Here is a 288358-nt window from a genome sequence, read left to right as displayed (position 1 = left end):
ACATTATCATGATGAAGTTCTTACTGATGATTTGCAAAATTTTTGAGAGCCATTCTTCTGCTTATTAATCAATCAAGGTAGAAGCATAGCCCTCTGTCTCACTAACCCAAGGTCTCTGTTTTTCATGCTCCCTCAGCAGCTGCTGTGTCTCTAGCCTGTGCTATGGATAATTGATATGTGGAATAAATGCTAACTCCCTTGGGCTCAAAAAGTCACTTCCTCCTCAAGGCTAAATTGAAAAAGATCCTCATTTACAGAACCATAACATTTCCTGGGTCACACCACTAAACCATCCTAGCAGCCATGCCCAATAGGACATGATCCATGGATACATAACAAACACTATTCTGCCCTGCAGAACATTAAGCCGGGGATTCATTTTTGCTATTTTTTGTGTGTGAAGGCAGGCTTTCTTATGTAGATAATATACAAAACTCAGCTTCTGTCTTCTTCATCTCACACTGCCTCTACTCATTGACCAGATTTGGTTTTACTTGCTTGCTACAAATTAAAGATAGATAGATAAATGATAAATGATGGATAGACAGATAGACAAATAATGGATAGATAGATCATACATACATACATGTATACATACAAAGTAACCTGTCTTAAATACCCAGACATGGCAAAAAGACTATGATTGAAATGTTTTTAGTTCATGGTATAAACCAACTTAAATGTTCTCACTTTGTGAGAACACACATCCCTTTTATATAATCTCCATTTTATTAAAATTAAACTATTCCTAAATCCAATCATGATATATAACTTCTCATTTAAGTTGACCCATCAGCCTTGCTTTGTGTGGGTTCACTTCTTACCAAATCTTCAAAATTGTCTCAGAGCTATTCCCTGAAAGAAACTTTACCAACTTAACCTCATCAAGAAGCTGTCTCTACTCCCAGTAATCCAGATAAGTAGTACATTCCCTGACTTTCAGCCTTACAAGTTGGTCCCTGTATCTGCCCTTAAGACGGCTGGCCAAAGTGTGTGATTTGTTTGGTCCCCACACCCTACAGTGGCCCTTGTAAGAACTCGTGAATAGACTGCAAATGGGTAAATAAATGAATGCCTGAGTTTATTGTGGGGCTGACAGTCCGTGTCATAACTAACAGTTCCCCCCTATAGCTCCATCTCTGAGCCTTTACTGTCAGATGATCTGGTCTAGAGCAAGAACTCCAAGCAGGACTCAGAAAATTAGTTGGGAGTCTTTCACTTGCTTTTGAAGCATAGTCTTATTGCTAAGAGATTTAGTACACACACACACACACACACACACACACACACACACACACACACACACAGGCACACACCAAGGAAATTCTCTCATGCACAACTGCAGAGGAAGAGGAAGGAAAGACACTGTCTACCTGGAAAGAGAAACAAAGTTTTATCCAGTCTCAAGTCATCATCCTTGAAGAATGTGAGCACAAAATGTATATCCAAACTTTCTAGAGAGCATTGAGTTTATTAATGATTGCTCTAAGATAATCAGTATGGCCCAGGATTGGCCCAAGAAAAGAGGAACAGTGATGTCCCTAACCTTGGGTACATTCCATCCCCTGTAACACTGGACTAATAGTGCCAGCCTCCATGGTTTTCTGTAAGTGGGAAATGAGACTGAAAGTAAAGAAAATGGTACATTGTCTGGCAGTCAGTTAGAAGTAAGTAGATGGTGATTCCTCCATTAATAAAAGCACCTTGATAATACATTACTTGCTATATTAATATTAATGGGCTTGCATAATCCTTCCAGTGAAGCTTTGTAACTAAAGCAGAAATTTCTACCTCCCTCTCAGATACCATGTGAGAGTCCATCTGAAACCCAGAAGATCCATGCTTCAATTAGGCTCAAACCAAGGCACTGAGTCTCCAAATAGAAACACTATTGAATGCAACTACCCAGTTTACAAGCTTCCATGGAGCGGACTTTAAATTGGACTGGACATCTTGTGACATGTGGCTGAACTCATGGGACAGCATAGCAGAAAGGTCCAATGAGGGAAATGGGGGCTGGAAGTTGAGGGTATATCTTCTCAAGAGTCAGGGAGGGTGGAGATTACATCCTGGACACTCCAGCTTCATCATCCTCATCCTCTCAGGGAGATGGCATTTCCCGGCTCAGTCACAATCACTTTCAGGCTCCATCGCCAAAGCAGCTGCTCTCCAGCAGAGGGTGGGAAGGGGTCTGGAATTTACCACAGAGTTCTGCAACAGTGGGGAGCCCAAGATGGATCGAGGAATGGGAAGTATCTGGCAGGAGGCAGTTTTCCGGTAGGTTTAGCGAGCATGCACGAACATTGGTTATGTACACATCTGTCAGTGTGCTGGCTGAAGATCAACCACCAGCTGCTGCTCCCAAATGAGACGAAACAATTAGCACAGCCAGGCCTATCCCTCTGTGCACACTCCAGTTCCAAAAGACAGGGCTAATTTGTCTAACCCAAACACTATTCCCTTACCTTGATGCTCTTACATGGCAGCATTGACTGATCTCGGCTCCCCTCTGAGCAATGCAAAGCTTGCTAAAGTCCAACCCAATCTATTGCTGACTGCATCCTACCTCACAGAGAATATGAGAAGCTCTCAACATGTTTTCCTGCCCCCCTCTAAACTGAAATACATCAGCACTCACTCACATCTTAACTTCCCTCACTGAATGTCCATTCTCAGCACTGAGCTAGCTTGAGCTCCTATGGACAGATTCCAGCAGCTCCCTCCCGCCTCTGTACTCTATGGACCATGTCCTCTCAGGCTTTCCATCAGTTTCTTTCACACCAGGCTTCCTCTCCCTGGTCTGTAAACAAATTGTGTGTGCAAGAGTGAAGGATGTACATGTATGGGTGAACACCAGTGTTTGAGTCCAGTGTCTCCCTCAAATCTGCTACATGTATTTTTAAGACAGGGTCTCTCACTGAACCCAAAGCTTAGCAATTGAGCTAAACTGAGTGACCGGCATTACCCAGGAGTCCTCCTGTCTTTGCCTACCCTCCTGACTTCATGCCCCGCTTTTCTTTTTAACATGGGTACCAGGATCCACTTGAGGTTCACGTGCTCACACAGCAAGTGCTATATCCACTAAGCCACTTCCCTAGGCCCCCAAATAACTCTTATTTTTCCCTTTCAGTTCCCACTTTCATCTTGACCAAACCGCACAGGAGGTGTCATCTGTAAAACTGTTGTCAACCACCTCAATCCTTCTAGACATCGGCCCATTACAATCAAGCATCAGCATTGGGACCACCAATGGCTGACAAAAGAAGCCAGTGTCTCATCTCGCTAGTGGCCATGAAAAAGCACCTGGCTTGATTCTCCCATCCTGTCAGCATTAGAGGCAGAAGCACGGAAGTCGATCACCCTTGGGACACTCCCCTTTCACCTCTCTCTGCCACCAGTAACTAAATCTTGTATTCTGTGCCAAATACAGTGGCTCATATGGATGCTGAGATTCAGAGCCCTGGGTAAAAAACCTCGATCCCTGGCTTTGCCTTGATACCAACCTTTGTGATTTTGGATTGGTCTCAGTTGCGGCTAAGACCCAGTATCTTTGCATGTCTAGGAGTTTGGCTCTCCACTTGGATACAGTCTACCTAAGTCACTTGCCTTTCATGCCTTATTTATTTAACAAGTGTCTAAAGAGTACTTTGAAATTCAGAGTCTCATTTTCCTCCAAATATCACCCACACCATCTTGCCTCCCAGTTTATCTCCATCCTGTCCACCCATCCTATTCATACAGCCTCATTTCAAAATGGCTCTAACTGGCAGAGAACTGTTGTTTCTGCATCATCAGAGATTGTTTTCATTAACAATTTGGTTATTGCATTCTCAAGCCCTTGTTCTGCTATGGATGAATGAAATCATAACAAGAGTAGATTCCTAGACAAGGGCCAAAGAAATGCAAAGGGAATGGTATAGGCTGATGTCCAGGAAGAGAAGAAACTAAACAGTGTTCAAACCTGCCTTTGGTGGAGGACAGGCACCACACTGGCTGAGTCAGGGCTGAGGCTGGACTCTCATCTCCAGCTCACCAGAAGGAGCAATAGACAAAGATCAGCTCCATTTAGATCAGCTCATGTGTATCACACTCAGCATGGCACTTGGTGCCTGGGATCCAGGGACTAGAAAGATGAAGAGAAGCATTCTGCTGTCAAGGCACCCGGTAAGCCAACAACCCGTCTTTTCTTTTAGGCAGTCTTAGAAATTATGATGTTGCAGTCTGGTGACCAGTTTTGAAACCTGGTAATTCCATTCAGTAGTTATGGGACTTTATTCCCCTCTGAGGTTCAGTTTGCCACCTGTAAAACTCAGATACTACCTAAGCATGTCTGTCCCTTGCTAGATGTATAAGATTAAACAGGACGCTAGCCTCTCTGACCTTCAAAAGCTTTATCTTAAGAAAAAGCCAGTAGTCTACATGCTGTGGAGGAAAACTTATAAGCATAATATGCATAAGATTAGCCAATAAACTACAAAACACTCAGGCTCTACAAACTGCCCTAAGTGACAAAATGTGGCAGAATAAGGTAATTCTAATCTTAGAGAAACCATGAGTCAGTCATCTTCTCTCCTAATGAAAATTGACTTCCTTAAGTGCTGTTTCATATGTGACAGTCACTATCTAAAGTACTCTATAACCATAATCCCCTCCCCTGCCTTTATGACAGCCCTTTAAGGGTAAATACTTTCTAATTTTTTACATTTGTTTAGCTAATTAATTAACTAGTGCACAGAGTGGTACATGAGCCACCATGTGTTTGTGGAGATCAGCGACCAGTTTGCATAAGTTAGTTTTCTCTTTCTGTCATGTAGCTTCTGGGATTTGGAGACAAACACAGTTATTCTTTCATTATTCACTAAATTGTCTCTGAAAGCTGAATTACGCTACAGTGTCAGTTGTAAATTGGGGGCTCCTGTGCAGCCTTCCCTCAGAGGGCCAGATAAGTATTTGACTCTGCTGTAGGCTTTGGGGGTTTTTGGTGAAAAATTATAGAAAAATGTTGGATAATCTTGCTCCGTGAGCTAAGCTTTCCCTGGAGTCGGAGTCACATAATTCAATAACCTTTGTCATCGCAGCTTCATGCTTCTAATGAAGCCATTCTCTGCTATGCTGTCAAGTCTCACAAACTAGCAGGGATAGAGAACACCTAGGAAATGTCAATGACAACCAAGAGAAAAGTACACAGTCCCTGGCAGGTGCACAAACTCTTAATGTAGATAAAGTACAGTTGGTATTCAACCATAACACCCAGTCTGGTCTGATAAAGCACATAAAATTACATTGCTGTATGAAGGGAGCTGGGTGGTGCAGAGAGGGCGGGGTGCCTTCCTCATCTTCACTGGAGGGAAAGCACATCCTCAGCCTTCACACCCCAAAAGCCACTGCTGTTGACAATATACTTGATAAAGAGTACTATAAGAAGTCCCCACCACCCTTCCTGCAACAGAATCAAAACCCACCAAGCTCTCTCCACTATTCTCAAGACTCTGGGTCCACAGCTTCCGTCTTACTCACTATGTGTACGGAGTCAGCCCACCATTCTCTGCTTCCCCTAGCACTACTTTGACAGTATTCCATGGAAAGCACTCTACATTTACAAGCTATGACCTGATGAGCAATTCTCTTTGTTCAGATTGAAAACAAAAACACACACAGCTTGGTGAGTTCATTTCAAAATAGTAACTTACAACTTCTGTAGGCATAACAGGCCTCTTTCCCACCAAACATCTCCCCTAAACAGTGTTCTGGTTAAAGGGTGTAGTTTTGTCTTAAAAGACTGAGGCCTTGAGGAACCTTCCTTCTGTCTCTAGATCAACACATCAATAACAACTTGCCACCAATCCCCAAAAAATGATGATAAACATCCATAATCCACCAAATAACCAAAAGCTACCAACTTCACCTCTTGGTAATGTGGGCATCGTGTTCTTAAAATTAATTCCTGTTGCTAAGGGTAATGCATATTTAGGGGACCCTAAGAAAATTGAGATAATGGTCAAGTCCTGGGAGAGCTAGCTGTTGTGCAGTCTTAATGTGATAGGAAAGTGCAGGGATTAGCTAAAATCCTGACTGGAGTAGTGCATGAGGCTGGAACATCTTAGTTAACTACCTTGAAATTGTCCTGAGCAGTTTGTAGTTCAAAGCTGAACTTTGGGTAATGTTTAACAGTTTAATGGCATTACTACAATCCAGGTGGAATTGTCATTGGGTGGCCTCATCATCCTTCTGGAGACCTCAAAGGTCACTGTTAGGAATGGTCATAGTTCACTGCAGAAAACTTAAACATTTTTAATGTCATATGCAGCAGACCTCAGAGAGATTAAAGGACCACAATCTATTACATACATTCAGGGCACACAAGCTTAATTCCTAGTTACCTGATTAAGATGAAGCCTGTTTCTATAATTAGTTAGTACTCTGTATAACCATTAATATTGTGATAGAAAGTATATATATATATATATATATATATATATATATATCTTATAAATCTTTAGATAATATTTATACCTTAAGAAAATGTTTCAAGAGTTAAAATAAAACCAAAGGATTATGAGATTAGTGGCAATAAATAGTCCCTTAATTTCGGTTTTTCTTCTGCCCTGTACCAGGTGGCCCTTCTGACCTGAGACAGACATTTTGGATTTTCCTTTAACAAGCAAGCTTTCTCATCTGGACCACCAGCTCACAAATAACAACACAGAGACTTCTCTATAATGCAGTCCTGCTCTCCCTGCTTCTTGCTAGCAAACTGTACATACCTAGATTCCTCCTCCTCTTCTTCTCTGTCCCCAGAAATCTCATCTATCCTCTCTTGCCTAGATATTGGCCATTCATCTCTTTATTATACCAATCACAGCAATATATCTTCACAGTGTGCAAATATCCCACAACAAATGTCTAGTAACCTAAATGACCTTTACAGCCAAGGGCTCCCCAAAGCTCCCACAACCAGAACAAAAGGTGGCTAATAGCCCAAATGACCTCTACAGTATCTGTATGTCCCAGACCAGGATAGAGCCTTCTGTGGGCTCTTAAGCTAATACAGTTAGTCTATCTCTAGAGCCCATTTTCTTGAAAGAAATGACATGTACCTTGACTTTATTTTTGAGGTAATTATGCTTCCTTTGTGCACTAGCAATTGTATTACACCAGGAAACTATTTTTCAAAATTATATTCTGTTTTAAATTTGTTGGAAATAAACCACCTGATTTCAGACCCTTTAGAAGTCTTGATCCAGGTTGATGAAGTCAATCTGAACCAAGTTTTCACTCTCATCTCTTCATGGTTTGCTTCCCTGCATGGACACCTGCAGGGTCCACCTGACATTCCCACACTTCATGTATGTAGGGAAAGAAACCCATGGGTGTTCAAGCTATGTCAGTAGAGACTATGTTAATGCTAAAAGATTCTGTTCTTAAGACCCATTCTTGTTTTTCTGGTGTAACAACCGAACCCCCAGTGACTCACAGTTTTACCTTTTTACCATGTCTGTCAGGACAAACAGACAACCTTTCTCTGAATAATTAGTAGCTGGATTAGCAAGTCACAAAGCCGTTGCTTTCTGCAAGGCTATATTGTGACTTCTGTAATTTTTCATAGCATTTTCCCTAAGAAGATCTTCTCATTAGCCTCTCCCTTGTCCCTGTCTCATAGCTGCTCAGTGTCTTTAGAGCACCTTGCCACAACACTCTATCTTCCATACCACTTGGCAAGTCCCTGACCCAAGCCTCCTCTCCCCCCCCCCACCCCTCTACCTTCCTCAATCATTGCTTCTTCTTAGATCTCACAAATACCAGTTTACACTTGCTTCTGGTTCTAGGACCCAAAAATGTCACCATTGTTGAATGGAGATTCATCACAATGATGACTCAACACCAACTAGAAAGTGAACTCGCACCACAGGACCAAACTTGATGGGAATTCAGGGCGTTGGCCTGACATACCAACCTCAGGAACGTGACTTTTTACTCAGGCATGGTCTCTACACTCTAGCAGAAGACAGAAAGAAAATTCTGTTATTTTCCAAGATCTTTCTGGTGATAGGGTCATCTCAAAAGACCCATGTTCTGGATCCTGGAGCTTCATTTTGCATCTGAATTAAAGTAGAAATGAGTTTTCAGGTGTAGTACCTGAAGGTTTTATTTGTGGTTTGTAGCATAATTTTTACTTAACCCCAAATCTGTCGAAGGCCATCTTTGCTTCCTCTGACTAATTTACAGAATCTCTGGGGAACAGTTCTGCTAGCAATGACCACATTCTGTATGTATGTGCATGCCTTTCTATTGGTCTCCCTCAACCCTGTTCCTGCCTACCATTCCACCACCCAAGTCCCACAGTCCCAGACCATAAAAGCTCTCAGTAGATCAACTTGTCTTTTCCATCTCTGTAGTATACAGGTAGGAGGGATTAAGCTCACATTACTTAAAGTACTTTGTGAATAACTCATGCTGTTTACTTTGAAAACAAATATAAAGGATGGGTGAGATGATTCAGTAGGTAAAGGTGCTTGCTGCCAAGCCTGGTGACCTGAGTTCAATCCCCAAGGCCTACATGATGAAAGGAACAAATTGACTCCCACAAGTTGGCCACTCACTTCCACATATCCATCACGGGACAGCAGTGTGGGAAGGAGAAAGAGATAAAATTAAAATTATGTATATAGATTAAAAGATGAACCTAATTATAGGTATATGACATATCACATATGTGGAATATATGGTATGATGTATGTAAATTACGCAAAATTAATATATAAAGTTCAAGGAAATCTCTTAGATAAAAGCTTCCTGAATTTCAGCCTCATTTTAGGAAAGATTTCACATATGTACACACACAAATATACACATACATTTTGTTTAAAGTTTTGCTTCTTTTTCACAGTTTTTCTTTGGTCTCACAATTCCGTAATTCTCGAGGCTGAACAGATGGTGAGTGTCCATAAGCTATCATCAACTGGAATGACCGTGAGTCCTCCTTAGACTTCTCTTCTGGAAATGCTGTCTTCGGACAGCAAGTGCTTCAAAGCTGGTGGGTCACACTCAGTTCAGACTCCCTCCTTGCAAGTTGATGAAGGAGGCTTTTATTCCTGAAGGACTCACAACAAAGAGGAACTCAAGTGAAAGGACCCCATCCTGTAAAATGAACTGTGCTGAGTTTATTATGTCCTGGAGCACAAATGCCACAAAACAAGCAGCAAAAAAAATTCCACTGGCCATGTCACACACTAAGGCTCTGGTACTAGAGACAATTAGCCTTACTACAAAATTGACAAAGCCCTTGGATTGTCCCAGCTTTGATCCTCCACTCTGCTGAGGCCTGTCTCCTTTGTCTGTTGTCCCTCCTCCCTGCCCACGCTGGTGATTTACTTCCCCAGAGCTTACCTCTCAACAGAATCCACAGATATCCCACAAAAATTTCTGCTTCTGTGTACAATATGGATTCTTTTAGAAGAAGAACTCATTAATAAACCATGGCATCCTCCAGGCTCTACTACACATTACTGTCACCCTCCTAGAAGCTTCCCCAGGTACAAACTGGAACATTCATGGGGGTTGGTTCATTTGCTTCTCATGTTTTAAGCATTTTTCATTGTCTAATAGCCAATTCTATATCATTTGCTTTGTCTTGGGTGTTTGTTTTTTGTGTTATTTTAGTCAGAGAGATAAATCCAGTCTGTTTAATCTGTCCTAGTAAAAACTGAAAACAGTATGTAGTCACTTTAAAAATCAAATCTAAAATACATAAAATAAAACTAGATAGATAGATAGATAGATAGATAGATAGATAGATAGATAGATGAGTAGATGATACTTTTACAATATATTTGGTATTGTGGAAATATTAAGGATTTTTTAACTTGATGACAGCATACTCTTTAAATCCAACAAGCAATTAATGGCAGAATGAAGTAAATTTATCTTCAGTCTGTTCTCTTCCTGCTGAAGGCCTGTGTACAAACATTTCTCCAACCTAAGTCACACACATCAGGTGCAGTCTCCAGTGTACATGGAGGGCTGTCTGTTCCCTGTTCAAGTGTCACCATTTGACAAGGATTAACTACCTTTAAGGGCCCAGGGGCAGGGAGAGGAAGGAGAGTCTTCATCCATTTGCTGTTTGAAACAGAAACAGACACCCATAGCTAAGCATTGAACCATACTACTGAAATTCAGTTGTGGAGAGGAAGGAGGGTTGAGCAAAGGAGCCAAGACAGGGATGGAGAGACCTGCAGAAACAGTGGACCTAAACTGATAGAATGGAGACCCTAATCATAAAGCTGGGGAAACAGCATTGGACAAAACCAAACCCTCTGAATGTGGGTACCACCTAGGAGCCCAAGACAGTCTGAGGCTCCTCTGACAGTGAAGTCAGTCTTTATCCCTAGAGCACAAATAGACTTTGAAGGCCCATTCCCTATGGAGGGATACTATTGCAGCCTAGATATGGCAAGGAGGATCTAGACCCTCCCCTAAACAATATGACAGACTTTGTAGGTCCTTGATAGAGGGCCTCACTATCCCTGTAGAGGAGTTGGGGGGGTGGGGAACATGGGAGGAGGGGAGGGCGAGGAAAGGGAGGATGGATATGTAAATATGAACAATTAAAAACAATAAAAATGAAAAAAAGAAAAGAAAACTACCTTTAAAGCCATTTGTAGTGTCTTGGAAATTTTGGGGTTTTGTTTTGGTTTTGGTTTGGTATTTCTTAATTTTTATTTGGCATTATACTTTCCTCACTGTTGAAACAAAATACCTGAACAAAATAACTTAAGGAATGAAGCGTATGCTTGGCTTACACTTAAGAGGAATATAGTCCAGCATGGCAGGGAAGGCAAGGTGTGGGAGCCATAGTGTAAGGCTGTTAGTCTCACTGCATCTGTTTAAGTTGGTCACAATGCATCTCTCGTCAAGTTGTCACACTGCAACTCTAGTCAATTTGAACACACTGTATCTGTAGTCAAGTTGGTCACACTGCATCTCTATTCAAGTTGGTCACACTGTATCTCTAGTCAAGTTGGTCAAACTGTATCTCTAGTCAAGTTGGACACACTGTATCCATAGTCAGGTTGGTCACACTGTATCTCTAGTCAAATTGGTCACACTGTATCTCTAGTCAAGTTGGACACACTGTATCTCTAGTCAAGTTGGACACACTGTATCTATAGTCAGGTTGGTCACACTGTATCTCTAGTCAAGTTGGACACACTGTATCTCTAGTCAAGTTGGTCACACTGTATCTCTAGTCAAGAAGAGAACAGTGCACTCTTGCTCAGCTCACTTTCTCCTTTTTATCCCATCCAGGACCCTAGTACATGGAATGTGCATAACACATTTAAAATGTGTTTGACACACCTCACCTAACTTAATGTAGAAAGTCTCCCACAGACATGCCCAGATCCTGTTGACATAATACGAACCACCACATTTGGTAAATATTTCTCATCATCCTCCTTTCACAGCCATTGTGGCTCTTTCAGGGCACTATATTTATTCCATTCATTTGATCAATATCAAATCTCTACCTTGCATCAGCAAATGGCAGGTCCTATGAATCCTGTGCTCACATCTACCATTGCCCTGAGTTTCACTTCTTTTGAGGATAATAGACCCATTTCATATCCTCAAATACTTCTGGTTCATTTGTGAGTTATTGTTCCATAGAGTAACTTGGAAAATCCCCAAATCCTCAAGGGCTCAGAAAGACTTAAACAGCAAAGAATAGAGGAAACAGTAGCCTGGTCAGAGTTCTGGGGCTGAGCATTTCCTAGTCTTCCCCAGAAGCTCAATATTGAGACTAGTCTAGAATTCTATTACCCTGCTCTGTGCTGCTGCACTGATACTTGCAAATGTGAAAGACACAGCACATAGTCTTAACTCAGTCCCCTTCTGGACCCACAGACAGTTCTTCACAATGCCTCCCCTCCTTTGGTCATTCATGACCTCTTACTCCTCAGGTTTTAGAGTAAACAGATTCACTATTGGTGCCAACAGTGCTGCTCTACCTGACACTGAAAGGGTTCCCCAGACTTAGCGATGTCTACTTTTAAAATCATGCAGTCTTGTGCAAACTATGATAAATTGGTCATCCTATAATTTGGTAAAATGTCATATCACCTTGGCTTCACCTCAGCTACAGAAAATGATCAGCAGAGAGAGGTAACCATAATGTCTAAGAACAATGGTCCCATGGTTTTCAGTAACAAGTTCCTAAAAATAGATGACTTTTCTATACAATACATCAGTTTCCAAATCTTTATGCATCTCCAAAATATCTCACAATTAAAAAAATATTTTCAATCTCTACTGCTATTTCATTTTTTAGTATCAACCCTTTTCTTCAACAATTTTAGGAGATGGATTTTAATCAATGAGATGAGAAACTCTCCAAAAATTGTCTGAGGGCTTCAGAGATGACTCATAGGGTCAGGTTCCTGTCAGGTAAGCATGAGGTCTCAACTCCGACCTCAACTTCTATGGAAACTCAGGCACATAACCCTAGCATCTGTAACCCCCTTAGTGGGCAAGGATCTGGGAGAGACAGGCAGATCCCTGGAACTCATTGGCCAGTCAGCCTAGCCAAATGGTGAACTCCAAGTTCGGTGAGAGAACCTGTCTCAAAAAACACATAAAGAAATTAAGGGAAAAATTCTGATGTCATGTCAACCTCTGGCCTCCACATGCACACACACACACACACTGTGCATACATGCACACAAAGAAAATTATCTGAATTACAAATGTTTTTGTTTTGGACAAAAAATGGCACAAGTCCATTTTATAGGAAAATAATATTTGCTAGATAGAAATGTGTTTCTCCAAATTCAGAAAATTTGGAGGAAATAAACCCATTGCTGGCAGAGTTGGCTCTGAGCCTGCAGGAGTGAAGCAATGCACTTACTGTTTTAAATTTTCTGTCTTCATGTAGTAAATATGAGTGAAAACAATGAACTTATGAAAAAGAAAATTATCTGGGATCTGCTCATTTTACAAGTTTGAAAATCCAATTTTTCATCTTAAAATTTTTATATTTCTTTCTCATTCAATTATGTTTGCCTTTTTACTTGACCACGATGTCATTTTTATAGACCATCTAAAGGACATTTAATTCATTTCAACTAATCCCCAATTTTTGCCATTTAGATAATTCCCCCTAATCTTCTATTGTTGGTTATGTATGTTTCTCAATGAATCTGCAGGACTAGATATATAGGTCAGTTTGGCTTCTCCTCACCACAGAGAGAGGAATATGTGAGGTACAAAACAGCCCTTATAATTTATTTAATTATATGTTAAACAAACATTTATTTGAAAAACTGGCAGTTGCCAAATTAGCATTTTTCACTCAAACATCTTTTCAACACCCTCATTGTGTTGATCAAGGCCACATCACCAAATCACCTCAGCCAAAGTATTTTCAGCCATATCAACTGTGCTCTTGTGGAATATGAATTTCAAATTCATTTGCAGGAGGAAAATGAAAACCAGACTACAAGAGCGAAATGTAGGAGAATGTACAGAGATGTCACTTTAAAACTGGCACAGTTTTCTTGAGAGCATCCTGGAAGGGCACAAAGAGGTCTCCACCTCATCCTCCACCTCTCCCTTCCAGACAATGCCAGGATTGATAATGAGTGCCATTATGTCCCTCTCAACCTCTCCTGGATGGGACATTGTTCTCAGCTTCCTTAATACCTCTCTTCCCAGGTTGGACTCTCTGCTCTAAGTCTTTAATCTCCTCTGCTACTTGCTACATTTAATCTCATTTTTCTATTAAATTTTATGTGTTCCAAGCATCCTCCTTTGTGTTACAGTTCCTTTTCTATCCATTATGCAGCTTTTTGCTTCCTGCTACAGGATTGACATGGTTTATCCAAAAAGTACCTGGCTATTTCAGCTAAGAATGCAGATTCCTTCAGCACATCATTTAAACTTTCTGAGCTTATCCTCACCATGGTACAATGAGGAATTCCCAATTTCCACATCATGGGGCCAACACATGAGGGCTTCCATGAGGGAGTCTGTGAAGTAGATGACATATAGTGATAACTTAGTAAGTATTAGTCTTGCTTATTGATAGCAGAAAATTTAATGGACACTGAAAGAAAAGACTGGGTTTTTTTTCCTTTGGTTTTTCGAGACAGGTTTTATCTGTGTAGCTTTGGAGCCTATCCTGGCACTCGCTCTGGAGACCAGGCTGGCCTCGAACTCACAGAGATCTGCCCGCCTCTGCCTCCCGAGTGCTGGGATTAAAGGTGTGTGCCACTAATGCCCGGCTCGAGAGAAGACTGATTTATCTCCAATAGTTGTGAAACCATGGTCCCCAACTATCCAGCATCAGCATCATATTAGAACTTACTAGAAATATAAAATGTTCAGGCCCTACAGCTGAATCATAAACTCTGGGTGTGGAGCCCAGCAATCTGGGCTTTAGCAAGCCATCCCATTGACACACTCAAGCATGATAACCAAACTCTACATCAACCCTACCTACTGCCAAACCACATAGTCATCATTCCCAGAAAATGGCTTAGACTCATAAGCCAACTAAAACATTTGCTCTTATTCTCCTCCACCCCCCCACCTGGAGCAGGGGCTCTGCCACTAGATCAGCAGTTCTCAACCTGTGGGTCATGACCCCCCTTTTTTAGATATTTATATTACAATTCATAACAGTAGCAAAATTTCAGCTATGAAGTAGCAATGAAATAATTTTATGGTTGGTGATCACCACAACATGAGGAACTGCATTAAAAAGTCCCAGCATTAGGAATGTTGAGAACCACTGCACTGGACCCTTTTCTTCCAGGAACAACCCACAATGCTATTCCCTCTATCTGGGATGCTCAGCCCCTCATTCTTCTCTTCAGTGCTGAGTCTCCTCATGTCTAAAGTCTCAAATCAAATGATACCCTTTGGGGATATTTTAAATACCCCACATCTTTCTTCGTCATTATCATGTTGTTTCAGGCAACTTTTTCCCTAGCACGGCTCACTGTCTACACTTTTTGTTTATTTTGCTTGTCTGCCATTGTCCACTAAAATATATGAACCACAAAGACAAACCTTGTATATTCATAACTATATAGATCCTTAGCACCTAGGATAGTACCTGGTAAACAAGTGGCCACTCAATAAATATTTGATGCATGAATGGGTAGAAGAAAGGACAGAGAAGTTTATAATGCCAACAGAAAGGATGGTAGAGCTATGTTGTGTGTCCTCATGATGCAAGTCTATCTACACATTATAAGCCTAACAAGTAGACTTGGAGGTCTTTATTCTGATGTCACAAACTCCAGCTCCAACAGAGCACAAAGGGCAAGACATCCATCCTGATTCCTTAACAGATGAAGCAAAGTAGCCATAGGTATGTGCAATGTGCTGATAGTTTTTCCCCAGCAGCAACATAACCTTTTCTTTTGTCTTACCCATTTGCCTAGAGGCAGACTTAGGCAGAGCTTCTCCATTTGCCCTCACTCCTGTCTTCTCTGTCCCATGAGCTGTAGCTTAGCCTAGGAGAAGAGGGTGTCCTGGGCAGGGGTGGCAGGTAGAGAGAGGGATGAGAGCTGAAGGAAACTCAGGACTATGTAGAGAATGTGGGGCTGCAATGCCACCCAAATAAAACATCCATCTGGACCATGGGAGGCTGTCACCTCTTGCAGGCCCCTCTACCTTGCCACAATGCAGGAGTGAGGAAGAAAGAGCTTCCTCCAGCAGCTCCTGCCATGCCCTGTGCACCTTCAGCCACTCCTGGATGGGATGTTGTGCTCAGCTTCCTGAATGCTTCTCTCCAAGTTGGACTCTCTCTGCTCTAGGTGTTTAATTCTGTCTGCCTTTTTTTTGTTTCTCTATCTACCAGCAGTGAATAACTTCCTTAGACTGAAGAATATCCATTCTCTTTACACCTTCATACATGTTAATCTCACCTAACCAAGTCATAATCTCTAACATATGAAAGCTTTTCCATTCAATGTAGCTGTTCAGTCTGTAAATCTGAAAGCTTCACTTCCAGATGAGTGTCAATAACATTGGTTTGGAGCCCTGTAAAGACCTTCAACTCCAGAGCCACAAGGGGCCGCCATCTTGGCATGCTCTATCTGGTTGTACTCACTCTAACATGTTCACTAGTTTGGCCCGGCCCCTTGTCTAGGAAGATTTTCTATCTAATCACACTGACAGCTCAGAAAGTGCTTCTGCTTCTACATTAAGCCCCATCTTTTGACAGCTGTAAGAGGAATGTTGGAATTAATCTCAGCTTACTTTCTTCAAAGTGAGACACCAGCTCCCCAGATACTCCTCACAAAGCGCACACACACACACACACACACACACACACACACACACACACACACACACAAGTAGCTGATGGTTTGTGGCCCAGCCTCTACCAGGCTTCTTCCATTCTTTATGAAACTGGGCCATTCAAATGCCACCATGAAGTTTTTAAAGTTTCATAATATTATTTTCACAATAAGTTAAACGTGCTGAGGTGCCAAGGACTGGAAGTACAACCACATGGACTGAAGTCACCACAAAGACGTTTAAGGGTCAGCAGCCTTGGACAAGCTGGGTAGCCTTTCTGTCCCCACTTCATTCCCTCTAAAATAAAAAGCCTTTATTCCCCAAAGGTTCTGTGACAGTAGGAAATATCAAAATATCTGAGCATGGTGGTGCATGCCTTTGATCCCAACAATTGGGTGACAGAAGCAAGTGGATCTCTGTGAGTTGAAGGCCAGCCTAGTCTACAAAGCAAGTTCTAGGACAGTCGTGGTTAACATAAAGGAGACCCTGTCCCAAAAAGATCAAATACACACACACACACACACACACACACACACACACACACACACACACACACCAGAGGATGCTGCAAAGTGAGGAACAGGGGTAGCAAGAATATACAGACATAGGCAATAAACAGACCCATAAAAACATACTTTGTTCAAATATGTCATAATAGTATCTAGCACATTATATTATGATTTTTAAAGGAAAAAGAAAAGATCTATGAATATGAGTAAACACAAAGTACTTTCCAAGCTTAAATTTTTGTTTTAAAAGGAAGTATTTTGGAAGTAGAAGGGGCTCATGAGACTCCATCTCCTGTGGTTCCTGATAGGTCAGCAATGCACCAGTGGATGGGCCCACACCCATGAGTATATGGGCAGCACAAATGGGATTCGATGGATTATTGTTTTCACAAAAAAAAAAAATAAGACAGAAAGTTTGGATGGGGTATAGATGATAAGGGTAGATCCAGGAGGAATTACGGGGAGGAGTAGGGTGAATAGTATCAAAATACATTGTATGGAATTCTCAAAGACTTAATAAAATACTATAGTTTAAGATACTCTTCTCTTTTCTCTATAAAAGGCCAGAAGACACACCACCAGGTATGGTGATGAACACTTACAATCATAGCATTCAAGAGATTGAAGCTCTTGAGGCTAGCCAGAGCTACGTAATCAGACTCTGTCTCAAAGATGCTCCAAGCATACAACAAAAACAAAAAGACAGTAAGTTCTTAGGGTATATTGATTCCATTTTGAACAAAGAAAGAACAATGCTTGTCACTGAGACTTCTGTGGGTTCTTTCAAGACTCCATTTCTAATAACTTGAGTGTCCATACTTATATTCCTTTGACTCATTGTCAGGGAACTGCAGACACTGCCTAACACGCTGTCTACCAAATACCCGTATCTGGCTTCCTGGACAAAGTTCTCCCACATGTCTAAAGAAATCAGAATAAAAAGTATTAGGGACAAATCAATATAGTCTTCAGTAAAGATGTTCTGCATGGGAGCCATGGCCATGAGAAAAACATTGCCTAATGCTGTGGAACTGACCCAATAAAACCATCTGATACATTGAAGTCCATCAGTGCTTTGTGTAAAGGTTACACCTATCCTAGGCTCCCCCCAGACAATGGCTCAGCTTGATCAGGATAGCTCGGCACCATATTCCTGACAGATACAAGGAGACTCCTCTATTGTCTGGCTTCATCTCAAGAGTGTCTACCCTTGTGAAACACTCCTTGGATTACTCAGCATCTAGGTCTCTTCCATACATCTTCCCTACCTATCTCCATTCAGGTGATATCTCCGTATCATCCCATGGCTTTCCAGCCTTTGCTAGAATTCACTGCATTGTCTCTTACAAGTTTTCACCCTAATAAAATCCTAGGCACCTGGCTTATGCAGGATCCATACTAACATTACAAAACAATAAAAAAGACACTTTTAATGAACACTCACATCTTTAATCACACCTTACATAGTAAGTTACACAAAAAGACATTGATTCCCACTGATTCTAAATGAAAATGGGTTAAGTGGGTCTCGGCCAAGATTAATTATTTGACTATTCGGGAGCTTTTCCTTGTCTTCCATGTTACTCTACATTCAAAAATACAATGAATTTTACTTCCCTTATTATTATTTTAGCATTTCCTACAACTTCTAAAGCAAGCCCTGTTCAAATACATTGTAGAGATTTAATTATTCATCTAATATTCACCATGACACAGAAAGAGAGGCATTTCCCTTTTTTACATGGAGGAAGTAGTCTCAAGAGGCTACCTAATGTGCCATGGTTGTGCATTCGTTACGCTAAGGAACCACCCCACCACTCTCACCCTCACCATGGTGCCAATAGCATTAAGAGGATTGTTCAAATGTGTACAATCCTTTACCAAGATCCCCTCCATCAGGAAGTGTAACGGATGTTCTACTGCAAGTCTCCCATACAGGATAACAGAGATCTCAGTCCAGAACTCAGGGAAAGACCAGAGCTGACAGAGCCTCATAAGACACAGGCAAAAACAAAGATGGCCCTTTTCTCCCCAGCTGCTTTATCCCAGTTACAGAATACTTGTTTATGGTCACATTTCTATACCAAGGACCCTTACATTTTAAATAGCAAGTTTGAAAAGAAAGTTCCTGCTTTAAGATATTACCAACAAATACTTTCCCAAATAATTTTCCTTAAAGTATTAAGAGGTGAAACTCAGCTCCCTACTGTCCACCTGCCATGGGATAGCAAAGAAAGACATCAGCCCCGGGGGTTGTCAGTGACCTCGTTTTGAGAAATGTTTCCAGCTTTGTGTCCCCTCATTCTCTGACCCACGTGATGCTTCTGCAGGACCTCACAATATCACTTCAGTACCTACTGTTGTAGAAAATACATCCTCAATTCTCCAAGCTGGAACAAGCTTAATAAATTGTACAGTTGCAGGATGCTTTTCCCCCAGTGAGACCTCAAAGTTTTCAAATCCATGAATGAAACAAGGATCACAAAGGATGGTAAAAGAGAGGGGATCACAAAAGAACAGAAGTTTATAGAAATTAAATATTACTGTCAATTTCTTTAATGGCTGTATGTGTTTAAATACTAATTTGAGTGTTTCCACAAGAAGAATTTATTACCTCTAATGTGCAAGGAAAGTGAAGGAAGGCAAGTGAAGTGAGTTTTCCAAAAGCAATATAATGAGTTAAATGGGAAGCTTGGCCTTGACCCGGGACTGCTTTGTTTTATACTCTGTCTGGTTCCCACAGGATTTGGGGTGGCTTTGAAAGACACAGACAGTTACACAACTTAGAGTGTCCACAAAAACAAAACAAGACAGTTGCTCAGGAGAAGCATGGCTATTCCTGGTATAAGGTCTGAAAGGAACTTCTCCCCTGGGTCCTCACAAAGGGGAGCAAACCACATCCTCTGTCCCGTCCTCCAGGATGTGCAACAGTGGGGATCCTGGGGCTGTTTTCTGGCATTCTTCATTGTGGGCTGATGGCACAAGACCAAGCCTCAGATCCATGCAGTAATTCTCCAAGGGAACAAATCAAGACAGGCCAGGTGTACCGTTCTCTGATGGTCTTTCTCGACCCAGAAAGGACATCTGAAGACTCTGGGAACACTTATTTCACAAGGAGACCTTTATTCTTGGCCCCATGAAATCTCTCTCTTCCACCAACATCTCTAGTAAATATTCAATGATAGCAACCAAGAAAAGACAAGCATTTGGGACACAGCCAATGTTATGGGACTAAAGCTCCAATCTGATGACATCAGTCAGATGTTTCAGGGGACATCATTTCAGCAGTCCGGATGGATCTAAAATGTATTTCTCTCTCATGATCCAGGTCAAGTGTTCTTAGTGAGCTGAAGGCAGCAAGCAGCTCTGTTCATAGGACATCTCAGGATGAAGTAGGCAGTGTGTCCTCTGTATCAACACACAGTATCTTTTAAGTCTCAGGCAGCTGCTCTAGTTAACACCATGTTAGAGCCAACGGAAAGAGGCACAGAGGGAAAGGCCAATCACTTCCCTTAAAAATATGATCTGAAAGTTGCACACACTGATTCTGTTTGCACCCCAGTGACAAAAAGTGAGTGACAGTGCCACATCTAGCTGCAAGGAATTCTGGGGAATGAAATCTCTACTTGGGCAGCCGCATGTCCACTTAAAACTCAAGTAGGATTTTTGCTGCCAGGAAGAACAGGAAAGTGAGTGAGAAGGACTATAAGGGTCTACTACAGAGGGTTGGCATCTGCTCATGAGTACTATTCCACTGTAAGACAGAAGGAAGTGAAGGAAACGCCTGCTATTCCAGGCTCAGGTTTTCTACATTAATCTTTCTGTCCAGTGCACGGTGGAAAATCAAGATTCCAAAGTTGTGTTCATAAGCATATGTGCTCATGTTAGCAAGAAAAAAACTGAAATTGTTTCTTTCAGATGCCAACAATGACTGTTAAAAATTCATGAAAAATTTAGATATTAAGAAATGTCATTTCCCTGTGATTCTTCTAAGATAAGCTAGTTGCAAGATTAAGTGACACTCAATGAATAAGGAGATGACTACATTGGACTCTTAACTGTAAACTGGGTGAAAGCACATTTTCCTAGGACAGTTGATCTCTGGCTGTTCTTTCTGGCAGCCATTAGATGACAGCATTGGTTTGTTTGCTAAGGCATTCTCAGATGGATGCAAAATGATGATGTCAGCATATTGTTATTCTCTCTGCTGAGTGAGGTAGAAAGCACACACCTATTGTGTCCAACTGATATTACCACTCATATTTATGCAAACAGAGCATGGAGATCTTCTACACATGCTGTACATACACACACCAAAAAAAAAGAAAAAAGCAAAAAAAAATGTTAAAGAACAAGTTATAACTCTTAGTTCTCCCCATCTACCCCCACCCTGCTCCCATGCTCCCTCCTTCCACATCTCTCTCCTCTACAGGAGGTAAAGAATAAAACTATGGCCAACCATGTTCAAAACATATAGTAGATTTGGCTCAAGAAGCCCACATATGCACTATGTCAAAGAGGTATTTATTTAGACATCAAGTTGGCAAGCAGGCAGTCTATAGCTTAAGAGAAATAGATGCCTGCTCTGTTGAATATGGAGTAGATTGCACTCTATCAGTGGGCATGCTTCCAAGTTCTAGAGTGAATAGCCACTGGCAACCCTAAGCAATTTGCCTTAAACATGAATTGATGTTCTTCTGGATGTGATTTTCCCCAAACATATGTGTTCCTATGTACTTGTCTTTGTGCAAGGGTGTGTAATGGATGGATCACCCAACAGAGTTGGGCTTTATCCAGCTTGACACAATTGGGACAGGGGAGTAGGAAGTGGAAAGTCACATCCATTGAGTACCCTTGTGTGCCGGATAAGTAGTGTATCACTTATCTCTGATTTCACACCTGATTCCCACAAGACTCCTGTGAGTCAAGGATTATTAAACCCTTTTAGAGATGCAGAACCTGAATCATAGGATGTGAAATGACCTGCCCAAGGTCACCAAGAAACGGAGATGTAAACCAACTGACTGTACAGTGTAAGCTTTTTCAAACAGACCACACTTCTGATCTGGGATTCTACTTACTCTAGCCTCCACAAATTGACTTTAAATGGTGCTTGGATATACCCAGTTCAGAGAGCAGTACCAAAAAGACTCTTAATTCTGCTATGTGACTCTGAGCTCCAAAGACTGTGTCTGCCTATTCCCTGATACACATGAAGCAGAATGGGGTGTCTTCAGCCCTCCACAAGCTTTGAATGGATGAATGAGAATTGCTGCATTTTGTACAAGGATGACGTACTATTTTCTGAGAAATTTCATTATGTTTACCTTGGATCTCATCTCTTTTGTATACAAGACTTCTGGCAGCATGTCTTACATTGATCCACATCTGTCCATAGCACCGCTATCACTACTACCCAGCAGTCTTTTTAAGCATGGACTATGTTCTATACAGAATGTAGCTCAGAACATGTACAGAATTGTTCTGTATCTGTCCTGACCAGTGTTTGTCAGTTTGACACAAGTGAGAATCATCATGGAAGAGGAATTCTCAATTGAGAAAATACCTTCATAAGACTTACCTATAGGCAAATTCATTGTAATTTTTCTTCATTGATAATTGATACAGGAGGGCGGTGCCACTCCTGGGCAGAAGGTCCAGCATTGGAAAATTTATGTAAGCAAACCATGAGGACCAAGCTGGTAAGTAACATTCCTCATGGTCTCTGCTTTAGCTCATGCCTCCGAGTTCCTGCCCGAGTTCCTGCCTGGATTCTGTCAGTGATAGTGTGACCTAAGACTTACAAAATACAATACACCATTTTCTCCCCAAGTTGCTTTTTTTCCCATGATGTTTTGCCATAGCAATAGAAACCCTAAGACAAGGTCCTTGTGTGTGCTATCTCATTTAATCCTATAGTAAGTCTACAAAGGAGGTACATTCTTCATTTGAGAGAAAACAATGGTTTTGAATGATTTCATCACTTGACTCTATGACTCCCAGTATTTGACCCAAGATTGCCAAATTCTGAAGGCCAGTTGTGGGTGTAAGCCAATCTGACATTTGAAACAGATTTGTAAAATGTATGCCTCTAAACAACACAATTATTTTTCAACAATTATAATAAAATGGTGATCTTTTTAACTCTTCCTTTAATTTAAAGCAGATAATACCAAGGAAGAATAAAGTTTGAGGATGTTTCAGCATTGCCAAAGCATTCCACATAAGCACCAAAACTCACACATAACACCCCTAAGCTTTCTACCTCACAGTTCACACAGTGTCATCGTTTTAAATTTCAAACATGGGGGAAAAAACACCAAGTACTCATGAACACTGAAAGAACTGTTATATCTCAGATGTGTTTTTCCATCTTGTACTATCTCTGTCCTTTCACGGTGTACACACAGGAACAGGCAAAAGGCAGTGGGTGTTAGTGACACAATACACATCCGACACAAGCATAAGTGATACCCAGACATTAAAACTCTTAAAATACAGCTGAGTCCCTGTGTAGTGAGAAGCAGCTGCATGCCTGGGAATTCTCTGAATGAGGTTCTGTGTGGAAGACAAGTTCATTGCAGGATACAGTATACAAATGCTCTCGTCTGCAGTTAGTCTATTATCAGTAATTGTCCAAGTAACTTTTTAAATCTTAGAACAACAGGAGATTTTCTCCAGAACTATTTAGGCATTGCTGAAGATTGCCAAGACACTGTGACCGTTAAAAGAAGACTGACTTTCAGGGAGTTGGGATTGTTTGTTTCATTGATTCTCAACAGGTGATGCATCTTGGGGCTGACTGCTCCCCCCCCAACACCATCAGATCTTCCACCATGACACCACTCAGATGGGAAGCCATGGTCCAGATGATGTACCTTGTCCTCAGAAGCACCTGGGACTTACACACACACACACACACACACACACACACACACACACACCATCAGATCTTCCACCATCACACCATTAATGTAGGGAGGCCACTCCATAGGCAATGCATCGTGTCCTCAGAAGCAACTGGGGCTGACTTCCCCACCTCCTCCACACACACCATCAGGTCTTCTACCATCATCCTACTCAGATGGGAAGTTACTGCTGAGACTGCTGCTCCAGCCTTCTGCATCTGTTTATATTCACTCTCCATTCACAAACTCAACTGTGTTCTTCAGCGCTTTCTTATTTGTGAGCAAATCTCCAAATGGCAGGAAAGGCTGTTCTCCAACAAGAGCCCTGTAGGACTGCCTCTATTTAGACTTCATTTACCTTGTGTGGCCACCTCTAGGAAAAGCAGCTCCAGGGTAACAAGTTAAAACGTTCAATGCAATAAAAAATTCCTTCTCTGTTGCTTGCTCACAGCACCCCCCTTATCTGTGAGCTCAAAACATTTGAAAAAGCTGCAACACCATTGTACTCACTGTTTACTCACTGAGAGCAAAACCATCATTAATGCCCTTCCCTAATTACCCCATAGTACCTTGGAATCTATCTGGAAATACAGCCTAACATAAAACACAAAACATTCACCTCATTGCAAATGAGATTTTAAAAGGTCCAAGAGATTTAGGAATTATTAAAATTAATCAGGATGAATTTATGAGAAAAATAATTTCACTTACATTATTTTGTATATAATGGGGCTCCTTATAATATGCATCTGCAAGCCATAGATATGGGGGGGGGGAATTCCTATGTTAGTATGGTTTCAATAAGTATTTCACGAATCAATGGATTCATAAAGTAAATATTATTTCTAGTGAGTCATGTTTTTATCATCTGCTACTCTTCCGCCTAAAGTGATTCACCTAAATTACAGCCACATTAGAATATTTGTCCCTAGGGAACTTGATCTCTTGATAAACCTCTTTACTAATCTTCATTAATCCTCACAGTTCATTGAGATAGTTAGCAGGTTATTAACTTACCTGTTTGGGGGAATGGCAATACTGAAACATGGCAGCAAGGAGCATTCCCTTGAATGCCTCAGGGTGGTGACAAGAAGGGAGTTAAGAATGGATCCCTGAGACTTGTCGCCTAATAGGTAGAATTCAAGCATCAGAATCCCAAGGGTGGGCGGCATTAAGGAGCACTCAGTGCTGTATCCACAGCAGCCTTCAGCTCCTTTGGCAGTGTCTCCATGAGTGATGAGCTGACCTCACCCTAAGCTGTATCATTTCGTTTGGGGACATCTGTATTGTCTTACTCTTTTTTTTTCCTCTGTCACTATGATAAAAACACTCTGTCAAAAGCAATTTCAGAGAAAAGGGATTTATTTCAGCTCATAAATCAAGGTGAAGTCCTTCATGTTGGAGAAGTCAAGGAAGCTGGATCTTCCAGCACCTGGTCACATTACAAACGCAGTCACAAGCCAACAACGAATAAATGTCACTGCTCAGTCCTGCTCTCTACACTTACACTGCCCAGGATCCCCTGCCCAAGGAATGGCTAAGCCCCCCTGCCCAAGGAATGGTTAAGCCCCTAATTAACATGGATCTTCCCAAGCCAACTCATGCAATAAAGATACTCTCCCACAGCCATTGCCAGAGGCCCATCTCCCAGGTGAGTCTAGATTCAATTGGGTCGATGATCTATATTAACCATTTCATGTAAGTATTAATGATTTCGCTTGTGTTGACCCAAACTATGTTGCTTAATATCTTTTCCTCATTGTCCAGAGACGGAACAAAACAAATCCACTCTCCCATCCAGTTTACCCTCAAAAGCATAAAGATACAGTATCCCTCATATACTGTTTTTTGACCCTGTTCTTCTATGCATTCTCTCATGACCTCACTTCAAATCTCCTCCTCTCTCTGATCACCTTGCCCATATAATAGTAACTTGCCCATGCAGAGGGACATCTTGGCAGTTAAGGTCAGATCTGCCTTAAAATTGAAACGTGCTGCCTTATTCTTCCTTTTCTTTATTTCCTCAGTCATTAGGGAAGAAAACTTACCAGAGAATCTCTACTCTCGATCTTCCCAGCCACCCCCCTCAGCTGCTTCTTAACAGCCAAAGTGACCCTGTGATGATGGTGCCACTATCAGTGTCCTGTAAACTATAAAATGTAAAGTGACTTGTTGGGTGAAGCTCCAGCCAGAGACCACCAGCACACTGAAGACAAAAGAATGTCCCTACTTAAAAGAGACATTTACATGACTGTTTATTAGATAAACAATTTTAGAGAGGCAATAATAAAATCAAAATAGAAAAACTACCCTAAATTAAGTATGTGTATGTAGATATAATTCATTGTGTTAAACCTTACATGTCATCAATTGTATCTATCTTGTCACATAGTCCTCATTGTTACTTCTCTAAGGTATATGTAGTAGCCATTTAAATCAGCAGTTCTCAACCTGTGGGTGGAGACCCCTTATGAGGGACCTCCCAAAACAGCTTTCACAGGAGTAACTATCAGATATTTACATTCTGATTCATAAGTATAGCAAAATCACAGTTATGAAGTAGCAACAGAAGACTTTTATGGTTGTGGGTATGGTATTAAAGAGTTACAACATTAGGAAGCTTGAGAACCACTGTTTTAGAAACTCATTTAAATACCCTTAATAATAAATCTAGATAGATAGTGATTCCTTCATTGGCATAATTCTTTAATTTACTTCCAATGTGTTCCTAATATAGACAACTATGCCACAAATGTCTTAAAGCATATAGCATTTTTATTTTCTATAAAATTTTTCCTGAGACAGATACTATTGTACCTTCCTTTTTAAAGTATTAAGTCAAAACTTTTTGCTCAATTTTTGATGGAGTGGCCAGCTATATGAAATAAGAATACCTGTTCTTCACAGGGCTCTACTATCTGCAGACTAAGGGTTACAGCAATAGATCTGAATTTGACACTCAATAAAGCCAGAGAGACAGTCTCTACTTTATCTGTGTGGTAGAGAAAGCAGAGGCTCATAGAAGCCACATAATTGTCTGGCACAATTTAGGCAGAAATGTTGAAAAACAGTTTCGTCTGTTTAGAAGCTGATGATTTGAAGGCAAGTGATTTTGACTTGGAAAGTGGGTTTTCACTTGGCCCCTGACAGAGCCTCCTCTCACCAAGGGTACTATCAGTCAGCCCTGCCTCCTAAGGGATCAGCAAGACATCACTCAATAGCTTTGGTTAAACAGAAGAGGGAAGGAGTTCTGCATCTCTGGACACTTTGGTTCCTTTCATCTGGAAGCTTTGGAAATCCTTGATGCTTGTGTGTTTAATCTGTAATCTAATAGTCTCCTCCTGCCTGTGACTCTCCATAGAATAGAAAGGTCAAATGAAATGTTTTATAACTGAGATTCAGGAGAAAAATGAAAGATGGAAGAGAGAAATTGGAACCAGGGTGCCTGACAGCAAAGATTCCCATTGTATCTGCAAACTCAGGGAGCATTTAGGCTGAGAACAGAGATGAGAGCAGAAGAAATTAAAATGTCTGTATATTTGTTTAAACCTATAATAAACAAACCAGGCATGCAACATCTTTGCATAACTCTCTTACTAATAAATGTATGAGTAACATGATTGCATGTGGAATTTTGCAAAATAAAACAATAGTGACAGTCCCTGCCCTCAAGGGGCTCCTGGTGTGAATACCACAAAAACAATGCAAAAAAAAAATGGTCTAGGAAGGCAAGCCTGGACAGGTAAGAAAATAATAAATGGCCAACACTAAAAAAACAGTTAGTTCAGGGAGCTTGGACTCTGCTAGTGAAACTTCAAGAATCTCCAAATCTAAATCCGTCCTTAACTTTTGATTCCCATCTGTGACATGGGACTGTAACCACTAGAGAAGACTGTGGTGAGTGGGTATTAGCTGAAATAAAGTATGGAGAAAGCTCTGTAAACTATGAAGAAATATGCAAATATTAATTAAAATGAGTCCTGAGTATTTAAGGCAAGATCCCCATTAAAATGTTACATCAACTGATGATCCTCACTCTTTCCTTCATTTCCATCATTACCTCTCTATTAATATTCATTAGGTATCTGCCTACTGCCAGCCACCCACTTGTACATGCATTAACTTTAATCCTCTCCCAAACCCAACAGATGAGTGCCATTATACCCAACACAGAGATAAAAGAACACAGTGCTGACGGAGATGATAATAGATACAAAGTCTCCTTCCTTTGCTTCTAGTAGGTCTTCCAACATAGCTCTACCTGAATGCTGAGTTTGGGTATCAGGATCAAGTCTGATTCAATCATTCATTTTCTTTCAGTAGTCCATCCATTCCACCAACACTGATCTAATGCCTACCAGACACTAAGATAGTTCCAAGTGGTACAAGCACTGGGTTAAACAGAGAAGGTAGCTTTGCTATTTCAGAACCCAGTTCAACGTGGAGACAGATAGTAAACAGATAAACAGAAACATAAGTATGATACTACCAAGAAATGACAGGTGCTGTGGAAAAAAACTTACATGATAAGAAAGGAAGTAAATGATGACTGGGTGAACAAAAATTATCATTTACCTAATTAGAAAGTTTGTCATTTTCAACAGAATGTATGAGTTTTGTCAAAGCCATTCATGTTAATTCTTCTACCAAAGGCCAAGGTCCCAGGTAAATGCTTCCTGTATCAACACAGAGTGGCATGTTATTGGGAAAGGAACTATATAGACATGTGTGTCATCCTACCGTTTCCTCTAGACATCCTTAGCCATGTATACCTCCTCTCAGGATGATCTCCAGCCCAAGGCATCACAAAATGAAGATCATTCTGGAATGCTGTCTGCAAGTCCACAGTTCTAGTGTGGCTGCAGCTCCATGACTGTCAGGTATGAGAGCTCTGAGATTTTAAGGGTCCCTAGCAGGGACTACAGGCATGGAAATCCGAATGAAAGGGAGAGACTTACTATGAAAGAATGTATCTTCCTAGGCAAACTCCATATGGAGTCTTGGTCAAGATTTCTTAGTTTATTACCAATGAAAATTAATTTGTTTTAGCTAATTAGCTGTTGTGAAGTGTAATATATGCTATAATCATATGTGGCTTTCTAATGACCACAGTAAATCCGAAAACAGCGAGTACAGCACCTGGGCTATGGCATATACAAAACTCTCTGGTATGATGCCAACTGAGATCTGTAGATAATGTGCTAAGTGTCTTTGATGAGAATAGTTAGTCAGCCTCTTAGTTTAAAAAGAGGCAAATGGACAAAACTAGAGAAAGCCATCCTGAGTGATGTAACCCAGACCCAGAAAAACAGATATAATATGTACTGATTCATAAGTGGATATTAGACATAAAGCAAAGGATAACCAGCCTATAGGCCACAATGGAAGAGAACCTAGGTAACAAAGTGGACCCTAACGGAGACATGCATGGATCTGCCTAGGAAGGGGGAAAAATAAGGTCACCTGAGTAAATTGGGATTGTTGGGGGCAGGAGAGAGGATAGAAGGTGAGAGAGGAGTTAAGAGGAGTGGGGAAAAATGTATAGTTGAATTAAAAAGAACAGTAAAAGACAACCAACAACAAAGACAAAAAAAAAGAGGCACTCTCAATAAACAACCCTTACTGACAGTTTGCTTCTCCTTGGGTGGGGAAATCAAATAGCAACGATGTAGTCCTGGGTGCTGAAGTGTGAGACCTACTTTGAAATGAATCTCTGGCTATTTCCTGGGTGAGTCATCTTCTGTAAGCCACTTATCCTCTTTAAGACTCTATTTCCTCATCTGTAGAATGGAGACAATACTTATGAAGCAGCATTCTTTTGAGGATTAAATGAAGGGACAGACATCCACACTCATCATAAAGACAGAAACATCATCTGTCTGGTTGTGTTTACTGCCAAGACACATTTGCTTCAATCTGGGTAAGATGAGATGTGTCGTGTCAAGCTGGGAGCTTCAGCGACCATCTGAGATGTATTTCTGAAACTGAAAAAGACAGTCGTTTCAGCCTTCTGATATTAAACTTTCTAACAGAGAGGAGAGTGCATTTTCTGAGCTCTATTACATGGTCATGACTGAAGGAGCTTCTACTCCAAATTTGGTGTCATTGCTTTCAATGTCTATCAGAGTCCAGAGACCTGCTGGGCTTCCAGATTCTTGAGGCGTATGGATAGGAACAGCAGACATGATTATTTATAAAGGAGAAGGGCACTTTTGAGTCAGAGCCAGGGAGATTTAAAAAAAAAATCAACCACCACAAGAGTTGCATTCCTTATGGTTCCTGTACACAGCACCTGCCGTCTCCTGTGTTTGTATATTGGGGCTTTTTTTATGTCTTCTTTCTGTCATTGGTGTCTTTCATATGTTAATCTTGATCCCTCTCTGCTGCCACACCACAAGGATCTTCATAAACACAGAACAAATAATTCATTTATCTACTCATTTGTTCCTTTAATCATTCATTCTCCATCTGTCGTGAGATAGCCATATGCTCATTTACTAAATCCATTCTGAGCCCAATATTGTGTAGGAACAGTTCAAGGGTTGGGTTCACCATCCAGGAGGGGAGGCAGATAAGTTCCTCCATTACTGCTGTGCACTATAATGGGCAATAACAACAAAAACAACAATAATGAGAAAAGTTAATGTGGCTGGCCAGTATTCTTCTTATATTTTTGGTTGGAAGCCTAGCCTTTAACAGCTGAGCCATCTCTCCAGCCCAGCTGGCCAGTATTCTATCTGAAAGCAGTGGCCAGTGTCTCCAGCTGATTTAAACACAAAGGGAATTTACTGGTCACAAGATGGCTAAGAAATTTGAAGAACCAGTAAAAGGAAATGGGCAGGAGCTAAGAGAGGTCACCAAGCTAGACGAGAGCCAAAATCCTACTACAGCAAAGGTCTGATGAGGACATCCAGACTGGCCTGCTTTCACGATTCTTGTGACGACATGCTGTACTTGCTAATGCTAGATTCAACATAACAAGCCCCCAGGTAGTGTGGTGAGATGCAACCAACTGTGGTGACGGACATGTGATAAGTGATGTGCAGGGAGAATAAAACAGCTTTGATGGCTTCCTCCCAAGACACATCCTAAAGGAATCCTCTGAACCAAAAAACTGGCTTTCAGATGCCAGGTAGCCAAACATCTATAGAGTACCTACTATGTATCGAGCACCATGTTAAGGAACTCCCCCAGCAGCTTTTGATACCTACCTGTATAGGCAAACTGAGGCTTAACCAGCAGGCAGAATTTACTCAGTATTGTCCAGTTAGTAAGTTGCAAAGCCTAAACTTAGACTTGATTTTGACAACTACATGAACCTTTATGAAAACAATAAATGCTAGCTATTGCGGAGGTGCGTTTGGGAAGAGGGTAGAGATGTGGGGGTTAGGAGCCCCTAAGAATTGAAAGATCAGCTAACATCTGAATAAAGGGTATGACACACCCAGATTTCTTATCCCTGAAGTTCTTTTGTTCCTATAGTACAAAAGCATGGCCTCTGAATGATAACTCAGTGTCCCAACATGTTTATCCCTGGGAGGGAATTCCAGAAGATATCCCAAGTCGTTCCAAAGTATAAAGATTGCCCATATTGAATCTCAGGCAATAAGTGTGGCACTGGCATGATTAAATCCCTCTGCCTTTATTGTAAAAGAAGAGAGAATGAAATAAGCAGGTCATGACAATATGCAGTACCCTTGCTGGGCTGAGCCCACTCCTCACCACTGGAACCCACACTAAGGAATCTACCTGTGGCTCCTTACCTAGCCTCCTCCCTGAAAGGGATTGTGGATTCTTCCATCTGGAGCCCAGTGTCTGCTGACTTTAAGGAACAGGGAATTCTAGGAGCATAAATCCCAGGGGATGCATTCACTCCAATGGGCTTTTCCTCTAACTTCTAAAAAGCCAATGGTTTCTGCCCATATTCCATGGAAGAATAATAGTTCACCATTGGCCATTCATTCTCCAGAGTGGGTCTCTGCTGCTGTTAGTGATGAACACATTAAGTCAAATTTCCTCAAGTTCATACATGGGATATCAAGATGGAAGAAAGATTATGAGTAGACTGCCCTCAGTCCTTCACTGCTGGAACCACCAGCTTACCCTACACTGCACCACTTAAGCTAACACTAACTTGACTACACCACACATCGATTAAGCATGTATCACTGAGAATTTGCAAGGAAACAAGACCCCAAAAGCTAAGCCACAGGCTCTCTGGCACAGCTCTCTGGTCCTTCCAATTTGCCTTTAGCTCCCAGTTTCCTGTTCTCTTTTATGCATACAAAGATCTCTTCTGCCAATTTGTCCAAAGGGCATCCTCTAGAGCAATTGTTCTCAACCTTCCTAACACTGCAACCATTTAATACAGTTCCTCATATTGTGGTGACCCCAACCATAAAATGATTTCATTGCTACTTCATAACTGTAATCTTGCTACTGTTATGAACTGTAATATAAATATCTGGTATTGCCAGTGGTCTTTAGGTTATCCCTCTGAAAGCATCATTTGACACACACACCCCCAAGGCATCACAACCCACAGGTTGAGAACCACTGCCCTAGAGCTTCCTGAGCCAGGCAGAGGGCCCCCTTGCTGACAGTGAGAGACGTCCATTCCAGGCATTTGCCCAAGGCCATTTGGTGAATCATTGGTGGAGACAAAGTGCCCAGCCTGCAAGGTGTGGCTGTCCCAGATGACAGGCCATCTGTCAGGTTTCTCCTTGATTCATTCATTTTCAAGGGCCAGAACCATGACGACATTCATGGTTCTCATTGGCAAGACTCCTTAATGACAGCAAGCACCCTACAAGGCCTTCATGCAAAAGGTGAGAAACAACAGTTCTTGTGAACTCGGAACACTCTGCACAAAGCCGAGCCATTCCCAGAGCCAATGCATGTTGTAAGGTCAGAGGCCAGCAAGGTGTGCATTCTGTGAGGAATGTCTGAACTTGCCAGATCTCAGGGAAGTTGGAGTTCTCCCAAGAAGAGTCTTGCCCTGACTCTTGATAACTGTCAGCACATCTCACAACGGCAGGAACTCTTGGGCTAGAGATGCCAAGCAGCCGGGAACCATTAAGGCTAAAATTCAAGCTGCTGAAGGAAACTGGAGCCTGGGTCCTCCTTTCTTCTCTGAGCTGAACCTTAAGAATGCAGCAAAGGAATGTCATTGATGTGAATGTGCTCAGACCTGGCTAGTATCATTTCACGAAGGCAATGCACTGCAGCACAAGGCTTCTCATTGCCATTTTGGACTGCATCATTCTTTCTTATGATGACCTATCCTGAACACTATAAGATGCTGACCAAGACTCCTGGCCTCTACTCACTAGGTACCAGCAGCATCTCCTTCTGGTGACTATGGCAACACTGTCTTGACATTGCCAAATATGCTCCAGGAGACAGTCATCCCCACTGCAGAACCAGTGCTACAGTGGCTATAAGTGTGGGCTCTGAAATGAGAGTTTGTCAAGGGATCTTAGATCTTAGAAGATGTCTGATCCTCTGTAGCCTTTTTTTGGATGGGTGGGGTCGACATTCAAGACAGGGTTTCTCTGTAGCTTGTCCTGGAACTTACCAGGCTGGCCTCAAACTCGCAGAGATCCACTAGCCTCTGCTTCTCAAGTGCTGTGATTAAAGGTGTGTGCCACCACCACCCAGCATCCTCTGTAGACTTAAAGGAGCTAAATATCCTCACTATAGTGGCTAGGAGAATTAAGGAGACAAGCCTCATAAAGCCTGTAACACAAAGCCTGGATGGTAGAAAGCCAGCATTCAGATACATGCCACACTTTTTCATCAGAAAAGCAAAGTGAGACCCAGAGATGTTAAGAGAATCCCACAACAGTAAGCAGCCATGCTGGGGTATGATCATTGCTCTGCATGGTTCCTAGAAAGTTCTAGAACTGCTGTGTCTAGTCCCATACTGGATTCTGTAGCTCAAGAGGCAAAAATAGAACATCCGTGTGCTGTGTCTCCAGATCCAGCAAAGCAAGCAGGCACACAGCCTGACAGGTTCAGTAATGCGGGTGCCTGCTATGCCTGAAAGAAATGCAATGTGGTCTCAGAGCTGAGCACCTGGCCCAGCACTGTGCGTACTGTCAGAGCACTCAAACAGTGTCCTCAAAGACGTTAAAGCCCTTTCGGCCTCATTGTGCTGTTTAGTTCATCAAGCCAGCAGTTTTAGTGATGCCCCTGCTACTGAACTTTGCAGGCAGTGTGGGCTGGGATATCAGCCTCTGCATATTTGTAGAAAAAGGACAATGCCACAGAGCCTGAGTCAAATCTCTTCACTCAGAAGCACATGATGGGCCAGTCCAAAGCATGTCTGCAATCACAGTCTCTTCAGTAGTGTGGTGAGAGGTTAGCACACCCAGGTCTCCGGCATGGTGCTCCTTGCTCAATGGCAAAGATAAATAAGATTTACTCAGCATGAATGAGCAATATGGGTGAGTGAGTAAAAACCTGAAGTACCACAGCAGCTCGTCCTTTTCCTTGATGATGCCAGTTGCCTAAGAAGGGACAATGATCCTCATGACAGACAAAAGGGTTTCTTTCCCAAGTAGAGCTATTTTAACTGCCCTGAATTTCACGTAGTGGGTGAGCTCACTGCTTTAGGCTCACGTTCTGATCTCCTCTGGTTGTGCATCATGGCTGCGTCACTGTGAGCCTTCAAAAACCCCAGTTACTTGGGCCTGTCTCATGGGACAGGACCCAACCCTTGCTGAGACAATGGGGAAGACAAAACCCCATAGTGGTTCTTTAGGAGTGACTTGGAGGGATGTTTCAATCCATCTCTGATAGAGAAGACCCCACTTCTGTTCAGAGAGTGGATCTCAGCCCAGGAGTGTGAGGAATGCAGTCCCTTTACTCCACCCCAGAGCAGCAGCAGTCTTTGAACATGGAGACCTATGTTTTAACAAGCTCATCACATGATTCTGAGGTTCAAGTTTAAAAACCACCACCAAAGACCGTCTTCCCTTCACCATCCATTTCATGAACTCACTCAGCAAATATTTATTGAGTGTCTACTCCCTACCAGCTTTGCTGCCAGATGACAGGTATACAGGACTGAACAAAGGTGGCACTGTTTATGTTCGTGCAGACTTTATATTCTCCTCTATGAAGCCATGGATTTGGTGACCACTTTTGATAACAATCCCATGAAGGAATTGAAAACATAACCTCATTCCTGGAAAATATGTAAGTATAGAGTCCCACAAGCCAGCATAAGCATTTAGTATGCCTCAGGATTATTCTGGGTGACAAAATGACAGAAATGCAATGAGAATCGAGTGACCCCACTTTTCATTTTACAGTGCCCTGGTCCACCCTCGCACTCTCCACCCACTTTTTATTTACACTTCTATTTTCCCAAGCAGAATCCTGAGCTCCCTGAGACCAGGCCAGGTCTTATTGGTCCTGGCTTCCCAGGGCTTGGCCTTCCACCTAGAGCTCACTCAGTATTTGCTGAATGGATACAATAAAGGATAAACTCCAATTAGCCTGGGAGCTTGCCCAGTGCTCTTAGAGTCCTTAGCATGCCTGTGACAACATGCAGTCTGTCCCTGGATTGAGAGAGGGGCCCTTGTCTATCAATAGCCACGTAACAGCAGAACGTCTTCAAGCAGAAGCCTATGTGTCTTTAAAGTTTCCTTAAAGTAAATTGTCTCTTTCTAGAATTACCTCCCTATGGATTGGGGGAGGACCAACAGCAGAGGCAGCTCTGTGGGAAACCAGGAGCCACAGGAAGGTTCAGGTTACTCCTCCCAAGGTGACCTGGGGCTTTCGAAATGGGTCTGGACTTATGAAAGTACAGGGAACCTTCCAGAAACAAGAGGAAGTACCATGAAGTAAAACCAGCAAGAGGTCAGACACGATCAGTCAACTGCTTATTTGCCTAAAGCAGGCACCCTTTAGCCTTTGAGGTCAGGAATGTTTTGTGAATCTGACCTCAGGGCTCCCTCCTAAAAAACTCTGAAAAACTCTGTCCTTCTCTATGTATGCACTCTCTCTCTCTCTCTCTCTCTCTCTCTCTCTCTCTCTCTCTCTATCTCTCTCTCTCTCTCTCTCTCTCTCTCTCTCTCTCACACACACACACACACACACACACACACACACACACACACACACACTAAATGAGTGTTCTCAGATCTCTGGATAGGTGTCCGTCCCTACTGTAGGCAATAAGGAGATACAGATGATTTGCAGCAAACAGGTGACATGTCTTTTAAAAATTACTGGAGAATGGATGAACCTGGAAGATAGGATGAAAAGTAAAAGAGCTCGGATAAAGAAATAAAATGCCACATGATCTCACATACATGGAGAATCTACAGAAGTCAAATGCAAATATGCAGATGTAAAGAGGAGGCCAGTGGTCACCACAGGGGAAATGGAGCCACAGTAATCAGGTCAAAGTTGCATGATGTGTAAATGTCAGGCTCTAACATAGGGCATAATGACTATAGTTAGCAATACAGTTTTCTACATATTGGGAATTTGCTTTTTTAAAAAAATATATGATTTTGGTTCTTGCTCCTCGGAAAAAAAATGGTGACTATATGACTGATATGTTACATAGCTTGAGTGTACTAATTGACTCACTATGTATATGTATGTCAAAGAATCATGTTGTATACTTAAATTTTTTTTTAAGTGGAAGGGAAACAGAAAACATAAGTTCCCATTTGGAGCCAAACAGACTACAATGAGACCCTGCTCTGACCCTTACTAACTGTACCACCTCCTGCCAGTTGGATCATGACTGAGTACTATATACTGTGCAAGCCCTGTTTGAAATATGTGGGGCCAGAAGCATTCAAGATTTTGGACTTTTTCATATTTAAGAATATTTGCATATATAATGAGATGTCCTGGGGATGATCCAGTTATTTGACAAAATTCATTTTGCTGCACACATTGTATGCAGAATTCATGGTGCATCCATGCTGGGACTAAAATTCACCACATGAGAGCAGATATGGAATTTTCGACTTTGGTCCACATTCAAAGTCTTGGATTTTTGAACACTTCAGATTTTGGGTTTTCAGATCAGGAACTCAAAGCTCTTTGTTCCTACTTCCCAATACTGTAGAAAAAATTAAGGGACTTACAGGAATAAATGGCACAGATCCCAGAACTTTTGGCAAGTACCTGGTGAAGACTTCTGAAGAAACACAGCTCTGGTAGATATAGGTAAGAAGAGGAGGGCCTTTGCCATGACCATGCATAGCAAGAGGTCCTGGTGACACAGACAATGGCTGTGATTAATAAATTAGGCCCTTGGGAGGCATGAGCCCCTACATCTTTTCTACATCAGTGGTACCTGAATTTCTCGTGGAGCCAGAAATTCGTGACTGGAGAATGACCAAGAAAGTGGCTCATCTATAGTGTTTTCAAACATATCAGACAACCAGGTTATGCGTAAGTTTTAAACTTGGCAGCCACTGGCCTATTCTTCAGGTTGTGAAAGCAATATTCAAATAGCTGATGAGGTAGATTCCCAATCGAATGACAAAAGGCTCCATTGAAGATGCCGACTATAGATACATCATGGACACTTCATCCTGTCTCACTCAAAGGTAAGGACAAAGATCATTTGGGGTTGCTCTTTTTCTTAGAACACATTTCTAAGTACTGGAACACAGTAAGCACTCAATAACACCATATTTGATTGACAAACGAACAAAATAAAAGTCATCATTGGACTCTCTAAAGGGATAGAGAAAATATTAAAGATGCAGCCTCAGGGCTTCTGTAGCTATCCCAGTGTTCCCATTCTGCAGGTGTGAAGACACTAGGACTAGTCATACCCTCAAACACCCAGTACTTGCTGTGGGTTGAGTTGTGGCACCGCCCTTGAACCCATATGCTGAAGTCCTAATCCGAAGTCTTTCAACCTAATCTGATTTGAAGGTGAGGTCATTGTGGGTGATCAAGTTAACATGAGGTCCCTGGGAGGACTCTATCTTAAATGACCAATTATCTTTAGAATGGGGAAAATTTTGAGACAAACACACATCCAGAAATAATACCAAAGACAGAGATGAAGGCAAAGATGGATGAGGGTAATACTTCTGCAAGACAAGGAGCCTAAGATGTTGCATCAGACACCAGGAGCTGGACTGAGGACACACAATGGCTTCTCTTATGGCCCCTGGAAGAGAACAACTCTGTTGCTGCTGTATTATTCTCACAAGAAACTTCCCTTATCCAAGCCACCTACTTTGTGCTAATTGGTTATAGTAACTAAAGGTAACTAATAGAATACTCTCTTGCCTACACACCATTGGCTCTGGAGAACACAGGAAATTAATTTAAATGACTTTTACTGGGAAAACCTAGCATCCTGTATCTTTTTAAGATGGTCATAAAGGGGATTTAGAGGAAGGACGTGGGCAGTGCAGTGCTGGGGATCAAATGTGGGATCTCATGCATGCTAGGCAAATCCTCTACCACTGAGGCACATCTTCCATTCCAAGATACAGAACTTTTTACTAATATTTCATGGGTACCCGTGAAATGCCACCATCAGTTTCCCGTGCTATTAGTGGGCACACATGATCCTCAAAGTCAGACTCATGCCAGAGCATCCTGCATCCAACAACACCTTGATTCAGTGGCCTCTGGAGACAGCCATGTAGGAAACCTCACTCTGCCCAAGAGATATGTCACAGAAAATATGCCATTCTTAAAAGGGGATCATGAGCAGGGAGGTAGATAAAGGCACTTTAAGAAATCAAATTATATAGTAAAGCCTGGAGTCCCCAGAGCAAGGCCACACAGACAACAATGACCTGGGACAGAAGATGGAAGGTAGGCAGAAAGGATCCAGGTGGGCTGAGTTGGTATGAGTTGTCTGTGTGTAGGTGTCATAGGCAGCATTGTGATTTAATCATTTTTGTGACCTCCGTGGAGAGACAAGAAAACCAAGCTTCAAAAGGCCCTTGTCATTGTAATAGAGAGAGATGACAAGGACAAAGCAAATTGCAGGGAGCAGTGAGAGGATCTTCAACACACTCCTGTTGTCAGCCATCAGGTTTCATCACCCTGACCACCAAAGGAGGTAGGGCAGCCCAACAGGAAGTGCTTCTGGCCTCTAAGATATCCTCCAAGTTCTTTTTCCTCACCTTAAGAAAGGGCACTAGGCTAGATGAAGATGGCTGTCAGTGAAGCACAGGGACTCGAGTTCCATGCTAGAAACCACATTAAAATGTCAGGTATAGTGACATGCACTTGTGATCTCAGTGCTGAGAAGTCAGAGACAAGCAAATCCTAGGACTCACTGACCAGTCAGCCTACCCTCCTCAGTGAACTTCAGGACAGTAAGAGAGCTTGTCTTGGGGAAAAACTGTGGATACCTAAGGAATAGCACCCTTATTATTCTCTAGTCTCCATGAACACACACACTTGTGTGCAATATGTACCCTCATACAAACATACACATGTAGAAAGAGCAGAAGAAAGAAAGACACTTCATTAGTTCTCACACCTCCTTAAAAAATGTAGAGGGGACCACATGAAGGTGGTCAGACTCTAGGAGCCACTGGGGACAAAAAGTGATGTGGGCGACATTTCTCTTCAAAGCTGCTTATATGCCAAGCCCAGCTTGTCTCAACTAGGGTAGGTGGCATCGAGCCTAGTGGTTCCCTTCCTGAACAGAGCATCCCAGACTAGGCTTCCCTATTATGCCTCCCTGAGCAAAACAGGGGCATTGCTGAGCCAACAGGAAGAAACAGGGAAACTGAGGGATAAGGCCATGCAGAAATCATGGGCATGAGGGCTGGACTGGTCACCACCCTATCACATGCAGTCCTGTATCTCAGAATCTTGGGATATGTGGGACGTTAGCAACACCAACCCAGGCCACCAGCATGGGGACCAGGGGTCTTAGTAACCTTCCTGTAGGTACTGGCCCACTCATGTTATGATAAATCTTTCAGCCAAAAGCCGCCTAAGCCCCACCGCCACGTGTGCGTTTTACGCCAGCCAGCTGCCTTAGTTAGGGCCCAAATTAATGCACAGAGAGACTTGTATTAGGTTCAAATGCTGCTTGGCCAATGACTAGGATTCCTCGTCTGTTAGCTCAGTTTTAATTATCATAAACCTATATATTTCATAAGACTTATCTTATAGAGGATGCCTTTCGCTGGCACCCTCTCTTGCCGGTGGCTCACATGGCGCCGCTGGAGGAAGAGCAGAGGGGAAAAGGGGACACTTCCTGTTTCTCCTTGCTCAAATATGAGTCTCCTTGCTATGTCACTTCCTGCCTGGATCACCACTTCTCTACAACATTTCCCAGAATCCTTTTTGACTCCTAGTCCTGTCTAACTTGCTGTCTCATTGGCCAAACAGAACTTTATTAAACAATCAATAAGATAAACATACACAGAAGTACTTCCCCTATCACACTCACCCTTAAACACCCTCAGGAATGAGAAAGGCACCCCCTCTTTGGTAGTTCAGCTAACCTCCAAACAACCCTGGTCACTAAAAACTTCCTTTATTGCATCCTATTAGCCTTCCTGAGCCACCTTCATGAAGTGATGATAGGATAAAGTTTCAACTCAGCTGACATCCTTCAAGCATCTGAGGCCAGCACTTGTGTCCCACCCACTGTGGATGGTTTCAGACCTTCAGGGTGAAAGCTGTCTGGTTGTCCAGCCTCTCCCCATTTAGCTCCACTTCTGCCCATGCTCCTCTGTCTGTCTGCCAACACCAGAACAGCTTCCTGTTTGTCACTGATGCTGGGAGGACTCTCACTTTGTATTCTTTACTTTTCTCATCACTCTGACAGAATGTGTGACTGAAGCTGATTGAGAGTAAAGATTCATCTGAGCTCATAGTTTGAGGGACTATCAGTCTGTCGCGGTAGGTAAGCATGGCAGTGGGAGCTATCAGTTTGCTGTGGTGGGTAAGGCATGTCAGTGGGAGGTCCTGATGCTGCAGGTTCACATCTTAGGAATCGGGAGGCAGAAGCCAGAACTGGAAGCAGGCCAAGATACAACCCTCAAAGGCCTGCCTCAAGTGCCCTATGTCACCAGCTAGACGCCATGTCCCAAAGGTTCCATAACCTCCCCAAAATGGCACCACCAACTGGAAACAAGTGCTAAAGCATTAGCCTGTGGAAATACTATACATTCAAACCATATTACACTCCAGTCTCAGTCTCCTGCTTCTCAGGATCCAGACAAATAATTCCCACTTTAGCATGCCGTGACAGCTCTGTGCATCCCAAGGACACCTCTGGTCTTGAGATAAAGTGTACAAAGGGAGAGAGTGGAAGATAGAGTTAACTATGAGGGAAGGCACATGCTGAGAAAGCAGGATAAGGGTGTTGAGCAAGAGTGGAAAGAAGCCCTCTCCTCCCCCTTGCTCTTCTGTGTGTGACCCCCAAAGCTGCCATCGGATTTACCTGCAAAGGATGGAATTAGATCCTATGCTGCAGACAGCTGGAGGGTGTGCAGATCTGATTCATTTACCGCGGAATTCATATGGGAAGCCCCCCCCCACAAGACAGTTGGTAACACAAGTGAAGATAGGATTACCAGAAGTTTTATTTCTGACACATTTGATGTCTTTCAATTTCCATCTCTTGCATGTGCGACAAATATCCACTTTAAATTTATATGCAATGGACACACAATATTAATCAGAAATATTAATAGAAGAGTAAATATGGAGATGCATGCTCAGTCACAGAGTCTGAAAGAGGGCTCCTCTGGGTGGGTGGCAGTGTGGCAGCCCATGTTTACCTTCTACTGACACTGGGTGGTCAGGGGAGCGTGTGGCTGCACATGACAAGGCTTCAGCATGGCTGTAAAAAAAATCGGCAATCTTTATAGGACCTCTTGACTCCTGGCAACGCTAGAAACTACATTAGTGGAGCTGCAGTAACAATAGCAGTAGATTTAGCATGACAGAGGGGAAAGTTGTGCTTGCTCTTACCAACTCAGACTACACTAAAGGACTATGTTCTGTGTTGGAAGTTATATTCCAAGAAACAACCCTGAAATGGTATCTTTTCCAAAGTCGGTGACAAAAGATGTTTAGGATACTTGAAACCCCACCTGCAGAGGAACATTAGACAGAACTGGGTGGGCCCGCCTGCCTGGGGTGTGGGATATATAGGAGGTAGTGCCATTTTATAAAGAATCATCTAGAGAGGGAAAACGGATGTACTTCATATGACCCAAGGGTTAGAGCCAATAGGTGGAGTTACCGGCAACAAAATGCAGACACATTCTGCAGAACTTTGCCAAAGTGCTTCCTCCAGAGAACTGGCTTTCCTGGCACTAGAGCTGTACAAGCCTGTGAGTTGGCTTCTGGTTAAAGATGCGGTAGATCACAAATGCGCCGTTGACCTAGAACATGAGCCCCAGTCCAAAACAGAACATAGATGACTGCTGACCTAGGGGGTGGTTTTAGGAGGTGCACAAAGGTCCATTTTATTTCAGTAGTTAAATGACGATTCATCCTATGTCCTTGATTCAAATGAGGATGCATTTACTTAAGTCAATTGACATATTTTAAAAAATCATCCAGAGGCTGGAAAAAAGGCTTAGCAGGTAACAATCATATACTGCTCTTCCAGAGGACCCAAGATCAGTTCCCCGCCCCCAAGCCAGGTGGCTCACAACCACTCTAGCTTCAGGGATCCCATACCCTCCTCTGGATTCTGATGGTACTTGTACTTTTGTGCACATACTCAAGCAGAGACACACATATGCAATACACTAAAATCAACTAAATCCCTTCTTAAAATCACCAAAGAAGTAGGAGACGAGCAGACTCAGCAAAAGTCATGACTGACCACTGATGAGGAGGTATGGGCAGGAAGTTCTCCAACCAGCCCCAAGACCCTAATAGTGCTGGAGAGGCTATCCAACAAACTGTTACCCCGAAATCACTTTCAGATTCCGTTGACCCTCATGCAAAGCCTAGCCCCTACCCACCTGCTGGTCAGCAAGTCATCTTGCACACATGTGCAGATCTAGAGTAGCAACCAAGTTCAGTTCTTCTCTGGCAATAGATCTTCTGGAAAGTTCTTCTGCAGATTGTGCCTAAATCTTGCCTGTAACTACAGAGCCCCCACTGCACTTGTATCTACCTGACTCTTAGACAACCCATCTTGGCGCCTTTCCTTCCCTCCTCCTCAGCCAAGCATACCTACCTTGGAATCTTGACAATCTGCTTCCTGTGGGAAGACAAAGCTGACAATTAGACCTCTTTGTCCTTGGCTACTTATCCCCCTCCACCTCTAGGAATGTGTATTTACTGAGTGGTATCTTGTACAATGCATTTAAACCCCAGGAGGTGAATTACTGCCAGCAATGAGGATATTAGGTTTTAATGGTTAACAGGACATTTGGAGAAATATCTTCTGTTCAGGAAGGACTTTTGGGTTCCCCCAAATAATTCACAGTAATATTAGAATCATATGGTCATCTCTTCATTGAAAAGCATTTTTAATATCTTTTTAAAAACCTGATTCTCAAGGTGCCCAACAAGATGAGTCTTGTATTGATCATCCTCATTCTGGGGCAAGGAAATATAGACTCAGAAAGGTTGCTTAACTTGCTCAAGGCCACACAGCTTTCAAACCCACACCCAAAGAAATCCCTTCGTGCCAAATCCCTAGCTCAATCTACTATACCACACTGCCCTCCAGTGTCTCAAAGAAAGGACTCTTAACCAGCCACAAAAGCCTCAGGTTTCAGTGATGTCTGAATTGGGATGCTGGAAGTTAGCCTTAGAATGATTCTCACACAGCTCACTGCTGCCTCTGAAAGAGCAGAGCAGCTCCCTCAGCTAGTCCATGAGGGAGATGCCCGCCTGTCTCCTAGCATGATTCCAAATGGGATGACATAAGCAAGGGGCTCTGGCATATACAGGAGGTGTTCAACCTTCCATGAAAGAAAGATCTGTTGATGCACCTCACATTTCCATCCAAGATCCTGGGGAGATTTCAAATAACTAGCTGAACAGAAAGCCCATTTTCCCAGTCCACACATCTCCATCTGAAACCTAAGTGCACACCTCTGCTTGCTTGGCCTTTGGGAATTTGGTGTAATAAAGAATTTCAGCAAAACGTGTCTTTGCCTAAGGCAATAGTTCTCAACCTTCCTGATGCTACGACCCTTTAATACAGTTCCTCATGTTGTGGTGACCCCCACCATAAAATTATTTCATAACTGTAATTCTGCTATTGTTGTGAATCATAATGTAAATATTTGACATGTAGGATATCTGATATGTGACCCCCCCAAAATGGGTCATGACCCACAGGTTGAGAATCACTGGTCTAAGAAAAAGCAGGAACCCAGGAATTTGGGGGGAAAGGCAATAAAACCAATACTATTAAACCCCACTGGCTTCTAATGTGCAAAGCATCTCAGGCATGCTATCACCATATGTTTCCAAGTCTCCAAGGTAGTCCTCATTTGAAGTGTTCTGTGCCTCACTCAGACCACACAGATCACGTGGACAATGTGTTGGGCCACACGACTCAACTCTGGCTGGGGTCAAGAAGACATGTTCAGTGTAAGAGTGTGCCCTTCCCTGCTTGAGTATACAAAACTCCACTCTGCCAGGTCTCAGCTTAGTGCTGCATTCTAGAAGAGAAGCAGTGGAGGATGGACGAGGAGATGGACGAGGATGCAAGAGGGGACTTAGTGGAGAGATGGCCACTGAAAAATGCTCAGTTTGGAGGACAGGAAGCCAAGGTTTCCCAATGATGGCATTCAAGTCCAAGTTTTTCTGTTCCAATGTCTTTTTCTTTGTTTCTCTTTCTAACCATTTGCCCATTTTTTTTCCAGTCTCCACTTTGGTCTCTTTACATTAATTTGTATAATTTTCCATGTTGTTATGAATATCTTCATTGTGTTTGTGGAACATTTTATCCTAGTTTATTATCTTTTACCTGCGACTGTTTGATATGTAAATGTACTCCATTAATAAAGTGAAATCAAGTTTTGAAAATGTCCCCATCTGTCTTCTGTGGTCCTTCGCCCACCTGCCTCAAACCTTCTGCACCTTATCTAGACCTGGAGGTTGGCCTTTCCCACCCATCCCCATGAGACAGCCCAACCTCCTTCACTGCCTCTCTGATCCTTACCCAGCCCATCCCTCCTCCCTCCTCCACATCTTTATCTTGCCATGAATCATGGGGGCCCACTCAGAGCCTCCTTCCCCGGGGAAGACTCAAAATGGTTTATTTACCCAAGACTCTGCCTCCACCCCCAGTCTTCTCTGTCCTTATATGACAGCACAGTAAAGAAAGTGTGGGACCCAGCACAGAACAAGAGAGGGAGCCTGCATGCATGATTCACGGTTCACCAAGGATGAGTGAAAGAGACTGTGGTGGGTGTGGGAGCAACAAATGCACAAAGAAGAGAGGATTAATTGAACCAAGCCAAGCTCGACCTTGAAGATGCTGCTTTGGTGTGTTCCTGAAATAGGGCTGAGCCTATGGCTGGTTCCTACTTGTTAGCAACCAGTTCACCCATCCCTTCTCTTAAGTCCTCCTTAATTAATCTTCTCAAAGAGAGCAACCTGACTCTGCCAGTGTCAAAAACCTGTTCTGCCACTAAGATTTCAGTGGAGTGAATCTTAGAGATCTCTGCAGGGAGCTTGCTCCAAGAATAAGAAAACAGATGTCCTCTCCCATACTGGTGAAGGCTCAAATGCTCTAGAGCCAAGGGGCTGCACTTACCCCCTTGTGTAAGCTCAAATATCCGTTTAGCATCAAGTGTGTATCCACTGAGATACAGACCTGAGCTTCAACTGTAAATAGGAACATGTGGTCTCTTCTCTCCTAGAAAGCTGCGGAAGTCAGACACACTCTCAAATATCTGCAACACTTTGAAATCATTTGTATCATGATAGCCCTGGGAGCATGCTTGAGGAATTATGAGATATTGAAGACACCTTCACAGAGAAATGAACCCCAAGGACTCTCTCTGAGTTCAGGAACTGTGTCTTGCTCATCACAGGGTTTGGCTCATAAGAGGTAGTCATTGGCACATGCTAAGCAAGTACCCAGGATTCCAGAGAATGGGTAGGAATCACCAGACAGAATGGAGAAAGGGGGTTCCTGACAGGATGCAGGCACCAGAATGAAAAGCCCAATGTATAGCCATAGCAGGACAGAAGTGTGTCTGGGTGTGATTTTCCAAACACAGCCAATGAGGCTAGAGAAAAAAAATAAAGCTATTGGAATTTGACTCTGGACACGAAAGTAGACTTACTAGTGGGGACCACCCATAACAGGCATACTCTCTCAATTGGGAACACTGCCTCCTAGATTCCAGCAACCTGGGGCTCTTCTGGTTTTCCATGGAAAGTCATGGCAGCTTGTACTGTAGTCATAAAGCAAGTAGAACCATTTTGCTCCATTTTTTTCTTTTCTTTTCTTTCCTTTTTTTGAGACAGGGTTTCTCTGTGTAGCACTGACCTTCCTGTAACTCATTTTGTTTACCAGACTGGCCTCAAATTCAGAGTTCCTCCCACCAGTGCCTCCTGAGTGCTGGGATTAACGGTGTGCCACACCATTGCCCAGCACATTGCTCCATTTTATCTTTGTCTCTCTTGTTGACACTCAGTATGTGGAAAATGTCACAGACCTGGACTCATTTCTAGCTCTCCAACTTACTGCCAGACATCAATCAGGTCATTCAACGTTGAGACCCTCAGTTACATCATCTACAAATGATACCGTGTTCAGACGGATGTTACAAGAACTGTCAGAGATCTCCAAAGCCTCTGACAAAGAGTCTTGAACTTAGTAGGTCCTCAACACACTTGTCCTCCTTCGGTTGCTGGTAGAGAACCCAGGCAAGCCTGGCTTAAGGTTCTCGTGTTGCTGTTCCATAGACAGAGGCTGTGGTGCTCTGAAAGGAAGTTCTTAATTGTCTGCTTTAAGAAACAGTGACCTGTCGCTTCTTAGTGTCCAGAAATGGTAAAAATATCCAAGAAACAGACATAAAGAAATAGATAGTCTTTACTCCTTGGCCTTAACACAGCTCCCCTGCCCCATATGTCATCTCTCCCCTATCTGCAAGAACTGCTGCCACACCACCCCACACCCATACACTTGTGGGTTGCAGCAACTGCCTACTCTAAGTGTCCTCCTGTTTCACTGCACTGTGCTTCCCCAGAAGTGCTTTTCCCCACCCTATACCCTCCTGTATCCACTCACTCATGCTCCAGGACTCAGAAATGGAGCACCCATCTCAGCCAGCATGATCCCCACCATGCTCTTTGTGCACGTTTGGCTCTCAGTATGTATTCCATCATATACCATATACTGTGTTTCACTGGGCTCTCTGGTTTCCTATCTGTGCCCCAAATGGCCTCCAACATTCTCAAGAACAAGACTGAAGGCATAGGCCCCTCACAGCAGTAGGGCCAATAGACAGTGTTGAAAGGAAGCAGCTACAAGCATGAAGAGAGTCCTGGAAGGTGTCTGCCATCAGTTACTTGTGAAAGAGTCATTGTCTGAAAACAAGGCTCAACCTCTCATGAACCACCTCTCCCTGTAGATTTCCCACCTATAGTCCTCTCCCCTTTGACCCCAGAACTCATTTGGGACCAACAGTTTGCAGACACAACCCCATATACATGACTTCCAATGCCGGGCCACAAGAAGCCTTGAAACTTCTATTGGAGTTTCTAACAACACTCCCTTCAGATCAGAGTTTCACTCCCCATCTGACATCTGACAATGTTTGAAGATGTCTTTTTTTTTTTTTTTTTTTTTTGCTTCCAGAGGTCAGGTATGTGACTAACCTCCTAAAATACACAGAATAGCCCTCCAGTATAAGATAGCCCAAACAGTAGCAGTGTCGAGTTTGAGAAAATTTGTTCAAACAGAAGCTGGTTATCACTTGGGAAGACCTACTCAGACTGCTATGCTTAAAGAAAGTCCAAGTAAGTTGTGTGGAGAGGAGGCATGGCAGCCTCTAAATTGTCCAGGAATGAAGCCAAGGTCCCAGAAATGTTAGAGAGAAAGCCATCTCAGAAGCTAACACACCTGAACATTCAAATGACTCTCCCTACCTCCCACTCTCAGACAGCAGCTTCTTGACACCCCAGATGAGAACCAATTGTGAATGATAAGGCTGAATTTGGGGGAAGCGTAGTTGTTACACACCTATAGATAACCAAGGCACCTTGAATCTAATGTTCATAGAGCCCTCACCTTCCCTACACCTCTCCTTTTCATTCTGTAAGACATCTCCCTCCTAAAGTCTAGAATGTAGGCTGGTCAGCTGGTTTCCCGGGGATTTAAATATATGCAAATTCCATGATAGTTGGTTTAGTCCTACCAGCGGGGCAGCAGGAATCCTGGAGCACTTTGCAAATGAAAGGCCAAAGTAATTTCCTAGTTTTTCATGGGGGTTGGGGGGAAGCAAGACAGGAAAAGTCCAACTTGGCTACTGCTCACCAACCCATGTGATAGGCTGCAGGAATTGATTGGGCCCCAGTGAAAAGGTTCTGCCAGAGAACAAGGTTCTGCCAGAATAAATTCTGTTAAGAATTAATCAGTGCACGAAGAAACTATGGAGGACATCAGGCAACACCGCATTATCCATGGCTCTCAAATTCATACTGCTAGGGGCTAGGGATGTAGCTCAGTAAAACAGTGTTTGCTTAGCAAGTAAAAGGTCCCAAGTTTAATCCCAAGCACCACATAAACAAATAAATAAATAAATAAATAAGCCATTCTGATTTATTATCTAACTCAATTCAGTTTGGCAAATTTTTCTTGAACACTTGTTGGAACTCTAACTTATCTGCATTGGAAGACTCAAGAGGTGAAATGATCTAATTCTGCTTGAAGAGGTGATTAATAATTTAGTGAGAGAAACTAATATACCATCAACACACTATAAAACTAGACCAAGGAAAACTGATGCAAACACATAATGCAAGCAAGTGAAGGGTCTGAGAGTTAGCACCTGTATGTTAAGGAAGGGCCTTTCCCTCAGTTCATACCATCTGCTGGGCACTTGCAATATTCTAAGCACTGTACTGACACAGAAAGCCAGCAATCAGAGGTAGACAACTCAACTCATAAGCCATTCTGACACAGCATAGAATTCTATGTACTATGTACACTTAGTAGAGAAATGACTGTTAGAAAACGAGACAAGACACATGGGCTAAAGAGATGGCTTGTTTGTTAGGAGTAACTTGGTCTTACAGAGGCCATGGATTTGGTTCTCAGATCCCACATCAGGTGTCTCACAGGCTGCAGCTCCAGTTCCAGGTGATCAGACACACTCTTCTGATGGTTATACACCAATAGATAATCAGTTCACACACATGATACACATACATACATTCAGGTATACACACACACACACACACACACACACACACACACACACACACACACGCACGCACGCACGCACGCACGCACGCACGCACATGCACACACACACATAAAATTAAAGTAAGTATACAAAAATGAAAATGATACATCTCCAAACTAACAAAGGGCAAGTTTCCTTTAAGCTATGTATATGGATGGCCTTTTGTTTTTGAGAGGTAATGTTCATGTACCAATATGTAGCAGCATCAACTGCTGCTGACCCAGGCAGGAATGCAATTGTAGGACTCTTAAAAGACTGATAACAGAATCACACAGAGTGTTATTATATGCCAGCCCCCATCCTAAGCCATTTTCCTATACCATTGAATTAAATGCTCAAAGTTGCCCTATATGGCAGCCTTTATTATCCCTATTTTATTGATAAAGAAACAGAGGTACAGAGAAATCAGCATACCCAAAGCCACCTCACAAGTGAGAGAATCAAATGTAAACTCAGGTGGCCTGCCTTAAAATCCTGACTCTCATGTGAAGCTCTCTTCCTCCACTAAATCAAATATGGTTTGCTGATGGCCCTGTGTGATGGCTGAGCTCTGGCCAGTGCAGATACTTGCTCAGTTCTGCATTCAGTCCACCAGGTACATGTAAGGAAGCCAGACTATGCTACCCATTCCAGCCCAGCTAAAGAGACTCTCATTTCCACTCACCCAAAGAGGCCTTGCCTCCTCTAAGGACTCTCTGGACCAAGTCCTCTCATCAGTAACTGGGGCAGTCAAGTCCAAACTGGCATGGACACCCAGAGTCAGTGTGGTCTCTTAGAGGGAGATTTACATGTTCTCTATCTCAACTCCCAATGGGTAATGGAAGTTCTGCACACTTCATTCTCTGGGAGAGGTGGCTTCAGCGTGGGTAGATTTCAGGAAATGTAATAATAGCTGACTCCCCTTTCCATGAGGGAACTAGGAGAGTGACCCAAATAAGGCCCTAGGAATGCCCCCTCCATTAAAAAGAAAGGAAAAACCTTTTTTGTTGACACTTTTGGAAGATGCTAGCTTCAAAATCTTTTTCTTTGGGAAACTCTGATGAAGCATCTACTACATGCCATATAATAACCTCACTGCTATAACCACCTCCATCCTTCCTGCCCCACAACAGCCAGAAATCATACCATAATCTGTGCTTCTACAAGAAGGACAGGCTGTCCAATCCAGTACTGATGGATAGTCATAGCATTGGAGAAACTAGGAAGGACAATGGTAGCCCTCGGATCTACAGATCAGTAGTTAGGCTCTCTCTCTCTTTCTCTCTCTCTCTCTCTCTCTCTCTCTCTCTCTCTCTCTCTCTCTGTGTGTGTGTGTGTGTGTGTGTGTGTGTGTGTGTATGTTCATGAAAGTGTATTGTGTGAAGATGCCTATGTACATGCATGTGAGACCAGATGTCAACCTTGGGTATCATTCCTCAGCTTCTGTACACCTTGTGTTTAGAGGCTATATGGATTATAAGTGTGTGCCATGAAATTGGCTTTTCCATGGATTCCAGGGACCAAGCTCAGGTTCTCCTGCTCATGCAGCAAGTACTTTAGCAGCTCACCATCTTCCCAGCCCCATTAATAAAGCTAAAGCAGAGATAAGTAGCATCCACAAGTCTACTAGAATGAGCACTGATTGTGGAAATAGCAAATCTGCACAAAGATTATAGAGCCACTGCACAGGAGCCCAGATAATAATAAAAAACATAAGATTAGGACCAAGAGAGCTAGACTTTGAGAGTAGATGAGCCATGGCAACCCTGCCTGGAGACACTACCAATGCTGATAGTCCTGATTGTCTTTCTCAAAACAAAAAAATTGAAAACCCCAACCAACTGCATTGAGCAGTTGGGCAGAACTGAGCTATGAGGTATCATTGGACACACACTGCTGATGGTTGGGGACAGGCTGTAGAGCTCCTCTGATACTATGATTTCCTTGTCACTCAAAGAAAGGAAAAATTCTCTCTTGCTTAGGATTATCACCAAGCTAAAAAATGATATCCACTCAGTGTTGAGCCCTTGGGGGTGATGATCTTTCCACCACTGACTTTTGACATTCTGTATGGTCAAGTAGGGGATGGATGGATGGATGGATGGATTGATGGATGGATGCATGGATGCATGGATGCATGGATGGATGCACAGAATACATACATATAGTGTGCCTAACATTGTTCTAGGTAATCCACAGTTATCTCATTAGAAAACAAAAGGGTTCATATCCAACTCTACTGGACACAAACCAAGTCTTCCAAGCTCAGTCCTTGACCCTTCTTTCTCCACAACATAAAGTCAATTTAGGCAGAAGTTAGAAGAAGATGGGGTTATGCCTATCGGTTACTTCCACTAGAATCTCCCAAGGGCCTTGTCCATCCTTGCTCACCTTGCTGGCTAATATATTCACCCCTCATTCCATGAGCCCTCAATTTCCTGGGCCTTCTACAATGTGAGGAACAAAGAGTTAGTGGCCTCTTGCCTGTTCTAGACTCTCACCCTCCAGGTGCTGCTTTGTGGGGCTCTAGACAAGAACATCACAGCCCATGCCAAGACTCCCAGCTAAATCAGAGCTCCAAGAAGCAGCTGGGGGTTGATTTTTCATTTCCTCAGCATACCCGTCTCCCCACATTTAGTTGATAAGCTCTAAAGAACAAGCCCTGACACCTGGGGGTAAATTTTTGAAAAATGTGTGCACCATATGCATACCTAATGTGCAGCAGGGCCAGGGGAAAATTGGTACAACACAGCTTGGCACCAGCCACCTTTTTTTTTTTTTAATTCCTTAACATCTTGCCTACAAATTGTATCCTTGAACACTTCAGAGGGTTGACTAAGCCCCAAATGCTTGCAGCTTATTTTATTATGCTTTGTTAGAGCCTTTAAAGGAGGAGGAACCAGAGGGTGTCAGGAACAGTTTAGCAGCATCAGCGCTCATTAGGGTGAAGAGCAGTCAAAGAAGTTGATTCCTGTATTCCCTTTTTTTTTTTTACAAGAATCATATGCTTCTCTGCAAGCAGCCTTGGGGTTGCCTTACCAGTATGAACCATAACCTCTCCTGAGACTGTTAGCCATTGTTTGGCTGTTATTACTAATTTTTTCAAAGCAAAGAGGGTAGAAAACAGAGTTGAGGAGAACTCTAATAGCAACAAGCAAAGTAGACTAGGCTATATTCAGAGGATAGATTCAAGCTTCTGTACCTCTACTGCTCATCTTCTGCGTAGCTTTATGTAAGCCACTGTACTTCTCTAGGCTTCAGGTGCCTAACTCCTTTATTTAAATGCTGCAGAGGTGGTGGTGTCCACATCCAAGGAACTGAATTGTTTCCAGTACATTACTACACCATGTCCTCCTCACCATAATGGACTGACAACTTTGAAACTGTGAGCTTAAATAAATCTTCCCTCCATTTGTCTGTGAGACCTCTGTGTGTGTGTGTGTGTGTGTGTGTGTGTGTGTGTGTGTGTGTGTGTGTGTGTGTGTGCAGGCACGTGTGGGAATGTGTGTGTATGTGGTTTATGCCTGTGCGTGCACGTATGTGTCTACACAGCTGTGTGCATGTATGTGGAAGCCAGGGGTTACACTGAGTGTGTCCTCTTCTATAACTCTCCGCCATTCTCTGAGACAGCACCTGCCACCAAACCTAGAATTTACCTTTTTCCATCTGGCTGGCTGACACTGGGCCCCAACAGTCTTCCTGTCACTGCCTCCCATCTCCACATGCTGGAGTTACAGGCATGTGTGGCCACATCTCACCTTTTCGTTAGTGCTGAGGGCCCAGATTTGGGTCCTCCTGTTGTGTAGCAAGTACTCTCACCCACTGAGTGGTATCCACAGCCCTGTACCTTTCCTCCTTGCTTATGTCAGATAGACTGTCATAGCAGCAAAAATACTAACTCAGGCACAAGATTCTACCTTGTGTCCAGCTCAGGTAAAGCTCTCCTCTGCCATTCTTAGAGTCAAGACAGAGAGAAAACTTCCTCAAATGCACAGCACTGGCTAATTCTGCAGATGTGTGCAAATGCTGCTAACTAAATATGAGTGTATTGGCTAATATGTTGAAAGATATCAATACAGGATTGGATATGCTAGAAATGTGTTTGGGAAGCCAATGTGTGAACTAGAGAAGGCTGAGTGAGCCATCAGACCACAGTACAGGTCTGGCCCTAAATGAAGGAGAGAGGAAGGCAGGAAGAGGGAGGCTTGGATGATGTCTCAGAGGGCATTCAGACCTAAAAAGGTTGGAAGAAATGCTCAAACCAAAGTAACCAAGTGGCCCACCAGAACTCTGTGTGTCCAGAAACAGCTTTGGTTGGTATTTCTGCCAGACGCAGCCACTGGCTGGGAGCAGGTCATGGGAAGTAGGGATTTTGTGGATGACTTTTAAGCAGCTAGAGTCCATCATAGCCTCTAAGATCTAAGAGGCTCATTCTCATGACTACCATAGTAACTCTGTATTGCATCATGGAAAACATTCAGAACTCTTCTAAAATACTTGTGGCTTGATTTATAAACTTAGTTGAGCACTTTACCACATTTTTCTAAACACAAAACTAGCCATTATAGAAAAGTAAGTTCCCCTAGAAAATAAATAACTGTGAAACTCAACTCAGAAAAGTATACAAATAGATGACATTGGAAACTGTAATGTCATAAAGGTGTGGTTTTTAAAGCTTGTTTTTCTGCATTTGTTTCACAGAAACGCATAATCGATACAGTCATGAATACTCTGTGCTGAGCACTGCTCTGGGCACAGTGGGCACACTAGCACAGTTAAGCCTTGAATGAGTCCCCCAGGGAAGAAGTGGGAGGTACACTAGTTAAAGAAACATTAATTATACATAAACTACAACATAATTAGTAAAATATTGTGAACTGTGTAAAAACAAATCCTTGGGCATATATAAGCTTCGTATTCTACTCTGTATCTACCCTAGGGCATTGGGGAGTGTTACAGAATTACAGACACAATATCTGAACCTGGACATCTTAATACAATCATTTAATATCTACAGAATGTTCTAGACTTTGAATCTAAATAACATCTTTACAGGGGTTACTTTTATCTTTTTTTTTTCTCTTGTGCTGCTGAAGAATCAAACCCAGGGCCTGGCACATGATAGACAAGTACTCTGCTTGTGAGCTATGTCCCTACCCCTTGAGTTTTGGCTCCAAATCTCTCTACCATAGTTCAGCCTGGCTTTGAACTCACCATGTAGCCCAGGTTGGACCTCAACTACAATCGTCTTACCTCCACCTCCCTACTTCTGGAATTACAGGGGTGTGTCACTAAACTTGATCTCACATTCAGTTTTTTAATGCATATTTAAATTCTAACTAAGGGAACTGCTTCTTCATTGTTAAAAGAATACTGTGTTTATGAATATTTTTACATTGCATTTTCTCCTCTGTTTGCCAGCTTAGCAAAAGTCACACCTGTTCCTCTCTCCTCTGTAGGGTGAGAAATAATTTCTAGTGTGCAAGACACAGAGAAATAAAGCAGCTGTTGGCAACGTCACTAAGGAGGGGTTCCCTCCCAACTGCTAGTCTCTATGGAAACTGCCAGTCAAGACTTGCAAACAGTTATGACGACTGCCTTAGATATCTCTATATGCTTCCAAGAAGGGAATCCTTGTTGATGATCTCTTGGTTGCCATGGTTTCTGTTTCTCCCTTGGTCTTGAATGCTTTTTGGGTGTGTTCACACGTATGTGCATATACTGATGTGTGCACTGAAGCTCAACACATGCTGGCCCTTGCCCTTGATGGGAGCCAAAACATGCTTGAGGAGTGACGAGGGTAAACTCAATGATGAAAATGATACAGTCATTCTCAGCCCAGAAAGAAAAAAAGCCTGCGGTTGCTCACAAGATCAGCTGAGAAATTCCTTCAGATTGACTGAAGGGAATGATGATGGGGCTGAGTTTCCCCCAGAGAAGCGTACATCTGCAGGCACTAAAATTCCTTTTACATTTTGAACTCAATAGAGGAAGAATTCACACTGGAGGGATCCAGTGTGCTTTATTTCCAAAGGCAGTCACCTCTGGACTAGAAAATACCATACACACCCATGACCCTTGTTCTCTGTGACTAACATTTGCACATGCTCCTTTGTAGCTCTCTCACCCAGACTATCGGAAGTATGAACAAGGCAGTCAACGAGAGAGTCCTTCCTAAATGCCACAGCTGTGGTGTCTTGCATGGTGCTGATGAATCTGCACCCTTGTGATGTTGGGTCCCTCAGTGTTTCTCAGACTACTATCATGTGTGAGAATTGCCCTGCAGGTCTTATGAAAGTGCAGTTCCTGAGTCAGTGGGTGAGGCTGAAGAGCCTACACTCCTAATATGCCCTCAGGTGGTGCTGATGATGCAGGGAGAGGATCCAGTGAGCTATAGGACACTGAAGAATCTTTTCTGCAACTGGAGCATGTGAGGATTATAGCAAGGATTCTAGGGAAAGACATGTGTGTAAAATTTAAGTACTTGATAAAGACTACCATCACTTTTGCAGAGCATTGGCAGCCTCATGAGCTTGTTGGACTGCCACAACCTTTTCAGAGCGTTGGGACAGAGAGTGGGTATAAATCTCATTTTAAAGTAAGGAAATGGAATTTCAAGAAGAGGAAATATTATGGTCAATTTTCTGAAGCTGATGGTGCAAGGGCAGCAACTTAACCTTGGTCTTCTAATTCACAGCCCTCCATCCTTTCTGACACGCCATGCTGTGAACTCTCATGTCCACATTTGGAATGTCACTTAATTGACTCAAGATGAAACCTATCTCATTTTATTTTTGAAAGCCAGAAAACTCTGAAATCAAAACCTGGCACAGATACTATGTTGGGGGGGGGGTCTATAGGACAATCTCAAAACACTGAAGCAAAAATCCTAAATAAAATATTATCAAATCAAATCCAGCCGCACATTTGAAGAATAATACAGAGTGACAAAGTGGAGTGTATCCTAGGAATGTAGGATAGTTTAATATAAGGAAATCTATTAACATAATTCATCACATCAACAGGTCAAAGGAGAAAAACCATATGCACATCACAAAAGATGCCAAAAGACATTTGATAAAATTCAATAGTCATTCAAGATTAAAAAAAAAAAAACTATGTGGAAATTGAAATCCACAACCTACTTCAACACAAGAAAAGGTAACTTCCTGAAAGCAACTGTCAGTAATCCAATTAACGGAGAAACACTAGAAATAAAAAGTTGGCCTGCCAGTCCCTATTCTCATTTTTTATCCTTGTTTAAGAAGTTTTAATCAATGCAATAGAACAGGAGAAATAAATAAGAGGTAGGAATAGTTTATAGGATGAAATAAGATTACAATCATCTGCAGATGTTGATTTTTCTCCTGAAAAAAAAAGGGAACTTATTTTAGATCCACTAAAAATAATTGACCGGTTGAACAGTTAAAAAGATGGCTCCATTGTTAGAGTTTGGAGAGCCCCTTTTGAGGGCCTTACCCTGCCTGGGGAGTGGAGGGGGGATGGCTAGGGGCAGTTGGGATGTTGGGGGGAGGGGAAGGAGAGGGAGAAGGGATTGACATCTGAAGCAAGCTTGTTCCTAATTTGAACTAATAAAATTTTTAAAATGCAAACAGAAAGATGGCTCCATAAGTAAAGCCTTTGACATGAATGCCTGAGGACCTGGGTTCAATTCTCCAAAGCCCACATGAATTGACAGAGTAGCATGTTCTTTAATCCCAGTGTTCCTACAGAAGATGGTGTGCAAGAGAATTCCCAGAAACTCTAAGGCCAGCCAACCTGGCATATGCACCAGTGAACAACCAAGAGATCCTGTCTCCAACAACATGGATGGCAAGGACCCCCATCTGAGTTGTCCTCCACGTGTGCATCGTGGCATACTCACACCATGTCCTCACACAGAAACATGTAACATAAAACACACAGAGAAAGGGGGGGAGGGAGAGAGGGAGAGAAAGGGGGAGGCAACACACACATACAAACACACAAAAACACACAAAGAAACAGAAGACACACACAAACACACAAAAAAAAACACATATACACAAGCATGCATACACATGTGCGCATGCACACGCGCACACACACACTGGGAAAAGTAAATGACAAGTTAAAAAATCGAATTTACAAAAGACCCAATTAAAAGTGAGAAACCAAAAAGAAAAATCAAGATACCTATCAACAAGAAGCACTCGTGAAACTTTATAATTTTATATTGGGGAATAAAGGAAGAGTTGAATAAATAGAAAGAAGCCCATGTTCATGAGTGGAAAGTCTACATGCTAATTTATAGGCTTCCTATTTTTTTGGTCATAATTACAGTGGCATTCTGGGAACTTGAGAAAACAATTGTAAAGTTCAGCTAGGAGGATAAGTATATGAGAATTGTCAAGAAAATATCAAAAAAAGAAGAATGTGAAAAAGCTTGCCCTGCTAGATTTTTTAAGTACTATAAACCCACAATAAATAAAATATTGCTGTAAAAGTGCCAGAAGAGAAGGCAAGATCAAAGACACAGAAAGGGATCCTCAGCAAGGTCCCAAATATAACTATCTAGGAATTTATTAAGTGACAAGAGTAGCAGTTAGGGGCCATGGGAAATTATGTTGAACTAATGGATTAACTATGTGACAGCAAATTAAGTCACACTCTGACCTTGCATCATAAACCAAAGTAAGCCAAAGTTATATTAAACAGTTAATATTTTACAGAATGCAAAAAAGAAATATATATTGTGTATATAAATATATACATATACACACAAATATCCATGTTCTCCTTCACATAAAACAAAGTCAGAAAACTCAAAAAGGGTGGCATTTGGAACTGCCTGGAAATAAATATAACCTTTTATACTGAGGAGAGAAAAGGCAAATGACATGCTAAATAAAACATGTAAGATAAGTAAAAAATAGCATTAATGTGTTGACAAGATTTATAAAGCAGTGAGAACATGAATCGGCCTATATTAGAAAATGGAGAGGCTATAAATGGAGTTCATTTCCAAGCCAAGAAATATAGTTAGTAAACACAGGAAGAGATGGCCAACTTTGTTATTAATCAAAGTGAATGCTCTGGGCTGTGGAGCTAGCACCCTTACACACTGTTCAATGCGTAAATCAATTAAGGCACATACTTTCTGAAAGGCAATTAACAATTTATCTAAAAAGTCTAAAAATGCAGGGACCAATTTCAGCCAAGAAATTCTATCTCTACAGATTTACTACCTTCCCAAATACCATCAAATACAAACATGTAGGAGGCATATACATAGGAATATACTTTATACTATTATTTATAATGAAAAACAATGTTCTATAGTAGGAAATGGGTCCATCTATTCCACAGACATCAATGCATCCACTGATTCCCTGAGTCAATCTATCTTTTTTTTTTTTCATGAAATTTTTCAGGCGTGAAAGAGTATGCAATGCTTGATAACGTTCTAATGAAATAGAACATACAGACTGTGATCTGGTAACAGCTTTCTTCCACTTCTAGCTCTGTCCATGCCATTTGGCACATCACGCATGAATTGTGTTTGAGATGAGGATGCACATGGGTCTTACTTTACCAAGACAACTGGGAGGCTGTGTTGAATTCCAAGGACTAGAATGGTGCCCACTAAACAAGGCTTGGGGATGACGGTTTTCAAAGGAGTAAAAACCCCAAAGGGAGGAGGTGTGAGTTCTGCTGTCTCATGGAGACCTTCAGGACTGCTTTAGTGATCAGCTTGAAGCAGGCGTAAGGAGGGGAACCTGCTGAAAGTGAGTCACCAGGAAAAAATGACAGAGACATATATGTGGCCAGTGTGGGGAGTGAGGGTGGGGTGAGCCTTGGGGACAAAGGGTAATGCAAATGCTACCACATCAAAGTGAAAGAGCATAGATTTCAAGGCAGACTGGGGCCAAGAGGGAGCAGTCACTGAAGGTGGAGCCCAAGACAAACATTCTTGAGGCCGAAGCTTCCTTGGGATAGGAGTTCCTCTAACACGCATTGATCCCTTCATAAAGGTGACTCTGCATTTGACAAAAGTAGATGTCTTCATTGATTTCACCCAACACCCACAGATGATCCAATGAGACAGCTGTTATGATGACAGCCCTCATCCAGCCGCTGTGTATACATGATAACTGGGGTGAATTCGGTTCTCTGTGCAGGTCTCTAAAACTTGGCAAACTCAGAATAGGGGTCTTCAGACTGTCTATCTTCAAACCCAAATTTCTGTCACCTATATTGCTGTTTCACTGTAAGAATGGGTGCTAGCTGACTTCACACATACAGAGAAGTTAGCACTTGGGTGAGGGAGACTGGGCATGTACATAGCTCAGTGGTAGAGCACTTGCCTGGCATGTGCCTTAGGGTTAAGCCCCAGCACCACAACAGAAATTAAAGTTAAAAGCATCTTTAGGAAATAGAGACGTGAGAATAGAGCTCTTAAAATTAGCAGACCAAGAACACTGTGACCACGCAAATGACAAAACACTGGGAAGATGGAATAAGATCTATGGTGTAGATTGCTGGGAGAGCAGAAACTGAAGTGCCTGGACCCATCCAGTAGCTGTTCACTGTCACTGCCAGGAGAATCTAGATTGTATCATGGTGACAAAACAATCAGTGTGTCTATTTCTTTCTGGATTATACTATTGGGTGGTCACGGGGTTCAGGAAACCTCTCTCTTCATCAAAGCCCCTCTTCTAAGCAAGAGGCCAGGATCTTCCCTAACTGTCAGTCATCATTCCCAAAAGACAACCTCCATTTCCACTACAGATATATTTGAACATCTGTATTTATTGCTGCTCTATTCACAATAGCAAGGAAATGGAGCAGCCTAGCTGTCCATCAACAGATAAATGGGTACTAAAAATGTGTACATGTGTATAATGCAATTTTACTCAGATGCAAAGAAGAAGTTTACAGGAAAATGGATAGATCTAAAAAGCAAAATGAAGAGACTGAAAGTCAATAAGACAAAAAAAATGTGCTCTTTCTCATATACAGATCCCAGCTTACAATACACAGGCACACATGTGCACACACACACACACACACACACACACACACACACACACACACACACACACGCACACATGAATGCATGCATGCACACAAGTATACATATGTGGATGTATATGTAGATAAAGCCTAAATCACTAGAGCAAAAAAAGAGAGGGTAAAAATAGATACTGGGAAAGGACAAAGGAGGACAAAAGGACACATGGAAGTGAAAGAGGAAAGGAGACCAGAAGGGTTATAAGGGGAGCTAGCAAAGGGTTCCAGGGTCCTCAGGGGTGGGTGGGAGAGAATCTACTAAAACACACTTTGAGAATGATCCAATGATAACTAATCCATTGTATGCTAATTTAATTTATTTGTTTCTAAGTTAGAAGTAATTAGAAAGAGAGAAAAAGAAAGAGGGGAGGCAAGAGAAGGAGGGAAGGGGAGAGGGGAGGGGTGAGGAGAGGAGAGGTTGAGTGAACAACATTGAAAAGCCTTCAGATGGAATTGATACGTGTCACCTCTGCCCCAGCCATTGGCCAGAGCCAGCCCCATGTCCTACCCAACCACAAGGACCCTGAAAATTGAAAAGCAAATCACAAAGCTATGATGAGCAGCCATTGTGCCCATAGCAATGCCAATTTCTGTGCTTAGCAGTGGGGAGCACCATGCCCAGTGCAGTCAGGAAGGATGGTAGTCCCATGAGGAAGCTGTTGGGAAGACCCAAGCAGACAGACCTTTTGGTCACTTCAGATAAGAGCTTGGGTCCCTGATTTCTAATGGCAATATAATGCATATTTCAGGAGATGATCTCTTCTCTTAACTGAATATTAGACCAGTTTTTACAAGGAATCCTGGTTCCTATTCTTCCAGAAGTCAGAAAAGGAATCCGAAGAGGATCAAAGGTTGCAACAAAATCAATAGCTAAATCAATTGTCAGACAGTCTATATTTATTTTTAAGGTGTCTACTCAAGTCAATACTAATTTTAAAGATGTATTTTATTTATAGGTGTGTGCATGTGTGTTTACACACATAGGTATGGGTGCTCATGGAGGCCAGAAGAGGGCGTCAGATCCTCTAGAGCTGCAGTTACAGATGGTTTGAGGCCACCCGGTGTGGATGTTAGAAATGGAACTCTAGCCTTCTGGAAGAGCAGCAAGTGCTCTTAGCCACTGAGCCTTCTCAAACAGCCTCCAATTTTATGTGTCAAAGCATTCACGGTATACTTTATCCCAAACCCAGCTCCAACTCTAAGCTCAGAACACTCTATCAGCCTACTCAGAACAGTCTTTCTCATGAATACTGAGCAAACCAACAGTGTCCCAGGGAAAAGTGGTATCCTTGGTAAATCCTTTGAGGGTCCTGGCTGGGAGTGGTTTTGAGATACACGAAGGTGATCCTGTTCAAGTTCAGAAAGCAGGAGTTGGAAGCTTTGCTTCATGCAAGGATTAACTGCCCACGCCAGTGGTGAGAGTGACCTAATGCACAAGGTGGCTGTAACAGGGTGAGGTGTGGAAAAACCTGACACTTAGTAGGCTTTCAATAAATGCTCTTTCCCTTGTTTTCATATCACATCTCAGCTTTTAGAGCATCTGCCACAGGCAAGATTCCAGATGTGCGGGACATGTTTATGGCCTCAGATTTCATTTTACAAGACACAGATCTGGACCTTGGGCCTGACTTCAGTAAAGAAGGTGTTAGATTTTTTTTTCTCACATGATTTCTTTTGTATATTGTACCTCCTTCAAAAGCCAAATTGCAAGTCATAAAGCAACCCTTTCTAGAGTTCTGCCTCATATCCTATGACAATTAGACAGCCCGAGAATCAAGTTCAAAGGTATGTTGGTGAGTGATGAGTTTGAGGGGAGCAGGACCAAGAAGAAGACTGACAGGCTGCTGGAGATGCATAGCCTATCCTTGGAGTCAGGTTAGGAACAAAAGCATCTGCAGTGAGGACCTAATTTATCATTGGAAAAGATAGCAAATATGTTGTTAATGAATGAATAAATCACTCTTGGGCAAGCAATGACTTCATTTTCTCTTGGGGCGCTCAGCTTAATATTTTCCCTACAAACCATACCCTTGGGCAGCTCATGGGAGCTGAGAGAGGCCAGATGCATGCCTCTGCAGGCCTACAGCACAGTTCTTAAGCAAAGCAATGCCTCTAGTCTCCCTGTCTGTCAGAAGAGCCTCTTCACTGACTTATCCTGGGCTTTTGGTATCTTCTAATTGTAACAGGAGCTGTGTGGGTATCAATAGACTCAAACACACTCATCGCACGTGGGTTTCCTAAATCTGAGCAATCAATCCTGGAGGGTAGGAAAGAACCAAGCCTGAGAGGTAAGGGACTGGAGGAAGGACACTGGGAAGAGTTGTGACCAGAGAACAGGTGCCACAGGAAGTTCTCAAGAACCTGGTGGCAAGGACAAGAGAATAAGACTGCTGAGGGAAGGACATGGTTAGAGCAAGAAATCACCCTCTTCTTCTGACTCAGCTGGGTTACTTTGGGAAAGTCGCATAGCTTCTCTGAGCCTCTGACCCCTTGCACATAAGTCAGAAATAGCAATCACCCACTATATGGTTGAAATGAAGATTTAGTTAGATAGTGCATGTGATACTCAAATCCCTATGTAAATATCAGCCATCCTGATTATCACGGTTTCATTCATTCCTTCTATGTTTTGTGATTTTTCATGGGCCAAACCCTAAAATAGTGATACAAAGATGAATGGGCCAAACGTGACAAGACAAAATCCCTGCTACCTGAAAGCACCTGAAAGCACTAAATCTAAGGGACAGACATGAGGGGATGCAGTAGGAACAATCCAATATGAGGTCTGTGTGGGAGACCAGCTATTCTAGGCTGGGTCACAATTGCTACGAGGGGAGGGCCAGAGCACAGCACAAACATGACCACCGAGGCTGTCTCCCAGCCAGAAGGGCGGGCAAGACTTCACTTGTGACTTTGGAAGCCATGGTAAGAACATGGATTTCACCCTAAGAAGGACATGACTACATAGCCTCCCTGTGCTCAGAGGCACAGTCCAAAATCCATTCCCACACAGCTTGAAGATCCTACGGAAGTTCAGCTGGAAGTTCTCCCTGGATCCTTGAAGAAATCATATTGTTAAGCTTTTCACATTCACTTGACTAGTCTTCCAAGAGAACCTAACAGCCCCCAGAGCCCAGTAGTCTGCGGTGGGAACACTTTGCAAAAACGGTAGCATATTGGCCAAATGAAAACTCCTTAGGGTAATTTCACAGCCATGACCTGCCTCTTGATTCTTTGTCTGACCCCATGTCACTAGTCCTCGAAACTCAGGGCTTCATAACACCAAGCCACCTGTGGCTCCCCAAACACACCATGCTATTCCATGCCTCCTTGTATTTACATATCCATGGTATGCCTGGAATGTGCTTCACTTTCTTGTCTCCCTGCTGAACTCCTTGATCTTAAAATCCAGCCAAAGAATAAATGGCTTCTTTTGTGAAATCCTAGACAATAACTCACTCTGTCACACACTCATGCGCGCGCGCACACACACACACACACACACACAGAGAGAGAGAGAGAGAGAGAGAGAGAGAGAGAGAGAGACTCCTATTCTCTCCTCTACAGCACTACCTCTTTTGCTAAATCCTGTCATTGTCTCTATCATACTGTTTGTGTCCTTTATTTTAACACCACTCCATGTCTTAACAGTGAATAAACCCATTCAACAATTTGTGACTTTTATCTGTGAGAAAAGCATGCTAGGAGTTCTACTTTTACTTAAGTCCAAGATAATCTCTCCCCTTCTCCTACGGGAAGGGAAAAGATTTTTTTTCTGTGATTAGGTGACCTCAGTTGTTTTTTTTTATTATTCTTTAATTACTATTCATATTTACATATCCGTTCCCCCCATTCTCTTGCCCTCCCCTCCTCCCATGTTCTTCCAAATCCCCCCCCAACTCCTCCCCAGGGATAGTGAGGCCCTCCACGGGGAACCTTCCAAGTGTGACAGGAAAAGATTCTTAATCAGGGGAAACCCAAGGTGACATAAGAAGGTATTCCTGGACTTCGATCCTATGGTGAAAGATGCCAGCTCCATTGGCTAATTTCAGGCATGGTGTATGAAGTTGCGACATTTCAGGGCACTGAACTCCTGTGCTGTCAAGGTGATCCTTTAGAGCAGGAAAGATCATCATAAAAGGGATGACAGGTGTGTCCCTACCTTCCTGCCACGTGATGCCAAGTTCACAGTGAATAAAGAACTGCAGGATGTATGCCTCATGATGACCAAGGCCAGGAATTCTTAAGCTTGAATGTATGTTGGAGCTAACTGAGGGCTTGTTAAAACACAGGTGGCTGGGCCCCACCCTGGAGTGGCTGATTCAGAGGGTCTGAGGTGGGGCCTGAGAACCTGCATTCCTGTACGTTCCCAGAGGCTACTGCTGCTGGTGGTCCCTAGACCCCGAGAACCACTGATTGTGATACCCTGATGTCTTTCTATATACTTGCGTACTAAAAATGTACAAACCCTGGCTGCCTGATCCTACTGCAAGGCAAACATGATCAGATCTGAACTTGGATTCCAAACACCAGTCCTGCTGTTCTTCCTTCCAGTAATGTGATAAATGGCAAGCCACAAAACCTCAGAACCCATAAGATTCTTCTACCAAAGGCAGCACTTGCTGACCTACAACTATCCACCCCCAAAGGCTTGCTGTGCAGTGTAGTGGGGAAAAGACATGGGAGCAACTCCACAGCCTGAGCGGCACTAAAAAGAATGACAACTCTGACCATAAGAGAGACAGCAAGTATATGCAAATGATGCAATTTAAAGATGTACAGGGCAGTAGAAGGTCATTGAAACAAAGAGTTCAGAGCCACAATTCTCAACAAATCAGAGAAATTCTCATACATTAACAGGTAAGGAGGAGCAGAAAAAAAAAAGGAGAGGCAAGAAGGGAAGGCAGGAGGGAGGGAAAAAGAGGAGGAGAAATAGAAAAAAAAGATTTAATACCAGTGCCCTCCAATTACTAGGCAGTTGGGCACCCTGAATGAAATAATGTCATTAAGTCCTCAGTAGACTTACTGGTACATCACAAATCCTCATTAAATGGTGCTGATCATGGCATTGACAATGTCAAAAGATCCCTCTCCTTACCTCAGTGGCACACCTTTAATCACAGCACTGGGGAGATAGAAGAAGCAAGTGGATTTCTGTGAATTTGAGGCCAGCCTGGTCTGTTACAGAGTGAGTTCCAGGTCAGTCAGGACTGTTTCACAGAGAAACCCTGTCTTGGAAAAAAAAAAATCTCTCTCTCTCTTCCCAATCTTGTTTGGATAACAATTTGTGACCTTATTTGTTCACATTGTTATTCTTTAATATTTTTCCTGATTCTTGGAGAATTTCTTATTTGTGTACAATGCATTTTGATGAGAACCACCACCCACTGCCAGATCCCACCACCAACCACCACCACCTTCCAGAGGCCCCCACCAAGTCATCCTCCCAAATTCATGGTCTTTTCTTTTCTCTTTGTAATACATTAAGTCCCATTAGTGCTACCTTAGGCACATGAATGAAGGGCCATCCCCTGGAGGAGGGTTTGTCCTCTTACAGCATCTTACTGAAGGCGGAGAATGCATCCTCCTAAGCCAGCATCCCAAGTTGTCCTTACTATTCCCCTAGTTCAGTCCCTTCAGAGGAATACAGTCAAGATCCTAAGGTATTAGAAGTGAGAGGTTAACAAAAGGCTCCCTGGCAACATAAGCATCACCAACTTCTCAGTAAGAAATAATTAGTACATCCCAACCCAGAGGACCCCATCTGGTAGTTAGTGATTTCCATGTGTTGGGTCCACTTCTGGGAATATTCCACTCCTATTACAAAATTATGGATCAGTAAGGATTGCCACCAACTTTGGTTTACAAATAACAGCACATCAACAACAACAAAATCTAGCAAGAGTAACCAAGGTGAAGAGATTCCTGTATTAGGTGATGTAATAACTGCACACACGATTGTTATCTCTTTGTAGTTGTGTGGCATGCTTGTTGGTGCCTTGTGTTCCACTTCACTTGTGACATTTGTCTTTTTTCTTTTGATTTATGAAAATTATTTATATTAAGAATCACAATTGTTTTAAGATTTGTATATTAAGAATATTTTCCCAGCCTCCCTACCCTCTTTTTTCTTGGGTATTAGGATGAATTTTTTTATTATTATAGGATGAATTTTTGAGACAAAGGCTCACCAGTGTAGCCCAGGATGGCCTCAAATTTGTTGTCCTCCTGCCTCTGCTTCCTGAGTGCGTGGCTTTGATAACCACTTTCCAGTTCTGTGGGGGTTTTGTGTGTTTGTGTTGTGCATGTGCACATGTATGTGTTCATGTATGTACATGTGCACATCTAGGGAATATTTGAAAGCCAGAGGACAACCTTGGTTGCCATTCCTCTGGCACTGTCTATTATGTGTTTGAAACAGTTTCTCACTGGCCTGAAACTTACTGCATAGGCTAGGCGGACTGGCATGTGGCCCCAGGACTCTGGCTACCTACACCTCATCAACACTGATATAACAAGTTTTTATTACGAAGGTTCTGAGTATCAAATTTAGTTCTTCCTGGTTTCATGCCAAGGTCTTTACTGATTGAGCTATCTTTATAGTTCCGTTGATATTTTTGCTATGAAGAAACTTATACTTTTGTTTATAAATTGTAAAACATCAATCTTTTAATAACTTAGTGTTGGTTAGTTGCATAAAAACGTTTTCTCTATAATTGATTGACTGTATCTTCTATTTTCTTCTAGAAGATATTGCTTAATGACTGATATAGAAATAAACCAATTTATCTGAAATATACTTGGGTGTAGAATAATAGTTGTAGCAAATATAGGTATAGTAAATGTGATTGGAGTAGAATTTTTATCTAAATGATAATTAACTATACCAAGATCATTTCCAACACATCCCCTCTCCTCTGGGTGTGAATGCCACCTGAGGTATAAAGAAAGTTACTATGACATTGATGTCACTTCTTGGGTTCCTGTTGTACCTCACTCACTATCCATTTACCCATGAGCCACTGTCACACTCTTAGTTATTGCAGCCTGGCAGGTTCTTTTACTTCCAGATATGGAAATTCCTCACACATTCCTCTTCTTTCTGTGTGGTTATCTGGTCTGTTGTTTTCCCCATTAGAGCATCTTTAAATCTGTTTTGTCAAAATGCCCATAAAATTACATTCAAATTTAAATTGGGGAGAAAATTCTGATATGTGCCATAGGAAGAACTGACATTTCTGTAGTAAAAGAATCTTTGTCATTACACTTTCTTAGTATTTATTCCAAGGATCTTCTAATTAGCTTTATATTTTCTTCATATGGAAAGATTACACACAATCCTTAGTTTCCAGAGTTGGGTTTTACATATTATTATTGTCATAATTTTTGCTATTATGAGTGTCATGCTTGCTGGGAGTCTCTAGCTGACTGCATGTTGTTTATACATCCTAACCAAGTTACATATTAAGGCTCTTAAGTTTCATTAAAGATTTTTGTTGGTGCTACAAGTAAGTTATTTTACCTCCACAGTTAGTATTTGCAGTTTTTCATCTATTGTCTCACCTTGTTATATCAACCAGAATTGCATTTCTAGAATCATAAAGCACCAAGTGAAGCTACCTTGGCCCTGCTACTAACTTGGAGGAAAGCTCCCAATGTGTGTGAATGATAGGAACCATTTGGCCAGGCGAAAGCAAGTCAGGTGCCAATTTCACTTCAAATTAAATGTGAATTAAGAGTTTGGTTTGGAAGAAGGGGAAAAGAAGAGGGATGCTGAGGACATGAGGGAGCAATAAGTATGAGTCAAGGGAAGAATACACGATAACAAGAATGGAGATATCATAATAGAGGGAGACATTTTTTGTTTACAGAGAAATCAGGCACTAGGGAAATGTCTGGAGATCTACAAAGATGACACCAGCTAACTATCTCAGCAACGGAGGAGAGGCTACCTTAAATGCCCTCCCCTGATTATGAGAGTGATGGCTGACTTATATGCCTTCATCCAGCAGCTGGTGGAAGTAGAAGCAGACAGCCATAACTAATCACCGATCTGAACTGGAACCCAGATGCAGAGAAGGACCAGTGAAGAGCACAGAGGTCCAGACCAGGCTGGTGAAACCCACAAAAACAGCTGACCTGAACATCCGGGAACTCTTGCTCCCTAGTCTGATAGCTGAAATACCAGCATGGGACTGATCCAGACCCCAGGAACATGGGTTTCTGTGAGGAAACCTCAGAAATCTATGGGTCCTCCTGTAGAAGCCCAGTATTTATCCCTAGCATAGGTGTGGACTTTGGGAGCCCATTCCATATAGAGGAATACTCCGTGAGCTAAGACACATGGGGGTGGGCCTAGGCCCTATCCCAAAGGATACGAAAGACTCTGATGACACTCTATGGAAGGCCTCACCATCCAGGGGGAGCAGAAAAGATATGTGACAGATAAGGTTTTAGTTGAGGGGGGTAAGGGAGGACGGGTGGGAAAAGGGAACTGGGAATGTCATGTATATCAATCCTGTTTCTAATTCAAATTTTAAAAGTTGGGAAAAAAAAAAAGAAAAAAAAGAGTTTGGTTTGGACTGAGCTTTGAACACTTGAAAATAAGATAGGGTTCATGATTAAAAGCCACTGGGAAATAATGAGACCACCCCCCTGACTGTTGCTGGGACAGAGGGACAGAATTTTAATACATGTCTAGGGAGGCCTTGTGGCAGAAGAACAAAACCATACTCCTGAGGGTAACTGCTGCTTGGTTGTTCTATCACCCAGTCTAGAGACTGGATAAACAACTTAAGGCCAGACTTGGGAAGGCACCAAACCTCACTTGGAAACACAGGAGTCTTATGTAATGCCCATAATATAGTCACTTAATTCTCCAAAATCGGAGGTCAGCTCCTGGGAGCCTGAGACAGGGGGCAGGATTCATGCCCTGAGGGTTCTCACCCATGGAGGACCTCCATTGTCATGCATTTTTTCTATAAACACCGACAGAAATGCCCATGAAGCACATATTTACACAGCTGTGCCCAGGTCATTTTTTTTTCTCAAGTGACTTGACATCTGTCCCCTTCCACTGTAGGACAGAAAAGATGAACGAGTTGTATCTTACACTGCTAGAAGGCTCAGAAAGGCAGAGCTGGTTTCCTACCAGGCCTTTAGGAAGCAGGGAATATTCTGGACTGTAAAGGGAGGGACTATGGATTATAGAGATGTTCCAGAAGATTGGGCTAGGAATAAGCAAAGCACCGGAACTGAAAGCAACACTCACTTCACGGCAAGACCCCAAGGACAACACACATTCCCTGTGCCACAAAGGACAGAGGGGGGGTGGGATAAGAGACATTTTAAAGGAAGAGCAGAACATCATGTGGCACAGGTAGAAATACGAGACACCCCTGGGGGGCTACCAAGTCCTCGGTAGCCTTGGAAAGGGTTTAGGAGACCAAACATCTAATTGGAACAGGAGTTGATACCAAACAAAGATTTCCAAGGACCTATGGCTGCATTTGAAGGTAAGAGAGGGCCAGACCTTGTGTATAGAACAGTTACAAAAGGCCAGTGAGTTTAGCCCAGGAGGCGCTGTCAGGGCAAGAGCAGGGTTTGTTTGGCCTCACAGGACATCCTAGCCAGGCAACAGCAGTATCCAACTTCTGGGAATGACGCTTTCTGCTCACTCCTGCCCTTCCCTGAGTATGTTCAGGCATGTTGGAACCATGACGTGAGCTCCTGCCAGGGTAACCTGCAACATGAAAGAAGTGATGTAACACCGGGAAGAAGAAATACTGCCGTCAAACAGGAGTCCTGGGCATAGTTACTTAAGTCACTGCTGGTCATCAAACCAGTGGGCCACTGGTCACCATAGTAACACAATCAAAACAGCAATTCCAGCTTTCCTGAGCTGGCGTTGAATGACGATCGTGCTACACAGAAGAGCAACTTAATCCCTCGGTGCACAATAAACAGAGCTGCCAGCTCCAACCTCGCAGATGATGGAGAAAAATAACTTGTGATTGGACAAAGTACATTTCTCAGCGTGGATGTGCAGTTCAAGCCAAGAACTCAAGGAGGGAGTCTTTTTTGCTCAGCTTGAAGTCATTGCCATCTCCAATACTCCGAGTTTTTGAGCCCCCTCTTCATCACAGTTTTTCAGGAGGGAGACTGTTACAAATGCTTAAGAAACATGATAAATTTGCTTAAAACCCCAGATTCGCACATCTCTAGCCCTTCTGGCAAAACCAGACAAAAACTTAATGATGACTGTGAAATACTCACATTCAGAGCAGAGCTGATCGTTTTCATTTGTGTCACCAAGGCAACACAGAATCCATCTTCATCTTTTTGAAGGATAGAGTTCCTTCCCAAATGCCTGATGCAAGCGTGAAACACAAGCTTCCCCCTCCTTCCCTTCTGCACCCCTCCCCAATCTGGCTAAGGCCAAAATCCCTGGATCCAGGCTGGTGGCTGCCAAGTCACAGCTGCTCTGGCCTTGGGTTTCCCCTCTCCAAGGTCAGTGAGCAAAATCACAGAGACCCTGAGGTGCACATGAATTTAAAGCCTGTCCCACTCTCTTTTCCTATTTGAGTCTCAGAAAGATAAGTCCTAATGCAAGAAAGATGAGGGCACAGGGACATCTGCCTTAATTCTCTCTTCCACTCTGATTCATCAATAGACTAGGTGATCAAAACTGACTGTCCCCATTTCCTACAATTCACTCCAGACTTGTTGGAGAATGTAGTAAGTTACTGGTTAGATGCCACATTGATTGCCTTTGGACTAGCCTGTTCCAGTCAAGGGTAGAACCCATCTGGAACTCATGCATCTATCCAGTACCAACTCCAATGGTCAATCCTAAAGCATTAAGGGTCACTGGGGCTCTCGAGAAACTATCATCTTCCTCGGATGCTGATACAGCTTAACCTTTGGTTGTCAGTTTGTCTCCCCAGCTTTAACACAGAGATAGTATCATATGCAGAGATGTAATCCTTGTGTGTCTACTCCTTTGCAGCTATTCCATTTTGCTTGCTATAAAACCTGAATCAAAAGCCTAGCCTCTGTGGGCTTCCAATTTCTTTCCAACAATAAAATGAATTTATTCCATAGGATTATTGTGTGAATTAAAAAAAATGTGAGCCACAGGGATAGATCATCAGCTAAAGGCAGACCTGTCAAGCTTCATAACCTGAGTTAAGTTCCCAGATGGTGGAAGCAGAGAACCAGTCCCCACAAGTTGTCTTCTGACCTGCACACAAGCACTATGTAAATGGACAAATATTTACACACATATACACACACAAATTAAATAAAATATATGTAAATCACCTAGCATGAAACCTGGTACCTGATCAATGTAAAATTAATGTTAGTTATTGTTATGATTAAGTGCAAGGGGAACCTTGGTGGATTCCAAGGCAGGTGAGGGTGACCAAGGTGGGGACAAACATTCCAGGCAGACAGACCTTAAGTGAAAAGTTTTATTGGGAAGGGGATGGAAGTAGGAAGGAAAGAGAACATTGGTAAAGAGACACAGAGACAGAGAGGGGACTGAAAAGAGAAGGGAGACAGGAAAAGTCCTGTCTACCCCAGGGGAAGAGCAGGAAAGACAGCATAAGTGGGTGGGGTCTTTCTTTTAAAGGGGTCCTTTGTACTTGTGTGAAGACTGCTTAGCCATGGAACCCTAGGTTGACCAGGGTACTGCCTGAGTGCATTCTGCCAGGTAAGAGGGGCAGGCCAGCATAACGCCTGAATCCTTACAATTATGCCATTACTATCCCTCAGGAAGTCCACTTTCAGATGAGTTAGAGCAATCAAGTTTACTGCCCACCCAACCCAGCTTCCCATGTTCCTTTTGTTAAACAAAACATGACAAGGTGGACTTGAATTGGAAAGCATAGTCACCATCACTCAACAGGACCTGAGTCTCACCATCTAGCATGGTGACTAGAGCAAAGTTTGTTGTCACCAACCTCCACTGAAACGTGCCGGGCTAGAGACACACTCTCTAGAAGGAAACCACCTTTCATTTCCAGCGGGTGCTGGAGTGACATGTCACAGGATGATGTGAAAGCCAACCAAATCACCAAAGATGGGATCCTACTCTTCATATGTCAAGAAATGTGCTTGGATGAAAGACATCCCCTAAGAGTGAGATGATGTTTCATGGGGAGTGGGGGCTCAGCAACAAACCATCAAAAGGAAAGCAGGTCCCCTATGATGACTTTGTAGGTTTCAGTGACACTGTAGAGCAGTATGACTATTGGAGTGCACATATGGAGCTTAAAGACCAGATGACTGGGAAAGAGACACATGGGCCAGGCTACAGAGAGAACTTTGTACGGAGAACTTTGGAGGTAGGGTCTAATAATGCCTCGAAGGAATTTATGGCCTAAATCATTGTGGGCAGCAATGGCAAGATGTAGGAACAACAGAAAACATCATGAAAGAGCGGGTGAGAAGGCTGTGAGAGCCAGAAGGCCAGAAAATCTGCTGTGAGATTGTGTCTCCTAGAAATAACAGGGACTCTTCACCCAACGTGGCTGCCTAATAAGACCCGAACAAGGGTGACATCAACAGATGTCAAACATGCAAGGATACAAACATGCAAGGGGGAAATCTCACAGGGCCCCACCTGTAAACAAAGAACTAAGGGGTGCTGAGGTGGGGGAAATAGTCTTTACTGGGGTGAGCCCCCTAATTAGTTAGCTAATAACAATTTGTCAGCCCTGAAATATTGTACACACAAGTAACATTAAGCAGACTGAGAAAGTTATGTCTTGAGTGTGTGTGTGTGTGTGTGTGTGTGTGTGTGTGTGTAATAATAATTTTTTAAAGAAGCCATGAATTTGAAAGGAAGCCAGGGGAAAGGCATGGTAGGGAATGGAGGGAGGAAAGGGAAGGGGGAAATGATATAATTGTATTTTAATTTCAAATAATAATAAATTGTGGGAGCAAGGTCATTACCCCAACATTAGAGACTAATTTTGAGTCCAGGCTTTACAATGTGCCAGAGTCTCTAAGCTAATAACCCAACAATAGGGTTATTGTTTATAGTTTAAAGTTTCCCCTATTGTATAGGGGAAACTTTAATAAAATCAGTAGTTTTTAGCCTCTGTACCAAGGGCCTCTGTCGGCCCTTGATACACACCCAGAGGATACTGCAACTTTAGGAGGCAAGATAAGCCAGAGTCTTGACTGTGAGTCACCACCAACACCACCCTCTGCCCCCTGTCCTTGCACCAACACTGCCACCACCACCTTCTACTAGCTGATCCTGATGAGGTTTGTGTGAAGCACTCGCCCAGCATCTGCAGAACCTGCACTGAGTCCTCAGCACTGTGGAAACTGGGCATGTAGGCACAAGCTTGTAATCGTGGCATCAGGAGGTGGAGGCAGGAAGATCAGAAGGCCAAGGTCACCTTGGTTGTATAACAAAGTTGAGACCAGCTTGTGTTATATGAGACATGAAAAATGAAAGCTATTTGATTTTTTTCTAAAGAAGAAAAATAAGATGATATCCAAATGGATTCCAGCCCTGGCAGCCTGAGTCAAGTACGGAGGGAAAGAGGAATGTTAAGAAGAAGCTGGGAAGAAGGTACCACTCCCCATGGTCACAAAGGACCTTGCCTGACATCCTGAGGCCAGCAGGGAGCCCTGAAAGAGGAATAATATGAGCGGATCAGTGGCCACCAAAGTGTCTGGAGGATGGAAGGGGGATAGGTACATGAGAGAATGGGGGAGGAGATCCCAGGCACTGTTGTTTCCTTGGTTGCCAAACAGGAGGTAAAAAAATGGGTGGGAATATGTGATAAGGCACACTTCACTACTCAAAACCCCTTCCCCTAGTTACTGTCTTCTAAACTCATTCCTGTCTTCAAAAAGCAGAGACAAAATGACTCTTTTACTGTCAATTAATGTAGGGGAAGCTGTAGTCATGCCTACTTAGGGGCTGGCTACAGGTGTGCCTAACCACGTTTGCGAGGGCGTGGTCAGGGTGAAGTAGAGCGATACTGGTTTTCGCTTTGGGTTTCTCTTTTTGGGCTTTCGTACAGACAGCTGCCACGCCGGCTGGCTAGGTCGCTCTGTAAGTAAGGCTTTTCCCTATTAAATATCCTTAAATTTCTACCTGACTCCGTATTGGTAATTTCCCACTATAAACTAATGTTGGTGACTGGTCACTTTACACCAGAGAAGACCATGAATCCCACGACAAGGCTATATCAACTGCAACTAATTAATAAAGGGCATGGCAAAGTCCTAAGACAGATCAAGTCACTAGTCAACTGCCTGCTCTAGACAGAATTCCCCTGGCCCTAAGATCCTTCCTAAGTTCCAGAATCATGAACCCACTTCTCTGTAATCAGCCACCAGAGAGCCACCTCTGTCCTCATTATCAGCTCAGCCAAGTCAGAAAATTCCCACAAGGTTCCCAGCAGACCTCTGAAGAAAGAAATGCTATATCCAAGCCTCTGATTTATGATGAGGCTTGAACCCCACACTTGTCTCACATTCTGTAGTCAAACACAAATAAACCAAAGCAGATATGTACAACTGGAAACAAGAGAACACGTATTTAGAACACTCTCAGAACCCCTGCAACCACGGTGGGGCTTGACAAGGAGCAGGGCACTGAGGTGCTGGCCACAACCTGGCACCTTTTCCCTGCCCAAGCCTTCCTCCAGGTAACCCAGCTGTCTTAGTTCGGGTTTCTACTGCTACAGCAAAACACCATGACAAAAAAGCAAATTTGGGAGAAAGGAGTTTATTTATTAGGCTTACACTTTAGCATTGCTGTTCACCGATGAATGAACTAAGGACAGGAACTCAAACGGGGCAGGAACCTGGAGGCAGGAGCTGATGCAGAGACAGTGGAGGGGTGCTGCTTTACTGGCTTACTTCCCTTGGCTTGCTCAGCCTGCTTTCTTATAGAGCCCAGAACCACCAGCCCAGGGATGGTACCACTCACCATGGGCTGGGTCCCCATTGATCACTAATTGAACACATGCCTCACAGCTGGATCCCATGGAGGCATTTCCTCAACTGAGGCTCCATCCTCTCTGACGACTCTAGTTTGGGTCAGGCTGACACACAAAATCAGCCAGCACACCATCTCTGTGGGCATGTGCATCTGGCTGTCCTATGGCAGGAACACCCTGCCCACACTCTGCAGTGTTCAGCTCTTTGGTTCGTTGTTCTATGTGCTATTTGTTATAATCACTGATGTGTAGTAATCACACGTGTTTATGGATTTCACTGTGCTCTCCATATGTTGTGTTTTGATCACATCTACCCTCCCCTGAGCATTCTTTTTTCCCTTTCTACCCACTCCTCCCTAATCATCTCTCTCTTCTACTGCCAGGTCACCAGATCAAAGTTAAAGACACCTAACAAAGGGTAATTAGATCTTGGGGATTCTGTCACCAGTGGATTAATGTTGCCCACAAAGAGTGGGTATTTGATAAAAGGATGGGTATGGCATCCACTGCCCTTTCCCTTATATATTCTCTCCCTGCCATTAGTGTGTGTGTGTGTGTGTGTGTGTGTGTGTGTGTGTGTGTGTGTGTACACATACATTTATGTGCATATGTCAAGGCCAGAAGGTGACATCAGTAGTCTTCCTTTGTTTTTCTCCATCTGACTTTTGTGACTATCGTGTATGTATGTGCACATGCTGTCTATGTGTGGGCACATGAGCCATAATGCACACATGTAGATCAGAAGACAACTTAGGTGAGTCTTCTCTTTCCACCTGCAAATGGATTCCAGGGATCAAACTCTGGTCACCAAGCCACTTAGCCTAACTCATGTCAACTCAGCTACACTGACTGGCCAGAAAGCCCCAGGAATGTTCCTGTCTCTGCCCCCCAGGCATGCACTGTGGCTCCCCACTTTTTAGCTGAGGCTGGGGATGGGACTCAGAGTCTTCATGATTGCATGGCAAACACTACTGATTGAGGCACCTTCTTGGCCCTATTGTGTCAGTTTTGTTTGTCATTAATTTTCTGAGCAGAGAATGAGTAATGAGTGACAACTGCTCCTTGCAATCCTATTTCTCCAAGTCAACTCTGCTTCATATACCTCAAGAACTGGGGAATTAGAATGCAGACATTCCAATCACCATCAACCCATTCAGTTCTCTGCATGATGAAGTAGACCCAGAACAGGGAGATGCCTACTCCAAAGTTGCCCAAAAGTGGCAAGAACTGACATCAAGTGATAGCCATGGGGGAGGTGCTATGCCTGTGCTTCACATCCACTGCCACGTTTAAATCTCTTAATTGCCCCATCGGTAGATATAGCATTAGCCCATTTCACAGATGGGCAAACTAAGAAGAGAATGGCTAGTACACATCATATAGGCCTCAAAACGTAAGATAAAATTCTATACCAGTGAAATGTAGGATTAAGGAAAGAGAGAGGATACAGTAAAAGTCCTCGTTTCACTTCTGCGAGCCTCAGGCTGCTGTATCTATAAGTTGAGGATAATTGTATGACACTTTTAGAATCACTAAGATTTTGAAAGAAATGACACATGTATAATTACTTGGTAAATGTAATGTAATACACAATCAGAGAAGAAAATAGAGTTTCTATCTTCAAAATGAAAAGCAGATGTATTGGGGATCATCTTTCCTTTGGGAAAAAATAAAGAACCAAAAGGAAAATCACACACTCTGTTAGGGCTGGTGATACTGTTCAGGTGGTAAAGACACCTGCTTCCAAGCCCGGCAACCTGAGTCCAGTCCCTCAGACCCACAGTGATAGAAGAAAACCAATTCCTGCAAGTTGTCCTCTGGCTCCCATCTTGACAAGTACCCTAGTGTGCACACACACACACACACACACACACACACACACACACACACACAAACATGGGGGAGCAAATAAAATGTAAACAAGTGATTAAATATGTGGAAATGTATAAAGAAGAAAATCAGCACAATCCAAAGTTCTGCTGTGGACAGAATGTAGACATAAAGGTTGGGAGAGCACTCCACATGTGTGCACGCATGTATAGGATCAGTAAGTGGTATCGTACACCACATGCTGCCTAGATTTTTGTTTTGTTTTATTGTTCAAGTTATCCATGGTTTGAAAACACCAAAAGGCATATTGGAATATTCTGTTTTGAGTTGAGCACAGCCCTCTGAAACAGCATGGTGTGTTAAATTGATTGTCCTCTTTTCACTCATGAAGCTAGTCCCTACTTGGGGACTAGTCACCTACTTGGGAACAGCCTGTGCTCCACAGAAGCCATAGAGCCCCATGACAGGAAAGTCCAGCCTCTCCAGTCCCCTGGCACAGCTACAACACATGGGATAAGTGCCTTCCAGGCCTTTCCTGAGCCTGGCCTGTGTCCTGCACCACAGGCCAGTCAGGTGCATACACAGAACCATAGTGTGGACAGCGTTCAGCCCCACTCTAAGAGAACTGCAAGGCAAGAGCTGAGGGGCAGGAAGTGAGGCAAGGCCTTGGCCCAGCTGCTGTTCTCATGCCATCTGGGAGGAGAGACAGCCAGCTCCAGGCTCAGGGAGGCTGTGACTGGCCACTTTTATTTACATCATATTTGCCAACTGTCCATGGCAGGGACCGAGGATATGTTCCCACTGTCATGACACAAATATCCACAAAACTGAGCTGGTAAAAGTGACAAGCATCACTTCTGTCAAAGGTTCCAAGGGGTAAAAAAAACCAGGTGCAGCTTAGCAGGGTTGCCTCTGATTTATGAAGAGAGGGAGAGGCAGAAGGGCAGGGAGAGAGCCCTGTGTGTCTCAAGAGCAAAAGTCTTGTCTGATGTGTCGGCTTTCCCTGAGTCTAGTCACCACCCAGGGTTCAATAACTCTTCATGTCAACTCCTTCCCCTTTCATCTCTCTCTCTCTCTCTCTCTCTCTCTCTCTCTCTCTCTCTCTCTCTCATTCACTCCCTCCCTTTTTTCCTCTCCCTCTCTGTGTCTCTTGATCTCTGAGTGCCTCTCTCTGTGTGTCTCTCTCTCCCTCCCTCTCACCATTTTTCCCTGCTCTCCTTCTCCCCTTCTCCTGTCTCTTGTCTCTCCTTCTTTCTTTCCCTACCTCCCCACCTCTCTCCCTGGACTACAGCATCCTTTTCCTTACAAGCAGGTCTCTAGATTTAGCCTACACTGAAAGAGAGAGGATCACCACCAACTTCCATCCTCCTGCCTGGAGCAGGGATAAAATGCCCAATGTGCCTTAAATAAAGGGGGTGAAGGATCAGACAAGAGCAAAAGGAGGTTGAGTTCCGGGTGACTCTATGACATCATTATTGCCTTTGACTCAAAAGATTGGAGGCTTAAGTGTTAAAAGCACTCTGGCGTTCTCTCGCCCACAGGCTTGGTGTAGCTGTTGTAATGTACTAGCATTTGTGCTATTAAAGTTCAGATGCAGGTTCCATCTTCCACAGATAGGACCCCTTCACTCAGAGGGGAAGCTGCTGACCCCCCATCTCCCTGCTATACCCTGGCAAGGACTAGACCCAAACACCCATCCCCACCTCACCCCCACCACCACCACCAATCCCCCCTTACCCCATTCTTTCCACTCCTCACCCTCCCACCCCCATCTCCACATTTATCCAAGCTGGCTCTGAGTGGCCCCAGGGATGCTTAAACACTCAAGGCTCTGTTTGGGATGTTCCTGGCAGCAGGAAAAGTTCTAACTCCCTCAGGCTATGTATTTGTACCAGAACATTCCCTGCTCATGTGTCTGCTTACCAAGTAAACAAGCAAAGTAGAAGAGGGAAAATCTTTCGGACAAAATGATGCTTTACCATTCTAAACCTTTTATCTTAGGCACCCCCAAGGCAGGAAGCATGAAGTCTTCCTTCCACTTCTCAACCTGTCTTCACACAATGCTCTTTCTGTGGGATCCAAGCGCCACACTGAACACAGGTCACAGAGCACCATAGTGGTACAATCTCTAAGAGGACCTCGGGGAACCACTGGAAATGATTGTTTCTCTCGATGAACTTTCTCAGAGGATTTACATCTTCAGAAAAAGCCTCCCACCCCACTCAACCCCTCATTTTTTGAGGCAGGGTCTCTCACTGACTTTGGTGCTCCCTGAATGGCTAGACTAGCTGGCCACTGAGTACCAGGGACCCACATGTCTCTTTCTCCTCAGTGCTGGGATTCCAGGCACCTGTTGCTCTGCCTGCTTTTGTTTGTTTGTTTTGTACTGTTTTGTTTTGTTTTGCATGTGTGCTGAGGATCCAAACTCAGGTTCTCATGAATTTGTAACAACTTTACCAGCCCAGCCATCTCCCCAGCAGTGTGCATGAACATTTCTTAGTCAAATCATATCACCCATCTTAAAAGGCCTGTTGCTCTTCAGCCTTGGTCACATGGAAACACTCTGAGTGAAATACTTCAAACCTGGCTTCTTGTGTGACAGCTCCTAATGGCACAAACATCAGTGAGCCAAACAAATGGCACCTGTTGACCCCTCATATCACCAGCTTTCCACCTCTGCTCTGAATCCCAAATGCACAGGTCAGGTCTATGTATCGCCTGTCTTTATAGCTCCTGTTATAAACATATCACAGGGGTCATGATTGGGTGATCTGAATTAGGTCAAAATCATGTTCTGTCTTTATGCCAATGACACCACCTGAGAAAGCTCTTGGTGCCTGTGGTTCCCCCAAGATCCATTCTCATAGTTTTCCTCCTGTGGGAAAAAAAAAAGAAAAAAGAAAACTTGAATTAAAGACACGTATCTGCCCAAAATATACAAAATATTTCCCAGCTTCTCTTGCAGCCAGGTGTTGCTGTATGACTAGGTCCTTGGCCAGGGGATGAACACAGAAGTAACAGCCTTTAAAAGAGAACATCTCCGTCTTTCCTCCTCACTGGAATACAGGTGTGATGGCAGGAGCTGGCAAAGGGAGCCGTGTAGGGTCATGTGGAACATTAAGCATTTATTGCAGATTAAAAAAAAGGGGGGCTGATCTCTGGTGACTTAGGGGCTGTTTTAACAGACATCTGCTATTTTGTCCCATCTGTTCTGTTGGAGGCACTCTAAAGGAATGGAGGCTTCTCATGCTTTCTCATCTCAGTCTGCTTTGTTTTTATTTAACACGTAATGTACTTCACATTGTATTGTGTTAGCCAAGCTCCCATCACTGCTGCTAAATACTCAAGATGAGTAACTCAAAACAAAGAAGGGTTTACACCAAGCTACATATTCAGAGGCCATGGTCTTCTGTTGCCTTTGGGCCTTTGTGGTAAGGCAAGATATCATGTTGGGGAATGCATGAAGGAAACCTCTCACCTCATGGCAGTCAAGAAGTAAAGAGAAAAGAGAAGGCAACAGGGCCCATGTCTGCCTCAGGGCCTAACTTCCTTCCACGAGACCCCATCCCTTCCCAACAGCACCATGGATTAGGACCCATCCCTCAGCACCTGGCTGTTGGGGTGTAACAATATATTGATTTGTTTATCTTGTTATTTGGGTCCCTATTGGATTATAAGCTCCATGAAGGCAAGAACTCTGCTTGGCTCACAGACATTTCCTTAGTATATAGAAGACAACCTTGAACATGGAAGATGTTGGGAAAGTATTTGTTGTGCTAGAGAGATGACTCTCAGTTGTAAAGAGGGCTCTTCCAGAGGACCAGAGTTTGCCTCTCAGCACCCACATCTAGCAACTTATAACTGCCCATGACCTCCACTCCACTCTCATAACCTCTCCTGGCTTCCATGAGCCCATACATATCTGTGACATTCATTCACACAGACACACACACACACACACACACACAAATAAATAAATAAAAGTAACTTTTTAAATTAAGTATTTGTTGAATATAGGCTTCTGGGAACCAGAGAAGCACAGAAGAGGTAGGAAGTCCAGATAAAAGTCTTCAAACACAGCCCTAAAGCTCAAACACCTAGACATAGAGTTTGAACCAAGGCCTAGTCCTTTTCTAAAAGACCATTCAGAATAGGGCAGGAAAGCAGAGGAAAGAAAGGCTGAGTGTGCTAAAATGCCACCATTATGTACTCAAAATAAACACCTGGCAGAATACCTCCACATCTGGAGCACGTCATAAGACTGCAATTACAGTTGGCCAGGCCATGCGTGCCACAGCTGTTATAGGGTAAAGGCGGGTAATTAAAAACAGCATGTTGCCATGGTACAAAATTGGTTGCTGCTGAACAATTTGTGTGTTTGTCTTCAGATCCAAAGTACTAGAAGAGAGTAATGTCTTGGGGGGTGGGCAGGAAGGTGATTTCTTAAGACACCTAAATGGAAAAGTAAAGGATGATGGGAACTAACTTGTTACATACCTTCCCTGGGCCAGGTGCCACATCTACAGTTCTTCCTCTAAGTAGGAATTATCATCCCCCTTTTCCAGACAAAAATAGAGGAGGCTTGTTGTGTCTGTCTGTTTCCTGATGCTATCACAGAATACCCAATGTGATTAACACAGCTCTTACAGTTCCAGAGGATGGGGAATCTATGGCCTAGGGATCTGCACCAAGCAACGGTCTTCTTGCTGTAGCATCCCATGGCAAGCAAAAGTGTCTGCAAGGACCAAAGAGATGGCTCAGCAGGTAAAGCCTCTTCCTGACAAGTCTAATGTCTTGAGTTCAATTCCTGAGCTCCACATGGTAAAAAGTGAGGCAAGTTGTATACAAACACAAACACACACACACACACACACACACACACACACACACACACACACACACACAATTAGAGGGAGGGTGGAGGGTTGGAGAGGAGAGAGAATATAGGAAAGAGAGCAGCAGAAGCCACACTCATCCTTTATCAAATGCCCACATTAACCCACTAAAAAGTGACAGGGTTACCTAATTACCCTCTTGTTAAGTGTCTTCGACTTCCTTCTCAATACTACTGCTCCAGGAATTAAGTTTCCACCCATCCCCATATAAACCACAGCAACAAGTGGCATGCCCAAAGTCCCAGAGCAAAGCATCCAGATCTGATGCTAGATATTTTCTGTTCCTTCTACCACTAGCTCACTGGTTGTAATTCAAATTTAAAAAAAAAAAAAAGCCAAACATGTGGGGTAAGATCCAGCATAGGTCTTTGCTGAAAGAGAATGTGGAATATATACATATATAAATTAGACATTCATTAGCAGTGGAAAAGGATCCTTGTGCTGCACAAATATCAGCCAGGGGATCTTAGATCAAAGGACAGCATTACAAGGAGGAATTCGGGTGAAAGAGCAAAACAACGTAGGGACTGCAGCATACAAGTTCGAGGTGGCTGTCCAGCTGAAGAAAGGGAAGTGACTAAGGCCATACTCTGCAGCGCAGTGCAAGAAGGATCATAGTCCTCATGGTTGCCATCTCTGGCACACTCCATTCACCCAGTCATTGGACCTTGACCCTCTGCTGGTGACTGGAAGGTGGCATCACAAAGATATGCCATCATCAAAGTCTTGGAAATTGTATGTTTTGCCTCATAGGGGTACTCTGTAGATTTAGTTAAATTAAGACTGTTGCAATAAGATCCCCCACTCCAGAATAACATGATAAGCTCAAAATCAAAAGTCTTTCATAAAAACAAAAATGTGATGGTGGCTACCAGGAACTCAAGGACTGGCATATAAAATTTCAGTCATACAAAATTAATATAGTTTCGACATCTGTTCTACGATGGATGTGACAATATTGGAGTATGTGCTTAAAATTTTGACAAGAACATAGGTCTCATGTAACTGCTCAGAAGTGAGGAGAGAAAAAAGGAAGGAAGGAGGGAAGAAAGGAAAGCAGATGGGAGGGAGAGAAGGAGGCAGAGAAGGAGGCAACAAGGGAAGTAGGGAGCAGGGAGGGTGGGAGAGATGGAGAGAGGGAGGGAGGTGAGCAGGGAAGGAGAGAGGGAAGAGGGAGGATTGGAGGGTGAAAGAGATGGAGAGAGGGAGGGAGGCAGATGGGGACAGGGGAAAAAATACAAAGAAAGAGACAGAGAAATTAGAAAAGTATGAAGATGAAGACTGAAGCAAAGACTGGAGTGAGGTGGCAACAGCCACCAAAGGCCAGAAGAGACAAGGAACAAATTGTTCCCCAGAGCTTTTGGAGGGAGTGGAGCCTTGCCAACATGTTCACTTTGGGCTTCTGACCTACAAAACTGAAAGCGAACCAATCGGTTTTCTTAAGCCACAGCTCATAGCAACTTGGTACATCAGCCCTAGGGGGTTAATGGATATGCCTTTTCAAAGTTTCCACCATGTCTTGGGGGAAGGGAGATGATACCTGCTCGTGGAAGCATATATTACCCAGCACCACCACGGTGCCTCTGCTGTATTATCCTTTGTTAGCTCTTGGGTTTCTCCTGGGTAGTAGGTCATATGACCCTGCCTTCTGTCACCTGGTTGCAATCAGGGCACAGTGAAACATGATGGATGCCCTATCCTCTGATGACCCTCAAACTACTCCAGTAGTTTGAGTACTCCAGAATAATGTTGCAACTGTCCTCCCCCATCAGAGTTCTAGAAGAGGCCTCCTAGTAAAGATGCTGGTACTGTTGGCTATGGGGCAGCTTCAGGAAACCCCCCACAGGACTTGACACACCGGGAGCCGGTCTTGTCAAGATTCTTCCTCTTCTGATATACCTACCCATCTGCATTAAAGGAGGGAGATGCCACTCCCCAAGCCCCCTCCGCCACCCCCTCTGCTCTCAGTGTCTCACTTTCTCTTCTGACAGGTTCGTGTCTAGAAAGAGAAACCACTGAGTCCCAAAGAAATCTCACTGAGTAATTTCAGCACCAAAGCAAACAATGACAAGTGTCCCCAGAGGTCTCTTTCTTTTCTGGGTCAGCTGTGAGGACAATCCTCTGCCTCAAGTCATCTCCATCAGCTCGACGGACCCCAAGACCCTCAAGACCCTTAAGATGACTCCACTATCAAGAAGCCTTGGCCAAAGTACAACACAGAATTGCATCCAGCAGTAAATAAAATTCATTACCAATATCTAGCTCTTATGACCCATAATTATCCCACTAACAATAGAAAACCACAGTGGTCAGGGCCAAAGGAAGAAGGCTGTGCACATGGAGTAGAGCCTGAGGTGTCACCACGATGCTCCAGCAGCAGGCTCTGTCTCTATGGACTGCCCTGTTGCCAGGCAAGAGAACCTGTCCCCAACGCCTCAGGCCATACTCTGAGACAGTGACAGATGATCTTAGAGCTAGGAAAAGAGGAGCTGTTTTTACACACGGCATATTCTCTTCTCGGGACAAGGACTTAAGTTCATGAGAGATGAACCCTAAGGAGAACCCTAAAAGAGTGAGAAATCAAAGCAGCCCAGGACTCTGTCATTTAGGACCAAATATACATACTTAACCCCTTTTTCCCTAGGATGAATTGTGCAGGATGCTCCACGGTGGGTGACAAAAAAATGCATGGTAGTACAGCCCACCAGCTTCCCTGACCAGATGAGAACCCAGTAAGGTCAGGTTCAAAGCGAGCAACTTGCTACACATAGCTGGGGCAGCCCATGTGATGTTTATATGAACACAGGAAATGCACCCCAATTCTGAGCCACTTTCTTCTCAAAGGTATTAAGACATTGTATTCATTAGGCTCCTATTACCTGTCACCTGTGTCCGAAACATTACCTCATTGGACGTGACCAGCCCTGTAGAAAAGGTTTTATTATTGCTGACTTACCCCTTCTACTGTGACCCATCCACCTAATGGAGACCGAAATTCAGGCAGCCTGAAACAGAACATGAAAAATATTCTGGCCAATAAACATTGTCAGCTAGAACAAGTCCTGGGTAGGATGTGTCACAGGCTACACCTTTTCATTCTTTCTCAAAACATTAAGCCTCCAAATTAGAAGGCACTTGGTCCCCTTAGGGTCAGCATCTGCTTCCCAGTAGTATTTTCTTTAATCATCCAATTACTTTTCTCAAGTAGAGAATGCTTTGATTCCAACGCAAAAGCTGAGTCTAGCATGTTTTATCAGCAACTAGGTGACTGATGGGGTGGGAAGGGAGGGAGGAGAATGGGAAGTGAGGACCCACTGATGTTGAAAGCTTAACAGGGCTTTGCCGCAAGAACACAACAGAAATAGTGCACATGGTTCCAGGTATTTAGTGAAAAGTGTCAGGTGGGTTACAGAAATTGGGAAGAGACTCCAGTTCCCATGGTAACAAGGAGACCAAGTAAAGTAAGCTATAAGACCAGAGAGTTTTAGAAACACATCAGAGAAGTGATGACATAAAGAAACCTGAACTAACTGAACTCCAGAAAGTGGCAGCTTTTCCTAGAGGAGAAAGAGAGGATCCACCATAGACATAAGTGAAGAAGAGATCAGCTGAGCCTCCCTGATCTACATTTATCCTGAGGATAGGGTCAGAAACACAACACTGACCTCCTACTCATCTCCCAATGTCCTCCACTGTCCTCCCACTGTCCTCCCACTGTCCTCCCACTGTCCTCCCTCTGGCCTCCCACTGACTGCCCTATTGCACCGTTCATCCTCTGATTTGACAATCATCTGTATTCTTGGAAGGAAAACTGTTGAAAACAGGTCTCCTCAGGTGCCATGCAAGCACATACGTGGTTTGGAGACAATTATGGCTCAGGTGGAGCTGGTGGCATCTGAAAAATGCACAGGAAGTATGTAGCTTGGCATCTTGTGCTCTGAGACAGGAGCCTGTGTTCTCTCTACTCTTGGTTTTCAGAGCAAGCTGACATCTGTCCATGTTCCACATGCCTGGGATGCCATAAAGATGTGTCAACAGGCAGAGCCCAGGGTTGGAAGGGCTCAGTGTCTTAATGGCACTGACAGGTCATATCTTGGGGAAATGGGATAGTCATTACCCAATCACACTAAAAGAGCCCCCTGTACTTGCCATGAGGAGACTGGCACCAAAGGTTACTGAAGCCTCTGCTCCCTGCTTTCATCAGGATTAAAGGTCTGAGGTATTCACATCTGCCTCTGCCACACTGGCACTAAGTCAGCTGGCATCTGAAGCCTGAGGTCATCAGCCATCCCCTCAACTCCCTGTGTCCTCCCCCAACGTCCTGTCCACAACTTTCTCATGTCTCATCAAGAAACCACACTTCCTTTTATCTTCCCTGGGCCAGAGCAGCTGCCTTCTGAGGTCTCCCTAAGACTCAGATCTGAGACCTGTAAACTGCATCCCACCCCGCCTGCACAGCCCAGTGCAGCTTGAAACTGAACTGTTTCCCACATGCTCCTGTACTGAAAGCTTGGCTCCTGGCTGGTGGTTCTATTTAGGGAGGTGTCACAAACTTTAGGAGGCGGGGCCCAGCTAGAAGAAATAGGTCACCAGGACATGCCTCTGAAGGTTGTATCTATTCCCCAGTCCCTTCCTCCTTCTCTGCCCTCTGTCTATCGTGAGGTGATCATGATATTCCACATCCTCATGGACTCAAAACCATGGATCCAATTAAGCTTGAATTAAAACATCTGAGACGAAGCCGGGCGGTGGTGGCGCACACCTTTAATCCCAGCACTCGGGAGGCAGAGGCAGGTGGATCACTGTGAGTTCGAGACTAGCTTGGTCTACAAGAGCCAGTTCCAGGACAGCCTCCAAAGCCACACAGAGAAACCCTGTCTCGAAAAAAAAAAAAAAAAAAAAAAAAAAAAAAAAAAAAACATTGAAACGGAAGGCAAAGGAAAACTTTCTTCTTTATCAACTGTTCTCTCAGGTGCGCTGCCCTCACACACATAACACACACACACACACACACACACACACACACACACACACACACACACTAAAAATAAAGTTTAAAATGCATGACTTCTAGGGAACTGTATCTTCCTATGGATACGAGTGATACAGGTGATGGACATGTACATGAGTCAGCATGCATCCTGCCACACATAAAAGGCAAGCACCCCTTACACACTTTACCATACATGTGTTATTCCTCCATAACCAAAAAGCTTTTTAATACCATCTGGGAGTCTATGTGTATACTTGTAAGGCAAACAAAAACATTTGAGGAGAAAAGCTAGAGTAGTGTAAAAATAAATAAATAATAATAATAATAATAATAACCATGATTCCTACCTTGCACTTGACTTGTATATTTGTAAGTTTGAGGCCTCCCTGAGCTACATTAGTGAGTTCAAGCCCACCTTGAATCCATTAGCAAAATTTTTTCTCAAAGATGAAGGGCTTGTCTCAGTGATAGAAGTTGAGTAACTCCCTTGGAATTGTCAGTCAGAAGGTATCCCAGAGACCTTGAAACAATACAGGCTATTGTCATTGCTCTTGCTTGCCCACCAGAACTTGACGATAAGAAAGGTCTCATTGCTGAAGACACCAGACACCTTGGTCACAGGACATGAGAAAATCAGGTTGCTTCTGACCAGTAAGCATCCTCCATGACAGCTAGCTTTCACATCCTGGTACTATAAAGACTACCAGGAGAGAAAAGTTATCAGTGGTCTTACTTTTGAGCCCTGTGAGCTACAATAACAACTAGCCTGGCAAAGTAGGCCCATGAATACAATAGTTCCACAAATGTTATTGGGGTTACCAACTGCTTTCTGATTGGATTTAAGGCCCATTACACTGGAGTAAACTCATGACTGGTACTGTATATCTGGCCAAGAACCCATGCCTGGGGAACTCTTAGGTCCTAGAAGAAAACCTACCTCTATTATTTTCCTAAATGGGCATGGTATCAAACTGTCTTCTAAATACTTATCTCTATAGGACATCTCTCAGTCCATTAGAGAAGCTTCTTTTTGTAGTAAACATCCCTTAATACAGAGACTCACAACTAGCCAGAGTTCAGAGACTGGCTGCAGAGTGATCAGCCATAAATAGGATATCAATATCACACTTGCTCATCAACTCCCAAAGTTCAGAAAACATCATGGAAGATGGGGCAGGAAGATTGTAAGAGCCAGAAGCCAGGGATACCTGAGGCAAAACCATGTCTTCTGGGCATGGCAAGTCCACTGTACTCATGAACTCTCTCAGCAGCTGTGGTTGAACACAATGATCAAGCTAGTTAACATTCCAGTATAGGTGACTGAGGGACTCACAGGGCCCCACTATTTCACTTTTTGAAGCTATGACACCTACCTGGGGACAAAAGTTATCAAAACTCTACCAGTTGTAAGCTATTTGTGGCAGATGATGCCTGGGAGAGGGAGAGCCAGTATTCTTCAGAGGCGTGGCCCCAGTGCTCCAATGACTGGCCTCACACTGTGCATATTTGGGTAATACTTATTAGACTCAGTGGGTTATTTTTTTTAAAGAAGAAGATGTGAAATTGGAAAAGGGACATGGGTGTCTGGGAGAAATTGGAGTAGAGAGACAAGGTGGACATGATCAAGAAATATTGTGAGCATAGAAATATTGTGAGCGTATATGAAGTTCTCAATGAAAAAAGAAATATATATACATATAAATATATATATATACATATATATATATATATATTACTACCATTATGTATTATGCTGTAGGTCAGTGGTGGGAGACTTAGCTATCATATTTGCAAGGCCCTGGATTCCATTCCCAGAACTGAAAAAAGAAGGAAGGGAGGGAGAGGAAGGAAAAAGGCAGTTCTTGTCCTTTGCCTGGTCTCCGAGATCAAGATGAGGGAAGTGGTAGCACCTGTCACAATGGGGCACTCTTCCCATCTTCATTACCCAAAACAGGCATCAAGGGCATGAGTCAAACATTTCCAAAGCACTTTGTCTGACTCTTGGATTTCATTCGCTGCTGTGAACAGTTCAGGCTACATCATAAAGCGATGAGTTTCCCACTGTGGGAGGGTAGGAAGATCTCCTGGGATGCTAGTGAGAAGGAGACAGACCCCTATCCTAGGAAGAATCTTGTTCACCTCCAAATTGGTGTTTTATGGCCCTGTAATACTGTGGAGGAAAGCTACAAAATTAGAACCACAACAGAAAGAGGGCCTGCTGTCACTGCAAGAAGCTCCTTGCCACAGTGACTAACTTGAGGCAAGGTAGATTGGTGAAAATAGTTCTTAGAAAACAAACCCGTAGATGGTGGTGGCTCATACCTTTAATCCCAGCACGTGGGAGGCAGAGGCAGGAATATCTCTCTGAGTTTGAGGCCAGCCTGGTCTAAGGAGGTGGGGGCTGGAGAGATAACTCAGTGATTAAGAGCACCAGCTGCTCTTCTAGAGAATAGCTATTGATTTCCAGCACCCACATGGCAGCCCACAACTGTCTGTAACTCCAGATCCAAGAAATCTTACACCCACACACAGACACACATGAAGGCAAAACAATGCACATAAGATAAAAACAAATAATTTAAGACAAAAGAAAAAGAAAAGAAAAGAAACTCAAGGACCAAATGCTCAGTTGTGCATGGTAAAACCAAAATGCCAAGATAGATCATCTGATGGAAAGAACATGAGCTAAGAGATCTAACCTTGACTCTGACACCAGAGCTGTGTGACTATAAGCACTGTCTGGACATTGGCTTCAGTACCATAAAATAAGGCCAATGAACTAAACTGCTTTCTCCAGATTTAGTCCCATAAACCCTGTCTTTACTCTTGCCCCATGGCCACCATACTTATGACTTTTTCCTACATACCTTCTGTACAATATTTTTGGTTAAAAATCTGTCTTGCTTCCTCACATTTTTTTCCTTGAAAGTGATTTTAAGAGGAAAATGGACAGAATTAGCATGAATGGAAACTGCTGTCGCTGGCCAGATTAGAAGTCAGCCATAAAACAATACAATGAAAATTCAAGGATGCTTTTCATTATTTCTGAGCGTGTGGAAGGTATTGCCTGCAGACGTTGGTGCCTGGAATGCCTTTTTCTATCTCTCTCCTATCCTCTTCTCCATTCACCTCCCATTTTCCCTTTCTCTCCCTCTTATTTCCCTTCCTCTCCCTCTCTTCCTGTGAAGCAGGAAGAAGAGTGCACAGTAGAGACGGAAGAACTAGCTAGAATCTGTTTGAGACCTCTCCCAACTAATCAGAAAGACTGAAAGAGCAAAACAGAGAATGACTTCTCACTGTGGTCCTAAATATCAGTATCCTAGCTTGACCACCCAGACCATTCCAATATCCCCATTTGTTGGGAAATAGCTGGTAAAATTCTTCTTCTACATTGATATTCTACTAGGGTCCAAGTATAGCAAAAGAATGACCTCGTGAATGAAAAATCTGAGATACAGACTACACCAAGGGAAATGGCTTTCAATATCCAAATAAACTGCATTGACAAGGCTTCCTCAAGAGCTGTAGACTATCAACAAAAATAATACCAGGCATGAGAGGCCCCCTTTGAACTGCTGGTCAGGGTTGTCCAAGCCTAGTCTATTGCTATTGCCCTTGGTTGCCTCCCAGAGGTTGAAGGGAAGTCCCTACTGCTGGATATCCCTGGTACGTTGGAAACAGGACCCAGAAGACCCAGGCTGTTTGTGAAGTGGAAGCCTCTTCCCTGAGGACTAGCACCAGAAGGTGGCATGTAAGCTTTCAAAGGAGCAGAGAAACCAACCATTCCATCCAGATATGGTGCCTGTGAACTACAACAAAGACCAACATGGCACACCATCCTTACGCCCACAGACAAGTATAGGTCTCACCCCTAGTTGGGAAAAAATGTCTCCTTATAAAAGACAGACCCCATTACCATTACAGAAAACCACAAAAATCAGAATGCATAGACACCTGGTGCCCAGTCCCAGCTGATACATCTATAGCACAACTCCTACACCTTAGGCTAAAGGGTCATAGCAGAAGAGGGGCAAAAAGATCACAAGAGCCAGAGGAACAGGAAGTTTCCTGTGAGAGTTCATCTCTTAGAAATGGCAGAAGTCTCATCAACATGGCTGCCTAAACATGACCTCAACAGGATGATACTAATAGACATGCCAACATGGAAAATGGAACTCTCATGGGGCCTTAACCCTAGTCAAAGAACTATAGGCAACTAAGGAATTCTGAGAGCCTAAATAGTGTTCCATAGGAAGAGCCCCTCCAAGAAAAGACCTGGCTATCTACTGCTAAGTGGTCAGCCTTGAAATCACATATTTCAGCCCTGAGTAATATTATATTAGCTGAGGAAGTTTTACATGAATATGTACATGTGTGTATGTAAACAATTAAAGGAGTACAGTCCATGAATTGTGCATGAGAAGGGTTGGATGGAGGAATGGAAAGGGGGATAATGTTATACTTATCTTTTAATTTTAAAAGTTAAAAGTTATTTTTTAAATAAATGGGACCTCCTGAAACTGAGAAGGTTTTGTAAGGCAAAAGACACAGTCAGCAAGACAAAACAGCAGGCCTCAGAATGGGAAGATATTTACCAACTCCACATCTGACAGAGGGCTGACCTCCAAAATATACAAAGAACTCAAGAAGCTAGCCACCAAAACACCAAATAATTCAATTAAAAAGTGGGGTACAGAACTAAATAGAGAATTCTCAATAGAGGAATCTAAAATAACTGATAGACACTTAAGAAAGTGTTCAACATCCTTAGCCATCAGAGAAATGCAAATCAAAACAACTCTGAGATATCATCTTATACTCCTCAGAATGGGTAAAATCAAAAACACCAATGACAGTTTATGCTGGAGAGAATGTGGAGAAAGGGGAATGCCTCTCCATTGCTGGTGGGAGTGCCAACTTGTACAGCCACTTTGGAAATCAATATGGTGGCTTCTCCAGAAAATGGGAACCAGTCTACCTCAAGACCCAGCAATTCCACTCTTAGGATGCACCCAGAGGATGCACATTCATACAACAACTATGTTCAACTATGTCCATAACAGCATTATTTGTAATAGTCAGAACCTGGAAGCAACCTCAACCAAAGAATGGATACAGAAAATGTGGTACATTTACACAATGGAGTACTATTCAGCGTTGGGGGGAGGCGGGGACAATGGAATCTTGAAATTTTCAGGCAAATTTCATCCTAAGTGAGGCAACCCAGTCACAGAAAGACAAACATGGTATGTACTCACTCATATATGAATATTAGACTTAGAGCAAAGAAGTAGCAACCTACAATCCACACCTCCAGAGAAGCTAGGAAACAAGGAGAACAGTAAGAGAGACATACATGGTCCCCCAGTGACGTGGAAAGGACAAGAGCCCTGAACAAATTGGGAGCATGGGGGAGAGGAGGAGGGAGGGAGGAAAAAGAGGAGGGGCAGAACATGAGGGATCAGGAAAATTGAGTTGGGAGGGGAATCGAGGAGAGCAAGAAAAGAGACACATCAATAGAGGGAGCCACTATAGGATAGATAGATAGATAGATAGATAGATAGATAGATAGATAGATAGATAGATAGATAGATAGATATCCAAATAAAAATGCTATTAGGGGCCAGAGAGATGACTCAGTTGATAAAGGTGCTGCCAGGTGACCTGAGTTCATTCTCAGGGACCTTCATGGTGGAAGGAAAGAACCAACTGCCACACATTATCCCCTTACCTTCACGCTGAGCCATGACTCACACACATACATACACATATACACATACATGCATATACATGTGATTAAAAAGAAAAGAAAGACAATGTCAGGACATTTTTACTCCCCAAAGGGACCTTCTGCACATATTAATAAGTAGACATAAGCAATGCATGATTTATGTGGTCATTGTTGAGTTTCAAATAAACCCCTCTAACTTAGCCATGCCTAAAACAGGCATTCTTTTAAAGACCACTCCCCTATAGTGTTGTTGATGAACAGGACATTTTGCCAATGTGCAAAAATATGTGTAATAGAAATTCATATCGTCAAATCCAAATTGATACATGAATGGTGACTTCGGGGAGATTACTTCAAAACCAAAGCACAGGCTTTGGGTGCTGTGGGTGTTTGCTTTGATGACTTTGTTCCAGTGTAAAACCTACAGTGCAGGCTCTCAAAGAATTCACATTCTTGGAGCCAGTTAAACATGATAACATTGGTCATATTTGGGCCTCTCTCAGGGAGTGGAAGGTCCTTTTAACAACGGGTAAGGCCAAGCATCTGGACTGTTGAGAAGAGCAGGCACTGTGGTACACAGTAATCTCAGCTCTGAGTTCTAAGCCAGCCTGGGCTACATTGAAAGACAAAAACAAAGCAAAACCTGGACTAGAATAGAAGCCAGGAATATTTCTGTACAGAGCCAAATAGTAACTATAGTCTGATACAAGTCAATGTAACATGTCAACAGCCACAGGAAGTACACTATTAATATGAATGAGCATGGTTGTGCCCCAATAAAGCTTTATTTACAAAATCAGATCCTGTACCAGGTTTGGTAGTTTACCTTTCCTTGTTAGAGGATCTTTGCTTCCAGCCCTGATATCACTTCATATTGAAAATGAGACTCAGCCAGAGTCTGTCATTTGACAGACAAGAATCTGAAACCAGGTGTCTATATTCCAAGGTCAGGAACCATTCCTCCACGGAAGACTGTCAAATCAACAAGAAGCCACAAGACTGAGCAGCAGATGCCTCCAAAGAGAACAGGAACAATTTGTTAGATTTCAGGCACAGTGACTTTTTCTTTGGCACTGAGTCACTGGATTCCATAACTAAGGTAGCCTGGAGGTTTTCCTGCATTGCCAAAAGATGTATCATCAAAGCAAAGAGAAAGATTTGAGCAGGTGGGGATATGCAGACCTGGAAGTTTATCAAAGTTCCCTGTTCCCCTCACATGTATGGCAAATAGAGCTCATCACATAGAAATGTCTCCTTTGAGACAGTCTCACAATGTAGCCCACGCTATCTTGCCTTGGCCTATAGATGCTGAGATTAAAACATAGACCATCATGCCCAGACACAAAGTACATATCCATGGTTGGTTAGTCTTCATATATCTGTGAGGTAGAACTGGTTTTGGTTTTGAGACAAGGTCTCACTATACAGCCCTGACTGTGCTGGAACTCACTATGTAAACTCGGTTGTCCTTGAACTCACAAAGATCTGCCTGCCTCTGCCTCTCAAAGGCTGGGATAAAAGGTGTGGCCTTCCATGCCCAGTCATGGAACCAGTTTTGGTGGATAAAGAAACTGAGGCTTTGAGTAACCCCAGCAACTTGATGACAACAGTGTCCACAGTTGCATCTCATTGGTACTTTTGTCTTTCGATCCATCTCAGCAAACACTGGCCAGGCAATTCACAAAGCAGTTGAAGACAGGTAGATCAAATAAGTCCCATTTCTCCTGCTTGCCTAGAGCTTACAGTGGGGCAGGGTTGAGAAACAATGGACAGAAAAATAAACAAGAGCAAAGGGATGGATCATGATGGGTACTGAGATGGAAATAAGTGTGGTGACCTGAGGAGGCCCAAAGATGGCGAACTTTCATAAGAACAAACACCAAGAAAGACTTCTGAAAAGAGGAACCACGGCTAAGCCCAGAGAAAAGCATAAATGGCTTAAAGAAATTAAACTTCAGAACCTGGAGCAGGGCAATAAAGATCTGGTGACTGTGAGCTCTGAGCCCATCACCAGTCCGTAAGAGTAAACCTACTACTATCTTTTGTTAAATGGACATAATATCAAACTGCGCTCTAAATCCATATCTCTAGTCCCAGAAGCTCTCAGACCTCATCAAAGAGTTGGTTTTCTTAAAGGCTGCGGCCTCTGGTAGGTCAACTATACTCCAGTGGATGACCCACACTCTTGAGTACACAGTCAGCACAAATTGGATTCAGTGGGTTTTGGTTTTGTTTGTTTGTTTTTTTAAGAAATTACAAAGTCAAGTGGGAATAGGGAGAGGGGTGACTCTTAGAAGAGTTAAAGGGTGAATATAATCAAATTGTATTGTAGGCCTGTATGAAATTCCCAAAGAATTAATAAATTATTATATTAAAAGATAGAGGATCTATACTGAATATGAGAGAGCCAAGCTGCCCAGATAAGAGGCAGGATGGGGCTCTGAAAATAAAAAGAGAGAAGAAAAAAGCCAGTCTCAGTCTTGGCAGGTTCTAACTAGCAGCTGTGGAACACCCCTGGCTCTGCCTGCAGAGCAAGTGCAAGGCATTGTGGTCTTTTCACATAGTCTTACATCTAACTGCCATAGACTAGATTGTGAGTGAAAAGGGCTACTAGAAGTCCTCTGCCTGTTCCTGAGAGCAAACTGGCCCACAGACAAGGAGTTAGCTATGAGGTAACGAGGAAAACTGCAGTTGCATCATGTAGCTGTGTTTCCTGATGGTCAAATGCCCCTTTGTTGTTAGACATCCTTGAAGCTGTAGTTAGGCTGTTTCCCCTATACCAGAAACTAGCCACCTGGGCATTTGCCTACACACGTATGCTAACAAAGGATCCTTGGTCTCAAAAGAAATGATGTCATCCAAATATCACTTGCATTACTGTTTTGATACTCCTCCACTTTTGTGGAGTTCGTGGGAGGAAATTCCCTAAAAGGGAAATCCAATCCACTGTGATTTGGGACAAAGAATCTTAGTTCATGAATATGTACTTACTTCATAAATATTCATAAAGTGTCTAAAAATCTACAAGAAAGCTGGGCATGGTACTGTATGCCTTTAATCCCAGCACTCAGGAGGCAGAGACAGATGTATCTCTGAGTCTAAAGCCATCATGGTCTACATAGTGAATTCCAGGCCTGCCAGGACTACATGGAGAGACCTTATCTCAACAAAACAAATAGAAATTCACCACACAGAACCCACTAGGGTGCTACTCCACTCCACTCAGGCAGCCCCTTCCAGGATCTCTTTGAAGTGTTCTGCTCAGTTTCATGAATGTAACTGCTGCTCTGATAAGTGTGTGTGTGCAAACTGTTTGTGTCTCTTGACTGAAGTCATTCCTGGGAGAAGACAAGAAGAACTAAGAGACTCCTACAATATCTACCACACAGGGACCACAATTTAGTTCATAGTAAATTTGATATCTGTCCAGCTTCCCATCCCAGAAAGGTCATAACAGTCTCACGTCTGCTATAATCCTACCTACCTAGGAGCATGTAATCCTCATCAAAGTTTTTAACCACTACTGCTTCCATCTCTACCAGTCTCCTCTTCATCATCTTCATCCATCCATTACAGCCTCCATCCTGTATAACAGTATCCATCCATAATAATTGCCTCCCCCACCAAAATCTCCTTTAACCTTTCATAAACATAATTCCCATCACAATCACTACCCACCATAGTGTCCATCTGTCTATCCTATCACCCATCAGGAACATAATCCTCATCATAGTCTCCATCTATATATTACAGTTTTGTTTATCCATCATGGTCCTAATCCCCATTGCGGCCTCCACCTACCCTCCACAATCTGTATTCATCAGAGTCTCCACCTACCCATCCCCTTTTGTCCATCACAGCCTCCATTCATCACAGCCTCCATTCACCCTTTCATCACAGCCTCCATCCATTCATTACATTCTCCTTGGACATTTTTATCCATCAATCAAGTATCAATCCATGTATCTCAATATCCATATATCACAGTTTCTGTCAGATACCCCCACTAAGTCAAAAGTCAATCACCTCCCTCTCTGTGTTTCTTCGATTATCCCCCTACTCTGCAAATAAGGACTCTAGACTCAGAGAACTGCATTAGCTGGCTTGGAAGTCACACACATGAGAAATGGAAGAGTTCAAAATTTTTACTCAGCCTGATTCAAAAATCTAAGTCTTTTGCATTTTTCAGGCTGCTTCTTTTCCATCATAAAGAAAGAAAACATTTGTGTAATGTATGGCAGCTTGGAAACTTCACATATAATTAACAACAGAGCAAAACAGAAAGTATCTCATCCCACATAGCACAAAAATTCAACCAATAGGGATATTGTAAACTAATGATTCTCATGAGATTTTCCCTTTTCCATTTCTAATCATGCTTCTATATACCTACTTCCTTCAAGACTATCTGGTGGGAGTGTTTTAGGTCACGTGATTGCATTTCCCCCCTCTATTTCCTTTCTACCATTGGCCAAAGCTGCCTTGCCCTCCCATCTATGCTGCCCCCTGTTTTTCCATATTCTATTTACGTTTTCCTCCTCTAGTTTTCCCTTTTACCACAAAACTAATCACTATTCTTACTCTGTTTTTTTCTACTCCATTCATACTCTCAGTAACTAATATCTTAATGCACATAATGGTAAATTTCCTTTATTTCTTGTTTTTAAAATTTGCACCTATTATATTTTTTGGTTGTGAGCCTAGCCTTTAACAGCTGAGCCATCAGTGAGAAATGGTTCCCCTCAGAAAAAAAAAATTGCCAGACATTTACATTTACCTCTGCCTCAGCTACTAGGAACCCTAGAGAGAGCTCATCTGAAACCTTCAACCTCTGATCCTCAGGAGAAAGGTGATTTTAACCAAGAATCATGAGTGAACTGTAAACTCAAAAGTGTTATTGGGGAAACAGGCCAAAACTGGGTCAACTAAGTGTTACTAAGTTAAATGAAAAACAGTAAACTGCTTTTCTTTAATTTTTGTCTTCTCTTTGCTGTTTTCCTATTTCCTTGTGGCTTAGAATGTAAAACCAATTGTTCAGATTTGTTCTGAATAAATATCTTTCCTAAAAAAGAAAATTGCACCTATTTTTTATTGGGAGCATGAGTTTGCCAGGGTGCAGATCAGGAAGTCATAGTACATGGAAGTCAGTTCTTTCTACTGCTAAGGACTTAACTCAAGCTGTCAGGCTTGGCAGTAAACATTTTTACCCACTGAGCTACCATACCAGACTGATTTGCTTCTTAAAATGATTGGAATAAAAGGGATGGTTGATAATTAACTGTTTTTTTACTATATTATCATAGTGATGTTGTGTTAATTAATGTCATGTTAACAGTGATTGCTTCTATACGCAGAATTCTACTTTCAGGATTATACAAGGGACTGAACCTAATGCCCAAAGTGCTAGATTGAGAATCTAACTGCTGTTGTGCCCAGATTGCGGAACCCCAAAAGAACCCGCCAACAAGGAGATGACTCACCGAATGCAAGGACAAAGGTTTCTTTATTGACTCGAGGATATGAGCTGCAGCAAGGACCCCATTTGTTTGGGAACAAATGGAGTACCCACTTTCGACTGAGGGATGTTTTTATAAGGGAAAATTGTAGGGCTGGAAGCCCCAAGATTACAAAAACTTCTGTGGTTACATTAGGACACGACAAAGATTGTATGCTTCAGGCAAGGTGCAATTAATCAGGATGCTACAGAGGAAATGAGTTTGTTAATTGTCTCCTGGGCTGGGGACTTCTACACTTGATAACTATCTGATCCTCTTTGGACCAGAGGAATGTGGACACCATTCTAGGGTTTGATATCTGGTCTAAGGGCTTGAGTCCTGTGAACCTTTGTTTAACCTTGACTGCTGGGATGCCTTTTGGGAACTACTTGGGCTTTGGAGTCTGGGTTTTAGACTTTTATTAATTTTCCCCTTTCACTGCCTAGCTAGATTCCCAGTCCAAAAGACAGAAATGACAATTTAACTCTACTACAACCAAGTCCTTCTTGAATATTGTAAGCACTTCCACTAAAAGAATAAGGATTATGTTTTGATTCAACCAATTACCTAATCTTAAATGCCTAAATCTCAATTTAAAAAACATAAGAAACATGAAAACCCAAGGCAACATGACTCTCCCAAAACATTAGTAGCCCCACAGTAATACCCTACAATGAGAAGGAATTGAATAAAATGCCAGACAAAGAATTCAAAAAAATGATTATAAATATGTTATAAAAATCAAAGAAGGTACAGATAAACTCTTAAATGGATTGAAAGAAACACAACTTTTGAATGAAATAAGGAGGTCAACACAAGATATAAAAGTGGTATTTACTAAAGATAAAAAAAAAAATACTGGAGGAGGAGTCTCCTTAAAAGACTAATAGAAAGTGCATATCTCGAGGCTTGGGCCTGTTTCTGGCCACCTTCCTCTGCCTTGCTGGGGCATACCTGAGGCCAGGGGACTGCTCACTGCATCAGAACCCATTTGGTGGAATCCAACCCACCCAGAGACTGCCAAGGCCCCAGTACCAGTCCCGCCTCCATCCACGGGACTAGGAAGAGGAGAGACATCTGAGTATTTGATCTGTTTGCACCTACCGGAAGGGAACTTTGGTCGCATACCCACCAGGAGAGGAAGAGATTCCTTCAACACCCACCAGAAGAAGTGACGGGAAGAAGACAATATAAAAACAAAATCAACAACAGAAAAACCAATATGACACCACTGGAGTCTAGGGACCCTACACCAGCAAGATCTGAACATCACAACGCAGATGAAGCAGAAGAGAATGACCTTAAAAACATCTTCATGAAAATAATAGAGGGCCTCAAAGAGGATATAAGAAAATCCCTTAAAGAAATGTAAGGAAAAAAAGCTAGAAATACTAGAAATCAACAAATTTCTTAAAGAAAGCCAAGATAATAAAATCAAACAGCTAAAGGAAACAATTCAGACAGTTCAAGACCTAAAAGCTGAAATAGAGACAATAAAGAAAACACAAACTGAGGGAATTCTGGAAATAGAAAAGCTGAGTAAATGATCAGGAACTACAGATGCAAGCATAACCAACAGAATATAAGAGATGGAAGAGAGAATCTCAGGAGTTGAAGATACACTAGGAGAAATAGACTCATCGACCAAAGAAAATCTTAAATCCAACCAATCCCTAACACAAAATATCCAGGAAATATGGGACACTGTGAAAAGACCAAACCTAAGAATAATAAGTATAGAAGAAGGTGAAGAAACCCAACTCAAAGGGGCAGAAAACACATTCAACAAAATCATAGAAGAGAACTTTCCCAAACTAAAGAAAGATATGCCAATGAAAGTACAAGAAGCCTACAGAACACCAAATAGACTGAACCAAAAAAAGGTCTCCTAGCCACATAATAATTCAAACACCAAACATACAGAATAAAGAAAGAATACTAAGAGCAGCAAAGGAAAAAGGTCAAACCTATCAGAATTACACCTGACTTTTCCATGGAAACTCTGAAAGCCAGAAGGTCTTAGATAGATGCTCTACCTACACTACGAGACCATGGATGCCAGCCCAGACTACTATACCCAACAAAGCTTTCAGTCAATATAGATGGAGAAAACAAGATATTCCATGACATAACCAGATTTAAACAATACATATCCACCAATCCAGCCTTACAGAAAGTGCTGGAAGGAAAACTCCAACCCAAAGAAATTAACTACAACCAGAAAAACATAGGCAATAGATAATCCCACTTTACCAACAGCCAAAAGAAAAATGGAGTGGAAATCCACACACAATTCCACCACCACCACCAAATCCAAAACAAACAAGAATGAACAATAAATGGTCATTAATATCCCTTAATAACAATGGTCTTAACTCACCTATAAAAAGACACAGACTAGCAGAATGGATAAGAAGACAGAATCCATCCTTCTGCTGCATACAAGAAACACATCTCAACTTCAAAGACAGACAGTACCCCAGAGTAAAGGGTTGGGAAAAGATTTTTCAATCAAATGGACCCAAGAAACAAGTGGAAGTAGCAATCTTAATATCTAATAAAATATACTTTAAATTCTAATCAATCAAAAGAGATGAAGGAATTGTCCTACTAATCACAGGAGAAATCCATCAAGATGAAGTCTCAATCCTGAACATCTATGCCCCAAATACAAAGACATCCACATTTGTAAAAGAAACACTACTAAAACTCAAATCACACTTATAGTGGGATGCTTCAACACCCCACTCTCACCACAAGACAGAAACACCAGAAAGAAACTTAACAAAAAAAAACAAAGGAATTAATAGAAGTTATAGCCCAATTGGGTTTAACAGACATCTATGGAACATTCCGTTCAAACACAAAAGAATATACCTTCTTTTCAGCACCACATGGAACCTTCTCTAAACTTGACCACATACTTGGCAACATAGCAAACCTCAACAGGTAAAAAAAAAAAATTTAAATAACCCCCTATATCTTATCAGACCACCATGCTTTAAAGTTAGAATTCAACAACACAAATTGCAGAAAACCCACAAACTCATGGAAATTGAATAATGCCCAATTGCACCACTCCTGGGTCTAGGATGAAATAAAAAAAGAAATTAAAGATTTCCTAGAATTCAATGAGAATGAGAACACAACATACCCAAACTGATGGGACACTTTGAAATCAGTGCAAAGAGGAAAGTTCATAGCACTAAGTGCTCACATGAAGAAACTGAAGAATAGTCACAGCAGAGAATTGACAGAACAACTGAAAGCTCTAGAACACAAAGAAGCCAATGAACCCTGGAGGAGTGGACGTCAGGAAATAATCAAATTGTGGGCTGAAATTAACAATGTAGAAACTAGGGAAACAATACAAAGAATTAATACAATGAAGAGTTACTTCTTTGAGAAAATCAACAAGATGGACAAACCTTTATCCAAACTTACCAAGCAGCAGAGAGTGAACATGCAAATTAATAAAATCAGAAATGAAAAAGGGGGACATAACAACAGACACAGAGGAAATCCAGAGAATCATCTGGTCATACTTTGAAAACCTGTATTCCTCAAAATTTGAAAGTCTAAAGGAAATGGACAGTTTTCTGGATAGATTTCACTTACCAACATTAAATCAAGAATAGATAAGCCATTTAAATAGACCTATAATCCCTAAAGAAATAGAAGTAGTCATCAAAAGTATCCCAACAAAAAAAAAAAAAAAAAACCCAGGACCAGATGGTTTCAGTGCAGAATTCTACCAGAAATTCAAGGAACAGCTAATACCAATTCTTCTCAAAGTATTCCACATGATAGAAGCAGAAGGGTCATTGCCAAAGTCTTTACAAGGCTTCAATAACCTTGGTACCCAAGCCACACAAAGACACAACTAAAAGAGAGAACTACAGACCAATATCCATCATGAACATCGACGCAAAAACACTCAATAAAATACTGGCAAATTGAATCCAAGAACACATCAGAGAAATCATCCACCATGATCAAGTAGGCTTCATCCAAGGGATGCAAGGATGGTTCAATATATGAAAATCCATCAATGTAATCCACCATATAAACAGACTGAGAAAGAAAAACCACATGATCATCTCACTAGATGCTGAAAAAGCCTTTGACAAAATCCAACACCCATTCGTGATAAAGGTCTTGGAGAGATCAAGGATAACAGGAACATACCTGAACATAATAAAGGCAATATACAGTAAACCAACAGCCGACATCAAACTAAATGGAGAGAAATTCAATGTGATTACCCTAAAATCGGGAGCAAGACAAGGCTGTCCACTTTCTCCATACCTTGAAGTTCTAGCTAGAGCAATAAGACAACAAAAGGAGATCAAGGGGATACAAATTGGAAAGGAAGAAGTCAAACTTTCACTATTTGCTGATGATATGATAGTCTACATAAGTGACCCAAAAAATTCTACCAGGAAACTCCTACAGCTGATAAACACCTTCAGCAAGGTAGCAGGATACAAAATTAACTCAAAAAAATCTGTAGCCCTACTGTATACAGATGATAAACTCAATGAGAAAGAAATCATAGAAACATCACCTTTCACAATATCCACAAGCAACATAAAATATCTGGGGTTAACACTAACCAAAAAAGTGAAAGACCTGTACAATAAGAACTTTGAGACTTTAAAGAAAGAAATTAAAGAAGATACCAAAAAATGGAAGGCTTGGATATGTAGGATCAACATAGGAAAAATGGCAATCTTGCCAAAAGCAATCTACAGATTCAATGCAATCCCCATCAAAATCCTAGCACAATTTTTCACAGATACTGAAACAATAATTCTCAACTTTATATGGAAAAACAAAAGACCCAGGATAGCCAAAACAATAGAGGAATTTCCGGAGTCATCACCATCCCTGACTTCAAGCTCTATTATAGAGCTATAGTAATGAAAACAGCTTGGTATTGGCACAAAAATAGACAGGTAGTGTTACGATAAATCTTTCTGCCAAAAGCCACCGAGCCCCACTACCACATATGCACTTTACACCCAAGTTAGGGCCCAAATTAATACACAGAGAGACTTGTATTAGGTTCAAATGCTGCTTGGCCAATGACTAGGATTCTCATCTGTTAGCTCAGTCTTAATTATCATAAATCTATATATTTTATAAGACTTATCTTATAGAGGATGCCTTCTGCTGGCTCCCTCTCTTGTCAGTGGCTCACATTGCGCCACTGGAGGAGGCGCCGAGGGGATAGGGGACATTTCCTGTTTCTCCTTGCTTAAATATAAATCTCCTTGCTATGTCACTTCCTGCCCAGATCACCACTTCTCTACTACATTTCCCAGAATCCTCTTTGACTCCTAGTCCTGTCTAACTTGCTGTCTCATTGGCCAAACAGAACTTTATTGAACAATCAATAAGATAAACATACACAGTACATTCCCCATCAAGGTAGACCAATGGAATTGAGTTGAAAACCCTGATATTAACCCACACACCTATAAACACCTGATTTTTGACAAAGAAGCTAAAGTTATACAATGTAATAAAGAAAGCATCTTCAACAAATGGTGCTGGCATAACTGGATGCTGACATGTAGAAGACTGCAGATAGATCCATGCCTAGTGCCATGCACAAAACTTAAGTCCAAATGGATCAAAGACCTCAACATAAATCCAGCCACACTGAACCTATTAGAAGAGAAAGTGGAAAATACCCTTGAACAAATTGGTACAGGAGGCCACTTCCTGAACCTTACACCAGTAGCACAGACACTGAGATCGACAGTTAATAAGTGGGACCTCCTGAAACTGAGAAGCTTCTGTAAGGCAAAGGACACTGTCAGCAAGACAAAAACGGCAGCCCACAGATTGGGAAAAGATATTCACCAATCCCACATCTGACAGAGGGCTGATCTCCAAAATTTACAAAGAACTCAAGAAGCTAGTTTCCAAAACACCAAATAATCCAATTAAAAAGTGGAGTACAGAACTAAATAAACAATTCTCAATAGAGGAACCTAAAATGGCTGATAGACACATAAGAAAGTGTTCAACATCCTTAGCCAACAGGGAAATGCAAATCAAAACAACTCTGAGATACCATCTTACACCATCAGAATGGCTAAAATCAAAAACACCAATGACAGTTTATGCTGGAGAGGATGTGGAGAAAGGGAAACACTCCTCCACTGCTGGTGGCAGTGCCAACTTGTACAGCCACTTTGGAAATCAGTATGGTGACTCCTCAGGAAAATAGGAATCAATCTACCACAAGATCCAGCAATTCCACTCTTAGGCATATACCCAAAAGAAGCACATTCATACAACAAGGGCATCTGTTCAACTATGTTCATAGCTGCCTTATTTGTAATAGTCATAACCTGGAAGCAACCTAGATGCCCTCAACTGAAGAATGGATAGAGAAAATGTGGTACATTTACACAATGGAGTACTACTCAGCAGGCATGGGCATGGACATGTCAAGGAACCAAAGCCTTCCCCTCCCCCAGATGAGGCTCAGAAGAAGGGTAAGGCTTTCCTCTGGTCCAAGTATAAATGTTGGCAGTGTGTACAAAAGCAAGAAACTGAGGCTTCTTCCTCCTGGATGTTCACAGCCTGAGACTGCTCACCTACAGATGACTTCTAATAGTCCTACTCCCACCCGCCTGTGCTGTGCACAATAAAAGCTCTGAAGCTTTCAATTGTTATTGCATTGTTGGTACAATTCCCTTAGGGCTCACAAATACCCCCCATCCCCATCTAGCTTTTCAGTACTATCTTTGTGTCTGTCCTTCCTTCATTTTCTGACCAACCCCATCATGTTTCAAGACCAGGCTGTGTTGGGCAGAGCAGATATATTTTTAACTCTGAGGAGACATAGTATGAAATAAAGTGGTTACTAAAATACAGTCATGAGGCTGGCCTCAAACACCCAGAGATCTGCCTCCAGAGTGCTGGAATTAAAGGCATGTGCTGCCACCACCTGGTTTCTTTTTTCTTTCTTTACAACACTGGCCAAAACCTAGGTGTGCTTTCTCTAACACTTGGTGAAAGGTTCAGGCTTTAATGCTGATCGGCAATATCCCTTTAAGAGACAGAACCCGCCCCCTGACAACAGTCAGGGCATGCACACAAAAAAAGTGCTATGTCATCACCACGTCACCCGCCACGCATTACGGCCTGCTTGAGGACTCTGGGTATGTGTGGAACCTCAATGCACATGTGCACTCTTCCCTTTAAAAGTTCCAACTTCCCTGCTGTTCACTCTCTTTACTCTCTTTACTCTCTACTCTCTCTGCTTCTTCACTCTGCTCTTCGCTCTCTCTCAGCTATGTGCTCTCTCTGCCTCTCTATGGTGACCGGCCATGGCGGTCAGCCATTACCCCTGGTCCTCTTCTCTCTTAGTCTCCCTACTCTGCCAGGCCCATGTAATAAACTAGTCAATATGCCTCATCCACCTCTTTTCTTTTTCTCTTTTTCTTTATATCTAATTTAAACAAAAACATAACACTTGGGGCTTCTCTTGCTTCAAAGTACCCTACTCTTTCCTTCCACAAAAAAAAAACGCTTATCTTACCACCATTTTGCTGACTAACTTTCATGCTTAACTCAGAAAGCATTTCTTTCTCCCTCCCTCTTCACATCTCACTCAGGGCAGCTGCTGACACTTAAGAGTTTGCCTACCCTCTTGCTTTTCTCTGAAACTCTAATAAAATCACCCTTGAGCTTCAAAAAAAAAGAAAGAAAGAAAGAAACTAAGTGAATTTGTGTGTTATTTTCACAAGGGTCCTTTGAATGTCTGGGCTGTGTACATACGAGCTGGCATCCCATCCACGATAGTGGGTTATAGGAAGGAATTTGCACTTGGATGGCTTAGTGTGTAGACACTGTTGGTGGCTTTTTGTTCTCTCCAGCCCAGGCAGCCCTGAAGAGAAGAGCAAGGCTGACTCCTGCAGACACAAACTAGATTCCATTTAATAAGCGTCTTAGCTCAGTCGTCCCATGACGGCAAGAGACAGGGGTGAGGAGAGAGGAAAAGACATCACAAGTCTCATAAACATGGCTGACCACCTGACCTGAGGAATGAGACAGCTCAGGACGACTGGAGGCCTTGGTTCCCTCTCACCACACACACCACAAGAAGGGAGAACCAATGAAGTTTGGGGGGTTTTAATCCCCTGTCTCCCCAAACCACCAGCACACCTCATCCCCTCTCCACTCCCACTTGTTTGTGGTGCCAAGCACACAAATGCCAGTACTCCAGTTATACTTAAGCATGCCACAGTGTGCCAGGAAGTAATTATTGAGCTCCTACTGTATGGCGACTGCAACTCTAAACTCCAGAAATCTTGCTTTTCAAAACTACAGCTGGGTACAACTCCTGAAACATCATTTGTACCCTATCTACAAGGCTGTCAGCCCCAGCCTGGGTGGCTCACACTGGGGACTGCCATCTTTAGAACAGATTCCTTTTGTTCCATTGTGGGGGAGGGGCTTACGAATGGAACCAAAAGCTAGGGCCAGGCCTCTAAACTCATGCTGGGTTACCATGCTCCCAAAGTTGCTCTTTGGCATTGTGCCATTTTTGACTGCCAGCAGAGATGGCCCCATGAAAATGTCCACTAGAATTACTCCTCTGTGTTGAGTGTTAACTGTGTTTTCAAGCCCTTGTCCACTAGTTCACAGTCCTCCCCAAAGACAAGCAATGTGTTTAAAGACATGTGCCCTGTGGGTTGCAACTCTTCCTTCAGATGCCTTCATTAGTGTCCGAAAGGCACTGTATTAGTATGGACGTGACGTTTGTGCCCCCATCACTGGCTCATCCCTGAGCCCTCTCACTGCAGTCAATACCAAAAGCCTGTCAAATGTCAGAAACCTGTGTGCTTACACCAGCAACATGGCTGGGCCACTGGTTTCCATGATTATGCCCCCCACCATTGCATTTTTTTTTATAGTGTGCTCACCTCTCCTAGCAAATGGAAGTAAATGCCCACATCACAGGACTGCACAGGCGACCCACAGACCCCAGAGCCAAGGAGTGCCAGCATCTTTGATGTGTCCCTGCCTTGCTCAGCAGAACAGTTTGTTCCAAGGCTTAGCATGTCTGATAAAGCCTCTATGCGGCTTCCAGGGCTACATTGCCACACACTCATAAATCATAGCGACACTTCTTCCGCCGCACCTCTTCATAACTGGAATTCATGCAACACATGTGAGCCAGAAAACGGGGCTTGTGGGTGTGGCCTTCTGCTTAAAAGTGGGAAAATGGCATCGCTAAAAAGGTATTAGAAAATGCCTAGCTCAGTTATCTTGTTTTCCCTGATGAAAAACTGAAACCCAAGATCCTAGTGTCACTCAGACCTGCAGTCTCTTTAGCTCAGGGCAAAATGGGCTCATTCTTCCCTTACAGCTCTTCCTCACTTAACTATCCATGAGACTGATACCCCAAAGCTACTCAAAGCTAGCCCTGTGAACTGCAAACACATTGCCACAACTCACAGAACACATCAGAAACAGCAGAGAGATGGGGGGCGCGGATAAGAACCAAGGATGTGTTTTCTGAGACAAGAAAGGTATTCGAGACACTTGGGGCCACAAATGTCCTCTTGTTTGCGTAATGTTAATGAACTCCAGCCTATTTCACTTACTTTCCTCGAAGCTAATGACAGAAGCCTTCAAGACCAAGCTGCATATCGGCTGTCAGTCGGGGGTATGCCATGGGCACAGACCAAGCTTTAGGTGCCCGACACGGTCTGGATGCCACAAAAGGAACTAGGCAAAGAACAAAACCGCACGGACTTTACACAAGCCAGCTACAGGTGTTTACCGTAATGACAATGGCTTTCGATGGGAAAAGAATGCTAGGGCAGGCCAGTCACTGACTCTTAAGTAATAAATGTTGCAGGAGTGGAATTAAGCTTGGATAATGAACTTGGAAACAATCAACCATGGAGCTTGCGCTCCCCCTAGTGGCAGACGTTGCTTACTGCCTGGAGGCATCCTCTCCACCCATCAAGAGGCTTGAGCCCCTCCCAGGGAGTCACTAGGTCAAGTCCTTGGTACCTAGCAGGTGAAAGACTCCCATGGGCCAGGCTCTGGGCTAGCACTGTCACGTCCTTAGTCTTATTAATTATCGCATTGGCCAAGTCTCATTAGACGCATTTTATAGACGATGAAAGAAAGTTTAAAAAGCTTAAAGGCCTTGCCCAGAGTTACCCAGAAGATTCCAAGAAGACCTGGGGAATCCCCGATTCAAGGCTCCTTCCCCAAAGCCACTCGGAGTACAAAGTGCTGTGGACGCAGAGATGGAACCTTGATGTGCCCTTCATGTACTTTAACTGGGAAGGCTGACTCCTATTAAATACTTAGAACTCAAAGTCTAAGTGCTGTTCATCTGGGGGTACCAAAGGTTAATGTGCTGGGATCTGGATGCTCTCACTCTCCAACACCCCTGGCCTTCTAGCACCTCTCCACCCTTCCAGCCTGCCATCCAGCATCACACACACACACACACACACACACACACACACACACACACACACACTTTCATCCCCTCTACCTCAGCATCCCTCACCTTCCAGCATCCCCAGACCTTCCAAGACCCCAGGCCCCAGGAAGCAGCTCATGGGTGGACCACTGCATCCATCTCTAGTGAAGACAACTGAGTGAATAGTTTCCCTCCAGTCCCTCAACCAAATAAGAAATAAGGTCCTCAGTTGCATAGCTATAAAAAAAAAAAGACATCATTAACCAGATTCTGCCTTCCCATGCTTTCAGTCAAGGCAGGCAAAAAAAAGAATTTAATTGACTTCTTTTTCCGAGTTTGACCAGTCACATCAAGGAAGATGCAGAATCCTGTGGTAATTTGGCATGGGTCATTACAGGCTGTCATTTGGGCTGGTTGATAGAGGTGACAGGTTAAGCAGTGATTGTGGCCAGGGGACCTTGGCATCGATCCATACAAAGAACCAGGATGCCATTTCTGTTTGCTAATGACAATCTATCTCACAACAGTGAACATCACTACCTGACTTCATCGTTGGGGAACCTGCTTTTGTATGCATATAACACATGGCAGGCTTTTTTTCTTCTAGATGCATATAAAAACATTTTATAGAAACAGTATCATCTTATATATGCAGCTTTGCAAACTACTCTTTTTACCCACACTATAAATACTTCTTCATATTATTTAAATATTCTACTTCATATTTTGAGATTTGGAGCATTGTGGTTTGTTATTTGGAGTTGTTTTATTGGGGGGTGTGGTTTGGTTTGGTTTTGCTTTTTGAGGCAGAGTTTCATGCATCCCAGGGTGGCAGGAATTCACCATGTAGCTGAAAATGACCTTGAATTTCTGATCCACCTTTCCCTACCTCCGTGGTGTTGAGATTAATGGTGTTCATCATCACACCTGGTTTATGTGATGTTGGGGAGCAAATTCAGGCTTTGCAAATCCTGGGCAAGCACTCTACCAACTGAGCTACATCCCCAACTTAGTTCAGCTTGTCTGGGTTTGTTTGTATGGTCAAGGTGTCACCATTTAGTCAAAACTGGTCTGAAACTATTATGTAGCCAGGTTGGCTTCCAATTCTCAATTCTTCTGCCTCCACTTCCCAAGTACTTAGATTACAGGAGTGTACCACTACACCCCGTTTCACCTAGCTTATATTTTAGCATTGCCTAAATCTCTAATTTGTAGATTTTATCTAACTTTAAAACATAGACATATAGCCATGTGAAAATGGAAAGTGACCTTCATGCGGCTTTGGTAAAATCAAAAACACCAATGATAGTCTACACTGGAGAGAATGTGGAGAAAGGGGAACACTCCTCCACTGCTGGTGGGAGTGCCAACTTATACAGTATGGCGACAACTCAGGAAAATGGGAATGAGTCTACCACAAGATCCAGCAATTCCACTCCTAGGCATATACCCAAAAGAAGCACATTCATACAACAAGGACATCTGTTCAACGATGTTCATAGCAGCACTATTTGTAATAGCCAGAACCTGGAAGCAACCTAGATGTCTTTCAACTGAAGAATGGATAGAGAAAATGTGGTGCATTTACACAATGGAGTACTACTCAGCAGAAAAAAACAATGGAATCTTGAAATTTTCAGGAAAATGGATGGAACTCGAAGAAACCATTCTGAGCAAGGTAACCCAATCACAAAAAGACAAACATGATATGTACTCACTCATAAGTGGATTTTAGACATAGAGTAAAGAATTACAAGCCTACAATCCACACTGGCAGAGAAGCTAGTGAACAAGGTGGACCCTAAGGGCTTTTGGCTTTATTATAAAAGACTTGGGAAAAATCAAAGTGTTTGTTGCATCTTCACCTTTCACATTCAAGTCAGTAAGTAATAGCATTTCCAAATATTCACCCAGGAGCTGCTGATCTTTTGTTCAAATGATGTGAAAGGTGTGAGTCTGAACTTTGGTGCTGGGGGTTCTGGGTTCAGATTCTGCTGCTACCGTGCACTGTCTGGACAACTTTAATCTGGGTAGAGGCCACACCACAGCCTCATTCCTTTGTCTATAATAGACCAGTCCTGACATCACAATGCTCCAGCACCCCCAGTGACACTGCAAGAAGCAATAAAACAGTGTGTGGGAAACCCTTCACTTAAACCAGCAGGTGATGCTCAGTCAGTTAGTTCTTTGTATCTCTTCTCTACCTCCAGCAACTAGCTTCACACCACCCTAGGACTATATATATATATGGAGCTGGAGAGATGGCTCAGAGGTTAAGAGCACTGGCTACTATTCCAGAGGTCCTGAGTTCAATTCCCAGCAACCACATGGTGGCTCACAACCATCCCTTATGAGATCTGCTGTCCTCTTCTGACAATGTAAGCATACATGCAAGCAGAATACTATATACATAATAAATAAAAATAAAAAATAGGTTAAAATGTGTGTGTGTGTGTGTGTGTGTGTGTGTGTGTGTGTGTGTGTGTGTGTGTGTGTGTGTTCTCTTGAGGTCTGTACCAAATCCAAGTGCTCTGCCAGTTCCCCTGGCACTAGACGGACACAGTTTTCATTATTTTAGCTTCATAAGTAGTTTCACTACAACTGGAATGAGCCTCCTCATTGTTCCTCTGTGATGATGTGTCTTTCCCAAGGTACCTTCTGATTGGTTTAATAAAGAGTTGAATATCCAACAGCTAGGCCAGAAAGAATAAGCAGTACTTCCTGGCAGAGATATGTTTCTACCCTTCATTAAGGTATTATGCCTATGCAGCTCATTTGAAAATGTAGTGTCAAGTTTTAGTCCTTGAAAGCTATTTTGGATAATAAAGAAAGACAGGTTAGTAGTTTGTCATCTATAACAACCAAACTTATAGTCATGTTAAATATGTTTTCAAGGTCAAGCAGAGAAATATTTTAAATAGATGGTCTTCAAACACTTCAAAGACTTACAGAATATGGCATTCAAATGTTTTAATAACATAGGGCTTTTCATGACAGTGAGACACATCTGATCCTGGCAGCACCAATTTACTTCAAAAGAGGATGACAGGCATCAAAGAACCTCCATATGGAGTTTGCTTTCATTTGTGGCAAGGTTAGCCACTGAGCAAAGAAACCGCCTATGCTTCAGCTGCTGAGAGTATGGTGTCCAAATTGGACAGGCAGGACACAATAGAAAACAATTGCCAAACTTTTTCAAGACCAGATAAGACAGTCCTTCCAAATTCCTGCTTCACCTAGTAAACAAGGAGGACCCTAAGAGAGACAGACATGGTCCCCTGAAGAAGGGGAAAGGGACAAGATCTCCTGAGCAAATTGGAAGCAATGGAGGTAGGGGGAGGGAGCTAGGAGAATGAGAAGGGGAGAAGAGGAGGGGTGAGGAGGACATGAGGGAGCAGAAAGGTTGAGTCAGGGGAAGGGCACTCTCTCTGGAGACTAGGCTGGCCTCGAACTCACAGAGATCCTCCTGCCTCTGCCTCCTGAGTGCTGGGATTAAAGGCATGCGCCACCAACGCCCGGCAATAAACAAATTTTTGAAGATTGTTTTTAGATGTTCAGGTGTTTTGTCTGCATGTATGTCTGTGTGCTACATGATTGCCTGCTGCCCAGAGAGGCAAGAAGAAGGTAAGGGATTCCCAGGAACTAGAGCTGCCATGTGGGTTGTGGGAACCAAACCTGGGTCTTCTGCTTTTAAACACTGAGCCATCTCTCCAGTTCCATACATCTTTTTCTATTGCTGTTATTCTTGGGAGCTCTGGTTCCTACTATTTCTCTAGTTATTTTTGTAGTTGTTCATTTATCACCCATTTATTCATTCTCTTACTCAACAATTCTACTGTCCATGAATTAATATCTCTCTTCCTCCTTCCCTCCCCTTCCTTCCTTTCCTCCTTCTCTCACAAATATCGTGGGCCTTACAACTTAGTATGGGAAGAAAAAACTAATTTTTCAAATACAACACTTATGTATTTATGTACAGTACTTTACAAAATATTAAGTAGTATAGCTAGAGAAGACAGTCTGATGGGAATCAGGAACATTGGAGAATGGTTGAAATTTTCCAAAAGGTGATTACAGAGATCATCTCTATGCAAAAGGATGTGAAGGGATAGAGAAGAGCTATCCAGGAAAAGAGTCAACAGAGGTCAGAGCCAGGGCACAGGGCCTGAGGAGAGAGCATGGTCAGCATGGTGAAGAAGAAACAAGAAGATGTGCTTGTAGGATGACTAGCAACTGTTTTCAGACAGTATAAGCAGAAAGCCACACAAATGCCAAGGTCTTGGAGAAGGTGGTACCCACAAAGATGTCCTGAACATCAGACAGCTCAGCACCTACACTTCATTAAATCTCATGGCTCTGAACAAGAGACCCTTCTCCCATCCTTCCAGTCCCATATTCCCAGGTGTGGATTCTGTAGGATTCCTTACAAGACAGCTTTCCATGTTCAAGACTGTGGATGTGTGCGATGAGATAATGGGAATCCCTGCCTCATCCACCTCCATCTGTTGATTGAAATTGGCCCTCTGTCATCATGACAGTCAGAGCAGATCCTATGTATCCTAAGCATGCCCTTGCTGGAAGCTCCACACCAGGACCTGCCATCTGGATGCACTTTGCTACCAAGCACTTGCCTCTCCATTGAGCAGAAATCCTGGGATTTCCATGGCAGCTGCATGGGCAGGAAAGCCCACACTGTGCATTTTTAATATTTATGCATTTTGGTTTATGTGTATAAGTGTTTTTGCTTACATGTATGTCTGTGCACCATATGTGGGTCCCCAGGTGCTCTTGGTGACCAGAAGAGGGCATTGGATCCCTAGGAATTGGAGTTTCAAGTGATTGTGAACCACCATGTGGCTGCTGGGAGCAGAACCTGGGTCCTCTGTAAGAGCAGTAAATGCTCTTAGCCATTGAGCCATCTCTTCAGCCCCAGCGGCGGCGTGTATTAAAAAAAAAAAAAAAAAAATGAAGTTCCAGAATCATGAAGAAACTTGTCAAGATAACACACCTACCCATGGAGGGACTGAGATCCTAAGTCCTGACTTCTGGCATCCTCTATGCCTCCACACACATTGGACTTCAGTGGACACCCCATAAACTAACAGGAATTCTACATTTACACAGCTCATTTCAATCCCAATAAAACTTTTCCATGTAGAAGAAGAAACAAAGCGGGAAATGGGCTGACCCTATGTAATTTAACATGAACAGCAGCACACAATAGCCAGTGGCTATTAAGTGTGTGCCAAGTGCCAGGTTCTCTGCAAATCAACTTTCCCTATTTCCTAACTACACTTCACTTCTGCAGGGTAGAGCTCTACACACACACACACACACACACACACACACACACACACACACGTGTGTATAATATATTAATATGTATGTATTAATTGTAATTAGAAAACAAAATGCCCAGTGAGATAGATCAATGAGTAAAGGCACCTATCACAAAATCTGATGACCTGAATTCAATTCCTGTAGCCTACACAGCAGAAGGAGAGAATAGACTCCCACAAATTGCCCTCTGGCTTCCAAATATGCAGTAAATAAATAAATAAATAAATAAATAAGCAATCTATTAAAATGTTGAAGGGACCAAAGTCTTAGAGGAGTAAGAGGTCAGGAGGAGACAGAGACAGGGATGGGGTAGATACCCATTCCCAACCCCTTCATCCAGCAGTGAAGATGTCTCTCTTCTCTTCAGCAGCTATTAGTAAATATATGGAAATCTAATGTAAATCCTTAGGGTGTCTATATTTACATTAGGTTTTCATATGCAACTCTCACCCAAAGTCACTTTTTTAAAGTTTTATTTACAATGAATCAGGTCAATCTAACAGCCGAATAACAAAGTAGTGTCTATCTTAGTTAGGGTTTTATTGCTGTGAAGAGACACCATGACCATGGCAACTCTTATAAAAGAAAGTATTTAATTGGTGCTGGCTTACAGTTCAGAGGTTTAGTCCATTATCCTCATGGTGGGGAATGTGGTGGCATGCACGCAGACATGGTGCTGGAAAAGCCACTGAGAGTTTCACATCTGGATCTGAAGGCAACAGGAAGAGACTGCCCCTGGGCCTCTTCCCTAGTAAGCCCACCCCTAGTAACACACTTCCTCCAACAATGCCATACCTACTCCAAGGCCACCTTCTAATAGTGCCACTCCCTGTGGGCCTATAAGAGGCTGTTTTCATTCAAACCACCACAGTGTCCAAAAGCTGAAAGCTGTGATCACAATCAAGATTGAGTTTGGCTGAAGTTAAGAATGTTTGAGAGTCCATGGTAACCATAAGCACCTAAGTTACTTTAGAATAAATCTAGTCTAAAATTTCTTAGAAATCAGGCCATGAAGACTGTCCATCTTTCACATGGGTATCACATGGGTGATCTGATGCTCAGCACCCGGGAGTCCCACTAGTAAACAATGACACATGTTTTGGGTTCTGGAGCACTAGACACCTGGGCTTCAGAAACATAACACAAACTCTTGCCAAGTACAACAGTGGAAAAAAATCTTCATCCACGTTGAATCAATCCTGAACTCACCTCTTTCTGTATTAAACCATTCAGACACTGGATAAGTTGGAATAACTCAGAGAGCAGAGAGAGTTGAGAGAGGAAGAGGTGAGAGGCACCAAATTCGAGGGATTTAAAAATGCCTGGACAGAGCCTGGGGTGCACCTGGAATCCAAGCCCTCGGCAGGCAGAAGCGGGAGTATTAACCCAAGTTCAAGATCAACCTATAAGCTACATGGTGAGTTCCAAGCCAGCCAGCCGAGACCTGCATCAAAACAACAAACACAAAGAAGACTACCTCTACCCATCAGCCATACAGGGAATGTGTAAGCAACTGCTCACAAACAGCAGAACTGCAATCAGTGTGTGTTTGTATTTTTATTATTTCAATCCCTAACACTTGCCAAAGTTTAAGATCATTTAAAGAGAGAAAAAAAAATCATTCAGGACAGGGTGATGGGGAGAGAGTGGGAGGAAGGGAGAGAGAGGGTATGCACTATAACAAGTTTAAAAATTCCTATAACAATTGCTAGGAGCACCTTTAATCCCAGCACTTGGAAGGTAGAGGCAGGAGGATATCTGAGTTTCAAGGCTAGCCTGATCTACATATTGAGCTCCAGGATAAACAGGACTATGTAGAGCAATGGTTCTCAACCTGTAGGTTGCAACCCCTTTGGGACCCTTTCACAGGGGTTGCCTGAGGCCATCAGAAATATTCAGTATTTATATTATGATTTATAACAGCAGCAAAATTACAGTTATGAAGTAGCAATGAAAATAATTTTATGATTGGGGTCACCACACCATGAGGAACCTTATTAAACAGTCACAGCATTAGCAAGGTTGAGAATCACTGACAGAACCTGTCTCAAGAAAAGAAGAGAAAAGAAAAGAAAAAGAAAAGAAAAGAAAAAAGAATTACGTATAACAACATATTAAATTTTACTTTGTTGTTTCTGGCATCCAAGTCCTCTCCACCCCTCAAATTGAAAAGTACAGACCAGCTTCTTGTTGCTTTATACAACAGGACAGGCTACCTTTAATCCGGTAAGACAAGAATTTTCCTAATAGTTATTTCTCAAAGGAATTTATCACTTAACAGTTTATGTGGAAGACATTGAAAACTATCGTCAGTAGCATCCTCCATTTTGATTTTACTAAAAGAATACATGTTTCTCTTCATGGTTATTTCTCACATTAATCATGAATTAAAATCAAGACAATATAGACTGTAGCCATATGATGTACTTTGACCAATGAAATTCCCCCTCTTGTTATGCTTAGATGCCACATGCAGGAGCTCAGGCTAGCTTACTGGGAGATGGAAGACCACACAAAGTAAAAGGTTGTCCTACTTGCTGCTCCATAGAACATCCAGCTTGCCGAGCACCAGATCTGTGACCATAGACCACTCAGGCTATTCAGCTGCCTGCACAACTCCCAGCCAACCATCCACTCGTGAGCAATAATCCACAATTATTACTTTTCACATCACTAAATTTTGAATTGATTTAGGCAGGCAGATCTAACTGAAACAGAAATCATGTGCCAAGCAATCTCGTAAGTGAGGAAGAGATTAACCACAAACGATCTTAACATGAGAAAGATTGAAACTGAATTTTTTTTCTCAATTAAACCTCTGTTTCCATAGCAAGCAGTGTGATGTGGTCCAAATGATGCTCTCCCCTGTTATTCACACCACTCAAGTCCTTCTCCTTGGGTGTCAGCTACACTTAGTGTTCTGCTTCTCATGAATAGAATTTGGCATCTAGGAAGCAGCAGGAAGTCATTCCATGGTGAGGCCACTTACTGGGTATAGTCTAGCTATTGCTTTCTGGTACATGCTTCAATGAAGCCAGTGACATATTAGAGAAGTTCACAGGGAGAGGAACTGATGATGGCCTCCAGTCAACAGCTATTACGAAACAGAGGACCTCAGTTTAATAGCCTATGAAGGATGGTCCCTCCCCTGCCAACAGCTGTGCATGGAAGCTTGGAAACAGTCTTTTCTCCAGTCTAGACTTAAAATTAGACCATTACCCTAGCTAACAGCTTAGTTGCAGCCTTTTAAACCATTCAAAAGCTGAGCACTAGGCAAGACATACTAGTATATCTGACCCACACACAGCGTGGCACATAGAATGGGTGCTGCTTGATGCTATCAAACTGTGAAGTTGTTTGTTTATATAACAATAGATATCAGATGCTTATCTCTAAGTATTTATGGACATCAAAATCATACAGTGAATGTTTGGGTCTTAAGTATAATTCGATTTTAAAACAGTTTTTAATTTACCAAGTGTCAAGCATGGAGACTTATACCTATAGTCTCAGCACCCAGGAGGACTCACTCAGAGATCCTCCTGCCTCTGCCTCCACCTCCTGAGTGCTGGGATTAAACGCTTTCCCAAACTAATCACTCTGACCATTGGGGTTGTCTACATATGTTCGAGCACTTATGTATTCTACAAAACCCTGAAAAGAATTCCTGAGAAAATCAAATTAAAGCAGGAAAGTTTTATTACAGTTCACAGTTTCAGAGGTTTGGCCCATGGCCCCAGGGCAAAGCCAAACAGCATGGAAGAAAACACATGGTGGAAGCAAAGAAACAAAAGAAGTTCAGGGACTAAATGTAATCTTTAATGTCATGCCCCAGTATCCTGTTTCCTCCAGCTGGGTCCACTTCCTGATACCCATCCAGCCATGTCTTCATCAGTAGAGTCATTCATTCATTTATTCATTCATAAATTAGCTCCCTCGTGATCCAATGCTGTCTCTGATATGCAACCAACTAGAGACCAAGGCTTCAGTGTAGAAGGTATTGGGCAAAGTTAGACTCAAATGATAACATGTAGTATCAAGCTATATATCATGCTCAGAAATGTGCTCTTCTGACATAACTATGTCTTACAGAACTTCCTAGGCAAACATGGATGAATCATATTATTTTCATGAGTTTCAGAGCATTTTGTTTAGTCATTCTCTGTGTAGAAACATTTAGATTGCTGGTATTTCTATAATATAAACAGTGCTTCAATGAACATTCTTAGACATGCCTCTTTGTGCATGTATATAAAGACTAAATATATGCTTAAATGTTAATAAATACAACAAAATGGCCTCCAAAAAGGTTTCACCCATTATTTTCACCAAAAAAAATTGTGAAACAATATAGAAGGTTTTGTCATCTTGTCAATCTAATGGATGAAATGTCATTTTTCTTACAATTGTTTTAGTATACCCTAATAACACTGAAAGTCTGTGTCTTGGGCTAGCAAGATGGCTCAATGGATAAAGGCATCTGCTGCCAAGCCTGATAACCTGAGTTTGATCCCCAGGGCTCACGTAAAGAAGAAAACTGACCTTATAAAGCTATCCTCCAACCTCCACATGCATTCCTTGGTATGTGCACACACACGTGTACACACACACACACACACACACAATGTATGAAATGAATCTCATTTTGTACATACAAGTGAATAGTTGATGGATAAAACAGAAACAAGAGCTGGGCCTGGTAGTACATGGTCTTATTTCCGGCACTCGGGAGGCAAAGGCAGGTAGATCTCTAAGTTTGAGGCCAACCTGGCCTCATATAATAAATAAATAAATAAATAAATAAATAAATAAATGAGATTTCCTTAAGTAATTTACATTTGTCAGAGAAAGAAAAAAAAGTGAATTTATTTAAAAAAAAAAAAACAAGCTCACACTAAAATTAACTATAGACAATGGGATGGGAGATGGGTGTGGGAGCCCAAAACTCAAAGGAGGTTGAAGGACGACAGTACAACCTACCTGGTAATGAACAGTGACCTGGACAGCTAGAAGGAGGGCACTATTGACCTGGGAAAGATATCCATTAACTTGGGTGTCCATAGCTGTGGACTTGGGCCTGTACTGGTTTCTGGAGACTACAATAGTCTACATTAAGGATCAGTTGCCTTAAAGAAATTATGTGATCAAAAAATTCTAAGAGATGATGTGATCTGGGACTAGAGAAATGGCTCAGCGGTTATAAGGACTGGTTGTTCTTCTAGAAGGCTTATGGCAGCTCACAACCAGCTGCAACTCCAGTTCTAGAGGCTCTGACACTCTCTTGTATACTCCATGGGCACCAGGCATGCATAGCATACATATGCATACATATAGGCAACACATCCATATACATAAAATGAGAAATAAAGAAAAGAAATAAAAAGAAAAGAAGTTACATCATCAAATAAAGCCATCAATGATAATGGTCTCTTTGGTCATCTAGAAAGAAGATGAAAAACAGTATTTCCAGTATAGTTTTACAGGTAGGGAAATTGCATCTGGACAAGATGAAATAATCTTACTTCTGAGTTGGTAGAGCCAATACTTGAACTCAAGAGTGGCTGATGCCAACATGCTTACTCTTTCTAGCAAGCACCACTGCCTCAAAACAATGAGCAAAGCCGGAGCCCCCATGCTAGTTTCTAATTCTCACCCATCGTCTTAGGAATTCATTTCACTTCCTAGATCTTGAAGGAAAAGGTGGAATCAAATGATCCCTTGAGTTTCTCCCAAATCAGACATTCCTGGATTTCATTTGCTATCTTCTGGAATATGATGGAAAAATGGGGAGAGGAAGAGTACAAATCTTGGGGGAGGGGAGCTGCTTTGGCATGGCATGTGTGTTTCTTGCTCCTAAAAGAGCAAACTGTCCTAAGTTTGCGAATGGAAGCCAGAGTAAGACAAGGAGGAGACTCAGGAAATGTTCCAGAAGCTTCAAGTTTCAATTGTCAATGGGATATGAAATAAGGTTGAGGGTCAAGCTTACATAAGATGAGAAGAAAGTAGTGCTGAACCAGCTGAACCTGACCAGAAGCCTGTTTGTTCTAGATTAGTTCTGAGAAAGCCAACTTTCCAATTACCATCACCTATCTGTAGCTATTTCCTGAAGTGAAGACGAAATCTTCACTTAACACATCAGAAACTAGAATGGATGAGAAAGCAACACACACACACACACACACACACACACACACACACACACACACCAGCAGCAGCAGCAACAGCAAGGAAATGAAAGGAGAGGGTTGTCATTCTTTGAAGTTATCACTTTTTCTAACTATACAAATACCATATAATCACTATGGAAATTTTGGAATGGATGATAATTATTTAAAATTACCTCTAATCCTATTACATCGATATGTAGCTTCCTGCTGGCTCTTTTCCTATCCACAAGTTTTTTAAGCAAAATTAGGATTCTGTCAGATGCACAGCTTTGTCTTATTATTTAAATATTATCACTATAAAATATGTCCTCAAGTTTCTAAAAATTATTCAAAAACAGTATTTTTAATGCCCACATGATGGTCTACATTTTGGGTATACCATAATTTACTGTGCATGACTTCTCCTTTACCTGGGCTTCCTAACAACATGGAAATCAAGACTCCAGAGAAAGAATGATACAGTCTCACTGTAAGTACCCCCATGGTGCTCACTTTCCTGTAAATAAGCAGACTCTGTTGGATGAGCAATTTGACTCCCTAATTAGAAGTGGTTAGACTCCTTCTGCCCCAGCTGCCTTAAGCAAAAAGACCATCAATCAAGCAGCCAGCTGGACTTCTTCTATGCCAGAACCAGCCATCCCAACACTCCGTGGCCACCTTCAGAAGTCTATAGGAAGATCTTTGGTCCTTGCTGTAGCCCATGAAGATGCAGCCTCAGGGGGTGACTTCGGAAATACTTTGTGTCTGGCTTCTGCTATCACAAGCCCTAGTGAGCTCCAGATAGATAATCTTGAAACCATGTCTGCCTAGTCCAGAGAGGGAGCCCCTCCCCTGGTGGCCTAACAAAGGGACTGCTGGGATTGTTAGTAAAGAAGCAAGCTATGATTGATCAAAAACACCAACCTCAATGGCATCAATTGGTACTAAGTGGTAAGGTTGTGATTGGCCCAAAACAAATAGCAGTGGTTGATCCATCGCCCCTTTAAGCTATATAAGCTGGCCACTTGGGCTCTGTGAACAAGCCCTGCTGCTGCATCCTCAAGTTTTACAGCATTGGACCCAGTAAAGGGCTTCTCCCAAGCAATCTTGTGACTACTTCTGATACCAAAGGCTGAAGTTATTTCACAAAGCAGCAGCAGAGATACTAATGCTAGTGACAGGGCCAGGCCCAGCTGTAAAAGCAGCAGAGCCTCTGGCTATCTACCAGATGAAGTAGTGACAGGACAGTTCAAAAGCCACCAGTGCAGGGCAAAGGTTAGCAGGAGAGGACAGACTGAAGAGAGGGCCAAGAGCTGAGGCTGAAGGACAAAGTCTCTAAGGAGCCCAAGGGTGGGGTGTGTTTACAGGCCACTGTCACCACAGGAGCTCCAGAGAGTTGTTATATCTCAAAGACAGAGGTCTCTTCCCCAGGCCAAGGGTTGTAACACGGCCTCCAGAGCTGCCTTCTCCCAGCTGTGACACTGGCTATGACCAAGGACTGAGGAATCCCAATACTTACACATGACTGGAAACTACAATACCAGCTGCAGCTAGGCTGGTGGAAGAGCTGTAACCATTGTAGGACTAGAGGCCCTAATACCCAGGCCTGCATGAGGACTGCAACACTAGAGGGCGCCACTTGCCACTCCCACTCACTGCCAGACTCCAGTACCTGAAGAGCTTCTCCTTGTCCGCCCATGATTTAGGACCTTGTAGGACAAAAGAAGTCCCTTGCCAGCTGGACGACATGAGTTCCTGTCCTCCTGAGTGAGGCCAGCCTGAAGGAGGGAGGCAGCTGAGAGCTCCAGATGGTCCTGTCTTAGAATAAACTGTATCCTTGAAACCAGAGGCAAAAAACCCAGAAGGTCATGCCTTAGAAAGTCTAAGCTCCTCTCTCTTGCCTAAGGCTAAATCCACCAGCCTACAGAGATCCAAGGGCTTAGTTAATACTTCCCCAAAAGAGTCTTCCATCCCATGATAGAAGGTTCACAGGTCCACACCTACCAGCCCATCGCTGAGTCAGCTATGACTGTACCTGGACGGTTCATGGTCTCTAACTGCTGAATACTCAAGTAGAGCAAGGGAAGAAGAATAAAGGACACTTTACACGGACTGGGGAGCTGGGCAGCAGTTAAGAGTACTTACTATTCTTGTGAAAGACATGAGTTCAGTTCCCAGTAGCCTCCTGTAACTCCAGTTCCAAGAGGTCTAGTGCCCTCTTCTGGCCTCTTTGGATATTGCACACATAGTACACATTTAGGCAAACAAAACATTCATATATGTACATAAAAGTACAGAGCAACCGAGAAAGACCCTGAAGTCTACCTCTGGTCTCCACATGCACGTGAACACATGTGCATATACAGGGAAGGGGAAAAAGGGAGGGAGACAGGGTGTGTGATTGTTTACAAACAGCTGCAATCTGAAGAAAGGTAAGAAAACATTGTTATAATGTATTATTAATAACATTACACCAGTGTAACTACACTTCATAACCTAAGATTTTTATAGTCCCCAAGTCTGCCTCAAGCTATACCAACAGTTTTTGGCATAACTCCTTTTAAGGCTTCTTCAAGTTGGGAAGGGATAATTTTGAAGTCCATCTTTAAAGCAATTTAACTAGAGACAGAAGCTTCTGCATCCATTAACTGTTTTAGTTCGAGTTACTATTGCTGTGATGAAACACCGTGACCAAAGCAATTATGGAGGAAAGGGTTTGTTTGCCTTACACTTCCACATCATAGCCCATCATTGAAGGAAGTCAGGATAGGAACTCAGGCAGATCAGGAACCTGGAAGCAGGAGTTGATGCAGAGGCCATGGAGGGGTGCTGCTTACTGGCTTGCTCTTCATGGCTTGCTCAGCCTGCTTTCTTATAGCACCCAGGACTGCCAGCCTAGGGATGGCACCAGTCAGTATTGCTGGAGTTTTCTTTCCAATCTGGTCCCACAGCTACTTCAGCCCCAAATAAACACTCAAAGACTTATATTAATTATAAAACTATTGGCAGATGGCTAGGACTTCTTGCTGGCTAGCTCTATCTTAATTATTAACCCATTCTATTAATCTATGTATTTCCATGTGGTCTTGGCTTACCGGAGAATGCCCAGACCTGTTACTCCTTTGGCAGTTACATGGAATCTCATCTTGCCTGCCCTCTCCCTCCCTCCCTCCCTCCCTCCCTCCCTCCTCCCTCCCTCTCTCTCTCTCTCTCTCTCTCTCTCTCTCTCTCTCCTCTCTCTCTCTCCACTTTCTTTCGTAGTCCTACCTATCTTCCTGCCTCTATTGGCCAAAAAATGTTTTATTCATCAACCCATAAGAGAAACATATATACAGAAGGGCATCCCCCATCAAGTCAGCATGAGGGCCTTCTTACATCAGCTACTAATTAAGAAAATACTCTACAGGCTTGCCTACAGCCTGATCTTATGAAGTTATTTTCTCAGTTGAGGCTCCCTCCTATCCAATGACTTTAGCATGTGTCAATTTGACATAAACTAGCCTGCACAATTAACTATAAATCTTTCCCAATGTGAAAACAAAATGGAAACAGCATTTCATTTTCTCTGAACCGTTGACATCACAGAACAGCCATTACTCCACACTACACCATTTCCCTTCTGTCGATGACAAAGTTTCACCCATGGGCATATGACTTTCTAAAGGAAACTTGAGAACACTATTTTTAGATGATCTTATTTTAGACAAACCCCTTCATCCAAAAACACAGTGGAAGTTTGTTTGTTTGTTTGTTTTTCTTTGAACCTGGAAATGATTTTTCTTTTTTTTTTTTCAGTTTCAAGAGTTTTGGACCTCATGGTTTATGTTTCATTTCACATTAAGAGTGCTTGCAGGGTCTGGAGGTCACAGCTTGGAAAATCATACTTCAGGTCCTAAAATGAAGCCATGATTACCAACATCTGAGCTCCCAGGCTGCTGCAGCTGTAGGGACAGGATATCAGGAGGGGGAGGGGGAGGGGTGTCTTGGGCCAGGCGTGGGTGGAGACGGCTGGATCGAGAGGGCAGATCTTTTTCATCCTCAAGGCTCTTTGCCCACACTTCCCTCCCCCACAGTCCTGGTTTGCTGGCCTGCCCTTTGAGGCCAAGTCCTATAGACAAACTCAAAGTTCACTCCAGGACATGAACAAGAAAAGACAACAAAACTCACATTCTTCTCACCAAAACCTTTTCCCACACTCTGAGCTATGGCCTGACACAGTAAGCACCAAATAAAGTTAATTAAATGCTATAAAGAAAAAAAGGGAGGAGAAGAGAGAGATGAAATTGAGGGAGGGAGAGAAGGCAGGTAGGAATGGAGAAAAGGAGAGAGAAAAGAAAGATTCTGAGGTAATTTTTGTGAGTTAGTCTTGTTGGGGAGGGGATAGACTGCGACAGAGTCTTGCTATATAGCCAGGCTGGCCTCAATTCACCATGTAGTAGAGGTTGGCTCTCAGATCATTTGAGTAATCTGAAGTAATTTTGAATAAATTTTCATATATATTTCTCATATAATAATATATGTTACATGCACTGCTATAATAAATAAAAATTTTAATAAAAATTTAAATAGTTAAAATTCTACATAGTAGGCACTGTGCTGAGCTGCATTATAGACATGAACTCAAACCTCACAATGACAGCAAGAGACAAGAAGCAATAATAACCCTGTCTTACAGGTACGAGATCAGGTGAGAGTCAATATCTCATACACAGTGTCAGGGCAGGTGGGGCCCGACTGTGGTGATATTTTGTTTATGCTATGACAAATAAAGCTTGCTGAAGATCCAAGTGCAGAGCTAGTCACACTAGTTAGCCATAGAGGCCAGGCAGTGGTGGTACACATCTTTAATTTAGCACTCAGGAGATAGAGGCAGACGGATCTCTGTTAGTTCAAGGCCACCCTGGGCTACAGGAAATTGATCCAGTCTAAAAGAGAAACAGAGCTCACACAAAGGTGATCCCAGTACTTGGGATCACACGCCTTTAATCCCAACACTAGGGAGATGGAGACAGGAGTGATATGGCTGGGTATAGAAAGAAAAATAAGGCAGGGAGGAAACAGGCAGTCATTGCATTCAGTCTGAGTATTCTTAGAGACAGAATGGCCCTTTTGGTCTGAGGATTGGGTAGAGGTAAGTGGTCTCTCTTGTGGCTGGCTTCTCTCCTTCTCTGACCTTTCAGCATTTACCCTGATATCTGACTCTGGGTTTTATTATTATGACATTGAGAACTCATGCTGCACCAGACTGTAAATGCCAGTCTATCTGATGACACTGATTCTTCACTCCTCTTGCCTCTTCTACTCATCCTTTGTCCCTCTGCTTCTCATTTGACATAAAGGTGGTAATAGGTGCAGAACCTGGATACACAAGCCTTGGCAAAGCCAACTGAACATCCCAGAGCTGGTTCACTGCCCACAGGTGGGTGGACTGAGCAATACCCAGGTTACCCCTCATGCTAAAGGGGAAGAGTAGCCTGCAGGTAGAAGAGTCTGTGCCACAAGTGTTAAGTCAGGAAAGACTGTCCAAGGGAAAGACCCGGTGTGACATGAGTGACAATAGCAATGGAGTGTGAGGAATTGTGCCACCAAGGCAAAGATTTCACCCCACGCAGTACTGTAAGTCACTGAGGGGCACATGAGCAATATGGAGCCATCTGTGACTTTCAGAGGATGCCCACCTGTTGCATAGAGATGAGTTGGAGCCCAGAGAAAAGTCTCTGGCTGTCACTCAACAACACTCTGACCCTACTCAGTGCCAGGATATGGATTCTTGGAGTGTGACAGATGTGACAGAGTCTTTCTCAGCTTAGTGAGCTCATTTCGGGAGCAAGAGTTCCCAGCAGTCAAATAGCCACCCAAGCTGCCCTAAACTAGTGGCTTCCAGGATTGGTGTCTCACACCAAAGAGGGAAGCATGGACAAGGGGTGAGCAGAGTAAATGTAGGCTTACTGGAGGATGTGGGAGGGGCTCCAGGAAGGCTGCAGCTGTGTTGCTCTGCCCAGTGGCCTTTTATGGATCTCATGGCAGGAACTGGATGGAGACTGAGATAAATCATTTGGGGCCCGTCACAGACAGAATTGCTGGGGAGTCCATATGCCCTATGCATGTTCCCTCACCCCAGCCAGAGAGGTGATCGTGTATTGCTTGTCCAATTGGAAACACGGTAGCATGCCGTGGCCCCTCTCTGCTGTAGAGTTTTGTTTTGTTTTGTTTTACCAGCTCATAATCCACCACAGGCCCTTGCTGTCCTTTCTGCTGACTCCTGCTTCACCAAGGAGACTGGAATGATTGGGTCTGACTCCTGTCCTTCTAGGGCTTTTGCATCTGGAGGGGGAGAAGATAACGGGCTCAGGGAGGGGCATTGCGCTCCAGCGGGAGCTGTGATTGCACAGAGGGTTCAGGGGATACCCCACTGAGAAGAAAGTGCTCCTGACTGAGCACAGAGGAAAATTGGGGAAGGGTGATTGATAAGTCCTGCAACTACCTCACCCCCTCCCAGGGGTCTGGAAAGACCTGGACTTTGTGCAGTCTCACCAACATAAAGCTTTCTATGACCTGGCTAGTTTTTTGCCCATTTGACACAGCTAGAGTCATCTGAGAGGAGGGAGTCTCAACTGAGAACTTGCCTCCATCCGACTGGATTGTAGGCAAGTCTGTAGGGCATTTTCTTAGCTAGTGATTTCATGTGAGAGGGCCGAGTTCATTGTGGGTGGGTCCACCCCTGGGCTGGTGGTCCTGGGTTCTATAAGAAAGTAGACTGAACACGTCATTAGGAGCAACCAGTAAGTAGCACCCTCCGTGGCCTCTGCTTCAGTTCCTGACTCTATGTTTCTGCCTTGATTTCTTTCTATGATAAACTGTGATATGGGACTCTAAAGGGAAATAAACGCTTTCCTCTCCAAGTTGTTTTTGGTCATGGCATTTCATCACAGCAATGGAAACCCTAAGACATTTTGTAAATAGTTCCTTTGATGAGGTAGGATAAGCCTGAAAGGGAAAGACACTGAGGTTTCAACAGAAGTGAGAAATATCCACCATGAGTTCCCAATAGAGGGACCTGGGGTCCAGGGGCCACCTTCCTCCAGCCCTCAGGAGTGTCTACCAAAGGCTCACATACCATGCTCATCTGAGGATGCTCTCCAGGTCTGAAGAACCTAAGCCAGAGTCCCAAGATGAAGCCAAATATGGTGGCACACATTGGTAATCCCAGCACTTGGGAGCTAGAGACAGAGGATCATGAGTTCGAGGTCATCTTCAGCTGTGTAATTCATTTGAGGCCAGCCATTGCTACATGAGATCCTACCTCAAAACAAAAAAAGAAAAGAAAAATGAATGAAGGCAGCAAGGGAGGGAGGGAGGAAGGGAGGGAGGGAGGAATGGAGGGAGGCAAGGAGGGAGGGAGGAAGGGATGGTGGGAGGGAGGGAGGGGAGACCTAGGATGCCAGAGGATCACCAAAATGAAGTTCTGGTGCAAGCCATACTCAGAAAACTCCCCACCAGCATGGCTCCCACCCAATAAGTCTCCCCAGCCCCTCCACACTTACCTGAGTCCCTCTTCTCCTCCACCTTCCTTTCCACATCCCAGTCTTGACTGAACTCAGAGTGTGGGGTGACAAGAACATAGCCCTGCCCAGGAGATCCACAGCCTGCATCCCAAAACCCTACTTCCCATGCTTATCAACTACTCTTCATTCCTGAGCCCTAGTCTTCCCCACATCCTACCCCTGTCCTAAAGACAGTGGGAAGGAGCTTTGCAGAACTAATGTGGAAATACTCTGTCCATTTCACGGAATTTTAATATTTTAATCTCTGGAAGTTTCGAGCATTTGTACAACGTATATTTATCATAGGCCTCCACCACTACCTCCCTCCAACTCCTCCCTTGTGCCCCCACCTCATCTCCTTCCCAGCTTTGTGTCCTCTTTTTATTTATTTATTTATTTATTTATTTATCTATTTATATTATTCATAATCCCCAAATTAATTAGTGCTGCCCATATGCACATGGGTGTGTGGTCATCCAGGGAGACATGCACAACATACTGGCAGCCATATTCCCAGAGGAGGGTGACTCCCCCTCCCTCGGCAGCCACCAACTGTCAATAGCTCCTCTGACAGGGGTTATGGCCTCAGATGCACCTTTCCCACCCATGTTGGAATTCTGACTGGCTTGATCTTGGGCAGGTCTTGTGCCAGTGACCACGGCCGCCATGAAGCAGCCACCTCACATCCAGAAGTCAGCATTTCATAGCTCTCCTCCTGCCTCCTTTCTTCCCCTTCTTCCAGGATGTTCCCTGAGCCTGTGATGGTGGGAGGATGATATAGATCACCTGTCCCCAGCTGAACACTCAGACTTGATTTGAACTCAGTCAGAGATGCAGAGACACTGCTTGTCTTGGTACCTGGTGTTTATGGACTGTTGTAGAGACCATGGAAGTCTCTAGAAGAGAGCTTCTGGAGCTATGGGACTTCCCCTTCAGTTAGCCACTAAAGCTTCATGGAAAGCAGTAAGGTCCATTTCATTTCAACTTGATTCCCAGGAACTTAAGTGTCTGTCGCTTCTCTAGGGCCAAGGACACAGCTGTGTAAAGGGAGCCTTGCTTTCCCAGGGCCACTCTACAAAGGAAGGTGAACAAACCCCACAGAGAGGGAAACAGCCAGGCATTGTTTGCCCTCAGCATGGTGGGCAGAGAATGGGATGGAGCATTGGCAGCAGAGGAGAGCAAGCCCTGGGTAGAGGCAATCAGAACATTCCTTGTGACAGCTGGGCTTACAAAAGGGGCATTGTTCACTCTGCAGTTACACCTGTCCCCTTAAGGGTGGAGGACAGGGAACAACTGAGTCAAGAAGCCTCTGCAAGGGATCAGGGAGAAAGTTGGAAGCTGGCAACTGGAAAAAGGAACCCTGGAGCCCCTCTGGGGCCCACCCTCAGCCAGCCAGGAAAAGGCTAAAGATGTAGAAAAAGCCCAGCTTTACCCTTGACCTCGTTCCTGTCCCAGCTTTGATTCTTTCTCTTGTTTCAGCCCCCTTTGCTCCATGCTGTGCTTTGGGCTGCTTTTGTTTAAAAAATAATAATATTTTTCTTTGTAAGCGTTTATTTTGTACACTTCCAATGTCCCTTAAGTATCTTTTTGTAACCTGGTACGTCTAGCACGCTAAAACCATAGTGTGATGCTGGTCAGTTTGCATCCACTTAAGTTCCTCAAAAAGGAATCAGTGACATGTAAGGATGCTATAGATGGTATGTCTGTTTCCTCTCTGCTGAAATTAGCTCATCCAAGTATGCAGGGGGATTAGCCGGCCTCGGGGGACTGGGAAGTTACTATAATAAAACCCAGGCTTCCAACACCACTCACGTTTTCTCAATATCCCCCCCGAGATATGTGCGTTTTTTTCTGTCTCTCTTTTCTTGCCTTTCCCGCCCCCAACACACAGTAAAAACATACAGTAAAACATACAGTAAAAACAATTCTCTCTCCCTCTCCCTTTGCCCTTCTCCTTCTTCCTTCCTCTGCACCTAGATCCTGCAAGCCAAATCAATATCTCACAGGGGCTTAGCCCAGCATGTTCCTGGGAACCCAGGCCAGCTTCCCCTGCTCTCTCCCTCACCCTACTGCATCCCCTCAGAAAACATCAAGTTCTTATCATAGGAAATCAGGACTGAGCCTGAGGGAAGCTAAGTCTGGAGAGAGCTTAGGGTGGGAGAGTGGCTCAAGGAAGCCAACATGGAGCACAGACCTGGCAAAAGCAGCCAAGGTGGCAACAAGTAAAAAGTTAGGAGCTGGCTGGCTGGTGGTGGTGCACGCCTTTAATCTCAGCACTTGGAAGGCAGAGCCTGACATATCTCTGTGAGTTCGAGACCAGCCTGATCTACAGAGAAAGTACCAGGACAGGCTCCAAAGCTACCCAGAGAAACCCTGTCTCAAAAAAACAAATCAAAACAAAACAAAAAGTTAGGAGCTGACCAAAGGGCAAAACTCTGGGGAGAAAAGATGAGCATATACCCTCAAATTAAACAGAATGTTGGAAAAGTCCATAAACTGAACAGGATCAGAGTTCAGTCGGCGAGGAGCCTCCTTTCTTCGCCATTTGCCCTGAGACCACACAGTGCCATTAAAGTGTCAACCACAGAACATCACCAGGTTCCCTTGTATTGAAGCCAACCTGACTGACTTAGACACTGTGGAGATCATCGAGGAAGCAGGTGGCAGCCAGCCAGAAAGAGGAGCCAACCTTGACAGCATGGAATGGGAAAGATAAGATTGCAGGTGCAGAGACCAGGCTCTGCCAGTGATTTGCTACTGTGGCATCACCCTCCTCTTTGAGTCTCAGTTTCCCCTCGGATGCCGGAATAACAGTCTCTGGGGCAGTGTAAGTGGCAGTCAACTTTTTTACCAGCTGTCAAGTTTCAGGGAAGGCCTGGGAGATGGCTCGGCAGGCAAAGGCACTTGTCACCAAGCCTGACAACGTGAGTTCCATCCCCAGGATCCACAGAGTGTAAGGAGAGGAACATTTCCTAAAAGATTTTAAGGGTTTTGTTGTTGTTGGGGGGAGGGGGTTAGACAAAAAAAAAAAAAAAAAAAAAAAAAAAAAAAGGCCAATCCCCAATCCCAGCTCACAGGCTCAGGCTCTGAGTCAGTTTTAGCCTTGATGCTGTAACATGCACGTAACAGACTTGAATCTACAAGGTGAGAACTCTACAAAGCCATGTGGCCACGAATGTCCACTCACCTTTGGTTGCTAGGTCATGCAGATGCTTAAGATAATAGCAGCCTAGAAACTGACACTATGGAAACAGACAAACAAGCAAACCGGATGTTTTTCATGGATAGCCAGTTGTCAATGAGCACACGACTGTCCTGAGGGAGACAATAACAGAACAAACTGCTTCCAACACCCACAGGAAATACAGGCAGGAAAGGTGAGCCAACCGCAGCCCATGGAGTCTGTGGGAAAGAAAGCCTGGGACCCCCAGCCCTCTATGACTAGGACTTTTTGGTGACCACCCTCAAGTCTCAGGTTGCTTTTCTGTACTTGAAAAAGATACTATTTTTTCTCTTCTCTCACTTGGAACATGCTATTTCTGTCTTCAGTGCTCCCGCAGGTAGTACCAGGGCAGCAGAGGTCTGCTCAGAAGCTACCAGGAGCCACAGTGTACAAAGCCAGTACAGCTGAGAGAGGGTGCCGTGTGGGAGGCAGGCCTTTACGGAACCACGGCCTTTGCTGTGCTCGTGTGAACTTGGGGCTCCTCTTAAAATAGAACAATGAGCATGCAGGTCTAGACTAAGTAACAATTTTGGTTTTATGAAAGCTGATACCCAGCAGGATGCGAGCAACCCTGAGAAAGTTTGTTTTCAGCAATTTGGACTCAATTAGGTAAGGAAAAGTGGCTGAGAAGGAACAAAGACACAATCAGAGCCAGCAGTGGTCTTAGCAGCATTTAGTTAGGAAGGGGGCCCTCCTGCCAATGCCCAGGCTACCAACACTGGCTGCCTGGTCTTCCGTGGAGCTAGCTCAAAAGCCACCTTCGCTCTCTTCTATGAGAGTGCCCTGTCTGGTGCCCAACCCAGGGAAATCACCCTGCGCCTGCAGGTTCCCTCTTGGGATTTAAATCTGCTTCTGCCCACTTATCCCTGACAGGAAAGCTCATGGAGGCCAGAGAGGAGTTCCACTTTCCCCCAAGTTCATAGTTTCCAAATAACGCTGAATCCTGGTGGTTGAGAATAAAACTGAGATTAGAGGCAGTTGGATGGATGAACTCCAGAGGAATAGGCAGAGAAAAGAGACGAGGCATCTCTATAGCACACTGCAAGGCATGATGGTTACAGGTTACACTTACAGGAGTTTGTGCCCACACATGGGAGAAACTCAAGCAAAAAGCCACAATGAGAAGGGCCAGGGAGCTGTCCTCAGTCAGTATAGAGCTTCATGTGCAAGTATGAGGACCTGAGTTCAATTCTCCAGCACCCAGATAAAAAAAACAGGTGCAGCAGTACTCGGTTGTGACCCCAGCACTGGGCAGGAGGGGAGGAGGCAGGGGATCCCTGGAGCTCAAGGATGAGCCAGCCTAGCTGAGGGTAAAGTGCTTCAGAACAAGCATGAGAACCAGAGTTGGGATCCCTAGAATCCATTTAAAACCAGTTAATTATGGCAGCTGGACTGCAATCACAGCAGCACCTGGAAGGTAGAACAAGGCTAGTCCAAACAGCAAGCTCTAACGGTTCAGCAGCAGACGTGACTCTCAACATAAAGAGTGATGGAAGAAGACGCCTAACATCAACCTCTGGCCTCCATGCCCACAGGCATGTGTCCCCCCAGACACACTAGAATCCACACACATATAAACAGACACACACACATGCATACACAAAAAGAAAAAAATCTAGCAGGGTGTTGGTGGCACAAGCCCTAATCCCGACACTGGGGAAGCAGAGGGAAGTGGATTTCTGTGAGTTTGAGGACAGCCTGGTCTATGGAGCAAATTGCAGGAGAGACAGGTCTACACAGAGAAGCCCTATCTCAAAAAAAAAAAAAAAAAAAAAAAAGAAAAAGAAAAAAGAAAGACCTATACATACATACATGCATACACACACACACACACACACACACACACACACACGCTTTGCAGCTTAAAGAAAACAGTTTTTAAAAAAAGTATGATGTAAAATGGTAACAAGTCATCCCAGAGTAATGGACCCACAATGTGAATTGTCCTTCTATCCTAAGGCATCAGGGTCTTCATTCCAATCATAAATGTTCCACCAAAGATGTTTTGTAAACTGTGATTACAGATTAGCAGATAGTTATAAACACTATTGCAGAGGGACTATGGATACACTACAGCCCTATGGTCATTCTCCAGAACCAAAAGGGGAAAAGACACAGCACCAGAATACAGAAGAATCCTTTATCCAGTTATCCACAGGGTTGACATCTTTGTGTGGCTCTGGAACACTTGCACTGACAGCTGCCATCTTAGTCGCCAGCCTTACGTATGCTCACTTGCATGTTCATGTATTCAAGTCCTGCCCTTTAGCAAAAAGGGAGACTCTAAGTCTTCCCAGGGCAAGATGTATGTGTTAAGCAGTTTTCTATTATTGCAACAGATATATGACATAAATCAACTTTAAAAAGAAAAGGTTCAGAGACCTTTGGCTCAGGTTTGAGGTTTCTGTCCATGACCAATTGACCCCATTATTTTGGGTTCATGGCAGTATAGATGGAGGAGGCCTATCCACCTCATAGTTGAGTTCGAAACAGAGAGAGAAAAATCAAGGACCCACAATCCTCTTCAATGTCATGACTCTGACATTGAGGCTCTATCTCATCTCCCAACTACTCCACCACTTCCAAATAGCAGCAGGTCTGTGACCAAACCTTTAATGCAGAGGCCTGTGGAAGGCATTACGGATCCACAGTATGACCTCACAAAGATCCCTCCTACTGGCATTTAACAGAATCTCTAAAACACACAACACTACATGACAATAAAACACAACAAGTTGCTAATACACAGAACAACCTAGATGGATCTCAAGGACATTATGCCCGAGTGACAAGGACAAGTTCAAAAAGTTGGTGCTACACAAGTCCATTTCAACATTGTTGAAATGACAAAATGATGGAGATGGGAAACAGATTAGTGCTTGCCAGGCACTAGGAAGGGGGAGGGTGGGAGGTGGCTGTAGAGATATTCTAAGCCCAGGAGAGTCATCAATGATACAAGCCAGAGACTGGTCCTAACTGCTTCAACTCTGACTTAGCAAGAAGCATTCCCCTCTCCCTCACCCATCACCCTGCACCACCCACTGCCATCCTCCACAGCAGTCTGTTACTGCTTTAAGGCCAGGTAAATGATGATAGCTTAGGCTAAAGGACCCTATTGCTAATGGCCTCCCCACAATCAGCCAGATGTGGTGTCCTCTGTCCCATAAGGAAAGAAGCTCACCCCTCCCAGACCTCTCCGAACTCTCTTGCTTACTTCCTTGTGGGTCTAAGAGCCATTGGGTCCCCTAAGTGAATACTGCTATGTCTCTTCAGTTTAGGGTTTTGTTTTCTTTTGTTTCTGTTTCTTCCCTGTATGCAAGTCTATTAAGCTGTTAGAAAATAACCATGCTGCTGTGAACTTTTAAGGAGGTGACTGGAGTATCTCTGAATTATTTTAAAAGAAGTCTCAAGCACACAGAGACTCCTGACATCATTCAGTAACAAAGGAGGATTAAGGGGCCTTGATCTCTCACGAACAGGCAACTCCCTGCTGTGCAAATAAGGAGTCAGCGTGCTTTACAACTGCAAACCAGGAAGAAACCTGTGCCTCTAGGGAGGCACGTGGTCCCTGACCTGACAAATGTCCCTCACCTGACCAGTCCCTGAGGTGAACTATAAGCCAGGCCCTGTGTGACTGCCAGGGACACAGACTGGGTAATAAGTCTCTTGTGTGGTAAGATGAAAGGGCTTCTAGGGGAAGGGACAGCAAAAGGAGATCTCCAGGCAGAAAGGGGAATGGGGAGAGGGATGGAGAATATGGCATGAGGAAAGACACAGGCTCCTGTGAGGAACTGGAGCAGCCAGCCCAGAGTGACAAGGAATACACATGACAGGGAAAGGGGGAGTGCTGGTGTCAGGGAGGGCCTTGTCACTCATCACAAAGAACCTGGCCACTAAGAGACAAGCAAGCATCAGTAATTTTGAAAACAGGGTGTGGGCAGGTGTTTAGAAAGACACCTCTGGAGTGGCCCTGTAGTCAGGAGTCAAAGAGGGGCCTGCAGGCTCCTCCCATCCTGGTTCACAAGAATGTGCTGAGGAACAGTCCCCATGAGGTGGCTTCATAGCAAGCACAGCCTGTGATAAACTATCCTGCCTCCATCTTAGGCTAGAAAGCCATCTCATAGTAAATACAAACTAGGCTAATTCCTGATAATGATTAAATCTATTTCTCAAGCTTTGGGCTATGCCCTGCCTGTAACCTTAACTACAAATGGTCTGCACTGCCTTTTCCAGGAAATGGTAACTGTGCCTTAGTTTCAAAGGGTTGTTATAACCACCTTGTTATGATCACCTTGTTGTGACTACCTTGTTATGACCACTTTAATATCACGTCTGTGTTTCAGGAGGCTGTTATGACCAACTTATGCTTAGGTTCTACTTCTGTAACCCTACATATTTACCTGCTAAATCCCCCATTTGCAAGCCCCCTACTCCAGAACTATAAACCTTATCATACCCATGTCCAATGCTGACCTCTTAAACCCCACCTTTAGGAAGAGATCACCTGTGTACACAATAAAGCAGCTTGCTTTAATTAACTTGGCCATGATGGTTTGAGTTGGCGGTCTTTCTCCTCAAATCTGTGGGATTAACACCTGCTCTTGTTGGGACACTGCCTGTCCAGCTTTTGGGGATTTTCAAAAATTGAAAAACACAATTTTGGAAGAGGTGAGGGTTCCCACTTCAAGACCCTGTCCTGCACGATTAAGCACACACAGGCTGTAGAGTTGCCTAGAGAGAGACCCAGCTGAGTACAGGCTGGGCTTCAGACCTCTGGGGCACACATGATTGTGACAGGGAGAATCTGACAGATGACAAATGTCAGCATGAACAGAATAGGTCCTAAGGGAAGATGCTGCCTGGGAGGCCTCCAGAAGAGACTGTAACAAACACAAGGAAACTGACATTTCCTCTATACCTCTGGCCCCAGAGGGCTCATGATCGCAGCCATGACTGCAGGAGAAGTCACAGCCATGCTCAGGCAAGCACAGAGCAGGTCAGCAACCTGGACAAAACAATTATTCTAGTCCACTTGAGGTCACTTTACCAAACACTGTCTACTGGAGGTGGTGGCTTCTGTAAAACAAACTTTTTTCTTTGAAGTATAACTACATATCAAAAATGTGATGGAACAGTATATGTACCACTTGATAAATGTTTAAAAATTCTCCTACCAAGGTACAAAATGCTGTTAACACCCTAGAACAGAGGTTCTCAAGATGGCTGCCTAAACAAGACCTGAACAAGGCCAATTCTACTGAGACACGATAATGTGGAAGGGAAAATATGTAGGGCCCCTATACCTAGACAAAAAAAAACTGCAGGCCACTAAGGCATGCTGAGCTCTTGGAATTATCCTCCCCCAGGGATAAGCTTCTTAATTGGTTATCTAGTTCCAAGTGTTCATCCCTGAAACAATATACACACAAGCACCTTAAACAGACACAGCAGGTTGGATGTGGTGATTTCAATGAAAATGGCCTCACAGACTCATGTTTGAGTGCTTGGTCCCACGTTAGTTGAACTATTTGGAAGGATTAGAAAATGAGGTCTTGTTAGAGGAAGTGTGTCACTGAAGGTGGGCTTTGGGGTTTCAAAAGTCCATGCCAGGTCTAGTCTCTGTCTGTCTGACTGTCTATCTCTGTCTCTGTCTCTGTCTCTGTCTCTGTCTCTCTCTCTCTCTTTCTCTCTGTATGATACCTATGGGTCACAATGCAGCTCTTAGCTATTTCTCCAGCTCCATGCCTGCCTGCATGCCACCATGCTCCAAACCATGACAATAATGGACTTACCCTCTGAAACCATAAGCAAGCCTCAACTAAATCCTCTCTTTTATAAGAGTTGCCTTGGTCATGGTGTCTCTTTAAAGCAATAGAACAATAAGACACAAGTGGTCAGACCTGAAATCATGTATACATAAGCAACATTAAACAGACTCAGCAGTTTGTATTTATATATTTATGCATTTATATGTATGTAACATATATATATATGTATATATATATATATATATATGTAACAATAACATCTAAAGAGAAAGAGACCATGAATTTGAAGGGATAGGGAGCATCATGAGAGGGGCTGGAGTGAAGCAAGAGAAGGGGTGAGGATGATGTAATCATATTTTAATTTAAAAAATTAAAATATTAAAAATAAATCTGATGCAAAATATAAAGTAGCAAGCAATAACTAAAACCAATTTGCATCCCATGTGTGTCCACATAGCTGCATACATCACACACACACACATTAAAAAAATAATTAGAGTAACTGCTAATCCAGACGCATCAATCAGTAAGCTGAGCCCTTAGGATTTCACAGAAGCATGGAGTAGAATGTGCTTAGCAGGGAAGCCTTACGAGTGTCTGTTAATCATGCATTATTCACCACATCACAGGCAGGGCATATCCACGCCCATTGAAGACACCGGAACGTCCACAGAAAGCTCCTAATTGCTCTCATTGCAATACACCTAGATTCCTTTCAGTCCATTGCTCTCCCATCACTTGAACAACTCATTAAATAAGAGTGCCTCCTGCTGGTTTGTTCAAATCCCTGGTCTTGGTTCTTGACATCATAGCATTAATCATGACCATGTATTGTAAATTCCAAATTCTCTAAACATTTGCCTATAGGTCAGGTTAATAATCCTAAGTAACAAGTAAAGAAATAAATCTTTAGAAGGCATTCATCTACCAGAGGACAGCAGGAGCACCAGGAACAAAAGTCTCAAAGGAGATAATGGCAAATGTTTGCAGGAGGGAGTAGCCTTGAGTTTTCTGCCTGCTTAACTGAAACAGACTGTTTTAAGCTTATTAATATGTTTTTATATGAGCAACCCTCATTGAGAACTTGATAAATGAGACTGCTGGTGAGGCTTGCCTTTTATACTGAGTGTATATGTCTGCCCTGACCATGCTCCACACCACCCCACCCACTCACCCCGCCCCCTGCCTCCCATGGAGTCTCATTAGCAGTCTCTGTGACATTCTATCTTCCACTGCTGTCTCTATGTGCCAGCTCACATGTCTATTTCCTGTCTCCTCTAGGCTCTAAGTACCAAGACCGACTCACAATAAAACTCCACATGCCTTTCCCCTCATGTCCACACTGTACATGGCAAAGAGAAGCCATGGAAGAAAGAACTGGTGGGTGATGGTTTTCCTTCAGTCTTGTACATACGTGATAGCTGGCATGTCTCAGAATGAAGGATGAGGACACTGTTTTCAGTCTATTCTTCCAGTGATTCCCAAGGCTTTCCTGGAGGGATGGCAGTCACACACCTTTGCTGTACCAAAGGGCTCTGTGTCTTAAGTGGGAAACTGGCTGGGTTGGGCTGTCTGTTCCTTCCCCCAAACTTCCACCCTTCATGTGTCCTGTGGTGAATGGGATCCATACCAAAGTGGTGGCTGCCAAGTTGATGGGAAAACACATGTAGAACCAATGAGAGTGCAATATAAATGCATCTTTACACATGTTGTTGTTACTGTTGTTACAGAATAAGTCAAGCAATGGCTTTGCTTTTGTAGGACTCATTTACTTAGTATTGCAAACAGATGGTGACAAAGAGGGTTTTCTTCCTTCTGTGCCTAAGAAAAAGTACAGTTGTATGAACAAATTTTAAGGAACCTCCTAGGGTCCTAACAATGTCTGTGTTTCTTGTAGTGAGTCTTAATGACATAGGTGAGAATTTGTAAAAAATTCAAGCCATAATGTATGTTATGCTTTTTTGAATTTACATTTAACTGCATTTTAAATCCTTAGTTAGGCATGACGGTGAATGCCTATAATCCCAGCGAATGCCTACAATCCCAGCATCCAGAAGATATGTGGGGAAGAGGATGGGTTCAAGTTCAGCTACTTACATGACAAGAACCAGGCTAGCCTTAGCTACATAGCAAGACCCTTTCCAAAAAAAAGAAAAGAAAAGAAAAGAAAAAGAAAAGAAGAAGAGGAGGACAAGGGGGTCAGGAGGAAGGAAAGGAAGCAATCAAGCATCAAGACAAATTTGTTTTTCAAATATGTGGCAACCAGCCATAGCTCCACAGCCAGTAATACAAAATCCTTGGAAAGAGAATCTACAAGGCATCCTTAACTGTTAATATTTTTAATTTAGAGGGTCAAAAGTTTGCCCCATGGGCATTACAGGGCTGACCTGATGGAACTGACTTGGTGGGTGAGCAAACAGATTAAAATTCAATTTACATTGAAATTGTAGAAAACTACTTTATACTTGCTTGGCATAAAGTTCCTGAACCAAATGTCCAGGTAATCAATTAACCTTGGACCCTGCTGTAATTTATATGATAGACATAAACTGAGTGCATGAAAGTCAAACATTTCCATTTATTTGTGGGTATTAACTCTCATTCAGAACAAAATCATGTGTTTTAAAGCTCATAAATGATTGGAATTAAACACAATAATATATGTGAGGCTAATCAACTAACCTGCCCCATGTCTCCCCCACACCTGGAACGGCCAGCAGTTTGTCATGTTGTCTTGCAGTGTCCAAACATGATTCTGGGGCCAGGGAGATGGTTCTATTGGCAAAACATTGCGGTGAAGGCATGGGGCCTGAGCTTGATCCCTAGAGCTCACATAAAAGTACAATGTGGTCATACATGCTTGTGATTCCAAAGCTGGGAAAGTGGAGACAAACAAGACCCCTGGAGCTCACTGGCCAGCTTGGCCAGCCTAACCGGTGAGCGGCAGGCCAATGAGAGACCCTGCCTTGAAGGAAGCAGATGATGTCCTGAGGTTATCCTCTGCCCTCCATGTCCACATACATGCATGGACATGCACACATGTACATATACATCCATATAAACATGCATACACACATCACACACTGTTAAAAAAATAATGAATTCATTGTATCCAGTAATAGAATTTTTCCCTCTGTTGGTGTCACACAACTCAGTGTCCCCATACTGGGGTCCTGGCAGAATTTATCTTTGAGCCACCTACTGACCCTACAAATCAGACTCACAAGCAATACTGCCCTCCAGAGACATTTGAACTTCAAATAAATATAGTCATAACTAGTATTAACTGTTTCCCAGTAAAATCACAAAAGATTACTCGTTTCCTAATTTTTCAAGAGTGTTATTTCACTTATTTATTCATTCTCATCTATTTCCACAGTAGCTCTGCTTTCCTGAAATGTTTCCAAATGAGCTAAGATTAAATGTGTGCTTTTACATTTCCTGTGGAAAACAGAAGTATTTGGAAAGTATCCAGATTTCCATTTCCTTAGAGGCAAAAGGCTGATGGTAAAATAAATAATAATAATAATAGCAAAAGGTAAATAAGTGTATTGCTAAAGTTTCTGGGACATAAAGAAATCAACGTTGAACTGAATAACAAACTCACTCCCTGCTGCCTAGGTTATGTAATCCTGGAAGGTGCGTCACAGGCTGCAGGAATGGAAAAGACATCAGTGGTTTTACCCGGCACTTGGCTCTGCATGTTACAATACTGACTTGATTGAAAGATGTGCCTATTGGTGCAATTGTGGTACAATAGTTATGGGGGTAACCACCATTTTCTGTTTGGATATGATTGATACCTGCTCCACAGGAAGGATTTCCTGTCTGATACTGTAAACCTGGTCAAAAACTGATGAGTGGAGAGATCGTAGGCCCTAGGGGGAATCCTGCTATTGTTGTTTTGCTAAGGGATTGTCTTAATTAGGGAGATACCATGACCACTGCAATTCTTATTAAAGAAAAGATCTAATTGAGGTTGGATTACAGAAGTTTAGTCCATTGTCATCATTGCAGGAAGAATGGTGGCATACAGGTAGATATGGTGCTTGAGAAGCTGAGAGCTCTACATCTAGATCAGCAGACAGCAAGAAGAAGGAATGACATTGGACCAGGCTTGAGCTTCTTATACCTCAAAGCCCACCCCCAATAATACATTTCCTCCAACAAGATCACACCTACTCCAACAAGGCCACACCTCCTAAAAGTGCCACTACTTATGGGCCTTTGGGGCCATTGTCATTCAGACTACCACAGTGGTCATGCTCTCAAACTGCAGTCTAAATAAATATTTATGCTTATAACCATAGATCTGTGCTGCTCTCAACTTTGTTCAGAAATACTTCTTTCTGCAATAGGCTATAGTTAATACAAAAATTCTTAACTGGGAAAAGTGATGAGTATAACTCTTGAGTGTTCAGTTGTGGATGAATCATCTATATCAACCTCTCACCATCCATGGTTCAAGGAACTTCATATAATAGGGAGGTTAAGGAACCCAAGAGCCAGAGAGGGAGGAGGCCTGTATAATGCTGGGTTTGGACATAACATGGCTATCGTAAACATCAGTTCACAACAGCTGTGGTTACCACAAAATCTAGCCAGTTAAAATTTCATTATAAATGAGGGAGGGCACCATGAATCTCCACCTCTATTAGAGGGATATTGGCAGTCTGGCAGTCGATGGCTGCTGAAGTAAGGAGAGCCACTCTCCTTTGGAGATTTGACTTCTAGAAAGTTGTTTATGACCCTGTGGATGGCCACACCCCCATACACATATGGACAGCACTAATTGGGCTCAAGGAGTTATTAATAACAAACAGAAAATGGCATTGGGAGGGAGATGGGTTGGGGGGTGCAAGGAGAAGTTAGAGGTAGGGACTAGCAGACGACATGATTAATAGGTATTATATAATTTTAAAATTTTTTATTTTTTCTTCTGTCATACAATACATCCTGACAGCAGCTTCTCCTCCCTCCACTCCTCCCAGTTCCTCCCCGCCTCCACTCTCCCCCAGATACACTGTTTCTCTGTTTCCCTACAGAAAAGAACAGAGCTCCCAGTGACATCAACTGAGCATGGCATAACAAGATGCAATAAGGGTAGGCCATCAATCATGTTCATCTGTGATGTCAGAGCTGTGCCCTCAGTCATCATCCAAGAGATGTTACATGTAGGACCAGGGAATGGGAGCAGAGCAAAAAGGCTCACAGGAGCTTCCACCTCAGTTCTTTGTGCTTGATCATTATCCCATACTCTTCATCATCTTGATTTATGGGGTGAACTTGACCAAGAAAATGCTCTTCAGAGAAGACACCAAAATAAATTTTTGAGCATGGACTGAAATATTTTTATTTGTAGCTTTACCTCTTCCCCCCAAATTATAGAAATGTCCTGGTAAAAATAAAGTGTGTGTCCTCCTCTCAGGGCCACCCAGGATGGGACTCAGGAATCTAGCAAGGACCAATGGGGCTTCAGGTGATCAGCTCTCACATCTGTGTACTACAGAGCAACAGCCCTAAGCCAGCTCTCCATTGCTGGTCTCAGGCTCTTGTACATCCACTCAAAAGCATCACGGTGGCATCCCCTGGCAGACAGCAGATATTCCATGAACCTTGCCTTCTTTGCCCTACAAAAGAATTTATACTTTGCATCAATAGCTTGTTAGTGGCTTAGTGGTTTTTGTTTTGTTTTGTTTTGTTTTTGTTTTTCGAGAAAGGGTTACTCTGTGGCTTTGGAGGCTGTCCTGGAACTAGCTCTTGTAGACCAGGCTGGCCTCGAACACACAGAGATCCACCTGCCTCTGCCTCCCGAGTGCTAGGATTAAAGGTGAATGTCACCAACGCCCGGCTGGCTTAGTGTCTTCTAAGTGGTAAGATAGCCCAGCTCTGCTACTCACAGCACCTATGAGGGTGGTACTGAGACTGTCCTCCAGGAAGAAGCTTGTCTTGCCACCCCCTTCAAGAACTGAGTGGACAGGCAGAAGGAAAAACAAACAGGAGAACTTTTATTTGCCAGCAGGGAACAATTTAACAGGAGAGATGGAACTTGAGTGGGGAAGAAAAAGCAGGGTGCCACCAATCCCAAGAAGCCAGTTCTGTAAGTCCTCTGCAGGCTTTGGGGTGCCTAGCCAAGAGAGTCTGAAGTCGTCGTTATTTTTTAAGAATCCTGAGGATCCTGACCCCTAGTCTCATCCAGAGAGGACTCTGGCTGGGAAGTGGTCTAATGAAAATTCCCTCTGGGTGTGCATAAGCAAATGAGGTATAAAATCAGGACCAATCAGGAGAAGACAAAAGGCTGCCCAAACCTGAGTGAGTAAATTCTCAAATCTGGTCAGTGACTCAGTACCTCTTCCAGCCACGGCAGTGGTAAGGAAGGCATCTGAAAGGTGTCACAAAAGTGCCCAGGAGTTTGAACCAGTTTCCGGTTGCTGCATTGACATTCCAGCTACCTTTGTGCCTGGGCCTGATCCTAGAGCTGTCCTCTGCCAGCATACCCAGCTCATTCATCCTTGGAGCCAATGAATCCTTGATTGTTGTTGCGAGCTGTTCCCAGCTCCAACTGCACCAAGGGCTTTTAGCATCAGTTTTGTCCTTCATCCTCATCTTCAGCTGAGATGACAACTAGGAGCCCTCCTACCTACGTCAGTATCATGGGTGCCTCAGACTAGCATAGCCAAAGACTAAATCTTGGTGTACATCCCCAAGACCTGCTTTCGATCTTCCCTGGCTCCTCACAACTGGACAAGCTAAAATCTTTATTGCTGTCTTTGCATCCTTCCTTCCTGTATCCTCCATTCAAGCTATCAACTATTCCCATTGACCCTGCCTTCAAGTCTCACCACAGGAGAGTCTCTTTTGGGCTGATACTTAGTCTCAGGACAGGTCTTCCTACTCCAGCCTGGCCCCTCAACATCACTCTCAACACCACACCCAATGACACTTGTAAGTCATGGTGCATCTGTCCCAAATCTTTCAGTGTTTCTTGTTTTTTTTTTTTTAATTTAACATATTCCACCACCATATTCCACTCCCCTCACCCCTGAGGTATCTCCCCCAAAAGAAAATTTTAGAAAAGCAAAACAAAAAAGCAAACAAAAACAAACAAGCAAACCAAAATCTCTTTGCTCCTCCTTCTTTCCCACCTCTTCATTCATCCTGGTACACTGGGAGCCTCAGAGTGTCACATAGTATACCCCTTCATCCAATCAGCTTTACCAGAAAATGTTTGTTACAACAAGTCATTCATTGATCTGGTTCAAAGAATTTTCTGGCACACCATCACCACTGGGTCCTCACCAAAACTCCTCTTGGATATCCCTCGCTGCCCTCATCATGGAGATCCTGCAGTTACTGTTCCACAGGACCAGTCCCTTCACCAGCTCCAGCAGGTTCTGGGTAGGGTAGATGTTAATGCAGGCCAACTCTAGGACCCGCTGTGGGCCGGGGTAGCAGCTGAGCTGGCCCAAAGGTCTCTATGGCATCAAGTAGCAGCACAGGCCACTCAGATCTTTATGGCTCTGGCAGCATGTTCCTTGGGCATCCACATGGTCCCACGTGGCTGATCAGACCCCAGGCAACCACACTCAGGGCTTCATTTTTTTCTCTCTCTTTTTATTATTATTAATTCAAGTTAGGGAACAGGCTTGTTTCACATGTAATTCCCCTCTCCCTCTCCCTCTCCCTCCCCTTACCCCCATTCCTTCTCCCCCACCTCCAACCTACCCCCCACCCCATCCACCCACCACTCCCCAGGCAGGGTAGGGCCCCCAACCGGGGCTCCACCAAGTCCACCAAATCTTCCTGTGCTGGGCCTGGGTCCCTCCCCATGTGTTCAGAGACAGAGCGCATCCCTTCAAGTGGGATGGGCTCTCGAAGTCCCCCACATACACCAGGGCAAAAAGCCAGTCCACCTCCGGAGGCTCCCAGGAGTGCAGGGGCCTCCCTGATGGCATCCATGATCAGGGGGCTGGATTAGTTCAGGGCTTCATTTTTAACTGAGATAAAACACCAGCATCTTCAGAATGTTTGATGACTGAGCCCCCATCTCTTTTCAGCTTCACTACCTACCCTGATGCACTTCCTGCTTGCCCTGATCTGCCACCTCTGGACCCCTTGCTTTCCCTTAGACACACTAAGCATTTTCCCAGATCTTTGCACTTGCTGAAATTCTCCTCCCCATTTAGGTTTCTGTTCAATTATTACCTTGTCAGAGAAGCCTCCCTTTAGTGCCCAAAATAAACAGCAACTCCTGATCTCAGGAGATGGATCAGTCAGGAAAGGATTTGCAATGCAACCGTGAGGGTCTGAGTTCAGTCTTCCAGTTAAATCAAAAGCCAGGAGTGGCTGTGGCTGCCTGTAAATGTCACTGAGGAGGTAGATCACAGAAGGATCTGTGGCGCTTGCTGGTCAGCCAGTCTAGTCAAAGCAGTGAGATTCTGGTTCAGTGGAGAGTGACTGAAGAAAGTGTCCAATATTTACGCTCCCTACCACATGTGTATGTGCAAGTGTGTAGAAACCCACACGGCAACTCCAATTTCTTCTTCTCCTCCACAGCCTCTAGAATTGCTCCATCTTCCTGCTTCCAGAAGTTATGCCCACAGCACCATTCCCCTGGAAGACCATGTATTTATTAACTTTTTATGTTTGCCTTCCACCACCAGCATGTGGCTCTCTGAGGACTTTGCTTTGACCATTGTTCTGGGCATTCAGAATTTTGGGGGTGACTGGATAATAATTTATGTCCAAATATTTACAAGGGTTCCTAAGCACCAATCAGTCCACACAAAGGGAATTCTTCTGAATCCCTTACAGAATCTAGAAACAGATTCCGAAGAGGAGAGGATCCAGCAGCCCCTAGCCTCATCCTTGCAGACCTACCTTCCTCCCCATCTTTGATGGGGTCACCTTCCCACCCCTTGGAGCCTTTCCAAGAGGACAGATGGGGGTAGATGGATAGGACAATCATTATCATATATCAGGATTTAAGTCTGATTCACACGGGCACCAGAGCTAGGTCCAGGGCTCCCAGGGCCTCTGTGGTGACTGTGACCGCCAGACAAGAATGTCTGTCTCTGTTAATTTGACTTAAGCTCATTTAATTACTAACTTGGTGGTTTCTGCTCTCTGCTTAGCTGCCTGTCAAGTATGTGGCACTCTTTATAATTTAAGGGTTGGAATTCAGTCTATTTTTGCCATTGAAAAATCAGCCTGGAGCCAGAGTTTCCCTTTTATTTGGGAAGGCAAAACAGACGGGACATCAAAGGCAGTCATACTGTAATTTCATCTTTTCTGATACATTCAAAGCAGGCCTTTGCACACTGGCTGCTTGATGCCACTGGCAGTCTCTGCTGGACTGTAAATATGAAGTCTGGTGCATTCATATGAATAGCTCTTGTCTTTTTTATGTCCAGCTTTGTCTAAAATATCACCCAGTCGTGTTTGGTGGCCTTACTCAAAGGCAGCTTGGGGAGTTCCCAGAGAATGTGGGGAGTGGGCGTGGGAACCTGGGTTCTCCACAGCCTCTGAGATTAATGATGAAATGCTTGCCTCTGATGATTTTAGCTGCACTTAGAGACTTTACAACATGTGTGCATTCACTCGGACCAGCACTTCCACAGTCCCCACAAATGTATATGATACCTCATAGATACGCATGGTCTCTGTCATCAGGGAACATTCAGTCTAATGAGAAAACCTAGAAGGAAAGATGCCATCTTGGTCCACAAAACCACTGCAACCAAAGTGTGAAGACAGTGAACCAGGAGTGTGGGGACAAGCAAGTGTAGGTCAACTGAGAAGACAGTGGAGAATTGCTAGGACTTAGGAAGTGCTGGGTATTCAAAATAGAGTAGATTCAAAGGCTGAGACAGTGTCAAGGGACAGGAAAATGAAAGCCTGGTACAGGCTTTGTGTAGGAGAGCAGTCGAGGAGAGGTTGAAGACAGACAGGAGCTGTGAGGGAAGACAGGAAGGCATATGAGAGGAGAGTGATGCTTGACCTGTTAGGTTAGGCCAGTTATTCTGGGAAAAGCTGAAGTCACTTGAGGAAAAAGGCACAATAGTAATGACAGCATGAAGGCAGGGGATGTGGCTCGGTGCTAGAGAGCTTGGCTAACAGGCAGAAATCTCTGGGTTTGATTTAGCACAAAAGGAAAAGAGAAAATGCAATAATAGTATTAACTGACAAAACATCAGTTAACTCTGTTTCTATACTGTATTTACAACTTAACTCTGTGATATGTAGAGGTGGTACATCACTTTTCGAAGACAATCTAAGTGGAGGTGGAAATTTGAAAGGGATCTATGGACTCCCTCGTCTAGCCCTTCACATCACATCGCTTTGCCAGGGATTAGCAGCTATCAAATGAGCTACTGGATAAGGATATACTCTGCAAACTATAAAGCACTGTGTAAATGTTGTCACTAATAAAAGTTTTTGGCCAGGTCTCCTAAGCAGGAGGTCATTCTTCATTGACCCTTGACAGTAAAAAAAAAAAAAAAGACAGTAAAAATGAGCCTTTCTTTCCAGGCTTAGAGACACAGGCAAAAAAAAAAAAAAAAAAAAGCTGGGAGAGACAGAAATCATTCTCAGGATGAAAGGAAAGGAAGTATGAGTCACACAGAGGGACAGAAGGATGTGAAAATCAGACCACACAGCCCTTCTGAAAGTTTAGCCTGTGCTGGCACCTGCTGGTGCTCAGGGTGGATATGCCAGCTTCACTTCATCCAGTCATTTTCCCCTTTAGAACAAATACCCTAGGACAGTTGAGTGTGTGGACCAGCCGGACCAGGGCTGGGGATTCTGCATCTGGAAGTCTTCTATTATCTGAGATGCTATTATATGTCTTTGGAATAACCCCAGCCTAGAATTCCCTCACAGAAACGGCTCACTGAGACCTTCCTATGGACAGCTCTGAGGGTCACCTACGCCTTCCTCAGAAGCAGAACCTCACACACTTCTCCAACATCCTCCTTATTTTAGAGCTTCAGAGAGCTGGAGGTCACTCAATCTGACCAGGATCAAGCAACTGACTGGTTAAGTTCCAATCCCGATTAAGAACCAAAATGCCGTTTGATTTATAGTATTTCTTATAGTACCAGGTTGTTTTCAAGTTCAAAGCCTAATTCACCTATATGCTACATCTGTGATCCACTTAGAGTTTTCTTCTCCTTGGTTGACTGATGGCTGCTGTACTCTTGAGTGTCCTCCAAAATTAATATTGGAAAACTGGTCTCCAGTAAGACAGTATTGGAAGGTTAGATCCTTCCTAGGTGAGTGGGTCTGTAGGAAGGATTAATATGGTTACTTAAAGGTCTGCTTAATTACTAAAGGAGTGGGTTGTTAAGTGTTAAGCAAGCCCAGCCTCTCACACAGGCTCTCCACCACGATCCCACTGGTTTGTCAGCTCTCCATCCTGTCTAACACAGCCCTTGGCCCTCACCAGAAGCGAGCAGATGTTCATGCCATGCTCCTGTTGCTTTATCAATTTCCCAGTGTCGGGCACTACGTTAAACAGCAGAAAACAAAGTGCCTCATTTTAGAAAAGGTTTACTATGGCTACCTTAAAGTCCTTTTAACATTGGTGGTGGTGCACGCCTCTTAATCCCAGCATTCAGGAGGTGGAGGCAGGTAGATGTCTAAGATTTTGAGGCCAGCCTGGTCTACATAGCAAGTTTCAAACCAGTCAAGGCTACATGTAGAGACTCTGCTTCAAGACAACAACATCCTTTTTCCAATTTAGGGAGAAATCTCTCCCACAGGGTTTGTGGAGATCCTGGGTGGGGAGCAACACGCTGAAAACATAAAGAACAATACCACTACCTCTAAGGCCTTAAGAACGCCTCCTCATAAATCATGTCTGAGGGGTCTTAAGTGGTGGGTGGAGAGATGGGTCAGCAATGACAGTGCCTGCCACTCTGGCAGAGGGCTGGAGATGATGGTGCCAGTACCCAAATTGTTACTCACTTCAAGGGACCTGACTCCCTCTTCTGGCCACCATGGGCAGTAGTGTCCCTCTTTTTTAAAAACAAAACAATTCTACAGTTTCCACTAAAATGTTTTCTAAACTTACAGTCATGGAAACCTCTGGCTTAGGTCACTTGTCAGTTAATGTTCACGCCTGGGAGATCCTTCACTCTGAGAGTATGCAAAGATCTCAGTAACTTATTTTCTAGTCCTCCATTGGAATTCAAAAATCAAAAACTAAATACACTAAGTTGTATCATGTAAAGTTGCCAATATTTGTGTTCAGTAAGATGTGCCACCATCATTGCTAAGTGACTGGACAAGTGGGATTGGGGGACACAGACATCGACAGGTAAGCGTCTGAGCATCTTTGAATCATTTGAATGATGTTGGATATTTGGAGTCCCGGGTCCTCCCTGATTCCCCACCGGACTTGGGATGGAGTTCTTCAAGATCTGCCTTTTAAGTGGCATCTTAAATATTGCAATGTACAGAGATTTTGAACTCAATGCTCAATGGAACCCCTCTAGGCTCTCAAATCCTCAGTAGACAGCTCAGACATGGGGCAGTCTCATAGTGTCTGTCTCTAATGTCTCTTATGAGGATTCTTATTGTGGCAGCGAGCAAGTGCCTACAGAGACACCACTTGAAATGTCACCTCTGTCACTTTCTGACCCTAAGAAATCCCCCCAGTGCCAACTTTTTGTGTGGGTGACCATCTCCACTTGTTATTTCTTGTTTCCATCTGCTTATTTTGTTTTCTTGCCTGAAGTTAATGATTATGGAGGGACCTGGATGACTTTCTGAACAGCCTCATGTGGGCGGTATGCCCAGCCCCATCCTCTACAGGCACAGAGAAGAAGAGGCTCCACTTGGTGGTTGAGAGACTATTTATAAGCATGGCTACCCTGCACATCTCAGTTCCAAACCAAAGCTTCCATGGTTCCGCAGTGTTTGCTTCGCTGCAGACTGGTAACGTTTACATAGAAATGGGTCTCCTCGTCTGTCCTGTAATTTGGACTGTTTGCTTTTCCTTTTCGGACTTCTTTGATGCTGTTGAAGAAAGAAGTCCACAGGAATCTGGAGAGAGGAAGACAGTGGGCTGCTGGGGGGGGGGGTGGAGGCGGGAACCATGTGGTCCATTCCCCACCTCTTAGCCCCCACTACAGCTTCCTTAGCTGAACTAAGCTGCCTCCTGCTGTTTAACCTCCTAAAGCAAGGGCAAAAATACAGGTATGTATAGGGCTCAAGTTGAGACCATGAGTGAGTCCCACCCTCTGCAGGTCTTGCTTCTTTGTGAATGGTGATTGTGTTTCACCAGCAGGCCTGCAGACGCAGTGACTTTCACAGATCCACTAGGTTGCTGTCCACTCCACAATGAGGTAACGGAAAAACCTTTTTACCACCGTGTGACCCTGAGCAGACCCTTTATCTCTGGCAAAGTAAATTTGTCTTCTTTGTTCCCAAGGCATGAAAATAACCCACTCCCAGAAGTCCTTGATTGTAAATGCAAGGCCATTAGTTTATAAGATTCTCCAGAAACTTCCCAAGGCTTTAAAGTCTCTAACATTCCTTCAAACTCACCCGTGCCTTTTGCCACCACTTACTAACTACACTTTAAATTTAACTTAGGATCTTGGAGGCTTCACTCTGTCTCTTCCCCTGGAGGGTTGATTATAGAAATTCAAGTATACACTCTGGGCAGGTACCTGCAAATGTCTACAATAATGCATATAGAGAGACTCCTTACTTACAGCACTGTAGACTATGATGGAGAATAAGACACAAACACCCCTCAATTTAACAAAAACACTGGGAAGTCTACTTAATGGCATATCATAAAGATGTTCAAAATGATGAAGCCAATTTGGATGTATTAATAGGGGTAGACCAACAAGGTACATTGTGGAATAAAAGACACACACTGTAAGATGATACACACCACATATTTTCTTCTATGTAAGAAAATAAACTACACATATTTTAAGTGTCTACTCACACAAATGAATGTAAATACAAAGCAGAGGTTCTGAAGGGTGTTTGCCAAACTAGTTACCTCTAAGGAAGGGGTGGTCGAGGGGACTTTATGGGAGATATTTTAATAGTTCTGTGAAAGAATAATCTCCTATGAATCACATCCTTATTAACTTGAAAAAGACACAGTTCCTGCAGAGGGTGTAGAAAAAACATGCTGTTGTAAGTTTTCATGTGTTTTTTAAGTGGAATACATTATTTGAAGATGATTGCTTAAAAAGAAGCGATCAAAACTGGGCATGTCCCAGTAGTTAGAAGATGAAAACAGGAACATCAGGAGTTCAAGACCAGCTTAGGATACATGAAACTGTCTCAAAAACTAGTAAGTGACCTGATAAGGGTGGATACTTTAAATCCTAAGGCATTTGCATAAAAAATAGAAAAGAAGAGGCTTAATAAACTGGAGTGGAGATAAAATACCATCATAAAAAAATCTAATCCAGGGCTCAGGGTGTAGCTCAGTTGGCAGAGTGCTTGCCTAGCATGCACAAAGTTCTGAGTTCAAGTCCTAGCACCTCATAAACAGGGCATAGTGGCACAGGCTTGCAATGCTAGCACTTAGGAGGTAGCTTCAAGGTCATCCTCAGGTTTACATTGCAAATCAAAAACCAAACAAAGTCTAGAGAGCTGTATCATCAAGTAAAAGCCCAAGACTGGCTACCTGAGTTCAATCTCAAAGACCCTAGTGGTAGAAGCAGAGAGCCTATTCCTGCAGGACCATCCAAACCAAAATCTCTGTTTCAGAATTATCTGAAATACGTCCCTCCCAAAAAAAGAAAAGAAAAGAAAGAAAAAAATGCAGTGATGAGCAAAGTAAATATAACCACAGCATAACAGTGTAGTCTACACTCTTAACTGAAAGGCAGAGATTTTCATATATGCTGTTTAAAGAAACCCACCTTGGGCTGGGTGTGAAGGCATGAGCCTATAATCCCAACACTTGAGTGGCAGAGGCAGAGGGATAATTCGGAGTCTGAGGCAGCCTGATCTATAGAGCAATTTCCAGGCTAGTCAGGACCCACAGTGAGTCCCTGTCTGAATAAAAAGGAATAAAGGAAGGAAGGAAAAGGGGGAGGAGACAGGGGAGGAAAAAGAGAGGAAGAATGAAAAGACAAAGAAAAACACACCTTAGATATAAAGACACTTTTGAAGTGTAAGAGAGGAGTCATCACATCCACAGAGAGAGAAGTGACCCAGAAGTAGAGCCCTAAGCTTGAGGTTCATGACAAGCCTCATGATTTGGAAATGAGACTGTTCGTTAGTAAGATCATCCACCAAGATGTTAAGCCACATCTTATGTGATCAAGATTTTAGCCCAGGGATGGTGATACACACCTTTAATTCCAGTACTCAGAAGCAGAGACAGGTGGACCTCTGAGAATTTAGGCTAGCCTGGTCTACATGGACCAGGTCACCCAGGACTACATAGTGAGATTCTATCTCAAAAAAACAAACAATCACTTAAATATCAAAGAAAAGTGAACTTAACATTGTAGGCATTGAAAATGATGTTTAAAGAACATGTAAAATAATGTAGAAAGTGCTTAAGATAAGGTATTATGTTTTTATATCCATTAAAATATATGTGCATATCTCAATATATCATTACACATATGTCTTGAATATTAGATAGGAACAACAAAGTCTAAGGGAAAATATATGAAGATGTTAACAAGTATTTTACAGTGGGAAATCTACAGATCACCTCTACTATAAAGATATCTTCCTCGTGGTAGTTATTTGCAAATAGTCCTTGTAAAATTGCTATTTAATGCTCATCCAAGGGGAAGAAAACATTTAAAAACATAATCCTCTTCCACCTCCAATGAACACTATCATAATTAGAATTCCTAAGACAGAACCCAAAACACCAGAGGCCCTTGATAAGAGCTTGGCCAACACCTGAGTTTCTTTGGAAGTAGCTTCTAGGTCCTGTAGCTCCATCCTGTCTGTTGGAGACCTTGCCTTGAGCCTGGGGATCCACAACTTTCCAAACAGCACCACCTTCTGGGTATAATGTGCCCAAACACATAAGCCAATGAGGAACATGTCACATTCAACCAAAACCAGCTCCTTCACAGAAGTCCTAAAGTGAAAACTCCACTCTACAAACAACAACACTGTCATTCTTTGGTGACAGCAGGGAGGACTCAGACAGACTAGGAAAGGGTGCTGGCCAATGTTATAGAAGGCAGGCACAGTAGCTGAGGATCTCAGGGGAAACCTCATCTTTTCCCAGACTTTCCAAGTAGAAATTCAAAGACTACAGTCATGCTTTCTTTTGCATCTCTGCCTGCACAGACCCAGTTGCCAAAGTTGCACTCACAGCTAACCTGGCTGCAGGCTTCAGCTGGGAGTAGAGCAGGAACAAGAGTCCAGAGCACCTGAGACACACCCTTTGCCATTTGCCCACATCTTCATGACACCTGTCGTTCACCCAGGGCCTTCTTCCCCATTCAGTCCCTTATGAGTCTCTCCCTTGGCAACAAGTCCAGGCTGCACGGCAGCCCTCAGATTGCAAGGGGAGAGAAACAGAAAGGAGTGAACTTCTTGCAGACAAGGTCCCAAACCATCACAGCTTCTCTTTGGCTAGAGCCTCAGACAGGAGACTGGATTATGAGAGAAGAATTGATCTAAACTTGGGAAATGAAACCCCGCAATGCCACAGACCATGCTGGGCAATAAGAACACAGAGCCAGCTGCAAAGGCAGCATAAAAAAACGATACTTTTCCAAGAAAAGCCCTGCAGCTGCCTCATGCTGAATTCAGTGTAGGGGATTGCTATCTGGGTCCTGAGAAATCAGTGTTGTGGAATTGTGGCTGAGCAGGAACATAAAGCTAGAGTTTCCTTGTGTGTGTGTATGTCCCTTGTGTAGAGGTGTGCATGTGTGTATGCACACACTTGTGGAAGCCAGTGGACAGCCTTTGGTGTTGTTCTTCAGGAGCTAGCCACCTTGTTTAAGATAGGGTATCTTACTGGCCTGGAGGCCAGCTGGCCAGCAAGCGCCAGGGATCCACTCCTCTCTGCCTCCTTAGTGATGGATGGTTTTACAAGCACACCACCACATGGACATTTTTCTCATGAATTCTGAGGTGATCTTCATGTTTGCAAGGCAAGTGCTTTATCAACTGAACCATCTCTTGGGCTCAGGGGTGTAGGGTGGGGGTTTTTGGTTGTTTGTTTTTGGGTTTTTTTTTTTTTTTTTTTTTTTTTTTGGTGTTTTGTTTTGTTTTTGAGACAGGGATTCTCTGTGTGGCCCTTGGTGTCCTGGAACTCAATTTGTAAACCAGGCTGGCCTTGAACTCAGAGATCCTCCCACCTCTGTGATTAAAGGTATGTGCTACTGGCTAGGAATGAAAGCAGGGTGTTTTGTTTTGTTTTCATTGCAGCAGTGAAGTACAAGTTTTCTTTCTTTCTGACAAAATAAAATGTAAGATGAAGCAAAATCCATCATATTGAAGCTGGACACAGCAACCCAATAGGAGGTTTGTAGCAATCAAATAGTTGTACATGTCTCCCCATTCCTGACCACTCTTGTAACTTCTTCCGCCATGGAGCTTCATGTCTTAATCTATTATCACTTCTTTCTGATTCAGAGAATTCCCTATAGCCATCCTTTAAGGTTGACCTTTTTAGACATATGGTTCACAACTGACAAGGCTTTTTCTCTTTTCTTTTTTTTTTTTTTCCTTTTCATTCTTGAAAGTTATTTGGCTGGGTGTGGTGGCAAGCATCTTTTAATTCCAGCACTCAGGAGGCAGAGGCAGGCAGATGTCTGAGTTTGAGGCCAGCCTGGGCTACAAAATGAGTTTCAGGACAGCCAGGGCTACACAAAGAAGCCCTGATTCATAAAACCAAAAGACAAAAAGGAAAGAAAAAATGAAATTATATGTCACATCTTTCTGGTTTACATGTTTCCACTGAGAAGTCTGCTGTCCTTAAGTCAGTGTTCCTCTATGAGCAAGGCATTAATCTCTGTAGCTGCTTTCAAAACATCTTTGTCTAGTTTGATTGTGATGTTTTGGCACAATTCGCTGTTTAGTTAATAGTTTGGTTTGCCTTTGTTTTTGTTGTTATTGTGTTTTTGTTTTATAGGGCATCACTCTGTAGCCCAGGTTGGCCTGGTACTCACCACATGGTCTAGGCCGGCCTTGAATTTGGAACAATCCTTGATCCTCCTGGTTCAGCCTCCCCGGTACTGAGAGTACAGGGATGATCCACCAGGCCTGGCCACGATTCATTTTTGAATCTTTTTATCTTTTGTCAGATTTGGGGAATTTCAGTCATTATTTCTTTGATCGTACAATTGGTCACACCCTTTCTTTTTCATTGGACTTCTGATGATAGGAATGTTAGATTCTTGGTACTATCATAAAGGACTCTACTTATTTTCTTTTACTTTTTTTACGTTTATTTCCATATTGATTGTGGGGTGCATGTTTGTGCATGTACAATGTGTACAAACACATGGCAAAGTGGATGGGCTAGGTGAGGTCCAAGGACAATTGGCAGGAGTTGTTTCTCTCCTCCCACATTATAGGTTCTGAGGATTGAGCTTGAGTCAGCGGGCTTGACATCACATACCTTTGACCTGATGAACCTTCTCCCCACCCTGCCCCCATTCATTTAGAAAAGCAATTTTCTCTATAGTCCATTCTATCAGTGAAATTTCATTGATCTGTCCTCAAGTTCACTGATTTTGTCTTCTACCAAGGTTCTGAGCACAACCAGTGAATCTTTTTTTTTTTTTTTTTGAGACAGGGTTTCCCTGTGGCTTTGAAGGCTGTCCTGGAACTAGCTCTTGTAGATCAGGCTAGTCTCGAACTCCGACTCCTCTGCCTCCCGAGTGCTGGGATTAAAGGCGTGTGCCACCACTACCAGGCCAACCAGTGAGTCTTTAAAGTTTGGACATTAATGTTTTTCTGTCCTATAATTTATACGTTTTTATAATTTCTAATTTATGTTTGCATATTCATGTGCATTTACACTTGTGTGGAATTGCTAATATGTACCTGTACCTTCCTTTCTGGAAAGAAACGTTGCAACGACAGTTCTAAGACAGCCAGCCCGACGTTCATCTTGCTTCCTAGGAAGTGTATCTCACTTCTCGTGACTGCACTGAGTCACACACTCAGATTAAGGAAAGGGCAGTAACCTCTAAACTCAACTTGTCGCCACCCGCTAATGCATTCGAACAAGAACTTCAGACCAGACATGACCGTCATAGGTTAAACTTTTATGTGAAATTCTGTAAAGGTATAAGAGTGGCCCCGAGGGGCCTCTGCTCTCCAGCTCTGCTTGTGGGGCCCGCCCCTTAGCACTTGCTATAGATGGCTGCACAGCCCCGCTCCTCAAACTCTTCCTTGCTGACCCAAAGCTGCTGGAAGGCTTGCAATGAGGCCAGGATGGAGCCGCCGGTCCACACTGATGTCTTCCTTTCAGAAGCAGCGGCCACCGTGGGGCTGTCCCCGGGGCAGAGGAGACTCAGCTCCCTCTGGAAACGCTCTGGGAAGCCATCCAACATGGTGCAGCCACCGCACAGCAGCACGTTAGCAGCCATCTCTTCCTTGAAGCCAGTGCCCTGGCAGCGGTTCAGGCAGTCAGCAGTGAGCTCTGGGAGGCCCGGCTGGGTGCAGCCCACGAGGGAGGGCTTGAAGAGCATCTCGGAGCAGCGGAAACGCTCCTGGCCGATGGTGATGACCTTGCCGTCTGGGAGCTCGTAATCTACGCGCAGCTCCTCAAGGCCCAGGTTCATCTCCTCCTCTGGCAGCAGCGCGGCGTAGCAGCACTTCTTCTTGATGTGTTCGATGATGTGCAGGTGGTCATCCGTGAACTTGTGACCTGACTCATTGAGCAGCTGCATGAGGTAATTGGTGAGGTCGCAGCCGGCATAGTCGGCACGGCAGGGCAGGCCCGGCAGCAGGTCCCCCTCGGAGATGGGCACCACATGCGACACGCCATGCCCGCTCTCCACCACCAACCCAGAGGTCTTGCCATAGGAGTAGATGGACAGTAGCGCCTGGGAGGTCACATGCATGGCTGGGATGTTGAAGGTCTCGAACATGAGCTCCGCATACTTTTCCCGGTTGCTGCTGGGGCTGAGCGGAGGGTCGGACACCAGCACAGCATGCTCTTCAGGGAGGATCTTCATGGCGGTGTGGAAGATGTACTCCCAGATGTTCTGGATACAATCCCAGTCCACGACAACCCCGTGCTTCAGTGGGTTAACCAGCTTCAGAGATGCCTCCATGTTGAGCAGCTCATGGCCCACGTATGTCTCCTTGAAGGTGTCTCCAGCGTCCGCTGCCAACTCGGCGTTGCGCTTGCCCACAGTGGAGGAGATGAAGTAGGTGGGCCTCTGCTCTCCCGCGTAGCCGCACTTGCAGTACTGGGAGCCCAGGTCAATGACCAGAGCCTTGATCTTGCGTATTTTCTTGGGCTTCGTCTTCAGTTGTGTGGAACCTGTGTCCCGGATGCCAACCTCAGAGGCTGGCAGTGTTCCTGCCTCTCCAGGATCTCCCTGGGCTGTGCCCATGGGCTTAGGGCTAGGGCTGTTCTTTGTCGCCATCTACCTCCCTTCTTCACCTTCTCACATCCACACCCTAGAGCTCCTGGGGGAGAAATGAGAGCCCACCTCCAGCAGTGCCTTGGCAACCACTTAGGGTTGTGACGTCACCAGGAACGGTCCATGTAGATGAGGGGAGCTTGGTCTTTTCACCCTCTAAGAACCTTCCTAATTGGTTTGCTCCAGGACAGAGATAAGGACCAGCAGCTCTAGAAACCCACCCCACACTGGACCTCGGTGCTCTCTGCTCCCTTTCACATGTCCATGTCTGGCCATTCAGGGATGATTCATTCATCCTTTCATCCTCTGCTCCTTGGCATTGATAATTTGGGTCCATATAGAAAGCCGGGCACAGGACCCGATGCTTCCTATGTTAATTTACAGAACCTCTCAGAGCTGCAGAGAGGTTCCAAATTCAAGAGTGAGAGGTTTTAAGAGTGAGAGTTCACTCAACACCAATTAATCAGGTCTCCTATAGACCCTGAAGGCAGCTTCCATTTTAGTCACAAAGCTCAAGAGCCTGGCCCGGCCCTCTCTTTCATTCCACAAGGACAGAGAATTTGCTAATAAAGCTAGCAGCATTTCACCCTTTTCATCTCACACGTAAGGCCAAGAGGATCTGCTACCACCTCCATGAAGGAATGACCCCATCACCAGAGTGACTCACATCTAGACAGAGCTGAGGGTAAGGTCTAAGATGAGGCATACATAGGCTAGATGCTGGGTTCTGCACTTAGTGTAGAGAGAGGTTCCGAATTCAAGAGCAAACAGTTTTTTAAGAGTGATAGTACTTCTGCCAAAGTTCACCTAATGCCAAGTAAAGAGGTCCCAAAGACCTCAGCACTAAGTGTGGTGGGTCTGGATCACTAGTCTAGCTGAAGAGACAGATGGCCAAGCAGCCTCAGACATGCATGTTAGGTGTCAACATGTGTACGCAGCACATGTTGGGGGAGGAAGGCTGTCTTCTACTGGATATCCGTGGGAAAGCTGTCTACCTGGGCCTTCATGTTCACACTGGTGGGACTCAGTAGGGCCATATTTCAATGCATACTCTATCACCCTAATGAAGGAGTGGAAGTCTATGTTCAAAGCCAATTCTTATCTACTCATCCCCTTAGTCCTCAAAATGAGGCAGAAGGGCTTGCCAGTCACCACAGCAGTGGTAAACCCTGGTAAACACTAACTCAAGATGGTGTCAATTTGTTCAAATTTCTCTGGTGCTTTCTAGCCCAGCTCACCTAGGACAAAGTCCTTGGGACGGCCCATGAATGATCTGATGGGACTTGTTTGTCCTCCACTACCAGCCTTGCTTTTCCCACCCACCCCATCTACATTTCCAGGCCCTTTCCCCTGGTCACATTGGTCTTCTTGCAGCTTTCAGTTGAGGTCAGCAAAATTCTATGAGGGGACAGTCACATTTATTTCCATTCAGCTTTGGGGGCAATCTTTGTGACACTGATTCAACTGTTTTTTTGTTTTGGTTTGTTTTGGTTTTGGGTTTTTTATGGCAACAGGCAGTCCATTAGTGAATGAGTATTGGCTGCTCCAGTAAACCTATATACCACCACAGGCCACCAGTTGAACCTGGATGCTTCCTGATGACCCCTGCACTAACTCCCCAGCCATGCGACTTAGTCCTCTACACTTATTGCATCCCTAAGACTCATGTCACTTGGTCACCTCCTTCAGCTCTTTACACAACTACTGTCAAGCTCAGGGAGCCTTGCCAGAGCCACGTCACCATGGCCATTCTCTCTCTCTCCTCTGATGTTTCTCTAAAAGCTTTTCTAAATTTATTTTTTGTTCAACAAACATTTTGTGTCTCCTGCTCCCGCCCCCGCCCCCAGCACACACCAACTAGAATGTAGACCAGATAAGGACAGGACTCTCTCTGTTGCTGCTTCACTGTGGTATTGCTAGCTGCCTCAAATGTCACAAGCACTCACAAATATTAACTGAATGAATAAGTCAAGATTTAATACAAAATTGGGGGAGGGGTCAAAGACAGTATCCCTAATGTACCCTAAACAAGGTCTCCAGTATCTAGACAGTCTCTGATCACTGGATTATGTCACAATCAGTGATGTCACTGTGGAACAGATTCTTAAGCTATCCTCTGATTTAGGCCTTTCAGGCCTTGTAGCCAGCAGGATCAGGAGCTTTCTGGGAGAAGTATGTCTCTGGACAGTGTGTGGGCTCCACAGACAGCAGACATAGGGGATGGGCCTGCCAAGAGAGCTGGAGACCAGGCCTCCATGCAGACACAGGTCCTCCAGACTGCCTCCCTAAAGGATGGCCCAGCAAGGAGGGCAGTATGGGTCCGTCGGGACAGTCCTGAGACAGAAGACCCTGCTAAGTCAACTGTGTCCAAGGACAGGCCCAAGTTAGAAGTGACCAAAGCAGTGGTTGTGGACCTTGGCACTGGCTTCTGTAAATGTGGCTTTGCTGGCCTGCCAAAGCCCACTCATAAGATCTCAACAACAGTGGGCAAGCCCTACATGGAGACAGCCAAGACTGGGGATAATCGAAAAGAGACCTTTGTGGGGCATGAGCTCCTTAACCCAGAAATACATCTTAAGCTGATTAATCCCCTGCGTCATGGCATCATTGTGGACTGGGACACAGTACAGGACATCTGGGAATACCTCTTCCGACAAGAGATGAAGATCGCCCCAGAGGAGCATGCAGTCTTGGTTTCGGACCCACCGCTGAGCCCCCACACCAACAGAGAGAAGTATGCTGAGATGCTGTTTGAGACCTTCAACACACCTGCAATGCACATTGCTTACCAGTCCCGCCTGTCCATGTACTCCTATGGACGCACCTCCGGCCTGGTGGTGGAGGTTGGCCATGGCGTGTCCTATGTAGTGCCCATCTATGAGGGTTATCCTTTGCCCAGCATCACAGGGAGGTTAGACTATGCAGGATCTGACCTGACGGCCTACCTGATGAATTTGATGAACAACTCTGGAAAATACTTCACTGAGGACCAGATTGGTACTGTGGAGGACATCAAGACAAAATGCTGCTTCGTGGCCCTGGACCCCATTGAAGAGAAAAAAATTCCTCCCAGTGAACATGAGATCCATTACACTCTGCCTGATGGCAAAGAGATCCGTCTGGGCCAGGAGAGGTTCCTCTGCTCAGAGATGTTCTTCAAGCCGTCCCTGATCAAGTCCATGCAGCTGGGCCTCCATACCCAGACAGTGTCCTGCCTTAACAAGTGTGACATCGCACTCAAACGAGACCTCATGGGGAACATCCTGCTCTGTGGGGGCAGCACTATGCTCAGGGGGTTCCCTAACCGTCTGCAGAAGGAACTGAGCAGCATGTGTCCCAATGACACCCCACAGGTAAATGTTCTGCCTGAGAGAGACACTGCAGTATGGACTGGTGGCTCTATCCTGGCCTCACTTCACGGGTTCCAACCGCTGTGGGTTCACCGCTTTGAGTATGAGGAACACGGGCCTTTCTTTCTCTACAGAAGGTGTTTCTGAACTGATGCAGCAGCATGGCCACTGTGGTGACAGTGTGTCAGCTTTACTGCATGAGGGAACACCTTCTACACATGGTGCTGAGCTGGCATGTTCATTCTTGTAGCATTAAAGACCCCTCGTGTGCCCTTCCCTTCGAAGTGTGTCTATTTCCTGACATAGTAAGAGTCACACGGATGTGTTATCGCCTTAAATGATACAAAAGCCTTGGGAGGGGGGTGTTTCTTGATTGCTCAGTTGCAAGAAACTTGCTCAAAAATTACTCTGGCTCTTGTGTGCTTTCCATTGTAGGAACTACTTTGTTGTTAAAACATGTTTAAGGAAAAAACGTGATAAAAACAGGTTAAGAGTAAATGCTAAAGGATACAAGGGGATCCCTATCCACAATCCCCCACAGAAGAATGCTGAATAAGTTCAGTCTCCCACAAAACAGCACTGGGGTATTTCACATCTGACAGCAAACCCAGAAGGCTTTGAATATGCTGGTGAAGGTAATCTACACTGTTTTAACTGTACCTCCTTTTTTACTCCCCTTTAACATCTCAAAACTGGTTCATAGTAAGCTACCAGGGTGGCCGACCGCTGAAGACTTACCACATTATGAGTGTAACATGTCCCCAGACCTGAGCACAACTGATGGATGCCATGATGAAAATACCATTCAGGTCTTAAAACCCAGCACACCTGCCAAAACCCAAACAAAGACCTAATAGATTGAAGTCCATTCTTCTGGGAACATCCCTAAGTATACTGACCTTGCTGAAAAAGTAAAGTGGGCGCAGGGCACAGGAAAGGGCTTATGCACAGAGAATACAAAGGGCTCAGGACTCAGGCACACCATTCAGTGTTGCCAAACTGCAGCAAGGGAGCCGCTTGAGCGATGGTTCTCAACCTGTGGGTTGTGACTCCTTTGGGGGTAATATATCAGATATTCTGCATATCAGACATTTGATTCACAACAGTAACAAAATTACAGTTATGCAATAGCAACAAAAATAATTTTATGATGGGGGAATCATCACACTATGAGGAACTGTTTTAAGGGTCACAGGTGGACAGTGGAGAACCACTGCTCTACCTTGAACATTTTAGTTAGCTATCTGTGGAGATTTCCATCCTAATCCCAGGTACAACAGCTGAAGACTCCCATGGCCTTATGCAGTATGGACTAGCAAAACAGGAGTAGTGGTTTCAATGAGAATGGCTCCCCCAGGCTAGTATGTTGAATGCTTAGTTCCAGGGAGTGGAACTGTTTGAGAATTAGGAACGTGGCCTTGTGGAAGGAGGTGTGTCACTTAGAGTGAGATTTGAGGTTTCAAAAGCCTATGCCAGCCCAGTGAAGTCAAGCTCTTAGCTGCTTTTGCAGCGCCATGCCTGCCTGCCTACAGCCATGCTCCCCAACATAACGGTGATGGACGATCCTCTGAATGTAAGCAAGCTCCCAACTAAATGCTTCCTTCTATCAGAGCTGGCCTAGGCATGGTGTCCTTTCACTGCAATACAATAGTAACTAAGACAGAAAAAAAAAAAAAAAATGTGACTTTGCTTTTCAACTTGCAGTCACCTTGAATTTCTAAGAACTTCTGAGTTTTTGTTTTCTGTTTCCCTAAATACCCTTTGACTGGGTAAATAGTGCATGCTAGTCCCAGAATTCAGGGCAGAGAGGTTGGAGGCCTGCAAAAAGTTCAAAACCAGCTTGACTGCATAATGAGTTTCACATGTTCTTCAGGTATAATGGCAACAAGTTTTTCAAAAGTGTGTGTGTGTGTGTGTGTGTGTGTGTGTGTGTGTGTGTGTGTATAAACAGACAAAAGTTACTTGAAATGTGTAGAAGTGCCAAGTTATACAAGCTACACTCATAAAGACCTAATGAAAGCATTGGGGCCAGGAGTGCAGTTCACTTGGCTTGTATGTACAGGGCCCTGAGAAGACAAATGCCCAGCACCACAAAATAAAAATGAAAATTCCTCAATACCTTCAGATTTTAGGATGTGTGAATGTGAAGTCTAATGATCAAGGATGGCTCTCTGCAAGTTACCTGTTGATGCCCGGAGCACTGAACAAAAGCTACATGATTCAACACAGGCCAGACAACAAACCTTACTCAACACAAGCCAGAGATATCAAGATTTTTTTAACTTACTGTGGTATGAATTTGCTCTGAGATAGAGCATAAATATGGGAGGAACTATGTATTTTCTAAAGCTCAACAGCTTTCCCCAAAGTTAGCTCTCATTTCCCTTGTCGCACACCCTACAAGTCCCTCCTTATCTCAGCCTTCAATACAGAAAGCCTGCAATGCCTACTTAATCTCAAAATGAGCAAAACTTAATCCTGCAGATAAGAGTGACCATAATTGGTACAAATTAATTCCTGTTGGTGTACTATTGTTTTGTTTGTTTGAAACAGTTACTCTCTACATAACTGTGTCTATCTGTCCTGGAACTCATTATGTAGATCAGGCTGGCCTTGAACTTAAAAGATGCCAGTGCCCTGGCTTCCTGAGTGTGAGATTAAAGGCATGCACTACCACACTTGGCTGTTATAACATTAAAGAAACTAAGCATCTGTGAATATGTACACCATTGTCAGCCGACATATTTACCTCCACTTCAAGTCTATTAGCATGGATTCTTCACCATTATCCAAAACAAGAACATTCCAGTACAATAAATGTCACACTGATTCCCTACCAAAGAATCATTACAAAGTACCTTTGAAACTGAATCTAATGGGGTGAGTCAAAAAGTAGATCTCTCCAAAGCACTGTACATTGTCTTCTCTTTTTCTATTGAGTGAGACATTTAAAAATATACAGAAAAATTGAATTAAATAGCAAATACTTAGGTATAGTTTGGGTAGAACTATATACTGGGGGACCAAAAGCAGCATTTTGTTAGTTTACACATAGTAATGAAAGCCTGGTTCTGGTATGAAAAGCATAGGAGAAATTTTTCTTTTTTGGGTGGGTAGGCAAGAGGGAGTGGGGCAGGGAAGGTAAGACAGGGTTTCTCTGTGAAACAGTCCTGGCTATCCCGGAATTTGCTTTATAGACCAGGCTGGCCTCGAACTCACAGAGATCTACCTGCTTCTGCCCCCCAAGTGCTGGGATTAAAGGTCACTACTACCCGGCTTACATAGGAGATATTTTTAACTGTACTCAAGGCTTAGCTTGTTGGGGAGGAATATTATTTTCCTAGGTATTAATGCCCACAAAAAAATTCCCTATGTTCCCGTAACTAGCATTCCATTATCTGCTCATGCAAGCAACCCTGAGTAAACTTAAAAAAACATGAAAATAAGAGATGGGCTTCTTGGGAAGAAAAAGGATCTCAGCAGAAGAGAAAGAGGATGAGAACATGAACTAAAATTCATTATGTGCATGTATGAAGCTATCAGAGAATTTTTTAAAAGTCTCTTATTAAAATAAATTGGCCTTGGCTGGGCGTTGGTGGCACACGCCTTTAGTCCCAGCACTCGGGAGGCAGAGGCAGGCGGATCTCTGTGAGTTCGAGGCCAGCCTGGTCTCCAGAGTGAGTGCCAAGATAGGCTCCAAAGCCACACAGAGAAACCCTGTCTCAAAAAACCAAAATAATAATAATAATAATAATAATTAATAATAATATATAAATTGACCTATTTCTAGACTTCACAAAAAGAAAATAATCTCATTCTTCTAAAAATCTTTGAAAACAGAATGAAACAGGTCAGTTAAACACCATACAGAAAGTAATGGAGTCCACCTGGACACTGACAAAAATGATTGAATAGCGGAGGCAGTGTCTCAAGAACATAGAGTAACCTCCAACCTTGCTACCATACCATGCCTGCTGTCTGCCCCTTACTGAAGTGCAGGGCACGTGTCAACAATTCCAACCCATCCCACCCTAGCAGAACATCCACCAGCACTAAAACAGCCCCTCTAACAGTGCAGTTAAAAGAGTGTCTCAGTTAAGGTTCTACTGCTGTGAAGAGACACTAGGAGCACAGCTACTCTCATAAAGGAAAGCATTTAACTGGGACTGGCTTGCAGTTCAAAGGTTTAGCTCATTGTCATCATGGTGGAGATGTGCAGGCAGACATGGTACTAGAGAGGTAGCTGAGAGTTCTACATCCAGATAAGCAGACAGAGACACTAGGTCTGACTTAAGCAACCTGTCCCCAGTGACATACTTCCTCTGACGAGGCCATACCTCCTAATAGTGCCTCTCCCTAAGAGCCTATGGGGTCCAATTTCATTCAAACTACCAAAAGGAGGCTTAGCCCAATTAAAGCTGGTAGTACATAACCTGGTTGAATGACACATTTAATCAAAACAATTTTTTTTTTAAGGATTTACTTTGTATGTATGAGTGTCTTGCCTGCATGTATGTATATGTACTATGTGCTTGCCTGGTGCCCACTGAGGTCAGAAGAGGGCATTAGATCCCCTGGAACTAGAGTAAACAGATGGTTATAAGCCGCCATGTGGGTGCCGGGAATCAAACCCAGGTCCTCTGCAAGAGCAATAATTGCTCTTAACTGCTGAGTCAACTCTCCAGTCTCCAAACACATTTAACTTTTTATTCAGCTTTGAGTCGGGTGAAAAGATGCCAGCTATGCATTCACATCTGACTAAAGGCTGGCAGCACTAATAGTCTGTTTTCATACAATACACTATGTCAGCAATGCAAAACAACTTAGAAATGTGATTCCACTTGACTTTTTTGGGGGGAGGTAGAATGAAACATCATTTCCTATTAAAAAAACAGGAACTGAAGATCAAATCAATGATGAGAGATGTCCTTGCAACAGCAACTAGGCCTGGATCTGGGAATGAGAATCGAGTTCATGATTTTTTGCTCTAGTAACCATTTTCTCAAATAACACTAAATACAAGAACAACAAGTTGGGTTGCTCTGAGATAAAGTCTTGCTGTAGCCCACGCTGGTTTCGAACTTGCATCAATCCTTTCTGCCTCAGCTTCCTGGGCTGCTGGGATTATAGGCATGCTTCACCATGCCCAGCTAAAAACAGCAATTTAAAAAACACTGTAATATGCTGGCTAAAACGAAGTCTGATAGTACTTAAGATGTACACTCAACATAAATACCAGACTGCCTAGTACTAGCTAAGGTCGGGAGCACACAGCAGCTGTAGGCAGTGCAGAGGTGGACTATTCCATATTCCAGTTCTCAACAGCCAGGCCTTTGAGGAGCAGGAGCTAGAAGCATGATGAGGAGTGAGTGGACAAATGGTCCTCCCAGTGGTGTCTTCCTAACAAATCATTCATTCCAGCAGGCTCAGCTTCCACGGGATTCTCTGATCAATCTTTGGTGGTATATAAATCCCAGCATCTGAAAGCAAGAATGGAAGGGAAGTGATAAGGTGTCTGCTACCCTCATAACACTGTAGGGTCAGAACAAGCGTAGCCTGGAGGCCTTGCCCAGAGAAGAGGAGGGGCATCAGGCTTCAGGCATCTTTATTAGGTGACTCAGAGCAAAGGAAGAATCAGTATTTGAATAGGGAGGGGTAGATTCTTTGTTTTTTATTTTTTAGATATGTTTTATGTATGTGAATGTTTTTTATACATCACATGCACACAGTGCCCTTGGGGGCCAGAAATGGCACTGAATCCCAGGGAACTGTTTTGAATGGTTGTAAGCCACTTTGGTGAACCAACCCTGGTCCTCTGCAAGAACAAGTGCTCTTAATCACCAAGCCATCCTACAGAGTACATTTTTTAAAAATTGCCAAATTGTACATCTAAGATCTACATTTTACTATGTGTGAACATTTTCTCAATTTTAAGAATAAAATAAAAATGGCAGTATGTAACAACAAGTCAAGCAAATGACGGAAAGTGTAACAGAATTCTATGAACAGGACAGCCAGCAAAACTCTAACATTTTAAAAAGTAAAGCAGGAAATAGTGTCAGGTGGGGATTCTGTCTTTATAACCTAAAACTTAGGCATTTCTTCCTTTAGACTTTAGAAGTCTCTTATCTGACTAGGAATCATATATAGGAAGCATAGACACGAAAAAAGTATATATAAAGAGCCAGGTGGTGGTGATGCATGCCTTTAATTCCAGCACTTGGGAAGTGGAGGCAGGTGAATCTCTGTGAGTTTGAGGCCAGCGTGTTCTGCAGAGCTAGTTCTAGGACAGCCAAGGTTACACAAAGAAACTTTGTCTAGAAAAACCAATAATTGAATACCACCCAACCTTGGCACCACAGGACACTGACCTTATAAACTCATATGAGAAACCCTCACATGTTAGAGAAAAGCAGAAGTGTTCTCTGATGCTGGTAAGTCATTAGAAAACTCAGGGTAAGGGGTGACTGGAGTGGCCCTGAAGGTCATCTCCAGGCCAGCAGCAAGAATGGGGGTAGGGACTAGACAACAGAATAGAACAGCAAAATGGCCTTAGGTCTAAGATGAAGTCTTTGCTTCACAGGATAAGTGTTAATGTGAAACTGTTGGCAAAGGTGGCCTGCCAAATCAAATCCCAGGCAGAAGGGAACAAACACCACAGTTGTTGAGCAGATGAGAGATGAGCTAGACAACATAAGGCGTTGGAGAACAGGCAAGGCCTATTCCAAATGCCACCAAAATGCTGTTACACACAGCTTTTACATGAAAAAGCATTGCCTGTCACACTAGGAAGAGCAAGTAACAGCAGTTTTAAAAGGCAGGTAGCTTAGAACTTACCATCGGCTTTCCAGAGCCCAGGGAGGCTGGTATGGTGGAGCATCCACCTGAAGTGTAAATACTTAGGTGCTGAATACATGCCAGTGAATTTAAAGATGATGCCTTGATGGTTTCAAACTTTTAGGAATATGTCTTGTAACTGAAAACCATCTCTCACAACAATAAAAAAAATGTTTTAGGTTGAATTAAGCAGGACATGTAAAGAAATAATATTTAGGCCAAGCATTCGTGGCACATGCCTTTAATCCCAGGCAGAGGCAGGTGGATCTCTATGAGTTCGAGACCAGCTTGGTCTACAAGAGCTAGTTCCAGGACAGCCTCCAAAGCCACAGAGAAATCCTGTCTCGAAACTCCCCCCCCCCCATACACAAAAATAAAAAAGAAAGAAAAAAAAGAAAGAATATTTAGAAATATTTAGATGTACCTTCAAATTCTAACTTCAGTTTCACCTCCTAAAAATGTTCTGAAGATGGGAAGGGTAATTTGCAAGAGTCAAAAATCCAACTGGGAAGTCTCCGTGTATATGGAGACTTTTAGGTGTGGACTTTTAGGGCTCATGCTGAAATTGTGATGTGCATATATGCATGGATACAAGGGCATGTAACTGTCACTGCATTTTTTTTTTAAAGCAAAGTTGGAGTTGGTTAAGAAAAGGTTTTAATTCAGATTGAAACATAGGCAATATGAGAGGGGGAGAGATGATAGAGACAGAAGGTAATGCATACCCTAGACTGGGCATAGGCTTCTCAAGAGTTATTTTAAAAATAAATAAAAAAAAATATCATATGCTGGGAGTGGTGGTCCACATCTTTAATTCCAGAACTCAGAAGACAGGTGGATCTCTTTGAGTTCAAGGCCAGCCTGGTCTACAGAGTTAGTGCCAGGCTAGCCAGAAACACATAGTGAGAACCTGTCTCCAAAAATACAAACCAACATAAGTCATGTTCTATCCTTCCCTCCAAGCCACCACCACTACAAGTATTAAAGCCATTTAAAATATGGCCTCAAAATTAAGAGGGATTCCTTACACAGCTGACCTCTCCAACACCACTACCCAGCCCTGTGCAACATGGAGACACTGTGGAGAGAAGAGTCACTGACCGAGAACAGGGGCAGGAGGCTGCTGCTTCGGCTGTGGCTGCTGGTAAGAGGCAGTGATGCTATTCACAGTGGAACTCGGACCTAGGACCTAAGCAGAAACAGGTTACATCAGCAGAGATAATCCGTCAGACAGTGGCAAACCTACACTAGCCACAAGTGAGCCTGCTGTCTTTCTCAGTATGATGCTGACAGGACAGCTGTCCTTTCCTGTGTGACTGCAACATGCCAGCTTCAGACCTCTCAGGCTCACCTCAGACCTCTAAGTCTCCCGACTACCAGAAGCAGGTAGCAGAGGAGAAGGGGGCATTGCAACATTACCTGTCTGGCCTTTTCCAAATGAGCAGACCATAACCAATGGGGAGGGAAAAATCCAAGTCTATGGAACACACAAAAGATCCATTCTACTCAAAGAATTGGAGGAAATAGTAATTTTTATATTAAAAGAAATACATATGTCATAATATGGGTACAACACCAACTCTACATAGATTTCACTGGGGTCCATGCCTGCAGTGAGCTGCTGGCAGATACCAGCCCTCTGGTTTGCTCTCATTTATCTTTGCATGTGTCACTGCCAGAACACTGTTAGCAGTAATACCATGAGCTCAAAAACACTAACAAGTGACTCATGGTACCCTGAACATGGCCCATTTCCATACTGCCAAACAAAACAAATCTACATATTTCCCTACAAGATTCACACAGTTGGTACCCTAGAAGCTAATGCGATCTAAACACAAGTGGAGAGGCATTCTAAATTGTAGACTTCAAAGTACTGCAGTTTTTGAAGACAACTGTATTTCTAGGCAACATGCATTATATTATAGTAAATTCAGACATTTGTGGCATCCAGATTTTTAGCTGCTTTTCTTGCTGTGGTCTGTAAAGTACTCTTTACAAATATCTACCCTCCTATTGAACCTTCCAAACATTCTGATAAAACACCCAGGGAAGTATCCCCAGTATCCTAGGAAACTGAGACCTAGAATCCAGCACATTTCTAGCCAGTGAAATGGTTGCAACCTCCTGTGACTAAGCACCATATCCAACCTTCTATCCATAGCCAGTGAATCCAGAGAAACACATTACTCTTCACCTGCTGATGCCCTGTTATGCTCCACCAATAATGGGGACTTGAGGGAGAGTGTAAAGCTGGAAGGAAAAACACTGTGTTTGCTTTTAAGGGCCATTCATTACAGTTTCTATTTATTTTTATATACTTAAAGCTAACCTCATCAGGACCACCACCCTCAACTCTCAGGTCTCACTAACCAGCACTTCTCCAGAGGTTGCAGACTGTGTGCCTCTGACCTGTCACCATCCCCAAACTTTTTCCTTTCCTCCCTCCACAGTGGCAGGAGCTACTTCTCTAGTCACTCTGTTTCTCCCTCAACCTCCTGCGTTCGTTCCTCTTTTGCCTTTTCAGCCCCTCAATGCTTACTTAAACAACCAGGTATGAAACTCTCCGTGGGAAAATAACAGGCGTGGATTTTGTTTTCCTTACTGAACTGACACACCAGTCTTTCTAATCCCTATGAAAACTCTCTACAGTAGACTTGAGGGCCCTAAAAACCACATGGATGGTAATACACGAGAATGCTTCATGGGACACAGAGCTCACCTACTCCCTTCCATGACTTCAGATCTGGGAAGGGAGATGTCAGCTCTAACCCTAGCTTCCCCTCCTTACTCCCTACTGCACTGTCACTGAAGATTTTCAAATCATCCCTATGACAGCTGCTCTATCTGAAAAGAAAACATAATAACCTACTTCACCTTAGCATGAAACATGGAGACTAAGTAAGCACAAAGCTTACTTAAGTAATTTAATTCTGACACTTGAAGAGAAAGTTTCCTTGACTCTTGACTCTTGGCAGTTACAGTGAGAAGGGACACTGCACGTGGTGTCTGAGATTAACTTACAGACGGCACTGAACTCTGCAGGCAGGCAAGAGACCAGATTTCTGGAACTGCCCTCTCCATCAGCTTCAGAGTACTCTCAAAGGCCTTCTGTAACTCCTTCCCTTGCTCTTCAAACTTGAAGAGAAAGAGCACCTTCAAGATAGCCTGTACTTCATCTAGAAAGAAGAAATATGAAAGTGATAAGTTGTATCCCCAGCTCCATTGCTAGAATCATACAGTAACTTCTTTCCCAAGGTGACAGTGTGCAATACTACCCTAGAGATGCATTATTCTCCCACTTTCTTCTTCCCAAATGCTGGAAAGAGAAACTCTGTGAATGAGCAGAAAGCTGTGCTGTGCAGTCCCTGTTCCTGGCCTAAGACTACTACCTCACAGGGAGCTTCTCCTGTAGGGGCTGGGAAGGGCTGACTCAAGAGTGTGTGTGGATAGGAGTTTCCCACTGACTGCTTTCTTCTTCCCTCTAACTCACTGGTTCTCAACCTTCCTAATGCTACAAACCTTTTAATATAGTTCCTCATGTTACAGCGACCCCCAACCATAAAATTATTTTTATTGCTACTTCATAACTGCAATTTTACTACTTGTTATGTAGAGTAACTATCAGATATGCAAGATATTTGATATGCAACCCCTGTGAAAGGGTTGTTTGAAACCCCCTCACACACACAGGTTATAGAACTGCTGCTCTAACTGGAAAACAGCATCATTGTTGGTTTTTTTGTATGTGTGTTGTTTGTTTTTAAACATTTTATTTTGTCTCAGTGGAGACCAGAGGGCAGCTTTCAGGGAGGTGGTCCTTTCCTTCTATGACGTGGATCACAGGGATGGACATCAGACTGTCAGGCTTGGTAGAAGGTATTTTTACCCTCTGAGCCATCTCTATAGCCCCATACTGCATCTTAACTATGTATTAAGTGTGCCTGTCTGTGGTACCACTTGCTCCTTTCTGTGGTTAAGAATCATGGTGAGCACTGAGACCATACCTTTCAACTTGTCAATGCTTTGTATTATTTCACTTAGCGCCTCCAAAAGGGCCAGGTGCTCCAGAGGACTCCCTTCTTTGAGGCTGTGCTTCTTGCGCTCTGCCTTGCGTCGGTTTTTAGATGACCTCCTGTCAGAAATGATATTGAAAAGGAGACTCCTCCTGTGCCTGTTGGCCATCAGAGGGTCTAAGAAACCAGATACAGACAGTGTTCCTGTCTAGGGAGACATTAGTGAAGCTATGTTAAAGCCACATATAACTAATGGGGTCTAGGAAGAGGCAAAGAAGGAAAGCTAAAGAGTTCTGTTTCTTCCTTCAGTTTGGATTAAAATGCATAGTAAGATCAGGAGTGATGGCACATGCCTTTACTTCTAGCACTCAGGAGTCAAGGCAGGAGGATCTCTGTGAGTTAGAGGCCAGTCTGGTCTATACAGCAAGCACCAGGTCTGCAGGGCTACATATAGTGCCTTAAAAAAACAAAGAGCAAAAGCCGAGCAGTGGTGGCGCATGCCTTTAATCCCAGCACTGGGGAGGCACAGGCAGTTCGAGACCAGCCTGGTCTATAAGAGCTAGTTCCAGGACAGCCTCCAAAGCCACAGAGAAACCCCGCCTCAAAACCCCCCACCAAAAAAAAAAAAAAAAAAGAGCAAGGTAAAGGAGGTTCATCTGTTAGCACACTGGAACAATGAAGAGGAGAAAATAAAACAAAACATGAATCCTATAATAAGAAGGGAACTTCAGAAGCAGCCTCATCTCATGGGGCTGGTGAGGTGGATAAGAGGTTTAGAGCACTGGCTGCTTTTCTAGAGGTCCTGAATTCAATTCCAAGCAATCATATGTCGGCTCACAATAATCTATAATGAGACCTTGTGTCCTCTTTTGGCCTGCAGGCATTCATGCAGAAGGAACACTGTACACATAATAAATAAATAAATCTTAAAAAAAAAAAAAAAAAAAAGAAGCAGCAGCAGCCTCACCTCAAGGATGTCCTGGAAGTCCTTGAATATCATACACTGGCCCTGATGGACATTCTCCCACTCCCCCTGCACTGTCTGTCCTTGCAGACCAATCTATTATTCTGTTTCTGCATAGTCAACATAATGACGAGATCTCATACATACGCAGATATCCTGGAGTTACTGTGGGAGTATCTGCCACTCATCTCACTGCCACTCTCGGAGAAGAGGTCTGACCCTGGACGATGGGCCACCTCCTTATCTAGAAAAGAGGAACCAAATGCAAACATAAATGACTATACAATCAGCACATGGATATGAAGTTGATTTCAAAATGAATAAGGTAACATTAAACACAGTAATTATACTTACTATAAACCTGCAATTTTCCACATCTATTCTTTTCCTTTCTGGGTGGTGGTGGGGTAGGTGAAGAGGAACTAGGAAACTCATTTTGTGAAACACTGAAGACATTACTGCTCTGGTTGGATGGGGAAAGGTGGGACTACTTCGTAGAGATTTTTTGATTTCTGCCTGGTCCTAAGCAATTCTCCAACATAGAACTTCTCCAATATGGAGTTTCAGGTAGCTACAACACTACAATAAAACAACAGAAGTAGTCCGTCCCTGCTCAGCAACTCATGTGGAGGTTTAAACCTCAAAGGGCCAGTGAGGAAAGCAAGAGGTCAACGATGCTCTCACAGTGCTTCTGTGAGTCCTGCTTCTGTGGGGCTGTGCTGTGAGACTGGTGTCAACCCCTCATTTTCTTACACTGGTTTTCTGTCACAATACCTTCCGCAAATGTCAAGCACATGTTGGCACCACAATGTTGGTGCCATACTCTTGTACCTCCAAAGCCAGGTGCCCAAACAATCCCTTTCTCTTTGTAAATTGCCTGCCTCAGAAAACTGACCACAGACAAGGTGCATAGACAAGGTACATGGATGCCCACCTGCCACACACCACCACAAGTATCAATGGGCTTCTCAGAGGCACTCACCCACGTGCACCTGTGGAGCTTGCTTCTTGCGCTCTTGAACCACCATCAAACGGTTTTTATGGCGAATGAATGTGGATGTCTGTGAGTCCAGAAAGGCCATGTAATTTTTTTGGGCTGAGGATGCAGAATGAAAAAGTACCTTAAGGATGATTTTTAAGCAAAGAGATAAAACTTAAGTGAAGGGGGTGTGATAAAGAAGTCTTAAAATTCAACAGCAACAAAAGATGTATATAGGTCTACCAACCAAAATTGTTTTATCCATTAATGAGTTGGAGATACCAGTTCTCAGAATTCATCAATACTTTTGGGAGCACAAAGGTCTTTGTACCTAAAGACCTCGAGGGAAACCAGGAATATTAAGTACTCAGGATTGTCTTTACAATAGAAAAGATATAAAACCTCTTCTTCCATCCAGAAAGCTGGGAACTGGAGGTGATTAATGGCCTGGTGATGTGTGTTATCTGTTGGGTCAAGCTGTATCAAACTTCCACAACCAGAAGTGGCTAGTAATCTAAATGACCTTACATTATCTGTATAGCCAGAGGCTTTCCCAAGCTCCCACAACCAGGACTAGAGATAGCCCAAATGACCAAGATCAGGTCAGAGCCTTTCCAGGTGGCCTATCTTCAGAACCCATCTTCTTAGAAGAAATGACATATACCCAGAGTAGAATTTTGATGTAATTATGCTTGCTTGGTCATTGGGAATTGTATACCAGGAAACTTATCCCTAAATTACACTGTGTTTACATATACTGGCAATAAACTGCCTGGCATCCGACTCTGGAATCATTCTGAACTGAGTTTTCATTCTTACCTCTTCGAGGATCACTGTCTGCCTTAACACCTGCAGAGCTCACCTAACAATACCATCCCAGAATATTCTCAACCACTAAACTTACAAAATCAGTGAAGACTTGATACTTAACCGGAAAAGAAAACAGCAAACAAAGGAACTATGCAGGGAGTTGCTAACAAAGGCAGGATGGAAGGAACCTAAATGCTTCTTCTGAAAAACCCATGGAAATGACTGTGGGCATGGAATAAAGGTTTTTAATGATCTCTGAAATTACTGTCCAGTGGAAAAACAGTACTAGCAGAATAAAAGAAAATACAAATAAATTAAACTCTCTAAGGGAGTAGACAGACTAGCTCATGCAGAAGAATTATCAGCATTCCCAAGTTCCTGTTGGTGGTAAGCAGTACCTAGATTATGGCATAGAGTCAGGGAGGATGCTTTCTATACTGGGTTTGCCATGACTACAGCAAACACTACAAAGGTACCTGATGGGGAATGTACTGTGTATGTTTATCTTATTGATTGTTAAATAAAATACTGTTTGGCCAATGAAACGGCAAGTTAGGCAGGACTAGGAGTCAAAGAGGATTCTGGGAAATGTAGTAGAGAAGTGCTGATCCAGACAGGAAGTGACATAGCAAGGAGACTCATATTTAATCGAAGGAGAAACAGAAAGGGTCCCTTTTTCCCGTTCGCCTCCTCCAGTGGCAGGATGTAAGCCACTGGCAAGGAGGGACGCCAATAAGGCGTCCGATAAGATAAGTCTTATAAAATATATAGATTTATGATAATTGAGACTGAGCTAACAGATGAGGAATCCTAGTCATTGGCCAAGCAGCTTTGAACCTAATACAAGTTTCTGTGTATTTATTTGGGCCTAACTCGGGCAGGCGGCTAGCGTAAAGCTCAGACGTGGCGGTGGGGCTCAGCGGCTTTTGGCAGAAAGATTTATCGTAACAGGTACCCACAAGCTCTAATTAGAACAGGACGGGGAAAACAGACAGGGTAAGAGTGTGAGTGTACACTAACATTCCTCACTGCAGCACAGCCAATACACACTTCCTAAGACTTATAGGTGAAACTGATGCTCTTCCCAACTTTGCTCTTAAGGGGCCCCAGACCAGAACATTCTGCAGCCATTAGTTAATTCTCCTGTTCTCTAGAGCCATATACTTTATTTGTAAAATATATGTTTAGCTTATCTTTAAAATTTTCAAGTCTCCTTGAGAGCTGCACTAGCCCAATGAACATACCATCCTTCATCTAGATTCACCCATAAATAACATTTTACCCTATTTGTTGCTTCCCATTTCTCTGTAAGCATGTATATGATTATGCATGCACTCACCCTGAAACTTCTGTAGAATCTGAAATTAAATTGCAGGTAGGCACTTACCTTTTAATAATAAATAATAATACAGAGCTAAAATACAGGAAAGTTACCATGATAAAATACTTCTATAAAATACAGTGCATATCCAAGTTCATTAACTCTTATAAGCACAAAGATTCCCAGGGGCTACCACCACCAACATGTAACCCACCTCAGTGCCAGCAGCCTCCAGGTAGAGGTAGGTTACTGAGGCCAGAGTTTGCTCTAGCAAGGGACACTAAGACATCACAGCTTTCAATACTCCAATCTCTTCAATGACATCATTTAACAGCTTAAAATAATCTTAAAAACTATGATGGAGTCAGCATAGCACACCAAAATGCAGTACTATAAAGAGCCCTATCCTATTTATGTCTTCTCTCTTTCTCCATAATTCTAAAAGGGTCACTGCCTAGATGTAATCCTCACCTTCTAAGATGGAAGGTTTCACACTGGTTTCTATAATATCCACTCTGTCATACTTGTATACCTAAAAGAAAAACAATGCAGTATTTTAGGGCAGGAATACTTTTACCCAGTAGAGTTAAGCAGAGACCATTGCTAGAGGGGACCAGGACATTTTTCCAAGAACCAGGCTTCCTAAGGGTTGCCAAGGAAATTCAATTCATTTTAACAACAGCAGTACATTGTATATAGAGGCCCAACTCCAAACATTACCAAGGATAGGTTTTTATTATCAAGACAGGGTTTCTCTGTGTAGCCCTACTGTCATGGAACTTGCTCTGTAGACCTGGCTGGCATCAAACTCAGAGATCCGCCTGCCTCTGCCTCCCAAGTGCTGGGATCAAAGGTGTGCATCCCCACTGCCGGGCTGAGGATAGGTTTTAAATGTCTTTATATATACCACTTATCCAAAGGACTGGGAACCTGAACCCATCTATAAAACCTCACTTATTCAGAAGACAAGAAATTCCAACTGACCCACTGCTTCCCTCTCCTTCAGCACCCAGCATAGCAGAAGCTGTTCAGAACCTCTCTTACCAGCCTCAGAGCTTCCTCCCAGGCAGCTCCTTCCAGCAGTTGGAGCACCGCTTCTTCATAATCCTGCCAAGGGAAAAAGGAGGACAAGCACAGGCGAATGCAGCAGCCTTAAAAGGAGCTGCCACATAGAGCCCCTCCGCCTTCCCAGGCAGCCTCAGCCCTCCCAGCTCCAGTTCTCAGCATCTTGCCTGTCCAAATATCTACTGGATAGTAATCTCCAAAAACACTGGCATAAAAGACAACCGGGTTAATCTTCTGAATGATGACCAAATACAAGGCAAGCACCTTTTCTTTACATCCTGGGATATCAAAGTCACAAGACAAGCCTGTCAAAAAAATTAGCTCTTTCCCCAGAATTACTGCAAAGCTTAACTGGAAACAAGACTAAACCCTGAAAAATATAGTGAAATAAACAGTAATTTCCTAGTTGGCTTGTTTGTTTCTTGTTGAATAACAGTTCTTCATATATTCTAAGACACTAAATCGTTATCAAATAAATGCTTTGAAAATATTTTCTTTCACTCTCTAAGCTGTCTTTGTACATTCTTGACAAGTCTTCATTCATATGAAGTCCAATTTATAGATTTCAATTTTAATTGCTGATCTTTTGGTATCAGATCTAAGAATATACTGCCAAGGTATTGATAAGGTTACCCCATCTTCCCCTAAGCCTTTTATGGTTTCAGTTCTTAAGATTAGCTTGTTGAGGGGGGGCAAAAAGAGGGTGGGAGTGAGAACTGTAGTTGGAATGTAAAATGAAATTTAAAAGAATAAGTAAACTGTTAAAAAAAGATTAGTTTGTTGATATATTTTGAGTAGCTTCAAGTGTTTTGTTGTTATTGTTTTGGGTTGTTTTTGTTGTTGTTGTTATTTCAGGACAGGGACTGTCTATGTAGCTCTGGCTGTCTGTCTTAGACTCATTCTCTAGACCAGGCTGGCTCTGCCAAATAAGCACAAGTGTACAGGCATGTACTCTTCAATGCACACACATGTAAAAACAAACAAAACAAGAAAAGCTTTCTCTTACAAAAGACCACCACTGTGCACAGCAGCAATCCTTGATGGCTACTACATGCCCGTGGCCTAGCAGCCTGTGATCAGTCAGTACTGCTTTAGTACTTTCATGGTAACTTCTGTAATTCTACCACAACCTCACATAGCCACATACAATCTGCCCCCAAGCTGCCTTGGTTAAAAAGAAACATTTTTAAGAGACTATGGAAAGGGAATGAAGCACATGAGTGGCCACCGCTTAGTGGCCTGTCTTCTAATGGTCCTTGCTCACTGCTTCTGCTTTGGCAAAGTTACCACAGGAAGCAGAGTTTGCTTTCCACAGGCAGGTCACAGGCACACACTACAGCAGAGCTTTCTAGTACTCTACCCACAGTCTACAATTTCAAGCTGAGAATGTGTATCGGAAGGGCATAGGACCAAGTACTTAGGGCTTTTCTTTTCAGATTTTAGAGTATTTGCACACACACAATACAGTATCTTGGGGGACAGAAAATAAGTTTAAGTAAGACATTCACGTGTGGTCTTTTTTCCAAAAGGATCCTGCACTTTGAATACGCCCTGTCACATATGAACAGGAATAGGATTATTACCATTGTGGCATCCCTATCAGTTCTCAAAACTGCAGATCTTGAGGCTTTTCAGATTTGGATGCAGGATGAGCAATCTGTACTTAGAGACACACCAGACTAAGATTTGCATGTCACACCAGCAAAAGGAAGACCTTTAGAACCAACACCACCCCAAGACCTAACCATTACCATGGCTCCTTCAGTTTCAGCATTAGTAGGAAGAGGAACGTCATTTCTTGTTGAAGTGGGGCGTCAGGGGAGGGGCTCACCTGAGCATACTGCTCCAGGACTATGGCTGCCTCACTGTGTTTCCTCTGCTCAACCAGCTTTCCTGCAAAGACAACAACAAGCACTTGATAGCAGACAGAAACTGGCTTCCACTTCTGTCCCTACAACTCACCAGACTACAAACTTCTGAATTTCTGTGAGGACAACAGGTGTACTACACAGCATGAAACACACACACCCATATCCACAGTCTTACTATATATCTTAGGTGGCCAGCCTGAAGCTGAAATCCCCTGCTGTGGCCTCCTGGGATTACAGAGGTGTGCTACCCTACCTAGTAAAGGAATCTAAATTAATCACAGGATTTAAAAACTCACATATAGCCAAAATTAGCTTTTAAAACAAAATGCTCTCAAAGGCATGCATAAGGACAACTATCACTAACTCATTTCTTCCTCTGGCAGAAAAGAAACTGCAATTCTCTGTGTGGGCACTAGATGGAGGTGGCTGGTTATGTCAGCAGCCATGCAGTCCTTAGCTCCTACAATCACACTAGTCAGAAAAATCAGATTACAACAGGCACATAAAACCCCAGTGTTCCTAAGAGGCTGTTCCACCCTATCCCCACTCCAGGACAATTACTAATGAAAAAACGACCATATAAGCACCTCCACTAGTGAAGTGGTTACTTTTTTTCCACCAATGTTGGCTTATGTAAACTGCCTCAATTAAATGTGTACACAAAGTAACTATACTGTATGTAGTGGTTTGAATAAGAATGGCCCCCATAAGCTAGTTTATTTGAATGCTTAGGGAGTGGCACTATTAGGAGGTATGGCCTTGTTGGGGTAGGCCTGGCCTTGTAGGAGGGAAGTGTGTCGCTGGGAGTAGAGTAGGCCTTGGGGTTTCAAAAGCTCAAGCCAGTCCCACTGTCCTCTCTCTGCCTGCTGCCTGTAGATGTGAATGTGGAACTCTCAGCTACCATCTCTACCTGCACACCACATGCTCCCTGCCATGAGGGTAATGGACTGAACCTTTGAACTATAATCTAGCCCCAGTTAAATGCTTTCCTTTATAAGAGAGGCTGTGGACATGGTGTCTCTTCACAGCAATAGAACAGTGACTAAGACACTATACAACGATGCCTCTTAAAACGCTCATGCCCTCTACATCGTTTGCCAATGAACATCTGCAACAATTATGTATATTCCACCACTAGACAGGATGAATGGGAAGTTAAGCTATAAGAAGGACACACACACACCCTACCTATGAGTTTGGAGGCTTGTTTCAGAACTGCTCTTTTTTTTTTTTTTATGAGATCATTGAAAATGTATACAGGACTCTGGTAAAGAATGTTCCGGTTTGAATTATCCCTTACCCCTAATACTCATGTTGGAGAAGAGAAAGGAGAGAAAGAAATACAAGCAAGCATTTCTTTATCTCAAGCACTGCTGAGGCCAGAGCCCCACATGCCTCTCAGGGCACTTAACCACTGTTCGACTCTCAGAAGTCAGAAGCACTAGCCTCACCCCACATCTGGGAATTCATCAACTCCAGCCACTCAGCTGCCTCTACTCTCTGTTTGTGCATCTGGTCTTGTCCACACCTGTCCCGGCAACTATTATGGCTTTAAATCATATATTGGCTACACCAGGATAGCTCCATCCAAAACTTCATCTTTACCTTCTTGAAAGGACAACTCTGCTACACTGTCAGGATTGGCATAATGTCTAAGGGTCAGAGAGTAATACAGGTTAGATAACACAGCGTAACTTTGAGGGCAATTGCAGCCACAACTCCTGTCTTAAGAGACTGTAAAGCTACAGAATAGAAGATCTACCAGTACTCAGGTGACAAACTGCTTTTTTAAATATGCCAATGCATTTGGACTTGTGCTTGTGGGACTGCTGTTCTATTTAAGAGGAATGTAGCCCTAAACTTATTTACAAAATTACCAAACAAAGCAATAAACAGACCTTTTGAAGAGTGAACACAAAATGGCTCTGCTTACCTGCCAGAGTTCTAGCAAGGGCAGCTATCTTGTCTTTAGTCAGTCGAAGCTGGGCAGCCACACAGAGAGCTTGCTGCCAGCTGCCGGAAGCCAAAAACGCTGAAAGAGCCTTCTCCCGGGCCCCACATCGGGAAAACACAAGCCCTGCTGACTCATACAGGTGCTCCCGCATCAGGTGTTCCCCATACGAAACACTGATCACCTGTGACGAGACACAGATTTGGTGAAGAAATGTGACAGTAGTTTCGTTATAGTAGTTCCAATATGGGCTACTTCAGTCGGCACTCCTTTTTCTACTCAAAACCTTACTGAAGATATTTATTCACTGAACATATACTGAGTACCTACATATGCATGATTCTAGGTGGCAGAAATAACAGTCACACACACACACACACACACACACACACACACACACACACACACACTAAATAAACAAATAAATAAATATTAAAAAAAGAAAACCCAGCACATTTAAGCTTTTGTCAGGGTGGCCACAGAAAATGGCCTTAACTAACACAGCATGGCCTATAATAATGGCAGAAGAGGATAAAATGACTGAGAATGATGGGCATGCCACCTCTAAAGGCTACAACGAAATGAAGCTATGTGAGGAGCCAGGAGAGGCTATGTGGCAAGAATGCACACAGTAGATTGAGGAGTAATGAGGTTAATGTCACTGGAGCTGGAGAAAGAGGAGAAAAACCAGAGCTACCAGGCAGCCATATAATAAACCCTGTATTGCCAAGGTTTACAGTGAATAAAGCAGAGATAAGGGAACATAACACAAAGTCCCTGCCCTTCTGGAAGTCATGGCCTGGCAGACACAAAGCAGCAAATCATCAGTTCAGTTGGCCCCAATCTAAGAATGAATTAGGGAGACTTGGAAAGTCTATGGACAGGTGGGCTCAAGAAAGGACACAACAGAGGCTGTCTGGGAACAAGATACAGTTCATTGAAAATACAAAGAATACCAGAAAGTGGTGCTAAAGAGTCTAGCATGTGTGGCTAGACAGAGATCTCAGAGGTGAAGATAACTTGCTGCTCTTGCAGAGAACCCAGGTTCAGTTCCTAACACCCATTATCAGGTGTCTGGAACTCTGCCTGGAACTCACTTTCAGGGGAGCCAACACACTCTTCTGGCCTCTGTGGACACCTGTATGAACCTGGTGCATACACAGAAAAGCAGGCACATACATACACATGAGTAAGAATAATCATTATGGTAGCAACAATAAACAGCTGGCAGCTCTATCACAGAGCTGTGTGTGATGGCCAATCTTGGTCAAAACACCTGGGAAGAAAGAGGGAGCCTCAACTGAGAACTGCCTCCATCAGAGTGCCCGGGGCTGTCTGTGTGCCTTTCCTTGATCTAACAGATGCAGAAGGAACCAGCTCTCTATAAGCAGTGTCATCACTGGACATGTCAGCACGGGCTGACAAGAGGCTCAACATGCGCCACAGAGCAAACCAGTATCTCTCCATGGCCTCTGCTTCCGTTCCTGCCTTTCTTCCTCAGGCTGCTTTTGTCCAGAGTGTTTTATCACAGCACTAGGAAAGCAAACTAGAAAAGCATGCATGCAATTTGCACACAAACAATGGTGATGACAGCCACATAGCAGAGTAGAACAGTGAGGAATGGATAGTCCTTGGTGGTCACAAAGCCTGGTCTCAACACCTCAGGTATGCCACTCTGCAGTTCTGACACTTATGCAAGTTGTGGCCCCACCTGTAAACTGGACACAACACCCTATCAGGTTATAAGAAAGACCACACAATATATTTAACTTAGAAGCAAAGTGCCTAGAACTTAAGAAAACCTAAATAGACATTTATATAAACAACCAAAACTCCCAAACTCCTGGAAGACTGTTGCCTTTCTAATTTCTCCTAACTAGTTCAAGATGAGACTGACTGGCTGTAGGACAAACCCTGAAGCCAAGGACAGTGTTTGGACTCAACATGTCCTCACTTTCCAACTAATTCCCAAAGCAATCAGGGGCCTCATTTCACATTTCAGCCACCACATACCCGGTACTGCAGTGAATCTGGTTGATACAACTTCAGAGCTTCTTTATACAAGTTTTTATCTCTTATAAAGTTTAGGCATTCTGTGAAATACTCAGGTCCTGCAAAAAGAGGATTTACACAAACATAGGTGTAAGACTTTGGAAGTATAATGGCTTTCACTTATGCTTAACGTGGAACTTTTCATACGTGTGTCCATGTGTGCGCATGCATGTGGAGGCCAGAGGACAGCCTGAGGTGGAGTTCCTCACGTCCTCAGCTGACATTCCTCAGAGGCACTGTCCACCTTATTTTTTGAAACAGGGTCTCTCATTGTCTGGAGCTTGCCAGGTAGGCTAATCTGGTTGGCCAATGAGACCCAGGGATCATCCTGTCTACCTTCCTAGAGCTCAGATTACAAGCACACGCCACTAAACCTAGCTTTCTCATGGAGTTTTTTGGAATGAATGCAGGTCTTCCTGCTTACAAAGCAGGCACTTTAATGATTTAGCCATCACTTTAGCCTCCTCCCAACCATGAGCATTTTTCAGTCTCTGCAATTTAATCTGAAGAACCACTTCAAATCTGAATTTCTGGTAAGCATCGCTCCATATTCTGAGGGAAGAGAAGATCGGGTTGGACAGGGTTACACTAGGCATTCCTGCTACACTCTCCTGCTCAGTATTTCTTCACGCTCCCTCACAGGAGCACCTGGGAGCTGATTACACACTCCCCTCAGGCCTCACTCTGTCCAGTGGGATCAGGATCTCCATGGAAGTAGGAGATGAGTGTACACTTAAGAAGCACCACAGACAGGCACCCTCCCGGACAAGTCCCAACTGTTCCAGTACAGGACAGAGGTGCTGTTGTGGTTCTACATTATCACTCCCTGTTAACTGGATAAGTGCAAACCACTCACTGTAGGCAAGCAGGGGTCCGTTTCCATCCCATATGGACAAACACTATGAGATGGGATTATCCACTAGTTCTGACCGAGACACTGAAGTTAATTTAGGAGGTACTCAATCCTACCCCAGAAAGGACCAGTTCTCAGCAAGGGTACCCCCACCTCACAGAGACCTGCTTCACCCTCGACATTTCAGGGCACTAGACAAAAATAAGGCAAACATGCAACAATCAAGTTTTCCAGACTGGAAACTGAAACCCATCTGTCTAGGATAACCTTATACCCTATCTTATAGCTTGCCTAGTTCCAGAGAAGCCTTGAAGCAGCAATAAACACTATCCCCCATACTCACCACACTTGCTGAGGTGCCCAATGGCCTTTTCATATCGTTTCAAGTACTTGTCTATGTTGAACTTCTGGTAATTAGGCTCCATTTTCTTAAGTGTATTAAGAAATGGAAGATATTCCTTAGGGTCCTAACAAAAGAGTTATTCTTTGTGATATTTATATAACACAAATTCCAATTTTAAGACAATAAACATAGAACAACATAATTTTAAATGTACATTACACTTATGTATCAATTATGTATCATATACTACATCAAATCAAATACAGTTTTGGGGAAAATACTTTCATATTTGGGTGTTATTAGTTTAACTTTGGAATAGTAAAGACTAACTTCACAGGCTGCTAAGGAAAACACAAGCCTGTAATCTAGAAGACAGTCAACAATGAACCTAAGTACCCCTGAAAGAGCCAGGCCTGGCTCTCAGTGCCATCCATGACATGACATACACGCCAGTTATGAAAAGCACACATAAAAACAAGGGTAAAATGTACTGAGAGAATGGGGCTTAGGAACAGTAGCTGTGGTGTTGTGGAATATTACTTTAAGATGTGTACGGGAAATGTTAGCCACGCCCTCTTGGGGGCTGGCACAGGTGATGAAGACCACGCACAATAGGGCGTGGTCAGAGTGACGCAGCAAGACCTTAAATATGAGGGTTGCACGCAGGCAGCTCTGGTCTATGGTTCGCCTGGTGGTAGGGGACTGACCCCGTAGCATGAATGCTCTCCCATTAAAACATTTGTTCTCCGGGCGTTGGTGGCACACACCTTTACTCCCAGCACTCAGGAGGCAGAGGCAGGCGGATCTCTGTGAGTTCGAGGCCAGCCTGGTCTCCAGAGCCAGTGCCAGGAGAGGCTCCAAAAGCTACACAGAGAAACCCTGTCTCGAGAAGAAAAAAAAAATTGTTCATCAAACTTGGTCAGACTCCTTTGAGGTACGCATTATTTGAGCCCCACTTTATTTGGTGTGGTGTCAGAAGTGGGAATTTTATTCAGAACCCTCGGGTGGTCATGGATTTTGGTAGGATTTATTCCCCTCCCGCATCAGCGCCCAGGTAATTTTTCATCTTCATCCGTGGCACTAACTGCCACAGAGTGTTTCTGGTGAAAGGGATGGGATGGGCGTGGTCAGAGTCACCTGTACCAGCCCCCAAGAGGGCATGGCTAACATTTCCCCTACAAAGATGTATTACATTTGTTTATGCTGTGGAATATTTGTTTAATGATGCAAAGGTGTGTTGCATTCTTTCATGTTGCATTTGTTTAACTCTGTAAAGCCGTGTTTCTTTGCCTGCCTAAAACACATGATTGGTCTAATAAAGAGCTGAACAGCCAACAGCAAGGCAGGAGAGAGAAATAGGCAGGGCTTATAGGCAGAGAAAATAAATAGGAGAAGAAATCTAGGGAAGAGAGTGGGGAGTGAGAAAAGGAAGAGAGTACAGCAGGAGCCAACTACGGAGTAAGAAGGAAAAAAAGATACATAGAATAAAGAAAATGCCCAGAGGCAAAAAGTAATTAAAGAGAAACAGGATAATTTAAGTTAGAAAAGCTGGCTAGAAACAAGCCAAGGTAAGACTGGGCATTCATATGTAAGAATAAATCTTCATATATTTATTTGGAAGCTGGGTGGTGGTGGTGGGGGGGGCCCAACGAGTAAAAAACCCAACCTCACTCTGGAGACTCAAATCTGTATCCACTCATAGCATAAGATAAAGTACCACTCTTTTCTAAAGAACAGGGTCCCACACTATTATGATTATATAAAGTTTCAAAATGGTACAAAAAATGTGAATACCACATACCTTTTGCGACTTCTCGGCTACCATGAGGACTAAATCAAAGTCATAAGTCCCAAGAGAATGATTATATAATTCGTTTACATCTACCAGGAGTAGCAGGTACTTCAAGGCCTCCTCTGCACTCACAGTATCAGCAACAGAGGGATCATTTCCTGTTGGTGTTCAAGAAAGAATGGGCTAGGGTGGAGCTCAGTCAGTTAAGAGCTTGTCTAGCACACATGAAGCCATTGGTTTGATCCCATGCTATATATATAAAATCAGGAGTGACGGTGTGCCTCCCGTAATTCCAGTACTCAGAAGGTGGAGGTAGGAGGATCAGAAACTCAAGGTCATCTGTAACTACATAGTGAGTTTGAGGCCAGAGTGGGCTACATCAAACCTTGCCAATATATGTTGAAAGAAAAAAAGAACAGAACAGTCATTTGTGACAAACTCCACAGACTCAGCAACCAAGCAATAAGATTTTCTGACAGACTGGACACTAGATGAAAATATGCTTTGATTCATTCATAAAATGCTTTACATTTAAAAATCTTTATGTTTGAAAATGGTGAACAAAGAGCCATAAGTTAATTCTGTGGAGTGGCAATGACACAGTAATGGTTAACTGCAGAACACTGACTGTCAAGGTCAAGTCAAACAAGTGTCTATTTGCAGGTCTCTACCTTGAAGTTGGTGTACTTTCTGCAGCACAATTTCCAGTTCCGGGGTTGTTTTCTTCACATGAGATGTGAGTATTGACAGGCAGTACCTGAGGTGATAAGTGAAACACCAGAATGACAGAAAGAATAAACTGGACAAAGACATCTCCACATCCTGTTGTTCCAAAGATGCCAACAATAAAATTGCACCCACTTGTGTGGATTGATGTTCTCCATTGCTATTCTCATAGCATCACATATACGATCAATATTCTTCCTGTCAGGATCCTTGGACACCTGGACACTCTTGTAAACCGGTGAAGGGTACATAGTCTTTGTGACATCTTCTTCCCTAAGAACCAGAGGTATAAACAGATCACTTACCATGTTAGTGGTGGGTCTGGTAATCCCACCACTAACATGCATCAGGCAGGCTTGTGAAGCAATAAAGAAAAAGGGACCTGGAAAGTTATTCAAGTTGTGAGAAACCAAACATGTCCACAAAAGTTACTTAGTAATGTTCATAATTTTGCTCACATTAGCCTAAAGCAGGGTACAACCAAGGTGTCTAGGTAACCAGAGAATGAAGAAAGGGTAGTATATTTACACAGCAGTATACTATTGACCACTTGAAAATGAATGGACTAGTGATGCATGCAAAAACATGGCTGAGCTCACTCTGAAAGTAAAAGCAGATGTATTCACACCACAGTATGTGGTTAAATAGAAAAGGCTGACCTGTGCTGAAACTGAACAGTAGCTACCCAAGAGCTGGGGCACAAAGACTAATGGAGAATGGATGTGTTGTATTAAATGATGTGTAAGTATGTGCTGAAACTCACTGGGTGGAGTACTAGACATTTTGCAGCAGTTAACTAACTACCCCACACTAAGTGCATGTTCTAGTTAACACTATGCAAGATGAATTAAATGGACTGCTGTCTTCAACATCCTTTGCCACCTGTCTAAAACCAGAAGAGGGTGGATGGGCCATGGACAGCAATGAAAGCACATACAGGACAACAGGGACTGTAGAACTGGGGGGACATCATTAGACATTTCCAACAGTCAATGTCTTCCTAGCTTTAAAAAATCTCATTAAGAAGTTGGTGGGGAAAATTCATCACAGAGAAAGGATCGTATATGATGCCAATCTCATGAGAAGAATAATTTTACAGCAAACTGAAGAAACAAGCCAAATAACACTTCAGGATGAGAGTGTTAAAAATCAGCCTTAAAACTGCTGTTGCTATGATCCGGGTGTTGGTGGCGCACGCCTTTAATCCCAGCACTCAGGAGGCAAAGGCAGGTGGATCTCTGAGTCTACACGAACTAGTTCCAGGACAGCCTCCAAAGCCACAGAGAAACCCTGTCTTGAAAAAACAAACAAACAAACAAAAAACTGCTGTTGCTAAAGAACTAGAGCAAAACCCACACTGTTATAGTGATTTACTTTATTTAAAGAGACTTTTGTTCTGTAGCTACATAGGTTTGATTTCTTTATCAAGAGACAATATTTAGAATATGATACTCATGAGCTATCGAAATACTTACTTTAGTTCTGTGAAAAACAAGTTAATATGATTTACAGAATCTATCTGCTTTATGAAGGTTTCCACATTTTCAAGAAATACCTATCAAACAAAAAAGTGTACAAGCATTTTAGTTCAGATCGTCTTTGCTCAAGAATAAAGTTAGAGGGCAAGTCAGATGCACACACTTACCTTAGGGTTATGATCATAAATCAGATTGAGATTAATTCTCAGCTTTCTCATGCATTCAAATGCTTCCTTAAACATAAGTCTGCAAAGACAAAGAAAATGGATAAAAAGCATATCTCATGAGAAACTGTTCCCTGAGCTAGCATATTTTAATTACAACACAAACCAGCTATAATCAGATTACAGCCCTGTAGTAAAAGTTCTCCTGATTTTAGAATGAAATTAAAGTAAAAAAAAAAAAAAAGATGACATATTATTTTCCTTCCCAAATGTATAGTTTAGTTACCACAGGAGCCTGGACTACATGTCCTTACGAGCACACAGGTAGAGTCACATGCAGCTTACTTGTCCAGCCACTTCCGAATCTGAGCCAAGACCAAGGTCCGATGATGAACAACCTCCAAGTTTCCCCTCGGCATCTCAAAGTAAATCAAAACATCTCTAATCAATTGGAAATCACTGAAGCAGCAGGAAGCACAGTTCTACTTAACTCTTCCTGAACCACCACAATGCTATAAAATGAACAGTTAGTAGAATCCAGTTGTGCTCAGTGTTTATCTTGACTTTCAAGCAAGTTCCCTTTAAGACTTTATTGGTCAGAGCTTGTATCAATCAACACTCCTTCACATAAGCCAATAGAGAGCCAAGAGAGAAGGGTTGTAATAGGCTGAAAAGTACAACAGAACCTGAAATGCAGCCTGTACATACTCTGTGGTGGTGGTGGCTGAACAACAACACAAAGTCTGAAGAATCAAGCCTACCTGTAGTATAAGTTTTGTGTCCTGGGGAACAACTATGACAATCCGTGAACCTCTTTCCACTTTCCGTAGAATTTCTCCATTGGCCTCCTGGCTGCCAGACAGACCAGCCTGTAATGCTAAAAATACCACAGAGTGAGACTTGAGAATGATCACAGCAAGTCACGTTCCATTAACTGCCCCGTATCTGTTAATGTCAAGTTCCTCTGTTCTCCCACTCAGCCTCAAGACCCCTGGCCCTTCCCGTAATCTCACTCCTGGAAAGGACCTTCTCTTTATAGAGCCCTCATGTATATTCACATCCACAGCTTCTTAAGCACTTGGGAAATAAAGGGATTGGAGAGCATGTCTATTTCTTAGCACTGCCTTCACGTTATGCTCATACCAACGGCAGAAAGAGTTCCTGCTTCCAAGTCAGCATCAAAGAATGTAAACTGGCCTCTTGGAATAAGGAACTCAGGGGAGAAGGGCAGGCAATGTAAAAAAACTCAGTGCTAATCCCTCAAACCACAAGGTGATGTATGGAAGTAAAATGGTGGTTGAGCAAAGAGAAAGAATCACCACAAGAGTTACAGCATATAGCCAGTAGGGGACCTATGTTAGAACTTAAGTATTAGATGAACTGTATAATAAAATTTCATGAAGAATGTTTTTAGAATTGTATTTCTTAAGTTAGGATTTTACTTGTGGAGTCTCTAGCAACTGAAACAGAATGATTTTCAAAGATACTATGTGGAGGGGGTTAGAGAGGTGGCCCAGGGGTTAAAGGTATGCACTGCTATTTCAGAGGACCTGCGTTCAGTTCCTAATGCACACACTGGGCAACTCACAACTCACTGTAATTCCAGCTTTCCAGAGCATTAAGTGCCTCTAGCCTCCATGGATACCTGCACAAACATGCAAAATGGATGCCTCCATTTTGTAAAGGAAAAGCTTACTTTTAAGTGAAGCATCCTTCAGGGAAAAACACTGGCAGGTATGGGCATGGGTTGTCAACAGTAAAAACTCATCACACACTGCAAATGACGTGATATTTGATGCAACCTGGAACAGGCAAAACAGGTCCAAGGGAAGTTAGATATTGTACTTAGAAACAATACTGTGAAAAGGATCAACCCAAACCAAGCCTAGATACCTCAGTGTCATTGATGAAAAAGCGACACCTGTCAGTCAGACCAAGGACACACTCCTGCAAAAAAATGAAACTGAAATTAAAAGCAATTCCATTCACAAGAGCTTCAGCCTATGGTCTTTACCATGTAGTTCTAATGCTCTGTGATTCCCTAAGCTTCTGTAATCAGGACTGGATGTAGACAGCTAAGACAAGGGTAGCACTAAGCACAGTGGATACACCACCACCCAATCAAGCAAGCCATCAATTCTATGTACTATGTTCATTTTGAATCTATCTCATTCTATTCTTTTGATTCCACATCCAAAAGTCTATGTTAATCTCCTATCCTATTTCCATTCCTCTCCAACCTCCTCTGGGTAGCTAGAACCACATATTGAACATGAAGGAGAGCACAATTCTGTGATGTTTAAAAAACATAAATAGCTTCATCCCTTTTGGAGAGGGTAAGGGGTTCATTTTTAATTATTTATCAGATTAAAAAGAAAAAGTACTCATTTCTCTTCACTCCCGACATTTTTGTTCATCTAGGCCAAGTAAAGAGTCTTGCTGAAAAATGAGTTATACTCCTGGCAAGAACAAAAGCCTCCCCTCAGCTCTGTGCCTCCCAAGTGGGAAGGACAGCATATCCTATACCTCCAGGCAGGGGACCTGAACCAGGATGTACAAAAGGAGGAGGCTGTGGCCTGCAGCATCTTCCATGTACAGTGCCCATCTCTCTAAACTCAGGGTGTCTCTAGAATCTTTTTCTGGGGCCACTGTCCCTTTCTAGGAACAGCTTTCTTCTCCATGTCTCAGCACACTCACCACTGCCTCATAAAGGCTTTCTTGGACTATCACCATATTAGCATTCTTTAGTTATCCCCAAACACCTCACTGTTTGCTCCCATAATACACTCTCCTATCAGAAGGGATGATTCTATCTATATCAAAAGAAGGTGTGGTGGTTCAAATGACCATGGCACTCAGAGGCTCATATATCTGAACACTTGGTTCCCCAGCTGGTGGAACTGTTTGGAAAGGATTTGGGAGGTGTGTGAAGGAGGTGTGTCACTAGGGGCAGACATTGAGGTTTCCAAAGCCCAGGCAATTTCCAGTTAGCATGCTCACTTGCTTACTTGCTTACGTTCTCTCTCTCTCTCTCTCTCTCTCTCTCCCTCCTCCTTCCCTCCCTCCCTCTGCCTCGTGGCTGTAGTCCCAACATGTAAGATCTTAGCTACTGTCCAGCACTATGCCTGCTTGCCTGCATACTGCCATACACCCACCACGATGGTCATGGAATATACTACCCTCTGGAATTGTGAGCTTCCAAATTAAATGCTTTCTTTTGTAACTTCCCATGGTTATGGTGTCTTACCACAGCAATGACAAGCAAGTAAGACAGACGTTGTTCTGTTTTATAACTACTATATCCTACAACTAATCTCAAATATAGACATTCTAATATTTGTAGATGACAATCTGTTAAATATTACTCTTTAGAATGTAAGCTTTCATTAAAAGGTATTCAATAAAGCTCTGACTATTCTGTAAGTGACAGATAAAATTTGCCAATTATATGTATTATCTCTCTTAATTCTCTCCTGAACTATGAAAGACTGATTTTCTCCTCTCCTAGATGAAGAAGGCAGGGATCAGGAGAGAAAGATAACTTCCTATCACTACCCTGAGATTTAGTGGCAATGAAGGTCCTGCAAGACCCATGCTATTTCACCCAATGCCCTCGGCACTAACTATTCTCCATGGTGAATTTTCCTGCTCTGTGTTTATTTACCTGTTCTCCGATCATGGCCACTTCCATCTGTGTACATGGATGAGCAAATCGAATGGGAAATCCTTCAGAGCTCTTCCATGGTTCCACAGCCAGAGATGGTGGTTCTGTTGTAAGATTGGCAAATTTAGTTTACAAATAACTCATAAGTTCTTTCCTGGGAGGTGCTGAAAAAAACAAAATAAACAACATCCCCACCTCACCCCCCAAAAAGAAGCCAACACCAAAACACAGCATGCAATTTGGAGTTCTCTACATTCATTAGGATACAGAAACAGAGTAGATCTGCCAATACTGCTCTATAGCATGGCTTCATGGGGTAGTAGGCTTAGTTGTTGGGTTGAGGTGTAAATCAGTAATGCAGTGCTTGCCTACTGTACATGAAGTCCTGGGCTGGAATCCCAACATGATAAATAAGCAAAAAACAACTAACAGCCAAGTGAAGTAACTTAGATTCATAGAGACAAGCACCACATGTTTACTCTTAAACACAGACACTACACTTTAATTTCTATATGTGTATGGATTGTGGGTAGGTCATGACACTACACAGGAGATCAAAAGATGGGAAGAAGAGCTTCTGGGAGGGCAGAAGGAAAAAAGTGGTAACAGAGTACAAGTGACACACGAGGAGAAAGAAGTTAGTGGACCAGCAGGAGAAGAGGGGGGTGAGGGAGAAGTGGAAAAGAAGGAGCAACAAAAACCATGTATAGAATGCCATAATGAAAACTATCACTTTGTATGCTACAAATAATAATAACAATAACTAAAAAAGATTGGGAATAAACAATCCACAATAATTAAGTGACTCTGCAAGATACTCATGAGTACACAGTCTCAAGAATTCTTTATTTATAAGTCTGCTTTCCTAAAATTCTGATACTCACCCCAAAGGCACTTGAGCACTTGGCCATCAGCCAGCTGTATCACCGTTGACTTGGTCTTGGAATTGTAACATAAACCAATGATGACCCCATCCACCGTCACAGATGAACTAAAGGAAAAAACAAAATAAAACAAACAAACAAAAAACCAGAAGATAAGTATAAGAGGTAAACTTTCTTAAAAATGGAGCATTTCACTGATTTTGCTATAGTGAAAACTAACAATGACCCTTTATGGGTACACTGCCTATGTCAATATAATACATATATTCTTTACACACAAAGTGCAAGATATAAACAGATATAGACACACAGATGGAAAAGTAAAGCGATTACCTGTTACTGACACACCTTTCCAGAACCAGTAAACTAACTCTCTACCCTGTAGGAACAGTACTCCTACTCACGTGGGATCTCATTATAATGTACTGCAGTTTATTGATTTCCTCATGTATTTGTGTGTGTGTGTGTGTGTGTGTGTGTGTGTGTGTGTGTGTGTGTGTGTGTGTGTGTGTTTTAGAGACAGGGTCTCACTATGTAGCTCTGGCTGTCCTGGAACTCACTATGTAGACCAGGCTGGCCCCGAACTTACAGAGATATGCCTGACTCTACCTCCCAAGTGCTGGGATTAAGGGCATGTGCCACTACACACAGTTTCCTTATGTATTCTTAACATAAACTGCATCAGATGGGCCTGGTGAGGTCAGCCTGTAATCTCCAAGCTATTTACAGAGCTGAGACAGGAGGATTACAAGTTCCAGAAAAGCCTGAGCTACAGAGTGAATTCATTATCAGCCTTGGCTATTTACTGAAACCCTGTCTCAAATTATTAAAAGTTTTAAAAAGAAGACAGAGTGGGGCTGCAGAGATGGCACAGAGGTTTAGAGCACTGGCTGCTCTTCCAGAACATTCAAGTTCATTTCCTAGCATCCACATGGTTGCTCACAATGACCTGTAACTCACTTCCAGATCTGATGCCCTCTTCTGGCTTCCAGAGGCACTGCATGTACATGGTGCACAGACATATTCCAAACACATAAACATAAAGAAAAAAAAAAAAAAAGGCTCTACAGGGGTAACACATTGTATTAAATATATAAGGTTTTTTTTTTGTTGTTTTGTTTTTAAAAAAAAAGGGGATTTTGAAAGCCCATCCCATGTGAAGGAATGTTCTCTTGGCCTGGACACAAGGGGAAGGGCCTAGGCCTGGCCCAGGATGATGTGGTAGACTTTGGGGAGCCCCTTTTGAGGGCCTTACCCTGCCTGGGAAGTGGAGGGGGGAAGGCTAGTGGCCTGTGGGATGTTGGGGGGGAGAGGAGGGAAGGGAGAGGGAGAAGGGATTGACATGTGAAGCAAGCTTGTTCCTAATTTGAACTAATAAAAGAATAAAAGAAAAAAAAAGAAAAGAAAAAAAGGCTGAGGATAAGTGTTTCCCTAGTATATTCAGGACCCCAGGTCCAACCCTCAATACCACTAAATACATACATAAATAAATAAATGAAGAAAAATACAATATCTTAAAGGGGAAGGCACCTACAAAAATCAAAGCCAAAGTCAGGAGGTGGTGGCGCACGCCTTTAATCCCAGCACTCAGGAGGCAGAGGCAGGTGGATCTCTGTGAGTTCGAGACCAGCCTGGTCTACAAGAGCTAGTTCCAGGCCAGCCTCCAAAGCCACAGGGAAACCCTGTCTCAAAAAACAAAAACAACAACAACAAAACCAAAAACATACATTCATACAACAAGGACATTTGTTCAACGATGTTCATAGCAGCACTATTTGTAATAGCCAGAAACTGGAAGCAGCCTAGATGCCCCTCAACTGAAGAATATAGAGAAAATGTGGTACATTTATACAATGGAGTACTACTCAGCAGAAAAAAACAATGGACTCTTGAAATTTGCAGGAAAATGGATGGAACTAGAAGAAACCATTCTGAGTGAGGTAACCCAATCACAAAAAGACAAACATGGTATGTTCTCACTCATATGCAGATCTTAGACATAGAGTAAAGGATAACCAGCCCACAATCCACAGTGCCAGAGATGCTAGTAAACAAGGAGGACCCTAAGAGAGACATACATGGTCTCCTGGAGAAGGGGAAAGGGTCAAGATACCCTGAGCAAATTGGGAGTATGGGAAGAGGGGGGAGAGAGCTAGGAGAATGAGAAGGGGAGAACAGGAGGGGTGCAGAAGACATGAGGGAGCAGAAAGGTTGAGTCAGGCAAAGAATAGAAGATAACAAGAATGGAGATACTGTAATAGAGGGAAACATTTTAGGTTTACAGAGAAATCAGGCACTAGGGAAATGTCTGGAGATCTACAAAGATGACACCAGCTAACAATCTAAGCAACAGAGGAGAAGCTACCTTAAATGCCCTCCCCTGATAATGAGATTGATGACTGACTTATATGCTACCCTATAGCCCTCATCCAGCAGCTGGTGGAAGTAGAGGCAGACACCCACAACTAACCACTGAACTGAACTGGAATCCAGATGCAGAGAAGGATGAGTGATGAGCAAAGGGGTCCAGACCAGGCTGGTGAAACCCACAGAAACAGCTGACCTGAACATCGGGGAACTCTTGCTCCCCAGACTGATAGCTGGGATACCAGCATGGGACTGATCCAGACCCCAGGAACATGGGTTTCAGTGAGGAAACCTCGGAAATCTACGGGACCTCCTGTAGTAGTTCAGTACTTATCCCTAGCATAGGTGTGGACTTTGGGAGCCAATTCCACATAGAGGAATACTCCCTGAGCCAAGACACATGGGGGTGGGCCTAGGCCCTATCCTAAAAGATACAATAGAATCTGATGATACCCCATGGAAGGCCTCACCTTCTGTGGGGAGCAGAAAAGATACGTGACAGGTAGGGTTTTAGTTGGGGGGGGGGCGGTAGTAGGGGAGGAGAGGAGGGAGAGGGAAATGGGAATGTCATGTAAAACAATCTTGTTTCTAATTCAAATAAAAAAAATCTGGGAGAAAAAAAATCAAAGCCAATTCTAGGATTCCATTCAAGGAAATTATCTGTAACCAACCACATGAGGGGGAAGAAAGAGAGAGAGGGAAGGAGGAGAAAGGAAGGGATGGAGGGAGGGGGAGAGAGAGACAGAGACAGAGACACACAGAGAGAGAGAGAGAGCTCTAAAAACTGGTCAATATCTCCACCAATACCTCAAATCTCGTGAGGGACAAACTACCTTCCAGAGACTATGAGAAAAGACTGAGCTAGACAATGGGATGGCATCTGGCTCCTGCTTGACCAGACAAGACACCTGATTCTTTACACCTCAGAGGCAAGCCTACAAGTAGATACTGCTGATGGCACATACGTCAAAGAGGTATCATGAGAAAAAATGAATTCATATGAATTAAACACACAGAAGAGCATGTTACTATGTACAGCCACAGAAAACACAGGCTACTATCAGTTTGTAACTGACCAAGTGCCATTTCATCTCTAAAAGACATTAGTATTTTATATGTACAAAAATGTAGTTTTTTGAGAACAAAAACTAAAACATCACAATCACAAATGACGTTTTTACTTAGAACCCTAATGCTGAATTAGTTAGAAACTATAGAAATGTAGACATTGTTGTGGTTATCAGAAAGCAGGATTCCGATGAATTCAGGGCAGCATGTATCTAATGCAGAACATAGTCAACACAGAGATCTTCACAGGAGGCTTCCTCAAGATAGCATGAAACTTTGTGAGCTACCATCATAATGTGACCTAAGAGGTAGGGCTTTAGTTAATGAATGTGAAGGTTAACATGAGGACAAGACTAAGCAGCCAGTCTTCCACTGGAAACCTGAAGCATCCCAGGAGTTGGCCAGATATGTTTTCTATACCCCAAGGCTTCAATGACAGAGAAGACTGCAGTTGGCAACACTGTTACGTGACACAAATGAAGTCATGAATCAAACAAGCTAAGGCCCAGGCAAGGGGAATTGGCAAAAAAAAGGAGGCTTTCTAGTGTAAACAGAGCCACACACACAAAGAGGGCCAAGTTTAATGTTACTCTTCAAATATAAATGTAATTATATACATTTCTTTATTATGTTGGCCCATGAGACTTAACCACTGTCATTACCTATTACAATCAATTGTAAACTCTAATGATTACTTTGTGAAATTCGAGTAGATAACTGATTAAAATACTTAACACAACTTACAAATGTTTTGCTTATCTGATATTCTCCTTTTCACTACTTCTTGACACAATTTTGATGTGTTGTTTTGACATGACTCAAAACTACATTCAGGCAGGCCTCTTCCTATATGTCTAACAAGGAAGTTACTCCTCCTTAGACTTGCCTGTGTTCATACACACAGTGTAACTTCACTGCCAGTTTTACATACTAAATACATGGATGAACCATGATACCTGACATTCAGCTGTCCTTGCTCTTCAGTGATCTCAGAAGGGACCACAGTCAAACGGTGAATGAGAGACTGCAGGCTGGAGTGACTGTGGCTTGTGGCCAGGAAAGCGTCTTCTTCAATCCAGGTAAGAAGGCTCAGCTGCAGTGGGTTTACCTCCTTATCTTCATTGTTCCCAAATTGAATTCTGTTTCAAATATTAAAGAAATCCAAAATAAGAATAAAGCTTTCATCACTGAACTTTAAAAAGCCAGCAGGTGATGGAAGAGGTCCTTCTGTGTATGTTTGTCTTATTGGTTGATAAATAAAGCACTGTTGGCCAATAGGAAAACAAGATCGGTGGGACTAGGAATCGAAGAGGATTTTGGGAAATGTAGTAAAGAGAAGTCTTGTGATCCAGGCAGGAAGTGACATAGCAGGCAGACTCAGAATATAAGAAGGGACAAGCAGGAAATTGCTCTCTTCCTCCTCCTCTCTTCTCTGCAGCCGCCATGTGATTGCTCAATAAGAGAGGACGCATGCTGCTGGCATCCTCTGTAAGATAAGTCTTTATAAAATATATAGATTAATAGTTACAGTTGATAATTAAGACTGATCTAGCAGATAAGTCCTAGTCATTGGCTAGCAGCATTGTACCTAATATAAGACTCTGTGTGTAATTTTGGGTGTCCATGTGGCAGTGGACTCGAGCAGCTGGTGGAAAGATTTACCATTACAAGCAAGTATCTGCCTCAGTAGACAGGGCCCTTTCCTAAGCACCACACATCAAAACAACTAATAAACTGGAGACAGTATCCTTGATACTAACACTTTCCTGATCTGGGCATCATTTGTCACCTCACAAAGGAGAATTCCTGTCCTCTGGGTCCAGTGGCAAGTCAAGCTGTTTGGTAGCATGATCTTTCTGTTCAGCCAGCTCTCCCTCAATACTGTCTCCACTGCGTACTGCTCACCCAAAGTCCTCACCACACAGGCCTTACTGGCTTTGGTTCTCACCAGCTTCCTCCCAACTCTTTCCCAATCCAAATCAGATCTTCCCTAAGAATCAAAACGAAGACTCATGTCCTATTTTCTCTGAATGACTGGGATTTTCCTTTTTGATTTTTAATATATTCTTACCCATGGCTGTGCAAATAGTGGGTCATAGCATCACATGGGGTCACATGACTTCATGTAAGGACCCCCCCCAAAAAAAAAAAAGAAATGGGGATAAATAAGCAAATGGTAAAATTATATGCATGCCAAGGTTGTTATTCTTGTAAGTATCTGTCTGCTCCTGTGTTCATGTGCAAGCTAGAGGACAACTTCAGGTGGAATCTTCAAGAATACCATTCTCCGCCTACAAAACAGGGTCTCTCACTAGCCATGGGCTCACCGAATAGGACAGACCATTTGGTCAGCGAGCCCAAGGATTCTCCTGTCTTCCTACCCCCCCACCACTAGGATTACACATACACACTACCAAGCCTGCCATGTTTTATGCATTTTCTGGAAACCAAACTCAGGTCCTTGTATTTGTAAGCCAAACACTTTGCTAGCTGAGCTATCTCCCCAATCACAAAGAATTGTTTTAAAATAAGTTTATGATTATAAGTAAATCTTTGATTTGTACACTTTTATCTATCTATATACCCAGTTACATAAAATTTACTTAGTAGAAAAAGGGTCATGAATTGAAGGAGTTAAGGAGCCCTACTCTTAATTGCCTTACTCTTAATCTTAATCTGCCTAGTGGTTTCAAATTATATGTTACAATTTGGATCTAAAGCTGGGCAGTGGTGGTGCATGCCTTTAATCCCAGTACTTGGAAGGCAGAGGCAGGTGGATCTCTGAATTCAAGATCAGTTTGATTTACAAAGTAAGTTCCAGAACAGCCAAAGCTGTTATACAGAGACACCCTGTCTTGAAAACCACAAACAAACAAAAAACAAACAAAACAGATCTGGAATACTCCCTGCAAGGCCCATGTGTGAAGGCTTGTACTCTAACCTCTGTACCACTATAAAGAATAGAACGATAAGAAGGCGGAGATTAGAAGTTTTAGATCACTAGAAGAATGCCCTCACCTCAAAGAGGTGTGGGAGCCTATTCTCTACTCACAGCTGCCATGAGGTGAGTGGGTCTCTTCCATCACATGCTACAACCATGAAGCCTGTGTCAAAGCACTGGGGCCACCAGGTCAGTTAAACCCCAAACCCTGGGAGTCAAACTAAACCTTTCCTTCTTAAGCCGATAAACCTTAGGAATTTGCTGCAGGAACTGGAAAGCTGCCTGACAGAATGAAGGAATACAAGCCCTTTACAAGCTTGTCAGCACTCCATATGCAGGTACTAAAGCACATACTTCCTGGAAAACTGTTTGTATTAAATATAGAACACATCCCTAAGAATCAATTTCTAGATTCTCTTACTTGTTCTATTAATTTTGTACCAGGTGTCCCTAGTAATTAAGAACAGGAACATTCCAAACTGGATAGACTCACACTCTGAGTTCTGCTGCAGTGAGGTCCATGATCCTGGGTGAGTTGTTACCTAACTTCTAATTCTGCTTTTATTTGTTGGTGCTCTGTAGCCAGTACTTAGGGTTTGGCTGCCATGCCCTTCTGCAAAGGACTCCAATAAGCCCGAGGTACTTAATTACATCCAACCATTTGTACTGCTGTTTCAAAGGGAAAGGGCACTCTGATTTCAACCTGAGAGTCTAAAATTACAACTCCCAGAAATTCTGTAATCTGGAATAAGATAGAAACTGGATTGGGTCATCTACATACTAATGCCATGTATATCTCCATTTATGTCAGGGAATGCAACTGTGCCTTGGTGTTTTTACCTCCATCTTCCCATGGAGTCTCTCTAGAGAACAAGGCAGCCATGGGAATGAGTTTCTTTGCCACCAAAATATATGCCACACAGTAAACTATGTTACTAGCCTCCTTCACCAGGCTCGCTGGTGTACCTACTTCACATTCCCCAGAATATAGGCTGGATGAATTCAGGACAAAATGCTAACTGATTCCATTCCCAGAGATGCAAAATACTTAGGAACCTACGTGTATCTCTTTTCCAGATGAGGTGTTCTAAGGGGAACTTTAAATCCATTTCCACCCACGGCTCCCAGTTTCACTGTGGGATCCATGTCTGGCTTATCACCTAGAAAACAAAAGTGCAAATATCATTGTTTCATTGTAAGCTACTTCTCTTAACACTAAGAATGTAGCGTCTTGCAACTTGTGGATTCTCAAAGACATACAAAGCAATCTAAAAAAATAATGACATTTCAACCTCATTCTTGAATTTCCACATACCTTTCAGGCTCAACCAAAACCCGCTTTCCATTAATACCATTTCAGCCAGTTTTCACCAGTAAAGACGACTCTTCAGCAGGGCCAGGGGGAGAGGTTGTCTTCTCCACTCTATCAATATTCTGCACTGTCCACAGTCACCTCTCAGCAGTCTCAAATCCTCCATAGTCATTCATAAGACAGTCTTTCTCCACTGATAATCTACTTCAATCCTCTAAAATACTGTACTCTGTTCAAGACCCAGAACATTGTACCCTGCCCTAGCTCATTCAGAGTAAAGGTCTTCAAGGCCCTGAAAGAGCGTTGTTCCCTGTCACCACTATGTCCCACCAATCACTCTCCAGTCATTTATCTGCCTATCATCACTGACCTTTTGGCTGTTTCCTGGCACACACAAGAGACACCTTTGTGAGTGCTTCTGACTGCTTGAATGCTCTTGGCCACATGTGCCATCTCCCTTGCTGATTCTTCGCAAGACTCTACTCAGATACCACCTTCACAGAGAAGCCTTCCTTGTACCACCACCCCCAACAGTCTGCTATTCTCCGGACTTTCTTCCTATGTCATTCTATGCTTAACTTTGCTGCACAGCACTAACCAGCTAATAAACTATATGCCTTGACAATGAATATGTGAGCATTACTTACGTAAAAGCTCTTTTCACATGTTTAAGAGCTACAACAGTATTGCACAGTGTGGACCTGAAGTCAGAGAAGCTGGAGACCTGCCCAAAGAGAATTCCTATGAAAAGCAGGCTGCTCGTTTAATTAGGGCTGATGTGAAAATAGGAACCCTACTGTGAATTAACTAGCTCTGATTATTTTCTCAGCAGCTATCAAGGCTTGTCCTCACTGAAACTCCAACAGGAATCTGAAACAAAGCTATGACTGCAAAACACACCCACAGACACTCAGAAATAACACCAAATGTCAAGTTTTCCAGGACACAGAAATACAGACACTGTCCATTTATGACCACATGTACACACCTCTATAAAGTAGGAAAAGGTTCTTACTGCTCCTTGGAGAGCGCTAAGATTGTGTGCAATTGTATACAAAGGAAGGAGAAAGCAGGCAAGTCTGTGAAACAGAAGATGCTGCACTATTTCCAGAGTTGAATGTTATTAAGTAACGGACTCTTCAGGATCATCAAGGCATGGGGAAATGTATGCATGAACCAAACAGGATAGAAAGAAAAGAAAATGCAGCCGATTAAATACCATGACAATGAAAATCAGTTAGACTTGAACTTAAGAAGCACTGGTGCTGAGATGACACCACACTGTCACTTGCTTCTGTTCTGGAGCAGGAACTGCACTGAGCTCCTTCATCAGGGTGTTTCCACTTACCACACTTGTAGACAGAAATCTGGTTACTGGCATCAAGGACAGCAAGGTCATTGCTCTTTTCAAGGTGAGCAGAGAACACAACTTGATTCACTGGATGTGGGATCATCAGCCGGTAGGTACACATGGGAGGTGGGATCACAGTCTGCCGGAAGACTGTTACCAGCACCCTCTCTGCACAATGAAAGGGAGGATTAACCATGTGAGTGCTCAGTGTGTAAAAGCAGGCAGGAAGCATCACTGAGTACCTAAACGACATGGTGGCATGCAGTAGCTCTTCACAAGAACTATTACTATTTTCTTACTAATAAACTTAGAACAGTACAGGTGCAAGGAGCTCTGTCTGCACCTGGCCAGTGTGGACTCCAGACCTGTACTGCCCTTGAAAACTTCAGGTGCCAGGGATCAGGGCAAAAAGACCAAGAGGTCAAAGTTCTAGCTTTAAACCTGGGTCTGTAAGGAACAGGGACTAAACTAGAGTAATTGATACCTCCAAAACCTTAAGGGCCACAATTGGAAGGTTGAGGAAGGAGGGCTACCATAGGCTCAAGGAGCCTGGTCTACACAGGGGGACCAGAGAGATATACCAAGACTCCATCTAAAAAGGACCCCCCCATAAAAAAAAAGCACTTTTCTTTGTATAAATTGGAAATAAGGTATGGCTAAGTTCTCTACAGAATATGATTGTAGAAATCAGTATTAAGTGAGCTACACAGAACATTTAGTGCCAAGAGTGTCTATCTGCTGTCAGCAAACTGTCTCTGGCTATTTCATTCTATAATCCACTCTCCACCACTGATGCCTACACCTAATTAAAAAAAATCTTCCTCACAGGAGATAAATATCTAGGGTTTAACTGAGCATCCTGGAGAAAGAGGTAATTTACAATGCTTAAAACAAAAAACAAAGCCAAACATAGTGGAATGCAGGGCCAATACAAGGCTAACAGACCCCACTGCCACACACAACTCCACTGTTCTCTGAAAAACAAGAAAATCATCGGTCTTCAACTTCAAAAGCAAGAAAGTCAATGTATAAGGCTATAACTATGGTTCAACAGGGAAGTGGGGTGGGGTAGAACTAGGGTTTTCAGGCGATTATGGATTCTATTTAATGACACTCCCAGTCAGACATCAAACAAACCAAACAACCAAAATGAAGACTTCCCCACTGTTCTGGTCAAACCAGCACATCTGCATGCTCATCCGTACATTTCCCAGCAGCTTACTTCCATCAATAACAGCCACGTTTGCCAGGTCACTGGCACTATTTACAGAGCTCCGGTCAGTGGTCCAGTGCCAGTCACAGCAGAGATAACGCCAGCCCTGACAGACAATATGTAGCCGGTATGGCGTCACCGGGTCCCACAGCAGAGACACGATCTGGTTCTTCCCACTGGTGCTGAAGGGCAGGCTTTGCTTGAGATACCAGTGATAGTTCCCCACGGTCCAGAGCTGGACTGTGTGTTGAGAAAAAGAAAGGAAGGCCATCAGAGACCATTTCCAAGAGGGGGACAGGGGTAACTTTGCATTTTTCCAAGATTTCTTCATTCTGTTTGGTCTCTCTAAAATACTAATTGTATAATAATAAATGTCAAAAGATAGCTAAGACAGTATTTCAGGATGTTTTTGCCACGAAAAGTTGAGCAAAAGATAACCAGACTAAATGTGCAGTTTTGCACCATACTGTAGGGATACAGTCTGAGAAATGTGATGTCCACAGGTACCATCTAGTGCAAGCATTGCAAAGTATCTTTGCACAGAATAAGACAGCTACAATGCCCCTGGGGATACAGTCCAGTGACACCAGGGCCTAACATGGTCTGCTGTAGACAAAGTCCTTATGTGGCACACGATTGACCCAAGGCACTCCAGGAAGGCTCTGGTCCAGCAGCACTGTAGTAAACTGGGTTGAAGATACCTGTTTTCTTGCAGTGCTTTGCATGCAGTTATTTCTAGGCTATCCTGTATTAACTAAAATTCCTCTACCTGAAGATTAATATGCACTCAATCATCCCAATATGTATTAAAATGACTAATTATACCCCAGCTGGCCCTTATCAACAAAAAACACATGAAAGAATTTATTTTAACTTCCCCACTAATTCTTAATTTAGTGCTCACAGAAAATAATGCTTATCACTAATCACACCTTACAGTATGTCTATGTAGCCATAGGCTAGCAGACTGAACTGCAGCAAAGGGCAGATACTATAAAGATTCTTGTATTCAGGTTATCCTGTGTCTGTCAGTGTCATCGCTTTGCACAGGTGACTCACTGTTCTTTGAGTGGCTGCATAGAAAAACAACTTGGAAGTTTGGGTCTTATTGGTTTTGTGATTTTTATAAGGTCCTCATTAAATCCTGAACACCATCAAAAGTAAATAGTTATTGTCAATATATATTCTCTATCCCAAAATAATGAATCCAATTCTGAAATGAAGCCTGGGTTTCATTATTTTTATTAAAGGTTTAGCCAGGGTTAAGAACTACTAAAATGAATGAATGAACAAACTACGCTTGTTACATTTCAGATTAAAAAATCCTGCCAATTAATGAGTTTGAAAGAAACTAGAAAATAGGCGAGATAAAAGATTTATGAATGCATTGACTTCACTCCTGCTGACCATAATGAGATATGTGCCTAAAAGCAAGAGTTGATTAAGTGGCACAGAAGAAAAAGACACAACAATCTAAAATGATACAGATGCGCACATGAAATGGAACCTTGCTTGTGATACAGTGTCAAAGCAAGTTACAAAACAGTATGTCTCAATGGGGCGGGGCAAAGAGGGAAGAAAGATGGACAAGTTTGGAGGGAAGAAAGGAAGAAATGTTGTTATAATACAATCTCAAAAGGAAGCAAGCAAGCAAAAAACAACAAAAAAAACCAGCATGGCCGGGCAGTGGTGGTGCACACTTTTAATCCCAGCAGAGGCAGAGGCACGCAGATCTCTGAAGGCCAACCTGGTCTACAAAGCGAGTTCCAGGACAGGCTCCAAAGCTACAGAGAAACACTGTCTTGAAAAACCAAAACAAACAAAAACCCAGCATGTATCAGCCAGGCATGGTGGCACACACCTTTAACCTTAGCAGAGATAGAGACAGGCAGATCTCTGTGAATTTGAGACCAGCCAGGTCCACATAAGACCTGTCTTAAAGACAAGGAAGGAAGGAAGGAAGGAAGGAAGGAAGGAAGGAAGGAAGGAAGGAAGGAAGGAAGAAGGAAGGAAGGAAGGAAGGAAGGAAGGAAGGAAGGAAGGAAGGAAGGATCGATCATGTATTACATTTAAACAGAATTGGAGATTGGCTGAGTGACAGAGTGCTTGCCTAGTAAGTCTAGGACCCTGGGTTAGCTATCCAGCATGGGGGATGGGAAGGATAAAAAAAAAAGACAACAGACTTTATTCTAAGTCTGTACTTAAATACCCAAACATCTTAAAAACTACAAAAAAGTCCATCTCATGTGCAACCGAAATCCACTCACTTCTACAGCATTTGATTTTCTGCACCAATGATTGTGGTCATAGCATTTGTCTTTGCTCTGCTAGCATATGATGCCCTGGTCAAGCACTGATCTAGATGTTGCTCTGAGAAATTATAAGTGATTACCCCCACAATGCATGAAAGTCTTAAAAACAAAAGCAGGATTCCCAGGAGAGAAAGAATTTTGTCTCAATACCGCAACACAAATATCCGGCCTGAACTTACAACCTGCCCCAGAAATCAAACCTGCCATCCCCACGGGCACATGAGTCAATTCCTTAAAACAGCCAGCCACACCCCTCCTCTTCTCCCACTTCCTCTCTGCTTCTGCTTCTCTAGAGAACTCAGAATAATTCATGACTGAAGTCCTCTGGAAATCCAAACCTAGCCCTTCCCCATCAGCATCTACACACTTAAGGCTACGCTGATTTCACCGGAAGGCCTAAGGATGAAGGGTGAGGGAAACCCCACAATCTTCTACTTTGATATAATACATGAACATGAGCCAAAGTTCAACAGCTGTCATACCATAGCTTTTCAGGGGAGAACTGTCTTCCTTTGGAAGGTCTTCTAGCCACACAGCAAGCACAGTGGAGTCTGAATTCCACAGCAAGTCATTTACCTGGTGAGGACAAAAGACACCCCTGACCTTCAGTTGTTTGTCTACTTCAAACTCTTTACAATAGATGAATTCCCTGCATGTATAAACCAAATAACCATACATACAATACTAGAGCTGACCTCCAGCTCTAAGATACTAACCTACAGTTGTTAAACCAATTTGTGAAACTGGTAGTGTAAAAAGGACTTAAAAATGCACTATGCATAAAGATATAAATACAAATTTAACAAAAAAAAAGCAATGTAACATTTTTAGAAAAATCAAGAAACTTCACTATTAGACATAGTAATACCTATATTAAATACATTAATTATTAGTCATACATATTAATACTTGATACTAATTATGGTACAATATAGATAAAAAATATGGTTCCATAAAGCAAACCTCTCTTAAAAATTTACACAAGAAAGATTATCCTACATAATTTTTTGAAAATTTACATAAAGGGGGCTGGAGAGATGGCTCAGAGGTTAAGAGCACACTGACTGCTCTTCCAGAGGTCCTGAGTTCAATTCCCAGTAACCACATGGTGGTTATGTGATCTGGTGCCCTCTTCTGGTGTGCAGATATACATGACAGCAGAATGTTGTATACATAATAAAGAAATAAAATCTTTAAAAAAATTTACATAAAGATTCCATGTGTCCACCCAGGATTTTAATGGTACATAAGCTAGTTAATGTTTAAAAAATTTTTTTAAAGATTTATTTACTTATTATGTATACAGTGTTCTGTCTGCATGTGTCCTTGCAGACCCAAAGAGGGCACCAGATCTCATTACGGATGGTTGTGAGCCATCATGTGGTTGCTGGGAATTGAACTCAGGACCTCTGGAAGAGCAGCCAGTGCTCTTAACCTCTGAGCCATATCTCCAGCCTGCTGCTTAATGTTTAAATATCAATCACTGGGAAAGTTAGTCATCAAAATAAACAGCAAGAACTAGTATTTCTATTTCCTTCTGTGGTTTTTCTTAGCCAAGAAGAAATGCCACTTCTCTTCTAAAAGTCAAAAACCACCTTTTTTTAGCACAGCAGCCTCTATCATAACCTCTATCAAATGCAAACTTCTGCCGCAGAGGAGAGTGCTCTAAACTAGATAACAAAGACTTCAGACACCTACCTTAACTTCATCTTTGAAGAAAGGAAGTGTAAACTGTCCATGAAGAAGTCCATTTTTCTCAAAAAACACAACATCTTGCTGGTTGGGTTTATCTTGAGTAGATGCAATCAAACTGCCTGAGGGCCTTAAAGCAAAGTCCAAGTTAGAACAGTCAAGAGTTTAACCTGCTGGCTAAGCACAGGGAGGACTTAGACAAAAGATTCTTAATTTTTCTCACCAGAAAAAAAAATAATAAAAGCCTTTTTTAAAGGCATGTGTGTATTTAGTGTGTGTATTTGTGGTGATGGTTCCAAGGAAGTTTTAAGCTCACCATCTGTGTATTGGCAATCAGTTCACCCCAGCATGTAAGAGGAAAAAGTATCCTTCCTAACTAGTCCCAAGCACCACTAACACAGTCTTTCTGACTTAAACTGCAATTGAATGATTCAAGAGAAAAAAAAAAGTAAATTTCCTATACTATTTCAAGTATAATATCCTAAGTAATCCCTTTCTTTTTCATTTGCATGACTTCATGAACGTTCCATGCGCAGGCAAGGACTTCAGCATTTCCCTTTTGCAATCATCTTAGTCCACTTGCCTCTTCCCCATTTCTCTCCAATGCTTTAACTCAAATGCTTAAATAACATCCAGTCCCATTCTATTACTGGTGAGAAACAAGATGTCTGCAACCTAGAGGCCCCCTGGATTTGCATTTGATAGATGCTGCTACAATAGGTGGCATTTATTCTATCAATATCTGCATGCAGCCAAAATGACAGGCAAGTTGTGCTCTGCACAAGGCACTGCACCAAGGAAGCGAAGGGAAGGCAGACGCTTAACCTGCAAGTTTCTCAGCCAGCAGACCACCTGCTGTGGGAATCTGTTCAGAGGAAAGCAGCTTTTTACTGGGCCTCACAAAAGCCCTCTACAGTCCCATACAGCCTCACACACTAGGACTGGCTTCCAATAGACGCACCCCTATCTGTTTCCCACAATGGTCCTATCAACAACTATAACCTTTAAAGAATTAGAGATGCAACCAGTGTGAGGCATTGTGATGAGGGAAACTGTGAAGAGCCCAGGACCTAGCTGAATTCAAGAGGAAGCGATGGGAGGCAAAGCAGGAAGAGCCCTAGGCTCATTCTCACACTCACTTCCAAGCCAGGGAGGGCCCCAGTCCTGGCACAGGCTCACTGGTTGAATGCAAAGCAAACTCTCGGTTCCACACTCTGATCTTCCGAGCCCCTGCAAGGGAGGTGAAGGAAACAAACACACACACTTAAAGTATAACTCTCACCTTTGCTACACATTCAAATCTGTATTTAGTAGGTAAGGATGGACCAGACAGCCTCACAGCACTTGTCTAATTCCTAAGCCATTAACATCGAAGGAAGCACCTCTTTCCCTACTCTGTGTAATAAATAATCTACTCAAAGCAAAAGGAAGAAAACTTTTCTAAGTTTTAATTAGGTAAAATTTTTAAGTAATTTATTTCCATACCTGTTTGTGGGCAAACAACACTCACAGCAAAAAACTGCCCATCCCCACGCCAAGTAATTTGTGGTTTGTGGTCATCCCAGGGCAGGGCAGACTCATGCTAGAGAGAGAAACAACAGTATTACTAGGGAACCAATGCTCCTAAGCCAAACAACCCTTGGCCACCAAATATTTATCCTTTATATGATGTTGAAGCTACCTAAAAGATGGCTTCAGAGACTCTCTGGGAACCTTCTAGAAGGACTCTTAGTCCTAGAAATCAATAATAACTTGAAAACAAAACAAACATAGCCTTTCTTCTTGGGGCATAAGAGGTGCTACAAATATAGGTATTAAACACAATAAGCAAAGGAAGTAGTTAGGAAACTATGGCAAGGAAGTAAGTGTTCTGTCAAAACAGTTTTATTTCATTGTGTAAACTTCATGACAGGGCCAAGTGAAGAAACTGGTAGAGCAGTGCACAGGATAAAGCAATTGTGCCCTCTGCAGTATGGGCTGAAGAAGGCTCTCCAGTGCCACTTACATCTCCTTCCAAAGCCATGAAGCAACCAAGCCTATGGGTGGGAGAAAGGTGAGCACCAGGGCATATCTCACATCCCCGTAGTGGCTCCATTTCAAAATGCTGCTAGCTCTGCTTGACCACAGATTAGATCTGGCTACACTACACCACATCTTTCTAATTTTGGCTGCAAAGGACCCAACACCTCTGGCTTCCACAGGCTCCTGCAATCACATGAACACACCTACACTCACATACACATAAGAAAAACAAAAATCTTTTTAAAAAGTATTAAGGACAGAGAAATACAAGGAGCAAGCAGGGTGTTCATCTACCCTAGAGGATTAGCTCCTAAGAACTACAAGTGACTGTGCTCCCTGTTGTTCAGTCCAAACCTTGGCAGTCTGTAATTATTCTTCACACTCACATCTGATCTCTACCTTACAGCTATTCTTTCTAAAAGTTTCCAGAGTCAAGACACTTTGTACCACATAGTATCTCTGGCCCACACAGTGTTTACTGAGGAGCTTCCCACAGCCATTCCTGAAGCCCTCAGTCTACAGGACACAAGAGCCAGTGCATCAAGGAACATGAGCCAGAGTCTGTTGCTGTTGAAAGCCCCAACAGCTCCCTAGATCAAATGTAGTAAAGGCAAAAGGAGCACCACTGGGCTACAACAATGCCCATCTTTACCACTTCTCTGATTATTCTAATACGATTCTGTCCTTCATCAAAGGCTTTGAGAAAATAACAACCAACCTTAGGGTCCTTAGTACTAGTGGTTCCCTCTGCCTAGAGCACTCTTCCTGGATACTGACAAGCTCCCGCCCTCATGTCCTACAGGTCCATCGTCAAATAGCACCTTCGCTACACGGCTCTCCCAACTTTCCACATACTGCTATTCTTCTCTCCTTTCCCTCATAGTAGTTTTCACTCCCTGAATGTCATATATTATTGTCTTGATTAGGGTTACTGTTGCTGAAAAGGAACACCATGACCAAAACAAAGCAACTTGAAGAGAAAAGGGTTTATCTGGCTTTCACTTGAAGATCCTAGTTCAGCATCAGGAACTCAAACAGGGCCTGAACCTGGAGGCAGGAGCTGGTGCAGAGGCCATGGAAGGATGGTGCTTACCAGCTTGCTCACCCTGCTTTCTTACAGAATCCAGAACCATCAATCTAGGAATGGCACCACCCACAATGGGCTGGGCACTCCCCCATCAATCACTAATTAAGAAAATGCTCTATAGACTTGCATATAGCCCAATTTTATTGAGGCATTTTCTCAATTGAGGCTCCCTCCTCTTAGTTGACTTTAGCTTGTGTCAAGTTAACATAAAAATATCCAGGATAATTACCATCACCTCAATGTCTGTGCTCTCCCAGAGTGCACATGCCACTGTAGGTAGGGGTTTTATTTCCTGTCATGCATTCAATGCCTCACACAGAGAGAAGCATATGAAAATCCTTAATAAGCATGCTTTAATTGGTGAGAGAACTCATTATAGAAAGCAAGAAAACATGAAGTGACTTCACTGAGCTCAACAAGGTGACTCTGAGAGCCAAGGCAGCACAACTTAATACCAGATCATTCCCGTGAGTACTGATTGCTTCTGAGTAAGCAATGGGTTTTTAAATCTGCTTTCTGAAAGCTACAAAGTTTTAAGTCAAGACAATGTCTTTAAGAAAAAACAATGAGTGAGCAAAAGTTAAGAGTATTGCACTGGACAGAAAGTGAGATTGGATACAGTGCATTCGAAAGAGAGAGAACAGTAACTCTGTAGGGTAACTTATTTCCCCAGGGCACTATGAGCCACCACATTATTAAAACAGATGAGATATTGGTGTCACCAACCTCTTAACTAGCTATGCAGTGCTCCCATGGATGGTGGAGCTGAACACCTATCAAACCCAGCTTACCATTTGCACCGGAAAGGCTGCTTGCCTGCCTTCTGAGCCGTGGAACTGCGTCTCCTTACTGCCCCATCCAACAGTGACAAACTTGCCTAAAGGAGTTTTCAAGAACAAGAAGACAAGCAATAAGCAGACAAAATGAAATCAAAGCAGATTCATTCACTCTTCATAAAGGTAGTCACTGAACTCAGTAAGTTTAGCATTAGTCATTATGTTTAAAAACTGAGTTTCCAGGAGCTGGAGAGATGGCTCAGCGGTTAAGAGCACTGACTGCTCTTCCAGAGGGCCTGGGTTCAATTCCCAGCACCCACATGACAGCTTACAACTGTCTATAACTCCAATTTTGGGGGATCTAATACCTCTATACCAATGCACATTAAATAAAGTAAAATAAATTATTTTTTTTAAAAAAAAACTGTGCTTCCCAATGATATACAGCAATCATTTTAGGAGAAGTGAAATGCCCTTAACTTCGAAAGTGTGACCAAGTCAGAAGTCTGACCAAAATGATTAGTCAGAATGAACTATGAAGCATTTATAAAACACATCCACAAATCATACAGCAAATTCAAGAAAATAGCTAGGAATGAAATTCTGACTTTTAGCATTAAACCAACCAAGCTTTGTGTTGGTGGTGCAAGGGGCTGTAGGTCATCAAATGTAGTTCCCTGTACTGTAGGCTTACCTGAGACTCCCTGTGTCAGTGCCCAAAATCAGAACACAGGCTTCCTGCACTCTTCCTGGCTTCCCTAAACCATGCAGTATCTCTCACACAAAATATAGAGGCAGAGAACCAGAACTAGCACAGACTATCTGCTCCTAGAGGCAAGATGTGGCACTCACCCAGAAAAAGCAACAGAAAGATGGTCCAACAGGCAGATCCAGGACCAAATTTTCTTCCCTCTTGCCACTAATTCTGAAGCAGTCTGCCTACAATTCAATACATACGGCACAGCACAGCCATTTCCAGTTTGCTTGCATGGGCATGTCTAAGTGCAATGGGACCTCAAAGCACACCCTGCTGCTGCACATGGAGAGCTGTGACCACCCTCATCATCACCCTGTCCAAAATCTTTCTCTACACACACACACACACACACACACACACACACAACACACCACTAAGAGCAGTCTTTCTAGAAATAAACAAACAAAATGACCTCGGCATATTAACCCCACCAAAACCATTTAATCCTACACTCCTGTCCTAGCACCCCAGCATGCTGCCTTATGCCCAGGTCCCTGAAAAAGCCATGAAATCTATATGGAACAACTGGCTTGGCCTAGTCCCTTACACTTAAACCCTGTCTATCAATTATCAATCATAACTGAGACTCAGCTCAAGCCACTAGAAACCATCCATCTCCACTGACACCTTCTCTGCTCTTATGGCTACCCTAATACTTACACATCAAATCATTTCTGAATATGTGTCATATGCCCTAAGGAAAAAGTGAACAACTTAATCGTGTTTCGGCACAGCACAGCCACTTCCAGTTTGCTTGCATGGGCATGTCTAAGTGCAACGGGACCTCAAAGCACACATGTGTGTGTCTAGCATACACAGCACTCCTCAGATTGTTTCTGAAGATTTAGTCAGGCAGCTCTAATACTTTTTGTTTTGTTTTGTATTCTGGGTTTTTCAAGATATGGTTTTTCTGTGTAGCCCTGGCTGTCCTAGAAACTGATCTGTAGACCAGACTGTTCTGTAACTCACAGAGATCCGAATGCCTCTGTCTCCTGAATGATGGAGTAAAGGTGTGAATCACCACCTCCCGACTTTGAAGGTTTTATTCGAAGGGACGGAAATAGTAGTGTCCAAATGTTATCCTAGACTTGGCAAAGTGAGAGGTACGAAGTCAGACCTTAGTAACAGCTCAGACACCGTTCCTCACAGTCCCTCTTCAATTGGGTCAGTTGCCCAGGGTCTTCTAGTCACCAGAGCTCCTTATAGTCCTAAGTTTCTCCTCTCTCTCTCCCCCATCAATACACTCACAGCTGCAGTGGCCAAATGATCTTAGCGAGAAGAAAATCTGACAGACACAGGAGAAATGAAGATTCTGACCTAGCTGGCAGGAAGAAAACACTGCTTCTAGCACACTACCCCTTTCTTTTGGTCTACCTGACTGTACTCCAAAAGTGTTCTCCTTATTCTAGCTTGAGCATTCTAGAATTTAGTAATTCTAGTCTAAGTCTTTCCTGGGGTTTAAATGATATCCAGGAGACCTGAAACACAGAATTCTGAGAAAGCCACCTTTTATACCTAAGAGAGATTAGAGATATGGCTGTTAAGAACTGGGATGAACTGAAGTTCTCTGGGCTTATGACAAGTATTAAGTATAAGAAAATGAGTAAAACTGAGGAACTTCAGGTCCTAGAATGTTTCAGAGCAATACTTACCTTCACCAAAATCATCCTGGTGGATCTGCTGCTCTGTGATTACTTCAAAGTCTCTTGTCATCATAATCAGTGTTTGTTGACCTTAGGGAAACACATCAAAAACTTTATTGTTCATGTAACAAATAGTCATTCTAGTGTGTCTACAAGCACAGGAAGATATACAGAAGGGACAGAAGATAAAGGATAGTTAAGAACACTGCTGTCTCAATAAGAGGAGTTACAGTTAGGAGAGAATGCTTGCATACAAAATGCTTTGAAACACAAGCTCTAGTAGGCCAGTTACCAGATACTTATGCTTAGCTACTGACTATACAAACCCCATATAAAGTCCTCAGAGCCCTCTTCTACTACTTCAAAACTTCCTAGTTTAACAAGACACTTCTGCAGACATAAAAAAGAACTCATCTGGAATAAAGAAACTCCAGGGAAAAGAAAACCAGGCAACAAAAGAGCTGTGAAGAAGCTGTTTACTAGACAGGCAAGAGGACTCAACTTGCCACCTGGTCTGACATCCCAAGCTTGATCCCTGAACCGACATGGTCAATTGACTCCTGCAAGTTGTCCTGTGACCCCCATTCACACTGCCTTGGGGTTACTTGAGGTCCCTAATTAGTAACACGAATCTAAGAGCAAGGAGAAACAAGAGGCTCGGGTAGAATCTAGGGAAGTTCTGTAAGGGTGTCTCACAGAATGGAAACAGGCCCATGAAAAAGAGTAATCAAGAGGAAACTCTGTGAGGACTTAAGGGCTTAAAGGAGTTAAAACTCAACTGCAACAAGCACACAAAATCGACGAATAAAGGAAAAGCAAACCTGTTCATAGCAACTCTTGCTTTTAGCATAGGTTAGAACAAACACTGCTAACACTGTTTGCTCCAACTTCGACCTCAGCAGATCCCTCCGCTCTCAAACCAGGTCCTCACTCCCAAAGACTACAAAGCTGCACAAACAACTTGGTATGCCAGCAAAACGATTAAGACTTAATATATTAACTTGACCTTATAATCTGCTATCACTGTTCCAAGAAGTTTCTGAAGTTCAGGAGTCTGTACATTAGGAGCAAGTTTTACAGAGTCAGTTAAACACCGGTGAAAAGCTTACCTGTGGCAAGAAGCACCAGTTCTTGATCAGGACTCCAGCTCATGACAGTGATACCACTGGCCACACTCCCAACACATTCCAGCTGCATCAGAGAATATGAAACAGGATGTTTAGAACACCATTGTGTCAAAGATTTACTACAGACTCTACCAAAGTAATCAAAATGTAAACACCCAAAGGTGGAAAGATCCGCCAGATGTGTCTTCAAGAACAATTGTTGAGACACTAGATACAAAATTAAGCATAGTGAGAAGGGGCATGAATGTCATGAATGAGATAAAACAATGACTCTATGAAAGGCTTAGTGAATATTAAGGTCCTTGGAAAATAAAGTGAATCTAAGAGCAAACAGAGGCTTGGGAGTCTAGGAAAGTTCTGTCAAGGTCTCAAAACACAGCAGTACAACCAGGAGAGAGAAGCATCAGGAGAACCAGGGTGGAGGCCTCAAGGCTCAAAGAGAGGGTAAAACTCAACAGTAACTGGAGTCAAAATACACAAACACAGGCATGAAGGACAAAGGTAAAGGGAATTTGGGAACAGAACTGGTATTATCAGGCAGTGGGGAACATAGACTCTGAATTAATGTCAGAGAAAGACCACAAAGGAGAGGGCTCTCAATGGAGATGAACAGGGTGGGGCCAGCTCATAAATCAGAAGTCTATCAAATAGTTGGAAGGAGAGTTCTAACTTTTGAATGTAGGAAAAGCAGTTAACTTATACATGAGATTTTGAGAGTCCTCACCATGAATGAAAAGTACAGTTTATTAATGCATTCAAGGAAATGGTTAGAAGTGAAGGTGCCACAGACTATGAGGGCTCAAACTCCATCTAGTAACTTTGTGATGCTGACATAGCTACCTGAGCTCTCTAAGCCTTAAGTATTTCTAAGCACAAGAAAAGAAGACCACAGTGAACAGTAAATAAAAATTTATATTAGCTGGGCAGTGGTGCACGCTTTTAAACCCTGCATTTGGAAGAAAGAGACAAGTGGATCTCTGTGAGTTCATGGCCAGCCTGGTCTACAAAGGCCCAGGACAGCTACAAACATTACACAGAGTAACCCTGTCTCAAAACACCAAAATAAATAAATTGCATTAAAGAACCTAAAAAGGGGCTTGGCATAATTTAGTAATTCCAAGCTACAATTATTATCGCACTATTAGTAATTCTGTAACTCCTGTCACATAATCAGTGCTAAAGAGATCACAATTGCTGAGCCATAGTGGTGCGCACCTTTAATCCCAGCACTCAGGAAGCAGAGGTAGGAAGGTTACTTTGAGTTCAAGGCCAGGCTGGTCTACAGAGTAAGTTCCAGTACAGCCAGGGCCACACAGTGAAACCCAGCCTTGCAAAAACAACAACTAACTAACTAACTAACTAACTAAATAAATAAATAAATAAATAAATGAGAGAGAGAGATCAAATTAATGTGGTCATCTTTTTGTTATTTTTCCTGTTCTTGAAATAATGGCAATCCACCTGCCTCAGCTTTCTAAGGGCTGGGACTGTAGACATGAGACACCACATTCAGCTTCAAAGAAGTATTTTTAAAAGATCAGGAAATTATACTATGAAGAAGGTGAAAATAGAAGCTCAGTGAGTAAAAGTGCTTGCTGCACAAGCATGCCCAGCTGAGTTGCAGCCGTGAACATGCACGGTACCGGGAAATAACTGACTTGCACAAGCTTGTCTTCCATCCTCCACACCTACCACACACAGCCACTTTCACACTCACATCATTCACACAATAAGAAATTAATTTTTTTAAGGGGCTGGAAAGAAGGCTCAGAGGTTAAGAGTGCTGTTTGCTTTTCCAGAGGACCCAGATTCAATTGCCAGCATCCACATAATCATCTATAACTCCAGTTCCAAGGGATCTGATGCCTTCTGTCCTCCACAGGCACCGGACACATGCAAGAACACTTATACATGAATTTATTTTTTTTCTTTTTTCTTTTTTTGCAGATTTTTTTTTATTTGAATTAGAAACAAGATTGTTTTACATGTCAATCCCAGTTTGCTCTCCCTCCCCTCCTCCCCTACCACCGCCCCCCAACTAAAACCCTACCTATCACATATCTTTTCTGCTCCCCCCCCCAGGGGTGAGGCCTTCCATAGGGTGTCATCAGAGTCTATCATATCTTTTGGGATAGGGCCTAGGCCCACCCCCATGTGTCTTGGCTCAGGGAGTATCCCCATGTGTGCAATGGTCTCCAAAGTCCACACTTATGCTAGGGATAAGTACTGAACTACTACAGGACGTCCCGTAGATTTCCGAGGTTTCCTCACTGAAATCCATGTTCCTGGGGTCTGGATCAGTCCCATGCTGGTATCCCAGCTATCAGTCTGGGGAGCAAGAGTTCCCCGATATTGAGGACAGTTGTTTTGTGGGTTTCACCAGCCTGGTCTGGACCCCTTGCTCATCACTCGTCTTTCTCTGCAAATGGATTCCAGTTCAGTTCAGTGATAAGTTGTGGTTGTCAGCTTCTACTTCCACCAGCTGCTGGATGAGGGCTATCAGGTGGCACATAAGTCAGTCATCAATCTCATTATCAGGGGAGGGCATTTAAGGTAGCCTCTCCTCTGTTGCTTAGATTGTTAGCTGGTGTCATCTTTGTAGATCTCCAGACATTTCCCTAGTGCCTGATTTCTCTGTAAACCTAAAATGTTTCCCTCTATTACATTATCTCCATTCTTATTTTCTTCTATTCTTCCCTGACACAACCTTTCTGCTCCCTCATGTCCTCTGCACCCCTCCTCTTCTCCCCTTCTCATTCTCCTATCTCCCTTCCCCCTTTTCCCGTGCGCCCAATTTGCTCAGGAGATCTTGTCCCTTTCCCCTTCTCCAGGGGACCATGTATGTCTCTCTCTTAGGGTCCTCCTAGTTTACTAGCTTCTCTAGCAGTGTGGATTGTAGGCTGGTAAACCTTTACTCTATGTCTAAAATCCACTTATGAGTGAGTACATACCATGTTTGTCTTTTTGTGATTAAGTTACCTCACTCAGAATGGTTTCTTCTAGTTCCATCCATTTTCCTGCAAATTTCAAGATTCCATCGTTTTTTTTCTGCTGAGTAGTACTCCATTGTGTAGCCACATTTTCCTTATATTCTTCAGTTGAGGGGCATCTAGGCTAATTCCAGTTTCTGGTTATTACAAATAGCACTGCTATTAACATCGTTGAACAGATGTCCTTGATGCATGAATGTGCCTCTTTTGGGTATATGCCTAGGAGTGGAATTGCTGGATCTTGTGGTAGACTGATAGCCATTTGCTTGAGGAATAGCCATACTGTTTTCCAAAGTGGCTGTACAAGTTGGCACTCCCACCATCAGTGGAGGAGTGCTCCCCATTCTCCACATCCTCGCCAGCATAAACTGTCATTGGTGTTTTTGATTTTAGCCATTTTGAGGGGTATAAGATGATATCTCAGAGTTGTTTTGATTTGCATTTCCCTAATGGCTAAGGATGTTGAATACTTTATGTGTCTTTCAGCCATTTTAGATTCCTCTATTGAGAATTGTCTATTTAGTTCTGTACCCCACTTTTTAATTGGACTGTGTGGTGTTTTGGAAACTAGCTTCTTGAGTTCTTTGTATATTTTGGAGATCAGCCCTCTGTCAGATGTGGGGTTGGTGAATATCTTTTCCCACTCTGTGGGCTGCCGTTTTGTCTTGCTGATTGTGTCCTTTGCCTTACAGAAGCTTCTCAGTTTCAGGAGGTCCCATTTATCAATTGTTGATCTCAGTGTCTGCGCTACTGGTGTTATGTTCAGGAAGCAGTCTCTTGTACCAATTAATTCAAGGGTATTTCCCATTTTGTCTTCTAATAGGTTCAAGTGTGGCTGGATTTATGTTGAGGGCTTTGATCCATTTGGACTTAAGTTTTGTGCATGACGATAGACTTGGAGCTATCTGCAGTCTTCTACATGACAGCATCCAGTTATGTCAGCACCATTTGTTGAAGATGCTCTCTTTATTCCATCGTATAAATCTAGCTTGTTTGTCAAAAATCAGGTGTTCATAGGTGTGTGGGTTAATATGAGGGTTTTCAACTCTATTCCATTGGTCTACCTATCTATTTTTGTGCCAATACCAAGCTGTTTTCAAGACTATAGCTCTGTAATAGAGCTTGAAGTCAGGGATGGTGATGCCTCCAGAAGTTCCTGTATTGTACAGGGTTGTTTTGGCTATTCTGGGACTTTTGTTTTTCCATATAAAGTTGAGAATTGTTCTTTCAAGGTCTGTGAAGAATTGTGTTGGGATTTTGATAGGGATTGCATTGAATCAGTAGATTGCTTTTGGCAAGATTGCCATTTTTACTATGTTGATCCTGCCTATCCAAGAGCATGGGAGATATTTCCATTTTCTGATCTTCTTTATTTTCTTTCTTTAGAGAGTCAAAATTCTGATGGTACAGGTCTTTAACTTTTTTAGTTAGCGTTACCCCAAGGTATTTGATCTTGTTTATGTTGAACAATCCTTGCATCCCTGGGATGAAGCCTACTTGTTCATGGTGGATGATTTCTCTGATGTGTTCTTGGATTCGATATGCCAGTATTTTATTGAGTATATTTGCATCAATGTTCATGAGGGATATTGGTCTGTAGTTCTCTTTCTTGGTTGTGTCTTTGTCTGGCTTGGGTACCAAGGCTATTGAAGCCTCATAAAAAGAGTTTGGCAATGACCCTTCTGCTCCTATTGTGTGGAATACTTTGAGGAGAACTGGTATTAGGTGTTCCTTGAATTTCTGGTAGAATTCTGCACCGAAGCCATCTGGCCCTGGGCTTTTTTTGTTTGGGAGACTTCTGATGACTGCTTCTATTTCATTAGGGGTTATAGGTCTATTTAAGTTGCTTATCTGTTTTTGATTTAATTTTTGTAAGTGAAATCTGTCTAGAAAATTGTCCATTTCCTTTAGATTTTCAAATTTTAAGGAATATAGGTTTTCGAAGTATGACCTGATGATTCTCTGGATTTCCTCTGTGTCTGTTGTTATGTCCCCCCTTTTCATTCCTGATTTTATTGATTTGCAAGTTCACTCTCTGCCATTTGGTAAGTTTGGATAAAGGTTTGCTACAAAAACAATTTCAGCAGTGTAACTCATACATAAATTAAAAAAAAAAAAAGGTAAGAAAAACAGGCCACACTTAAGAGGCAGAGAAAGGTGGATCTCTGTGAGTTTGAGGCTAGTCAGGAATACATCATGAGACCCTGTCACAAAGAAAGTAAAAAAAGGGGGGAGACAGAAATGAAGGAAAAAAAGGAAATCCAGAAGATCATTCTTATTCTAGAGTACAGAAGCAATAGATTGCAACCTATCTCCCCTCAAGTCTTAGAATGTTTCCAGTATAATCACTATACAATATAATTAGTACAGTTACACATACATATTATAGAATGCAATAGTATAAACTATAGAGTTCATATTAAGGAACCCTAAATTACCCCATCGGAATTCATAGCAGAAAACATAAGTCAATTAAGGAATTCAGACTTCCTTAATTGAGAAATTCAGTTAAGAGGTAGCACACCGTAAGAACTGCACATTTTTATTCAATTTTTATATCCTAATCTGAAATGTTATATCCCAATTGTCCTCTCTGATTAATAAATTCAATAGACTAAACTAAATTGGTTTTTTAACTCCTGAAATATAGGTAAGGCCATTTAATTTTCAACTGTTTCAATGCCATGGCTATAAATTGGAAGACCTCAACACAAAGTACATAGCTCAGCTGAGGCTACTTGACACTTCCTCCTCACTGGTCCTTAACTTACCTGCTGTGTGCTCAGATTGCAGAGTACGATATCCCCAGACGCAGTGGCCACACACACAGACTCCTGATCCAGCAGGCCCTGAATACCCACAATGCAGCCACTTCCATCCTCTGGAAGAAAGCCTTCTGCCACCAATGTAATTTCAGTCTTCACCTTTCACAAAGACATACATGTTAGCAAATTAGTGTTTACATTCAAGAGACATCTGACTTCCAAAAGAAAAATGTTTCTAATAATTCTTGTCATATGTAAGATTTATATACTTTTATGTGTGAGTGTTTTGCCTGAATGTATGTATGTGTACCATGTGTATACCTGGTGCCCTCGGAAGCCAGTAGAGTGTGTGGGATTCCCTAGAACTGGAGTTACAGATGGTTGTAAGCTGCCATATAGGCACTGGGAACCAAACTAGGGTCTTCGTTAAGAGTAGCCAGTATTCTTGACTGCTGAACCATCTCTCCAGCCCTAATGATTATTTTATAACAGCCTTCCAAATATATTCCCTGGATTAAAACTCAAACTTTCATTTCAAAAATAATACAACTCTGCTGTCTTTAACAAGAACAGCTAACATAACCTTTTTGCAAAACAAATGCAAAAACAAGTATGTCTGTTTAAAAATATCCATTAAAAATTAAGGCTAATGACTATGCTCTTTATTCACATTTGGCTTTCAATAAGAAAATCAAATCCAGGGCTTCTATAATTGGGCTACATGCCCTGCTCCCTAAATGCAGTTTCCTAAGATTTCTACAGTGTGGGCAAAGACAATAAATCACCTAAATAAACACACGAGTAGCAACAAATAATCAAACTTACAATTTTCAGAAATGTCCACAGTAAGTTCTAGCACTAAGGACTGGGATTTTAGTCAGTTTGGGTTAGAAGTCTAAGCATGCTTTAAAAACTCTACAAGTCTAGGATAGGAAGTTTCAAATTACAGCACCACAAAATAAATAAAATTAAAAGCTCCATGAACCACATTCATGTACATTCCTAACTGATCACTATTATAATGCAAATTCACAGTAGACAGGGTAAAATGTGAGGTACCCACATAAAATATAAGGTCAAAGCTTTGCCAACTTGTCTTACAAAATTAGCAGTTAAAGCTGGCTACTATTTAAGTTATATCTAGTAAGCCATCTACAAAAAGCAAAGGGCGACTATGTAGGAATATGTACATTACTTTGGATTTAATGGGAGAAGGAAGTTTGGAAGAAAATGAGTACAGGGCCAACCCAGGAGCTGGCATCTTCATCAGTGACTTACTTCTCTTTTCTCAGGATCTACTTCAATCAGCCCACATTCTGAGCCAATTAACACTGTCCCCCGTTCAGTTCGGAGAGAGAAGCAATGAGGTTTCCCGGGTGCTTGAATGTCTCTAAATTCTAGTGTCCGGAACAACTTCAGATTTCTCATGATGAAGCGATTTCTGAGGAAGAAAACCCAGATTTCCCTTGATGAAACATTAACGCTGAAAAGAGAAAGGACTACCTTAACAGTGATAAATGGCCATACCCAACATCAAGCATGATTCAGGGAATAGAGATGTGGCCATTAGAATACTGGGGGAGGGGGGTTCTGAACACACCAACATATACACAATCACACTCTCACTTCTTAAAAGTCTCAGCTTTACATAAAAGTAGAGATTAAGTTACATGTTAAATCTGGAGAAATAACCAAATGATAACCACAGCATAGGCTATTACTGTTGCCATGATCCAATCACCATAGTCCACATCCCTCTCCATGAACTTGGATTCTATTCATCAAAATCTGTGCTGCCCTGCACAGGTCTATAGAATCCAGGATACAAATGACAAAGGTAATAGCAAATTGAGAGGACTTAACTTCTTCCCATTATCTGTCTGTAACTGTGACTACATCCTAGCAATGGGCCTTTACCTTTACAGGGAGGCTGAGTCCCATTCTCTGATACTGCCAGAGCCAGCCTCATCACTGCCATCCCTGAGGCAGGATCATTAATCAAGCATGCTACATCTCCAGACACAGAAATCTAGCCCCAGGATTCATCCTGAGTTTCTGAGCATCAATCTAAAGTCTGAGTACTAGTGTTACAGGGACTTTCTACCAAGTGGTAGAGCCTGATGATACCAACATCTGCTGGGTGGTGATCCCTAGCCACAGGGGCTACTTCCTTCAGCATGACTTCTAAATTACTTCAGCACTCCCTTCACTTTCTCTTCCTCAAATAGCTGTTTAACTAATTCTTCAGAATAAATCCTGCTGAAATACTATGTGCTCTCTACTCTTCTGATGGGACTCCAACTGATAAACACAACAAAACAATTTGAGTTTTTAAAAATCACTGAGCTCAGGTCTGGAAAGATGGCTCAGGTTAACGAGTACAGACTCTTCCAGAGGACCTGAGTTTGATTCCCAACACCTATACAGCCATCTATAATTCCAGTTCCAGGGGATCCCATGCCCCCTTCTGGCATCTATGGGCACTTCATACACATGGTACAAAGCAAGCCCATTAATCTCCCTAATGCCCCAATCCTTTTAGCATCAAAACTTACTTCTCTGAATTGTCATACCCATAATCCTCACTCAAAGGAGTGAGGATTTTTAGAGGAACACAGCCCTATGAATTTTTAGAGGAACACAGCCCTATGCATTTTTTGAGGAACACAGCCCTATGCATTCCTCAATGCTTTCAAAGTTAGAAAATGAGTATGTTCCAAGTACTTCTAGGATCATACGCTGTTAAAACTCCAACTCCCGGGCTGAAGGAATGGCTCAGCAGTTAAGAGCACTGGCTGCTCTTCCAGAGGTCCTGAGTTCAATTCCCAGCAACCACATGGTGGCAGCATCACAACCACCTGTAATGAGATCTGGTGCCCTCTTCTGGTCTGTAGGCACACATGCAGGCAGAACACTGTATATATAATAAATAAATAAATTAAAAACAAAAAACAAAAAACAAAACAAAAAAAACCCCTCCAACTCCCCTAGCTCGATGAATTCAACTTTTCCCCATCCACATATGTGCTAAGGGTCCTACGGTACAACACTGAGCATGTCCTAATATTATGATCATTGTTTCATTTTTCTCCTCCTTGCTCTTCTACCCTTCTTCAGGCTAATCATCCTGAATAGGACACATAATATGTAGCTAACTAAGAAGAAGATTAAATAAACCTGTACACATAGCTGTAACTGAACAAGTCCAAACTGAAAATCAAACTCATTATCTCCTGATGTTTTCATAAACAGGTCCTTAGAAGCACATGAAATGCAACCTGAAAAACAGAGAACCTGCTACTCTTTTACCAAAAAACAGCTCACCCTGGTTTGAAAATTACTGTCACCTGTTTCCACAAGCTAAAACTGTCTGCCTCTTTTTCACTCACTTTCACATTGAGGCATTCACTGGTTATCATCGCAGCTCTCAATATACAAACGAATCCTTTATACAATACCTACGATCCGTTATGTGACTTGCGTCACAAATTGCAAAATGTCACCCGCCCCCCCCCACCCCGCGAAGACAAAAGACTACACAATCACTGCCACCACAGAAATCACCGCTTAGGCATGCCAAGCAAGTAAGCACGGGATACACTACTCCACAGAAAAGCCTCAGATTCGATAAAGGGCCCTCAGCACGGCACTGCAGCCTCGGTTATCTATCCCCTTCCATGGCGGCCTAACCAATTCCTGATAGAGGTTTTATTTCCAAGCTGCAAGAAATCCCGCCGCAGGGGGACCCGACCCTCATCCCCGAGCTGTGCCCCAGGATGGCCTGAGGGAACAAGTGTGCAGAAAGCATCCGAAACTCGAGAGAGGCGGGCCACGCCGCCCAGCCAGCACGCACAGGCAGAAGCGCATGGATCTATCTCCCTTGCACAAGGATCGTCCTGGACAGGCAGGACCAGGCCGCGCGCAGCGGCTCGTACTGGCTCCGGCGAACGCTCACCTGAGATGCCCTCGCGGGACTACACCCTCGTCTCAGTCCGCGGCTCCGAGCTCTCACGACGCACTAGGCTTGGGACGGAACCGCCAATGTGCTCGGGAGACACAGACACGAACCACGGATGGGCCAAACCCACGGTCTAGCACAAGAAAGGCGGCGCTAGGCGTGGCGTCACCAGCTAGGCGCGTCGGCGTGACGTCATCACGTAGGCCGAGCTCACCTCTTTAGTAGCTCTCAGGAGCTTAATCTGGCAGTCCAGAAGTAGTGGGGTCGTGCTGTGTGCTGCCTGCTGTCCGTCAGCCCTCTGGCTCCCGGTTGTATTTGTCCCACTGTTGAGTGTTGGCCCCACAGTGCCTGAGACTGGGGTGGAGGCGGGTGGGGAGGAGAGAGTCTGGCGAGCTGCGCGCCTGCGCATAGAGCTACCACGCGGCAAGTACATCTTTCTGGCCTGGACCGGCAGAATGGAAGAGCTCGGGTACCCAGAGGCGGGGTTGACGGGGCCAGAGGTAGCCGTGGCTACCGAGCCCGCGGCGCCCTCCCTTGTGGATCGATACTTCACTCGCTGGTATAAAGCGGGTAAGTGCGAATGATAGTGAGCTTTGCCCTACCGCGTGGACGGGATGCCGTGGAGACTCCTGCTCCACGATGTAATCGTCCATGCTCTTCTCCGAGCTTCCTAGTTCCAGGAATACAGGTTTGCACTGTTGGAGAACTAAAATGGTCGCATCCGATGTGGGAAGCACAGTGCCATGTGTGGGTTGCTTGCAGGAAAGGACATAAGCTAAACTAAGGAACCCGGCGTTGGTCTTTCTGAGCTTACACTGCCTAGTGTTTGTGTGCCTGTGGGGATCAATCCTAGGCCGAGGCGGGAAGAAAGTTTAGGCTGGAGAGAACATTAACAGAAGTTAAGCAAGCAATATTTAGTGTTAAGATCTTATTTTCCACTTGTAGTTTCGAAGTAAGCTACCCAGGTGTTCTGTTTTTGTATGCCCAGAAAATATCGATGCCACCTTTGGGAATTCTTCTCCAACCTTCCTCTATTTTAGCCTTTTTATTTCAAGCAAACTGATGGATGGACAACACACCAACAGATAAAGACTGGGCCAAATTTAGGATAAGCAGCTCTCCTCAGGACTGAATTTTCCCCAAATGTGATTTTGCATAACTCCAAGACAGCCCTTGAGGCTGGAGAGATGGCTCAGCCTTTAAGAGCACTGACAGTTCTTCCAGAGGACCTGGATTGAATTCCCAGCATCCATATGGCAGGTTCCCACTGCCTGTAACCAGTTCCAGGGGGATACAACAGCCTCACATAGACAAATATGCAGGCAAAACACCAATGCACATAAAATAAAAATAAATAAACCATTTTTTTAAAAAAAGCCCCACCGGGCATTGGTGGCACAAGCATTTCATCCCAGCACTTGGGAGGCAAAGGAAGGAGGATCTCTCTGAATTCGAGGCCAGCCTGGTCTATAGAGCAAGTGCCAGGATAGGCAGCAAAGCTACACAGTGAAACACTGTCTCGAAAAACCAAAATAAATAAATAAAGCCCTCCAAAACAACAAAACAATGTAAGCAATGTGGTGCTTACAATAGTGTTTCTCTAATAGAAACAATTGGTATATTCGTTTTAAAGTGACAAGATGGAGGAGTTAATAACCTTACCATAGAATAAATGATTCTATCTGGATTAGGCTACTTAAGCACCCCGTAGCCTTTATTTGACTACTGTCATCAGCATGAGTCTTAGCCTCATAATGAACTATCTCCATGAACCAAAGAAGGTAATCACATGATAATAGCAGATACCAATTCAAGAACCAACAATTCATTTGTTCCTCTAGATGTCAAAGGAAAACCCAGTGAGGACCACTGTATACTACAACACTCCAACCGGTAAGCAAACCAAGAATTTAAATTATCAACACTTTCTTCTGGTGGTTACTCTTGGGCTGGATATAAGCAATTGTCTTCTGCTGTGTTGATATAGGAGTGTGATGGCAAGTACAAGTCTTGTTCAGTCATTTACTAATTTAGCCAACTTGTGCCAACCATTGAAGTGCCAAAACCTATGGAATAGGTTTGTCATGCCTTGTCTCCCACCTACCCCAGGGTTATCGTAAGACCTGTGGTACTGTTCCTTTTCCCAGGAAGGAAATTCAATCCTATTTTCTCCTGTTCCCTTATTATATTCCTCATGCTACAATTACAGTCAAGAGAAAGAAATAATAATTGGACTGAATGAAGGTCAGTTGGATAGTCATCTCTCAATGAGAATACTGTTATAGGAGGAAGTCTCCACATGCAGTAACAGAATTGCCTTTTTTCCTCCTTGTAGAATATGTGTCATCACGCTGGCAGGATCTCACCCCGTTCTTCAAAGTGGCAAAACTATTAAAAGTATTTCCTATCAGATCAGTACCAACTGTAGCAGACTTCAGAACAAAGTATCTGGGAAATTTAAGCGGGTATGTCCCTGTAGAGAGAGAGAGAGAGAGAGAGAGAGAGAGAGAGAGAGAGAGAGAGAGAGAGAAGAAGAAGAAGAAGAAGAAGAAAAGGTACTCAGGAGGTATAATGTCTATTATAGTAGATTCTGTGCTCTCATTCTTTCCTAAAGAGATAAGATGGAATATGAGCCTTTACCTGGTATCCCAGCTCTTGGGTAGCTGAGGTAGCACAATCGGAAGAATGAGCTCTATACTATATAGATATATAGTAAGTACCAGCTGGATAAGGCTATATAACAAAACTCCTCAAAACAAGAAAGGATCTTGGCTCCAACAGCCTATGTTCACTTTAGGAAAAGTTGGTAAAAAGAGGGCATTAAGCACTCTCATTTGCCTGCTTATAGATAGTTGTCACACCCCTGATTCACCCACCTTCCAGAGCATCTAATACAACCATATGTGCTATCAAGTAGTGTACTAAAATATGGCACAAATGGTTAAAAGGCATGTATTTAAGTTAGCTTTGTAGGGTTTATTTAAACATATTGTTTTTATTTTTATTCATGTGTATGTGTATGGGAGCCTTCAGAGGTAGAAAGAGCTTGTCAAATCCCCTAGAACTGAAGTAAAGATAGTTGTGAGCTACCAGATGTGGGTGCTGGGAACTGAACCTGGTTCTTCTTCAAGGGCAGGGAATAGTCTTAGCTTCTACGCTATCTCCCCAGCCCACTAGTTTTATCTTTTAGTTAGAAAAGTACTCCTTCAAAAAGTCTTGTGGAGTGGTTGACCCTGTAAGGAAGTTCCTTTACCTACTAATTTCTAATATAACAGATAGGGATCTTTTGGATATTTTCAGGTTTTGTTTTGAGACAGGTTCTCAACTCTATAACCCTGTCTAACCTGTATGCCACTACACCCCATAGAAGATAGGGATCTTAATGAAACTATGTAGAACATTGCTGCCATATGTTGTATTGAATTTTATCTTGTAGGTTGATTGCAATTTGATTACCGTATGGGTTGAAATCTTTATACCTGGCCATATATAGATTTCTCATTTGCAATTGAAAAATACATCATTAGCCTGTAACTAAACTACCCACTAAAAGATGGTACCTAGCACATAGTAGGTTGTTACGTTGAAGTGCATGAGTAGTTTTATGCACTTAAATCATTTTTCTATAAAACACCAGTTCTAAGACTAGATCCTGTTTTAATAGTGAGGGGTGTACCAGAGGGAAATGAAAACACAGTTAATTTGCTTCTTTTATCTCATTACCCAGGGGGCACAGTTTTTAACAGAACTCGCACCTCTGTGTAAGATTCACTGCTCTGATGGAGAAGAATATACCATATCTAGGTAAGCAGTGTTTTAGCTACCGAAACACAAATGCCCGTGTTCACTATAGTAAAAAATTACTGGCAATTTTTTCTAAAAATTCTTTTTTAAAAATAGCTGTGTTAGAGGTCGATTGATGGAAGTGAATGAAAATATTCTTCATCAGCCGTCTCTTCTTCAAGAAAAGGTAAAGGAGAGGTGGGGAAAGCATGATGCTGTCCATGTGCCTTTTAGAGGTCAGTTGACAATACTAAATGTTCTGTTTCCCCCCAGCCCTCCACTGAAGGCTACATTGCAGTTGTATTGCCCAAATTTGAAGAAAGTAAAAGCATAACAGAAGGGTTACTAACACAGCAACAGTATGAAGAAGTCATAGTAAAAAGAAATAATCCTACAGCCACATCATGAGCCCTGAGATGGAGAGACAGCAAAGGATTCTCACCCTGCTTGGCCTCAACCGTCAGTTCACTGAAGAAAGCAAGTGTATGTGAAGTATTCCTCACACATGGCCACAGGAGAAGCCTAATCCTTCATCTAACCTAATTCCCCTCCTTTGTCTTAACATCACAAGCCTTGGTCCCCATTTGTAGTCAAGCTCTAGGATCTACTTTGCCTAGGTACTTGCTTTGGGTGTTTGCTTGCATATGTACATCAGAAAACAACTTTGAGTTTTTACCTTTTGTTAGACATGCTCTCATTGGCTTAGAACTTTGCCATGAAGTTCCAGGGAGACACCCATCACCTCTGCCTCCCATCTTGCAAGGCTAGTATTACAAGTACACACACCATACCCAGCTTTTATATGGGCCAGAAACCCCAAACTCAGGTCTTCATGTGTTCAAGGTGTATTACTTTTCAGTGTCTGTGATTGATAAAATACCATAACCAAAAGCAACTTCAACAAGTGTTTATTTGGGTTGTAGTTCTAGAATACTAGATGTCCACCCTAGTAGGAAGGAATGGTATCAAGAGCAGGACGCTGAGAGATCACATCTCCACCATACACAAAAAGCAGAAAGTAAACTGGAAGTAGGGTAAGGTTATTAACTGCCCCTAGTCATGTAATTCCCCAGCAAGACTTCTTGTACTAAAAGTTCTGCAACCTGGGGACCAACTGCTCAAATACATAAAGACTTTTTTTTTTAAATCAATCTTCATTCTTCTCATGATCCCTATAAGCCCATAGCCATGTCATGCAAAATGCAATTAATCCAATATCAAAAATCACCATAGTCATTCCTTCTCTGAAGTCCAAAGTCTCTTCTAAGACTCAATGCAGTCTCTTGTGTCCCTGAGTAAATCAAAAAACCAGTTACATACTTCCAACATACAATGGCACAGAATATGCGTTCCCATTCCAAAAGGAAGGAATGATGGGCATAGTGAGGAAATACTGAACCAAAGCAAGACAGAAACCAGCAAATTCTGCAGCTGCATGTCCACTATCTACGGGTTTGGTTTCAAAGGAATTAGTTGACTGCCCCTCCAGCATTGCTGCCTGCATCATAGATATTTTTCTGCATTGTTCTGTTCTGTGTGCAACCCTCCTTGGCAAGATGTTTCACAGCTTTGGTATGTCCAGTGTCTTTGGGCCTGCACTACAACCCAGCTCCATGTGTCCTCTCATGGCCTTCTTGCAGAAACTCCATCTCTACCATATGCTGCTTGGCCTCTAGCTTCCTGAAGCAAAGAAGGAAGAATCCAGAATCCGTTCATTCTTTTATGCCTCCAAAGCTAATATCATGAGGAAAATACTTGATCATATCCACAGCAGCTCTTGTGTTATGTTGTTTCTAGGAGCAAACAGCCAGTATATTAGGCTGTCTTTCATAGATTGGAGGTTTATCTGGGTGGAGTCTTGCCTTAGCCAGCTGTCCCACTGTTCTAGTGTAGAGCAGACTTCTCTTTTTTTTTCCTTAAATATATGTGTATATATATGCATGCATGCATGCTCTATCTGGATATATGCCTGAATTCCAGAAGAGGGCATCAGATCCCATTATAGATAGTTGTGAGCCACCAAGTGGTAACACAAAAAAACACAATCAGTGACCCAGAGACAGATATGAGAGTTCAGCCTAAAGATCAGGGAAGCAAAGCAGCCAAGCTGCCAGAAAGCTCTTACCTCTAAAAGGGCTGAGGCGTTCCTATTCTCAATGTGGATGGAGAATGAATGCCTTATACTAACACCTTGCTCTTGTCTTATATACCTCCCTAATGCTGGGAATAAAGGCATGTGATCCCAGGTGCTGAGATCATCTTTGTGAGAGCTGTTTCTCTTTAGGAATGGATCAGTCTTGCATAGATCTAGGTGACCTTGGATTCACAGAGATCAGTCTACCTCTTAATCCTGAGTGTGTACTACCACCTCCTAGCTTCTGACTGCTAGGATTAAAGGTATGTGCCTGGCTTCTATGGTGTGTGGCTGACTTTGCTTCCTGAATCCTCAGGCAGGCTTTAATAAATCATAAATAATATTTCACCACACTAAGCGGTTGCCAGGAATTGAACTCAGTACCTTTGGAAGAGCCACCCATGCTCTTAGCCACTGAGCCATCTCTGCAGCCCTAGAGCAGGCTTCTTAATAGCACTAATCTCTGGTAATGACAGTCTTTCCCAGCACATGACTTCCTTGTGCTCTTTTCTCCATGTTGCACATTTTGTATTTTTGCTAGACATGTTCATTTTGTTTTTTCTTTTTCTTTCCCTTTTTATGTTGTCTTGACACAGGGTTTCTCTGTGTAGCTTTGGAGCCTGTCCTGGAACTCCTTCTGTAGACCAGGCTGGCCTCAAACTCACAGAGATCGGCCTGCCTCTGCCTCCCAAGTGCTGGGATTAAAGGCGTGTGCCTCAGCCACCTAGCTTGACATGCTCATTTCATTGGTCAAAGTTACACTATCTTAAATATCTATTGCCAGAGAAAGTAGTCCATTACTTAAATTCAGCTTCATGTCAGTTCTCAGGACTTGGGTAAAAAGTAACCAGATTCTTTGTCAAAGGGTAACAAAACTGGCATCTAGCCACTTTGCTTTGTTTCTCTCCAAAACCTAGGAGCCAGGCCTCTACTTAGGTTCAGAACAGAAAATCTTGTTTCACAATGCTCTCATTATTCAACCATTTTTCTGGCCCAGAGTTCCAGTCTTCCAAATTCTTCCAAAAAACAACATGGTCACATTTTTTTCACAGCAACAACCTCACGTCTTGGTACCAAAGTCTCTATTAATTACCTGTCTGTTGCTGTGATAAAACACCATGACCAAAGCAACTTAAGAGGTTTTCTTGGCTTGTGGTTCCAGGGGGTTAGATGTCCATGGCAGCAGGCACAAGGAGCTGAGATCAGACCACCACACACTGGAGGCACAGTGAAGTGGGAATGGATCAAGGTTATAAACTCAAAGCCTGCCCCCAGTGACATGTTTCATCCAGCAAGTCTCTACATCCTAAAGTTTGTAACAGCCCCCTACAATGCCACCAGCTAGGGACCAAGGGTTCTGAATACATGAGACCATGGGGAACATTTCTCCTTCAATCTACAACAGGAGGCACACACAAATGGCAAACAAGGAATATTTTTCTGATTAAAAACACAAGCTCTTGAGAAATATTTTGAAAAGTTTTGCATTCCTATAACCTGGGAGTAAGTAGTACCTATTAACATAGCTCCTGCTTGAATGCTATGGTACACTTACTTCTTCTGCCTCAACTTTTTTTTAATGTGTTTTCCCACATGTATGCATGTGCAGTATGTTTGTGTAATGCCTGTAGATGCCAAAAGAAGACATCAGACTCCTTGGAATTGAAATTACAGATGGTTTGTGAGCCACCATGTAGGTGCTAGGAAGTGAACCCAGGTCCCCTGGAAAGGCAGCCAATGCTATTAATCTGTAAGCCATCTCCAGCCCCTTGCCTTAATTATTTTTTAATAATTAAGTCCAGCCCTGTCCCTTCTGCTGTGGCTTTTCCCCTCTAGGTTGCTGGAGAAACAGGAATGTGGAGTCTGCCTTCTATTCTACATGGAAATGCTTTGAAAATGTACAAGGCTCTTCTAAGAAATGGAAGAATTATGCTGCAGTGTGGAGCTGGCTCCTGCTAATGCATAGTGGTGACTCTATCGTGCACGTTTTATTGACAGCTAGTTTGTAGTAATGAAGGTATGTCAGTCTGTCATGCGGAGGCATAGATGTCTTAGCACAGAGCAAGGGTTTTACATTATCTAATTAGAAAAAAAAAAACAGCTATGAAGTTCTGGTTTTAGATTAAACATTTACACTGAATTTAAAACAAAAAGACCTTAAATCATGAAACTTTGTAAAGGGCGCAACATGTAGTAACTGTCAGTCATTTCCCTGTTTTTAATGAAATAATTGTAAGTACAGCCAAGCAGAGTTTATTGAAAAGAAAGAAGTAGCTCCCTGTAACCTGGAGGGGATTAAAACTAAATTTCCTTTAAATAAAGTAGTTTTATACAGATGAAAGCCTGATTTGTAAGTTCTGTCCTCTTGTCTGTTGACATCATTTTACCCTGTTTCCTCACCACCACCCCCAGGAGCCTAATTATACTTTCGGGTGTGTAAAGGTATTCTGTAAATATTTATAAGGAAATTTTCAAAAATATTTTTTTAGTTCACAAGAGAAAGTTCTTATAACCTGAGTGACAGTGTCGGTGATGGGATGAAAATTAAGCACACAGCAACAGAGCCTCACTTAGAGTGGCAGAAAAATTCTCAGAGACTCATGCTGAGAGTCCATATCTGTTGCAAAGTTGTATCTTTCTTCACTATTTTTATTACAAGTTAAAAGAATGTTTTGTTTCACAGACTAAAAACCATGCTAGACACAAAATGGTAAGGTTGCAAGGGCACTTTTAATTTTATTACTGATCAGTATGTTCTCACCTCAATGGATCAAAATTAAACCAGTTGGTATGAATTCAGTTACTGTACATAATTTTTATTGAAGTGTACATTGCCATGTTTAATACTAATTAATAAGCCTTATTTTGTTGACCAAAATAATGACATTGTTACCACATACCTGGTGGCCCTTAACAGTTTTATTGAGGGATCTGCTTTATTGCTAAAATATTTCCACCGAAATCCAGTAAAGTTAGCATCCTGCTTCTCAGTTTAAAAAGTAGTCAGAATTTTCACTTGTATAAGTTGGTAACAATCTTATTTCACAGGAGATGGTTCCATTCAATCATGCCCTATAACAGCCATCTGCAAGATTACTCCACTGCTTTAGAATGAATGCTTGTGTTGACATCTGCAATGGTAGCTAAAGAAATACTTAGCATTCCAGCCACTATCCAGGACTATGTGGTCAGCTATGCATACTACAGCTAGAATAAAAAGCCATTTCCTCTTCTGACTTTGCTCCAGGATTCTTTGGAGTGACTTCTGTTATTTTTCCTTTCTGGAGCATGCAAGGGACAGATGTAGCCTAATAACCTTACTAGGTGAAATGCTTGTTAGAAGCAACAGTGCTAGGAAGGCTGTGACCAAGCATTTGAGGGACCCTTAGCCTGCATCAACAAGAATTGAAGAAGAGTCCACAGGTCTAAGAAAAACTCTGCATTCAACCAGGCCACTTTTTATTTTCTGCTGAAATTAGTGTTGTAGATAATCAGCTTAAATAAAAGAGTTAGGGTGCCAAAAGGGAGTATGCATTCACGGTTGCGTCTTTGGGATTCAGCTGTCGTTAAGACAGTTGAGATATTTGGTGTGTGCTGAGGAACATTCTGAACAGTGTCTACTTTAAAATTGCACTGCCATTAGAATCTTAGCAACTGCCACAGCAATGACTGTGGTTAAGCTCTCTAATCTGAGGGGAAAAAAAGAGAGATTTCAGCATTCTCTTTAGAAAACAGATGAATTTCTGAAAGAACAAAGGATCAATTGCTTTTTTAAAAGGTCAGCTGTGCCACATGATATTCCAGAGATGAACTGCAGGCTGCTCAGGTTTTACCATCCATGATATCTTTTTTCGTCACTGAGACCCACCTGTTACTTTCCACCTGGAGGAAAGGGTTAAGACAATTAGCTTGAGCTGTGCTCTGAGAACAAACTACAAAGTATTAGTGCACACACTGTTGTTTTCCATTAAGTTAGTAAGAAAAGGTTGAATACAAAAAACCATCTCACCTTCTTCAGTAACTTATAGCAAAGTGACAGGAGCTGGACCACGAGAGCCATCATGGATCTTATCTTTGTAATACACTTGTCAACCTGTGGTTACAAAGCATGCATGTCATTCTAAAAACAGTACTTCAAAAATGTTACCTATTTGGTTTTACAGTGGTGAAGTTTCTCCGTCATGGAAATCTAAGAGATCTTGAAAGGTGTAGATCAGGGTACTTTGAGGCTCCAGAACACAGCACTGACTACTTGATTTCGTGCCTATTTCATGGAACCCCAGGAAAGAGGGTTTTACTTAAGCTATGATGAACATCTCAAAACACTCTACACACTGACAGTGCACCCCCTACTTGGCAATTCTTAACACTCTGCCCAAACTCCTGAGGCAAAAACAACCAGTTAAGGACTCGGAGGTAGCTGCTCAGTGCTAGGAACTAGTCTGCAGTCTGAAATCTAATTTTGGTGACTGCCCCCCCAGGTCAGTCACAGAGCTGCTGCTTTTAGACAAGCATGAAACAGGCTTTCTGTGCACTTAGCACAAAGGGCTGGAACTAACCTGATAAGGAGATGGACGTGAAATGTTCTCAAGTGTTTCCCCAAAAACCCACCCTCTGCTTTACCTTGAGGAACACTTTATTCTGCAAAGACGTCTTAGTTATTGTCTGGAGCTGGTGGCATAGAGGAATTAGCTTGTTTATTTCCAGGAGAAGCATAAGTTTGTCATCATCTTTTAGCTGAAATGTAATTTAGGAAGTTATTGCAACCACAACAAAACTCCATCTTTTATACTTTTTTACCCTTTTAGATAGCATCTCACATGTAGCCCTGGCTGATCTGGTACTCACTATGTAGACCAGGCTGGCCTCAAACACATAGAGACCCACCACTGTCTTCATCTTTTGAGTGTTAAACCATACCTAACCTACCTCTCTCTTTTTTCCTTAGTGCTTGATTTTTTAAATACAAAACTAAGATCATGAAACAGTATTTGTTTGATAATGATGTATAATTTCCACAAATCATAAATATTTGTCATATTTTGTCTTTTGTGGTACTGCAGATAGAACCCAGGACTTTGTGCATACTAGACAAGGTCTCCCACTGGGTTAGATCCATCCCCACAAGGAATATTTATAATCACACAAAAATGTACACAATATAACAGAGTAACAAAAATGGAATAACATAACAGAATGTTCTCTGAATTTGTGCCTAGCCTAGATCTTATGTACCTTTGTGTTAGTAATAGGATTCCAGTGTTAGTATGTGAAATCACTAGCCCCGGACAGGTAGACATGCATTACCTGTTTTGAAAATGACTGTACATTTGAAGTAAGTTTTAATCCCTCTGCAGCAAAACCCTGGTAGAGAAGGAAAACAGCAATGAGATCAGTGTCTTCTGGATGGCTGGTAAATAAATATGCCCAATTATCTCACAGAGTTAGAAAATAACCCAGACATTAAGATTAGCCCCAGAGCTCCTAACTTTTTTATTGTACCATGGGAAACACCAGGGTTTAGCTGAAATCAGAAATTTTCCCAGAGCTAATCAAAATCCTCCGAGAGGCTCCTCTATACATAGAGACATCCAGTTATTCTGCAGAGCTACACAGACCTGGGACCCGCAGCCACACAATTAACAATTCCTTTCTGAAGGGATCCCTGAACCATTTCATAAGATCTCCAGTTACAGAGGGGAGTCATTTTTCTTCAGGGTGCAGCCCCTGGTCACTTGTCATAACCTCACACCTGTACACATGCTAGCAACCCCAATTAAATAGTGAGTTTAAAAAAAAAAGATGAGAGTAGGGAGGACATGACCTGAGAAGAAGGAAAGCAAGTTCCTGAGGGCGAGGAAAGAGGGTAAGAGAAAGGAATGCAGGGGGGAGAGTAAGATCAAAATGCATTGTGTACGTGTAGAAAGAAAATGGTGAAAAAATAAGCCTTTTTTTTTTTTTTTTTTGAATCCTCAAGTATAAGAGTCATGAATCCTGGAGAATGAGGTCAGGTTAGAATTCTGCTGCTTCCACCTATCCATAACCAAATTTGCTTCCAGACACTGGCTATCTGAGAGGACCAATCCAGACTGTTAGATTTTGTTCAAATTTTCAGATTTTGTTTGTTCACCTTGCATTTTACAATTAAGAGAACAGGACTAGGGAGAGGAGCTAAAACCTAGGCCAGACAAGTTTGAGTAATAGTCAGGGCACATTAAAATGAAGAACACATGAGACACTTTAAAACTTCGCCTCAGGGGCTGCAGAGATGGCTCGGCTGGAAAGAGCACTTGCTATCCTTTCAGTTCCCAGCACCGAGCTACCCACAACCACCTGTCATTTCAGCTCTGGGAAACCTGACACCCTCTTCTGGCCTCTGAGGACAGCTGCACAGTGGCATTCAGACACATTTGTGCACACATGCACTCATGTACAAGTGCATACAAATAACAATAATAAACCTTTTTACAATGCTACCATAGCAGTAAGGGATGAGGGCAGATGTACCTGACAACAGTAATAAGGCAAAGATCAGAATAATTTAGGAAGAAAAATAGTCCTGGTAGTTAACTAGGTAAAGAATATGGAAAGAGAAAGGGTGAACTTTGACCTTCTAGTCACCAGCTTACTACCTTGCCATTGCTGGTTAACATGATTTCAAGGTGAAATAGCTCCCTTTGCACTTTTTCCAGCCCTGGAAGGGGAACCAGCAGCTTTCTGTTAGCTTCGGTGGGCACTGAATGATTTACTTCCCTACATCCCTCATTATTCCACACTCTCACAGTTCTCACAACGCTGCTGTGTCTGTCTCACTGAGTGTCACAGTTGTAAAAGCACATTAAAGCCAAGAACTCCCCAAACTCTGTCCAACCTGACATTGACCTTTGCCTTCAACATGATGCTTGATTTCCTGCTTCTCAGCCCTGAGTGGACTCCCCAGCATCACACTTGAAAACAAAAGAACAGTAAGGTTCTGCAGAGATGCCATGCCTGCCACCACTTCACTGTGGCTCAGCACCACCTCTGCACGGCCTCCTGAATCTTTCCTGTGCATCTGGTATCACCGCCATTGCACTCGTTCCGCCTGTGAAATGTTCTCACCCCACATACCCTTCCAACTCTCCCTTCAATAGCGAGCCTACTCAGAAGGCACCTTAGAGAAGTCTTTCCAAGCACCCCCACCACCTTTCTCTCTTTATCCTACATGATCTTATCTCTCTGAGTACTTGGGAAAACAAAACATACCTCTAGAAAGTGAATTAAGTCGTGCGACGTTTTCAGTGGCCCCTCTCCTCTAAAATAGAAGTTATTAGAAGACAAATATTACCTGTACATTGGTTTATGTAACATTTATGTTTTAGAGCATTCTGTATATTAGCAGAATTCAATTTTTTAAAGGAAAACATGAACACACTGATAATATTGTGACTTTTTCTTGAAATAACTATTATTTACTAAGTTAAAATTATATATGTTAATTTCATAACATAAAAAAAACTGAAAGTGGACAGTTAATTAGTGCTCTTTGTCCTTTTTATTTTGCTTCATGAATAAATACATGATATCTGGTAATATGTCTGAACCAAAATACATTTCTTATGCAATCAAAAGAGCAGACCAAAAGCCACTAAGTCCACAGGTCAAATGTCAGCCCTGGCAGGAACTCATCTACAGCTTCAATGAAGCATATATAAAATTCCAGTTCTAGATATAGAAAATAATCATAGTACAACTTGTGTTGACAAGTTTTATCAAGGAGTTTAAAAGCTACCAGTAATTAAGAACAATGAACAAAATGAAAGTAAATTCCAGCAGAATTCATTAGAGGGTGATGGTCGAGGCACAAATCAGAGGATGAGCACTCCAGTAGCAATGCCTGCACTTAACAGGTATGAGGGCCAGTAAATCCTTCCTGATCTGATGAAATGCTGAGAGGGGCAACCCGAGCCGTGACACAAACCCATATTAAAGTTATAAAGAACTGACAATTTTGAAAAAACATTGAAAGTTACTAGATATCTTCAATATTTATTAAGAACTGTGAATTGTTATATAGAAATCATTATTAATAGATTATATAAATGATTACAATGATTTCAAACAATAGCCTGAGGAAGGGCTATAGACATGCCCAGGAAAACTACAAATCTCTTCAAGACTGAAGGCTAGCAACTGGGCTTGCAAGGAGTACCTAGATTAGCTTGGTAAAGCATGGGACTTAAGGGAAATGGAAGAGACAGTTGAGGAAACGTGCAGACACTGCAGTAAAGTAACAACATGTGCTTTGACCACAAGGAGATAATTACATTATAGAGACCTGCCTAAGTGAACAAGTCATTATACATTCGTGTGCTACAGGAATTCTGTTTTCCTGAACCTTATTCTTTCTGTCCCAAAACCTTATATCCTAGCCCACAGAGCTTCAGCCAGCCTCTGACCCTCCATGGAGTTGTCCCTCATACTTCCCAATCTTTTCTCACCTTTAAAAAAATCTATTTATTCATGGTTCATGCCTGTAGTCCCAGTTCTCAGCAGCCTGAGATAGGAAGATTACTGCAAGTTCCAACCCAATGTGGTCTATAGTGAGAGACCCTGTCTTATAACTACCTGAATAAGCAAATATGTAAACTAACCAAAATGTCACCGCCTTACCTAGTAAATAAATACAGCGAATAGGCCATCCTGGACATGTTCCGTCCGTGTCGAGCGATCTCGTTCTCTTGATCCTCCCACTTCTCAAGTTCACAGTCAGTATCGGAGGTGAGCAAAGCCAGCTTCAGCCCCAGCTTTGCTATCTTGGCCTGCTCCTGCAAACACACTCAATCACAGGTCTGTCCTTGGAAGGGAGACTTCACAACTCTGTCGTTATTGATGTAAGACTGTTAGACAACCATAGAGCTTACCTCTGAATCCGGTTTGTCGGGCTTTAAAGATTTCAGGTTTGCATTATTCTTCTGTGACAATGAAAAGATCAGAAAATCTTAGCATTTAATTGTGAGGAAAGACGGCAGTAATAGAAAGCATACGAACTTGTGATGGACCCTAACTTCCCCGTACCCACCAGGGAGTTAAATTGCAGTTAACCACACTTGTAAAATATTCTACTAGGTAACTTCTGCTAAAGCAACTCATCAATTTGGTACTCAGGGCCAGGGGCACAAAGGATCATGTCCAGCAGTCTGTTTTCTGTGTTGCTAACCACCATCCTCTTTTCACAAGGTCTTTAGGGGCCTCAGGACAACACCTAAAATATTCTCAGAATCAAGTGATAATGTCTTCCAAAGCTCCCTGGCTTTTCTGTTACAATAAGAATATTGTAACAGCTGGACAGTGGTGGCATACACCTTTAATAATCCCAGCAATCTATAGTTTTGGGCCAGCCTGTGTCTTGGAAAAAAAAAAAAGAACATTGTAATTAATATTTGAACGATTCTGATGAAATAAATGTCTATTCAAGTTAATCACTAAAGATTGTGTAAGTACTTTCCTACTGGTTATGACTCTATCATCTAATGCCTTTCACTCTCTGAATTCTGACACCCTAGTTTCACTGCCTAGTTTCTGACACCCTAGTTTCACTGTTACAATATTAGCACAGGTGCTAATCCTGAAGCCCAGGTTATAAAAACATTACACTTTGAATTTAGGATTTAATGTCAACCAGTACTCAGTGGTCTCCTATTTTAGAAAGAGCATGTTTGTTTTCATATAACTATTAGGAACTCAATGCATTTCCTCTAGATGAGAAGAACCTAACATAGTCAGGACACCAGGCTAGTTCAGAGATACAGACCTGTTAATATCAAGAACTACAATATGTCCTACCACTAACTAGAGCAATGTTTCTTTGAAATATATGTGCAAAAGTTCCTTGGAGATGACAGCATACAGTGAGAATTTCTCCTACTCCGAGACACATTAAGAGCTCCCATAGTTAGAGCAGGAGTTCAGGACAGGGAGGGTCAGCAGAGAAAAAGTGAACAATAGCTGGAGAAAGCCATTGGTCCAGTGAAAACACATATCCAAATTACACACACACACACACACACACACACACACACACACACACACACACACACACACACCAGATACACAATGTATTTGCATATGTATATGCAAGATGTGGATTACAGTCAAATAAACACTCATGTGCCTGTCTAGCTTAAGAAAAAGATGAAAACTTTTTAATTTTTTTAAACTTTGTTTTATGTGTATGGATGCTCCGCTTGCATGAATGTATGTATGTGCACCATGTGTATGCCAGGTGCCACTGGAGGCCAGAAGAAGGTACCGGATCCAATGGAGCTGGAGTTATAACTGTAGCATTTGAATCCAGGTCTTGTGTAATACCAGTCACTGAGCTTAACCACTAAGCCATCTCCCCAGCTCTCATCACCAAACTTTTCAAATATATATACAGATACCCCTCAATTTATTAATGGGATACATATTGGTAAACCCATCATAAATTGAAATTGTATTAAGTAAAAAAATGCATTTAAGAGCTACAGTTAGAACACTTCCATACTATCTATGTAAGACTCCAGGTTCAGTTCCCTCCCCCCAGTTTCACCAAAAAGAAATGCATTGAGAATAGCAAACCTATCGGCACAGCACACAGCATCGCTTGTTTCTGTTAAGCTTCACATACCTTCCTAGAAGCTTCCACTCACTGACATTGCCCAGCATTGTGAAAGAGGATCACAGCATTGAGGGCAAGCTTGAGAAAAGATCAAAATTCAAAGTAAAATTTCTATTCAACATTGTGTGATGTAACCATGTATACATTAGGGTCCATCTGTACCTGCATGTCTGCACATGTTTGAGACAAGGAGGGAAAGAAAGGAAGAGAGTCATGTGTCACCTAACAACGTTTTCATTAGCAACAGGCCAAATTTACCATGGTGGTCCCATAAAAACATGTCAGTGCTCAGTGGTCAAGAGCACTCCCTGCTCTTGTAGAAGATCTGGGTCTGTTCTCAGAACCCAGATAGCAGCTCCAGTTCCAGGAGATCCAATACCTTCTTATGGCCTCTATAAACACCAGGCACACAAATGGTGCACATTCATATATGCAGGCAAAACACTCATATACATACAGCTTTAAAAAATGAATTTAAGACATCCAAGAACATCGTCTGTTACATAGTGAGTTCAAGGCCATCCTGTGACAATTGATCCCTTATCTAAAAAAAATTAAAAAAAAAACTCAAAATGACGAAATCACCTGTGACAAATTTCCCAGAGCATGTTCCACTGTGAAGTGATAGCCTCCTGCTTTATGTAATACACACACACACACACACACACACACACACACACACTCACACACACAATACACACATGCACACACATGAGCTAGTAGGTAGGTATCTTCCTTACATCTGAACACAAACTTTGTGATATTTCCTATTGAAGACAGGAGCGTAGGAAGACAGACAATAAGTTAATATAAACTATGCTACTATACACATACATGTAAACACGAAAGAACAAAACTATACTCATGAGAACTAAACTGACTCCTTCTGGGTGTCACTTAGTCTTTAGTTTCTTCTGTGGCCTAGTAGACCACAAAGCAATATGTGAACAACACTCAGCACCTTCTCAGTACTTTCAGGTTTTACCTAGACTTTATTCCTTTGCTGCCTCATATAAACTAGTTGTGTTACATGATTTTTATTTTCACAAATTTCATTGCAAAAGTATTTAATGAATGTTAAGGGGACTTGCAGAAAAGGTAACCAAACCATCTTTAAAATGTGGCCATGGGACCAGCATCATAGCTCAGTGGACACAAGTCCTTGCTTGTTGCCTGGCCTGACAACCTAACTCTGGTCCCCAGGACCCATAAAGCGGAAGGAGAGACCTGAATCCTTCACACTGTCTTCTGACCTGCACATACCTACCATGGCACATGCTCATATCACTGTCAGCCCCCTCCCAGAAAAATAAATAAATATAAAAAGAAAGAACAAATTAAAAATGTGATCAAGCCTCCCACCTAGTGGACACTATTTGGAAATGCAGTTTGTTATGTAAAGCTGAAGATTTCCAAAAATAAGACTATGTTTGCTCTCTAAAAAAGGAGTTGAATTTTTCCAAAGTTAGCTGTGCTACAATCAACTAAGGAAATGGTTCAGATTTTGAAACGATGCTACTAAAGATGGGGTGGGGGACGGAACACACCACTATGTTCAATAAAATCTTCCTTCCACTCAACCCAGTAGATTCTGAGATGTCTTTTCTGTCTTTTCCCACAGCACTGGGAACGGAGTCCAGGCATGTCCATATGAGGCAAGTGCTTTCTCAGTGAGCTACAGCACAGACTCTCTTTTCTTGTTTTGTTGTTGTTGCTTTTGTCTTTTGTTTGTCTTAGAGCCCAGGCTGACATCAAATCATGTTTCTCAGGCTTCCGAGGGCTAGGGCATCAGGTGTGCACTTCCATGCCCAGCTGCAGGATGTCTTTTCTTACTCTAAATGTTCTCTAGAAGCCCCAACTTTCAGCACATAAGGCAATCAACATATCTTCATTTAATTAAATACAGTAGGATATAACTATTGTCATCCATTGTAGTCAAGGTGAATTGAAATAGGAAAATTAGATAAAACTTATATTTCCAAACTGTTTTAAGGATAAATTAAGGCACAGAAAACTGTTTCCCCCTACCAAAAAAAAAAAAATCACTAAGAGATTTTTTCAGTTTTATATTTGGATTTCTTCTACCTCCATTCAGTTTCAAAAGTATTTCAGCACCAACACATGACAGTGTGTGTGTGTGTGTGTGTGTGTGTGTGTGTGTGTGTGTGTGTGTGTGTAAGTGCCCACAGGCTTCAGTTTCAGGGGGTTGTGAGCCACCACACATGGGGAATGAGAACCATACTGTGTAAGTGTAGTTTGCACTCTTGTCTCAGTAGCCCCCATCCTTTGAAAATCTTAGGGTTGGCCTTGTCATCTGTTCTCTTCCCCTAAATCAGTCATTCCCACTGCTATTACTATTCCGACAGACATAAACGTTTTATTTTGAGTTGGGCTGTGGTGGCGCCTTTAATCCCAGCACTTGGGAGGCAGAGGCAGGTGGATCTCTGTGATTTTGAAGCCAGCGTGGTCTACAAGAGCTAGTTCTAGGACAGCCTTCAAAGCCACAGAGAAACCCTGTCTTGAAAAAAAAAGAAGTTTTATTACTTATCTTGCTACTATCCATACTGTCTTCTGATACTCACCATGTGTTCATCACCACTGTTACTATTAATAATTAATAAATTCTCTTCATTTTCTTTTTATATGAGATTAAATTTGTAGTATCTAATATAGCAGCTGTTAGCCACAATGTGACCAGTCTGAATTAGGATGTGTTTTATGTGTAAAACAACCCCCAGATTTTTGAAATTTGAGATGACAAAGAAGCTAAAAAGTTTCCCACAGTTCTATGCTAAGTAGCAAAATGATAATGTTTGAGAGATACTGAATAAAATAACTTCACAAATGTCTTTTTTCATTGCATAGCTACCTAAATTTTTGATTAGCTATGTGTCTGAAAGACCATCCTGTCTTTTTCATTGGTGCAATATATCACCCAATTTATTTTTCAGTTATCAGATTTGGGCCAGACAGTTCTAGTCAACAGAAATACACAGCAAACAGTATTTTTCAGCTCCTCACCTGTGTGGTTCATCATTCAGCACTTTCCCTCGCAGGGCCTGACATAACACCTAGCCAACAGGAACTGATCAAGGAGTGTTTGATGACCCAGTACACTGGTCTGTTTGACCTGCTATATACATATTAGACACCAGAGTCCTCCTTTCTTTGTGACTGGGGAAATGGTTCTAACTTCATGCTAGGTGTAGTCTCAAGTCTTTCACTTTGTCATCTGCCACCACAGTTTCTTCTCTCTGAGGCTACTTCTTCAGTCTGGATTGATTTGTTTGTTGTTCCTCCACTTCTGAAGTTTGACTATCAGGGCACTTGATTGCTTTAAAAGACTATCATGATAACTGATATTTTTGCATAGTCTCTGTTTTCTAAATATCCTGCATTATATTCACAATTATAAATGCTATAATGTTATTTACCAATGAATCACTGAGTTCACCAAAATGTTATATGGGTAACATGATTAAAAGGCTATCAGTCAAAAGACAGAAATTTTAATTCCTAAAAGAGATCTTAGGACCACTATACAGCTAATTTATTACTCTTTATTTTCTTTCTCATGGGCATGTTTTTGCCTATGTTAGAAAGCATATAAACATTTTTTGAAGACAAGGTCTCATTATGTAGCCCAGGAACTCAGTATTTTGACCAGGCTGTCCTCTAACTCACACTAACTTGCCTCTCAAATTCTGGGATTAAAGGCATGTTCTACCAAGTCTGGAAATGAATGTCTTCATATTCATTCAGAAAATAATCCCAGCATTACTTTGCAAACTAAACCAAAGATATGAAAAGAAAGAGACTTTCCACTTCAGAGATTCCATTATTCTCTCAACTCCCAAACCTGAATATAAAATTAAGAATACAGGCCACATGTAGGCTGCTGCCCAGAGTAGTAACTGAATAGTGGACATTTACTGTCCTAACTTTCCCCTGCTGCTGAGGGAGGGAAGTAGCAATAGGCAAAGAGAGCACAATTTGAATTCTGAAAATGGCCTTTGTAGTGTGCAGAGCTCCTATACTTACCATGGGCCTTGGAAGTGAAAGATGGTCGTACTTCTCTCCTACAAATAACATACATCATTTAAGAACTTTTTCTACTAATACAGTTTTATTTTTCACATTTGCGTTTTAAAATAGCAAAAAAATATGTTATATTAGTTGTGATAATCCAGACTGTTGATTATATGTGATTCAGATATGACAGCATGACTTGACTTGCAACCATGAAGACTGTCGACACCTGCATCTCTAAGGCACCAACAACACCACAGCTCACACCCAAGTAAAGGGAGAAGGAAAAGCAGAATGTGTTATTGGGATTGACTTCCAATTCCTGGCAGCCTCAGAGTGATCCTTATAGCAGCGCTCCCAAAACCAGAATCCTCACATCAGGACGAGTATCTGTGCGTCTTCCTTTCCTCCACATACCAAATAACATCATCTCCAACTAACCACATACTATATGGTCACTCAGGGATGGGACAACTCTGGTGGACATGATAAGAAGATGAGATAAAGCAAACAGGTGTGGGGCTGTGAAATGACATACAACACGAAGTGGACAGCAGGAAAGGAGGGCAATCTGCAATGTCCATTTCAGCCCTGCCCTGTCTGCCATGTTTCTGGCTTGCAGATCAGTTTACAATGGATGATTTGTTCTTGGTTTTGTTTGATTCTTTGGAGACAGAGTTTCTCTGTGTAGCCCTGGCTGTCCGAGTCCTCACTTTGTAGACCAGGCTGGCCTCAAACTCATAGAGATCTGCCTACCTCTCCTCCCAAGTGCTGGATAAAAGGCATGTGCCATTCAGCTCAGCAATCATTTTTTTTTATGGTTAAGAATGGAAACAGTCACACCATGCATTTACCTACTCTGATTTACTCTCTAATTCCTTGTTTTAAATTGGAAACCTGAGGTGAAAGGACTGACTCAAGGTCACAAAATAGTAAAAACAAAACAAAAAGAAAAACCTAAAACATGTTGCAAGCATGAAGGTCAAAGAAAGGGCAGCTCAAAGGGCCAGGTAGTGTGTGTAGGACTCCATTCTTAACAGACGGTTATATTCAGTTATCTCTTCTAGGAAAACAGCCTACCCTCAGCTCCTAAGCAGGAAACTAGACAAGGATTCAGGTTCCTCATCCTCCATTATTTGTTCCTTGCACTGTAGTTTGTGCACTGCAGGCCTGAGAACTCCTCAGCCTTCCGAAATGGCTTTGGAAAGAGAGTTCAGAGCAGAATTGAGAGCATTTGTCACAGAGTTCATTTCTTCCCAGTAGAGTGCTTTATAGAGTCCGGGTATCATTTAACTGCCTGAGAAAACTTCACCCCTGGTGTCACTCAGACTCAGTAAGGATCTCACCCACCTCGGGACCCTGCAGTACACACTGACTTCTCTAAACTTCCACCTCCCCGTTAATAAACTCCAGAAATACTCTGTCTCGTGGGTCACTAAGACGATTAAACATGATAGATAAATGCACATCAGGCACTTACCAAAGGACCCAGCACAGTGAATTCCCAGCAGACAGCAGCAGCTGCTGTTTGTGTGGCTGCTTTAGCTGCACGCCCCCCCGATAACCATGTTTATCATTTTACGAACACAGAGGCTCATGTTTCTGGAGTCCTCTGCTTTAGGACCCTTTCACCATTCTAATTTCCACTGGAAATTTGGCCCAGCTTAACAGGGGAAAAGGCAATTTGTAGTAGTAAATGTTTTTACTCTTTTGGCTTTTTGAGGGGCCCACCACGCACCCAAAATAAATATATAAACATGGAGGCTTATTGTTACTTATGAATGCCCAGCCTTAGTGTATGTTGCTAGCCAGCTTTTCTTAACTTGTGTACCTTTTCCCTTTCTTCTGTATATCTGTCTTTCCTTCTTTCTCTGTGTCTGGCTGTCTGGCTGTCTGACTCTCTGGCTGGGTGGCTGGTCCCTAAAGCCCTTCCCTGGGTCTCTCCTTCTCCTTGTTCTCTCATCCCTCCTTTCCTCCTCCTCCTCCTCCTCCTCCTCCTCCTCCCTCCTCCTCCTCCTCCTCCTCCTCCTCCTCATTTCTTCTGTTTATTCTCTCTGCCTGCCAGCCCACCTATCCTTGCTCCTACCTTACTATTAGTCATTCAGCTCTTTATCAGACTACCAAGTGTTTTAGACAGGCACAGTAACACAGCTTCACAGAGCTAAAAAACAAATAGCATAAACAAAATTCACACACTTTAAAATAATATTCTACCACAGTTATTCTAAATTCTTCTTAGGTAAATAAAAGGGAAAAGACAGACCACGGTGTTGGTCAAGCACCATGGCCTAGAAACTGAGTAAACCAGACATACAAACAAAGGCAGCTCAGGCCCTCAGTTGAGGGATCAGCACAAAGAGAGAAATACAGATTCACTGTACATTCAGCTGATGGTGAGCTTGCTGGCCCAAGGACATGGAAGGAGAACAAGTGATAAAGAATGCCCTAATTTTCAAGTCACTCAACATTTATCCTATGTGCCCATTTTTAATATAAAACATTTAAATACTCTTCTCTAATAAAAACATTTAATTTGATATTATTCTAAATAACATGTGATTTTTAATAAGCCATGCTTTAACGCTAATGGAAACCACTCATAGGGAAAATCTGTACATACAGACACGTACATACTCATCAATCATAAGACACAGGATGATGGGCAGTGAACAAACCTACCGGTTGACATTAACATAAAGGGTGATAATGATGCCTTCCCATACAATGTGCAGTGCCACTTTACATGTTGTACAAATACCAGTGAACTTACCCAACACAGGCAATGTCCCAAGTTTATGTAGTCATCAAGGAAAGAGATTCCACCCAAGCAAAAGGAAGGCATTTCAAAAGTTAAATAATTACATTCATTTCATTATGAATTCAGGAAAATTAAATTAGAGAAGTTCTGTATTGTGCAGAGCTTTTGTACTAAAACTTAAAATATATATATATAAAAGAAATAAAAACCTGGCTTGATTTCAGAAGGAAAACTAGAATGCCAATTTAGATATGCACCAAACTGTGGTCTAATAAATTTTATTAATTAGATAATAAAAAGAACAAAACAATATTTTGTCATTATTTCTAGGGGAGACATTTTGTTATAAAAATAATTCAGCTGGGCTATATAACAAGATAATTTTGTATCTAAAACTTAACATTAAAAACAAAACACTGATACAGTTATATTAAAATAACACATAAATAAGAACTGAAATATTTCAACTAGTGGACAGTTTCTCACCTCGTCTTCCTTTAAACACATCACTGATCTCTCGTAGCAGCGTTGCCATGTCACTAATCTGAGATTCCCAAGCCTCACAAAACACGTCCAGGTTTTCCTTAGCGATTTTGCTAGATGGATGCAGCGTCAATGTCTCAGCAGCAGAAATGATCTAAAGGGACACCAGAAATACGGGTGCGATCTCTAAGATTTCAGCCCTCGGAATCAGGCTGGACTTGATCAAGTCTTTACTGACTATTGACACAGCTAATTCTGGTTATCAATCATGAATAGCATAATGTGTTATTCTGCATCCAGTAGAATCTTGTTCTAAAACAAACACTGTGGCAAACACTGTTTGTATTTTGTTTATTAATGTTATGTGCGTGCATGTATGTTGGTGTGTATGTGGGGCTCAGAGGGCAACATGCAGGGTCAGTTCTATCTTTCCACTGTGTGGGTCCTGGGAATGCCATCAGGCTTGTCAGCAGGTGCCTCTACCCATTGAGCCATCTAATTGGTCCTGATTTGTTTTGTTTTGTTTTTTAGAATCAATGTCCTTAGGAATTATGAAGCTGAAATGTATTCTTGTGGCTTGTTACATACTGATATCTGTTGTGGAATATTATTTTAAGATATGTTACTATCATTTATGCTGTGGAATATTTGTTTAATGATACAAAGATGTATTGCATTCTTTTATGTTGCATTTGCTTAACTCTGTGAAGCTGTGTTTCTTTGCCTGCCTAAAACACCTGATTGGTCTAATAAAGAGCTGAATGGCCAATAGCTAAGCAGGAGAGAGGGATAGTTGGGGCTGCCTCTAGGGAAAAGAGAAGGGAGAGAACATCAGGGGCCAGCTACACAGCCACACAGCCAATCACGGAGTAAGAAGGAAAGAAAGATATACAGAGTAAAGAAAGGTTAAAAAGCCTAAAGGCAAAACATAGTTAAGGAGAAACAAGATAATTTAAGTTAGAAAAGTTGGCTAGAAACAAGCCAAGTTAAGGCTGGGCATTCGTAAGTAAGAATAAGTCTCCATGTATTTATTTGAGAGCTGGGTGGCGGGCGCCCAAAGAGAAAAACAAAACAAAACAAACAAAAAACCACAACAGGTATCTTTCTTATTGCAAACAGCTTCATTTAAAATAAATATAATCTAGCATTTCAGTTAAATGAGCCAATTTCTGGTTTAGCAGAAACCATGATTCAGTGGAATGGCAGGCAGCATGTTCCAGTACGTTACTGACAAAAACCCCAATATACTTCTTCCTCTCCGAGATGTGGCTCCACAGATGCAGACCTCTCTGCTTGCCTCCTCACAGTCTGTTCCACAGTCAAATCACACACCAACAGAGAGCATGACCTGCCATTTCCATACCTGTGGGCCAGTCACCTGAAATGTCTCTTCTGCATGTATGCAGGTTATTTCAAGGGGTTCCGTGCCAGATACATGCCGCAACAGTCGACACGTCTGCAAGAAAGCACGCGCACAGGTCACCTTCCACACCCGAATGCTTCTCATAAGGGAAATGAAGCTTACAAACCTAAGAATGAGCACAGGACTGCAGATGGAAGCAGGAACAAACACGGGGATAGTGTACTGTTTCTGCTTCCTATGTGACTGAGGCAAGGTGGTCACAAGATCTTAGAAACACAGGGAACCTTTCGAAGGTCCAGCAGAGAGCATGCATTTGCTGCATCTGGATGGAGTCCCACTGTGAACCTGCCAATTATCAAAAGCTACCATTCTCTCAGGGCTGATCTCATCAGGATTAATTAGACACACACACACACCAACATGGATTGGGCAGACTGGTCATAAAAAAGCAGGAAGCCTCCTTTAGAGAAAATTAGTGAACATCATAAGGCTTAAAAAGGAAAATTTTAAATTTTGTTTTACTCTTTAAAAAGTTTGTTACAGGTTTCCTAAGTTTCTCTACAGCCATTTTATTTTGTTAATACTGTTGAGCAGGGTACATGATAACGTGAAGACTGTATTTGTCTACACTGGCAGACATCTCACACACACATGCATGATTACGGGTTTTTCTTTTTCTTTCTTTTTTTTGTAAGCTAGCAGATACATGGTAACATTTTCAATGGTGGAAGGAATCAGAGTATCAATTAAGATGAACTGGAATTACACAGCAAGTGGCAGGTGACAAACACTCAAGTGTTGAGGAAGAGCAGAAGAGGTTCAGGGAAGAGACAGTGTGTCTTCCTTCTCAAACCTGCTTCCTGCCTTGGGCAGCTAACTTGGGTTGTTCACATCTGTGCTTGACCAATGGAAAGGAAAGGAATGGACCTCCTTTCCATGTTTACTGGGTCACCTTGGGCCAACTATGTGCCTAGTCCAAAAATCTATTACCTGTCAGGAGGTTCTCAGGTGGACTTGAGGGTCTGCCTCCCTGTTAACCTGGGCTAGCTCGACCACCACTGGCTGCACTCACTGCCCTCTCATTTAAAACTGCCCATGACTCTCATCCTGACCCCAGCTCTCTTAGTAAGCACTCATTACAGCATCCTCACTTCATCTCTTTCTTGCTGAGAATTCACCAGACTCAAACAGAAACTGTTGCATCACTCCACTGTACTACCCTGGAGTCTAATCTGAGAAGATAAAGAAAAGGTTTTAAAATATATTTAAAATTGTATTGTTTTGTTTTAGAGGCCAAACTATTGTAAAAACAGGATAGGCATGTTACACTTTTCACAGTCCAAAGAGAAGAGAGGAGAATGCTCAGATAAGTTAGCCAAAAATCATACCGGTTAATATTCTCTCATAATTTTGCTATTGTATTGTGAACTACGACTTGTTTAATAAGCAAATCTGTTACTCACCTCAACAAGCTGTTCTTTTTGCTCAGAGAGTTTACAGGCATATTCAGCCAACGCTTCCAAATTTCCTTCTACTCCAGTAAGTTTTAATGCTTTTAAAACCACATGATCAGCATGGAATTTTAACAGGTCGGCTGCCAGCTGCATCGCTGTATGATGAAGCTGAAGATGAGGGTGAAAGGCAATCAGGGCAGGAAAATAAACACCAAGGTTTATGACCAAGCACCTGAGAAGAGCTTTAATAACTACAGAAGAGAAACCCAAAGCATCCCACCCAATATGTTCAAAGGGAAACATCCCCAGTGGTCACAGAAACAACCCTGGGAAGCATCTTAGTCATCACAACAGCAGGGTGACATCAGTTCACCCAAGTTACTGGTGCCAACAGCATTATTGTGTGGAGAAGATGCCCTGGCCACTCAGTGGAGAGGCCCAGGCCTGGTTCCAAACAACTAGACATGCGGACACAGGTCACAGAAAATTCCCCACCCTCAACTTCCTGACTTCTCTACTTGTGCCACAGCCTGGCAAAAATCAGTACCAGCAGCCACACCACAGGAGTGACAGAGGGAAGAGATCCTGTGGTCCATGACAGTTCTATCAGGGCTAGGGTGCTGTGGAACTGTGAGCAAGTCCTCCAGCCATATGAAAAATGAAAGGCTGACATTGGAGGGGATGTCCTGACCCTTTCACTTGAATATCTCACAAAGGGCCAGACAGCAGCTACTTAGGCTTTGCGGGCACAGAGGCCGAATGCAGCTGCCCAGCTGTGTGCTACAGAGAAAGAACAGTAGATACAATGCACACAAATGTGTGTCCACCAACAATGGGACAAAATCTGATAGCTGAGTGGCAGCATGAGCAAACCTGGCTGAAAAGTGACCATAGGACTTTCAAGTTAGTCACAGGTGAACACATTTCATTGCGGAACAAGGAAATCTCCTCAATTCAAGGACATTTTTAAAACTTCAATGAGGCATAATTTACACACAAACTGCTCCCAGTTTAAAGGTACAGTTTGATGAGCTTTACAGGCATGTAAGCCATAGAATTACCAGCACACTAAATATTTCAAGTATCTCCATGACTCTAAAAAGGCTGCCTTTATCCTTTTGCAGTAAATCTTATCTGATCCCTGTCATTAAGACTTAGTCCTTCCTTACCTAGAACTTTACTAAATGAAGCACAAACTTGTTCAGTCCTCTGTGCCTGGTTCTTTCACTTGGTGTATGGTGTGCTTTGTGATTCATCCTATTGGTGTGTTGCTAGATAGTATTTGGTAGAGCTATCATAAATTCACCTACCAATCACCCTTGTTGCTGCTCCCCAGCTGTTGTGAAAAAGCCTAGTATGCCTATTCATGTGTGAGCTTTAAGAATGATAGTGTGATGGGGAATGGTCTTCTGTAAATATGTTTATCTTATTGGTTGATGAATAAAACACTGTTGGCCAATAGGGCAGCAAGATAGGTGGCACTAGGATATGAGGAGGATTCTGGGAAGTGTAGGCAGAGAGGAGTCATCGTGTGATCCCAGGAAGTGACATCTGGGCAGAAACTGCCACTAGCTAACCACAGAGGTCTGGAGGGCTGTACAGACAGGTAGGAAGTGACATAGCTGGGCAGAATCAGAACATAAGCAGGGGCAAACAGGAATTTGCTCTTCTCTCTTCTCTGCATAGATGCTGAGTGAGTAGGACGCCAGAAGAGTAAGAGGGCCCTGGATCTTTCTCCGGTAAGATAAGACCCCATGGAGATACTTAGATTATTAGAAATGAGTTAATTTAGACAGAGCTAACCTATAAGACGCCATAGTCACTGGCCAACAGTTTCATAATTAATATAAGTCTTGCGTGTTTATTTGAGGACTCTGAGGCAGCTGCGGAACTGGGCGGGAATCTCGTAACGATAGTATTAATAAGTGGTGACTTCACACTAATGACCAGAGGGGAAAGTCAAGCACTGTGTGGGCACTAGAACACACTAATGCACGTGAGCTTAACGTGTCCTACAGCAGAAGACTGCGTGTCAAACTCCTTACCTCTTTTCTCAGCTGGTTGAGACTGTGGCTGACCCTCAGAACGGTGAGTTCCAGCTCCTCGGCAGCACTCTTTGTCTTCCTGCTTTGCTGAAATTGTGAGAAGTATTCATGTCACGTTACCTTCTTAACCTGGTACTCAATTCCGTTTTCAATATAAATTATAGTACATTATAATACCAGTCAACTATAATAAAAGTATTCTCATTTGTTTTTGTGGTGCTGCGAACCAAACTTTTGAGGCCAAGTGCTCTACCCCTGAGGTATACTACCCAACCTGGTAGAAGTACTTCCTTAATTTACCTGTTTAAGCTTACAGTAGAAAATAGAATTTGGGTTATTTCATTATATTTTCCACACTAATTGTAAACAGGTGAATTTTCAGAACCAAATTTTCATAATAAACTTGTGTCTAAAACTAATCTCTTTTACTTTCCCCCTGGAATATCTAGCCTTTGTTTTTAGTATAGCTGAATACCAAAAATCTATTTCTCCCTAAGGGCTCACAAGCCCTTCTTTCTCAGGGACCTCCCAGGTCACCCACTCTAAGCCGGGCCTCTTCTTCACCTACTCTAACTTTACTCAAGTAATCATCAAAGCTTAGAATCACATATTTATGTTTTTAAATATTTGTTTAGTATTTTTAAAATGTTGGTTTGTCTCTTTCCTTCTAGGACAAAAGGTGGGTTCTCATCAGTTCCATAGTACACGCTGATACAGCACGTACAGGTCACAGGTATTCAAATTTCTCAAACAGCAGAGCCAAGCAATCCCAGTGCCTTCTGGGAGCCTTCTAGAGTCCTTTTTAAGTCTAACTTCACTCTGTCTTAAGATGGTTTCTTTGTGTCCTTGTCTACCTCTTCCCACATTTTTCTATATTGTAAAGTCATGGTGGGCAAAGACAATCTTATTTCTCTTCTGGCACCTGGCAGATAAAAGGTATTCAGTCACAATGTTGAGCTTAGGATACATCACGAAAGCAATCTCCTCTTCATACTACACAGTACACGAGTGATGTAAATACAAAACACTACTCGTGATTCTTACACTACTCTGTTAGGGCAAGACTCCCAGATAACAGGCCATGTGCACTGTTAGAATGCCAAAGAAATATCCCCAAATCTGTGATCTCTCTCTACTCTTTATGCACAAATAATACAGCAACCAGGGAGTAAACTGCCACTGCTTCCTTCTAAATCTCACAGCCTCTCCCTCTTTGCTTTGCCAAGCTTTAATTCCTTATTTCCAGATTTGTTCTACCCGCTACTTTCATTTGCTATGAGTTACATTCAATACTTCATGACCTAGCCTAGGTTTAAGAAATAAATAAAAGGGCCAGAATATGCCTTGGCCTCTGTCTCCTCCACCCCTGCTCCTGCAATCCACTACTATGAGACTTGGGACAAACTTTCTGTGTTGTCACATTTGTGTAGGTTTTACCCATCTTACTTGAACAGCCTCCCATGCTGAAAGCATGCCACTCAGGCATCTTCAGTGGCTGCCGGAGGACTTAGTCCAGGAGTCTGTGCAAGAGTAATGGACCACTAGGTCCACCCTGACCTTCATGGCATCTAGACCTCAATGAGCATTCTAAACTATTGTCTGTAAATCATCTATCCTCAGAGTTAAGCACACTGCACACCTGAATGGCACTAACAGCAGGTTCATGTTTTAAGGCCCTCTAATACATTTATTCCTCTACTTTCTACACTAAGGAAGCATTTGGAGGAGGGATTTTCCAAAAATGAATTTGGCAGAAGAGTGGGGAGACCAGGGAAACTATAGGTGGCAATGATGGCACAGAATCCAGCCTGGCCAAGAGGAGAATCAGAGACCTGAACATGGCAGGTGCTGTGAGTCACACATAAAGCATAGTTTTACCCACTGGGATGGAGAAAAGGGATAAGACTTCCACACCTCTCTAAACATTAAGTGAAAAGCTATTGCCTAAGATTTACTCTAATGAACACAGTTCTTACAGCTTGCATCCAAACGGAAATGAACTGTTGCAGTTCTGTTCTCGCCTGAGTAGATAGCTCCAAGATGCGTTCCCTGTGCTCATGGCTTGTGTAGGCAGAATCAGTGAAGTCCTCCACACGCTCCAAGATGACCTCCAATGCAGCAGCAAGGTTCTCCTTGGACTCAAAGTAGAGATTCTCCCAAAGGGCTTCAATGTTCAACTGAGAACAAAAAGGAACAGAAAATCCATCTAAGTATCCCCCAAATGGGTTACAAGTTCTAACAGTGTCCTGGAGATGCACTACCAAGTCCTTTTCCAGGATCAGGAGTATTGCAGCCTCCATCCAATGGTCACTGTATTCTCCAGTCACCGGAAGGACACTTTGTTCAAGAGTCATCAATGGCCATGCAAGGCCTTTGTTCAACCACCATTAATACAATGACATTGCCACAAGATCAGAGAATACTAAGGCAGAAAGTGCACCAGTGTATAGAATTCGTAGAAATAACAAACCAGCCTCCAGATGAAGTATCTGCAGCTGAAAAAAAAAAAAATGCCTAGGCAAAGTCCCAAGTGGTTTGCACTCAGGTGAGGTGTGCTGAACCACAGGAGGTAGACCACAGGGAGGTGTTTCATGCACTAGAGACTAAGGTTGCAGTGCAGAGGGTTAGGGTAGGGCATCAGGTTTGCCTTCACTCACCCAGAACCTCTCCAATTGCCTAACATTTTGCATTTTTCATGTTGTTTTATGTCCCTAACAGTACACTGGCACAAACATCCTCTACCAGGAGGACTGTATCACCTTTTTGAACTGTAAACCTGGTATTATCACATGACCTCTAATTAGCTCCTCCCCAGCTACAGAATCAAGAGCTACCATCTGGTGTAAAGGTCTCCATAGTCTCGCCCTCACTCACTACCCTAGCAGCCTATCCATCTTGCTTCACCAACCCTGCGTGTAGAGTTCTTCCAATGTGGAATGGACTCATGGGAAATCTTCCTCTCTTAACTTATGCCATTGCAACCTTAGCCTCTAGCCCATGAAATCTGTTAAAGTCACAACTTGGACTAGGAGACAAAAAGCAGTAATGATCACAACTATGGTCACAATTGATGAATGCACAGACAGGGACAATGTTGTAGACCTCTAAGTTCCTGCCACAGTTATTTCAAAATAATCCTTACACATGTCCCATCTTAACACAACCTGTGACATACCAGCTATGGAAAGTCAAGAGTCCATGGGGAAGTGAGTGTTGCTCTTTCTCTTGACCTGAGTTGTGTCCAAATCATCATCCTGGGTAATTTTCTTTTTAGTTAAGAAATAACATGAATAGAGACTGTTGAATAGCTCAGCAGGTAAGTGATGCCACCAAGACCTATGACCTCCGTCTAATCTCCAGGACATGCAAGTTGGAAGGGGAGAACTGATGCCTACAAGTTGTCATGTGGCCTACACACCCACATACACACCCACACACACACACACATGCACGCACTACAGAATAAACAAATGCATTAAAAATAACATGGGGCCAGGTGGTTGGTGGCCCACGCCTTTAATCCCAGCACTCGGGAGGCAGAGGCAGGTGGATCTCTGTGAGTTCGAGACCAGCCTGGTCTACAAGAGCTAGTTCCAGGACAGCCTCCAAAGCCACAGAGAAACCCTGTCTCGAAAAACCAAATAATAATAATAATGATAATAATAATAATAATAATAATAATAATAATAATAACATGGATAATATGTAAGGAATGGACAATGATGACCTGAGAATTTAAATAACTGAAACCTAAAACTTAATCATGTATAACTCACATCATTTATATTATTGATTTTTATTTTCAATTTAGGCTGTGTGTGTGTGTGTGTGTGTGTGTGTGTGTGTGTGTGTGTGTGTGTGCTTAAACAGCAACTTAATAGAGTCATATTGGTCTTTTGAAGGCTATTAAGTTTTATTTACATAAGATATAGCCACTTATTTAAAATACCAGACAAAAGAAAGTATGAAATTCCTCTCTACAGATTATTTTCTCCCTCAAAAAGAAACCAGTGTCAAGTCAGGCATAGTGCTGCATGCTTGTAATCCCAGCACTTATAAGGCTGAGGCAGGAGGACTGCACTGTGACATCAGTCTGAGCTACATGGCTAGGTCCCATTTTTGGGAGCACCTCCTTATGCAATGGAGAACAGTTCTCTCCACTGCTTTTTCACTCCCTGTTCTGACCTCGATCTTCACAGAAGGTCAAGGTGCAGTGAGACAGAACGAATACCATGCCCATCTCAGCTCAGCTTATTATGGGTGTGTAGCCCTCGGCATATTAGGTAACTTTCCAGGGCCTTGGTTTTCTTATCTGGTAAATGATCCTGCATTAGACAGGGCTATAGGACTCTCTTGAGGAGAAATCAGACTGCCTGGAGTCAAATCTCTGCTCTGGTACTGAGGTAGCAAGTCTATCTCATCTGTCTCTCCATCTCTCGAACAGCACTCAGAAGAGAATAGCAACAGTACTTGTAAGGATCCCAGGAGTCCACACACTTAAAGCACTCGGGGAGGGGACTGAGCTGGCACAGTGAGGACTCCAAATGTTAGCAGGATTTCTCTTAGGTCTGTAATTGTTGCTGTTGCTGTTGTTACCGTCTCAATGTGTAGACCCTATCACACATGGAAGAACAGGGATCCCAGCAGAAACTGTATGCTGCTTGTGATCATCTGTAGATAGCTCTACATGAAAGAGTTCATCTAAACCTATAGCTCAACAGGGAAGGCTGCTGCTATAAACAAGGACCTGTGTTGTCTGTCAACATAACCCTGCGCCCATATTGCTCACCGTTAGGTTAGAATGGCATTTCATTAAAGAAACATATCTGATTTTTTTTTAATGTGTATGAGTGATTGGCATCTGTGCACATATGTATACCATGTGCATGCCTGGTGCTCAGGGAGGCCAGATTAGGGCATCAGATCCCCTAGAACTGGAGTTACAAGCAGCTGTGAGCTGCCATGTAAGTGTAGCAAATGAACTGTCAACCTTTTGAATCTGCTCTCTAGCTCCTGAGATACACTGCTTTCTGTGAAGAACCATTCTGGTTTTTTATGTGTATGGTGTTTGTGTGTGGGGAGGGATGCACATGGGTATGGGTACCCAGGAAGGCTAAAACTGTGGGCCAGATTCCGTGGAGCTAGTCACATGGAGTTATGAGCCATCCATCATGGGTACTGGGAACTAATTTTGGTGCTCTTTGAAAGCAGCAAGCACTCTCAACCAGTGAGTCATCTCTCTAAACCATTACACAAAATATGAACATTACATATAATGATGCTCTCTTAAATGAAAAAGGGAAAGAGCAAAGCATACTCTTTACTCTTACCTTCAATTCTTTAATCCCAGTAAACACGCTGACAGATGACCTGTCAGTTTCTCCATTTGGTTTGCTCTCAGTGACTATCTCAATGACCTTATCCAGGGCCACTCTCATCCGGTCAAACACTCCTTCTTTGTTTTTGTGGGCTGAGTCACAGCTGGGATGCCTGAGACATGTCTTCAGAAGAGTTGAGGTTTTTATTTTAATAATAACTCACATCATAACATATTAAAATCTTACAGAGAACATGCCATGCTAATAAAAATGGTTCTTTACCCAAATCTCCTGGCTCCCCGGCTCCCCCAGCTGCCTCTCCTCACTAGTGTGGAAGCAGGATGAGTAAAAAGCGACAGCAAGGTTAAGTGAATGACCAGAGAGAAAAGCTGCATCTTCAAACATCAACAGTAAATTCATCTTGATTTCAGTGATGGAAAAACCCGGTATCTTTATCACAATTAAAACTGTTTTATACAGTGCTGCCTCACACATGCAAGAACAAGAAAGGAAAAGGGAAAACTGGGCAAGATGATAGATGACTATGGCTGCATCTTTCACTTTTTTGTTTGTTTTTTGAGACAGGGTTTCTCTGTGGCTTTGGAGGCTCTCCTGGAACTAGCTCTTGTAGACCAAGCTGGTCTTGAACTCGCGGAGATCCACCTGCCTCTGCCTCCAAGTGCTGGTATTAAAGGTGTGCACCACCACGGCCCGGCAAATCTTTCATTTTTGAAACCTGATGTAAATAAAAATCTATTCCAGATCTAGATATGAACAGAGCATCTGTCTCTGCTTTTGTGGTTTTGCTAATCCAAGTGCATCAGTAAATGCTGATTTTGCAGAACAGGCAGTTCTCGACCAACTCCTATAGAGACGTTTACCAGCTCATCCCTGCACTATACCCATCATTGCTTGGGAACACACGTTCCTGGCTTGTCATTTTATAAAAGAAGAAATAGAAAGGAGAGGCCATGAATTAAAGGAAGAAACCAACAGAGGCTTCATTCCCCATACTCCACTAGCTCTGTTAACCAATCCTGACTTGCCTAGATAATGTAACCTGGCAAACCCTGCTGTGAGTGCCAGTGCCTGGCAGGCTCTATCATAGTACTTGATCCCTTCTCTTCTGCTTAGCTGCTGAATCAAAGTGGGCTCAGATTCAGGAGCTGGGGAAGAAAGGTTAGCATTCAGGATAATAGTAACAGATTTGACTTGGTTCTAAGTTATTGCTTTCATCCCTTCAAAAATGCCCAGTAGGGAGGGCCGGGGTGACGCTCAGTGGTGGAGTACATGCTTAGCAGGCACAAGGTACTGAGTTCAGTCCTCTGCATAAGGAAAGAGCACATGGAATAAAAATGTAAACCTCCCGCAATGATGCATTTGCTCAGGTTTTTCTCATCACTGACTAACACAGAGGCACTTACCTTTGAAGCCGTGAGGAGCATCATGGTGCCCTTTTCAAGCACGGCCCTCGCCACGGCCATGCTGGCCTTTTTCTTTTCATCTTTCAAATCCTAAAGAAGAAATCAAATCACTGGGCAGTCTAAGACCACAGCAGCAACCTGATCTTTTGAAAAGCCATCTACTCAATAACAATAATGTCCAAAAGGCCAGTCACATTACTCAGTACAGAAAAAAGAGGCAACGACAATGTTTTCTAAACCTTGACTGCTTTGGTGAAAACAGTCACACCCTTCACCCATGGTTTTCCTTTCTGAGGTCACTCACCTGCAGTCCTCGTGTCTGTGTTACTGTCCGCCTCCTCCCACACCCTCTAAAACAGAAGTTCCATGGGGCAGGCTTCCTAACTGTTATGTTCCCCAATACCTAGAATACTCCAATTCCCAGTAAGTAATGAGAATCTGCTGAGTACAAAAAAAGAGGCTAGCTGATGGCTATTTCCAGCATATTCTGACCAAATTAAGACAGAAAGGGCAAGGGCTGAACTCTGGAAACAAATACTAAGAAAGTGAGCCAGACATAGGACTTACCAAAACCCCAGAAGGAAAAATGCCTGCTACCCTGTATCTGATGAGTTAAATTTAACAGATACTCCTGCCAGGTGAGGTAGTGCATGCCTTAAACCCTAGCACTGGGGAAGCAGAGCAGGATGATCTCTATGAATTTGATGATAGCCTTGTCTACACAGTGAGTTCCAGGCCAGTCAGCGTTATTCTTCAGCTGAAGTGCACAAGTTTTAAATGAGTTGATCACAGTCTTACTGAACCCGGGATAAATAGTCTACAGACCAATTTTATTTTCTTTTTTGATTTGATTTTTTGAGGCAGAGTCTTGCCATGTAGCACAGGCTACCCTGCAAGTCACTAGTCACTACAGCCTAGGTTGGCCTCAAACAAATGGTGATCCTCCTGCCTTAGAATCCCAAGTGCTGGGATTACAGAAGTAAGGCACCATCCTGGCTCCAGGCCAAATTTCTAACTACAGATCAATATAACAGTGGAAGTTTCCCAGTTGTGTGGCCAGCAGGAAACACAGCCAAAAGAGCTACACAGGCTTTGGAATCTGAGTCACACTACACTTGCCCAGTGATCCAGAAAATGTTAGACGATTAAGTGTCATAAAAATACTTAGGCTAATCCTCTCTATAGGGAAAGAGTGTGGGGAGGGGAGAAGGGAAGGATGATGAGAAAAAAAGAAATGGAACAAAATATTAAAGAACAATGGTCATAAAACAGAAAATGAGACAAGGTGTTGCACAGATGGCTTTTCAAAATTTGTATTACATTTATTTGTTGATGGTGTATGCAAGCACACATATGTGAGCATGTTTGTGTGCCTGTCTGTGTATCTGTGTATGGTCACAGGTGAGCATGGGATTGAGAATGTCATAACACTCATGTGGAGGTCAGAGGACAGCTTGCAGGGGTCAGTTATTTCCTTCCACCATGTGGATCTGGGGACTGAACTCAAGCAAGTGCCCTTACCCACCCAGCCATCTTGACAGCCACCTATACATTCAGTGTTTTCAGCAACAAATACTGCTCTCCAGCCTGTCATTTTCCAGGCCAATGTCCATTTCCCAACTGTAGCTACGACAAGGAAAGCTCTTGTCTAAAACTGAAGGGGTAGCCTGAGGGAGGATGCACAGATCTCAGTACTGCTGGTCAGGCCTGCTGACAAGATGGATTCATAAGCAAACATATCAACCAGAAAGAACCTATTTTGACACACTGTGGTCTTCTACCTCCCCACCACACTTAGAAACATTGGTCTGAATTGGGGAGCAGGTCCCAAAGAAAAGACACCCAGAGATGCAGTTAAAGAATAACAGGCTTTAGGAATAGATGTAACTAATTCCATCCATCAGCAGACTGACCTTAGGAAAATCCCTTCATCTCAGGTTTGGTTCCCTTATGTATAAAACACAATAATAATACCCAGTTTGTAGGGATGCTATCAATATTAAGTATAATCACATATATTAAATACTTAACATAATATAGCCAGCACAAGGGCTGGAGAGATGGCTCAGAGGCTAAGAGCACTGGCTGCTCTTCATAGGTCCTGAGTCAATTCCTAGCAACCACATGGTGGCTGACAACCATCTGTTATGAGATCTGGTGTCTTCTTCTGGTGTGCAGATATACATGGAAGCAGAATGTTGTATACATAATAAATAAAATCTTTATTAAAAAAAAAGAAATATAGCCAGTGCAAATAGAACAATGGCATGTGTTCTTAATAGCAATCTAGTATAGTAAGTAAACAAATATACAATCTAGTATAGTAAGTAAACAAATATATTCTAAAATTATACATTCCAGTTCAATTTATTTGGAACACTTCATGAAAGGGAAAGTTGGGCCTTCCACACTGTCAGAGTATCCCCAGTGCAGGCAATATTAATTGCCATATATGTAAAAATAAGACACATCAATCTACTACATACCCTGGATTACTTACAAAGAAAGGGTTTTAAGACCAAGACCATAGATTTAGTGAGTAAAGAAGTCAATTCAAATGGATTAAGAAGATTGAATTTCCATCCAAAGTAAAAAGTGTGCATTTATCTGAAGACTTTTCAATGTGGTAAGTACATACATTTTGTCTGTCTCCCGTTAGATGTGCAAACTCCACCATTTCATTTCCAAACTGGCTGAATATCTGAACAAACTCCTGAAAGCTGTTTACTTTCTCTAGTCTCTCCATGGTTGCAAGAACCTTCAAAACAGAAAATATTTTATTGTTGGGCAATAAACAAGACACAGACTGAGACTTCCAGAGCTGAATGGAGTGAAGGGAAACAAGAGAGGCTCTAAACTCCATGGGAAAGCTGAGAAAAAAGAAGCACACACACAGACATGTACACACACACACACACACAAGAGAAGGGCCTTTAAGACATAAAAGCTGGTTCAACAGTTAGAACCACCAAGGGAATTGACTTGGTTTTAGGATAAGGAGATATGGGTTTATTTATAACTTTTTTTTAAGTTTATTTATTTGCATGAATGCTCTGCATGTATCCCTGCAGGCCAGAAGAGGGCACCAGATCCCATGGTGAGCCACCATGTGGTTGCTGGGAATTGAACTCAGGACCTCTGGAAGAGCATCCAGTGCTCTTAAACCTCTGAGCCATCTCTCCAGCCCTATTTATAACTTCAAAGGAAGAGAAAAAAAATTAATGACTAAATAGGGCTTAGAGAGTTAAAAGCAACTGCAAGAAAAAGACTGGTGAAAAGCAAAGGGTAGACCTACCACAGAACCAGCTAACCCTCTGGGTTTAGGAACTGCACTGGGACAAGAAATTCTGAAAAGGAAAAGCACACTCTGCTGGGTGAGCTTGCCTTTCCAGTGGGTCCATCTTCTAGGCCGGTCTGTGAGGGCTGTGTTAATCAGCTCTGAAGGCAATGCCTCCAGTGACTTACAGGTCTTTGACTAGAACCTGTCTTACGAAGATTCCACCAACTCTCACATGAATAAATACACTGGGGCCTGGGCCCCCAGCACAGGGACCTGGAGATGCCCTCAAAGCATGTCTGAGCATAGCAATAACAGCTGTTCTGCCCATTCTTTGCTTCTCCACACTTGACTTCATGAATGAGATCTTCCTTTGAGTATTTAGGGGTTTTGTTTGTTTTGTTTTGTTTTGTTTTTGACACACAGTCCGTAGCCTAGGCTGATCTCTAATTCTCTATGGAACTTTTTTCATTTGAAGAATTTATTGGTATATGTGTGTATATTTTCACATGTGTGAATGAATGTGTGTGCAGATGCACACATGTACACGTATGTGAAGGACAGAACTTGATGTTGGGTGTGTTCATTAATCCCTCTCCTCTCTATTTACTGAAGCAGGATCCTAACCCTGGAGCTCACCTATCTGGCTAGTCGGGGGCTGAAGACATGAGGCAAGCCAAACAAATTTTTCTTCACAAAGTATGTAGCCTTGGGCATTTTGTTATAGAAACAGAAAGCTGACAATGGTAGCAATAAGAAATAAGAAGGCAGTGAGGAAAAAAACAAACAAACAAAAAAACCCAGAAACTATACAGATTATTGAACCAGGATTAGAAGAACTCCAGTTTTAGAAGAAAATAGTAGGGAGGTAATCCAGAGAGAGGAGTAAGATGGGGGTTTAGGAATTCACATTTGAAAACCAGTTTAGACCGGTCGGGAGCTGCTGTGTGAACAGATCAACTGCCAAGAGGCTTTGGGCAGTGAGGAGGGAGCAGAGCATGGACCTGTGCACAGGACAGCTGGCAGAAAATGCTGTTTCCCTGGCATAAGAAATACGGTGAACAAATGTGAAACATATTTTCTCATAGTTTTTTTTTTTCTAAAATAACTACTGAATTTTGGCCAGAGCAAGATAAGTCAGAAAAAACACAGATATCCTGTGCTTGTTCATTTTTAATGAGGATATGGAGACATTTGGCCTGCTAACCTGCCCAGGCAGCTCAGGAAACACAAGCAGTTCCACAGATAAGAAAGATAGGACACAGAGCACAGCCTCCATCTCAAAAAGGCAGGAAAATCTTCCTTTTGTTTGTCACTCTCTTTGATTTCTTTTTCTCTTTAAACTTTCACTTTTTGATTTGCTGGACATTCCTGGGAGATGGGGGTGGGTGTCAACAGGGCCACCCTCAGATGCCACTGAAAGGATGTACTCCTCTGGCTGACTTGACTGCCCTCCACCTCACCGAGGGGAGTATCAGCAGAAGGCAATGGTGCTTGGTTCCCAGTGATCAGGAGCAGGGCCACTGTCTTCCAGAGCTCAAGAGTTTAAGTCCATTCTTTAGAAATATTTAAGGGTGCTACATATGGAAATTTTGTGGCTGTGGACAGGGTCTCATGTAGCCCTAGCTAGTCTCAAATTTCTATGTAGCTGAGGCTGGCCTTGACCTCCTGATCATCCTGCCTCCATTTCCGAAGTGTTGTGATTGCAGGTGCTTGGGATTAGAACAGGGCTTAGTGCATACTAGCCAAGCACTCTACCTACTGGACTACAGCCAGAGCCCAGTGATTTACATTTGTCTTTAGCTTATAAATGGTTACTCTCTGACTTGGGTAAAAGTACTGAAGGATTCAGGGTATTTGTTAACTAGGTCTCTCCTGCATTCATCACCAACTTAGCTTTTCTTCCCAAATTGTACACATTTAAGGCTCTTGGCGTAAGCCTCACCAAGATTTTTGTTGTGTTGTTATTATTAAATGAGAAACATTTTTTGCATTTAAAACTTCAGGCCTGGGGCTCGGTTAAGAGCACTGACTGTTTTTTCAGAGAATTCAGGTTCAGTTCCCAGCACCCATATGGCAACTCATATCCATCTGTAACTCCAGTTTCAGGAGATCTGAAGCCCTCTTCTGGCCTCTGTAAACATCAGGCATGAACAGGATCCACAGACTTAGACACAAGCAAACAATCATATACATAAAACACTAATATTGCTTTTAAAAATAGAAATAAATGACAGTTTAGACTCAGTAAATTGGAGATGGTAGGTATAGGAAAGGCACTATTTTAAACTCTGGGAAATGGGTCTATAAATAATTAACTAATAAGCAGAGCCAAACTATCTGGATTTCACCTCAACAAGGATTCTGAGTCACCCTAAAACACAAGCACAGCCACAAGTGAGTACCTTGTTTCTTGATGTCACTATCTGCTTGATGACTACTCGGTCTGCCAGCAGCAACACTTTTGTCACTGAGGAGAGCAGCAGCCTGGCGGCCTGCACAACTCCTGTTTTGTCTGTCAAAATTGTGATCTGACCACTCGATTCCACATGGTTCAATTTGGTCACATCTGTGAGTGCTGCAATTGTTTCTCCTAACAAGAAAGAGGGATATCACGTTGGAAATTAAACACTAAAACAAAAAGACAGACTTTTCTCTCATCTTGACTACAGTATACATGGGAACTTGGGGCACAAGAAATGCTTAGATGGCTCCTATGATGCTTTCTAGCAAATCAAACAAGCAAAAACAACAACAGTACACTCTTCAGAACCATGACAAACTTTGACAAACATGACAAACATGTCAAACCATGACAAACAGAAAAATACAATTTGTCTTTCTAGTAGTTTGACCAACCACACAATCTAAAAGCTGCCTCTGTACAGGACAAAAGAAAAGTCCCAGGAGTCAAGAACCAAACACCTAAATCCAGAGCACTGAGCCTAGGTGAGGCCCCCACAGGGAGTGAGGAAGGAGGGGACACTGTCAATCACCACCATCTAAAGAAGCTTGGGTTTGGAGGGACATCGAAGGATAGTAGAAAGACAAGGCTTTAGGCTCGGGTTAACATCTTAAAAGGGAGAGGTGGGGCTGGAATAATGAACTATAGATACATAAGAAGTGTATTTGTTGTTCTGCCTGGAGACAGGGTAGAGAAAGTAGACCAAGTAAGACCCTTACCCTTGAGAGTTCAAACCCTGGCTGAACTTTAGATTTGTAATTGCCAACAGATAAATGTTTTTGTTTAGTTCCGTTTTGTTTTGTTTTAAGACAGGGTCCTCACCACTACATAGCCAAGTGTCATGGCTGGCCTGAAACTTGCTGTGTAGACCAGACTGGCCTCAAACTCACAGCCTCCATGTGCTAGGATTAAAAGTGTACATTATCATGCCCAGTAATTTTTTTTAAGATTCTTATATTTATTTTTTATGTGTAAGGATATTTTGCCTACACACACACACACACACACACACACACACACACACACACACACACACACACCTGTATACTACATCAGATCCACTGGAACTACAGTTACTGATGGTTGTGAACCATCATGTGGATGCCAGGAATCGAACCCCAACTCTCTGGAAGAACAGCCCGTGCTCTTAACCACTGAGCCATCTCTTCAGACTCAGACACTTACACTTCTTTTGGTGCCCAGGGAAAAAAGACCATTCTAGGATACAAATTTCCAACCCTCTAGAAAAATTCTTTCCTCCAATTGCCATCAAGCTTGTTGATTTCTATAATAATAATTATTAAAACTATACAAATATTTGCTCTCCTAAATGATGAAACCAAGTTGTGTGTGATGGTTGGAATAAGAGTGCTCCATGGTCTACGGCATTTGAACACTAGGTCCCCAGTTGTTGATGGCACTGTTTGGGAGGTTTAGAAAGTGTGGCCTTGTTGGAGGAATTGTGTCACTGTAGGTGGTCTTTGAGAGTTAAACGCCATTACTAGTTCATTCTCTCTTATTCCTGCTTGCAAGGCCTCAGTTTCCTGCTCCTAACACCCTGGCTTCACTCAAGAACCATGGACTAGATCTAACTCTCTACTCTTTATTCTATCAGTTGCCTTCTTGTGTCTTAGTTAGGTTTCTTCTGTAAAGAGACACCATGACTATGGCAACTCTTTTTTTTTTTCCGAGACAGGGTTTCTCTGTGTAGCTTTGACACCTATCCTGGCACTCGCTCTGGAGACCAGGCTGACCTCAAACTCACAGAGATCCACCTGCCTCTGCCTCCCGAGTGCTGGGATTAAAGGCGTGTGCCACCAATGCCCGGCTTATGGCAACTCTTATATAGAAAACATTAAACTGAGGTGGCTGCCTACAGCTTCAGAGGTTCAATCCATTACCATTATGATGAATAGCATAGCAATGTGCAGGCAGACATGGTGCCAGAGCTGAGAGTGCTACATCTTACAGACAACTGGAAGTCAACTGAGTATCTGGGCGGTATCCTGAGTATAGGAAATCTCAAAGGCCTTACCCACTCCAAAAAAGCCACACCTCCTTAAAGTGCCACTCTCTATGAGATTATGGGGCCCAATTACATTCAACTACCACACCTTGATCATGGTGTTTTATCACAGAAGTAGAAAACTAATTAATACAATGTGATTCTCTAAAACTCCTTACTGTTACAGTTAACAAGATTTTAAAAATAAGTTCATTTAAGATAAATTTTGGGGTCCTAAAAATATATATGTCTGATGACTGAGTTTCTCACAGAAGGTTTATTGTTAGTTTTATTAAATACATTCAATAAAGTCTTGGCTGGTAACATAAAAAAAATCTTACAAAAAATATTAGAATCTTTATGGCCAAACCACAGGATACAAAACAGTTAATATTTAGAATGGCCAGTTGCTGGGAAAACAGAACAGACTGGAAAAGCTGACGTAAAGCAGGGTGGCTGTTAATGCAGGGGAGAGGACTTCACAGATGGCAGCCAGAGGACATAAGAAGAAAATGATTTAGGAGACAGTGAGGAAAGAAAATATAAACCTGGCAGCTGACTAGTGATAAGAAGGAAAGAAAGAAAAACAATTTCAAAATTATAAACGAAATCACTTAAAGACAGAAAGACTCAGGAAGGAAAAATGGCAAATTTAGTTTCAGACAGCAGGAGAAATTTAAAACGATACAGATATACACAAAACACAGGTCACCAAATATGCATAACTAACTGATGCTTTACCACTCAATCAAAGTTTATTGTAGTCAGCCTCCAAAGAGCTCTACTTGTTGTTACCCATGTCCATCAAGTGTCCTCTCCCAAACTGTCCTCAGAATGGTGGCAGAAGAGGAGGTATGCCACTTCTGAAATTAAGCAATCAAATCCTCTCAGGTCAAGCCTGTGAGATGGCTGGGGGCAATAGCACTTAAATCTCTAAAAGCGTGATAAAGAAAACTGACTCGCAAGAGTTGTCCTCTAACTTCTACACATGTACTGTGGCATAGTCACACACAGATACACAGACACACAGACACAGACACACACACAGACACACACACACACACACACACACAAAATGAATTTTTAAAAACTGAGACCATCATCTTGTTTTCTCTCTCCCTGAGGGAAACCAAGTACCAGGTTATAGGCAGCCTTACTACAAAGAAAGCAACATGATGACCAACAGTCAACCAGAAAGTGAAGTCTGCCAGCGCCATTGAGAGCCTGCAGAACACATCTCCAGCACGGTGAGGCCTGCAGATAACGAAGGCCTGACAGATATCTCCAGCCAATGTCATAAGATGTGGTGACCCAGGATGGCCCAAGGAATCCATTTCCTGTCTCTGGTCTGAGACTCAGCTGCATGGAGGGTAACTTGCTTCACAGCAATGGAAATTGTTGTGTCACCAAATTTTTATGGCAAAATCTGCAGAGGACAAATGTTCTCAGAACTAACCTTTATTGTGGTGGAAGGAGCAGAGGAAATGGGCAAGTTCATGTTCTAGCAACAATAGCTGAAAGAAAAGATGTTTTCTTTGTTCCTCTGGAAAATGTCCATTTTCTTATCACTCTCAGCCACCCCAGGCACTGCATAAGAGCCTGTGCAGATGACACTGTTTAACCATTCCTTTTTCTGACTGAACCCTGGGCATTCACCAAATCAGTAAGTGGCAGTAATCCTGGTCCACTGCAGAAAAGGGTCAAGTGTCTCCTTCCCATCGAAGCTCTTCCAAGTTTAGATTGCAAAGAACCCCCAGCAAAGGCAAAAAATGTACAGTTTCATGGTTGTTGTTTCTAATTTATTATAAGCAATGAGCTAGTATAGTCCCTTAGAGTGAAAATTCTAAGACATTCTAAGAAAAATATTTACTAAACTACCGTATAAAATATAGATCTTGACATGTAGCCAAGTAAAAAGTAAAAACAATGCAGGAGGAACTCAACTGAGAGAAAAAAAATGCAATAATTAGGACATGAAGATTTGTTGAACACTTATTTGTGCCAAATGCGGACACACATCATATAAGAACCCTTCTACAAATATGAATAGCCCCATTTTTCCATGGGAACACTGAGGCTCTACCTAGTTGGAGGAGGTAGGACTGGAATGTAAGCAGTTTAACCATGAAGCTCCAAGTCATGACCACTGCTTCTTCGTATTCTTGCACTGAAGGGTACACAAACTGCCCAGGAGAAAAGGATTAAGGGCTGACTAAGCCAGAAAGCCTCCAGGAGTGTTGTCTTCAGTCTTCAACATGTCTGAAGGGTGAAGTCTCTTACTATGTAACTTCAGGAGGCTGACAGGTAGGGGGAGGGGTTTCTCAAAGGATGAACAGGCACTTTCTGTCAATTTAAAAGAGATGGTATGTGAGGGCCATGCCACCCAGAGGGACCTGCCTGGTCCTTGGCTGAAGCTGTCATCTCACCTGAGAACAGGGTGACAAAGCTAAGGAAACACAGGACCTCATGCTGCTCGTTCCCTGTAAGTCCCAACCCTGCCCCTCTTGCTTATCAGTAATAACCGGAAGATGCCTTTTTCTGCTTTCTCTGCATTGTCTACTGTACTCTGTAACGTGCTGTCTACGTGCCAATGGAATAATGCAGTGCCAGGAAAATAGGACTCTCCTCTTACAAACTGCTTTGTTTCCCCTCGGCAAACAATGAGGATTATACAACCCTCTGTTTCTCACATTTTTGTCTTGCTTTCCAGGAAGTACAAAGATAAATTTCATGCTTAATTAAAGATTCGTCTTTGCCACCGAGTCTGGTATGTTTTTCCTCTTATTTTAATCGAATCATTTACCATGTCTTTTATTATAACCCAATTCAAATCCTTTTTTATAATGGGAAAAATAGAAACTACATATAGGGTAAGGACTTCTCTGCCTCCCACATAAAGCTGTTCCCTAAACCAACAAATGTCTAGAAGCCCGAGAGTCAAGCCTGAGTCCTTCCATCCTCATTCTACTGTTCAGCCACACCACCAAGGGCACTGTGCATTCTTCCTGCACACTGTCTGTGTTAGGCTGTTTCTAGTGTAAACGCTTCCTCTGAAATCTCCCTACCTTCATTTGTAACCCTCTCTCAACTAACTTCTCTTCTGCATATCGCCCACCTCAGCTGCTAATGGCCAGCATGGCATGCCACTATTCTAACCAGTGAATGAATCCTGTGTTTCAGGGTTAGGACTGAAGTCGAGAGAGGCCCAACATCCCTAAAAGCCAATTTAGGTCATTAATGTTCTAGTATATCTTAACTCAAAGCAAAACTAAAGTATTTTGTCAGGGATGTAGCTTGGTGATAGCTTGATTAGCATAAGAACAGCCAAGGGTTCAATCCCCAATACTATAGAAAACAAATTCTTAAGTTTTGTTGGGTGTAGTGGCACACACCTATAATCCTAGCACTTGAGATCCAGAGGCAAGTAAAGGTAAACCTTCAAACCCGGTTTATACCGTGAGACTGGGTACACAGTGAGACTGCCTCAAAATAAATAAGTATCTGCCATAATATCCAGAGCAATGAGATTGGTATAAATAGCCTTTAAAATAAGTATTTGCAGCTGGGCATGGTGATACACATCAGTACTTGGGAGACTGGTGCAAGAAGGACTCCCACTATGTTTAAGAGTAGCCTATGTAGTAAGACCTGCCTCATATGCATGATAGTCTGAATATAACTGCCCCCATTATCTCATAGGGATTGGCACTATTAGGAAGTGTGGCTTTGTTAGACTGGGTATGGTCTTGTTGGAGGAAGTGTGTCACTGTGGGGTTGGGCTTTGAAGATTCCTATGCTCAGAATACTGCCTAATGTGTTGGTGGCCTTCCTGTTATCTGCAAAATGTAGGATTCTCAACTATTTCTCTAAGCACCACATCTGCCTGCCCAATGCCATGCTCCCCGTCATGATGGTAATGGAATGAACCTCTGAAACTGTAAGTGAACTACCCCAATTAAAATGTTTCCTTTATAAGAGTTGCCATAGTCATGGTGTCTCTTCACAGCAATAGAAAACCCTAACTAAGACAGTGTGGTGGAACATGGCTTTAATCCCAGCACTTGGGAGGCAGAGGCAGAGGCAGAGGCAGAGGCAGAGGCAGAGGCAGAGGCAGAGGCAGAGGCAGAGGCAGGTGGACCTTTATGAGTTCAAAGCCAGCCTGGCCTACATAGAAAGTTCCAAGTCAGCAAGGGTTACATAGTAAGACCTTGTCTCCTAAAAAAGCAGCAAGTAAACAAAGAAAAGGTAGATAAACATTCACATACCTGCTTGTTTAGCCTCAATGCAGGCAATATTAATTTCTTCTTTCAAATCCCAGTTTTCATTGGCTATAGCTTCCCCTACTTTAACAAATCTTCCAACTGCCAAGTTGACAGCTTGTCCTACACGCTGAATTGCTTGTAGAGTTTTATCAGACTTTTTGGTATTATCTTTATGGTTAATAAGTGTGGTGATCTAAAAATTAAAAAAAAAATGAAGCAACTTTTAAAACTTTTACCTCAATACTTAAAAAAATATTACAAAGGTCAAAAAAATTAAACCCAGCATATCAGACTAACCCAAGAGACTAAATCAATAGCTTTAGATACTACAACCCCAGGGCCAACCAGCAAAGCATCTTGCATCATTTCTCAGGACAATGCTTCTATTAATTGTGAGTTCACCTGAGGGCGGTTATCTAGGACATACAGTTCCAGATGCTCTCCAGATCGTCCAACAAATCTTAGAGACATGAGAACAGGAGGGGCAAATCACAGGTTCACAGCACTCACAGAAGTTTCCCCAGTTCCACCCAGGTACTGCTCACAACGTAATTGGGGTATACAAAATGGACTTGTGCACTGGAGGTGTATCTTAGCAGCAGAGCATTTGCCTAGCATATGGGGGAACCTTGGTTCAATCCCCAGCACTGTAAAATGATACTTTAGCCACACATGTTTACTGAACTCATTAGCAGCTTTAGAATAACCAGTGTAATCTACTCTTTTAATCCAGTTTTGTTTATCAGCAGCCTCAAAGTACAGGAAATACCAAGAGTTTTATCATTTGGTTTTAAGCACTGATATAAAATATAAAAGGGGACATGTATGGATCATTAAAACAAATGAAAATCTTTAAAGTATCTTAGAAAACTAATGAGTAGACCAGGCACTGGTGGCGCATGCCTTTAGTCCCAGCACTTGGGAGGCAGTGGCAGGCGGATCTCTGTGAGTTCGAGACCAGCCTGGTCTACAAGAGCTAGTTCCAGGACAGCCTCCAAGGCCACAGAGAAACCCTGTCTTGAAAAACCAAAAGAAAGAAAGAAAGAAAAGAAAAGAAAAGAAAAGAAAAGAAAAGAAAAAAGAAAGGAAGAGAGAAAAATCTAACATGTGCAATACTCACATTTGAAATATGTATTTAAAAACCATTAGATGAAAAACAGATACCAACAGTAAATGTGTTTCACTTTGAAATAATTTATATGGAATGATAACAAGGACTCAAACAAAATACTGGAGAGATGGTCAGATGTTAAGAGCACTGTCTGCTCTTCCAGAGGACAATGATTCAGTTCCCAACACCTAAATGGCAGCTCACAACCATCTGTAACTCCAGTCCCAAGGGATCCAATTCCTTCTAGACTCTTTGGGTACCAGATACACAAACAGTGATCAAACATACATGTAAGAAAATATCCACACATAAAATAAAACTTAAATTTTAAGAAGACTCAAAACAGAATATAAGAGGAAAGTATTCTGTGCCAAGCACTTTTTTCATTTAAGATATTAAGAGCTTAGAATTAACAGAAATGTCTAAATTTGAATCTTGGGGTAGCCATCACATTTAGGAATGAGCTAAGTGATATAGAGAAATGTACTGAATGCCACTACATTTATTTTTGTGTATGTGCTCTTGTGTTCATATGTGCCTATATGTGTTGAAGCCAGAGGTCGATTTTGGATATCTTCCTCAATGGCTCTACACCTTATTTTTTAAGACAGGGTCTTTCAGTGAACCTAGAGTATGCTTCACCTGGACTGGCTGGCCACCGAGCTCTAAGGATCCTACTGTCTCCATCCTCTTTCAATTACCAGGGTCTGAATGTGAGTCACTACATCCAAGTTTTAACTGGGTGCTGGGATCCAACCTCAGGCCCTTATGCTGGTTGTGCAGGCACTTTACCCACCAAATTATCTCTCCAGAACCCTGCCACTAAATATTTTCATCTACAATATTGTTTTCCAACAAATGATTAATATCTGTTAGATGCCAAGTCTTTAGGATGTGTTGTGGTTTGAATGAGAATGCCCCCCATAGGCTCATATATTTGCTTGCTTAGCCCCAGTTGATGAACTGTTTGAAAGGATTAGGAAGGTGGCCTATATTGGGGGAGGTAAGTCTCTGGGGTGGGTTTTGAGGTTTCAAAAGTCCATGTGAGGTCCAGTGTCTCTCTTTCTGCTTATTGCCCGTGGATCAGCATTCCAGTCTGCTTCCTGCCATGATGATAATGGACTAACGCTCTGACACTGTAAGCAAACCCTAACTAATTGCTTTCCGTTATAAAAGTTACCTGGTCACAGTGTCTCCTCACTGCAATAGAACAGTGACTAAGACAGGATGCATGAGTGACGGAGACATACAGTCCTACCTCCCATGTTTGCAGTACAGTAGAGTAACAATTCAATCACACAATATATTTCCTAGGTGAAGTAAATTCTAAGTAATGAAGAAATATCAATGAATGATAAAGAAAAGGTCCATGTACATTCAAATGGAGAAACACTGTAATCCTCTAAATAGATAAATAATTTTAATGTATGTGCTATGTAAAATATAACAATATGCTGTTATACCCATGAAGCCTTCTGAGATTGGCTGCTCTTTCATCTCTGAGGAAGTGGTATTTCAGCCTGAGATAAAATTAATAGTAGCAAGATGGCTGCACCAGGGGATAATGTATTTCAAAGAACAAAAACTGAAGGGTAAGAGGCTTTGGGGACGAGCCTGTCCTGTCAAGATATGAAGTAAAGCCAGAACTGGTTAAAGCAGAGAGCAGAGGGGCAAGCATAAACCAGTGCCCTGTGATGGACGGCCAGGAGCTGGCCATGTAAGGCTGGCAACTGGAGCAAAGAATTCATGTTTTGAACTGGGTGTGGTGGCACATGTCTGCAGTTCCAGGGAGGTTAAGGCAGGAAGGTTGTGAGCTATAGGCCATTTTGAGCTACTGAATGGCATCCTGCTTCAAAAATAGTTTTGTTCTATGCATTACTGGGAGCCCCAGAAAGGTTTTTTACATGGGAATGTGGTATAATATAATCTCTGTGGTGATTTCAAAACATATTCATAAACTCCTTCAGACCTTTCCTTCAAGGAAGCTCTGTTTCTCCCCCAAGTATAAACTCACTTCTGATGGACAGATGACAATGGATATCACAATGCATTTCTGGGCAGGCTTCAGGATATCACAATATCCTCTATGTCTCTGTGTGTGTGTGTGTGTGTGTGTGTGTGTGTGTGTGTGTGTGTGTGTGTGTGTGACTTTCTCTGTCTCTCCCTCCCCTCCTTCTCTCTCTCTGGGACCAATCACAGGGACAGAAAGCTCACTGCCAGTCACAGCTGCTCACATGAGCCAACAAGGTGAGGAATTGCTGCCACAGCCAACAGCTGCAGCAGAACAGAGACTTTTCACAGTCAGATGGGTGAACACAACAGCAGACTCTCAGGCCAGTTTAAGCCTTTGAACTGCCACAGAGCCAGCCAAACACCTTTACTTCAGTTTTGTGATACCCTTAGTTTTTTGTGATTTGGTTCACAATCATCAGGTAAAGTACTACAGAATTCTTTCTTAACTCAGAAACTAAGACAAATGCTTGCTGGTTTAAGGCAGTAAGTTTGAAGTAATTTGTTAGGTATGAATGGGAGATGTCCCCCACAGGCTCAGGTGATGTCATGAACACTGATCCCTATCACTGTAGGAGAAGGAACTTTGCTGAGGAAAGTATGTCACTGGGAGTAGGCACTGAGGTTGTTTGTCTGCCTATCTGTCTGAGGCAGGTTCTCACTATGTAGCACTGGATAGTCTTGAACTTGCAGAGATCTGCCTAGGATTAAAGGTGTGTACCACCACCACACCAGGCTGGCAGATTTTATGCCCTGGTCCCACTTCCTGCTCTCTCTTTACTTTGGGACTGCCACTGCAATGTGACATCATTCTCCTGTTGCTATGCCTTTCTTGCCATGATGGGCCATATTCTTTCTGGAACTGTAAGCTAAAATAAACCCTTTCTCCCCTGAGTTGCTTTAATCGGGGTGTTTAAGAACAGCAATAGAAAACTAATGAAGGTATTGTTCTTTTTGTTGTTTGTTTTCAGGACATCAATTTGTAGCCCTGGCTGTCCTGGAACTCACTCTGTAGACCAGTCTGGCCTCAAACTTAGAGATCCATCTGTCTCTGCCTCTCCAGTGCTGAGATTAAAGATGAGCACCACCACCACCCAGTTTGAAGGTATTGTTCTTTATCAATAGATAGGTAACACAGATTTTGGAACCCAGATCTGGAGAGATGCTATAACAAAACCCAAAATTTGAGAGTAACTTTGAAATTGGGCTGTGTTTGAGTGACTTTGTGGGATGAGTGAAAAGCCCAAGAATGGTGAAGACAGGAGCAAGAGACTTTGTGAGAGTTCTCTCAGTCAGTTTGGACTGCCAAAACAAATACCTTCAGCTGGTCCTATATGAACTCACTGCTTACAGTTCTACAAAGCTCAGGTTCAGGCCTCCATAGACTTAGAGTCTAGTGAGGGGCAGGTCTTCATGACTCTTCACTTAGTAGACCAAGCATAACAAATTCCCTTAGGCTCCTCCCTAAAGCATTAGTTTCAGTCACGACTTAATGGGCTCCAAAAGGCTTCATATGCTACTAAAATTACCATGGGAATTAAGTTCCAATATGATTTTGAGAGGAAACCAACATTCAGACCACAACAAAAGTGTAAGCAAAAGCTTATTTAAAAAAAAAAAAAAAAAGTCGGGTGGTGGTGGCACAGGCCTTTAAATCCCAGCACTTGGGAGGCAGAGGTAAGTGGATCTCTATGAGTTCGAGGCCAGCCTGGTCTACAAAGCTAGTTCCAGGACAGCCTCCAAAGCCACAGAGAAACCCTGTTGGGGAGGGCGGGGGGGGGGGGAGGGGGGAAGGAGTGGGAAAGGGACTAAGGAGATGTCTCAGTAGGTGAACTGTGTGAGGACCTGAGTTTACATCCCCAGAACCCATGCAAAGCCTGGTGCAATAATAAGGACACCCACACTCCCAAAACTGTTATAGGAGATGGGAAGTGGAGACATAGAGTCCCTTGAAGATCTTGGGTCAGCTAGCCTGCCCACACAAAGGCAAACAATAAGAAAGCCTGTCTCAAACAAGATGAAAGGTGAAATAAACATCCAAGCTTATCCTTTGACCTACACACACACACTCGCGCACATACGCAAGAACACGCGTGCGCGCTCGCGCGCACACACACTGACACCCTAACCCCAACTCCTCCGGGCTAGCTACAGGTGTACCTGGCCACGCCCCCTAGGGTGTGGTCAGGGTGATGTGAGGGAGTTTCAAGAGTGAGGGGCAAGCACTCGGGAGCCCCTTCTTCCTTTTCATCATGGGCTTGCTCTACTTACTCCGTTCCCTGCGGGCTGGCTAGGTTGCTCTGTAAGTAAGGCATCTCCTCAATAAATACCTTCATCTAACTCCATATTGGTATTTCACCCTTTACACACACACACACACACACACACACACACACACACACACACACAGGTTTTTGTATTTTTTAAACAAACAAACAAACAAACAAAAACTCACTAGAAACTAGAGGGAAAGGGACCTTATTAGGTAGCAGCAGAAAAATCACCATTAATAACAGGGAAAGTAGAAACCATTCCTCAAGAATTAGGTGGTCTAGCTAACGTGATTTGAAGGGATTTAAAGGGGCAGTAAAATATAAGAGAACAGAGAGAAGTTAAATAAAACACAGTTAAAGAAGATCAAGCCAGAACTTGCTGCTTTTGAAAATTCCTAGCCAGATGGCACACCATGATAAAATTATAAATGGCTTACAGGCAAAAGTGAAATCTAAAGACAACCCTAAGAGAGTGACTGGAAAATGTTACAGTCAGTCTTGGGAGCTTAGGCACTGGTCCTCCAGAGGTCCCAGAGGAGTCAAAGGCAGAAAAGAGCTGACCTCTACACAACTCGTGGGGATGGCTTTGGTCTAAAACACTGAGTGCCACATGACTCTAAGGACAACAAACAAAATTAATTACACTGGCAGAAATAATACCAGCTTGGACTTAAAAAAAAAAAAAAAAAAAAAAGGAGGATCAATATGAAATGAAGGATTTCCTCCTCCCAAACTTGAAAACTAGCTACAAACAAAAGTCGACTGACTGAGAAGGCGATGCCAAGACATTGAGACAATTCCCGGGACATGAGTTTTAATTAAGGAACTGCCAACCTGGGTCCAGGTGCATGTTAGGAAACTGAACTAGTGGCTCTTTCTTCCCTTGTTTTTTTAGCATAAGCCTACAATATCCTAAGCTTCCTTTTTTCCTATAGCTAGAAAGAGTTACACTTAGGAAATGCCCTATCTTTACAAAGCTCATCTAGACCAGATTTCCAAGTCAACCTTCTGTGTTCAGCTGATGCTTTGAGGAGAGGTTGTCTGCAGGTAGAAGAAGGTAAACAATTTACCACAGAGGTTAGAGAACCCAAGTTCTTTGCTATTGCAGCCTACAAGAGGCAGTCTCCACCCCCTCTCCTTGAGGTTAAGCTGATTTTAGTTACTTCCAGCGGAATAAAGTAGGGGATATAGTTCAAGGGTCAGAGTGCTGGCCTAGCATGCACTAAGCCCTGGGTTCAATTCCCAGCACCACACACCAGCACTGTGACGAACAGGCCTGTAATCCCAGCACTCCAGAGTTGGAAGCAGGGAGATATTGTTAGTATTCAGGCATTCCTACTGGCTTGTCCTTGGGGTTTTGACAGGATATGCCCTCCGCTGCAGCCACTAAGAGCACCACCTGTGTATATCCACTATGTTCCCTTTTTAAAGGGCCCTGCCCACCTCCCATCCTTCTCTCTCTCTCCTTCTGTTTCCCCCTCTTTCTCCCTCTCTTTTCCTCTCTCCTTCTTTCCTTACTCTCCCCCCTTTCTCTTCTCTCCTGCTGCTCCTGTCTTCCCCTTCCCCTTTCCCCCTTTTATGACCCCTTTCCCTAATTAAAAAACAAAAAAACAAAAAAACCCTCTGCTTGAACCCTGTCCTATGTCGTCCTTCTCTTGAGCTGCTTTTCTTAAATTACAACAGGTTTCTTCTACCTTAGCCAATAAAATAAAGCAGAAGTGACAGTGTGCTACACTAGAGGGTAAGCATGAAGTCACTACAGTTTCCATCTGCTTCTCTCTAACGTCTAACATCTTCACTCTAGGGGAAGCCAGTTGAGATGCAAAGACACTTGACTGGCTCTTTTGGAAAGGCTCCTTAGTGAAGAACTTAGGCTTCCTGCGAACAGTTACCAAGATTCTCTATGCTGTGCTTCAGACAGCACAGAGCCACAGAGCCACCCAAGTAAGCTACTCTCAAATTCCCAATTCTCAGAACCTGATTTATCTTACTCCATTAAGCTTGGAAATATTTTATTATGTAGAAGTAAATGTAATTTCAAATATGTGTTTTGAAGTAATTCCCACAGTCATTGAAGAGGACAAAAAACTAACTGCTTTGGATATTTATTTATTTATTTATTTATTTTTGGTTTTTGGAAACAGGGTTTCTCTGTGTAGCCTTGGCTGTCCTGGAACTCAGTCTGTAGAACAGGTTGGCCTCAAACTCACAGAGATCTGCCTGCCTCAGATCTGCCTACCTCTACCTCCTGAGTGCTGGAATTAAAGTCATGCGTCACCATTGCCCAGCATTATCTGTTTATGTATTTTTTGTGGTAGACAATAATAAAATATACTTGATAGCGAATGTATAAAATCCACTGTGATACTCCACAGCTTCAGAATGGCTATTCTAACTGTATAGAAGTTCACCAGGATATACAGAGTTTAGGTATGGTTAATTTTGCTTTGTGATTTTTTTTCTTTTTCGTTTTTTTTTTTTTTTTTTTTTTTTTTGAGACAGGGTTTCTCTGTGTAGCTTTGGAGCCTATCCTGGCACTTGCTCTGGAGACCAGGCTGGCCTCGAACTCACAGAGATACTCCTGCCTCTGCCTCCCGAGTTCTGGGATTAAAGGCGTGTGCCACCAATGGCCGGCACTTTGTGTGTGTGTGTGTGTGTGTGTGTGTGTTTTGCAAGTTTTTTGTTTTGTTTTGTTTTGATTTTGATTTATCTCTCTTTGTAGCCCTGGCTGGCCTCAGCGATCCACCTGCCTCTGTGTCATTTCACCTTTATAATACATTTAAAAATAAATAAATAAAGCCCCACCAGTACAGAGAGATGTCCATCATTCTTGCTCATTTCTTGATTTCAGAGGGACACAATCTTTTCTTCAGCATAAATGTGACCTAGGAGCCCATTAGGTAGTCACATCTCATAGAATCACTAGAATGAATTGTGAGAATGACTGGCCTATGGTCATCCTGCTCCAAAGCAGGATGATAAATATGGAAACAGCAGTGTGGTGGTGTACACCTTGGTTCCAGAGCTTGGGCTAACTCTGTTCTGTGAGACTGTCTAAAAGGAGAGGACACAGACATAAAAACCATCTGTACCATTTTAGTCCTCCAGACAGAGACCCTGACCACTATTTTCAAGGTATCTCATAAGAGATTACAAGAGTGAAAAGAATGGAAGTGGCTACTTAGAGTGGATGTGCCCTGACCCCATTCATATAGTGAAATCCTAACGCCCAATTATTAGCAAGTGATTTGGCCATGAATTTGGAGCTCCCATGAATAGGATTTAGTACCCTTATAAAAGAGAAATAATTGAAGGGCCCCTGCCCTTTAGGATAGGGAAAAAAGACATCAGTCTAGTCTAGGAAAAAGGTAAGTCTCACCAAACACTGAACATTGACCACCTTGATGTTAGAGCACCCAGCAGCCACACTGTGCCAAAATAAATGCCTGTTGTTAGAGATGTCTGTGGTTCTATTGTTCATTTGTGGGACTGAGATTTGAACAGGGCATCCCACATGTTGGGCTCTAGCTTAGTATTGCTATTACAGCAACCCAGAGTAAGACATTATGCTCATTAAATTCTGCATTTTCATAATGCTTAAATTTCCCAAATATAAAGGACAGATCCTACAATTGGGATAAAGCACTAACAATTGTTCAGTTTCCAAACAAGCATTTTGCTTTCACTCCAAACATCCTCCCCAGTGCATTATTAGGTGTGGCTGTCTTCCTCTTACTGGAAGCATTCTGGAAAATGCTTATCCCAAATATAGTCATTGAAAATCGATATTTACAAGAGCTAAGTCAATTCATAAAAATCGTTATTCAAAGATCTACTTATATCCTAACATTCTCCAACTTTTAAAAAGACAGCTTCAGGGCTGGTTGAGTGGGTAAGACAGGGCACCAGAGTTCAGTTCCCAGCACCTATGTCAAGCACCTCACAACCATTTGAAACTCCAGCTCTAAAGGATTCCAATTTCTAGCTTCCTCGGACACCTCCACTTGCTTACATGTACATACCCACAAGCAGACACACACACCTACACAATTAAAAATAATAAAAATAGCTAGGCGGTGGTGGTGCACGACTTTAAATCCCAGCACTTGGGAGGCAAAGGTAGGCGGATCTCTATGAGTTCGAGACCAGCCTGATCTACACAAGCTAGTTCCAGGACAACCTCCAAAGCCACAGAGAAACCCTGTCTTGAAAAACCAAATAATAATAAATAATAAAAATAAAAATAAAAATAGAGAAAGCACATGTGTTGATTATTCCCAAAACAAGAAAGGGGGTAAATGCAGGTAAACTTAAAACAATAACTTGTAATTCTATAATCCTGTGGATATTTATGTTGAATTATTCTAACCCTGATTTATATATACTTAATATATTTTTTAAATGCATTTTAATTTTTATGCAAAAGATAAGACTAACATTAAACACAAGAGTACTAGTGTGTATGTTTTGCATATATAAGTTCATTTAATATTTACATCTCTAGCTTCTATTAGGCATCTAACTATTATTACCTTCATTATATAAATTAAAAAACCTAAAGTTGGAAGAGGTTAAGAATTTGCCCAGGGTCACAGAGCCACAAGTTGCCTTTACTCTTAATCACTATGCCTCTCTTACCTCCTCAGATTGAGGAGATAACAGTGTAATATGACAAATAAAAAAGCTAGCTATTATTCTTGAAAACTAGGAAGAATAGTAAGAGTGACCACTTGTAGCTGCCCTGACAGACATGTCTACAGGATGTTCTAGAAAATGCCTGAATGAGCTGGGCGGTGGTGGCACAGGCCTTTAATCCCAGCACTTGGAGGGCAGAGGCAGGTGAGTTCCAGACCAGCCTGATCTACAAGAGCTAGCTCCAGGACAGCCTCCAAAGCCAAAAAAGAAAGAAAGGAAAATGCCTGAATGAGCAGAGGGCAAAGAAGGCATTCTGTGGGGAAAGAAAGACGATGTGACACAATGAAAAACTCCATCATGGAAGAAAACAAGATCAAGGGCTTATGAGCGACCATCTGCCTAAGGTGTCATTGTTATGGTGGAAGTTTCACCCCAGCTGCTGGCATCGATATACCCAAAGAGTCTGGGATGTTATGGTGGAAGTTCAACCCCAGTCTCCTCCCCTAAACCCTGCTGCATCCCAGAAAGCCCACCAAATGATGATCTCTCCCCTCAGAGATGCTCAAGACCATTCCCACAGGGTATTTAAACTGCCTCCCAGAAAACAGACTTGTGGTTTTCTGGTCTCTTTCCTGTCTCCTTTCTGGAGGGCTGGAAAGCCATCCATGAGCGGTGTATCCATTAAACATAGGCTTTTTCTAATTTAGTTTGATTTGGTCATATGGATTGCTGCATCAGCAGAGAGGCTTATCGGGTGCAGAAACTTTTCAGTCATGAAGGACAAACAAGTGCATCCCAGCAGTTAAGAACATGGACTTCAACCACTCTGCCTGGGAGTGAAGTCCTGGTCAGGATGCAACTAATTATCAGCCTTCCTGTAACAACTCTCATCTGTAAGAACAGGGACAACAATATGCTCAGGCTACCCTGTGAAATAAGTGAGTAAATATAAACCACTGTCCTTAGAATAGTCTCATTTACAAAAAAAAGGGTAGGAAGAATAGTGTTGTTACTGTTCCCTCATGTTTGGAGATTTTCTAAATTTTTAGAACTGACATTTTTACTTGATTGACAGGGTCTTTCTTTACCTGCTTTGTGGAGAGGCAAGAAAGCACGTAAAATGGGAAGCTGGAAGGAAAGAAAATACAAAGTCTAGTTCTCCAGGACCCAAAGAATAATTTAAAAGCCAGCCTGAGATGAAGAGGTTCCTGTTGGTATTTAGCACATAGTACAGAATTAAGAATGTGAACGGGCTTATTTGCTGTACAAAACATGGGAGTGAACAAACACACCATTCAAGGTCAGATTCTTTCAAGAAGGCAGAGGCAGGCACTTTCACTTGCTTACAACCTCATTGTATCATTTGAATTTTCCTTTATCTCTGCTCTCAAAAACACATTTATAGTCACTGCACCAATCAGCAAGGAGAAGAGAAAACCATTTATCTACTCTCTTCTCCCACAAACCATACTGAGACCAAGATTCTGAAACACTCCCAAGGCAAAAAGAGATAGAAAGAATGAAGTGAAGCTACCTTAGAAATTAAAAGGGTCCTGGCAGGATGGCTGGAAGAAAGCACAGGCAGGAAAAGCCCAAGGGCAGAAGAATGGCATTCCACACCAGGGTGGAGGCATCCTTCTTCCCTCCCTTGGATAAAAACACTATAGGAGTGGCGGTGGCGACAGGAAGAATGAATGACTATTCAAAGGGGTGGGAGTAGCTCTACAGAAAACATGCCTGTTCTTAGCCTGGGGCTTTAAAAAAAAAAAAGTTTAGATTATAAAATATGCAACATCAAAATCCACTGTGGTGGTACCCACCTTTACTAGCACATGAGAGGTGGAGACCAAGTTTGAGTCCAGCCTGGCCTATAAAGATATCCTGTTTTAAAACACTAAGATGTGGGGATATAGCTCAGTAGTTCTCCTATGACCTTGGGTTTGACTCACAACAGGCAAAAAGATAAAAGGGAGAGAATCACAGCTGTGACTCCGCCCTTTTACTCATAGACTCTCACTGGCTGAACACTGCACAATTTATTTAAACATCCTGTTAAAAGAGATTTTGGTAGTTTTTAGTTTGGGACTTCAGAAGTAAAAATGTTAACCATACTTGTATTCTGTTTCTCAAATATACCCAGGGTTTCTCTGCAAGGAGTTGAATTGCTAGGTCATTGGCAGCTTCAACCTTTTTCTTAGACAGGGCCTCATATCACACGTGATGGCCTATAATTTAGTAATTCTCCTGCCTCAATCTCATGTGTATGGGGATTATATCCATGTACCATTATGCCCATCCTCTAATTTCAGTTTTTCTGAGATGGAATCTCACTATGTAGCCATGGTGGCATGAAACTTGCTGTGTAGACCAGGCTGACCTCCAAGTCTCAATAATCCACCTGCCTCCAATTTCCAAATGCTGGCACTAGAAGCATACACCACCACATCTGGACTCTGTAAAGTAAGTCTACACATCTTGCTTTGCTTCTGGCTATTTTTGGTTCTTTGGTATTTCATATAAATTTTTAGAATTACTTTACTCAAATACTATCACAAAATCTGTTGGAATTTCCATTGGAATTGCATTACATTTACAAATAGGAAAAGCCAAGAGCTGTGACTTTATTATTCTACTGGCCTAGGCATGAATGCAGTACTTTCTCTCAATCACTCTGATCTACTCTGGATTTCAATAAAATTTTCTCCATAGTCTGATATCTCTCTGCTACATATACGTGCATATCTTCCTAGTAACCTCATATTTTACTGTCTTACTCTAATTGGTATCTTTGAATGACTTTTTTCCTGTTTATTTGTAAGGATTCAGGCATTATGCTGGCCTGCCCCTGTCACCTGGCAGAATGCACTCAGGCAGTATCCTGGTCAGCCCAGGGTTCCATGGCTAAGTAGTCTGCATGCAGGTCCAAAGGACCCCTTTAAAGGAAAGACCCCGCCCACTTATACTCTTTCTACTCTTCTCTTTCCTGCTGTTCCCCTGCAGCAGACAGGACTTTTCCTGTCTCGCTTTTCTGTCCTCCATCTGTCTCTGTGTGTCTTTACCTCTTTTTTCTTTCCTCCCCCGCCCCTTTCCCTTTGTAATAAAACTTCTCACTAAGCTCTGTCTGCCTAGCATATTTGTTCCCTGCCATAGAATCCGCCAAAGTCATCATAACATTATTAATGTAGAGAAATGCAACTGCCTTTAACACTTCATATTCTATGAACTTGCTAACTATTTCTAGTTTGAGTTTTCTATATTGATAATTATAATACAATGGGACTTTCTTTTTTTTTTCTTTTACTATCTCTGAACCTTTTGTTTCTTCTGTCTTATAAAGGGTTAGAATTTTTGGCATAGTTTGAATAGTATCTGTACTACCAGGCACCACTTCTTATCTCTGCCTTTAAAAGAAATGTATCATTAAATTTGACAATTGCTATAATGTTTCCAATAGAAACCCTTATGAGCTAACAAAGGCTTTTCCAGCAACATTTTTACTCTCTCTCTCTCTCTGTCTCTCTCTGTCTCTCTCTGTCTGTCTCTGTCTCTGTCTCTCTCTCTCTCTGTGTGTGTGTGTGTGTGTGTGTGTGTGTGTGGTATGTATGTGCATGTATCTATGCAGGTACTGGTGTCTGTGCATGCACGTGGGGAGGCCAGAGATCAACATGTGATGTCTTTCTCAATTGCTCGCTACTTTGTTTTTTAAGAGAATCTCTCAATGAATCTGAAGCTCCGGGACTATCTTTTTGGCATCCACCTAACTCCACACCCCTGCCAGCTTTTACCTGGATGCTGAGGATCCAAATTCAGGTCCTCATGGCTGTACAGCAAGCACTTTACCTGTAAAGTCATTTCCTCAGCTCTTCAGCAATGTTTTTCCTCCAGTGCTGAGGACTGAACCCAGGGCCTCTTCCATGCTAGACAATCAGTCTTACTTACCATTTATTTACATCCCCAGCAAGGGAAGCATTTCCTACTAGCAGTTCACAAAATAATTTTGTCATAATTAGAAGCTAGATGGGAAGGTTCTTTATTGTTGTGAAAATATTTCATTTCTAGTCTGCAAAGAAAGGACACTCTCTATATTTTACTGATGCTGACAAAACTTCGTTTTCCTAGAATAAGACCTAAAAGTCAAGACTTTCCCTCAGAGAGTCAACAGTGAAGTAACATAAAAATAAAAACCTTTACTTTACATCTACTTTACATTGCACAGTGCTAGTCTTACTGGTTTACCTCAAACCTTGTCTCCTTCAGAGTCATCCCTGATTCAAGCATCAGAGCCCTCAGAGCATTTATTATTGATAATATTCATTTGATACTTGGTGTGTGTGTTTGCTATTCTATACACGCCCTACCTCCCAACTAAAATATATGCCCTTTAAAGAGCAGCAACTATTAAGTGTGAGATAAATCCTTACTTAAAGTATTTAAAATATTCTTGGAGAGAAATTAGTTGGATAATAGTGCTCTATCTATGGCAGAGAAACACTTGGACATGAAAACTTTCTAGAGAGCTAACCACTCCCTGCTCCCGCTGCCACACACACACACACACACAGAGAGAGAGAGAGAGAGAGAGAGAGAGAGAGAGAGAGAGAGAGCTTCACACAATTCAGGCTGACCCCAAACTCTTAATTCTCCTGCCTCTACTTCCTAAGTGCTGGGATGACATACACGAACCTCCAATGTTTATGTGATACTGGGAACCAACCAAGGGCCAGCATCCCAACTAAGCTATATTCCTAGCCCCAGTCTTAATATTTTAAATTCACTGAAACTTTAAAATCAGTCTAAATTATCTTTATGTACTTCCCTGACTTGTTAATCAAGCATCATAAGCATGCCTTATGCATCTCCTGATACAATGGGGAACTTAATTTTGTCTTGTTGAGAACAGTCTACCATTAAGCCTATCAGTTGTGGACCTTGACAGAAATACAACTGTGGTGTGCGGTACCTCTGCTGTGATCCTGAGTAAGGCCTCATACCAATCCCGGAGGATTGTTTACCCCTCTAGTTAATTTTTAGCAGTAAATACTCTCCACACTCCAGAATAAAAATAAAAATAAAGCTGTGTAGTACTGGTAAATTTTTAGCAACCCTACTATACAAAGTTACTGTTTTTTCCAGATTAAAGCTCTCTGGCTAGTTTTCCTACTGTGAAACTTTTTCTTTGTAACCACTCTGTGCTGACCTCATCCCCTCCTCTAATCTCTAGAAGGGACACAGGAGTAGCTAAAAGTTGACTACTGAAACCAAGCTGTCTGGATTCAAATTCCAATTTGTCAGTTAAGAGTTGAACTCGATAATAACAGGTTAATTGATCTAACTAACCCTCAATTTCCTCATCTGCTTCATGAGAATATGCATATATCTCACCCCATGGGTGGTCAAGAATTAAATGAGTTAGCACTGGCAGAGTGCTTAGAACACAGCCTGCATCGAGTATTAAATAGATGGATAAAACACTATCCATTTCAAGTCCATTACTCTCATCCCTCTCCCTTGTGTAGAAGTGCTTGGGCATTTCTCACCACTTATGGATTGTTGTTTTCCTGCTGATAGGGATGTGGGGGGAGTTCTCCAGGGTGGAAGGAAGTGTAGACACTGAAAAGGAGCAACAGCACTCTTCCCATTGATCCATACGTCCATCACTCAGGAAGAGGGAAAGCCGCAGAGTGTAGTAACCACTGCTCAGCTAATCACAGGATGCAGGGAGGAAAATGGGGATAATCCAGGGGACATATATAAAATTACAGCTTTCAAATATTTTCTGGACTGGGCTGGAACAGAGGCAACATTTAAAAGTCTATGGAATACTGACAACCTCCCCTTCACTAAAAGTGTTTATGTAAGGCATCGGTGGCCAGGTGTTGTTGTAAGAAATTATTTTTTAATTTAGAGTCAGATAATTTAAGACTCTATCTCTAAAATCTTGGCAATCCTGGCATGAGTCACCAAGATGTTACAGCTTAGTATGAGTCACACCCATCGCCAACGGGCAGCCAAAGACAAAATTCTTCACTTGGTGTTTGGCATAGTACCCACAACTGTAGGTGAGGAATTCTAGCCCTCAGGTTATGTATATATACCTCAGCTCGGAGAAACAAACCTTTCTTTCTTTTTTTTTTAATTTTTATTAAGCACATCACTTAGCTGATTCTAGACTCCTTTTATAACCCACAAACACAATAATGCACTAATCCCAACTGAGAACTGGCAAAAAGGTGTGCAACAGGATTAAGCACCAAGCACTCCTTCCCCCGTCACTCTGCCTAGTCCAGGCAGACGGAGGTAGGCAGGCAAGTGACACGGAGGGACAGGGCAGGTGGCCAGAGTGGGTGGGAGTTGGGCCAGCACACACACGGTCAAGGGAACGGGACAAAGGCCTTGGAGAATATGCCGGAGTGGGAGCAAACTGTAGTGCCTTAGTCTGCATCCAGCGCCCTGGTCTGGCGTGGGATGTGGACAGCGGCGGTGGCGGACTGCGCAGATGCAGCCGCCTAGGCTCTGGGAGCCAGGGGACCCCACAGGGGTCCTACCGTCCCACGGCTGGGCCTCACTGGGCAGAAGCCGCAGCACCAGGCGATTCCAGCCGCCTAGGCCGGACAACGCACCTGCTGGGCTCGGTCGCCTCACCGCGCGCCCAGGAGTGGTCGCCCCGCCCCAGGCCACCACGCGAGTCCTGCCGTGCCACCGCCGCGCTCGCGGAATGCGGGACAGCGCCGCCTCCCGCCCCGCCATGCCGGGCCGGGGAAGAGCGGCAGCCGCCATCGCCGGCCGCGCACACGGGGGATCGGGGCCGCAGTACCTGAGAAACCAAGGGCAGCAGCGTCTGCTCCACCGAGCGAGTTCTGATCTCCAGTCCCGAGTCGAAGGCGAAGCCAGACGTACTGGAGGAGTGGACAGCTCCCGCGCCGCCGCCGCCGCCGCCGCCGCCGCCGCCGGGGACCGGAGAAGCGGCCATAGTCCTGGACTGATCGTACAACACCTTCCCGCACCAGTGAGGGGCCCGCCAACTAGCCTGCCGCCGGTCGCCTGCCGCCTCTCTGCACCGAGGCCCCACCCCTAGCCTTGTGCCACCGCCTCGGCCCCGCCTCCATGAGACTCCAGGCCCTATAGCCACGCCCCCACGCGGGCACCACCGCCTCGGTCCCGCCCCCAGGCCACTCCACCCTCGCTAGTTCCGCCCCCAGCCTTGCCCCCCTACCCCCGTATTGGTCCCTCCCACCTGCCCCCATAGTCCGAAGCGCCGCAGTGGTGGCTCATCAGCTCCG

The 288358-nt window shown here is 42.8% G+C and overlaps 5 protein-coding genes across 9 annotated transcripts; 2 read left to right on the top strand and 3 right to left on the bottom strand.

Annotated features, from left to right (window-relative positions):
• Positions 1–155856: 155856 nt before the first annotated feature.
• Positions 155857–157110, bottom strand: Actl7b (actin like 7B). Its single transcript, XM_027403061.2, has one exon. It carries the CDS (start codon positions 157108–157110, stop codon positions 155857–155859), a length of 1254 nt encoding a protein of 417 aa, XP_027258862.1.
• A 2171-nt stretch (positions 157111–159281) lies between these two features.
• On the top strand, positions 159282–160604 carry Actl7a (actin like 7A). The gene has a single exon (XM_027403060.2). It carries the CDS (start codon positions 159282–159284, stop codon positions 160602–160604), a length of 1323 nt encoding a protein of 440 aa, XP_027258861.1.
• A 4545-nt stretch (positions 160605–165149) lies between these two features.
• Positions 165150–223961, bottom strand: Elp1 (elongator complex protein 1). Of its 4 annotated transcripts, none has more exons than XM_027403056.2 (37): positions 223823–223961; positions 220929–221091; positions 219657–219809; positions 213878–213959; positions 212778–212858; positions 210384–210469; positions 207969–208065; positions 207623–207713; positions 206490–206613; positions 205274–205367; positions 202489–202719; positions 201264–201434; positions 199664–199763; positions 196619–196801; positions 192228–192334; positions 191344–191447; positions 189573–189626; positions 189376–189481; positions 188441–188556; positions 188025–188098; positions 187683–187761; positions 187513–187592; positions 186173–186310; positions 185983–186068; positions 185321–185469; positions 183520–183643; positions 182285–182382; positions 180254–180455; positions 178281–178342; positions 176429–176491; positions 175856–175916; positions 173257–173370; positions 172422–172518; positions 171302–171429; positions 170319–170473; positions 168396–168483; positions 165150–165937 (listed from the first exon to the last, which is right to left on the bottom strand). In XM_027403056.2, exons 2-37 carry the CDS (start codon positions 221076–221078, stop codon positions 165870–165872), a joined length of 3996 nt encoding a protein of 1331 aa, XP_027258857.1. In that variant the 5' UTR covers positions 221079–221091; positions 223823–223961; the 3' UTR covers positions 165150–165869. The 4 variants fall into 4 exon arrangements, with proteins under 4 accessions (XP_027258857.1, XP_027258855.1, XP_027258856.1 ...); XM_027403054.2 differs by lacking the exon at positions 223823–223961 and adding an exon at positions 223606–223746; XM_027403055.2 differs by lacking the exon at positions 223823–223961 and adding an exon at positions 223606–223743 and having other exon boundaries at positions 220929–221133.
• Positions 223962–224033: 72 nt separating this feature from the next.
• Positions 224034–231861, top strand: Abitram (actin binding transcription modulator). Of its 2 annotated transcripts, XR_003482862.2 has the most exons (7): positions 224034–224178; positions 225450–225501; positions 225944–226073; positions 227336–227412; positions 227509–227578; positions 227665–227874; positions 231362–231861. XR_003482862.2 is itself a non-coding variant. In XM_027403059.2 (6 exons), the coding sequence occupies exons 1-6, from the start codon at positions 224064–224066 to the stop codon at positions 227797–227799; spliced, it is 579 nt and encodes a 192-aa protein (XP_027258860.1). In that variant the 5' UTR covers positions 224034–224063; the 3' UTR covers positions 227800–228286. The 2 variants fall into 2 exon arrangements, 1 of the variants encoding a protein (XP_027258860.1); XM_027403059.2 differs by lacking the exon at positions 231362–231861 and having other exon boundaries at positions 227665–228286.
• Positions 231862–232236: 375 nt separating this feature from the next.
• Ctnnal1 (catenin alpha like 1) lies at positions 232237–288132 on the bottom strand. The gene is made up of 19 exons (XM_027403058.2): positions 287893–288132; positions 271053–271242; positions 264724–264911; positions 261680–261799; positions 259042–259131; positions 257630–257800; positions 254276–254476; positions 252300–252386; positions 250264–250422; positions 248801–248893; positions 247441–247591; positions 244209–244246; positions 238429–238479; positions 238178–238332; positions 236771–236819; positions 234833–234889; positions 234149–234262; positions 233535–233618; positions 232237–233407 (listed from the first exon to the last, which is right to left on the bottom strand). Exons 1-19 carry the CDS (start codon positions 288046–288048, stop codon positions 233348–233350), a joined length of 2214 nt encoding a protein of 737 aa, XP_027258859.1. The 5' UTR covers positions 288049–288132; the 3' UTR covers positions 232237–233347.
• Between the last annotated feature and the right edge of the window lie 226 nt (positions 288133–288358).

Source organism: Cricetulus griseus, chromosome 2 (genome assembly GCF_003668045.3).
Source record: "Cricetulus griseus strain 17A/GY chromosome 2, alternate assembly CriGri-PICRH-1.0, whole genome shotgun sequence".
In the NCBI taxonomy this organism is placed as follows: Eukaryota; Metazoa; Chordata; class Mammalia; order Rodentia; family Cricetidae; genus Cricetulus; species Cricetulus griseus.
The sequence above is the reverse complement of the archived record's forward strand: the minus strand, read 5'-3'. Positions and strand labels throughout refer to the sequence as shown.

Bases quoted from the DNA above. Each gene is read 5' to 3' on its own strand.
- Ctnnal1 (XM_027403058.2), bottom strand. From the start codon at position 288,048: ATGGCCGCTTCTCCGGTCCCCGGCGGCGGCGGCGGCGGCGGCGGCGGC. The intron at 271,243-287,892 runs GTACTGCGGCCC...TTTAATTTTTAG, and splicing joins TGCTGCCCTTGGTTTCTCAG to ATCACCACACTTATTAACCA. The intron at 264,912-271,052 runs GTATGTGAATGT...CTTTCTTGTTAG, and splicing joins CATTGAGGCTAAACAAGCAG to GAGAAACAATTGCAGCACTC.
- Actl7b (XM_027403061.2), bottom strand. From the start codon at position 157,110: ATGGCGACAAAGAACAGCCCTAGCCCTAAGCCCATGGGCACAGCCCAG.
- Abitram (XM_027403059.2), top strand. From the start codon at position 224,064: ATGGAAGAGCTCGGGTACCCAGAGGCGGGGTTGACGGGGCCAGAGGTA. The intron at 224,179-225,449 runs GTAAGTGCGAAT...TTGTTCCTCTAG, and splicing joins CACTCGCTGGTATAAAGCGG to ATGTCAAAGGAAAACCCAGT. The intron at 226,074-227,335 runs GTATGTCCCTGT...CTCATTACCCAG, and splicing joins TATCTGGGAAATTTAAGCGG to GGGGCACAGTTTTTAACAGA.
- Actl7a (XM_027403060.2), top strand. From the start codon at position 159,282: ATGTCTCTGGACAGTGTGTGGGCTCCACAGACAGCAGACATAGGGGAT.
- Elp1 (XM_027403056.2), bottom strand. From the start codon at position 221,078: ATGAGAAATCTGAAGTTGTTCCGGACACTAGAATTTAGAGACATTCAA. The intron at 213,960-219,656 runs GTAAGTTAAGGA...TCTCTGATGCAG, and splicing joins GCAATCTGAGCACACAGCAG to CTGGAATGTGTTGGGAGTGT. The intron at 201,435-202,488 runs GTAAGCTGCTGG...TTCATTGTGCAG, and splicing joins CGTGGCTGTTATTGATGGAA to AGAGGGTGCTGGTAACAGTC.